The sequence below is a fragment of the Panthera pardus genome, unplaced genomic scaffold (genome assembly GCF_024362965.1).
Source record: "Panthera pardus isolate Hobbes unplaced genomic scaffold, ASM2436296v1 HiC_scaffold_15, whole genome shotgun sequence".
NCBI lineage: Eukaryota > Metazoa > Chordata > Mammalia > Carnivora > Felidae > Panthera > Panthera pardus.
Genome location: NW_026526710.1, coordinates 10,715,339 through 10,986,293, shown reverse-complemented (window position 1 = coordinate 10,986,293; position 270,955 = coordinate 10,715,339). Strand labels below are relative to the sequence as shown.

At 43.4% G+C, this 270,955-nt stretch overlaps 2 protein-coding genes and 1 long non-coding RNA gene across 18 annotated transcripts; 1 reads left to right on the top strand and 2 right to left on the bottom strand.

The window, feature by feature from the left end:
* The first annotated feature begins 74,909 nt into the window (after positions 1–74,909).
* Positions 74,910–246,743, top strand: CIT (citron rho-interacting serine/threonine kinase). Of its 16 annotated transcripts, none has more exons than XM_019467299.2 (49): positions 74,910–75,002; positions 75,924–76,173; positions 81,629–81,770; positions 88,921–89,096; positions 94,896–94,997; positions 105,147–105,289; positions 106,478–106,571; positions 112,682–112,885; positions 114,717–114,870; positions 136,760–136,943; positions 152,909–153,014; positions 153,925–154,068; positions 155,304–155,423; positions 160,028–160,198; positions 160,495–160,545; positions 161,066–161,119; positions 163,709–163,849; positions 165,647–165,772; positions 169,143–169,238; positions 174,145–174,261; positions 175,252–175,361; positions 176,369–176,543; positions 180,455–180,652; positions 189,059–189,112; positions 196,754–196,951; positions 197,827–198,047; positions 200,828–200,963; positions 205,369–205,473; positions 212,010–212,150; positions 212,583–212,690; positions 214,368–214,530; positions 214,808–214,972; positions 217,179–217,316; positions 217,868–218,048; positions 218,704–218,795; positions 219,330–219,434; positions 219,667–219,836; positions 220,562–220,606; positions 221,070–221,150; positions 221,281–221,416; positions 223,073–223,212; positions 224,612–224,704; positions 226,215–226,323; positions 226,421–226,549; positions 227,058–227,138; positions 228,840–228,918; positions 229,052–229,231; positions 234,403–234,703; positions 242,383–246,743. In XM_019467299.2, exons 2-49 carry the CDS (start codon positions 76,078–76,080, stop codon positions 242,401–242,403), a joined length of 6,276 nt encoding a protein of 2,091 aa, XP_019322844.2. In that variant the 5' UTR covers positions 74,910–75,002; positions 75,924–76,077; the 3' UTR covers positions 242,404–246,743. The 16 variants fall into 16 exon arrangements, with proteins under 16 accessions (XP_019322844.2, XP_019322845.2, XP_019322847.2 ...); XM_019467300.2 differs by lacking the exon at positions 242,383–246,743 and adding an exon at positions 235,687–238,094 and having other exon boundaries at positions 197,854–198,047; XM_019467302.2 differs by lacking the exon at positions 242,383–246,743 and adding an exon at positions 235,687–238,094 and having other exon boundaries at positions 214,413–214,530.
* LOC128777006 (uncharacterized) lies at positions 232,911–240,558 on the bottom strand. Its single transcript, XR_008422142.1, has 4 exons — positions 240,182–240,558; positions 237,811–237,982; positions 234,624–234,765; positions 232,911–234,272 (listed from the first exon to the last, which is right to left on the bottom strand). It is a non-coding gene; the product is annotated as an uncharacterized LOC128777006 (long non-coding RNA).
* On the bottom strand, positions 242,287–253,337 carry PRKAB1 (protein kinase AMP-activated non-catalytic subunit beta 1). The gene is made up of 7 exons (XM_019467308.2): positions 252,900–253,337; positions 249,938–250,101; positions 248,633–248,726; positions 248,234–248,348; positions 245,765–245,898; positions 244,487–244,555; positions 242,287–244,209 (listed from the first exon to the last, which is right to left on the bottom strand). The coding sequence occupies exons 1-7, from the start codon at positions 253,056–253,058 to the stop codon at positions 244,132–244,134; spliced, it is 813 nt and encodes a 270-aa protein (XP_019322853.1). The 5' UTR covers positions 253,059–253,337; the 3' UTR covers positions 242,287–244,131.
* Between the last annotated feature and the right edge of the window lie 17,618 nt (positions 253,338–270,955).

Below are 270,955 nucleotides of genomic sequence, written 5' to 3'. Positions count from 1 at the left end.
TCAGAGCTCATCAATATTCAGGTATATACATGACTTTCTAATCTCAGACTGAACCTCAGGTCTGGCTTTGTTTGCTTGTTGATTGAAAAGGAGGCAGACAACTGAGGGATTCCCACATTGATCTTAGAGCTAAATTTAGGAAGTTGATCATGGTACCAGTCCAGCAGCAGTGGACTCTTCTAATACATTTTTTTTAAGTTTATTTATTTATTTTGCGAGAAAGGCAGAGGGAGAATCCCAAGCAGTCTCCCCACTGCCAGTGCAGACCCGATGCATGTCATCGACCCCACCAACCATGACATCATGACTTGAACTGAAATCAAGAGTCGGATGCTCAGCCCACTGAGCCGCCCAGGCACCCCAGTTGTAACACTTTTTATTATGCCCTCTTGAGCAGAAATTGTGGGCCCCCTGGTGAGACCCAACTGCAACTCTTTTATCTTTTTTATTACAAAAGGACAAGTTTCTCCCTAATTTATTTATAGAGACACACATATCAAGAGCAAACAGGATTCCTAATCAAAAGGAGTTTCAGAGGGGGGAAAATCTTTTGAATGCTTTTAATGAAGCATACAACTTTAATATCTACATTGTTGATAATAGCATGTAGGCATATAGATGTACAAAAAAAGGGAGGTGAGGTCAACTCTTTATTTTTCCTTGATGCAGAGTTGGCAGCCTATCTTTCCTGAAAGGTCTCTGACTTGCCTTTCTTGAACTCAATGGCCCTACTCTATTAGACTTACCTGTTACTGTGAGGACAAATTATAACTAACTCTAGCTCCTGAAGATTCTCCTAAACAATGTTCTAAATGAACTAGAAGGTGATGATTTTTTATTGTAGTTTTGTCCTAAGCACTGTCTTTCAATAAACAGTCAAAGGAGACCAGCTCAAGTTTGGAGAACTATTTAGAATAGTGGTTCCTACAGTTTTTGGTCTCACGACCTCTTTACACTCTTAAAAATTATTGAAGATCTCAAAAAGCTTTATATAGGTTTTGATATATATTTACTTACATAGTAAAAATTAAAATGAGAAAATTTAAAAATATTAATTCATTAAAAAATACTTAGGTGTTTGGGTGGCTTAGTTGGTTGAGCATCCGACTCTTGATTTTGGCTCAGATCATGATCCTAGGTCTGTGGGATTGAGCCCTGTGTAGAGCTCTATGTGGAGCAGGAAGTCTGCTTAAGATTCTCTCTCTCTCCCTCTGCCCTTCTCTCCTGCTCATGTTCTCTCTCTCTCTCTAAAATAAAAGTTTTTCAAAAATTTAAAAATACGTAGAATAAATTTGTTACATGTTAATATAATGTATTTTATGAAAAATAGATATATATTCCCAAATTTAAAAAATGAGAAGAATGGCATTATTTCTCTTTTTTACTAATATCTTTAATGTTTGACTTAATAATAGAAAGCTGGACTTTTATGTCTGCTTCTCCTTTCAATGTAGTGACATTTTGTTTAGATTGAAATATGTGAAGAAAATCTGGTTCCACAAAGATATAGTTGGGAAAAGAAGGAATACTTTAATAGCTCTTATAGATCACTGGGATATTTTTCTTTAATATTACACCAAAACTCGACAAGTGATAGCTTATTTTTTTAATGTATGTCAATAATTATAATTTTCTTTTTCTTTATTTTTTAATGTTTATTATTTATTTTTGAAAAAGAGAGATAGAGCACAAGCCAGGGAGGGACAGAGAGAGAAGGAGACACAGAATCTGTCTGTCAGAACAGAGCTTGATGCTGGAGCTGTGAGATCATGACCTGAGCCGAAGTCAGAGGTTTAACTGACCAAGCCACCCAGGCGCCCCAACAAGTAATAGCTTCTTAAAGGTTAGTTGCAATGTGGAATCTAAAACCATATCAAGGAAATGCATTGATCTATCTTTCATTTTGAATGTATCTTATACCCATGTATGATTGATTCTATAATAGCATATATTGGTCATTTGGAAAATATTGGTTCACTGAGTTATACAGATCTTCCAAATATTGTAATATGTCATTATACTATATTTTAAAAATCACAGTCATTAATATAATCACTGATCTCATCAGAAAAGTCTTTAAGCATCAGCAAACTACCAAGCTCACAGAGGTGGATATGAGGTTTTCAAAATTCTAATTTCCACTTAAAAGTTCCAATCTCATCATTGCTAACAGTATTATCAATTATTTTCCTTAAAGTAACGGACTTGCTTCATGAATTTTTGAGAAAACATCTGCCAGATACGCACACCTGAATACCACAGTTTGTCAGTCATCCATTTAAGTGAAAAACGTGTTTCACGACAAATATGGCTAGTTCAGCTCATAACTCAACTGGTAGTACAAGTGCTTTATCTCAAGACAACCATTGTACTTAGGTATGCAGCAGAGTGCTTTATGGGTACTTCCCATTTCATGACATGGAATATTTTAAAAAATGTGTACGTGCTTACTTTGGTAGCACATATACTAAAAAGAGTTTATACTCAAGGGTCAGGATTTAATAAAAGTACTGCTTCATCAGGAACGTTCCTAAGTGAAACTAGGTGTGTGTTTTTTTGTTTGTTTGTGTTTTTGTTTTCCTGTGAGCACGTGGTAGTGAAGAATAACAGTAAACTTTTTTTTTTTAACTAGGCTTCATGCCCAATGTAGGGCTTGAACTCATGACCCTGAGATCAAGAGTCGCATGCTCTACCAACTGAGCCAGCCAGGCACCCTGATAACAGTAAACTTTGGTACCACTGTGTTGATTCATGCTAAGGTATCAATAGTGTTCCCCACCGATGCTTTTGCACCAGCAGAGCAAATGTCATAATGAGAAATAAAAATAGTTATTAGATAATTAGTATTATTAAGAAATTAGTTTTGCTATTATCAACAAAGTTAGACATACTATCATTGCAATTATTATGAAAACAGGAAATTTTGAAATCATAAAAATATGAAAATTTATTACACAGATTCCCTGAAAGGGTCTTTGGGACTTTCTGGAGTTAGTGAATCACACTCTGAGAGCTGTTGATTTAGAGCTATTCAAAATCCCTTAGGTCAGCCTTGACCTAGAAGAATGAACAAGCACCTGCCTACATGGAAATTAGTGCCAGGAATCAAAACTCCTCAAAGCAAAGTTATGAAAACCCTCAGGCTTCTAAGAAGCTTATTATTTAGTTTATTCTGCTTCATACTAGAATAGTATCCCAAATATATTTAGCATTACATTCCTTACATCCTTTATATGACATCTGATTTCATCCTCATACTAACTTCATAATGCTAGTATTTAACACCAATAAATACTACTACATGACACTGTGATGCTAGTGGTTTAGACCTGTCTGACCCTAAAGTGCTTCCCCTTAGTTACTATGCCTCACTTTACATTTTTATCATTTTTATATTCCCTTAAATATATTTGCATCAGCGTTGCTTTTGGTACCTCAATATTCTGGTTGAACTTGGGTACGACTCATCTTAACTTCCCATAAATGGATTTCTGCATAAGAGCCATTCCATGCAGGGCTCTTGCGCTGCCCTAAGGAAACTAAGGGCAAACCATGAAACTGTCTTTCTTTAGAGATCCTGATATTTACAAATATGCCAACACTCACCAAAATTCCCCCAAGTTGTTTATTTTTATTAACGTCTTGATCCAGCAAAAACTGGAAAGTGTAAAAGACAAAACATTTTCCAGAAAATTTGTTTTTGAAAAGTCAAGTGTTGAAGAAGCATGAAGAACTGGCAAAACATGTGATAAAGCAGTTCTGTGCTTGGTATTTTCATTCAGCAATTACAAGAGTGTGTGTGCTTTTTAAGTTGTATATTTTATTTATGAACTAGTCGTGGGAACATAAAAGTCTCAAAAATTCCTCAAATGTTACCCAAAAGCTTTTTATATTTTTTGGAGATGAATCGGTTCAACATTTTGCAAAATGTGGTGTGTACACCCCTAGTGATTCTCAACTTGATTTTTAAGGGTAAAACATTAACTTCAGTGGCTGGCGTTTACCAGTGTCGGCTTTGCCTGGTGTGGGAGTGTGCTTTCTCTGCTCCCCACTACGGTGCCTCAGCTTGCCCTGCTGGGACCCCTTCCAAGCCCCACCTAGACCCCAGCCATCCCTCCCATCTCTAGGTTCTCACCTTGACAGCCTCCTTACATCTTTCCTCTTACTCCTCCCAGGGTCCTCTCCTGGACCTGGATTCCCAGCCCACCCTTCCTTTCACCTTTTCTCCAGATTAACATTCTGCCTGAATTTCCACTTCCAGCCTCCCCATTTTCCCACCCTGCCAAACAGCTTGTTTCTCTCAGTGCCTGCTACTCTACTTATTTGAAGTCTCATCTTGCCCCTGCTCTGATGCCCTCTCCCCACAGCTTTTGCCCCTTCCCACCACCATTCCTGCCCACTTTTCCAGGTGCGAGTTCCCCTCTCCCAAGGGTTTGTCTAGCTCCTTGGGTCCCCTGCCTTTGTACCTCTCCCCATTATTTCCTGGCTACTGTTGTTTTCAGTCCCAAACCCATCTCTCCTTTCTCATCAGATGTTTCCAACTTTTCCTCTTACTGATTAAGAACATGGAATTCTGAGCTAGACTTCCTGGACTGGAATGCCACTTCTGCCACTTATAAGTTGGGTGATCTGGGACCTAGATCAGCATCCTCATTTATAAAATAAGGATAATCATACTTACCTAATAAGGTTGTTATTAAGACAAAAAGAAAGCACTTAAAATGGTGCCAGACACAGGGTAGGCACGATGTGGGTGCTTGATAAAGAAACAAATGTGTAAAATAACTGAGCACAGACCTTTCCCTCTGACACCGTGAACTTTCTTAACTTTAAGGTTTGGTTTTTTTCCCCTCACATGCCTATTTCCTTTTAAAATAAATGTGTTAAGTTAAAAAACAAGCCAACTCAAATTTAGGAAATTATAATATAGGTGGCAATGGGTATGGTGAAATTACAGTGGCATGCAAATGACTAAAGTTGGGGTATAGTGGAGGTATTGAAAGTGATAATCTGGAGGTCCTGGCTGAGATCTGCCATTAACCAGCTGTGTACATTTGAGCAAGGTGTTCAGTGTGCTTGGGCTCTGGTTCCCTCATCTATATGGTACGAAGTTGGGCTGGATGGTCATCTACTCATTCTCTAAACCAGGGGTTCTCAACTGGGGGTGATTTTGCCCCTTCTAGGGACATCAGACAATATCTAGAGATATTTATTTATTTTTTAAGTTTATTTTCTAAAATTTACATCCAAATTATTTAGCATATAGTGCAACAATGATTTCAGGAGTAGATTCCTTAGTGGCCCTTACCCATTTAGCCCATCTCCCCTCCCACACCCCCTCCAGTAACCTTCTGTTTGTTCCCCATATTTATGAGTCTCTTATGTTTTGTCCCCCTTTTGTTTCCCTTCCCTTATGTTCATCTGTTTTATCTCTTAAAGTCCTCCTATGGGTGAAGTCATATGATATTTGTCTTTCTCTGACTGACTAATTTCACTTAGCATAATACCCTTCAGTTCCATCCACGTAGTTGCAAATGGCAAGATTTCATTCTTTTTGATTGCCCAGTAATACTCCAGTGTGTGTGTGTGTGTGTGTGTGTGTGTGTGTACACCACATCTTCTTTATTCATCCATCGATGGACATTTGAACTCCTTCCATACTTTGGCTATTGTTGGTAGTGCTGCTATAAACATTGGGGTGCATGTGTCCCTTCTGACACATAAATAAATACTTGGATAAATACCTAGTAGTGCAATTGCTGGGTCGTAAGGTAGTTCTATTTTTAGTTTTTTGAGGAACCTCCATACTGTTTTCCAGAGTGGCTGCACCAGCTTGCATTCCCACCAACAATGCAAAAGAGATCCTCTTTCTCCGCATCCTCGCCAACATCTGTTGTTTCCTGAGTTGTTAATGTTAGCCATTCTGACAGGTGTAAGGTGGTAGCTCATTGTGGTTTTGATTTGTATTTCCCTGGTGATGAGTGATGTTGAGCATTTTTTTCACGTGTTGGTTGGCCATCTGGAGATCTTCTTTGGAGAAGTGTCTATTCATGTCTTTTGCCCATTTCTTCACTGGATTATTTGTTTTTTGGGTGTTGAGTTTGATAAGTTCTTTATAGATTTTGGATCTAGAGATATTTTTGGTTGTCACAGCTGGGAATGGGGGTTCCTACTGGCATCTAGTGGGTAGAGGCCAGATATGCCGCTAAACACTCTACAATGCATAGGGACAGCCCCACGGCAGGAGTTATCTGTCCCTAAATTGTCATAGTACTGAGGATGAGAAGCTGATCTCAAACAACAGGCTTCTAAATTTTACCACGTTATTGCCTGAAGAAGATGTAAATGGGCTATGCACAAGAGAGGCTATGATGTGAGCCCAAGGGTGTTTTGGGCTGCCTTTAGGAATTCCCACGGGGAAACCAGCCCATCATAGAGCCATACCAGTTAGACAAACAAATAAATAAACAACAACAACAACAACAACAACAACAGCAAAACCTCTACTGTTTGGGACTGCCTTGCTCCCTAGTCTCCCCTCCGTCTTTTAATAATGTCTTCATTTCCCAAACTCATCAGAAAATGATGCTCAGGGGTGCCTGGGTGGCTCAGTCGGTTGAGCATCCCCCTCTTGATTTCAGCTCACGATCTCACGGTTCGTGGGAGGCTTCACACTGACAGTGGGGAGACAGCTTGGGATTCTATCTCTCTCTCTCTCTCTCTCTCTCTCTCTCTTCCCCTCCCCTGCTTGCTCCCTCTCCCTCTCTCTTTCTCTATCTCTCTCTCTCTCTCTCAAAATAAATAAGCTTAAAAAAAAAGAAAATGATGTTCAAAAGTTGGCTATTTTTGGTTTGTCCAAAGCCCACACCTAGAAAGACGTGTGATTTAATTTCCTTGATGTTTACATTTTCCTGCTTCTTTTCAGTGATCTTAGCCCTAAACATACTGCTGATGTGTTTTGCTGCATATATATCATTCATCTGAAGTTATTTTTAGACATTTCTTACTTTTATTTCATTTCAAGAATTTGCCAAACATTTGTTATGTCTTGTTCTTTCTGCATCACATTCTGGTTTAATCTGTTGGCAGACAAGTTATTTATACCTATTGATACCGCTCATACTAACGTTGTTTCTTAAGTGAATTTCCCCCATTTTTCCCTTTATTTTTCTTGGTCTATTTAGAGGAAACTGACTGTAGAAATAGTATATCATCATTGTCAGGCCACCTGAAAACTTCTGCTGGTGGGTAGGTAAAATAACTTATTAATCTATTTTTCATGGTTTGTGTTATCATTGCTACCACTGTCCTTCTGCTTTTAGTAAAAAGCCTTCGTAGGCCTCATGGTATCTTCCTGTTACCAGAGAAATTGTCATTTTCTGAAGCGCCAAGATTTCATTGCATGTCCTACAGAATGTAGCTATTTTGTGTCTGGAGTATATGTGTAAGTGTGAAATATGTGAAATATGTGTTTTCAGAAGATACCTGGAATAATGCGTCAGCTAATATAATTTAATTGATAATTGACAGTGATTGGGAGAAATAAGTTTTTATTGGTGGTTAAATATTTTTTATGGGTGAATTAATTTTTTAATTCCCATATTATAAAAAAATTCAATGGATTGTATAGGTACCAAGGCAGTTGGCCAGAAAGCATTTACTGAATAACCATCAGGAGCTGCTATAGATTTGGTATTAAAATCTGAGACCTTTGGGATTTATGAAAACATGACCCCTATCCTCAAGGAGGATTTCATCACTGCTTATGTAAGTCAGTGTGGTCAGACTGAGCATTCGCCAATCTCACTGTGACTTGCCTATAGCTTACACCAGAGGAAATACACACACACACACACACACACACACACACGTATATAGTGGTTAAGAACATGATTTCTAGGGGAAGACCCAGTTTCAAGTTGAGGTTCCACCAGTTACTAGCTTAATAACCCTGGGCAAATTAGTTAACCTCTGTGACCACCAGGCATTGTGCAAGTAAATAATTTTGTTCACTAATGGGTTCTTAGCACACTGCCTAGCATATTGTAGGGACTTCATACATTTTTATAATGAGTGAATAATGCATATGAAGCACTAAGACATTGCATAGTACATAGTCAGTGCTCACTCAATAAAATGTTAAAAAAGAATCTTGGGGGCGCTGGGTGGCTCAGTCAGTTAAGCAACGGACTCTTGATCTCAGTTCAGGTCTTGATCTCAGGGTTGTGAGTTTAAGCCCTGCATTGGGCTCTGCGCTGGGCCTGGAGCCTACTTAAAAAAAAGAATCTTGATTTCAGGATGCCGGATTTGTTCCATATTGACGTAGTTTGTAGAGTTTGTATTAAGCTCTTCATTTATTCAGAACAGCTATTGTTCTGTGGTGTTTGGTTATTATAAAGGGGAAACAGAGGCATAATTGCTATGATACTTGTACTCAAAAAGTTTGCAATTTAATAAAGGATAGAAAACATGAGCAGAAATAACTATACTTATACAGTTGATGCGTCAACAACATGAGTTTGAGTTGCGTGGGCTCACTTATACGTGGATTTTTTTTGGATAAACACGGTAGAGTACTGTAAATGTATTTTCTCTTCCTTATGATTTTTTAAGTAACATTTTTCTTCTCTAGCTTACTTTATTATAATGATACAGTCTATTATACATATAACATATAAAAATGTGTTAATTGACTGTTTATATTATATATAAGGCTTCTGCTCAACAGTAGACAAATAGTAGTTAAGTTTTGGGGGAGTCAAAATCTATACACAGATTTTTGACTATGCTGGGGGATGGCACTTCCAACCCCTGTGTTGTTCAAGGGTCAACTGTAAGTAGTATTGAGTTATAGTAAATAGTATATGAAACACCTTAAAATTATGCTATATAGTTTTTGGAATTCAGAGAAGGGAGAGATTGCTAGATAACAGTGGCTTAAAATTAAAAGTCAGTTTGCGGCACCTGGGGGGCTCAGTCAGTAGAACATCTGACTCTTTTTTTTTTTAATTTTTTTTTTTCAACGTTTTTTATTCATTTTTGGGACAGAGAGAGACAGAGCATGAACGGGGGAGGGGCAGAGAGAGAGGGAGACACAGAATCGGAAACAGGCTCCAGGCTCCGAGCCATCAGCCCAGAGCCTGACGCGGGGCTCGAACTCACGGACCGCGAGATCGTGACCTGGCTGAAGTCGGACGCTTAACCGACTGCGCCACCCAGGCGCCCCAAGAACATCTGACTCTTGATCTCAGGGTTGTGAGTTCAAGCCCCACATAGGTTGTGGAGCCTACTTAAAAAAAAAAAAAAAAAAGCAAAACTGAAAAGTCAGTGTGCTTTTTATTATTATCACTATGACCTGGCAATTGTACAGTGTTAATAACAGCATTCTCTCACCTCCCCTTGGCATGCCACTGACAATATTTGACAAAACTGATCAAGGAGTAGTTTGTGAGATTGGCCCTTAAAGAACATAGAAGATTCCATGGGCGAATATGGAAGCCAAGGCAAACTAGAGGGAATAGCTTCTTCAAAGACCCAGAGGCCAGGAGAACAGCAAAATAGGGGAAGAATAAGTTGTGAAGATAAGGGTAGGTTGACATTGACTTGAGGAAGAAGGAAAGATGCCTTTATTGAGTGCCTACTATGGGTAGCCAAAGGATTGGCTTCCATTATCTTCCTTAAACCTTATAACAACCCTTAGGGATGGGTACTTTTACCCACATATTATAGATGAAGAAACTGAGGTTCTGAGAGTGTAAGGGTCTTACCCAAAATCTCGCAAGCAGTCAAGGGCAGAGTTAGGAGTTGCTTGTAAACTGGTGGTCTTTCCATCTGTCTAGCGTTGAACATTAAATCAAAGACAACAGGGAAACATTAGAGGTTTTATTTTATTGTATTTATTTTTATTTAGTTTTTTAAATGTTTATTTCTTTGTTTTTGAGAGAGAGCAAGAGAGAGAGAGCACAGGCACACAAGCAGGGGAGGGTAAGAGAGAGGGAGACACCAAATCTAAAGCAGGGTCCAGGCTCTGAGGTGTCAGTGCAGAGCCTCACATGGGGCTCGAACTCTGAACCACGAGATCATGACCCAAGCTGGAGTTTGACGCTGAACCGACTGAGCCACCTAGGTGCCCCTAATTTATTTATTAGAAAAATGTTTATTTATTTTTGAGAGAGAGAGAGAGCACACGCGCGCACGCGCACGCACACACACACGCGCGCGCGCGCGCGTGGGGGGAGGGGCAGAGAGAAAGGGAAACACAGAATTGGAAGCAGGCTTCAGGCTCTGAGCTGTCAGCACAGAGCCCAACACAGGACTGGAACTCACAACTGTGAGATCATGATCTGAGCCATGAGTTGGACGCTTAACCGACTGAGCCACCCAGGTGCTCCAACAATTAGAGATTTTAAAACTGGAAAGTGATCCGAATAAAGCTGTACTTCAGGAGGATTAATGTGGCCCTGGTGTTAAGGATGAACTCAAGGTGGGGTTGGGAATCAGGAACTCCAGCTACTGCTGGAAGAGTTTCGGTGGAAGGTACAGTGGAATGAAAAAAGATGTCAGAGAGGTTGTAAAAAAAAGAATTGCTAGGATTTAGAGACTGATTGGATATTCAGGTATGGAGCGAGGAAGAAGGAGGATGCAGAGATGCCCTAACCTGGGCAACAGAACGATGGTGCTATTGCCAGGAACAGAAAACTAGAAAAAGAGAGCTAATCACAGAATTAGGTCCTTTAATTTGGCTATGGCCAAGGACATCTGGCCTAAGACAAGTATGTAATCAGTATAAATATAGCAATTATAAGAGTGAGTGGTTGATGAGATATTGGGTTGGGAATTGTATCAATGGGCTTGAAAAGGAAGAGTTTTTTCATCTGGAAGAAAGCTTCTTATAGGAAGTTACGCTGGGTAGGGAAGAGAAGGACTAGAATACTTGACAGGAGGAGAAAAGTTGTTCTCTGTGTTTGGAAAAGCAATGGTGGAGACCTGGTGGTAGGAAATGGCTCCTTGCCTTGGAAATGCAAATTCCTTTCCTTAACCGGGCCTGTGTGACTGTGGGCAGAGTGACCACTTTCCCCATCTTTCCAGAGTCCCATCTATAGCAGAGCATGTTGGACATCTCTTCCTGACAGCCCGCTCCACCCACCCATCCCCAGTCTAATAAAGGAAAGGATTAGGAAGAGAAGCAAGCCTTCCTCATGGGCTTAGAAAATAATTGCAGAGAAGAAACCTATATGCATGTTTTATTATGCATTTGCATTAAAAAAAAATCAAGAGTCTGCAAAGGCTTATAGTCAGAAGACATACAAAATTACCCAATTAAAAGGAGAGAAGATGGCAAGGACTCGAAAACTGGTTACAGATTTTAATTTACTTGAAGAAAAACCAAGCAATACGTCAAAGGTATAAATCTGCATTTCCCTGGGGTCTCAACTGAGTGATTCAGCTTTTTTTAGTAAGTGGGTCAGGAAACTGCTAATCCTATAATGATTTTGTTCAACAGCACTCAGCTGGTAGATGATTCCTTGCAGATCTAAAACAAAACAAAACAAAACAAAACCCAGGTATGGTTAAGATGTTGACCCACAATCGAATTGCTTTGTTTATCAACCACGAATTATGTTTTCATTTTCTTGATTGAAAGTCTGTTCTTTTACTTGGCACGTAGGGACAATATGGTATGTGGTTTTACTTAAATGCTCTGTGCCACATTGCACAACTGATACAGTGTTGCCATAGAATAAGAAGTCTTAAACAGAATGAAATTCAACAGGAGAAGCCATTGCCCTACATGAGGATAAACATGGGAGTTGATATATTGGTTTTGTGGAAACAGATCTCAGGTTTAAAAATACAAGCCATGAATCAGCCTGGAAGAGGTTTTTGTTTGGTTGTTTTGTTTTAGTTTTTGTTTTTTGCTTTTTTTTTCAGTTTTGGTAAAATATGCATAATGTAAATTTACTATTTTAACCATTTTTAAGGTGTACAGTTCAGTGGCATTAAGTGCATTCATATTGTTAGGCAACCATCACCACCATCCAACTGTAGAACTCTTTTTGTCTTGCAGAACTAAAACTCTACACATTAAACACTAACTCCCTCTTCCCTTCTCTCCCCTGCCCCTGACCACCACCATTGTACTTTCTGTCTGTGCAAATTTGACTACCCTAGGTACCTCATATAGGTGGAATCACACAGTATTTTGTGACTGGATTCTTTCACTTAGCATAATGTCCACAAGGCTCATTCATGTTGTCACATCTATTGGAATTTCCTTCCCTTTTAAGACTGAATAAGATTCCATTGTGTGTTTAGACCACATTTTGTTTTTCCATTTATCAGTTGATGAACATTTGGGTTGCTTCCACCTTTTGGCTATTGTGAATAACAAAGCTATGAGCATGAGTGTACAAATATCTTTTTGAGTCCTTTCAAATTGCTTTCAATTCTTTTGAGTGTATACCAAGAAGAGGAATTGCCAGATCATATGGTAATTCTATTTTTAATGTTTTGAGGAAGTACCATACTGTTTTCCATAGCGATGAGAGAGCTATTTTTAGGTCATCTGACATTAAGGTGCATTTATTCTTTCATTCCTTCACTCTCTTTCAACAAACATTACTGAGGACTTGCTTTGTATAATGACTGTGCCAGGCTCTGGGAAGTCTACAAACGTGACTTGTTTGTGGTACAACAGAGATAGTGTCTCAGAATAGAGAGCTACATTCACTTCTAAGTCAGAGCAAGGCTTGAATTCAGGGGTTCAACACAATTTTTAAAAATGATGTTTATCAACGGTGCCTGGGTGGCTCAGTTGGTTGAGTGCCTGACTCTTGATTTTGGCTCAGGTCATAGTCCCAGGGTTGTGGGATCGAGCCCCGAGTCGGGGTCTGTGCTGAGCATGGAGCCTGCTTAAAATTCATTCTCTCTCTCTCTCTCTCTTTCTCTCTCTCTCTCTCTCTCTCTCTCTGTCCTTCTCCCCCCTCACTCACTCTCTCTCTCTCTCTCTCGAAAAAATGTCTATCAGAAGAGAAGTTTGTCTATTTGAAAGCAAAGAAAAAGGAGCATCACAGGGGTAAATATCAGGAGTCCTTTTAAAATATGGCTCAGCAATGGACTTCTAGTATTACAGAGTCATTAGTGAGGCTATCCCAGGAAGGGCAGAGTGTGTCTAAAAAACTAAGCTGAGGGACACTTTTTTAGCTCATTTATCTAATTCTCTTTGTTCTAATGGTATGTTCCTTAAGCTGTGTTATTTGTTTTATTTTAAAAAAATGTTTTTAATGTTTATTTATTTATTTTGACAGAGAGAGAGTGCAAGCCAGAGAGGGGCAGAGAGAGAGAGATTGAGGGAGAGCGAGACAATCCCAAGTAGGCTCTGCGCCCCTAGCACAGAGGCTGACACGGGGCTTGAACCCACAAACGGCGAGATCATGACCTGAGCCGAAATCAAGAGTTGAACACTTAACCAAATTAAGTCAGGCACCCTTTTTTTAAAGTAATCTGTATGCCCAGCATGGGGCTCGAACTCATAACCCCAAGATCAAGTCACGTGTTCTACCGACTGAGCCAGCCAGGTGCCCCCTTAAGCTATGTTCTGATTATAATTTGGCTTCTCTGACTAAAAAAGGGGAAATGCTTTAGTCATGCCAATCTCAGCATTGTGGTCTTTGAGAGTTTAAATTTCTCATCATTAATTAATATTTTAGCATATGTGTCTTTAACATTGGACTTAGTAAACTCTACTTAATGTGAGTCCAATTGAAAAATATAGACCTACTCTTTACTACTGGCAAAATCAAGCCTTTAAGATTTCTAATCTTTCAGATCACAGACCAGGGCCAAGCCACGGATATCTCTGAGCCTCAGTTTCCTTCTCTGAAAGTTGAGACTAAAATAGTGTCTACTTTATGAAGTTGTTGTAATGATTAAAATAAGTAACTTCATAGTGTTCAGAACAGTGTCTTGTACATAATAAATACTATGTAAGGGTTGATCTTGTTATTAATGGAAAATTCTCCAAGATATCCTTACCTTATAAAAGTCTGACCTTGCAGAGAACACATTTTTCTGTTGGAATCTGCATAATTCTTATTCTCAAAGTGCAAGCAAAGTTGTGAATGATTTATCTTGGTTGCCTATTTTTAAAAATAACTATTATGTTTATTTGTTTATTTTGAGAGAGAGAGAGAGAGAGAGAGAGAGAGAGAGAGAGAACACAGGCAGGTGTGGGCAGAGAGAAGGAGAGACAGAATCCCAAGCAAGCTCTGCACTGATGGTGAACTCATGAACTGCGAGATCATGACCTGAACTGAGAGCAAGAGTCAGATGCCCATCCAACTGAGACACTCAGGTGCCCCTCTTGGTTGCCTGTTCTTAACCTCTTTTTCTGGTGCCCATCCCTCTGCTTCCAAGCACCTCACACCTACAGGATTTTCTGTTACAGCAAGACAAAGCCAGCACCCCCACAGGCAGTAATCCAAGCACTGGCCTTCACATAACCCACTTTGCAAGTTCTTAGGACCTGGCAGGGTTACTGTGGCCAATATGAGAAATTTATTGATGCCAGTGAAGTCATGACTGATAATGATTATACCTGTGTATGTTATATATATGTAACACACACAGATATATATATATATATATATATATATATATATATATATATATATATATCTGGGAAGGTTAAAACATATATATATATATATATATATATATATATATATATATAGAATAACTACCAGAAATGTAGTGCCAACATCCTACATAACACTCTTAAATTGTAGAATTTAATTGACTGAGATTGGCCTATAGGGAAGAAAAAAAAAACCTTTTGGGTCATATGAGGCCTATTTGATGCCACCTCTCAGGTCTACTGTCTTCTCCATTGTCCTTTTATTTTTATTTATTTTTTAAATGTTTATTTATTTTTGAGAGAGAGAGAGAGACAAAGACAGAGACAGAGACAGAGTGTGAGCAGGGGAGGGGCAGAGAAAGAGAGGGGGACACAGAATCTGAAGCAGGCTCTAGGCTCCGAGCTGTCAGCACAGGGCTCGAACTCACGAACCGCAAGATCATGACCTGAGCTGAAGTCGGATGCCTTAACTGACTGAGCCACCCAGGTGCCTCTTCTCCATTGTCCTTTTAAAGAATTCTGTGCCATTACAGAAAGAGAACTTCTGCTCTTGTGTGAATTCAAGGGGTTTTAAGAGATTTGAGGGACTTTGGGTGAGACTAGGGAAATTCTTGGGCTAAACCAGGAGTTTCAGGTGAAGGCGAGCTGCTCAACAGTAAGTATGAGGTAGTTTGGGGCCAGAGGGAGAAGAGTAATATGAACTGGAGCTGATCTGAGCCTACGACAGACACAGGCTGTTTCTTCTGGAGCAAACCACGCTTGGTCCAGGGGACCCAAAGCAAGAAGAAAGACTAGCCACTAGCCACTTTGCTACTTTTTAATTATGAGTCCATATACAAAGCCCAAACTAGCAGATGGTTCAGAGAATCACAAGGTACAGTTAAACAACTGGTAAACAGAACTTACGAGAAAATGTGAGTCGATAGAATTATTCAACCTGAGATAAGTGATACCATACCCTGTGGTTATTTTACTAAAAGTGGTTGTATTAGGGTTCTATTAGGGTTGTATTAGAGAAACAGAACCAGTAAGATACATATAGAACAGGATGTTTATTGTAGGAATTGGCATGTGATCATGGAGGCAGAGAAGTCCCGTGATCTGCTATCTGCAAGCTGGGAACCAGGAAAGCTGCTGTAATTCAGTCCAATTCCAAAGGCCTGAGAATTGGGAGCTGCTGGTATAAGTCTCGTGACAAGTTCAAAGGCCTGAGGAGAGGAGAAGACGGATGTTCCAGCTCAAGCAAAAAAAAAGCAAATACACTTCTCCTCTGCTTTTCATTCTGTTCAGGCCCTCAACAAACTACGTGGTGCCCACCAGCATTGGTGAGGGCAATCTTCTTTATCAGTCTACAGATTCAAATGTTAATCGCTTTCAGAAACACCCTCCCAGACACACCCAGAAATAACATTTCACCAGCTCTCTGAGCATTCCTTAACCTAATCAAGTTGACATATAAAATTAACCTTCACAAGGGTGCCTGGGTGGCTCAGTCTGTTAAGCGTCCAACTTCGGCTCAGGTCATAATCTCACAGTTTGTGAGTTTAAGTCCCACAAGGGGCTCTGTGCTGATAGCTCAGAGCCTGGAGCCTGTTTCAGATTCTGTGTATCCCTTCCCTACTCATGCTCTGTTTCTCTCTCTCTCTCTCAAAAATAAATCAAATAAACATTAAAATTAACCTTCACAGTAAGGTTCAATTACTCTCTGATTGCACTGAGGATTTTAATTCAAATCAAAGAAAACTTTCTGAAAATGCAAGTTTTTGCCCTTAATTTAACACTTTAGTTAATATGATAACTGGGTTTCTTTGAGATGTCAAAAAAACAAATCAATGTGGTTTGTCTCAGTTATGGGAAGTTTCAAAAGTAAAAAACGAAGGATACAATTTTATATCAAAGATAGTTACAACTTCCAGGATAAAAAAATTAATTTTCTTTTCATACAAATGGAATTTTACCTTATTTTTTTAAGTTTATTTATTTATTTTGAGAGAGAGAGACAGAGCATGAGTGGGGGAGAGGCACAGAGAGAGAGAGAGAGAGAGAGAGAGAGAGAGAGAATCCCAAGCAGGCTCCATGCTGTCAGCGTGGAGCCCTACACAAGGCTCAATTCCATGAACCATGAGATCATGACCTGAGCTGAAATCAAGAGTTGGATGCTTAACTGAATGAGCCATGTAGGCACCCGTAGAATTCGACTTTAAAGCTAAGATTAAGTCTCTAGGACTTCAATTGGGTTGTGAAAGCTCAGTAGATTCTTGTGTAATAGGTATTCCAAATTAGATATGACCACAAACTGTTACTCTAAGAAATTAGGCCCAGACCATTTCCTAGGGCTGGGGAAGCCTTTCTAGTTGAAGCCACCTGGAGAAGAGTGAAAGTTCATTGTTCACAAAAGTTCATATCAGTAACCTCACTTATCTTCCATTAACTTTTCCCTTGAAATTTTGAGTGAGTGGAACCTTCTTCTGGGTGGGTGCAAATATAGGAGCCAGAGGAGAAAGAACAGAGAAATTAAAGAGGAAATTGTTTGAGCAGGATGTCAGATCAGAACCAGCTGTCTCAGTCAGCTAGCAAGCTTTTATAGAATCAGAAACTTGGAAACCTATATTTTCCAACTTGGCTTTTTTCTTTTCTTGTTTTTGGTACTTCCTGTGTTTACTAGTGAAGCTTCTTTTGAAAATTATAGATGATCTTGTCTTTGCCAAAGGGAACAAAGGAAAGGAAGTTTTACATTTGTCCCTGTTTTGACCAATTAAAGGGAGAACTATGGAGAAAGTCAGAGGTGCCCTGGGTTTTTGTTTGTTTTGTATTGTTTCCTGATGTGGGAAGCAAAGGTAAAAGAAAAAATTAAATTTCTTTGCTACTTGTAGCCCATTGATAAGTCCTTGACTTGTAGTGAACTTCCTGTAGGAACTCAGCTGCCTCGATGGCAAAGGCAATCTTAGCTTAACATTATCCCAATGTCCAGGATCCTGTAAGTCTACTCTAACATAAAGAAATTCTTTTAGAGACTTCTTTTATCTCTACCTCCTGAGATACATGTTAGCAATCATCCTCCAAGCATATGGCCCACTGATGTACCTCTGAAGGGTCTCATTCATGAATAAGATTTTATTAGACAGTAATAAATAATCCTTTCCTAATAATAGCTAGCCTCCTCAAGGTCCTAGAAACCTTGTTTCCAAAATTCCTTAGAGACTTATGCTATCCCAACCCCTCTCCCAACTTGAAAGTATATAATCAGTCACATGTCACAACCCTAGTGCAGCTCTTTCTGCCCACGGGTCCTGTCCCTGTGCTTTAATAAACAAAAAACAAACAACAACAACAAAAAAAAAACCCCCACCTTTTTGCATTAAAGATGTCTCAAGAATTATTTCTTGACTGTTTGCTTTGAACCCCAACATTTTCACATCATTTTCTGCCAATTTGTTTTCAATGAAACGAACATCAGGGACATCATTTAAGATAGAGAATCATTGGCACCAAACTGAAAACATATACAGTATCACTTAAAACTGCTCTCATAGGGCACCTGGGTGGCTCAGTCAGTTGAGCGCCAACTTTGGCTCAGGTCATGATCTTGCGGTTCATGAGTTCCAGCCCCACGTCAGGTTCTGTGCTAAAAGCCCAGAGCCTGGAGCCTGCTTTAGATTCTGTGTCTCCCTCTCTCTCTGCCCCTCTCTCGTTCGTGCTCTGTCTCTCAAAAATGAATAAACACTGGAAAAAAATTTTTAATTGCTCTCATAAAAATGAGTGTTTCAGGGGTGCCTGGATGGCTCAGTAGGTTGAGCAACTGACTTCGGCTCAGGTCATGATCTCGCAGTCAGTGGGTTCGGGCCCCACGTCGGGCTCTGTGCTGATGGCTCGGAGCCTGGAGCCTGCTTCGGATTCTATGTCTTCCTCTCTCTCTGACCCTGCCCCACTCACGCTCTGTCTCTGTCTCTCTCTCTCTTTCTCTCAAAAATAAATAAACATAAAAAAATTAAAAAAAAAAAAAGAGTGTTCCAAGGGGTAAAGTTACCAACTTCAGTTATTCTACAGCTTCCTAAACATTGAACATGATCTTTAGGGTTGATTGATATTTTCAGAACATACTCTTGGGAGTGTCTAGCAAAGTTTATCTAATGTTATTTCAAATGAACATTAAAAATGCGTGGTCTATGGTAGAAAGTTCTTTCTGTTATTTATTTTTGAAGGCTGCTTCCCGATCACTGTGGTACAGTTCTGCTTATTTTTAGGAAGCACGCTTATGATTCCACTATTAATATATTCAGTATCAATTATCCACTTGCACACAGTTCTGTGTGGGTGAGTTTTAGAGCTGAGAATTTCCTTAAGAAAATGAATTCTGAATTTTAAGTTTACTTTTATCACTTTCCTGTTTCATCTGGCTACCTGGGATGAAGAAAAGCTCAAAAGACATCTGCTGCCGCTTTTAACTTTTGGTTTGAGTCATGCAGATTGGATTTAACTTTAATAGAAACAGAAGAAATAAACCCTGAAGTGTATGTGTTCTTCCAAATTTATAGGTTCTAGACCAGAAGCCTGAGTTGCTTTTAAAAATTCATGAGGAATGCACTTTTTCATTCTTGTTGTTTGACATCTCAAGAACAGGTTTCCCCTGCTCTCTGAACGTTTGCTTTATGCCACTTCACTTTTATGAAAGACTGAACGTTAGTACTTATTTTTTATTTAAAAATTGTTTTAATTTATTTTTTAGAGAGAACACACATGTGTGCATGAGTGGAGGAGGGGCGGAGGGAGAGAGAGAGAGAGAGAATCCCAAGCAGGCTTCTTGCTCAGTGCAGAGCCTGATGCAGTGTTTGAGCCCATGACCCCTGGGATCACGACCTGAGCTGAAATCAAGAGTTGGATGCTCAACCGAGCCACCCAGGCGCCCCCATTAGTACCTATTTAAAATGTTTTTAATGTTTATTCACTTTTGAGAGAGAGAGAGAGAGAGAGAGAGAGAGACAGAGTGCAAGTCGGGGAGGGGCAGAGAGAGGGAGACACAGAATCTGAAGCAGGCTCCAGGCTCTGAGCCGTCAGCACAGAGCCCGACGTGGGGATCGAACCCATAAATTGCGAGATCATGACCTGAGCTGAAGCTGGACGCTTAACTGTCAGAGCCACCCACATGCCCCAGTACCTATTTTAATCAAAATAAAATCTAAAGAGGATTTTTGCTTTTATGAAACGGTCATCACTTCTTTGCTTTACACCAATTTGGCTCCACTTTTGGATGGCAGAGGAAACCAGTATTGTGTTAGCCTACTACAATTAAGCCCCACAAAATGATGTACCATTACATTCTTAGCAAAATTGTTTCCTAACTCCACCTAACCTCCCCTCCTTGTGTCTACCTCTCCCATGTCAGCCCCCGGCTTTCCCCTTATCATCACAAAATTACTCTATCGGCTTCAGCACAGTAATGAGCTGGCCCCCTGAGTGCCTGAATTTCTTTCATCATAGAAACTATTTCTCAAAGTCCTGTTTGTGATTAACTAACCTTGGCAGTTGGGGTAACAAAAGGTGAAGCAGTTCAAGCAGTGTGTGGGAAATTTCCTTAACAGATGGTTTCTTTCCCTTTGGTAGAAAAAGCAGAAACTGTTGCATGGCATATACTGGCTCATAATTAATCATGAGCCAGGTTTGATATCCATCAACTTGATCCTACCAGAGTGTTCTGATTTATAAGATTTGTCTCCCTGAGAAGACAGTAGGTAGTTCCTTCTCGCCTCTTTCTGGGCCTAGAAGGAATGAAGCTAACGAGAAAAAAAACCTGTCTTAGACAGAAACATCTTAGATCTGGCTTTGTATCCAAAAGAATTGAAAGCAGAGTCTTAAAGAGATATTCATATGTTCATGCTCAGAGAAGCAGGATTCACAATGGCCAAAGGCCAAGCAACCCAAGTATCTATTGATGGATGAATGAATAAACAAAATGTGGGCTAGTCACACAATGGAGTATTATTCAGCCTTACAAAGGAAGGGAGGGGCACCTGGGTGGCTCAATCTGTTAAAGGCCCTACTCTTGGTCTCGGCTCAGGTCATGATCTCACGATTTGTGGGTTCAAGCCCCATGTCAGGCTCTGTGCTGATGGTGTGGAGTCTGCTTGGGATTCTCTCTCTCTCCCTCTCTCTCTGCACCTCCCCTACTCACTGTCTCTCTCAAAATAAATAAATAAATATTTTTTTTTTTTAAAAAGGGATTTTGACATATTCTACAGATGGATGAAACTTGACGACATTATGCTAAGTTGAAATAAGCCAGTCTCAAAAAGACAACTACTGTTAAGAGTCCACTTACATGAGGTACCTACAGTGGTCAAACTCTTAGAGACGAAAAGTCAAATGGTGATTGCCAGGATCTGGGGAGAGTGTAAAAGGGGGAGTCATTTAATGACTGGCTGTAGAGTTTGTCTTGCAAGATGAAATGTTTTGGAGATCTGATGCACAACATTGTGAATATGCCCACGTATTAACTGTACACTTAAAAATGGTTAAGATGGGGGGCACCTGGGTGGTTCAGTTGGTTAAGCATCCGACTTTGGCTCAGGTCATTATCTCGTGGTTCGTGGGTTCAAGTGCTGCGTCGGGCTCTGTGCTGACAGCTCAGAGCCTGGAGCCTGCTTCGGATTCTGTGTCTCCCTCGCTCTCTGTCCCTCCCCTAATAACACTCTGTCTCTCTCTCTCTCTGTCTGTCTCTCTCTGTCAAAAATAAAAATAAACATTAAGAAAATTTTTTTAATGGTTAAGGTGGTAAGTTTTATATTACATGTACTTTACTGTGATGAAAAGAAAAATGCTGGGAAAAGGAGTCAGTGAGAAATAGCTCGGATAGCAAGTTTGAGACTGTGACAGGGAGAGACAAGCATTGGGTACTGGACACAGACATGGCTATCGTGGTTGGCACCACCCCATCCCCCCTTCAGGACTGGGGGACACCTGCCCCAGCTGCTGGAATGCTGCTGGTTGGCACATCCCAGTTACTAGCCCTCAGCTATCAGCCCTTTGTGGGAATTTCCCTCTGCTGAAGAAAGCCATGCGACTCAGCATCACACCCACTACCCCAGTGCAGCCAGCATCCAATGAGCCATCCATGCATGGGTGAAAAAGTCCTGGTCTTCTCGCCACAGTTGGGGACAGCTCTGAAGGTTGGCTCAACCTCCCTATGGGATCAGCTGAAATCTCATTGTGTGACTGTACCACAATGTCTCCTTCTGTCTAATCTTGCTTCCTTCACTCCCCTCTCCACCGCCCCCTCGCTGGGTGTTCATACAGAGAGCTTTCTCTAACAAACATCCTGCGTGCTAAGCTCTAGTGATGAGAGTCTGAATCATATCACATGCTAAGACATCAAAGCCACCAGAGGTGGTAGCTGAGGCTGAGGTGAACCCTGAAGAGGTGATGGAGAAGGAGGAGGAGGAGGAGGAGGAGGAGTATTAGTTGCATCCTTGAGATCAACTGCACTGGTGGGGGCTGTGGCTCATCCAGCTAATCCCCGCCTCTGAGTTCTCCCTTAGGAGGAGAGGCCCACTGGAGCCATGGAGGAGCTGGTTCCTGAGAGCACATGGAGATGGGGGTCCAAGCAGAGCAAGAGGTGGACTCTGGTAGGCACAGAAATGTGCCATGACGACCCCTCCTCAAAGAAGGGCTTGCTGCCCGATTGTGAGGAGTGTGGTCAGCAGACGGCTTCCAGCTGTCAACTCCTTCAGAGTTGGCCTCACCTAAGATCCTGCTTTTTCCAGAGCAGCCTGTATCTGGGCTAAAGAAATGAGGGCATATAAAAGGATGGCTATTTTGTCCTAAGAGCCTCCTGCCAGGTTGACACAATGTTTGCATCCCTGCAAAATTCATATGTTGAAACTTAATCCACAATGTGATAAGTGTTTGGAGGTAGAACCTTCGGGATGTGATTAGTGCCCTTACAGAAGAGATCCCAGAGAACTCCCTTCTCCCTTCTGCTATGTGGGGTTACAGCAAGAAAATAGCTGTCTATGAACCAGGGCTCTCACCAGACATGGGATCTGCCAACACCTTGATCTTGCACTTCCCAGCCTCCAGAATTGTGAGGGATACATTTCTTTCATTTATAAGCCACGAAGTCTATATAATATGTTATAGCAGACCAGATGGACTAAAACATAGGTTGACCAAGGCACTGTTAGGCTGTATTGCAAACTCACTTCTGCCTTTTCACAGCTTTAAATATCTTCCCTACTCCATGCCCCCCACCCGGCCCTGCCCAAAACTCCTCTCAGTGTTTGTTTCCAGATATTTTTAGCTGATATTAACTATCTCACTTTCTTTTTTTTATTAATTTTTGTTCATTTTACTTACTTTGGAGAGAGAGAGAGAGAGAGAGAGGGAAAGTGCAAGTGGGGGAGAGGGGAAGAGGGGGAGAGAGAGAGAGAGAGAGAGAGAGAGAGAGAGAGAGAGAATATCTTAAGCAGGCTCCATGCTTAGTGTGGAGCCTGACACAGGGCTCAAAACCATGACCCTGGAATAACAACCTGAGCCGAAACCAAGAGTCCGATGCTCAACCAACCGAGCCACTCCAGCGCCCCTCTCTCATTTTCTACCAAACTGTAGGTCCTCATTAAATGTTTGTTGAATAGGGGCGCCTGGGTGGCTCAGTCAGTTAAGCGTCTGACTTTGGCTCAGGTCATGATCTCGTGGTTCATGGGTTCGGGCCCCGCGTCGGGCTCTGTGCTGATGGCTCAGAGCCTAGAACCTGCTTCGGATTCTGTGTCTCCTTCTCTCTCTGCTCCTCTCCCACCTGTGCTTTCTCTCTCTATATATAAATAAATAAATATTTTTAAAAATGTTTGTTGAATAAGTCAAATTTAATAATATTTAATAACTACCATGTAAAAGACATCATTATGCTGGTTATACAGACAAAAAAACAAAAAAGAAAGAAAGAAATTCTGTCTTCATTGGGACTAATTGTCCAATGCCCTCAGAGCCTGTACAATGGCTCATATACAAGGTGACCATGGCAGCAGGGATGGAGATCATGTACGGGCCCAATAACACCATGGAACCCCCAAGGATCTCTAGCAATGCCATTGCCAAATATCCAATGGCTACCAGTAGAGATCAATATGGCATCAATCTTCATGGGAAATCAGCCATAGCCACAAGCTGACAGGTCCAAGATATCAATCTGATCCCTCCACTTTGGACAAGTTAGAAATTCATCCTTTTAAGCTATTATGTGCTTCAGATATGAGTTTGCCTCTCTTTCCAAGTGCCTCTGCTAGTATCACCATCTGGTGGCCTGCAGATGGAAGGTAATGGCAATAATATCCTATGCAACCTTGGGTATCAAGGGACCCATTTTACAGCAAAGGAAGTATGATAATGGGCATGTGACCATGGGCTTTACTGCCCTTACCAAGTGCCCTATCACCCATCAATGGCTGGTCTGATAGAATGATGGAATGACCTACTGTATTAACTATGTGTTTCTGATGTTTTGACATCTGGGGCCTTGTTTACCCTGGAAAGACTGCCCTTCCTAGGGCTAGCCAATTCTTGAAGACAGTATATGACTTTCTTGTGAGCAGGCCGTTCATAAACCAACCAATCCAGAGCCCATGTGCCTCTCTTTTGGGCTCTCATACTCTGGGCCACTATTTACCTGCCCTATTTCAGGGCTAGGTAATGTATACCTAGAGACAGCCCCTACACCCCAGAGCCTATTGAAATTATTCAAATTAACCAACCCTAAACCTACTTACCCTGCCTCACATGTTCCTTCTTGTGGAAACCACAATGAAGGCTCTTGTCCACATTCCCGCCAACCGCTGCCCCAGCTCTCCGTGTCTCCTGACCGACCTATTGTTCCCTGTGTGGCTCTGCTTGGCATGGAGCGTCCCCTCCTCTAGGGCACTGTGAGTAACAAACTCTATTTTCAATGGCAATCATCTCCTGATCTCTTGGCCTCCCTATACCTGAATAATAATAAAGTCTACATTTTAAAACACCTGTTGAAGGCCCAGTTACTATACCTCAAAGGACTGGGTGCTATCTTGAAAGGTGTGGTTTACACTTTGAACCAATAAGCAATATATCAGGGTGAGCTACTATGTCTGTGTAGCTACTATATGAGGGCTGGGGATCAAGGAGCAGCCTTTCTCACAATTACATCCAATTCTTGCAGATTCTGTGCTTCTCATTCCCTATGAACTTGTGCTCTGTAGGGTAAGAGTTTCTAATTTCATTTTTTTGTAAATTTGTAAATGTTTATTTATTTTTGAGAGAGACACACACACACACAGAGTGTGAATGGGGGAAAGGCAGAGAGAGAGGGAGACACAGAATCTGAAGCAGACTCCAGGCTGAGGTGTCAGCACAGAGCCTGATACAGGGCTCAAACCCACGAACCATGAGATCATGACCTGAGCAGAAGTTGGTCACTCAACCAACTGAGCCACCCAAGCGCCCCAAGAGTTTCTAATTTCTTGAGGAGCACTTAGGCCAGGGGACACAGTATGGATTCCATTGAATTGCCCATTGTGACTCTACATAGTCATTTTGGGTTCTTCATGTCATTGAACCAATAGGCCGAGAAGGGAGTTGCCCCATTGCCTAGGTTAATCAGTTCTGATTGCCATGGGGAATCAGGGTTGCTGCTGCTTAATGGGTGCAGGATAGAGCCTGTCTGGAACCAAGAGGATTCACTAGTACATCATTTGATACTTCCATGCTTGGGATGACAGTTCACGGACAGTTACAGTAATAGCAACCTGTCAAAGGCACCTAAGCATTCACACCTCTTGGGGTTGAATGGGCAACCCACCAGGCAAGTCACTTAGGCCAACCAAAATACTAGCTGAAGATGAACATAATCTTGATGGGTAGTGAAGGAGGGAGATGATAAATGAAGGATGGCCTTAGGACGAACTACAGCAGTGGAGACTGTGTATTAGTTTCTTATTGCTGCTGACAAATCATCACCAACTTTGTGGCTTGGAACAACACAAATTAATTTTCTTACGGTTCTTTGAGTCAGAAGTCCAACATGGATGGGTCTCACTGTGTGAAAATCAAGGTGTCATCTTTGGAAAACACAATTTGCCTTATGTGTATTCTCTCATTTGGGCAAACCATGGGCGCTCCTCTTATCCATTAGTTTCATCTCTCTCTCGTACCAAGTTCTCCTGAGAATAAGAAAAATGCTACTGGCTGAAACTGGGTCCCTCTTTCCTGGGAACCTCCCCTCTTACACAAGACATTGCATGACTCTGCTTCAGTGGCCATCGCTAGAGGTCACATGACCCACACTGGGCTCTCTCCCAGGAATCTGGATTTGGAAATAGAAAGGAATTTATTCAGAAGAGACCTGGAATAAAGTGATGTTAATGTCAGTGTTCTGGAAAGAAAAGGTCATGAGCTGCTACTAAATTCACAAAACTCACCCTGGTTTCTTCCTTTTCTAAATTTTAGTTATTTCTGTTTTCCTTTCATGCCACAAAATACCTCCAGCATCCCTTCGTTAACTTCCTCCTCTGCCTCTCCTTTTCTTTTTGTTTGGTTTCTGCTAGCCATAGGACATTTCTATTACTCGGGATCAAAATTTACAAACAAAACATTGCATACAGCCAAATTTCACCTTGAAAAAGGTATAAAAAACAACTACTCTTTGGGGAATATTTGTCATTTCTGCCGAGGCATCTATAAAAGCCATCACTTTTGTCAGCAACAGGATTGAATGTGCCACCATGGTTTATATTTTATTGCTGTTGTTGTTTTCTAAAGAAACTACCCAGGCTTGTGTTATAAATAAATAAGAGAGGTATAGATTTATGGCAATGGCTATCACTCCAACATTAGATAAAATTTGAACACATTTCCACTATTGGACTGGCCAAGAAAAATCAGCAGGTGGAAATTTTATTTACTCTCCTCTCTATTCTAATGAAAGAGGAAAATAAAAAAGACAATGGGCAGCAAGAAATACAAGAGAGAAAGAGAGAGAGAGAGAGGTCCAGGTAGTCTACAAACTGAGTAATTATATTGGCATAGAGAAGCATCAAAAGTGAGAAAATGCTGAAGAGGTATTTCCAGGTCAAGTGTCCTGATATTCAGGGGACAGTTATCATGGAGTGATATCAGACTTAGCTCAGAGGTTTGGAAGATAAACTAATAAGAGAGGTTTTGATAAGGAAGACTTAGAAAAACACTTCTTGATACCCGAGAGGTACATTTCAGTGCAATGAGCAAACAAGAGTAGTTGTGGATCTTTATCTCTGGAGAGTTGAAAGAAACCAGCAAGTTGCATTCATCTGGGATGGAGTAGGTGAGCTCATCAGATCCTTCTGAGCCCTATGAATTATCCTTGGGGTTTCTTTTTTTAAAATGTTTATTTATTTTTGAGAGAAAGAACAAGCAGGGAAGGGGCAAAGAGAGAGGGAGACAGAGGATCCGAAGTGGGTTCTGTGTTGACAGCAGAGAACCTGATGCAGGGCTCAAACTCATAAAAGGTGAGATCATGACCTGAGCTGAGGTCAGACACTTAACTGACTGAGCCACCCAGGTGCCCCTTATATCCTTGGGGTTTCTTTCTTTTTTTATTTTAATGTTTATTTATTTTTGAGAGAGAGGGAGAGAGAGAGAATGAGTAGGGGAGGGGCAGAGAGAGAGGGAGACACAGAATCCAAAGCAGGCTCCAGGCTCCGAGCTAATAGCACGCCTGATGCGGGGCTCGAACCCACGAACTGTGAGGTCATGACCTGAGCTGAAGTCGGACGCTCAACCAACTGAGCCACCCAGGCGCCCCATACACCTAATCATTTAAACTATTCTTTTAGTATGTGTTTCCACCAGCACATGCCTGCTCTGTGAAAGCTCATTCCTCGCCTGTGCCTCTCCAACTCCCTGGAGGAGAGGTTTGCTGGGAATCATTGTAAGTCAGTTCTTGAAGCACAGACCGCAAACTTCTGGATGCCTCACGCCCTTCAGAATAACTATGAAAGAATCACGACATGCTCAGAAGTGTGGCGAACCTAACAATCTGTCACCCAAAACGTGCTAATCATGTGAAACAGTAGCAATCAGATTCATGGCTACCTCTTGTGAAATAGAAACGTGACACTTCAGCGGCTGCCAGGTGGTGCTTAAATAAACTGGGACACTTCACCTTGAAAGCTTTGTGTGAGTGCTGGGAAGCCAGGTCCTGTAAAAACAGAAATAAATGTTTGAAAAAGCCACAGCCTCTGCACAGGAATAAGTAGTCTGGTCCTGTGTTGTACAATGTCATAGTCTGGTGCTGTTGAGCACTTAGATTTGAGGCTGGGGTGATGGAGAACTCAAGTTGTAATTTTACTTGAATTTTTAATCATGGCGAAATTCACATAGCATAAAATTAACCATTTTATTTATTTATTTATTTATTTATTTATTTATTTATTTATTTATTTAAGATTGTGTGTGTGTGTGTGTGTGTGTGTGTGTGTGTATCTTTTATTTGAGACAGAGAGAGAGAGAGTGAATGTGAGTGGGGATGGGGCAGGGAGAGAGAGAGAGAATCCTAAGCAGGCTGGGAGCCTGACACAGGGCTCGATCCCACAATCCTGCGATCGTGACCTGAGCTGAAATCAAGAGCCGGACACTCATCCAACTGAGCTTTGTTCCATCCCTATGGAATTACCTATTCTGGACATTTCACATAAATAGAATCATACATTATGTGACCTTATGTGTCGGGCTTCTTTTACTTAGCGTAATGTAATTAATTCCCATTTTAAATTTAAAGACTGATACTCAGTTCATTTATTGCAAAATTTTAAAGTATGTTTGGAATTGCTTGGGTACATGAATCTACTTTTTCCACTGTAAATTTTTGAAATTTAAATGCAGGGCAATTATTTCCAATTCAGATTTATCATCCCAATCGAGATGTGCCGTAAGTGTAAAATTATACGTACACCAGATTTCAAAGACTTGGTATAAGAAAAAATGTAAAATATTTCTTTTAAATATATTGATTGCATGTTGAAACAATATTTTGGATATATTGGGCTTAATGAAATGTATTACTAAAATTGATTTCAACTGTTTTCGTTTTCCTTTTTACATTGTAGCTACTAGACATTTTTAAGTTATGCATGTGGCTCACATTATAATTCTATTGGATGGTGCTGGTCTGATCAAAGATCTAACTCAAGCTAGACACTAATTCAAAACAATTATTTTGAGCACCTGCTATGAACTCATGTAGTTTTTTGCTGCCATGTGAAAAAGACTGGTTAGGAATAATTTGCTTGCCAATTTTGCTGACCTTTCCTTTGACTCTAGCCTGGGCCATAAATCGTTTATGAATTAAGTTGCAGGAGTTTGATGAAGCTTTCCCCCTTTTTTGCTAGCTACTGATGCTCAAAGAGAGACAGAATTAGTAGGAAAGGTCTTATAAGACAACCATTAAAGTGTTTTCAATAAGGGAAAATAAGGGATATCAACTGGCTTCCCTGCTTTTTAACCCATACTTTAATGATATACTATTGGTTTTGGATAAATCAAAAATATATGCCTTTCAGCTCTTGAGAACAGAATGATAAGGACTTTCTCACACACATTCATTCACCAACAGTATATTGGCTGGATATTGTCTGCTATGCACTATGGTAGATACTGGGAATTTCAGTGTAAAGAAAAATGCCCTCATGGAACTTATATTCCAGGAAATGGAAATAGAAAACAAATGAATGAGATAATCATAGATTCTGATAAGTTCTGTGAAAAAAAATATTGATTTGATAAAAAGTAATTGTATCAAATGATGGGAAGTTGAGGGGGAGTCCTCTATTTTACCTAAGGGAGCTGGGCAATCTCTCTGAGAAGATGACAGTTGAGGAAGAAGGTGTTAGCCATACAGAAGAGCCATGGGAAGAACACTTCAGGCAGAAGGTACAACAGAGGAAAAGACTTTGAGATGGGGAGAAGTTTGATGCATTTGAGGAACAAGAAAGGAAAGCCTGGATGAGATGAGCAGAAGGGAAAGGGAGAATAGAAGGGGTTGGCAAACAGGGGCCAGTAGGCCATATTAAGAAATCTAAATTTTATTTTAAGGGTAATGGGGAGCCATTGATGGTTTTAGAGCACAAGAGTAACTAGATGCATTTTTCATACAGATGATCCAGTAGTAGATTCAGTGAATAGCTCTGTTCTTTAATGCCAGAGCAAACCTAAGAACAGATGATTTTGGTAGATGTCCTCTAATATTCAACAGTATTTTAGTTAATAATCTCATACACCAAGAAACCTTGTACATTTTACACGGATCCTGTTTGCACAAGGGACCTAGGGACCTCCTAGGAGATAACTCATCAAAAAGAAAGAAAAATTCAGTCAGACAAGTTTGACTCAAAACATGGTTTAAAAATTTTTAAAAGTAGGGGTGGGGGCGGGGTGCTGGCTTAGTCGGTAGAGCATATGTCTCTTGAGCTCAGGGTCATGAGTTTGAGCCCCACGTTGGGCGTGGAGCCTACTTAAAATATAAATAAATAAATAAAAACAAAAAACCCCCAAGGTTTATATTTGGTTGGAGTCTGGATTGGAGCTCGGTGCCCCTGGGAGCCCTAGGAAACTGTGGAGAACATGCCTCATGTGATCTCAGTGTAGGGAGAAAAAGCTGGAATATCCATCTACCAGCTCCTCTCCACCACTGCATGGGACTGTTTCTAGGAACACGAACTCTCTGTGATCTCTGGGCTATCCCAGAAGCCAGAGCAAAGCCCTTATTCAGAGAGCCACAGGTGTAGGTAGCAATGAGCATGCTTTGATGTGTAGAGATGAGTGTTGAGGGGCTCTGGGTGGGGCCCCCACAGCATCGACTATACTAGTGGCTGTGAGCATAGACGAATTTATCACGTTGATCTTTGTGTTACTCTCATTTCTGGCCCCATTCCTCTCTCCTCTTATCATTATGCGATCTGGCTATGTTTTATGCATCCTCGTAAGCTGCCTTAAATCTTTTCCTGAACACAGCAGAATTTATTTATTATACATACATACATACATACATACATGCATACATACTACGGAGGTCTAACATTTTCTCCTTTATTTATTGACCCTTTGCCCCCTTCTTTGAACTTCTTGGAACAGAGCCTTCTTCACTTGTGCTCAGCATTGAAAGCATTTGATTATTGTTCTGTAGAATGGCACACAGGACAAAGATACACAGACTGTTTATAAACCAGCTCTGTGACCAGATGCAGATACAGAGGCATAGGACTCTATGGCCCCTTCTTTCTTGAATCCAGTGATTAGAACAGTGCCTGCCACACAGTAGGTGCCCACTAAACATTTGTGAAATGAGCAAATGAGATTTATAGGACCTGTATACAGTGAAGCTTCCTAAGCACCACCAGTTAGAGATCTACCAACATACTGGGATTGTGTGTTTCATAAGGTCAAGGTTGCCCTTGAAATTACAACCATGTGGATGCACTTATTTTCATGAGCACAAGCTTGAAAGTAGGGGCTAAAGATAGATCTAGAGATGGTGTTTTAAAATGTATACCCAGCAGGTTATGTGCATCTAAAAACACCCAATGGTAATTCAAACACACCCTGTTTATAAACCTAATCTTTGCTTGTAGGTGTCCTGGCAAGCTGTTCTCAGTAACACCCCTATTGAGAAAAGAATTGCCAGCAGTATTGGAAACTGGGCTCCCCAGGAATCTTAGATGCTAGAAATTGAGTGACTGCTTTACATCCCATGAATCAGAAAGAAATTGTTTTAAGTGGTGGGCCACAGGCCTGTGGGTATCTGGAGTTTTGTGCTGTAATATTTTTCCTTTAAGAGGCAAGCACAGTAGTTTTGTTTAATAAAACACTAAGTAGAAACTAAAAAGTCTAGCCTTTGAAAGAGAAATTCTTGCCGTTCAATTACCCATAAGTAGGTTATTCTAAGAAGCTTCCTTTTCACGTAGATCTTAGCAAAGGAGGAGGGAGAGATGGTTTGGCACTTCTGTTATTTATGGGTTTTTTAATTAAGACATAATTTACATAATACAAGATTCATCCCTTGAAAGTGAATAATCCATGGTTTTTAGTATAATCACTAGGTTATGTAACCATCACCACTGTCCAATTCCAGAATAGTTCCATCTTTCCAAAAAGAAATCCTGTACCCATTAGCACTCACTTCCTATCCTTCCCTCTTCCCGGCCTCAAAGCATTTGCCTATTCTGGGTATTTCATATAAATGGAGCCATACCTTATGTGACCTTTCATGTCTGGCTTCTTTCACTTCCTATGATGATTTTAAGGTTCATCCATGTTGTAACATGTATCAGTACTTCCTTTTTTTAAGGCTGGCAAATATTCCATTGGAAAATGGATATACCACATTAAGTCACCCACTCATCCCTCAATATCGCTTCTCAGCCTTTTGACTAAGGTCAAGTGTAGCATCCCTCAACAGACGCTTGGGTTGTTTCCACTTTTCGGCTATTACGAGTAATGTTGCAATGAACATTGGCATACAAGTGTCTGTTCAATCCCTGCTTTCAATTCCTCTGGGTATATACCTAGGAGTGGGATTGCTGGTCATGTGGTAACTTTATGTCTAACTCTTTGAGGAACTGTCTGTTTTCCAAAGTGGCTATACCACGTTACATTCCCACCAGGGGTTGGGTTTCTCCATATCCTTGCTAACATTCGTTATTGTGTGTGCTTGCTTATTAATTTTTTATGTTTATTTATTCATTTTGAGAGAAGGTGAGTGGGGGAGGAGGAGAGAGAGAGGGAGACAGAATCTCAAGCAGGCTCCGTGCTGTCAACACAGAGCCTAATGCAGGGCTCAAAGCCACAAACCGTGAGATCATGACCTGAGCTGAAATCAAGAGGCAGATGCTTAATCGACTGAGCCACCCAGGTGCCCTGTGTGTGCCTGTTTAAATTATAGCCCTTCTAATGGGTGTGAAGTGGTGTCTTATGGGTTACTTCTGTTACTTTTTGGAAAAAGCTTTAATTTTCCTGTCTTGCCTGAACCCAAGTACCCCTGTTCTGGAGCATTCCATGGACTGTTCTGTTTTCCATCTTCCCTCTTTCACATACTTTTAAATTTTGTTTTGGTTTGTCTTTGGCACAGTTTTACATTTATAGCACATTGAGCTGATAACACAGAGTTAGCATATATACTCCTCTCCGCTCAGTTTGCCCTCTTAGAAAGGTCATACGTTAGTGTGACATATTTGATACGATATTGATACATTATTAACTGAATCCCTTGTTTGCATCAGAGTTCATTCCTGGTGCCATGTGATTGTATGGGTTTTGACAAATATGTAATGTCCTATTTCCACCATTATAGAACCAGACACAATAGTTTTGTTGTCCTAAAGGTTGTCCATGCTTAGGGAGACAAACCATAAGAGACTCTTAAATATAGAGAACAAACTGAGGGTTGCTGGAGGGGTGTTGAGTGGGGGCAGATGGGCTAAATGGGTGATGGGCATTAAGGAGGACACTTGTTGGGATGAGCGCTGGGTGTTATATGTAAGTGATGAATCACTAAATTCTATTCCTGAAATCATTATTACACTATAACTTGGATTAAAAAAAAAAAAAGACTGTCTATGCTTCACTTATTTTTCTTTTCCTTCTATCCCCAAACCACTGGCAACCTCTGTTCTCTTACTATCTCTTTTAACTGTAATACCTTTCACTTATTTTTATAGTGTTGTCTTTTCCAGAGTGTCATGGACTTAGTTTCACCCTGTGTTGAGCCCTTTTCAGATTGGCTTCTTTTGCTCGTTTGTTCACCTTTTGAAGGACAACTTGGTTGCTTTCAGCTTTTGGCAATTGTGAACAAAGGTGCTAGACGTTCAGTGATTGAGTGACGACACGGAGAGGCCAATGCCTTTGAAAGATTTTTTTTATTATTTACATTCCCAAAAGAAAGGAGCATGCTATACCACGCAGAGCCACAGAAGAAGCATCAGGTTTGGGTCAGAAGGCAGAAGAGGGAAGGAGGAGAAAGCCTGAGCCAGAGCCGTTACTGGTTCTACAGGAAAGGTGAGGCAGGATAAACAGGATTGGCTAGTTGGAATAATAATTCCAGCAGGCTCTGGGGCATAGGAGGTGTCCCCAGTTGTCTGGTGCCTGGTTCTGGGTTGATTCGGGGAAGGGGACATATCAGCTGGGTGCGCGAAAGTTAGATAAGCAAGCGGTCATGGCCCTGAATCCTGTAGTCTGCATGTGATTGGGCATGCTCCAGGCAAGCTGTCCACCAGTCCTAGGGATTAGCTAGCCCTGGTAGTGGCCATCTCTCCCCAAGTCCCCCGAAATGTGAAAACATCGTAAGATACAGAAAAAGAGAAAAATCTGATCAAAACACTGAGTTTCCCTAAAGGATGGTTTAAGGATAGCTTCTCTGCAAGTGGACGCTTACGAGGAGGGTACAGGCTGCTCTGGGAAGGGCATAACCTTGAGCCAGGCAGCCCTCAGCCCCTGAGGCAGACCCTGAAGGAGATGACGGCCGGGGCCATCTGCTGACTACCCTCCCTGCAGCTGGACAGCAAGTCCTTCCTTGAAGGGGGACATGGGTGGCACGTCTCTGTGAAGACCACGGGAAGAGTGTTCCGGTAGCCACAGCAGTATCTGGCTTGACAACACGCTCTTATTGGCTGCATTTCTTCTCTTGTTTCACTTCCCCACTCTCCTATATGGATACTTCCTTCAACCTCCCAAATAAACTACATACTTGCACCTAAGTCCTTGTCTCTGTGTCTGCTTCCGGGGGAATGACACCAAGACATATCCAACTCTTCTTTAGAGGGATGATCCTAGCTAGGGGCAGGTCTGACGGTTTCCGGTTATATAAGTTTACTTTTCTTGAGTTACATGTATTTAAGGGGATCAGATTCTGGTTTGCTCAGCACAGTTCCTGTTTCATCTGCTGCCCTGATGTTCCATTCTATTGATGCCCTTTTCCTCTTAAAAGTACTTGGCTGGGATGACATATTTGATGATCATCCTACCACAGTTCGAAAGCGGGTGATCCTCAATAGGAAACATGGATGGGGAAAGCGGTTCGCTTAGATCTTGAACGCCATCAATTCATTGCTTATTTAGGGTGAATCATCAAATTTTATTGCTGGAAGCAACTTCCGGTCTGGATAATCCATTGACTCTTAACGTTTTTTCTATTACGATGCACACGGTCGGGCATTCACGTGCCTGACATCCCCATGGGAATTCCCAATATGCCAGCTGTAACTATGCTCCTTTTGATCGCGCTCGGGAGAGCATATTGAACGCTGGCGAGAATTAGGTTGTTATAGAGATAATGTATTATTTAAAAAAAGATGAATCATTCTCAAGCTTCGGTACTTTAACCATTAGCATCAAATCACTCATGACACATTTCATGACTGATTGAATTTGAGAACTGCTGATCTCGTTCCAAATCCCTGCATTACATAAAAGAGTCATTTAGCCACATGGTGTCCCCATTTTCTCACCTGGAAACAGGGATGGTAGAGTCTCCTTCTCTGTCTGGTTGAATTATGGTGGAAGGTGAATGAGGTAATGAATGTGAGAGCATAAAACCTTTGAACAAATGGGAGTCATCGTGGAGGCTATCTATATATGGAAAAAGGGAGGCGTACGGACTGCGAATTTTTAAGAGCCGTGACAAGATTTACAAAATAGGTCTATAGGTGAGTCTGTACCCCTTCACTCACACACACACCACAGTTTGCACAGAGATTCTTTCCACAGGACATTTCCAAGTCAGTGTTTTTGTCCGTGCTCCCAGTGATTATGTGACTTCTCTTTACATCTTTGCTAGCGTGTGTTAGTCAAAACCTAGTGGTTGCAGGAGACAAAAATCCAACATGAATTCGCTTAAGTAAATTAGTTTACATAACAGAACTATGGGAACATCCTGGTTGGAGGTGGCTACAGGGATGGCCAGAACTTGAGACTTGACTAGCACAAGGATTCTCCATGCCTCTCACCCATGCTGCTCTCCGTATATGGGCTTCATTTTCTCGCAGTGGCTTCTTTACCAGGTGAGAGCGGTACATGGTTACTGGATGCTGGGCTCTCATCTTCACAGCCTTGTGACCGGAGAGGTAAGACACCCTCTTCTCCCACCATGCTCCCTGGAAGAACCCTAGGGAAGTATTCTGATTGGCTCACCCTTGGACCGACCACTGCAGTCCAAGGAATAATGTGTAGACTAAGTCAGTTAAGCCAGACACCCACACCCCAGATCAATTATCCAGGGGGCTTCAGGGATTGTGGGGGAGCTGGCAGCCACTGGATCTGTGTCTATCACCCAGGGAAAATAAAGTCTTATACATTGTCAAATGTTTATTCCTCATGAATCTATTACATTTTCAGGGCTATAAATAGTAAATCCTTTCCTTCCAAATGCAAATATTTTGAATATTTTAATGATTGCTTTCCAAAGCCTACTTCCAAAATCGCTCCTCAAAGGGTTTGTGCTAACGTACCCTGCTAACTGTAAACTGTCATTGATCTATACTGGTGGTTCTCGATCAAGGGTGATTTTGCCCTCCCGGGGGATAATGGCAATATCTGGGGACATTATTCTTGATTGTCCAACTGGGGCGATGCTACTGGCCTGGCTTCTAGTGGGTAGGAGGACAGGATGCTCCTAGGCATTCTGTGATGCACAGACAGCAGCAGCTCCCCATAACAAAACAGTTGTCTTGCCCAAATCTCAATGGTGTCGAGGTTGAGAATCCCTGATCGCTAGAAACAGATATGGTCTTTATTTTCGGATATAAAGTAGTCTCAATAAGAAGACTGCCTCGGCAAAAAAACTTCGGCAGCACACTCTGTGTCTGGTCTTGGTGTATATGGAGATACACTTGAGGTCCTATTTTCCAGTTTGGGAGGAGGGCGCTGACACGGCAGGTAAAAGTTTTCAAGGTGCCCAGCTAAACTGCTTAGAAAACCCAATCTTCCAGGCTCTGCTGGACTCTTTGCTTTAAGGGTGGTGTTTAAAGCATTTTAGTAAAAGAGGGATAGTGCAGATTACAACTGGATGTAAGAATTACTAATGTATATTTCTATTCTGCCCCTTGGAAAATGATAGTCATATACTATCATTATGGGAATTTAATGAATGACAAAATAGAATGTAACAAAATTCCACTAACAGGTCTGGTTTTAGCAAATTACACAACAGAAAATAATGTCACTTTCAGCTTCCTTGTTTTGCATCTTTCTCCACATTTCTCACTGCCTCACTCCACCCATCAACCCCAACTAATCTTACCAACTGCTTCTTATTTCTAGAAGTAATATAATGAGACAATAAAGGGCAGAATCAGCTTGTTTTGATTCAAATCCTGACTCTACTAATTTCCATTGCTGTGATTTTGGGCAAATGACTTAATTAACTTTAATTTTCTCATCTGTAAAATGGACATGATGATAATACCTCCTCGTCAAGTTGCTGTGAGGGTTAAATAGCTAACATACATAAAGAATTTAGGGGTGTCTGGGTGGCTCAGTCGGTTGGCCATCCGATTCTTGACTTTGGCTCAGGTCATAATCTCACGGTTTGTGGGATCGAGTCCTGCATCAGGCTCTGTGCTGGCAGCGTGGAGCCTGCTTGGGATTCTGTCTCCTCTCTCGGCCCCTCCCTGGCTTGCTGTTTGTATCTTTCTCAAAAAAAAAAAAAAACTAAAAAAAGTTATTTATTTTAAAATGAAATGTAATGACACATAACGTTGTGTTAATTTTAGGTATACAACATAATGGTTTGCTGTATTTATATACTGCAAAATGATTACCATACATTTAGTTAACATCTTCACATAATTGCAATTTTTTTCTTGTGATAAGAACTTTTAAGATCTATTTTCTTAGCAATGTTCAAATATACACTAGATATTGTTAGCCATAGTCACCATGCTGTATATTACATCCCCAGTACTTATTATCTTAGTTGATTCTTATTTGTTTCTCACTGATCTGAAATATTAGCCTTTGGGGATATTAATTGAAACCAACAAATTTAGAGCTGGAAAAAAATTAGAGATGCCATTTATTCCTCCTGTCTACTTGTGGTCTGTTTTCCTTTTCTTTGTCACTTTTCAGACAAAACTTTTTCTCCTTCACTGCTGGAGAACTTAGTAATTTTTAAAAAATTTCTTTAATGTTTATTTATTTTTGAGAGAGAGAGAGAGACAGAACATGAGCAGAGGAGAAGCAGAGAGAGAGGGAGACACAGAATCCAAAGCAGGTTCCAGGCTCTGAGCTGTCAGCACAGAACCCCATGCGGGACTCGAACTCACAAACCGCCAGATCATAACCTGAGCCGAAGCTGGACGCTCAACCGACTGAGCCACCCAGGCGCCCCAATTTTTTTTTGTTTTCTACCCTGGGTAAAACCAAAGAAGTAATACCTGTTTTGTTGTAGTCAGTGAGCTGGCAGTCAGAGAACCTGAGTTCTAGCCTCATCTAAGCCCTGCTTTTGACCAGCTGCACTGCCCTATGCAAGCTGGGTCTCAATTTACTCATCTGCAAAATGGGAATAATTTTACCTACTCAAGGCTATGAAGGTGTTGAAATATTGTATGTGAACATGCTTCATCATTGATAAAGGAACATAACAACATAAGGAATTATTTCTAGATTGCCTGGCACAGAGCCTTCAACACCGTAACTACCCACATAACTGTTGGGTAGATTTTTTTTTTTCCTGTGGGAACTGCTCCAATAATAGCCACCAGATGGCAGCAAAGAGCAAGCTTCCCCTCAGATGCTCCCTCTGGTCAGCCCATGAGGGCTTCACAAGGGGAATAAAGTAACTGATGGTTCTCCCTGAACTCCGGCAAGCTGATTCCCCTTCACTCATTATCCCCTCCCAACTCTTCCTTTCTCCAAACCCACCCATATGTCCTACCATTAGAATGCTATGAAAGCAAGCAAGCAAGCAAACAAGCGAGCATTGAGGGACAAACTGGAAGTGACAGCAATCTTTGTGTTCAGAGCCTGGAGTTAAATATGACTTGGTAATGGGGATTCAATGTAGGGGATTTATGAGATAAATTTCAGGCAAAATGGGTGAAAATTGACGAGGCAAAGGAAGTATTTAAGCAGATTACTTGCTCTCTAAGTTCCTATCCCAGGTGGGCCATCCATCAACCCATCATCCATTCAACAAACATTTACTCCTGGCTTGGGAATACGGATGTGGTCCCAATCTTCATGGAGAAAGGAGAGACAAATATTGGACAAGTAATTAATTACACGTGTGATATGACCCACCTAGAAAAACATGGGGATGTGTCAGGGTGATTTAATTTGGGGAGAGGTTGGGATGGGCCTCCCTTGGGAAAGCGATGCTTAAGCTGAGACCCAGGGATGAGTAAGAGTTGACTAGGCAAAGGAATGGGGGAGAGGAGGGAGTGCGTAAGGGCCCTCCACGCTGAGGCAACAGTGTACTGATGGCCCAGAGACCGTATAATTTTAGAGCACTCCATTTGAGAAAATGTGCAGTGACCAAAGGCTACCAGGATTCAAGGACACTTAATAGATTTCTTCAATTTTATTTATTTTGGTTATGATGACATCATCTATACATAACCATGTGTACTCAGGAGGCACATTTATTCAGTCTTTAGCTGGTGACAGTCTGCATTGATTTCACAGAGCCGTCATGATGATTCCATGACCCTCTATCCCTGGATCACACAGGACAGAGTCCCTGTCCTCAAAGGGCTGATAGTTTAGTTGGAACAATGGTTGCCTCCCCCCTCACATTCCTTGTCTTAACACTTCCAGGGTCATATGTATGAAACATTTCCACATTTTGGTCATGACTTTCTTGCTTCTGTTTCTATTCCTCTGATCTCTCCCTGTCACCTCTTCCCCCATACTCACTAGACTGGGAGGCCCTAACCAGAATCCATAGACACTCAAGTGGACTGGGGATAGCATTCAGGCATCCATGAACTTGAATGGGGGAAGAAATCACTTCTTTTATTTTCACTAAGTTCTCACTGACATCAGCACATTTCCTTCCATTACGAACATAAGCAAAATGCCCCAGGTGTGTTAGTGGTGCCTCTGACTTTGTCACCAGCAGAAGTCACATGGATCTTGTTATGTAGGGCATTAACGAAGACACACATGCATGTTATTATGTCCCCAAACTAGCTTTTCAAAGTATTTTGATAAGTGTGTTTCAATATAACTGATTTCTTTGTAACCCTGTGTGCTTTATTTTAGGCATTTGTAAACATTCTGAGAACGGTCACTCACCCTCCCAGGACAACCAAAGTGATGCCAGGCACAAGAAAGGCAAGAAACCTCTGCAAAACCTAAGAGCTCCTTGGGCTTGGCCTCAGCTCTCCTCTCTCTGAATGGACTTGGGGCCACATTAGGACTTTTGTGAGCCTGAGGCAATTTTACCTCTATGGGCCCCTCCTCCATAAAGATACTAAAAATTATATTCTATGATTGCAGGGGTATAAAAATGAATATGACCCAGGATGAATTTGTTATTATAGAATTTATTTTTCTTCAGCTTAAAAGCAATTAAAATATTTTTGTGGTCCCCTAGGCACTGGGCATGCTATGCCTGATGGAGGAGTTGGCCCTGAGTGAATTCATTCATTTCCATTTCTTCAATTATTACCCATGTCCCAATGGCACCCAATGCGGGGGGGGGGGGGGTTCCAGTCCCACCATCTTTCTTGATGACTCGACCATCTAGTCTCTCACTGGACATCTACACTGCTGTTCCAGAGGCATCTCCAGTGTGTCGGAACCGAACACATTTCTCTTCTCTCCAAGTTTGGTTTTGCTCCTACATCCTGCACCACCATCCAGTCAGTCATGAATGGAGAAACTGTGGGGTTGTCAGTGACTCGTTCTTCTCCTTCCTTCATTCTCCAGTCAATCCCCAAATCCTGCTACCACTGCCTCCCGCATTTGTCCCACGTCCAGCCTCCATCCTCTGTCCCCTGTTTCAGGCCAGAACCATTTGCTTGGGGCTCCCTGATGAGTATTCCTGGCTTTCTCCTCTCCAGAGTTATCTCACTGGAATCCCAATATGATCAGATCCCATCACTGCTCAATCTTTGGACCATTCCCTACTGTCTAAATTAACAGCGAGTCTCGAATGTTTATTTTTGAGAGAGAGAGAGACAGAGAGAGAGAGAGAGACAGACAGACAGACAGACAGAGCATGAGCAGGGGAGGGGCAGAGAGAGGGGGAGACACAGAATCCGAAGCAGGCTCCAGGCTCTGAGCTGTCAGCACAGAGCCCAACATGGGGCTCAAACCCACGAACTGTAAGATCATGACCTGAGCCAATGTCGTATGCTTAACTGACTGAGCCACCCGGGCGCCTCTCTTTCAACCCTCTTCAAACCTTCTTCTTGTCCCATACCCTTCCTCTTGTCAGCTACCCCCTTCTCCTCACTACAGTGCACACCTCTGTACATTTGCTCACTGTCTAAAATACTTTCTTATCCCCACCTGCTGAGAACCTTCTCATCTTTTGGGGTCTAATTCAAAAGCTATTTATTTTTCAAGTCCTTCCTTGACTCCTCCAGGTAGAAGTTAATCATTCCCTTCTCTTTGCCTCCATACCCCTCGGTAGAAACTTCCAGTAGCATGTTTCTATTGTAGAGAGGGGTGGGTGGGATGTTTAATATATTCAACAGCAGTAGGGCACGTTGACCAGGTCAATCAGAACTCAGAAGATTGAGATGCTCTTGTGTCGGGTGTGTGGGGAGAATCACTGCAAGAAGGACTGGGTAGTAGGGTTACTGGATGCCGAAGACTGGGTTCTTGAATCTCAATGTCATAGAAAGGAACACTGAACTCAAGAGAAAGAAAGCAGGCAGAATTTATTATTAGAGATAGCTCGTATATAAGGGAGCTGACAAGAGAAAAGAAGTTGCTCCCCAAAGGGTAGCCTGCATAGCCTATAAAGGCACTTTTGCAAAGGGTGGGGGTCTGGGAGTGGATAAGCATCCATTGGTCCCATGGTCATTATATTGTGGTCGTTACTTTTTGGTGGACACAAGACAGCCACAGGATGCCTTTTTCCAAGGTGGACATTCTTTCAGGGCTCAGGGAAATACTTGTGCAAGTAGGCTTTGAATTGTGACTTCTAATTTTGCCCAGACAACCACTACTCCCCAATGGCTGTTTTCTCTTATTTGTCCTCTCTCCCAGAAGGAGGTACTTGTCTCTAAGTGTACCTTTTAATGCTTGCCTTAAATCACTGGCTTCGCAGGAGTCAAATCCCTCTTGCTTTCCCTATTCTGCCTCAAGAGTAGCATGGGGGTGGAGGGCAGGAGGAACACCTTGAAGGGGGCAGCTATTTACTAACTGGGATGGAAGTGTTTCAACATTTTAACAATCAGTGTGGACATATTGGCTTCATGGCAGGAAACATGTGTACGTGTGCACGAGTGTGTGCCCTGCCAGGTTAAAGTGCATTTGACTGCTTATCCCAAACCTTTGTACAGTCCATACCTTCACCCAGGTCCCTCAATGCGTTTTGGAGAATCTACAAAACTAATGGGTTCAAATATCAACTGCTTTCCTTTTCTCTTTCTCTTTCTATTGCAAATATGACTGGGATGGTTAAAAAAAAAAAAAAAAGACCTTAAAAATAACAGTGGAAGACAGCATCAGAATACCTGCAGATTCCAGGGTCCCTACTCTAAGCCTGCCCAATTATAATCTCTGGGCAGGGACCGAGGTCCTGAATGCTTAATAAGCTTTCCCCAAGTGACTCTGCTGCATGTTAAAGTTTAGGAACTACTGGTTTAAGTCAGTGGCTTTCAGATCTGGTTGCACATTAGAATTACCTGGATAGGTTAAAAAAAAAAAAAGAGAGAGAGAGAGAGAGAGATTCCCAGGGGTGCCTGGGTGGCTCAGTTGGTTAAAGCGTCCGGCTCAGGTCATGATCTCACCGTTTGAGGGTTCAAGCCCTGAATCAGACTCTGCACTGACAGTGTGGAGACTGCTTGGGATTCTGTCTCTCCCTCTCTCTCTGCCCCTCCCCCTTCCAAAATAAATAAACATTAAAAAAAAAAATTCCCAGACCCCACCCTAGACCACTTGAGCCCAAATCCCTGTAGGTGGGACCCTGTATTTTTTAAATCACCCTCTAGGTGATTCTGGTTTGCAGGCAGGATTGAGAACTACTGGTTTAGGAAATTCTTAAACTGGTTAAACAATCCCTGAACGATGGAATTGAATGTTTTCTGCAGGTAGGAGGTGATTTTCTCTCTGGAACCTGATCTTATATGTTGCTTTTTTTATGTTGGGAAGGAGGAAAACTCATTCTTATTTTGACTGCTGTCAGTGGGAAACTGCTTAGCAAGCCAAGTGATGCAATTCTGTTCTGTGCTGGGTGCAATGATTATTAAAGTCTCGAAATCGTCTTGAGTGTAGGCAGAGCTGGAGTCAGCTGACTTGTCATTCTGGGGCTTTGTGTGAATTGGTGGGGCGAATGACCTTTCTGCAGTACCTGGTCCCATGGACTGCTCTGCACAGCTCCCTGGTGAAAAAATATACCTCTTTTCCTCCCCAGTTCATGGGGGGGGGGCGGGAATAAGGCACAGAAATGTAAGGGAGCTGGGCTGCTCAAGGCTGGATATCTTGCAGGTGTCAAAGTCAAGGCTAGAGTCTCTGAAGTCAGGTTATACTACGCTAAGTGGTGGGCTGATACTATTCTAGGACACTGGGCATTCAGAATAAGCACTTCGGAGGACAGAGGCCCTCACCTTTACTTGCCATCCTTGTTCTCTTTCAAAATGTTTGTTATACCATCTGAACTCATGGGCCAAATTCATCACTTAATTGTCTGTTGTCTACTTTGCTAACATAGACTCAATCTAATGGGAATACATTAAGTTCTCACTATCAGATGCAGGACCTGGACCTGAATTCTACAATTATTTCAAACATTTGTACGAGGCCATAGTGGGCTGGAGCCAGACCCCACCAGCCACCAAGAGCCAGCTGTATACATCTCTTCCCACCTCCCTGTTCATTGACATCACACTGATAACTTGAAGTTGTCCACAATGGGCCTATTTACACCACAGAAATTGGCAAACACAGCAAGTCAATTATTTGTTTCTTGTTTTATTTTTTATTTAAAAACTTTTTTCTTTATGTTTATTTATTTTTGAGAGAGGAGACAGTATGAGCGGGGGAGGGGCAGAGAGAGAAGGAGACACAGAATCCCAAGCAGGCTCCAGGCTCTGAGCAGTCAGCACGGAGCCTGATGCAAGGGTTTGAAACTATGGACCGTGAGATTGTGACCTGAGCTGAAGTCCGACACTTAACCGACCGAGCCACCCAGGTGTCCCATTTTGTTTCTTGTTTTAAATTCACAGAGAGCAACAGGTCATGATCTCATGATTGTGAGATTGAGCCCTGTGTCAGACTCTGTGCTGTCTGCGCAGAGCCTGCTTGGCATTTTCTCCTTTCCTGTCTCTCTCTGCCCTTCCCATGGCATGCACGCACTCTCTCTCTCACTCTCTCTCAAAAAGTAAAGCATTAAAAAAAATCAACAAGCTCTTTATTAAAAACCAAAAATTTTACTCATTTCTCTTTCTAAGTTATATTTCTATTCTACTTTCCCTGAAGAGTTTTATTCCAATGTAAACAGTTTTGTGCTTAAAAGTCTACTATTGATTACCTAATAGGCTACCCTGCAAAAAAAATTATATACATTTAAGTATTAAATGGCTTTCTTACCATAAAAATTATTCTGGGGGTGCCTGGGTGGCTCAGTCAGTTAAGTGTCATCAGATCAGGTCATGATCCCACTGTTCGTGACTTGAGCCCTGCATCAGGTTCTCTGGTCTCAGCACAGAGCTCGCTTTGGATCCTTGGTTTGCCTCTCTCTCTGCACCTTCCCCACTCTCACTCTCTCTCAAATAAATAAAAACATTAAAAATAAACAAACAAATAAATAAAATTATTACATTGAACTCTCAGCTAAATTCAATTTTGTCCTCCATCAATTTTATTGAAAACAAAGAATTAGGGGCGCCTGGGTGGCTCAGTCAGTTAAGTGTCTGATTCTTGATTTTGGCTCAGGTCATGATCTTGTGGCTGTGATATTGAGCCCTGAGACAGACTCCATGCTGTGTGGGAAGCCTGCTTGGGATTCTCTCTCTCTCCTTCTCTCTCTCTGCCCCTCCCCCGCTTGTGCTCTCTCCCTCTCTCTCAAAATAAATAAATAAAATTGAAAAAATTTTAAAAAAGAAAAATAGAACTACCATATGATTCAACTAATGGGTATTTATATGAAGAAAATGAAAACACTAACTCAAGAAGATATACATATCCCTATGTTCATTACAGTATTATTTACAAAAGCCAAGATATGGAAACAACCTAGATGTCTATCAACAAATGAATGGATAAAGAAAATGTGGTGTGTGTGTGTGTGTGTGTGTGTGTGTGTGTGAATGTGTGTGTGCACATGTGTATCATGTGGAATATTACTCAGCCATTAAAAAGGAAACCTTGCCATTTGCTACAATATGGATGGATCTTGAGGACATTGTGCTAAGTGAAATAAGTCAGACAGAGAAAGACAAATACCACGTGATCTCACTTATATGTGAAATCTAGAACTAAAACTAAAAAACAAGCTCATAGACACAGAGAACAGATTGCTGGCTGCCAGAGGCAAGGGGTGGAGTGGGCAAAACTGGTGAAGGGGGCGAGAAGGTACAAACCTCCAGTTATAAAATAAATAATGGGAATGTGATGTACAGCATGGAGACTGTAATTAATAATACTGTATTGCAGATTTATTTTATTTTTTTTTAAGTTTATTTATCTTGAGAGAGAGAGAGAGCACATGTGAGCAAGGGAGAGGCAGAGAGAGAGAGAGAGAGAGAGCGAGAGAGAGAGAGAATCCCAAGCAGGTTCATCGCTGTCAGCGTAGAGCCTGATGGGGGCTCAATCCCATGAACTGTGAAAACAGGACCTGAGCCAAGATCAAGAGTCAGACGCTTAAACGACTGGGCCACCCAGGTACCACTGTATTGAGTATTTTAAAGTTGCTAAGAGGGTAGATCTTAAAAGTTCTCATCACAAGAAAAAATTCTGTAACTATATACAGTGACAGATATTAACCAGATATATTAGGTGATCATTTCGTAATGTATATACAAATATCTAATCATTATCTCGTACCCCTGAAGCTGATATAATGTTGTATGTCAATTATACCTTTTAAAAGTTTAAAAACTAAAATAAAAACAAACAAAAAGCACCAAAACATTTATTGTAGCATTATTTACATCAGTGATTTTCAACTTTGCTTGCATATCAGATTCACTTGGGGAGTTAAAAACAGGATCTCGGTGGTTCTCCACAAGGGATGGGGGTTGGGAAGGTAAGGGAGCATTTTGTACCCAGGGGACATTTGACAATGTCTGGACACACTTTTTGGTTGCAATAACTAGGAAGGACGATGTAGTGGCATCTCATGGGTAGAGGCCAGGGATGATGGTAAACATTCTACAAAGTACAGAAAATCTCCCTGCAACAAAATGTTACCTGGTGCAACATGTCAGTATTGGTGAGATTAAGAAACTACACTGCACCACACATTACATGTGGGCACTGTTGGAAGCAATTTACAAGAGATATAGATAGATATCTTGCATGCATGTCTATCAACCTGTGAAAGACACACAGAGCAATAGAGAAGGAGAATATATCATCACTGTGTATAATATCAAAGAAGTAAGAATTACAAAAGTATCAGAGTGGAGACTAGTTAAAAAAATCATTGCCTATTGGGGCACCTGGTTGGCTCAAATGGCTGAGCATCCGACTCTTGGTTTCAGCTCAGGTCATGATCTCATGGTTCGTGGGACTGAGCCCCCTGCTGTAAGCACATAGCCTGGCTGGAATTCTCTTTCTCCCTCCCTCTCTCTCTCTCTCTGCACTTCCCCTGCTCTCTCTCTCTCTTCGTCTCTCTCAAAATAACTAAAAATAAAACATTATTTATTTAAATAAAATAAAAATATTTTTATTAAAACATTTAAATATTTTAAATAAATAAATAAATATTGCGTATTTATGTAACAGTTCACCATGCAGCCATAGAAATATATATAAAATATATTGTTACATTAAATAATAACTTGTTGAACAACAATACAGTGATTTTATTTGTGTGTATATAGAAACAATATTCTGGAAGGATACAGAAGAAACCCTCTGCAGCAGGAGTAGCATGAAGGTTTGTTGTTGTTGTTGTTGTTGTTGTTGTTGTTTTTTGCCTTTTCTACTCTTCTCTAAAATTGAATTTTTTTCCCATGGGCATATATTTTTATATAACTTAAAATTATTTCAGTAGATCATAATATATAAACTTTTTTTGTGAAAGAAAAGTAAATAATAACATCCATGATATACATCTAAGGGAAAATTTTGACTCCAAGACAGTTTAGTACAGATTTTAAAACATTCATAGAAAACATTCTATGTTTTTAAAACATCCATAGAGGGGCGCCTGGGTGGCGCAGTCGGTTAAGCGTCCGACTTCAGCCAGGTCACGATCTCGCGGTCCGTGAGTTCGAGCCCCGCGTCAGGCTCTGGGCTGATGGCTCGGAGCCTGGAGCCTGTTTCCGATTCTGTGTCTCCCTCTCTCTCTGCCCCTCCCCCGTTCATGCTCTGTCTCTCTCTGTCCCAAAAATAAAAAAAAAAAAAAATAAATAAAACATCCATAGAAAAAAATTGGAAAGTACATACATAAAAATATTCCACTGTTTGGAAGATCGGTGTTTTCTTTGTGCTTTTCTCTATCCTCCAAATTTTTTACAACGAGCTTGCAATTCTTCTGAAATTAGAATATTAACAAACAACCTACAAGAAATGTTATTTTTCTCTACACAAATCTATACACAATTGTTAGGACATCGTGTATGGCTCTCGTATAGTAATGTGCAAAAATAATTTGACTGTGAGTACGATATTTTGCTGGGCATCTGTAGCGAGGCTGTGATGTGGATCAGCTGGAAGGGTGACCCTGCAAGCCCTTTATTAAAAATGGCACTTCCTCAACACATGGCTCCAAGATGCACTTCATTTTTGGATCCATCCAGTTAACGTGAAAAATGTTTCTGCTGCAGAAATTCACTGTCACCTCAAGTTTATAGAGGAGATATTTTCACAGAGCCGAGTGCCAATATCTCAAAAGGGAAGCAGAGCCCTGAATCCTTCATTCGACATACATTTATAGGGTGCTGTCTTGTGCTTTGGGCATTGTTTAGGAATTTTTAGATCCAGGGGTAAAGGAAACATTCAAGGTGCTTGTTCTTAAGAAAATGGTATTATATAAATGATGAGAAAGATAAACTGGTAAACAGATGAACAAGATGGTTATAGAGAGGAAAAATGCCAGGATGATGGGAAAGAACACTAAATAACTAGTATGGCTAATTTCGGATTGTGTGCTCCCCCCCACCCCGCCCCATAGGAGGACACATTTTTTAATTGACACATAATTGACATAGAACGTTGTATTAGCTTCAGGTGTGCAACATGATGATTTGATCTTTGAGTAAGGAGGGCATATTTGGACCAATAGTGAACTACAAGTTGGAGCTAGCCATCCGCAGAGAGGGAAGGGCAGGTATGAAAGCCCTGAGACAGGAACCTAGCTTGTTATATTTAAGAAAAAGAAGGTCAGGGGTGCCTGGGTGGCTCAGTCGGTTGAGTGTCTGACTCTTGGTTTTTGGCTCAGGTCATGATCTCACGGTTCGTGAGTTCAAGCCCTGCATCAGGCTGTGCTCTGATGGTGCAGAGCTTGCTTAGAATCCTCTCTCTCTCCCTTTCTCTGCCCTCTCCAGCTCACGCTATCTCTGTCTCTCTCAAAAATAAGTAAATAATCTTAAAAAAAAAAAGTCAGAGAAGGTCAGTGTAGTTTTCGAGTGGTAAGTTAGTAGTAAGGAGTAGTGAAGACAAGGTGAAAAAGGTGGGAAATGTTCTAGCAGGTTCTGTAGGTTATTGGTAGACAGGTTGGATTTTATTCTAAGTTTAAAACTAACATAATATAATAGATTACATTTATTGTATACTTACTATGTACATATACTTTTCTAAGCATTTAACAAGTTTTATTGCATTTAATCATTAAAACAAACTTGTGAAGCAAGTAGTATTATTATCCTCATTTTTCAGATAAAACAGAGAGAGAGAGAGAAGTTTAAATAGCTTGTTTCTGGTTACCCAGTTAATAAGTGGGAGCTGGGATTTAAGCTCTGGTTGGACTTCCACTTCTATATACTGTCCAAGGAGCCAGTCAGATGAACCCTACATCTAATTGATCAGCAGCAAGAATCTTGTTCCAAACAATCCAATCTTTGCAACTGTGAGACCAATAATTTGTATCAATAGTTGGGGGAAAAAAATCACAAAATGTGCCTAACAAAACGTATCAAATACCTTCTGTGTGCCAAGTACTCTGTGGATCATGATTTTTACAGATTTCTATCATTTTTTTTCTTCTCAAAGCCAGCTTCTTTTAAGAGAAATATCTGGTAAATTCTGAACTTATCTTACGGGTTGTGACTTCCTGCCCTATCTATCCATCTATCTATTTAGTGACTTCCTACTTTAGAATTCAACATTATATTTCCACATTCTGAGCCATTCCTTAACAAAGTGACAATGAGCAAAACAGCCAGAGAACCCTTTTATACCAAGAGTAGAAATAACAGAAATAATCCCTTAAATTGTGATAGCTTTTAACAGTTCTCAGAAGGCTTCTCTATTTGATATTTAACTTGATTCTTTCAACAGTCCTACAGAATAGATGTGGTGCTCTTCCCCTCTCTCTTGGAGTTGAATGTGCCCTTGTGACTTGCTTTGGATGGTGAATTGTGAGCAGAAATGACATCACGCACACCTGGGTGGAGCTTTAATGAACTAGTCCATGATTCACCATCTTTTTCCCTTGGTCTTGGAAACCATCAGCTTTCAAGATGGCAGCCTGAAACCCTGAATAAGTATGATGACTAACTTGCCAACAGGAGATGGTATGAACAAGAGATAAGCTTTGTTATATTAAGCCACTGAGATTTTGAGTTGGTTACCTTGTTATAACCTAGCCCACTGGTTCTCAATGAAAAATGCTGGACCTTTACTCTAGAGTTTCTGATTCAGCAGATCTAGGGTGGGGTCCAATAATTTGCATTTCTAACAGGTTCCTGGACGCTGTTGCTGGTGGTATGGGGACCACATCTTGGGCATAACTGCGTAGCCTATCCTTAACTAATCAAATATTACTCCAAGGAAACCGATACTCAGGCACACCTTGTTCCTTCCTTCATATACTCAGGGAATATTTACTAAAAACCTGCTACATGCTGGGCATGATCCTGGGTGCTGCATAATCAATGACAAATAAAAAAGACATGGTCCTTGCCCTCAAGTCTTAGGGGCTAGTGATTTTCCCAAGGTTACACAGCTAGTGGTGGAGCTAGCACTTAGACTCTGTCTTCGTCCTCAAAATCCAGCACTCACTTCATTATACAATAAGCAGCGTTAACAAACGCCTTGGTTGCCATTTATTACTCCCTTCAATGTCTTCTAAGAAGGTAGCATCAGTGTTAATATAACCAAACTCAAGGGGTTCGCCACTTGGGGTGCATCATGTTGAACACAACCGAAGGAAGTGTTGTAAACAAAGACTTTTTTATGACTTGTTACAAGTAAGGTGACAACAAGATAGCTCGCAAAGCACCGTCTCCCCATGGGGTTAGTACATGAAGCTTTCATTCATTGTATTGGGGGGTGCGGGGAAGGGAGATTGCATAGGCATTTTTGGTACAATTGGGCATTCCTAGCGTGTCAACATGCTAGCCCATATTTCATACGTTCAAAAAATGATGGAAAACTCCTAGTATTATAGTCGTAATCTATAGAAATCTTAGTATTATAATTAGCTAAAGGTAACTTCCGGATAACTCAGGGAGGCTTCTGCATTGGTTCTCAGCTCCACTCCCGCTCAAACTGGCTCAGGTAAGGGACTATCAAGCGAGACACCCCTAGCAAAAGGCCATCAGGTAAAACACTTAGTGGTTGTTTCCTTGGCTGGAGCTGCTGGTTTTGCAAAACAAAACACATTCCTTCCATCCTCCCTTCTGCAGATAGCTTTCAGTCCTCTTACTGGATTCCCTTTGCATCCTAGCTAACGGTGACTAGACAACCTTCTTATTGGAGCAACTTCCCTTTGCATTCTAGCTAACAGTAATTCAGTTTCTTTGTGGGTGGGTTTGGAAGAAGAAGCTTCAGTGGGGGTGAGGAATGTGAGGGGCCCTCAGCACTATTAGGAGACAGGAGAAAAAAGGAGACTTGACTGATAGCAGCCACGGGAAGAGAAGAATAACAATGGAGGTTTGGTAGACACTGTGATGTCTCCTCCAGGGGCTGGGACTACTGCTGGCTGGTGGCCCTAAGCTGCCAGACCCTCATGGGGGTTGCCTTTCCTGTAGAGAGCTGCTTCACCGTAGGTCACGCCCCCTTCCTGGGAATCCAATAATCAGTGGGAGACATAAGGGCACTGAAGGGCTATCCCAGCTCCAGAATTCTTCAGGGGGTCAATGTGTAACTACTAAATGTGAGTTCGCTCCTTGTGATGGAAACGACACCAAGGAAAGTTGTCACACAAGGAAACTTTATTTGCAGCAAATAAGGAGATCGCAGTGGGACACCTGAGTGGCTCAGTTGGGTAAGCATCTGACTCTTGATTTCAGCTCAGGTCATGATCTGATGCTCTGTGAATTTGAGCCCCATGTCAGTCTCCGTGCTGCTTGGGATTCTCTCTCTCGCTCTCTGCCCCTTCCCCACTTGCTCTCTCTCTATTTCTCTCTCTCTAAAAGTAAATAAAAACTTTTAAAAAAAGGAGTTCACGGGGAATATTTTCCAAAGCCATGATCCCTGAGCAAGAGTGAATGGGTTCTTTTTATTTAGGGTTAGGATGAGTATTTAGAAAGGGGAAGGAGCCTTGTCATCATATGTAGAGGTGGGCATAAGGTTGTGCAAAGATCCATGTCTACCTAGAACCTCAGAATGTGACCTTATCTGGAAATAGGGATTTTGCAGATCTAACTGGTTAAGGATTTCAAGAGGAAATTATCCCGGATTTAGGCAGGTCCTAATCCAATGACTGGGGTCTATAAGATGAGGAGAGGACACAGAGAAGTCATGCACATGGAGAAGGCCACCTCAAGACAGAGGCAGACACTGGAGTGATGCGGCCACAAACCAAGGAACACCATGGCCACCAGAAGCTGGGAGAGGCCAAGAGAGATTTTTTTCCCTAGAGCCTTTGGGAGGAGCATGGATCTGTAGGTACCTCTACTTGGGACTATTAGCCCCCCAAAACTGTAAAAGAATAAATTCTATTGTTCACACTGCTCCGTCTACGGTACTTTGTTATGGCAACCTTAGGAAACTCATAGGGTATTCTACTTGGAAGAACTTAATGAGAACATTGAGGTAAGAGCTGACCATCATACAAATGGAAGCAAAATGCCCAGTACTATGCATGTAGCAGACAATAAATGCTTATTGAACTAAATGGAACCCAATGCTAGGAAAGGAGAAAGCAAAATTTATTGAAAGGTATCTTAGAATAGCTTCTTGATTTATTTTCTTTAGACCCTGAGCATGTGAGCACCTGCTAGTTTGCATACTTATGATATTTGATTCTACCCGTGAAATTGTGGAAGGGTCAGTATTCATTTTTGGACAATTCTAATAACTCTTTAAAAGTCAGTCACTAATGAGGTCCCTGCACTGTGTCACTATAATGCATGTCCTGATCATTTAAATTAGATTTATAATTTTAAGATGTCCCTGGCCTTTTTTTTTTTCTTCTCCTTTTTGGCCTGCCCCTTCTGGCCCCTCAGGAGCCTCCAGCTCTATTTTTAGGTGTCTTGGCAGGTAGAAAATATATGATTTACAAAGGTGATTTAATAGCTCAGTGCAGCATCAAATGTGAGTGTCCTTGCTAGTGTTTTTCACTCCATAGCTGAGTCTGTCACCACCATATGCCTCAATTTGCCTTATCCATAAAATGGAGCACACACTTCCTTTTCATCAATTAGCAGCAGAAAGAGATTAAAGTGAATTATCTAATCAGTTCCCACAAGCTCAGCCACGATTCTGATTATAGTTGGAGGTCCCAAATCGTTTCTGAATCCTTCCTGTGGGGCAACATTGTGCAAGGAGAGTTATGTTTATCAATGGCCAGAGATGCAAAATAAATGAGTTTCTGAGCTTTTGGTGGGTTGCAAGAGTCCAGAATGAGCCCTAAGATACATACTCTGTTTGTTTTCGCCTACTTCTTCAAACCTAAAGACCCAAACCATAGGAATGATTTTCTTTTTTTTTTTTTAATGTTTATTTACTCATTTTGAGAGAGAGAGAACAAGTGGAGAAGGGGCAGAGAGGAGAGACAGAATCCTAAGCATGCTCCGCACCATCAGAGCAGAGCCCGGTATAGGGCTCGAACTCACAAGCCGTGAGATCATGACCTGAGCCAAAATCAAGAGTCGGATGCTTAACTGACTGAGCCACCCAGGTGCCCCAGGAATGATTTTCAAAGACTAGATCAGAATGAAAATTTCCAATCAATCAGCACATTTACTGAGTTCTTGCATATGTAGGGCAATCTAATAGGGTCCATTGGAGACTCACACACGTGGTTTCTGTAACTGAAGGGCTCACCCAGGATCTGTGAATACCCCTTATAGGGCAAAGAGAGCCTACAAGTCTTGCTTTGGGAGTTAGGTCCTCTTCAATGGCACATGGCTTGAATTTTCTCCCATCTGTTACTCCCTAAAAAAGTAATAGGTTATAAGAGATAGTTGTCAATGAGGATGCTTTTGGCTTCAGCCTAACTCCAGATGGCTTGAACAATACAGGGGAATTTGTTAGCTATTTGCTCACATAACTGAAAGTCTATATGCAGACATCCCTCCAGGTAAGGCTTGATTCAATGGCTCACAAACTGTCTCCAAGCACATGCTTTCTTTCGACCTCTTCATTCTAACTTCTGTAGTGTTGGCATCTTCTTCAGAGTTTACTGAGTGGTCCTAGGACTGTTCCAGATTCTGCTATTTTTAGCACATTTCACATCTTCATGCCACACCATCAGGGGGAAGAAAGAATATATCTTCTGATATCTCTTATGTGAGTTCAGGAATTCATTCTCTCTTATTGACCTGAATTCAGCCTTTGCTGATTCCTGAACCAATCCCTATGGCCGAGACAAGAACCAGGGACCAGAAAGTTCTCAGAAGTCAAACATCTCTCAGGTTCCTTTTCAGATGCTACATGGTCTCTCAAGTCTCTCCTCTCAGCACCTTCTTTCTTTCTGCACATCAGCTTACTCTCTCTCTTTTTCTGCATTGAGTAGAAGGTAACCATCTTTAGTCCTTGAGTTTACAAGGCCTCATTAATGGGTTAGTAGAGCTTGATGGACTTTTGTGTCCTGATTTCAAGTGCTGGGAGAAGTAATCTGATTGGGCTCGGTAGGGTCAGTTTCTCCTTCTCGTCCCAAAAACTATGGTCAAGGAGTTGGGATCACGTTGTATAGACATAGACAAAGGGGACCACCACTGGACTCGGGAATGGGGACAAAATAATTCTCCAGAACTTAGTGTCTACCTCCTACAATTTACAGAAAAGTGAGTGTATGTACTTATATGGCAATATCTGGGAAGGGTCTTCAACTCAATAGACCCAATATACTATAATTAGAATTCTTTGGTTGCAAGTGACAGAAATCAATGCTGGCCAACCCAAGCCAAATACCCCCTTCCCCTCCCCCCCCCCACCACACACACATACACACATCTGAAGAGACTTAAGAAATCCCTTAGAGAGTGAATACTCTCTAAAGTGTCAAGAGAGCCTGAAGAACTTGCTCTGGAGTCTTAGGAGAGAGTATCTAATTGGAATGGGCTGGGTCACTTGCTGTGTTAGATCACTGTAAGAATAGCCCTCAATTAATCACATTTTCTTCTGGTCACCCCTCTTTGTAATGTGATGTTGCTGGAGTGGAGTCTATTTTTCCACCCCCTTGAATTGGAGTTGGCCTTATGACTTGCCTTGACCAACAGAAGATGGCAGACATGATGGGTGAGCTCCAGGTTAGGTCTTAAGAACCCTTGCAACCTCTGCCCTTACACTCCCCAAACCTTAAAATTACCATGCTGTAGGAGTAGCCTACTGAAGAGCGAGAGGCTACATTCAAGAGAACTGGGGTTCTCCAGATGATATAGTCAGCACCCACTGTCAAGTATTGAATGAGACCATTCTTGGATCATCTAGCTCAGCCCAGCCCAGCCAACTGGAGGCAACCATGTGGATGAGCCCAGGCGAGACCAGAAGGTCTATCAGATGGCTAATCCACAGAATCATAAGAAATTATAGATCATTGTTGTTTTAAGCTTCTAAGTTTGGGATTGTTGGTTGCACAGCAATAGATAACTGAAAGATGTGTCCACCCTATGGAGCTGGAGAGGAGGAATCTGTCAGCAGGGGCTGCAGAACCCCTTTGGGCTGGATTTTCTGCTCCACCAACCAGCTGCCCACAGTCAGGGAGAAGTTCCTCAAAATGCAAGCAGAGTGCTGTTTGTTAAGAGAGAAGTATATACCTGGCAGTATAACAAACCACACACACACACACAAAACCAACAAATATCCACTTTATTTTGTATCGTGCTTCTTGTAAGCAGAGCTGTGTAAACACTCTGGGTACCTATTACATGTTGTCTTAAACTCATACTTTTGGAATAAATTCCACCAGGATAGACTCATCTGAATTAAATAGACAGAGACTACAGGCTGTGCCATCTGCAACCCTCCACTTCTTCTCTTGGCCCAGTTTGAGAACAAACACATACACACCAAACCACAAGGGAACTACTGATTTAGAACAAATTAAATAAAGTAACATGTAGGATGTCAATGCTGAGCATTCCAAGACAGGACCCACACACCTACTCTGAGTGTGGAAGCCAGAACTGGCCATGTGCTCAGCCAGTGAGCAGAAGTGGGATTGGAATATCTTCCATTTATTAAGTGAAGTCTAATACAGTGATTTTTGTCCCGGGGCGATTTTGCTCCCCAGGGACCCCTTGGCGATGTCTGGAGGCATTTCTGGTTATCACAACTGGAGCAGGAGGAGGGAATCTGGAATCTAGCAGATAGTGGTCAGGGGTGCTGTTCAACATCCCACACCCTCCTCTCCCCACCCCAAACAACAAAGCAATTATCTGGCCTGAAATATCAATAGCGCTGAGGTCAAAGGAACCCTGATCTAACGGGACTAGTACTGGCAGATAGAACAGGAGTCATAACGACATCCCTGCGCCTTAGAATAGTCATGAATAACAACAAAGCCCTGTTATTTAACATAGTGATACGTCTTCACATTTTACCATGTGCTGAAACCTCGCTCCTCATCAGCAATCCTTCTCCACGGTATTTACCCGAGAGAAATGAAAACATACCACCACTCACAGAAGCACACGTGAATGTTCAGCGGCAACAGCATTCGTGATAGCCACCACATGGAAGCAACTCAAAATCTATCAACTGGTGAACAGATAAACAAAATGTGTTCTATCCACACTACTTAGCGATGAAAAGGAATTGAGGAATGACACATGCTACAATGTGGATGAACCCCCGAAACATTATGCTCGCGGAAAGAAGCCAAACAGAAAACACACACACACACACACACACACACACACACACACACCGTATGATTCCCTTTATACGAAATGCCCAGAGAAAGCAAATTATAGAGACAGCAAGTAGGTTAGTGGTTGTTTGTGGAGCTGGGAGTGGGAGTGGGGGTTAATTGTAAATGGGTAGGGGAAGGGGTAAAAACTGTTCCCAGACTGGGTTATGGTGATGGTCGTGCATCTCAATAAACTCACCAGAAAGTACTTCGAATGGGTGAATTTTAATGATCTGTGAATCATACCGCAATAAAACTTTGCTGTTCAAAGGTCCAGGGCCTGGACCTTATCTTTCCTACTTGAGCTGTAATAGGAAACCATATTTACATCCTGTTGGAGGAACATGCCAGACACCCAAATGCCTTCCGTCCCAAGCTTTCTAGTCTACAGGATCAGCACTATCTCAGGAACGTGAGCCACAGGGCAAGTTTGTGCTGATGTCTTTACACAGCTGGTTTTGAGGAGGTCTTATCAGTATGTTTGAGGTTTCTGAACACATGCAAAAAGGTTCTGTCAAAAGTTTGTAATCAAAGCACAATGGTAGGGGCACATGGGTGGCTCAGTCAGTTAAGCATCTGGCTCTTGATTTCGGCTCAGGTCACGATTTTGTGTTTGTGAGACTGAGCCCCGCTTGGGATTCTGTCTCTCCCTCTCTCTCTGCCCCTCCCCTGCTCTCTCTCTCTTTCTCTCTCTCAAAATAAATAAATAAACTTAAAAAAAAATTTAAACCCACAATAGTAGGAGACAAGCAGTTTTAGGGAGCTTGTCTTCTGTAACAGAACACTCCTTTTTAAAAAATGTTTATTTATTTATTTTGCAAGAGAGAGAGTGCAGACAGGGGAGGGGCAGAGAGAGAGGGAGAGAGAAAATCCCAGGCAGGTTCCGTGATGTCAGTGCAGGACCCGATGCAGGGCTCCAACTCACCAACCGTGAGATCATGACCTGAGTCCAATCAAGAGTCGGATGCTTAACTGGCTGAGTCACCCAGGTGCTCCCAGAACACTCTTCTAAACAGACCCAACTGGTTTATAACCAATTGCAGGACTCAATTCCCCGCCATAAGCACAAGGATCTCTATGCCATGTTCTACTGAGTAAGGTAAGAAAATAACTCTCGCGGCACCTGGGTGGTTGAGGTGGTTAAGGGTCTGACTTCAGCTCAGGTCATGATCTCACGGTTTGTGAGTTCGAGCCCCATATCGGGCTGTCTGCTGTCAGCGCAGAGCCCACTTCACATCCTCTATCCCCCTCTTTCTCTGACCGTCCCTTGCTCTCTCTCTCAAAAATAAATAAACATAAAAAGAAAATAACTCTCAACTCCATGTTCTTAGGTGCAGGTAACTTAAAAAAAGTATTTTTTTTGCTGATAACTTAAATAATGCATGCTCATTACTTAAAAATAAAAAAAAAATAAAAAGACTGAAATATGTGTGGCCCAGATGTAGCAAGGCCCCCAAGATGGCCACAGCTCCTACCTTGCAGCCTCCCTGGGGCCACATTCAGCACATAAGTGCAATCCTAGCAAACCAGGTCCAGTTGGTGACACACTACTAAGTGATACAGCTTGACTGGAGATTTTTTTGAGAAGGTGGGGGAAAGAAGTGTTACCTTGCATACCACATGGCAAAACCTCACTGTAATTCCCTTTAAATGTCTTCGTTCCGCTAAAATTTCCTCTCTCTTAACATTTTTTTTTTTTTATTATTTATTTTCGAGAGAGAAAGGTAGTGTGAATGGGGGAGGGCAGATGGAGAGAGGGACAGAGGACCTGCAGCGGGCTCTGTGCTGATAGCAGACAGTCTGATGCAGGGCTCGAACTCACAAACTGTTTGATCGTGACCTGAAATGAAGTTGGATGCTTAACCAACTGAGCCACCCAGATGCCCCCTCCCCCCTCCTCTTTTTTTAAGTTTTTATTTTATTTTATTTTATTTTATTTTATTTTATTTCATTTCATTTTATTTTAAGAGAGAGTGTGTGCATGCACAGGAAGAGCAGAGAGGGAGAGAAAGAGAGAGAGAGGAAGAGAGAGAGAAAATCCCAAGTACGTTCCTTGACATGGGGCTCAGACTCACAAACTGAGATCATGACCTGAGCCTAAACCAAGAATCTGACGCTTAACCAACTGAGCCACCCAAGTGCCCCTAAAATTTCCTCTCTAAATGTCAGCCTCCTCTCCTCCCTCCCCTTCCTCCTTCCCTGTCTCTGTCTTTATTCCCTCTCCTAACCTAAATCCTCTCTGGATTTTTAGGACAACTTCTTTCTGGCTCTCAACTTGTCTATCCTACTCAAAAGGACAAAAGCTCAGTAGATGGCTCATCTTACTCTGATCCTTTTTTGAAGGAAGCAGTTCAATATCCATCAACTATTTGTCAAGAAAGGCTGGGAATGGCGGCTGGAGAGGGAGGCTTGGGAGACCCGATTGATGGTGTGTTTATCTTCTCAGTCCTGCATTCAGCGAAATCATGTTGGTAGCTTGAAATGGGCTACGGTTCGAGTATTTACATCACAGAAATTGGCAAACACTATAAATCAGGGTCCCCACCTCCAAAGAGCTAGATTTAAACATTTACCAGCACACCACTGGATCCATCCTGCAACAGGCATATAAGAGTTTCACCAAATAGAAACAGGTTTTCTTCTGCAGAAGGCAGTGACCGGGGCTGCGGTGGGGGTGGAAGATAATTTCTGAGGCCAAGAAAATAAGAGCTTTTCTCCATACTGTTACATATATAATGTATATAGAAAGTATAACTCTCATTTCTTTACCACTTTACAACATGAATTATCCCCTAGATAACTATTGTTTAGTTGTGTATATATTTCCCTCATTTTCCCCAAGTATATGTTAACAGATATTCATGTTATTTGTATGGGATTAAACCACATATTTTGTTTATATCTTACTCTTTTTTTTTTAATCTAAGGAGGAATCTTGGATATTTTCCTTTGTGCACATGAAGTCATTGTTAAAAATGGATACATAGTATTTAATTGTGTGGCTCTGCCATAATTAATTTAACCCAGTCCTGATGAATGCAGATTTGTCTTTTTCAGTTATTACTATTATTTTCTGTTAGGTAAAGGTGTTCCCCCTCTCCCCCCCCCCCCCCGGTAAATTCCCGGAGCAAGAATTGCAGGGACAAAAGGTCAAAAACATTTTCTACTTTTATAGGTATTGCCAAAATTGCCCTCCGAAAAGGTTTCTGCTGATTAAGGTTTCCACTACAGTGTATGATAGGATTGTTTTAAAAAATGACTTTTCAGATAAAATTTAATGCTTTGATTGTTGTTGGCAGCCACAGCTGGGCCTTAGCAGTGATGATTTGATTGATTTCCTCATGAGCCTTCTGTTCCCTCTTCCTGGCTCCTATACTCATCTCATTGTGCCCACTGGAAATGTCTTTCCCACATAAGTACATCCCACCCATTCTTCCAGATTTATTACAAATCCACTCCCTAGCTTAGTGGCTCTCAACTGGGGACATTTGGCAATATCTAAAGACATTTCTGTTTGTCACAACTGGAGGTGGAGGGTGCTGCTGGCTTCTGGTGGGTAGAGGCCAGAGATATTGCTTAGCATCCTGCAATGCACGGGAAGCCCTTCATATTAAAGAATGATCCAGCCCCAAATGTCAAAAGTGCTAAGACTGAGAAGCCCTACTATTGCTCGATTGATTTCTCCCTTCTCTGAACACTTTATGCTTCCTGTTCTTTCTTCAGTTTGGGCACATACTGGATGGTTTTACTTTATCGATTACCCTCTGTATTAGTCCTTTTGTTTGGAAGTGACAGAACTTTTGATTTGAATTAATTTAAATAGTAAAGGGAACTTATTGGCTTACATAACTGAAATGTTCTGAGGTTATGCTAATTTCAAGTGATGCTTAATTCGGTGACTCAAATGATGTCACCAAGAACCCAGTTTACTTCCAGTGTTTTTCCTTAGACGTGGTCAGTTTCATCCTAAGCTTCCTCTCCCTCACGGACTTGTAGCATCAACATTAGTACATATCTAATTTCCCATCTTCGTGTTCTGCTGTCCAGGGTGGACAGGCAGTACAGTAGCCAATAGCCACATGTGGCTGTTGAGAAATGTGGCTAGTCCAAACTGAGGTGTGCTATAAGTATAAAATGTAAAACACATTTAAAACATTAAAAAAAATTATTATTTATTTTTAGGGGGGAGGGGCAGAGACAAAGGGGGACAGGGGATCTGAAGCAGGCTCTGTGCTGAACCCACCAACCATGAGATCATGACTTGAGCCGAAGTTGGATGCTCAACCAACTGAGCCACCCAGGTGCCCCCCACATTTTATTTTATTTTATTTTTTTTATTTTCACTTATTTTTGAGACAGATAGAGACAGAGCATGAGCAGGGGAGGGGCAGAGAGAGAGGGAGACACAGAATCCGAAGCAGGCTCCAGGCTCTGAGCTGTCAGCACAGGGCCTGACACGGGGCTGGAACTCACGGACCGTGAGATCGTGACCTGAGCTGAAGTCGGACACTCAACCGACTGAGCCACCCAGGCGCCCCTACACATTTTAGATTTTAAAAACCTTAGTATGAAAGAAACCATAAATATCTATTAATAATTTTATACTAGTTACATATTGAAATGATAATGTTTTAGGTATATTGGGTCAAATAGAATAACATAGTATTAACATATTATTTATTTATTAACACAAATTAACATATTATAATTTATTAACATAAATTAGTTTCACTTGTTTCTTTTCGCTTTCTAAAATGTAGCTACTAGGAAACTGACACTTGCGTATGAAGCTCACATTATATTTCTACTGGATAGCATTGGTGCAGGGGAAGAGCCTCTTCTGGAGACTTCCTCAAGAGTCAAGGTATTTTCTTTTCCAGAGGCCCCAGTAAACTTCTTACTTTTCATTGCCTTCGGTCGGGCTGCTGCATCAATTGTGAACCAATCACTGTAGGGGAAAGGTATGGGGTAAGCTGATTGGCTGATGCTAGGCATAGGTCAGTCTCTGGAGGCGGGATTAATCCCACCGGAAGCTTCTGGTTGAGAAGATGTAGGAAGGACGGGCCTCCCAAACAACGGACATTTGGGATTCTGTTTCCAGAAGGTAGGATAAGAAATGTCTACCCTCTGGGCGCCGGGCTGGCTCAGTCGGTTAAGCGTCTGTCTTTGGCTCAGGTCATGATCTCACGGTTTGTGAGTTCGAGCCCCACATCTGGCTGTGTTCCGACAGCTCAGAGCCTGGAGCCGCTTGGGATTCTGTGTCTCCCTCTCTCCCTCTGCCCCTCCCCTGCTTGTGCTCTGTCTCTGTGTTTCTTTCAAGAATAAGTAAAAAATAAAAACACCAGAAATGTCTACTCTCATCTCCTGTGTGCTCATTATTTAAAAATTCAAACACGGTGGACAAAAGTTGTCCACGATATCCTTTGGGCTTATGGTCTTTTTGTCCTCTCTTAGTTAAGGCTGTAGAGCAGTTTCCATCTGGGTTATAAACATCTTGAGATCATGCCTCATTATTCTTTGCTTCACCAATTTATGGCTAACACTGTTCTTTGCCCAGAAGAGGCACTAGCAACTGAGCTGGTGATAGTGGTGATGGTAGAGACCTCTCTGAACACATACAGAGAGGTGTGTGTCGACTGGGGGGGGGGGGGGTGGGGGGAGAAGGGGTATCCAAGCCTACAGGGGACGTGCGCCCTGTAGAGTAGCAGTGTGGATTCTCAGTATTCGGAGGGGAGGTAACTACGAAAGGGAGGAAGAAGGAGCAGATAAGAAGATAAGAGAATCTTCCAAGATGGCCTTCAATTGTGTGGTAAATGCTATTCTTGAATTAAAGGATTCACAGCAGAGGACAATCCACCTGTCAATCATGGGGATGGAGTCATCTTCATTTAAACCAAGTCAGGACCATTTATACTAAGGTGCCGTCAGCAGTCAGTTTAGACAACTCAGAAGACAGACTCTAAGGTGACTCCCATGATCCTCGCCTCCTGATGTTCAAGTCCTAGTGTGATCCCTGCCCCTTCAGTGTGTGTGGCACCTGTGACTTGCTTCTAACCAAGACAATACGGCAAAAGTGATGGGCTGTCATGTCGGTGGTTCAGCTACCTGTGATCGCAAGGTCCGTCTTGCTGGAAGACTCACCCTTTCTAGCCTTGAGGAAGCAAGCTGCCATCTTGTGAGCTTCTCTGTGGATGGGGCCACAAGGCAAGAAACTGAGGGCAACCTCCACAGTAAACCAGCAAGAAACTACAGCTATAGCTTTCAAGGAAATGAATGCTGCTGGCAGCCGCATGAGCTTAAAAGCAGATTCTTCCCGGGTGCCTGGGTGGCTCAGTCAGTTAAGCATCCGACTTGGGCTCAGGTCATGATCTCATGGCTCATGAGTTTGAGCTCTGCATCAGGCTCCACGCTGACAGCTCAGAGCTTGGAGCCTGCTTCAGGTTCTGTGTCTCCGTCTCTCTCTGCCCCTCCCCTGCTTGCACTCTCTCTCTCTCAAAAATAAATAAACATTAAAGAAAAAAAAGCAGATTCTTCCCCAGTCAAATCCTGATATGGGACCGCTACCCTGGCCAAAACCTTGGCTACATCTTGGCAGAGGATTTGGCTCAGCTGTGCCTGGACTCAGAGGAACTGTGAGGTAATAAATGTGTGTTAGTTTATGCTGCTAAGTTGGTGGCGATATTTCCACGCAGCATTAGATAATGAATACAGACAGGCCTGAGTGATGTACTCCTTTTAATTTGCAGCACCTTACAGGGTTGTTCTCATTTTATAGAGTAGCAGTGAATGGAAAGACATTCTAGTGGTTCAGAAAACAAAAGACTATCTCCATAAGTTACCATGGTGTGATAGGGCCCAATTTCTGTCATTGGTTGGCTGCCATGAGTATTTCCAATAAATTTCAAATCTTAACGATTCCTTGTACCTTGAAGAATCGTAGCGATGCAGAGTGAAAAACTGGTAGAGAATCTCAGATGCAATGCCTTTGTGTTAGTGCTGAAACAGTTTTTAGCTTGGCAAAGGAAAGCGATCTGGGAGTTATGCTCCTGAAGTCACAAAGCCTTTATTTTCAAAGTCTGCTCCTTTAGACCCCACTAATGGCAAACAGAGAAAACCAGCTCAGAAGAGTGATCATCTTCAAACCACATCACCTCTTAACGAGAAATTTCAATTCTAAAAATATACCACCAAGCACACCGATTGAAAGAGAAATGTTTTAATGGTTGTGGAAAATCTTTATGCCCAGAAAAATTGGTCACATTAAGGCACTGCCTTGCTTTTGTCAGCAGTGAACACGAAGTATGTTGATGCATCAATCCATTGTTCTTCCTTTTCAAGGATTTCACGCTAAATAACAGCAAACCGTGGGAGTTTACCAAATCAATTTATCCTATTCTCTTTCCTGCTCAGTGTGCACTAGAATCTACTATCTAATGTTTGCACATTTCCACTTTTAAATCCCTAGAATTTATTGTGATTTACAGGTGGACCTTCTTTTTATGCCCTGAAACAATATATTCTTGGAGGTCTCTATGATGTAAGGAGCATCCTAAAAGAGTTTGAACCTCGTGCTTGCCTTTGTAATAGAATGACTCTGGAGGAGGCAGCTGGGACTCAAAGCTGTGGACAAAAAAAAAAAAAAAAAAAAAAAAAAAAAAAAGTTTCATGGACCCCATACTTAAAAGAGAGAAAGAAAGGGGCGCCTGGGTGGCTCAGGTCATGATCTCACGGTTTGTGGGTTTGAGCCCCGCATCAGGCTCAGGTCAAAGGCGCCTGTCTTTGGCTCAGGTCATGATCTCACGGTTTGTGGGTTTGAGCCCCGCATCAGGCTCTTTGCTGACAGCTCAGAACCTGGAGCCTGATTCAGATTCTGTGTCTCCCTCTCTCTCTGCCCCTCCCCTGTTCATGCTCTGTCTCTCTTTCAAAAATAAATAAACATTAAAAAAAAGAGAGAGGGAGAAGAAAAAATTGGGGTATCTTCTCTCCTCTAAGAAGGTAGCAAATTTCTTTGTTATCTGCAGCCACACTCAGACTTCCACTCCAGGCTGTGTGGGGGGTAGAGACAGGGGAAGGGCTGACACTGTTCCCTCCCCCTCACCGCCCCTACCCCGTGGGGAACTTTTCTTAGAGATGAAGGGATGAAGGGTACTTGCCAGAAGGGAGGCCCCGGATGCATCTCATTTCCAGGGTGGTCATCTATTTGGGCTGTGAACTTAATGCGCTCTCTGAGCGTATGCTTTTTTCTTGGCTGATCTCTTGCATTTCTCCTTGCCAGAGAATTTTATTTTAGTTTCTTAAGTCTCTGCCACACCTCTCCCCCAAACCCTAAAGTTGGGGTGTTTTTGAATTGCATTTCCATAGCAGTTGCATTCCTTTCAACTGTATTGAGGTATAGTTTACATACAATAAACACACCATTTTAGAGATACATTTAGATGAGTTGTGACAAATGTATACACTATGTAACCACCTGTGCAATCAAGATATAGAATGTTCTCATCAGCCTCTGAAAGGTCCCTCATGTCCTTTTGTATGTAATTAATCTTCTTCTCCACCCCCAACCCCAGCTGCTTTCATTTTTTCCCCTTTCTAGGATGTTATATAAATGCAACTATACAGTGTGTACTCTTTTGTGTCTAACTTTTTCCCCTCAGTGTAACGATCTTGAGATTTCTCCATGTTGTTGCCTCTATCAAAAATATATTCCTTCTCACTGCGGAGTAGAATTCCATTGTGTAGGTAGACCATTATTTATTTATCCTGCTCTTCATTTTTATGTTAATTTGGGAAGAAAAAGAATTCTTACCAGGCTGATGCTTCCTATTTAGGAATAAGCCAAGCCTCTTCATTTTCTTACTCAAGTCTTTTGTTTGTGTCTGTAGTCAAGTTTTATAGTCTTTATGTGGCCTCTGGTCTTTTCCTGTTGAGTTTATTTCTAGGAACTTGATATTTTGCTATTACTGGAATAGAATCTTTTCTCCATCACATTAGCTCAATGGCTGCTGCTGGTATAATGGAAAGCAATTGATTTTTCTTTGCGTTCATCTTATTTTGGACTATCTTTTATACCTCTTGTTGGTCTTAATACTTTCTTTGAGTCTTCTGGATTTTTTAAGCTTACAGTCCTACCTAATGATAACACTATCTTCTTTTCTAAGAGTGATACTTACTTCCTTTTCTTGTTCTTGTGACTTCTGAAGAAAGGGAAAAAAATGGGAAAGAAATGGCTGGGGTGTACAGGCAGAGAGGCAGAAAGGGGGCAGAACGAAGTAGCCTCAGCTCTCGCTGTTGGCTGGGGCATGAATGGATTAAGTGGACACCTTGGAACTTAGCTAATGGTATGAGCCGAGGGAGGGTAGTTGGAAAAGTCCAAGTAGGAGTCCATTTCCAATGTCAGAAAATTGGGTAGGAGAAATTTCTAGTCACAGCTCCAAACATCAGAGAAGTTGTTTTGTTTTGTTCCATTTTGTTTTGTTTTTTAATTAAATTTTTTTTCTAGTATTTGGCGGCACCTGGGTGGCTCCGTCGGTTAAACTTCCAACTTCAGCTCAGGTCATAATCTCGCAGTTCGTGGGTTTGAGCCCTGCATCTGGCTCTGTGCTGACAGCTCGGAGCCTGGAGCCTGCTTCAGATTCCGTGTCTCCCTCTCTCTCTGCTCCTCTTCCGCTCACGCTCTGTCTCTCCCTCAAAAATAAATAAACATTAAAAAAGTTTTTTTCTAGCATTTAAAGTAAAACTTAAGAATAGTTGATGGGGAAGAATAGTTGAATGTTGGGGTGCCTAGGTAGCTCAGTTGGTTGAGCATCCAACTTCGGCTCAGGTCATGATCTCACAATTTGTGGGTTCAAGCCTTGTGTCGGGCTCCGTGCTGACAGCTCAGAGCCTGGAACCTGCTTCGGATTCTGTGTCTCCCTCTCTCTCTTTTCTCCTCCTCCGCTCACACTCTGTCTCTCAAAAATAAATAAAAATGTTAAAAACAAAAAGAATAGTTGACATGCAACATTAAGTTAGTTCTAGGTATACTGTATAGTGATTGAACAATTATATACATTACTAAATGCCCACCATGACAAGTGTATCACAATATTATTGATTATATTCTCCATGCTGTACTTTTCATTTCCATGGCTCATTTGTAACTGGAAGTTGGTGTCTCTAATCTGCTTCATTCATTTTGTCCATTCAGAGGAGTTTTAAAGGAAGAAGGGAGAGTGGAAAGAGCATAAAAGAGAAGACCACCCCCACAGACCACCCTCCTTACTCTGACCTGTTCTGGGGAGGGGGCAGGTAAAATATTAGATGACACTACAAGGAACTGAGGAAACTTGAAGAAACCTGAAAACTAGGGTTTGCTAGGTATGACTTTGAAGGGTGTAAAAGGGAGGTTTGACAGAGAATGATTGAAGGAAGAAACTGGAAGAAAATTAAATTGCTTCTTTTTTGGAACACTCATTCAACAAACCAGTTGCATTTAAAATGTCAGCTGCATTTCTATTATTCCTATTTTAGGAAGGGGTGCAATTAAGAGGACCCAGGAGAAGGAATTGTCATTTGGGGTGAAAGCCCGTCTATTTGATCTTTTTAAAAGCATCCCTTTCTGAATGGGAGTTGGATTTCGCCTTTCATGGTGCTATCACATGGGCATCACCAGGAAAATAAAATATAATCAAGGATTCTGTATTCGGACCGGCATGGGTACCAAAGGGGGCTGAATCCTGCAGTTACCCTATTGGGCCACTAGATAGCGCCTCTGCTTCGGTGAGGCAAATGCAAAACAAGCCGCGGGGCTTTCAGTACTTTAAACGTAAAGAAGTCACTGACTGAAGTAATTTTGAAGGCAGGAGCCTAAAGCCTACTGGAAGTGAAGTATAGGGGTTTATTAGACAGTGCGGAATGAGTGCGATCTGGAGGAATGCCTGAATTTCATATAAAAGATTCTTTTACTAAGCGAGGAAAATAAAAATAAATAGGCACAATGAGATGCCCACTTGATACCCCTAGGATGGCTAATATAAAAAGACCAGCACAGAAAATAACATGCACTGGTGAAGATATGGAGAAACTGGAGCCCTGATGCCTTGCTAGTGGGAATGTAAAAGGGCGTAGCTGCTGTGGAAAAGCTCGGAAGCTTTGGTAGTTCTTCCAAAAGTTGAATGTAGCATACCCTATGATCCAGCAACTCAACTCCTAAGCAGATACGCCCAAAGATTTGAAAGCAGAGACTCAAACAGATGCTTGGATGCTAATGTTCACAGCAGCACTATTCCATGATAGCCCAAAGGTGGAAACCACCCAAGGGTCCATCAATAGATGAATAGATAAACAAAATATATATGCAATGGAATATTAGTCATAAAAAGGAGTGGAATTCTGATACATTCTACAATATGGATGAGCCTTGGCAACATGATGCTACATGAAATAAACCAGACGCACACACACAAATATTGTATGGCTCCACTAGCTTGGGATACATAAAATAGGAAAATTCATGGAGACAGAAATGATAGAGGTTACCAGGGGATTGGAAGAGTGGAGAACGGGGAATGAGTATTTAATGGGTGCAGAGTTTCAGTTTTGCAAGATGAAAAGAGTTCTAGAGATGGATGGTGGTGTGGTTGCCCAACAATATGGATGTACTTAGTGCCACTGAACTGTATGCTTACAAATGGTCAAGATGGTAAGTTTTATGTTATGTGTATTAATTACAATTAAATAATAAATAAAAAAAAAAAAGAAAAGCTATGCAAGACTGGCCAGTGTCTTCCCCAATATACACAAGCCCCCAAATAGAGATCTTGGGCTCTTCTGCAACGTGATGTGAATGAACAACAGAATACACTTTTTTTGTACCCACTTCATGCTTTGTGTTTCCTTTCTTCACAAAGTTGTCTCAGCTAGGTTTGCTTTTTGGGAATGGACGGCTTCTCTCAACATCCACATATACAAAGCTGAAATAGAATTCATACTATCATCTCTCCAAGTGTTTTAACTTTATGAGACATTGAGAAAGAAAGAGAACATTACAAAGGCAGTCTGATGGTGGAAGGAGCTAGAAAAGTACAACTTAATGTAATTTACTGTGGAAAGGGCTGACCCAGTTGGTTAAAAAAATTTTTTTTTTAATTTTAGAGAGAGAGAGAATCTTTTTTGATTTTTAAAAAATGTTTATTTATTTTTGAGAGAGAGAGAGAGAGAGAGAGAGAGAGAATCCGAAGCAGGCTCCAGGCTCTGAGCTGTCAGCACAGAGACCGACACGGGGCTCAAACTCACGAATTGTGAGATCATGACCTGAGCGGAAGTCAGACACTTAACCGACTGAGCCACCCAGGCACCCCAGAGAGAGAGAGAGAGACAGAGAGAGAGAGAGAGACAGAGAGAGAGAGAGAGAATCTTAAGCAGATTTCACTCTTGGAGTGGAGCCTGACATAGGACTCAATCCCACAACCTTGGGATCATGACATGAGTCGAAATCAAGAGTCGAGTGCCCAACCAACTGAGCCACCCAGGCACCACCCACCACCCCCAGTTAGTTTTAAAGAATGAAATCACAAAGACCATTCTTTTTAATGAGTATGCTTTTAGTTACTAAAAAGGAACATCTTTGACCTTATCTCCCACTATCCTTGCCTGCATCAACTCTTCTTCAACCTTGCTGGTTGTGGTAGGACCAACAGTGGACCCCCCAAAGATGTCCACATTCTAAGCCCCCCCCCCCACCACTATCAACATTCCCCACGAGAGCAGCACATGCGTTACAGCTGATGAGCCTGCATGGACACATCATCAGCACCCAAAGTTCACAGCTTACTGTTTATTCTTGGAGTTGTACATTCTATGGGTTTGGACAAATGCATAATGACATGTGTCCCTCATTATGATATGAAACAGAACGCCTGTGCTCCTGTAAACATCCTCTGTGCTCCACCCACCTATTCATCCCCCCCTCCCGATGCCTGGCAACCACTGATTTCTTTTTTTACTGTCTCTATAGTTTTTCCAGAATGTCATATAGTTGGAATCATACAGTGTGTAGCCTTTTCACATTGGCTTCTTTCACTTAGCGATATGCATTTAAGTTTCCTCCATGTCTTTTCATGGCTTGATAGCTTATTTCTTTCCAGCACTGAATAATAGTCCATTGTCTGGAATGTTTCACAATTTATTTATCCTCTCACTTACTGAAGGACATCTTGGTTGCTTCTAGGTTTTGTGAATTATTAATGAAGCTGCTTTAAACATCCATATTTGTGTGTGTGTGTGTGTGTGTGTGTGTGTGTGTGTGTGTGTGTGCGTGTATGCAGTTTTCAACTCCTTTGGGTAAATACCAAGCAGTGTAATTGACGGATCGTATGGTAGGGGTGTTCAGTTTTGTAAGCGACTGCCAAACCATCTCCCATTTGCATTTTCACCAGGAATAAAGAAAAGTTGCTGTTGTCCACATCCTCACCAGCATTTGGTGTTGTCTGTGATCTGAATGTTGGTCATTCTAACAGGTGTGCAGTGATAGCTTCTGTTGTTTTAATTTGCACTTCCCTGGTGACATAGGATGTGGAGCATCTTTTCATTTCCTTTTTTGCCATCTGTGCATCTTTTTTAAATGTTTTATTTATTTGAGAGAGAGAGAGAGAGAGAGAGAGAGAGTGACCAGGGGACAGGCGGAGAGAGAGACACACAGAATCCAAAGCAGACTCCAGGCTCCGAGCTGTCAGCACAGAGCCTGATGCAGGGCTTGAACCCACGAACTGCGAGATCATGACCTGAGCCGAAGTCTCTGATGCTTCACCAGCTGAGCCACCCAGGCATCCCGACATTTGTATATATCTTTTTTAGTGGGGTGTCCTTTAAGGTCTTTGGCCCATTTTTACATTGGTTTGTTCTCTTATTGTTGTGTTTTAAGTGGAGTTTTTTTTTGTATATTTTGGATCTTTGTCAGATGTGTCTTTTGCAAATATCTCCCCGGTCTGTGGCTTTTCTTTCCATTCTCTTGAATTCCAGAGGACTTTGGTGACATTTTATTTCCTAGTTGTTCTTAGGGAATAGTTGTGAGTCAGGTGCCTGAATTTCTTACAGTATAAATGGACTGGAAATTATAAGACACTCCTGAAATCAGTGTGCTAAGGGATTAGAGGTATGTTTAACAGTTTATAACATTTTTGAAGAAACACAATTAACTGTCATGCCCAAGCGTCATAGAGAAATTGTCTAGAATCAAATGGCAGGAAGTCTAATTGCCATTTAATTGAACTTTGAAAATTTACCTTTCCTTGTTAGAAGATTTGTCTTAGGTCAGAGAAGGAAAATATAGATGGAAAATCATCCATGGGCACCTGACTGGCTCAGTCAGTAGAGTATGTGGCTCTTAATCTCAAGGTTGTGAGTTCAAGCCCCATGTTGGGCATGGAGCCTAGTTTGTGTTAAAGAAAAAATCATTCAGGGGTGCCAGGGTGGCCTGGTTAAGCGTCCACCTTCAGCTCAGGTCATGATCTCATGGTTCATGAGTTCTGGCCCACGTTGGGCTCTGTGCTGACAGCTCAGAGCCTGAGAGCCTGCTTTGGATTCTGTGTCTCCCTCTCTCTCTGCCCCTCCCCACCTCACGCTCTGTCTCACTCTCTCTCATAAGTAAACATTAAAAAAATCATTCAAGTTCAGAGAAAACATTTGGAAAGTAATGGTGTCAGAATGAAATTTCTAACAATTGGTTAACATTTTCATAATATTTAAAATCTAGAAAACATTTTGATGTGTGAGTTCTGTTGGTTTAAATAAAGTGCAGTATATTTATTCATTGGAGAATTTCACATTATCTGGTTATAACAGGTGGTTCTCAATCCAGGGCAATCACTCCCCCCACCAGGGGACCTTATCAAGGTCTGGAGATGTTTTTGGTTGTCACCCCTGAGAGTGCATGCTAGTGAGTGGGGCATCTAGTGGGTGGAGGCCAAGAGTCTGCTAAACATCCTGCACTACCTGGTTTGATGAACTGGTTGTAATTGTTCCTAATCTAGTAAAGTGTATAATTTAAAAAATAAGTGACATTTGTATGTGAGTTGAAACTGTCCCTCATACCAGTGGTGGGGACACATCTCTGGGAAACAGGTAATACCTTGGCTGTGGCTTGCTGTTAGAAAGCACTCTGTTAATGGTAGTTATTTTCATGATTTAGAAGTTACCTGCAGCTAAAATAGCTTGAGGAACTCTTCCTTGCCAAAAGGACCAGAATAGTTTTATCTCTTTATATCTGAAATGGGGTTAGTTCCTCAGATACTTTTTCTGTTCTTTGGGGGATGGTTATGTATAATTCTTAAGGTTCCGCTAAAGTCTGGTTTAAGTCTTGCAGTCTTTCCTTTAAGGTGCCTTGGAGTTTCTGTGCTTGTGTTATATCTCCCAGTTGGATTCTCTGAGGGCGATCACATTTCTTCGATTTTCAAGTGTTGGATATTTGCTGTCACAATACCACCTACCCTCCCCCGTCTGGGTTGCCACAGTGCTCTATAGTTTCCACTGCTGTAGGAACTTATCCTGAGTGTTTCACAATTGTTTGCTCACAGCCCCATTTCCCCACTCTGCTCAGCCTTTGAAAATCAGACAAGAAGGATGTCTTTTTCATGGCGGTACCCTCAGTGCTTGGCAACATGAATATTTTTCAGATAAATGAATGATGGAATGTCATAAGGTCCTTCACTGTGACTCAGTTGTGATTATGTTCTTCCAAAATCCTCATCACAATAGTCGTGTTGGATTCATATTCAGCAACGGAATGGTCATTGTTTCATTTTGTGCAAGAACAAACGTATGGTCCCAGGTCTCTGTCTAGTTTTAATGACAGTTCTATTTGGCGATGTCTTATCCTTTTTTTAAAAATTAAAAAAGAGTTTATTTTGAAGGAGAGAGAAAGAGAGAAAGTGGGGGAGAGGCAGAGAGAGAGAGAGAGAGAGAGAGAGAGAGAGAATTCAAAGCAAAGCAGGCTCCATGCTGTCAGAGCAGAGCCTGACAGGGGGCTTGATCCCACGAACTGTGAGTCCATGACCTGAGTTGACCTCATGAGTCGGATGCCCAACCGATGAGCCACCCAGGTGCCCCTTATCCTTTTAGTACATGCACATCCACTCTCGGTCCCTTCTTATTCGTTATACTCCCCATGCACTTTCTGTGCAGCTACTACTCTTGAAAGAAAATTGATGAAGCTAATGTGTTTTTTTTGCTGTATGTTTCTGTATTCATTTTATTTGTTGTTTATTTCCTGTCTTGTTTCACAAAGGGTTTGCAAAGGCCAGTAATTGTTCTAACAGGAAATTAGGATATCTAGGCAGGATTCAGGGCAGTGCACAACAGCGCTGCTAACACTGCATTGTAATTTAGGATGAACAAGTCCCAAGATTCTGGTAAAGGCTTCTATTTCTGATACCAGGAAACTAACAGGTTTGGCTGGACTAGAAAAATCAGAAGCATTGACTAGATCCACATTCAGACCTTTCTGTGATTCTTTTTATCAAGTCAACAGCTGCTTACAACCCATTTTGCACCCCCCCCCCCTTGCCATCCCCAATGTGTCATTAGAAACATTTCTTATTTTTGTTTTCCATTTTTCTATACTGGGTCAGCCCTTGCAACATGACAAAAGCGGAGGCTAGGAGAATTTTTAATGTCTTCTGACAAGCAGGTTTTGTGCCGACGAAAGTATTTGGGGTCAGATAGTCCAGGAGTTCCAAATCCTGCTCCACCATCTAAAGTTGAATGACCCAAGATTAGCTAATGCATTTCTTTCAGTTTCAGTTTTTCCATCTGTAAAATGTGGATTATAGTTCCTTCCTCTTAGGGTTGTGGTAAGGATCAAATGAGATAAAGTGCTTAGTAAGGGAGGGGGCTTGATAAATATCATTATCGTCCTAGGGAGGAAGAACAAGTTATAGGTGGGGGAAAAAAAGTGTATTAAGGAAGCCTATAGCTTTGGTTTTGTACTGATGGACACACACATATGCATGTGAAAAGACATCTTCAGTTCTATCTAGTGTAGGAATTGGAAGAGTACAGCAAAGACCGTCTCCTCCTTTATATACATAAAAAGAACATGCGTACATGTACATGCACACCCAATTTAATAATTATAAAGCAAACATCCACATTATTACCATCCAGGTTAAGAAATAGATCATAGCACCCTGACACCTTGAATAGCCTCCATTTTCACCCCAGGGGGCCACTATCCTGGCTTTTGCTTTCTTATGGTTTTACCACCTGTGCGCACATCTCTCCCTTGCAGTTTTGGAAACAGTCTGCTTTTGAAATTTGTATTAATGAAATCATCCTTTGTTCTGTTGTCATTTCCTTCATTCAGCATCATGTCAAAACTCATGTCATTGTGTTTAGCTGTATTTATTCCTTTTCATTATAGTATGAAAACACTCCAGTATACTTTGTATTGCTAATGGGACATTTGCATTGCTTCTAGTTTTTATTTTTGTTTTTGGCATTATGGGATACAATATTATTTGTCCATTCTTGGGCATATGAGCCGTAGGATATGCTTGTCTTCAACAGCAAATAGAACCAAACTTTTTCAAAGACACTGTACTAATTCATAGTCAGCTATGTATAAATGACTGAAGCTCCACATCTTTGAAAAACACTGCGAGAACTTCCTCCCCTTCTTGGGGGGAGGAGTGCGTGTTATTATATCTCACTGTTTCATGATTATGTATGAGATTGAGCACCTTTTTATACGTTTGTTGGCCATATGGATTTCCTCTTTAGTGAAGTGCCTGTTGAAATCTCCTGCGTTTAAGTGATTTTAAAATGTCCTTTCTGACAATTTCAATGTGTTTACCTATTTGTTGCCGGACAATCAGCCCAAAGTGGCAGGAACCGAGGCACGTTGAAGTTCAAGCTGCCTTAGCTGTAGCACAGAACAAATTGATTTCCCCAAATAGCAAACACTTCTTACTTCAGCCAATTTTTAAAAAATGTTTATTTTTTGAGAGACAGAGAGAACAAGCGAGGGAAGAGCAGAAAGAGAGGGAGGCACAGAATCCGAAGCAGGCTCCAGGCTCCAAGCTGTCAGCCCAGAGCCCAAGGCGGGGCTCGAACTCAGGAGCCGTGAGATCACCACCTGAGCCGAAGTCCGAGGCTTAGCCGACTGAGGCACCCAGGTGCCCCCTACTTTGGCCAGATTTAAGGAACAAGAAAATCAGGGCGGCCTGGCTGTCTTCCTCCTCGCAAGGAGACAGAAGACAGCGCCCTGGCGACCTCCTCAGGGATCCTAGACACAAACAATTCCATAAATGCAGCACCCTGCTTAACCGTCAATTTCAAACTTCCAGGACCTGCCCGGCCGCGTTTGCCCTTGCCCGTTTTCCATTGGTCACGAGTCAAAGGAAGTAACAATCTGATTGGTTCTCCCTTCCACTTCCTCTATCCCTTTTAGGACATAGGCGGAACTTTGTTGACACGCAGCTGTTCCTCCTAGAAGCGGGCACTCTGATTGGCCCGGACACGGCTGAACCCCGCCCACGCTGTTCGGGGTTCAAATGCAGAGGCGGGAGACCTCGGGCGGAGCAGAACGCGCACTGGCTGGGTCGGCGGAGCGTGAGTGTGAACCCCGCACGCCCATATCTCCCCCACCCCACTCTGCAAACCCGGGGATAGGCCGCCTCCACCCACACCAGTCCCGGCTTTCCCCCCCCGCTGCGGGGAGGGCGGTGTTGCCGCCTCCAAGGCTGCCGGGGGCCTGAGGGTCTTCCCAGGCTGGAGGTGCGCGGGTCCCCCTCCGAGGGAGCTGAAAGGTCTGCAGGTGGTGCCGTGGGGCGGGAGGAGTTGTGAGATCCTTCTTAAACAGGGTGGGGTCCCGTGTGTGATCCGCCCTGCCTCATTTACCTGTCCGCATTAACTGCATTATTCCGGCTAGTGGAGCGCGGCAGCTCCCTATTATCCGTGTGATCTTGACAATTTTGTGCCTTCACTTTTGGTACCATCCGTCACCTCCTACTTCCAGTGCCTTTCCCTCTGCTCCAGCCACTCCAGTCACTCGCGTCTCCCTGCTATTGTTAGCGAAGGCCAGGTTCTGCCTCAGAGCCTTAGTTCTGGCTGTTCCCTTTGCCCGGCACACTTTTCTTCCCTCTCCCGCCCATCAGCAAGACTTACTACTTACCCACTTCAGGTTTTGCTTCAAATGTTAGTTACCTTCTCAGTGAAGTCTACTCTGACTACACTGTTAAAAATTGCTCACACACACCAATTGCCCTTACCTTGCTCTCTCCCTCTCCTTTTTTAACCCCTGTAGCACGTATTACTTTCCAACATACTATGTCATTTACTTAAGTCATTGATTCTGTAAGTATTTATTAGAACTTGCTATGTGTCCTGGCTCTGTGTAAGCCCTTGTGGAGCTCCACAAGGGCTTACACTATAGGTGGAGTAGATAATAAATTTATTTATAAGTAAGAGACTATGTCAGATAAGTGTATTACCTCCTGTTATAGTGAATAAAAATCTGCTCTTTAATGTCAGATTTGCCAGACTGAACTTCCTAAGACCTGTGTGGTGACTGTTTTTACCTCCCTGTGCCCAACATCTTGAAGAAGATCAGGATTTTTCAGGCTCTTCCTCCTCAAATTGGTAGCACACACTTGCTCTGCTCCTGTATCTCTTCACCTTTGGAGAGATGTTGAAGTTCAAATATGGAGCAAGGAATCTGCTGGACGCTGGTGCTGCTGAACCCATTGCCAGCCGGGCCTCCAGGTTGAATCATTTCTTCCAGGTAACAGGCTGCCAACTCTTTCACCTGCGTGTGTTCCCTTGGCCCCTCCTTGTTGCTCTTATCCTTATAGGACTGAGGCTAATCTTCTAGGAGAAATCTCATTGGATGTTTTATATTGCTGATAGTTTTGGAAAAAGGAGCCATTGTACGGACAGAGGAGTAGATAGCTGAACTTGTCCTTGAAAGGAGATCTCTCTTTTTTAAAAAAAAATCATTTCTCACACTTTACACATCTATACTGTTGTCCTTTTATTAAAGAAAGAAAAACAGGGGCGCCTGGGTGGCTCAGTTGGTTGAGTGTCCGACTTCAGCTCAGGTCATGATCTCACAGTCCATGAGTTCAAGCCCCGCGTCAGGCTCTGTGCTGACAGCTCAGAGCCTGGAGCCTGCTTCAGATTCTATGTCTCCCTCTCTCTCTGACCCTCCCCTGCTCATGCTCTGTCTCTCTCTGTCTCAAAAATAAATAAAAACATTTAAAAAAAAAAAAGAAAGAAAGACAAAATTTATCGAGAAAATATTTGACCATAATTGCTATAGGTGTAATCCTATTTTCATTCAAGAGATGTTTATTTAAAACAAACAAAACAAAGCTTGATAAATACCCACACCTGTGAAAACCATAGTCCACTCAAGATATAGAGCATTTCTGGGTTGCATGGGTGGCTCAGTCGGTTGGGCATCTGACTCTTGATCTCAGGGTCCTGACTTCAAGCCCCATGTTGGGCTCTGTGCTGGGTATGAAGCCTACTTAAAAAAAAAAAAAAAAGAAAGAAAGAAAGAAAGAAAGAAAGAAAGAAAGAAAGAAAGATAGAAAACATTTCTATCACCCCAGAAGTATTAAAGCTTACTATCAGGAAATAATTTCCAAGTAGATTTCTAATTCTTTTGTTTTTGATGTAGACGAAACATTGTTCGTGTAGAAATCCTTGTTTGACTTATATATTCACAAGTCAGGGGGACAATATGGATAGTAGTGAAGATTTAGGTTTGAATCCTGGCCCCACACTAGTTAGCTGTGTCACCTTGAGTGACTCATTTGCCTTCTCTGAACCCATTTGCCACTCTTTTTTTTTTTTTTTAAGTTTTATTTTATTTATTTTGAGAGAGAGAGTGCATGAATGGGTGACAGGCAAAAAGAAAGAGAGAGTCCCAAGCAGGCTCTGCACTGTCAGTGTGGAGCCAGATGTGGGGGCTCAAACTCACAAACCATGAGATCGTGACCTGAGCTGAAAACCAAGAGTCAGACATTCAACCAACTGAATTACTAAGGTGCCTGCATTTGCCACTCTTGAAAATAGAGGTTAGAGCACCAAATTCAGAGGGTTGTCATGAGGATTAAATGAGATAATTTACGTAAAGCAGTTAGCTCTTGATAAGCCAATAATTATAAATGGTAACTATTATTAATGTTAAGTGTAGAAATGATATTAGTTATGGTAATGATGAATTTAAAAAATATTTTTAATGTTTTTATTTAATTTTGAAAGAGAGAGCACGAGCAGGGGAGGGGCAGTGAGAGAGGGAGACACAGAACCCAAAGCAGGCTTCAGGTTCCAAGCTATCAGCACAAAGCTCGATGTGAGGCTCGAACTCATGAACCTTGAGATCATGACCTGAGCTGAAGTTGGACACTTAACCGACTGAGCCACCCAGGCGCCCTAGTAATGATACATTTTTAAAAAAAGACTTTAAATAATCTTTACACCCCATGTGGGACTTGAACTCACAACTCTGACATCAGGAGTTGCATGCTCTACTGACTGAGCCAGCCAGGTGCCCCAGTAATGTTTACTTAACAGTAACTCTATTTTTAAGTTTTATTTTAATTTACATTTATTTAAATTATATTTTAAATTTTATGTTTACTTAACAGTAATTATATTTAGGAGGGTATTTATGCATGGATGCCTGTATGATGATAAATACTAATACTTTTTTGATGACATTTCCCCCCCAAAATACTGGTATTGGGGAATGTTCAAACAGATCAGTGGAGACAGACTGAAGGCTTAGGTTGTTCTATGCCATCTTCCCTGTTGCCATTTTAAGCCGTGAGATATTTTTCACAAATGAATAGTCTGCCTCTGACCCTAGCTGACTGGAGTACTGCCACATTTTAGCCCCTCTACATTTTACTCCAAAACTTTTCCAACTTCTTACAAAATTTACTAAGGGCTTATAGTGTGCTCATTATGTAACAAGTGTGGCTTCCAGAGAGCTGGGTACAGGGCCAGCGTGCTCCTGATTATCTCGCATCAGAACAGATGTAAGGACTGTTTTGACTTACATTTTAAATAGGAGGAGACAGGGCGCCTGGGTGGTGCAGTCGGTTAAGCGTCCGACTTCAGCCAGGTCCTGATCTCGCGGTCTGTGAGTTCGAGCCCCGCGTCAGGCTCTGGGCTGATGGCTCAGAGCCTGGAGCCTGTTTCCGATTCTGTGTCTCCCTCTCTCTCTGCCCCTCCCCCGTTCATGCTCTGTCTCTCTCTGTCCCAAAAATAAATAAAAAACGTTGAAAAAAAGATTTTTAAATAGGAGGAGACAGGCAGCAAGAGAGGCAAGGACTTGTCCAGGATCATGCAGCTTGTAAATGGCAGCGCCAAGCTCCAGAGATCAGACATGTAACCACTGGCGACATTGCCAGTGTGTGTCAGAGTTTATTAAATGTATATTATATTTAAGTGTCATTATAGAAGCAAGGATTGTGCTTCTCCCCAGTTCATCTTTTTTTAATGTTGAGTTCCTTCCTGCCCCCACAACTGCTAGTGTTTGCAACTGTAGCATACACATGACAATTGTCTAAACAGGCACTGGATACTGTCCTTTCCGGTACAGGGCTATTTTACCAAGGTTTAGATAGAGCAGTGATTTTGTTTTCCATCCAGGTAAGTACTCTAGATTGGGTCTTAGCTTCTACTAACATTCTGCTTAACTTTCCAACGACTTCTCTGTTGGCGGGCAGCAGATTTTTAGGTTTTTGAGCCAGCAAAATTTCACAAATTTGCTGGGCTAATCTAGGTTTGCCAGCTTTTTATTTTGCCAAGTAAAGGATGTACAGAGAAAGGCCTATTATCTCCAGTCCTTTCACTTCAAAAATAAGGGACTTTTTTTTTTTTTTAATAAATAAGGGACATTTTAAGAAACACCAACAGGGGTGACTGGGTGGCTCAGGTCATGAACTTCCAGTTCATGAGTTCAAGCTTCACATCGGGCTCTGTGCTGACAGCTCAGATCCTGGAGCCTAGTTAGGATTCTGTGCCTCCCTCTCTCTCTGCCCCTACCCCACTCATGCTCTGTCTCTCTCCCTCTCAAAAATAAACATTAAGGGGCGCTTGGGTGGCTCAGTCGGTTAAGCGGCCAACTTCGGCTCAGGTCATGATCTCGCGGTCCATGAGTTCTAGCCCCGCGTCGGGCTCTGTGCTGACAGCTCGGAGCCTGTGTCCCCCTCTCTCTCTGCCCCTCCCCTGCTTGTTCTTAGTCTCTCCCTCTCTCAAAAATAAGTAAACATAAAAAAACAAAAAAACAGATTCTAAGCCACAACCTAGAAAATTCTCACTCAGTAGGTCGGGGATAGCACCAGAGAATTTTTTTGTTGTTTTTTGGCTAAGTTCTTCGGGTGATTCAATGTAACCAGTCTGTTTCTATTATCCAGTGCTGTGTAAGAAACCACTCACAAAGTTTAAAGCAGCAATGATTTATTTTTCTTCTGATTCTGTGGGTTATTTGGATTCAACTAGGCAGTTCTGTTCTACCCTGTGATGTCAGCTGGGGTCACTCAAGGGGCCATATTATGTTGGGACCTTGGCTGGGACTGGAACATCTGGGTGCTGACTGCTGGCTGGGGCATCTGACTTTTCCTCTAGCTGACTTCTCTATGAAGTCCTTCATTATTAAGTAATCTAACCCAGGGCTGGTAACTTTCTTCTGTAAATAATAAATATTTTAGGCTTTGGGAGTAGCTCCAACTATTCAACTCTGCCACTGTAGCACAAAAGCAGCCACGGTATGTAAATGAATGGGTGTGGCTGTGTTCCAATAAATCTTTATTTATAAAAACAGGCAGTGGGCCAGATTGGCCTATGGGCCATAGTTTGCTGACCCCCGTCTGGTCTAAGCTTTTTTACATGGCGACTGGCTTCCCCAAAGAGAAAAGCAGATGGTGCTAGGCTCCTTTAGAACTCTGCCCAGAACTGGCACAGTGTCACTTGTGTCACCTTCTGTTGCTTAAAGCAAGTCACAGAGAAAGTACAGATTCAAGGGGAGGAGAAATAGACTCTGGCTCTTGATGGGAGTGGCAGCAGCACCTACAGAGTTAGAGGGCCTGTTGGTGGCCATCTTGGCAGAGAGACCCCACACAATCCATAGCCTGGCCCATGGAAATCTTTGCTCTAGACCAGGGGTTGCAAACTCATGTCCCTAGGGGCCAGGAAGTGAGTATAAGTGAGTCACATGGGCCAGATGGAAGACTGGCAGTGAGGTCTGCAGTGAACTGCTCAACACATTCACTACAGAGGGGCAGCATCACTCAACCACAGCTCAGCATCACCAGACGGGAATGTGGGACAATATTGCCCAACCCTCCAGTATTTTAGGAGAACCCTCAAATCCCACCCTTTCTTTTGAATGGAATTTCCTGATTTTTCAATATTGGCAGAAAATTCGAATTTAAGTGCTGCAGGCCTGGGGTGCCTGGGTGGCTCAGTTGGTTAAGCGTCTGATCATGACTGTTGGCTCAGGTCATGATCTTGCGGTTCGTGAGTTCGAGCTCTGAGTCTGACTCTGTGCTGACTCCAGGTCAGAGCCTGGAGCCTGCTTTGGATTCTGTGTCTCCCTCTCTCTCTGCCCCTCCCCTGCTCACACTCTGTCTCTCTCAAAAATGAAATAAACTTAAAAAAAAATAAAAATAAATAAATGCCGCAGGCCAAACAAAACATGTCTGTGGGCTAGATACAGTCTGCCAGTTTGGAACTGTTGGTCTAGGTCATGAATAAATTCAGCTTCAGTGTGGGCACTTCGTTCACACTACTTTAGATTGTTCAAGTAAATTAAAGAAACTGCAGTTATATTAGCAAACCTCTGGGCGCACTTGAAAGATGTAGCAATCATTGTGTCCTATTGTAGAGACATGGAAACACGTCAGAACCAGCAGGGTCCGGAGTAAATGTTCCCGTGAGCCTCAGACTGTTAAGAAGGAGGGGCCTTTTCTTATCAATGGCACGCTCGTGAAGGTTTTCTTCCCAGGCACCGGTGAAAGAAGCCCACAATAATGGAATTGTACAAGTGATAACTTAATGACTCTCCATTGATGTCGCTTTAAAGAATGAAGCCACAGAATTGTGCTGTTAGCGTGTGTCGTGAGCAGTTAGAGTTGGTAGCTTGTAATTTACTCTGTGTGGATGTTATTGATCAAAGCTTTTCATTATTGACAGTGTCTCCATCTGCTGTTTGCTGTTTTTAGGGGAAACCACCCTTTCTGACTCAACAGCAGATGTCTCCTCTTTCCCGAGAAGGGATATTAGATGCCCTCTTCGTTCTCTTTGAAGAATGCAGTCAGCCTGCTCTGATGAAGATTAAGCACGTGAGCAACTTTGTCCGCAAATGTAAGTTTGGAGAGGTTTTTCTGGAAAAGTGTTCTGGGAGAGAAAACTGCAAAAATGCCCCAGGCAGAATGAGTTAGTGGTTGGTGGTAGTGAGTAGGAACTCTGCTCTGAGGAAGGCAGACTCAGTTTTAAGGTCAGTTTCCACCTGTTGCATTTGGGAGAACAGATAAGTCAGGTCTCCTGGTTGCAAGTGACAGAAACTCAACTCAAACTAGCTTAGGCCAAATAAGTGAATTTATGGCTCATGAAACTGAGCTCATGAATCCCATCCAGGGATGGGTCAAACTTTAGGCATGGCTGGATCCAGATATGTGAGTTAGTCCTCTGGCTCCATCCTTTTTTTTTTTTTTTTTTTTTTTTTTTTTTAATGTTTGTTTATTTTTGAGACAGAGACAGAGCATGGATGGGGGAGGGTCAGAGAGAGGGAGACACAGAATCCGAAGCAGGCTCCAGGCTCCGAGCTGTCAGCACAGAGCCCGACGTGGGGCTCGAACTCACGAACCGCGAGATCGTGACCCGAGCTGAAGTTGGACGCTTAACCGACGGAGCCACCCAGGCGCCCCACTGGCTCCATCCTTATACCCACTCAGGGCCGATAATCCTGCAGGCATAGCAGGCACAGTATTTAATTTTAATAAATTGCACTTATTTTCATTAATTTAATTTAAATTTAGTTTGAAACAAGAAAACTATGAACAAAATAATTATAGTGATTTTGGGTTATATTTATCCTTTTGTCAGTGGTATCATAAAATATAATTTTTGACTTTTTTTAATGTTTATTTTTGAGAGAGAGAGAGATAGTAAGTGAGCGTGAGCAGGGGAGGGGCAGAGAGAGAGAGGGAGACACAGAATCCGAAGCAGGCTCCAGGCTCCAAGCTGTCAGCACAGAGCCTGATGCGGGGCTCGAACCCACAGTGAGATCATGACCTGAGCCGAAGTTGGAGGCTTAACCAACTGAGCCACTCAGGCGCCCCCTGATTTTTTTTTTTTTTTTAATGGAGGAAGAGGCTGATGAAAGCAGATGTACCTAGGCCCTATGAAAGTCATAAATCGGCCTTGGCCACACCCTGTTCGTGTCTTACTCAATGTGGGGGAGTGGGCTGCTGGTGTCCCAGTTTTGTATTTTATTACTTTACATCAGTGTTTTTTGGCCAGTGGTGGTTTTGCACCTCCCTACCCCCCCACCCTGGACACTTGGCAATGTTTGGGAGACATTTTCAGTTGTCACAACTTGCAGGGAAGGGTGCTCCTGGCATCTAGTGGGTGAAGCCAGAGATAATGCTGACCTTCCTGCAATGACAGAATAGCATAGAATTATCTGGCCCAAAATTTCAGTAGTGCCGAGTTTGAGAAACCCTCCCTTATGCGACTTTGCTGTGTAACCATGCACCTTGAACTATAGTGGTCTGAAACTATAATCGTTGTATTACGCCTCATGAATCTGTGGGTTGAGGATGTTTCCACTCCATGTGACTTGGGCTAAGATTGCAGGCACCCAGGACTCTCCTCGTCTAGAAAGTCCAAGATGGCCTGCACAGTGTCTGGTATGTTGCCTAGAAGGCTGGACTCGGCTGGGACTCTGGGATGACGGGGCCTTTCCCTGTCTCTGTGAAGTCTCCAGGCCTCTTGCTCTCCAAGTGGCTTCCCTGTGTGGTCTCTCCATCAAGGGTTAGCCAACTACAGCCTGGGATCCCTGTTTTGTAAAGCAAGTTTTACTGGAAGGTGTTGGCCAGGTCCATTTGTTCGCATACTGCCTGTGGCTGCTGTCCCACTACAAGGCCTTTGAGTAGTGGTGACTGAGACCATATGGCTTACAGAGCCTTGAATATTTATTCTCTGGCCCTTAAAGAAAAGCTTTCTGACCTCTGATCTACATGGTCTCTCTAGTAGAGATGTTGACTTCTTACATGGTAGCTCAGGGCTTTCAAAAGCACCAAGGTGGAAACTGCTGGGAATTCTCAGGGCTTATGTGTGGAAGGGACGTAAGATCTCTTTGGCTGCATTGTCTTGTTTGAAGTGAGTCGTGGGGCTGCCCAGATTCCATGTGCCAGGGAGTCTAGACATAAGGGCGTGAGTTCCAGGAGGTGTGTGTATGATTCGTTGGCACCATCTTTGGAGATGGCTACCACACCTTATGCAATATTTATTTTCCACTCTCTATATTAATAGGATCCCCAGGAAAGATTTTAACTGGTTCTGTTCTGGGTCATCTGTCTACCCCGTGACCAGGGGCCAGGCCAGGATGTCAGGTGTTATGGGCCTCCTCTGGGTGCCTAGGGGTTCAGGCACTGCAGTTACCAGGGTCTCATGGAATGGGGGATGTGGAAGTGCCCAAAGGAGCTGAGAGTTTTCAGTAGATAAAATTAGTGTATGTCCACTTGTCTTTTCTGTTTCCTTATCTGCAAAATGGGGAAAATGCATATCCAATAAGGCTGTGTGGGGCTTGAATGAGTTAGTGCACAGATTAGGCTTACGTTGCCTGGCACACAGGAGATAATAAATGTTAACCAGTAATGGTAGCCACCAGCCTCCAAGTATATTTAATATATTGTAGGTCTTTAACTTTGAAATGTACTTGGGTACTATTCATTATTCCATATTTTTTTTGAATAAACTCCCACCTTATTTTCTTGAATATTTAAATCCTCAAATAGGGAGTGGGAGGGGAAGGGAAATTATGAGACAGACTAATTTATCAAGCCATCTACCGGCTCCTTCATTAATCTTGAGTCTGCCCTCTGGTTACTTTAAAGTAGTGGATCTTCTAGACTCATTCAGTAATCAGGGCGCTTAGACTTAGCGAAATGTAGATTTTTCTAATAGAATTCTCTTGCAAGGAACTGTTTCATATTTTTGAAGAGGCTTCCTGGAGAGTACGGCTGAGAGGCTGTGATTGGAAAAGGGTGATTACGTTAGTATGTCTGTGGTTCCCCCGCCACCCCCCCCCCCCAACCTCTTTTTAAGTTTCTGTTTTGGAATCTAAGTGTTCTTACATGGGTAGAAGGGCCCAAAAGTTGCTACTGCATAAGAGACCGTTGCTACTCCATGCTACTGCATGGAGACCGTTGGAGGAAATGAGACAGTGGGTATGGTCCTGAAGTGGTATCCCTAGCTGGAGCCAAAGTAGGACAGGGAACCCACATCTGGGAACCCAGGGAAGAGATTTTTGTTTCTTAATTACTGTTCTATTCCCAGTGCCTAAAACAGTGTCTGGCACATGATAGATGTTCAGTAAATATTGGTCGAATGATTATGTTGCTGAGTGAACAAAGTTAAGGGGCAAAATTGTAAGTATTGTATTGTAGAATTTGTGTAAAAAATAAACTGATATTAAAACATGAATGGGGGTTCCTGGGTGGCTCGGTTGGGCGTCTCACTTTGGCTCAGGTCATGATCTCACGGTTCGTGGGCTTGAGTCCTGTGTCAGGCTCTGCCCTGGCAGTGTGGAGCCTGCTTGGGATTCTCTCTCTCTCTCTCTCTCTCTCTCTCTCTCTCTCTCACTCTCTCTCTCTCTCTCTCTTTCTCTCTGCCCCTCCTCACTTGTGTGTGCGTGCGTGCGTGCATGCGTGTGTGTGTGTGTATAAACTTAAAAAAATAAAACATGAATAACAAAGTGTTGATAATTGTTGACATTGGACTATTCTTGGTGGTTTGACGGTAGCTTTAATCCTATACTCTTTCAGCTACATTTACTGTAGGCAAAAGCTTCTGTATGTTAACAACTGTAGTATGTATGGGCGAGTTATAACTATAAGAAATTTTTTTTCCAATTCTAAACATAATACAAAGTTAAATATATAAAAGGTCCAAATGATAAAAAAAATTAAATAAACATGGGGTGCTTCAATGGCTCAGCCAGTTAGAGCATCAGTCTCTTGATTTTGGCGCAGGTCACCATCCAGGGTCGTGGGATCGAGCCCTACATTGGGCTGAGCTTGGAACCTGCTTGGGATTCTCTCTCTCTCTCTCTCTCTCTCTCTCTCTCTCTCTCTCCCTCTCTCCCTCTCTCCCCACCTCTGCCCCTCTCCCCTACTCTTGCACTCTCTTCCTTTTTATCTGTCTAATAAATTAAAAATAAAAATAAATAAAAGGTCAAAATGAGAGAATATCCCTCAAAATCTTATCTAAGATAACTGCTGTTAACAGTTTGGTGCATAGTGTTGCAATTTTTTTTGTCCTTATAAAATATTTATTATGGACATTTTGAAGTGGGTCTTAAGGTAAAGAGAATAATGTAATGAGCTCATGCGTACCAGTCAACAAGCAGTTATCAACCCTTGGCGTGTATGTTCTAACATTACTTTTGTTTAATTTTACACAAAGTGGATCATATGTATGTAATATTTTGCTACTAGCTTTGCTCACTTAGCATTGTATTTACTCAACAAATATTTACGGAGCATTTGCTGTGTGCCAGGTTCCGTTTTAGGTACTGTGTTCACAGTAGTGATCAGCACTGACAAAAATTCCTGCCCTTAAAGAATATGTAATATATTCTAGTGGAGACTGAGCTACCTCATGTGCCTAATATGGTTTTATGTGGGTGGGACTTTTAGGTCGATTCCACTTCCCTGCTGATGGACCTTTAGGTCATTTCTGATTATTTTTCTGTTACAAGCAGTGCTCATGATGAATATCTTCCTGTCTATTTCGAGCACATCTGCTAACGTTTCTGTGAAGGACAAATTCCTAGAAATTGAAATGTTGAATGACTGAGTTGCAGAAAAGGAAGCGATACACTGTGCTGTATTGGCTTTTGCCCCTGGGTCCAAATGTTTATCTGACAAGGTCACGCTTTGACTGCCTTTTCATTACCATGCTTTGGGTCTTCATTTCCACCTCAATATTCGGTACTTAAATGCTGTAACTAACAGTGTGCAGGGCTGAAGTGTGATGTGGTTTTGGAATCACAGAAGCTGCTGGCATGGAGGGAAATTGTGAATCGTCTTTTTTTTTTTTTTTTTTTAATAGTCATAGACTTGAGTTTAGTATCTCAATCATTCACCTTAATAATTCAAAGCCTTTGGAAAAAGACCTAAAATTTGGTAAGGTTTCTCAGAATTCTGAGTATCCTTGTGGTTCTGTCTATAGCGGTTTATTTACTTGTGTGACTGAAATGCCTGGTGGTTACAGCGATGGATCCAGAGTTGAGTTGGACAAATGCAGTAAGCAACTTAGGGACCCAAGGCCTAACAGAGAATTGGGAGAGGCTGGCTTCATGCGCAAGCAGTAATAAAATCAGGTTCAACCCAGGAAGTTGCAAGCCAGCATATTTGGGGAATTATAATTCAAAACTCAAATACTTGATCTGAAAGAAACTTGGAAAAATGGCAGGGAAGAGAGACAGGGCTTGGCACAGGGATGGCAGGGCAGAAGGAAGATATTGTGCAGCGTTCAGTCTTGCTTCTGCATGAATTCTCCACAAAGGTGCTCCAGATTTATTTTTTGCAATGGTTATGATGAATTTATTCGGATGTGCCGACCACGCTTGCCTGATTCCTCCAGGGACCAAAGGGAAATGCTTTCAGGATGACTGGCTGAAGAGACAGGTGGGAAGGCACTCAGTGCAGTGGAGTTCATCATGTGTACCTTTGATCCAAGTGAATGCGACTCCACCCACACAACAAAGAAAGGAGGTGGATACCAATTAACATTGTATTGGCTAATTTATCAATATTCTGCTCAATGACTATAGGTAATGAAATGACTTTTCCCCTTGTTGGATTAACTTCCTCCTATTGTGTGAATAACTTGCTGAGCGTAGCTCTAGAATGTAGCTCCCGAGTTTATTTGGTGCCCAACCATGGAAAGGGCAACCTGCCCTAATGCCTGGAGGACTTTAGTGTCTGTCTGGGATATCAAGAGTCTCTTGGTCTCATCATGGCACCTTTCTGAGGGATTCTCCAGAATAATTTTGATTCCGTGTTCCTCTTGTCTTCCTTTGGAGCATAACCCCTATATTTGATGCAGCTTCTCTGTAATGTGCAGGATTGAATTTTTTAGTCAGCTACAGCTGTTCCACTTCCCTCTTTCAGATCCTTAGAGAGTCATTGCATATCCAGTGATGTCCCAGCTTACTGTTCTTAGAGTGTCAGTAAATATACTGTAGATTCCAAATCTGCCATCCATTTAATCCATACTTCATACATTCAGGATCTCCACCTGTTATGGACTGAATGTTTGTGTCCCCCTGCAAATTCATATGATGATGAAGTCATGAAGGTGGGGCCTCTGTGATGGAATTGTTGTCCTTAGAAGAAGAAAAAGAGAGACGAGGGTTCTGTCTCTCTCCATCTTGTGAGGATGTAGTGAGAAGATGGCTGTCTGTAAGCCAGGAAGTGGGTTCCCACTAGGAACTCGGTCTGCCAGCACTTTGATCTTGGACTTCCCAGCCTCCAGAACCGTAAGAGATAAATGCCTGTTGTTTAAGCCACCTCATCTATGGTATTTTGTTACGGCAGCCTGAGCAGACTAAGATACTGACTGAGAGATTGCACTTGCAAAAGGAGTACGACCGTAGGCAAAGAAACAGATAGTTGCAAACCCTTCCAGGTGTGTGACCTGTCAGTGCTGCAGAGCAAATGTCAGGGCTCCATTTTCTTTTTCTTTTTGGTAGCACTGCTCCATATTAAGGGAAAGGAGGTATTACTGACAATCCGAAAGAGATGGGTTTGTGGGATAACACTGTGCAGTAGCACTAGAATGGGATAAGCGGGAGGTCAGCTCTAAAGTCGACTGAGTTGGGAATCGTGTTGCTTACGTCACATTATGAACCAGTCTGAATGCTGATAAGCGCGTTTGACCAAACGCTGCCCTGTGGCCTTCAGAGAGGAAGAAGAAAAGCCTGATTTGTGTTCTCCTCCTATTTTCTGAGTCTACAGGATTCAAATCGTAGCTACCATGGAAACTGCTTTGGAATTTCTGGAGCCCTTAATTTTAAACTTAACATATAAAAACACTTTTGTGCTGATTTTATAATTATTCGTGACGGATGGGAAAGTGACTAAAATGTCTTTTGACAGCGAGGGAACACATAGGAACACTTTTTTCCTTTCTTTCTTTTTTTTTTTTTTTTTGTGCTTTCATAAAGATGCGTGTATTGGAAAGTGCTTCACTCACCTGGGAGTAACTCTTACATCTCTTGCAGATTCCGACACCATCGCTGAGTTACAGGAGCTCCAGCCTTCAGCAAAAGACTTTGAATTCCGAAGTCTCGTGGGCTGTGGCCACTTTGCTGAAGTGCAGGTGGTAAGAGAGCGAGCAACTGGCGACGTCTATGCCATGAAGGTCATGAAGAAGACGGCCTTGTTGGCCCAAGAGCAGGTAGGAGCATTTTCACGCCACACCCTTTCCCCTTTCTGTACCAGGATGTTCACTGCAGGGGCAATCATCTGCTGAATTGACATCTGGGATTGAGCAAGTTTTCCTCGGCGACTCTTTGGTTAATTACAGTTGCAGAAAGAGCTCTCCTGTTCTCAGCTTTTCTTGAACTGATACTGACTCATTTTGAGGGCTCACAAGCTTCCCGCGATGGCTTTATTGTGTTTCTATAGTTGTATTTTATTCAGAATCAACGTGGCCTTTTAACTAATGAATTTAAGATGACCCTTTATGACCGTCAGCTGGAAGTTTTGACATGTGCATATTGTGGGGTTAGGCAGCATATGGTTGTGTGCACATTTTCTATACTTGTGTTGTGGGCATATGTGTTTGATTTTAAAACAGGCCTTTGAAGAAATTAAATAAAATCGTCCTGTGGCGAGAGTGTTGCTTGTTTGAGAGCAGGTAAGAACTTCTTTTTTATGGTCATGGTGTTTTTCTTTCTTTTAAACAAGGCTGCTGCTCCAGACATATCGATTCATTTGCCGAGTTTCTAGAGAGACTGCCATCAGCCTTGGCGTTCAGAGCAATTTATTAGTTACAGACGTCCGAGCACACATCATGTGTCTGATAATGTACCCAGCTCCGTGGGAAGCCCGTGAAAGGAATTGAAGCTCCATGGCCGTTAGTTGCAGGGTTTTAAAAACAACTTTGGAAAGTGGAGAAAAAATGCAAATGTATAAAGCAGGCGCTTAGCAGCTAAACATCACAGAAGGGAGAGCAGTTAGCAAATTCACCAGCTGGGGAGTGAGGAGAGATGTGAGTGAGCCAGGGACGGTTAGGGGAGGTTCACACTGCTGAAAGCGAATGCAGGTTCTGGGCGGAGAGACGTGACAGGAGTGTGGCAGGTGGAAGTGTATGTGTGACGTTCTGGAGGTTTGAGTACTAGAACGCTGTACAGATGTGTGTGTGTGTGTGTGTGTTTCCTTAGTGGTTTAGAACAGATGGGACTAGGAAATGGGGAGAAATGAGACATTTGGGTGGGGAGAGGGTAATTGGTGGGAAATCTGATGAACCTTTTTTTATTGTGGCAAAATATACATAACATAAAATTTACTGTTTAAAATTTTTTTTTAAATTTTTTTTTTTATTTTTGAGAGAGAGAGAGAGACAGAGCGCAAGTGGGGGAAGGGCAGGGAGAGAGGGAGACACAGAATCTGAAGCCGGCTCCAGGCTCTGAGCTGTCAGCACAGAGCCCGATGCGGGGATCAAACTCCTGAGTCATGAGATCATGAGCGGAACCAAAGTTGGACACTTAACTGACTGAGCCACCCAGGTGCCCCTAAAATTAGGGTTGTAATTATTTAATTAGGGTTTTAACTGTTTTAATCCTTCTTAGGGTACAATTCACTGGCCTTAAGTGCATTTACCAATGTTGTGCAACCATAGCCACTATTTCTAGAATTTTCTCATCCTCCCAAACAGAAACTCTGTACCTATTAAATGTTAACTCCTCATTCCCCCAAGAACTGTTTGGAATGGCAGCTCACTTTGTGAGGCAGCTGGGGATCATTTACACTTTTGGAAGGAGGAGGTTGGGATCAGAGTCTGAGGACTCAGTGGCTTTGCGTGGCCTCCAGTCAAAGAAGCAGCGGAGGGCAGGAAGCTGCTTGTCAGAGTCCGAGAATGATGTAGCCTGTGTTTAGCAGTGAAATGTGAGCTACTTCACAGGAAGGAGAAATGACAGGACGTTGCCGATCATTTGGAAGGGAGGAATGGGAGGTGTTCACTTAACCTCCCAGTATCTGAGCAGCCACCTATCCTCGGTACAAACTTACTGAGCACCTGTTGTGTGTGGTGTGCTTCTGGGTCCTTGAGGGGAGGCATGAAGTGTAGCCCTGACCTTGCACGCTTCTGTTTTAGGTGGGAAGTAGTGCATGTAAAAAGAAAACAATCTAATATACTGCACTGCAGGCAAGCGACAGAGATGTGCAGATAGGGTGCCTTCCTTCCGGTGAATGACTCACGATGACCCTGTGTGAGGTGTGGGCTGGGGGATTTTAAAAATAATACACATCCAGGAACTAATAAAAGCTACCCAACCATTCCTTAAGAGGGTGAATAAAAGAAGAGTCTTTAATTGAGCCATGGCAAGCCTTCATAATTTAAGGGCATGAGAAGCGAAAAACCAGCACAGGGTGTGAATGAAAGGAAATGCCAGAGAAGGAGGTAGAGAGAGGCGACATCCTGTAAGCAAGACCTATCACCTAGGAGAGGCCAGCACAGCACACCTGTTCAGGGCTCTGTGAGAACCAGAAGAGTCCTCAGAGACCATTTATTTTATTTAAAAAAAATAAAAATAATTTTTTAATGTTTATTTTTTAGAGAGACAGAGTGCAAGTGGGGGAGGGGCAGAGAGAAGGAGATACACAATCTGAAGCAAGCTCTGGGCTGTCACCACAGAGTCTGATGGGGGGCTCGAACTCACGAACCGTGAGATCATCACCTGAGCCAAAGTCAGATGCTTAACTGAGCCACCCAGGCACCTGAGACTTTATTTTAATGGAGGCTTCAGGGGTCAGATGAGGAGCCAATGGTGAGCAAATGAAGATGTAGCCTTCTCAGTTCAGCCACCCTTCACTGAACACCTTTTATGTGCCAGGAAAGAAGGACCACAGATCAGGTGCAGGAGATTACAGAAGTTGGGTTGTTTCTGGAATGTGTTCGATATAGCACTGGTGGTATGCAAGATGATTTTAGGTAGTACATGGACAAAACTATTTTGAGGTGTTTAGTAGTCTAATATTAACTAGCGTGTTAAAACCTGGGAGTTTTATAGATGTTAAAATAAATGGAAGAAGGCATATTTAAAGTTAAATTATTACTACTTTTTTGAAGTTTTATTTATTTTGAGAGAGCAAGAGCGGGAGAGGGGCAGAGAGCGAGGGAGAGAGAGAATCAAACAGGCTGCATTCTGTCAGCACAGAGCCCGATGTAGGGCTTGATCTCACGAACTATGAGACCGTGACTTGTGCCAAAACCAAGAGTCGGACGCTTAACTGAGCTACCCAGGTGCCCCTAAAGTTAAATAATTTTTATTTTGAAATAGTCACAGATTTATAGAAAAGTTGCAAGCACAGTGTATCAGCCAGGATTCTATAATATATAAAAATATGCACATTAAATATATATACATATACACATTGAATATCCATACATACATGTGTATGGATGACTTACCCAATTGTAACGACTGTAAAGTCTGAAATCTGTAGGGGAGGCCAATAAGCTGGAAACTCTTGCACTAGAACTGATAATGCAAACTTGAGGCAGAATTTCTTCTTTATCAGGGAAGCCTCACTTTTGTTCTTTCATATGATTGGCTGAGACCCACCCAGGAAGGATCATCTCCTTTACTAAAATCAACTGTTTGTAGATGTTGACTTGTTAACCATATCTACAAAATATCTTCACAGCAATGCTTGAGATTAGCTGGGTGCTATAGCCTAGCTAAGTTGACATGTAAAACTATCACAAACTATGAACAACTTTTTTCTTCCTGAGCCATTTGAAAACATGTTGCCAGTGGTGCCCTGTTACCTCCAAATACTTCAGTGTGCATTTCCTACAAGAAGGACGCTCTCCTGTGAACCACAATACAGCCATCACTATTGGAAAAGACACAATGCTGCATTACTGCCATCTAATCCTAAGACCCCGTTCATGGTCCACCAACTGTTTCATGGTCTTTTAGAGCAAAAGGGTCAAGCTCAGGATCACACATAACATTTAGTTGTCCTGTCTTTTTAGTCTTTTTCAGTCTGGACCAGCTTCTCAGTTTTCCCTGGACTCTCATGACCTTGGCCATTCTGAAGATTACAGGCCAGTTATTTTGTAAACATACAGATATGTTTAATGTTGCTCAGGTTCATTCAGGTTATAGATCTTTGGCAAGAATATCACAGACAAGATGTTCTATTCTTCTCATTGAGTCCCACCGGGTGACCCCATTTCAGTTTGTCACATTCATGTCGATGTTCACTTAGGTATCGGCCGTGCTTCTCCACTGTAGGGCCACCCCTTTCTTCTTCGTCATTACATGAGTATTCTGTGGGGAGGTGCTTTCAGACTGTGGAAATACCCGATCCTCATAAAACTTTCAGGTTCTTAATTTATAGCTGTATGGACTTGCATGTTCCTGTTTAAGTCAATGAATTAGAAGCCATTCCTGTCATTACGTATTTTTATACTCAAATCATCCTCTAAGCTGGGCCATGAGAATCTCTTCAGGTTGATTTCTGTGTCTTTTGACGCATCCCCATCTTTGAGTTACTGTCTTTCTAGTGCAAGATGTTAAAGCTCTTGTACTTTTACCTTGCCTGCCCCACCCTTGCAATCAGACCTTTCTCAAAGGGTGCCTGTTTCTTTTAGTGTAAAATGGTATTTAGAAACCAAGATCCGGGTACTAGGTGTCCTTATTGCTGTTGGAGTGTCACTGCTTCCAGATCCCTTTCAGTGAGCAGAGCTAGAGAATAGAAATTCAGGTTTTTAATATAGCTACTTGCGTGCGCGTGCACACACGCACACACACACACACACACACACACACACACACACACACACATTTATTTCTCTATTTCTCCATCTCTGTATATTGAAAAACCATGTGTTCATACCAGTACGTCCGGGTTCAGTCCAACTTCCCTGAGTGTATTCTAGTGTTCACCCTTTCTGTGTTTGTAGCTCCCTTCTCTGATATCACCCATAATATCTTAGCTTATTTTATGCATCTCTGTGTATCCAGTCTACTGTCTTTGCTGCCACTCTTCTCATTGGTAGGCTTAGATGCCCTGTTCCAGGCTATCGCTGCATGTGGATGGCTTCCTCACCCTATTTGGGCCCTTGATACCTGATATTGGACTGCCTCCCTCTGCCCCCCTCCCCCCCCCCCCCGCCCCCACACATAGTTGCCGCCCTCCTCACCCTGCTTGGGCTTGGCACCCTGTTCTGGGCCACTGTGTCCCACTCTCCCTACTACCTGTTATGGTTGCTTACCTTGTTCTGTTCCACCTAATGGATTTAGGACTGAATTATTCAGGGAGAGAAGGTGAAGAAGAAAAAGAGGGAGATATTTAGATTCAAAAGAAGTGAGTTGCTTTAAGGACAAAAGTAAATAATTGGACAGATAATACACAGATCTGGCAAAAATCATGAGCAAAGTAGACGAATGAATGAAATTTGTGGAGTGCTGGGCTAAGGGATGGTTTTTCTTTTCTTAAACTAGAGACATCAGTTTAGGCTTAAAGAGAGAGGTTGGCACAATGGAATACTACGTGGCAATGAGAAAAAATGAAATATGGCCTTTTGTAGCAACGTGGATGGAACTGGAGAGTGTGATGCTAAGTGAAATAAGCCATACAGAGAAAGACAGATACCATATGGTTTCACTCTTATGTGGATCCTGAGAAACGTAACAGAAACCCATGGGGGAGGGGAAGGGAAAAAAAAAAAAGAGGTTAGAGTGGGAGAGAGCCAAAGCATAAGAGACTGTTAAGAACTGAGAACAAACTGAGGGTTGATGGGGGGTGGGAGGGAGGGGAGGGTGGGTGATGGGTATTGAGGAGGGCACCTTTTGGGATGAGCACTGGGTGTTGTATGGAAACCAATTTGACAGTAAATTTCATATATTAAAAAATAAAAAATAAATAAAAAAAAAAAAAAAGAGAGGTTGGGACATTCACCCCTCCCCTAACACTTTGTTCTTTATATTATAATTGTCTAAAGGGTTTCTTTTCCCCCTAGGTTTCATTTTTTGAGGAAGAACGGAACATATTATCTCAGAGCACAAGCCCTTGGATTCCCCAGTTACAGTACGCCTTTCAGGACAAAAATAACCTTTATCTGGTGAGTCTTTTCATCCATCTCTCTGGAATTAGTCCAGTGCTGATACTCAGATATCATAGACATAGAATTGGTGTTTCTTGTCCATATGCTCTGTTGAGTTGCTGTCCTGACTTTAAGGTGTCTCCCTGTTCTCCTTGTCCTAAAGATGAAGGGCTATCCCATTTAGAAACAGCCCCATTTATTGTTGAGTATTGTAGCTGTGGCTTAAAGGGCAATAATGAGAAATCATTTATTTGGAAATAGTCTGATACTACCTTTAATAGACTCTTGCTTTAATTTTTTTTTTTTTTGAGACATAATTGACATACAACATTACATTAGCTTCATGTGTACAGTGTAATGATTCAGTATTTGTATATACTGTGAAATGATCAACCACTAAGTCTAGTGAACATCATTTAAATTTTTTAATTTTTAAAAATTGAGATAATGCACAGTTACTTTAAGAAGATGCAAACATTGCAGAACCGTATGAAATAGGGAAAGTTCTCTACCTTTCTTTCTAATCCCTTTCCCTAGGGGAACCTATTATTGGTTATGTATGTTCTTCCTGACCCTCGTGGAAAAAATATTTCCATGTCTATATTTATAACACATGTATATAGTTTGTTTTATGAAACTTGTATATTACTTTCTACTCTTCAGCTTGCTTTTTGCCTTTCAGCAATTTACCCTGGACATTTTTCCATGTCAGTACATACAGATCTGCCTTGTTCTTTTGAACAATGCCATAGTATTTCTGATGTATGTGTAGCATAACTTTCACAATACTAAAATTAATTCTGGAGCCTTGTTTAGGTTCTTGGGGGCTTAGATTCCTAAAGTAAAAAAATTTATCCCAGAAACAATTTTTGTTCCTGATTAAGCCCTTAAAACAAGACTATCATACTATTACCTTGAATGGAGAGAAACTCTTATAGAGGCTCATGTAAGAGGAAAGGGTAAGAAAGGGTTGGATTCCAATTTATCTCAAACTTCCACTGGATAGTTTTGGGGGACTTTATTGCCTTTATTTGTGACCTGTAATAAGCACTTTATTTGGTTTCCTATTAGTTGAGAACCTATTGCTGGTAGAGAAGTACCCGCCACAGCCTTCTGAGCCCCAGCCCCACCTAGCCTTCTGAGCAAGAATGTTTACATACAAATGCATTAGGAGATTGGCCTTGCACTAACCACATGGTAGAGGTGATGACAAATTCTAAGTGTTCTATGTAACAGTGATGACAACTGGTGGTTGACATTGCTTGTATTCGGGTGGCCAATGAGGATGACCAGAGGGGCCCTGGGAGTGATACCAGCTCGTAGTTTCCTTTGTGTTGACTAGTAGTTTTGTTTCTATTTTTGTTTTCATGGCTCAACACTTTTCAAAGTGCATCTTCAAGAGGGTAATACCTGGTCATTTCAAAAATTTTAACCTCTTTGGTGCCACCATTTTTATCCCTACCAATTGACTTTGTCCTAGTGGTAGACCTTCCCTTTTTCTTTTTAATCGTGTAATTAACTGCTGTGGACTTCCGCTTGGGCACAGCCTAACTGGAATGCCTTATGGTCTGGGAATATCAGCCTCTCCTCTGCTAAGAGACCTCCCAGTGGCAGGGGGCTTCCTTTTTTGGGCCTTTTGTTCGTGGGGCTTCCATCTGGATGTTGCCCCTGGCATTGGCATTCCTAGCTTAATGACCATCTTTCCAGGTTTTCTAGCCGCCATCTTACAAGAGGGGAATGATCTCAAAACAGCTGTCTCCTGGAGTTCTAGTTGCCTCAGCACATTGATACCTGGCTGCAATGACATTTTTACACCCTTCTTTCATAGCTCAGTTGGGTATTGCTGATGGGATCTTGTAATTATTTCCCTGTCTGCATTCTCTTCTCAAGTATGTTGGTAATTTGGAGTAAAATGCTTGCTAAGGGTACAGTTTTCTTATAAATATCCAAACTCAGCATTGGAACTAAGATATGATTACAGATCCCCCATTCTTTATCTGCAGTTCTCAAATGCCCAGAGCTCTGAATAACCTCAAGTTCCTTAGTTACTTATTTGGCAGCAAAACCTGACCTGAATCTCTTCTTCATTCCCTTTAGTATGACTATTTGTAATTTTGCCAAAAAATTGTGATTTTGATTGCATTTGATTACAGGGTGATATCTCAAGCCATACCCTAGGGTGTTAGATAACATAAAGTAAATGCACCATTTTACTTTTCTAAAATCTGAACATTTCTGCATCTGGAAATACATTCTGCCACAAGATAAGGGGACCATAGATCTATATTGGTATCGTGAAGTACCAAAATTCCATTGTATCTATTGACCACTTATAGATCACCAAACCTTTGAAGTTTGGGGAAACATAAATTATCCTAAGCTCCCTGGCAGTTGAACGTTCACTTGTAATGCAAATGCAGTTTAATTGAAGATACATTTAGAAATCAGTGAATAAAACAAGTAGGAATCGGTGACCTATATATTTCTCAAAGCTGTCTCTTCTCTCCATTCTTGCTTCGACTGGGTGAGTTCCTGCTGCCATCTTTTTTTGCCTGCATTACTGCAGTAACCTCCTAAGTGTTCTCCCTGCCATCTGTCTTGCCCTTCCCCCAGGTCTTCTACACACTGCAGCCAAATCATCCCACTGTTAAAACCCTTTAAGACTCCCTGCTGCCCTCTGGATAAAGTCCAGACTCTTCCATGTGGTTTCCAAGGCCTTTTTCATATATACCTCTAGGCTTGTTGCTTACCATTTCTTTGTTTTTACTTTACATTCATCCTGACCTTCCTTTGGTTCTTTGATCTGGCCTCTGACCTTTCTCCACGCTGTTCCCTCTTTCCCTGTTTCCCAGGCTAACTCCTGTTTCTCCTTCTGGACTTGGGCCAGGTATCACTTCTTCCAGAAACTCATCCTGGCCTCTCTTCTTCCGGGAGGGTTGCCCTTCTGGCTGCATACTCATAACACCCTGTGTGTCCTCTTCATGAGTGGGTGTTGGGCTACCCTACCAGGCTACACCTCCCTCCACTAATGGAGGGATTCTGTTTCCCTTGCTTCCTGTGGTGCTTCCCCAAGTAAATGCTTAAGATGCGTTTATTCAACGAATGTCTGATTAATTTCATAGCAATTGATTTACATACAGATTTACTTACTGTGTTATGGAAATCACACATGAGTAGTATGAGTTTTATTCTCTAAAGTATGTAATTCAAGTTAGATCCAGTGGGATTTTCAAAATTTGGAGTGCAGTGCAGGGAAATTGAACTTGGATCCTTTTGAAATTTGATGGTTAAAAATTTATTTGTCGTTACATACCAATGAATGTGGCTTGCCATTTTCTGGCGTATAGAAAATTTCAATGAAGTCCATTGTATTAATGTCTGGTTCTATATAACAAGGCTAGTTCTGTGTTCTGGCAGGCAGCCCATGGAAACAGCGCTTTGTTGGTCTGGTTCATGATGAAATCTGTTCAATTCTGTATAACAGATGCCTTCACCAGTGTCCTTCCAGGAAGGAGCTGGTCTTTACAAAGAAGCCATTGTTTTGCAACTCACCACTTGTAGTATTGTTGCATCTAAGCCCTTTGTGGGATTCTTAAAGCTTGCTGGCTTTGTATTGATGTTTTTCATGCCATGTGTCTTCAGGCTGCCCTTGCTCTGAGTCACAACCGGTCCATGAATCTTTTTTCCTTACAGTGGCCTCACATTGACTTCCCTCTGTTCATTCCAATTTTTTCTCCCCCAGTTGCACATAGGATGTATTAGTTAAGGTATAGACTAAGCTACTGTAACAAAAAGATACCAAAATACAGTCTGAACTGACAGAGCAGCTCTGTTGTATGTGATAATCCAGGGACCCAGGTTCCTTCCATCTTGTGGCTCCTCATCCCTTAGGATATTTTCCTCTTTGATGTGGTTGAAGTCGGGTATTTCATATTCTCATTTCACCTGGCTGGTAGGAGAAAGGAGTAGAGGACAGAACAAGCAAATTCCTTTTACTTAGAAAGATATGGAAGTGGGGCACATCATTTCCTTTCCTATTTTATTGACTAGAACTTGATCATATGACCTTACATCTATACCATCTAGTGGCATGGCCATCCTCCAGCTTCAGGAAGAATGGATTTGGGGGACCAGTTGTAGTCTGCCACAGAGGTTAAAACACCTACTTTTGTAGGCAATAAGAGATCTGGGTTTTGAAGCCGAGCCCCTTAGATCCACCTCCCATACTTTTACCCATTATGTTACACTGTCACATCCCAAAGCACTTCTGTTCCGTCCCCGGTTCTGAAGTCCTGCTTGGGATTAGTTCTTTATATTGTCTCGCTTTGCACCGAAGCAATTGCACAGGTGGTATTTCCTTCCTTTGTAGGGACAGTTTGGAGGTTGGCTGTTTTTAGACAGTGACCCCTGTGGCCTGTGGGTGCTGGGCTCTAGCCTCTGCTGACACTGGGAGTCTGGAGAGAGTTAACAAATACAACTTCATTGTTTATTTTCGTAAAATGTGGCAGCTTATGATAGTTTTGACAGTGAGACATGTGCTGTTTTGATCTCTCAGAAAAGATTATCCAGTTTTCAGGCATGTCTCAAAACTCACCAGCATGTTCTCATGTTGCTGTTTCAGAAGCCTGGGTTTGGAAGCTGGCTGCCCGTCGGAAGGAAGCTGTTACTTAGAATATAGGTTCTTGTTTTATTACTCTTCCTTGGTTGGTCTCTCTGGAGTCATTGGCCTTTTCGGCTTCAATGTTCTCATTGGTGAAATGAGATATTAATACCTCTTATTGACCCCAATTCAGTTGCTGAGTATATTATTGCCTTGGAGGGGTTCTTTGTGCCTTCAAAATAGTTGTTTTATGTCCTGGTCTTTCGAGGCATATTTCAACTGAATGCATTTAAAGTCTTAGTCGTCACAATTTTGTTCCATTGTCCCAGTTTGTCTTGTCCCATGGTCCCAGTTTCTGGCTTAGTAGATCGAAGATGGGGCCCAAGAATTTGCAACCAGGTCCCAGGTGATGCTGCTGCTAGTCTGGGGGCCCCACTTGGAGAACCATGGTCCTACGGCTATAGTTACAGTTAATTTCTGGCTACTTCTTCCTCCTTTTGCTCCTTCAACAATGGTGAAGTTTCTCAGATCCTGTCCCTTGCTCTTTGCTCTTTCAGGTTGACAAGTGGTACCTACTCCCCAGCTCTTAACTAGCCCCAGGGTTCTTCACCAGGGCAGGGTGCTTCATTAATTCATGTCCTCAGTTACCTAGTTTGAGTGTGCAGTCTGTTTCTTGCCAAGACGCTGGATGATTCAGTGCTCAATGAGGATTTTTCTGAATAGATGGATGAATCAGGCTGGGATTCCTATTTTCTGGAAAAAAAAAAAAAAAAAAAAGGGTCTTCTCTCTTTTTCTCTTGGTGACCTTGCCTTTCATGAAGAATAATTTAGAGTCCCTGCCAGGGACCACTCTGCTTTGAGAAGCCCTTCCTTCCTCCCAGATGCCAAAGATCAGGGACAGTCCACAGGGCAGATAACGATACCAACACCATTGTTACATTTCCGTGGCACTTTCAGGCAGGCTGATTGTAGTGCAAGCATTTCAAGGGCACGTTGCTGAAAGGGTGGCCAGCACAGCATGCTTCTAATGACACCCTGTGCAAATTGGAATAGGGTACAAGGACTATTAAATACTCACCCCTTCCCCACATATGGATATGAGCGCATGCAGGTGTGCATGTATGTGCATTCATGTGCACGTGCGCATACACACACACACTCACACACTCACACACTCTTGTCCTTTGTTTCAAATGCCACACAACTGATGGGCATTGCTATCCCTTGCTATCCCTGTGCTTGGGGTGTAGCTGCAAACACCAACAGAGAGGCCTCTACTCCTTCCAAACCGAACACATGTAAGATTTGCCCTTTAATTAGTATCTGCAGCTGCTGCCATTAGAAGGGTTTGTCTCTGTTGGCCTGAATGTCTTTGCTTTAAAAGAGCAAGTCTGTGATAGCTCCAAGCCAGGCTTGTTTGTCAGCTGCTGTGCTTTCTCTGCCATCTGCAGGGCTGCCGCATTGTTTAGGGCTGTTTCCCTATAGGGCCCTTTTCCTCCTCCCGTCGCCCAGCCTTTGATTACCATGCCTTGGTGAGTGCCATTTGGGTGACCTGCAGCTGGTCGTTGCGGGCAGGCACATGTCTCATCCATCCGTGGAGGATTGTTGCCTCTGTGCTGACGGACTGGTTACCTTCCGGCTCTTTGTTGCTGGTGATCTCGTCGTGATGGTCAGAAAGGCTGTAGGTAGTCATTGAAAAACACGTCAAGCAGCAGGAGTGTTGGCTGTATCAAGGGCACCTCTTGCTGTAGAAACTTTTCACCCGCTTGAAGCAGGGAGCCACGTTGTCTCCACAACTTCCTCAGCAGCGGGTCTCAGTACAGTGCTGGGCTGGCTGCGTCAGAATCACCCCGGTGGCTCCTTAAAAATGCAGGTGTCTGGACCTCACCCACGGTCACTGGGATTTTTAACAAGCTCCCTGAATAACCGGTTGGGGTGAGAATGAAACCTACTTTACCCTTTCATACTGCTTAATGTTCGCTATTTTTCATTCCTCTAGAATTCCAGCTCCATGAAGGCAAAGGACTTTTGTCTGTTTTACTCTCTGCTGTTTTCCTTATATCTAGAATAGTGCCTGACACACAGCAGGCACTCAAAAAAAAAAATTTTTTTTTGATGAATGTGTTTTTTTCTGTTTTTCAAAAGCACCTCCCTGGGTGATTCTGATGGACAGGCAGGTTTGACAAGCCACATTTTGGGGGTATCAGTGCCTCACCAGGCATCTCTGAGTAGTCAGAGTCCTGGACGGAGTCACACTTTTGGACAAAAGCAGGTGCTGTGAATGGGTTGTCTGGGACAGCCTGGGTGGTGACTTTGGCCTTTAATGGTTTATCGTGTTCTTCTGACCCTGGTGTTTAGTTCATAGCAAGCCATCCGGTAAGGAGATTTAAAGGCTCTTCATTTGTGACTTTGTTTTAAAAATTTTTTTTATGTTTATTTTTTGACAGAGCGCGAGCAAGCTGGGGAGGGGCAGAGAGAGAGGGAGAGAGAATCCCAGGCAGGCTCCACACCATCAGCATAGAGCCTGACATGGGACTTGATCTCACAAACTATGAGATAGTGACCTGAGCCGGAATCAGGAGTCAGATGTTTAACCAACTGAGCCACCCAGGTGCCCCTTAATTTTTGACTTTTGATGATGCTTTTGGAGCCTCTTGCTTTGGTACCATTTTTAAAAGTCCAGAGGTGTTTTCTGAAAGTGCCCAAGTCCTGTTCTATATGTCTAAGCTTAACAGCAAGATGATTGGTTAAGCTTGAGTTGACCACACACAAGCCCTGTTCCCCATTTTGGCAGAATGAGCGACTGTACCCCAGCAGGATAGCTTTGGGATGGGGATAACAGATTTACTCAGTAAATGTCCAAATTGTGTTCTCTAACGGTGGGCACTTGAATTTTTAGGGTGGTAATGTGGGATCGTGTTGGTGGCTCAAGCCTGATTAGTTCTTTGATAAGGACCCAGTCTATTTAGGGGTTTGTTATTTCGTGTCTATTTTGTCCCATGTTGTGGAACATGCTGCCTCGCAGCTGTTGTAATTTTTGTCACTTGTCTTCCCAATCAACCCTGGTTTAGAAGAAATGAAAAGTTGTTTGACTCAGAAAAGACTGATCTTAGTTTTGGTGGGGATTTTCAGCTCAGGAAATTGGATCTTCTGAATAAGCACACAGAATACATATCTTTTTGCCTTTTAAGAGATGGTTCTTATTTTCTGAACTATTTTACTGGTCATTACAAAATAGAGTCTCTAGGAATAGTTGCGAAGTTGTGAAGTATTACAGAGCGGTCAGTTTGTGAGCTCCTAAAAGTTGCCAGTGGGTGCTATATGTTTGACTTTGTCATCCTTAAACTTACAGCCATTCTCTTTTTAACATCTTTTTTTTTTTATAAAAAGTTTTTAAAAATGTTTATTTTTGAGAGAGAGAGAGAGAGCATGAGTAGGGGAGGGGCAAAGAGAGGGAGACGCAGAATCCAAAGCAGGCTCCAGGCTCTGAGCTGTCAGCACAGAGCCTGACACGGGGCTCGAACTCACAAACTGCAAGATCATGACCTGAGCCGAAGTTGGACACTCAACCGATTGAGCCACCGAGGCGCCCCTATTTTTCACATCTTTAATAGAGCCAGGTTGGAAAGTTTTTAACTGCGATGTATCGTCATAAATATGCATTGTTCCTATTTTAAGATGTTTCCGTTCTAAAAGCATGAGTACTTCTGTTGTTACTGGTGATTTTTTTGGGGAGGGGAGAGGGCATTTAAGACCTTTTTAATGGCAATATATGTTTAAAACAGATATAAAAATTAACATTCACCGACATAACTAGGGCCTGTGGAGAACCAGGTTGGGATGAGTGGGCGAGCTTTAGGCAACCAGGTGGCTCCTGTGGGTTCTTCTAGGACTGGGACTGGTAGCTTTCAATCTGCTGTGAACTTTGGGGCAATAAAGGCTGCATTTTAGCCGCCACTCCTTCTACACTTCACCCTTCTTGTTAGTTCATAAATCATTTTTTCCCCAATAATTACAGTGCAAATGGAACCTTACTCTTCAAATTGTCCAGTATCTGGTTGACTCTCTGCTCCATGCAAGATGCCACGTGAGTGGGGGAGACTCCCAGGTGACCCAGAGCCCTTGGGGAGGACATGCAGGTCACTGGCTCCTCCAGGGGTCTCTGGGGTAGGGTTGACTCGGTGCTGGGCAGAATCTTTACTGGACCAGCCTGGGGCCTCTGCGGAATGTACAGATGCTCCATGTCTCACTCGACTAGAGCTTTCTTCTAATTCTGCACCAAAAGCAAACAGGAGTTTGGAGGAGGAGGGAGAGAATTCACATCCCAAAATTGGCTTCTGGAATGCAGTAGCTGGAGAGATTTAGTATTTTTTTTTTTTTTTTTTAAGATGTTTATTTGGATCTTGCCTCTTTCCAGATAGGATTTGAGACAACTTAAAACAAAAGACATTTATAGTGTGGCTCACAAAATGGGAAATCAGAGCAAAGGACGAGAGAGAGCTGAGTAAGAGTGGTCGAAATGTGTCCCGGCTTCTCCCAGCCAGGAAAGGATTATGCAGTGAAGGTCGGGAAAGGAAGACTCCTGACTGGCAGTTGAAGACCTTGTTGGTGCCAGGCAGGGTGTTGCGAGGGAATTAGTCTTATCCTCATTTTACAGTGGATGAAACTGAAAGGCTGAGAGCTTAAGTCACCAGGCTGCAGTTTGTAGCCACCCAGGCAAACCGGCCTCAAACATAATATAATGTATATGTTAACAAATGTAATAATTTTTTTATCAGAAAAAAGAGGTTGTACTTTATCCTGTATGTCACTTTATATTATCATGGGCAGCTTTCCACGGCAGTATGAATAAAGGGAGTCTGTTCATTTTTCATATCTACATCTTCTCCCATGGTTTAGATATGTCATATTTCAGGAATTTCTTAATGATGGATATTTGGGTGATTTCCAGGCTTTTTCTCTCTCCTGTGTCGCAAGCAATGCTGCAGTGAATCTGTGTGTCTTATTGATCTACAAACTACTATAAGTTCCTGTGAGATAAGTGGTCAGAAGTGGAATTATTACGTCAAAGAGTATATATTTCACATTTAAATTTGTAACAGATGTGGTCAGATGACTGTTGCAGGAAAAGGTTGTATCACATTTGGTGCACCCTTCCTGTGTTCTGCTGGGTGCCGAGAGAAATACAGAAGGGATGCCAGAGGGTTTGTTGCCCTCCAGCAATTTCCATCTACACTGTGTACCGAATCCTAGGGAATGTCTGGGGTGTCAACTTGGGTGGGTGGGTAGGTGAGTGGGTGGATTTAATTCAGCTTTTCAAGCTTACCTTGCAAACACTGTGCGTGGTGTCTGGGACTAGTCTTTCATTATAGTGATTCTCTTGGGTATTGGATGTAATTTCCTTAGGGCAGGGATCTCATCCTACGTGACTTACAATACGTCTCTCACATCTTGGTTGCTTTGTGGAGATGTTGTAATTATAACACGTCAGGCAGCATTTGAGGCTCTAATTGAGACATTCCCTTCTGGGGTGTATGAAGAATTAATAACTTTGGTATTCTATACAGGTCATGGAATATCAGCCTGGAGGGGACTTGCTGTCACTTTTGAACAGATACGAGGACCAATTAGATGAAAATACGATTCAGTTTTACCTAGCCGAATTGATTTTGGCTGTTCACAGCATTCATCAGATGGGATATGTGCATCGGTAAGTGAGACTCAGGTAGTATACTGAGAATTTATCTGTATCACCTAACAAGTCCCACAGTAGAATGAATGAATGGATGAATGATTTCAGCATCAAAATAATGCTCCCTCCAAATTTTAACCAGTCTTTTTTTTTTTTTTAAGTTTATTTATTTATTTATTTATTTACTTATTCATTCATTCTGGGGTAGAGAGTGAGAGAGAGAGTGTGTAGGAAGGGGCAGAAAGAGAGGGAGAGAGAGAGAGAATCCCAAGCAGGCTGCGCACTGTCAGTGTGGAGCCCGATGCGGGGCTTGAACTCGTGAACCCATGAGATCATGACCTGAGCCGAAACTGAGAGCCAGACGCTCGACCGACTGAGCCACCCAGACACCCCCAAATTTTAACCAGTCCTAACTGTAAATGGCTGAAAGTATATTTTCCAAAATGGCAGACCTTTCAGCTTACTCATTCAGCAGTGAAATAGATCTATAATTATAACGTTCTCAAGTTTGCTAATAAGATCTGTTAATGTAGCTGATAAGACTGAGAACTCTTGCATGGGTTCTTCAGGTTACATGGTAGAAGAACTGAATTTGATTTGCAGAAGGAACTGGCATACCATGTAGGGGCAGAATCCCATGGAGTTGTACTTCTGACCTTATAGAATTAGTTAGTAATTCACACAGGTGTTCCACCCTCTGTTGAAAAATGTTTTTTTACATCCTTGCTCATGTGACGTTTTATGTACCTCCGAGAACGTTGTGGGAATGGAACCACAGTTAGGCCAGGAGTCATGAGACCTCGAATAGAATCTCAGGTTTTTCCATTGACTTTGCTACATGACCTTAGGCAAATCCCCTTGTTGCTTTCATAATGTAAAATGTGTGTCTCTAGGAGAAATAATCCATCTAATAACTTAGATTTGTTCCTTTCTCCTCCCTTCCTCTCTCCCTCCTGCTCTTTTCTATTTCCATCTACTTCCCTTTCTCCTCCTCTTCCTTCTCATCCTCCTCCTTTTCTTTCTTCTTCTTTTTCTTAAATTTGTTTTGCAGAATGTTTTGCTTATTATTTATATCTATCAATCAGGAGGTATGTATAGCAGAACATAGACCTTGAGATTCTTGGCTGAATTGATATCCTAGGTTTACAGTTGCTTGCTGATTGGCGTGGAGAAAACAATACTAATTTGTGGCCCTGATTTTCTTAGAGACGTCAAGCCTGAGAACATACTCATTGACCGAATAGGACACATCAAGCTTGTGGATTTTGGATCAGCGGCTAAAATGAGCTCGAATAAGATGGTAACAAAATGGAGCAAGATAGCTTAATAGAGATTATGCTACAAAGTGTTCTGTGGTCCTTGTAAATTTGGAAAATATGGGAAAACTTTGAGCAACATTTTGGAATCTTCATCTGCCAGTATATGGCAGGATTTCTCCATGGGTGGGGATAGGGGGATAGGAGCTGTTTCCCAGACTTACTTGATCTTGACACCCTTTTATGTATAACATCTGTTAATACCCTACAAAACATTTTTAGGAACATCCTTAATAGTTTGGTTAAAAAGGGAAAATGCTTATTTTGTTTTTCTTTTCATTTTCCTTATTATAGATTGCCTTCTATCATCTTCTTTATCTCAAATTTCTATTTCCTATGCAGCAAAATTGAAATAAATCACTGGCACATTTAAACAAATATCCTTAAGCATTAAGAACCTACTGCTGAAAATGTATTTCCATGTCCTGGATCTTTGGTAAAAATTACGCTGTATTCCACCTGCTAAAAAGGGAAGGCAAGAGGGTATCTGCTGAGACCAAGAGCAAGAATACTTTAGAAAAAGATGACAAAGCAAAAAAATATATATAAATTAAAAAAAATCTAATAAAGTTGGTATATACTAAAGTGTGAATTTTCATGGCAACTATGCAAAAAAATGGTAGGTCTATGAGAAAATCAACTTAGACTTAAAGACTTATTTTGCAAAGGAGTCATTTGGTGACCTGGACAAAATTCTTAGGAACTTTGCATTTGATTCTTTCTCAGTAAAATACTGATTCTAGTTAAAATGCACAAATTCAGAGGTTAGGGAGGTTATTCTTTAACATGCCCCCTTTCCCTCCAGCCTCTAAGAGTTAAGTCCTTATGAAGGGAAATATGTAAAATTGCCTTTTTTGCTCAAGTTCCTTGGAAGAAAGATGAATATTGTTAGGTTGATATTAGGAAAAGGCTTGGGGTTATGTTAACTCTTTGCACTCCAGGGGCTGGCCACCCTGTTCTGCAGACCTGAGGCCTACTTGAGATAATTTGCTTGGTGTTCAGATCCTTGGAGAAACAGTCTCCCTATGTGCTGGTTCCCCTCCTCCCAAATTATGTTCTTGTAATTGATTCTACTTGATCATTACAATGAGAATTAGGTTATAGGATCAAAGCATTTTATGTTTTAAAAATTATGTGCAATTCAGAAACAGGTATGAAAACTTAAGTTTTGAATTTACTGGAATAAAGCAGAGGAAAAAAGTAATGCAAAGTTTTATCATCTAGGATTGAAAAACTTGTACATTGCATGAGTGACTGTAATGAACTCATGCATCTAGAAATAAACTGACACATAGGTACATAGTCTAATAATTGAAGCATAGGTACATGGTCAACACCACTGACATTTTGCTCTGGGTAATTCTTTGTTGCAGGGGGCTCTCCTGTGTATTCTAGGATATTTAGCTACATATCTACTAGATGCTGATAACACCCTCCCCTCCAGTTGTGAAAACCAGAAATCTCTCCAGACATTGCTCAGTGTTTCTTGGGGACAAAATCACCCCTGGTTGAGAACGATTGCAAGCCAGTTGAGAAACATCAGAAAGCTTATTAATGAGAGCCAGCACTACGTGCTTGCAATAAGAAAATCTACTTGGAAAACTAGATTGTGGTCCAAAGTCAATACTTGGTAAATAAATGGGAATAAAGTAAGGCCTGATCTGTGCATCTGGAATCACTTTCTTCAGAGCCCTTGATGGAGAGACTGGACTTTACTTCATTTCAGATTTCTGTTTTTTAGGGCTTCAGACTACCCTTTTCAGTTCTTCTAATTGGAACAACCTTCACTTCCGGGGAGCCCTCCAGGGTCACTCAGGTTTATTTGCAGCTCAGTGCTCAATCCCTGATTAGTCTGGTGAAGGAAAGACGGCACTCAGTCCAACACGTGAGAACAGTCATCTCCTCTTCTCTTGGAGGAAGAGTCTCCTCTCCAGAACTTTGTACTTTTAGGGCCAGAATGTGACAAGCACGTAGGAGGGAATTTTTAGCATTGTTTTCAGTGCAAAGGCCATTTAATTATGGAAGACCAATAATCTACAATCTAGGTGAAGTCGAGTATGGATATCGAATTATACTTTTTAAAAAATATATGTTGTATTTTTGGTGGGTTAAGCACATGTTTCCTTTAAGTAGAATGTTTCCTAGGTGAAAAGGGGGTTCAGAATATTTTTTGTACTCAAAATATACCATATATAATCTACATTTACTGAAATTTATATATGTTACTCACCCAAAATCAATTAATCCTTTCCCTACTGCTCACAAATATTATCTATGAATTTTAGGTATTTGTGACTCTTAGATCTATAGGGTTTTCCATCTTCCATTGTCGTTATTCCAAGCCGCTTAGTCAGAATGTTGCTTTGGAGTATTCTCCTTACTAACACGGGGCCATACTGCCTAGAGGTTTGGCTGTTGAACTGAGATATGCCTTTGACCTGCGGTGTGACTTTGGTCACCCACCTTACCTTATTAGAATCTCAAAGAGTGACAAATAGTGAAGCTTCCAACCTGTCTCTTTCAGCTCTCACACAAACATTTGTAAGGAGATTGTAAACAAAGAGCAGTATAGCATGTTAAGTGTTAATCAGCCTCATTTAGTGGTTGGAAACTCATAGGAGATAGACTTTTTTGAGATTTATGTAGGAGTGAAAAGCTTTTATTCCTTTTCCCCAAGAGGAACAACATAGTGAGATACGCCCCCCATCCCCCCTCCTTTCTGCCCTGGGCAGCTACATGGGGAAAGTTAGGTTGAAATAGTTTTTAAAAAAAAAAAACATTTTTTTTAATGTTTATTTATTCTTTGAGAGAGAACATGAGCAGGGGAGGGGCAGAGGGAGACAGAATCCGGAGCAGGCTCCAGGCTCTGAGCTGTCAGCACAGAGCCTGACACAGGACTTGAACTCACGAACTGTGAGATCATGACCTGAGCCGAAGTCAGATGCTTAACCTACTGAGCCACCCAGGCGCCCTGAAGTAGTTTTATGTTTAATAAGCATTTTAGGGGAAGGGGATTGGGAGGAGGCAGATGGTGGTTTTCTTACTTCTCATCTGCTTTCTGCTTGTAAAGGAATCTAAGTTAATCTACCCCCTTTTTTTTCTTGCCTTAACCTCTCTATTTCCTAAAATACAACTCAGTTTTCTGTCTCCTAGTCATTTTCTTATTGTCTCCTGCTGAATTGGTGTATTTTCTTCCTTATCAATACAGTGAAAATTAACTAGTTAATTATCAGATGGTGTACTGTCAGGCAGGCTGGCCCACAATACATGGCTCCACTTTTAATATCTCACCCAGATTAGCTGGCTGTGAATTCCCACCAGAAGAGAGTGAAACCATCTTGCAAAATCCTTGTCAGGATGGTGGTATTACGTGTTAAATGGGTTTAATGTGCTTGGAGGTCGGTAGCTAATGGAAATTTAACAGTCATTAAATTGTCATTAAAAGCCTTTGTTAATTACTATTAAGTACTTAATATACTTTATGTCAGAGATGTCCGTAAGGGAAGCTAGGGATATTTTCCTTAAAATTTTGAAAATTATAAAGTGATTAGACATAAATGTGTATAATCACATATCTGTTAGAGGGCAGTAGTTAGGGAGTTACCTGACGCTCTTGGATAAGTCTAATCTTGAGTTTGAAAATGAGGCATTGGTGACTTACGCCCTTTGCTGGGTCATGCTGATAACGTGACCCAGTCCAGTTCCTTTCGACTCTTTGGTTGTGAACAAGTGACCAATCCCCGTGTGCTGCAAACAAGGAGAACTGAATATTTCCAAACAATCTAGTGTGATAATAAAATAAAACCCAGCAAGTGCAAGCAGTGCATATTTGAGGATTGCATATTAATGGTTCTGCAAGGTAATTAGGCATAAAGGGTAAGCGTTTAATCAGTGATGACATTGCAGTTTTTCTCCTCTTGTTTTCGTATTTAAAAAATACTTTTATTTCTCATTGTCAGTATTGAGGGTTTTTATTAAAACCCTGTAGTTTAATCTGAATCCTGTGCTGAGCTCATTAACATTTACATACACATTAAAAGATAGATAGAAGTCTTCACCTGTTGGGATGAGCACTGGGTGTTGTATGGAAACCAATTTGACAATAAATTTCATATCAAAAAAAAATAGAAGTCTTAGCTCAGGCTCCCCAGCATCGAGGCTTCCTCTTGACTTAAGCTACTTTCAATTCCTCAAGGGTAAGGTACCCTGTCTTAGACCGGATGTGGTATCCTTTCTGCCCACTTTTGTCTATCAACAATGGCCTTTGGTTTTCTTGGGCGGTATGACTGTCTAGCTTTCCCAGTGGGTACTTGCAGTGGAGATTCTTTTTTTTTTTTTTTTTTTAAAGATTTTATTTTTTTTTAATGTGATCTCTACACCCAGTGTGGGGCTCGATCTCACAACTCCGAGGTCAAGATTTGCATGTTCCGCTGACTGGGCCAGCCAGGCGTCCTCCCAGTGGAAATGCCGTTGCCCAAAGCAACAGATGACTGGTGTAAAGAATAACAGCATCACACTGCTGTCTGGATTTAGGGTTTGGAAAACCTATGGTGGGCTTGAGAAAAGGGGTGAAAAGAGAAGGAGTAGGGAGAGTGGGTCTGTTTCCTATAATCGTGGGTCTTTGGGGCAGAGGAATGGACAAGATTAAAGTTATGAGCTGGAAGAGCTTGGGTGTCTGTCCCTAGAGAAGGGGACTAAGTTTCTGGTCAAAACAAAGCAAAGCAAATTGCCTTTCTTAATATAAAGCCCAGCCTTAAAGAGGTGTGGCCATACCTACAAAATATCTAAAGTCACTCAGGGGCACTCGACATCCTTTAATAGGGAGAAAGTTCGTTTCTGCCCATGTAACTGCTGATGTGAGAGAAACCTCTTTAAATTTTTTTTTTTTTAACATTTATTTATTTTTCAGACAGAGAGAGACACAGCATGAATGGGGGAGGGGCAGAGAGAGAGGGAAACACAGAATCGGAAGCAGGCTCCAGGCTCCGAGCCATCAGCCCAGAGCCCGACGCGGGGCTCGAACCCGCAGACCACGAGATCATGACCTGAGCCGAAGTCGGACGCTCAACCGACTGAGCCACCCAGGTGCCCCGAGAGAAACCTCTTTAAAGGCAGGGCTATTGGACGGCTGTAGGATTATTGGTCAACACAGTATATGACTAACATCAGGCCCTTTCTGTGTTGATAGGGAAGAAGTCAGAGAGGTGATCCTTAGCCTTCAAATTTCATGGCTCAGTAAGACTTCAAAATAATTTTGAAGGCTGAAAACGTTGCTGACTTCCTCTGTTGTCTAGGAAGGGAAGGGGGTAGGGGGCAGAAAGTCTTTTATCAGGCCTCATTTCAAGAAACAAAGGACATGTAAACACTAAAACAGTCGGAAGGACAAGTTCTCAGAAGAAAGGACAGTTCTTTAAATGGGATATATTTAGCTTTAGAAAAAGACCTACTACATTGTCCTAACCTTTGCGAGGGTTGGGTGCTTGAGTGCCACTGGATTGGAGGGCTGTGGATTTCTGAACAGTGGGGAGGCAACCACAGGAACAGGAGTTTGGGGTGAGGGAAATGAACTCATTAACATTGGTCTCTGGTGGAAGATACTTATCATGTCTTGCCCTGTGGGTGGCTTGAAGTAGGAATGTTGATTCCAAATATTTAAACTTGAGATACAATGCGTTTGCAATATCGTGTTGCCCCAGCTAGCTGCCAGGTTTTAATAATGGGTAGATAGATCTTATAGATTCGTCTTTAGGATTTATTATCATTTTGCTGTTTTCATAAGTAAGAGAAATACTGTGTAACATGTGTCAGGAAAGACACCTTCCGTTCTTTCCCCAATTCTCATTTGTGTAACCAAAGGGCGTATATTATCAACAACTCTTGCCCTTTTGCCTTTGGATTATATTATGTACTTTTTTTTTTTTTAATTAGTAAATCGTTTGCATTTCCTGACAGCGTGCCACTTGACAGAAGGTTTAAGTGCCTGGGAGAATAGTAATCAGTGGCAAATCAGCCTGTGTCTGAAACGTGGCTGTCGGCAATCTATTCGAGAATAATTGAAAGTTTTGCTGTGTTCATTTTGCTTATGGGTTTCCAGGTGAACGCAAAACTCCCGATTGGGACCCCAGATTACATGGCCCCTGAAGTGTTGACTGTGATGAATGGGGACGGAAAAGGCGTCTATAGTCTGGATTGTGACTGGTGGTCAGTGGGAGTTATTGCTTATGAGATGGTTTATGGAAGATCCCCATTCACTGAGGGAACGTCAGCCAGAACCTTCAATAACATCATGAATTTCCAGGTAAAGAGCCATTAGTAGATTTTGAAGTAATATTGAGAGCTGTCATTTAAAAATGTACAAGTGAACCTTTGTAATGTAAATCAGTAGTGCTGGATAATAACAACAGCAAATACTTATAAAGCACTTTGTGCCAAAAGCTGTCCTAAGCGCTTTAGTGATTGTGTTTTATTGACTCTCAGCTGCCAGTCATTGTGAGCCTATGCCATTATTTTAGGGAACGTTAAAAAAGAGAAACTGTTGCCAATTAATCTATGATATTTCGTTGGTTATAAAATGCATTTTTATTTCAGTGCTGTTAAGGGAATAACTGAGTCCTAGACTTGATGAAATATGGTTCATTAACTCGGCTAATCCTCAAACAATGGAAGAGGTAGACATTACTCCCATTTTACAGATGAGGAAACCAAAGCACACAATGGTTAAGCAAGACCATCTTGCCTAGAATAACACAGTCAGTCTGGCTTGGAAGTCCATGCTCTTGATGTTATGCTATGCTGTTTCTCGGTATGACTGGCTATCGAATATGGCAGTAAAATTGAAATGGGGGCAGGAATTAGAAATACAGGAATGTATATGAAGTAGAATTAAAACTATTTTCTAATAAGTGTATATTCTAATAGATTAAGCCCATTTCTCTTAAAATTTTTTTTATTTATTTTTGAGAGAGAGAGAGAGAGAGAGAGACAGAGTGTGAGTGGGGGAGGGGTAGAGGAGAGAAAGAGATACAGAATCCGAAGCGGGCTCTAGGCTCTGAGCTGTCAGCACAGAGCCCGACGCGGGTCTCAGACCCACGAACTGTGAGATTGTGACCTGAGCCGAAGTCGGACGCTTAACCGACTGAGCCACCCAGGTGCCCCCCCATTTCTCTTTTTTTTAATGTTTATTTAATATTTTGAGAGAGAGAGAATCCTAAGGAGGTTCTACACTGTCAGCACAAAGCCTGACATATGGCTCAATCTCATGACGGTGAGATCATGACCTGAGCCGAAATCAGGAGTCGGACACCCAGCCGACTGAGTCACCCAGGTGCCCCTATTAAGCTCATTTCTTTAGGATATGATAGATATGTATGTTTTAGTTTCAACTGAAAGGAAGAAGAGAAATTTCAGTTTTTTTTCTAACTCACCCAACTTCATCTTTCTGGAATGCTTAATGTGTATTTTCATATTTTATATGCTTAATACATATATATATATTACTTGTTATGCTTGAGTCTCCTCTTGAGTTCAAGTTTTCCCTTAGATGATTCTTGGGGCCAATTTATTTCCTTCATTTCAGTTCATTCGTTCAGTAATGAGAGAATGGCACCAGGCACGGTTAGGTACCAGGTTTACAGTGTTGAGCGAGCAGAAGGCTCTCTCTGCCTTCTTTCCCTGTTATCACACGGAAATCACAGTGCACTGTGTTTGTGTAGAAGTAGATTACGGGGCGGGGGGGGTGGGTGGTGGAGCTGGGCAGTGATCTGGTGGAAGAGGGGTGCGGGCTGGGGAGGGCGTTCTAGGCAGAGAGAACAGCATGATTTGTTCAGGAAGCTTTAAATAGCTCATCATTGTTGGACAGCAAAGAGTGAGATGGGGAGTGTAGCTACATGAGACAAGAGAGAGGACCGAGGTCAAATCATGAAGGATATTGAACTCTTGCAAAGGAACTAGGCCTATTGATGTGAACAAGCCATTTATTTTGGGAACATGCCTTTGGTCCAAAGTTAAGAGGGCACAAAACTTCCTCCTTTTAACACAAAGAAACTTGCATATATGAGAAATACTTTTTGGGGGGGACATGAGAAACTGAATTTGCTAAGGAAATAATAATTATTATTTTTTTGGAATAGCGGTTTTTGAAGTTTCCAGATGATCCAAAAGTTAGCAGCGAATTACTTGATCTGATTCAGAGTTTGTTGTGTGGCCAGAGAGAGAGACTGAAGTTTGAAGGCCTTTGCTGCCACCCTTTCTTCTCCAAAATCGACTGGAATAACATTCGTAACTGTGAGTAGGGCTGCGGTCCTTCCTTTCTGGTGTTCGGATTAAGTGTAAACACTTAAGAATGTTCTGAAATTATTCTGGCCTGCAGAAGGTGGTATAAATTATATAAATAAGGGCCTCAATTATCTCCAGGGATAGAAAGGGCTAATGATGTAGCTGTCTGTAAGTGGTAATTCTTCTTTAAAATTGTTTGCACAGAATGGGGTCATTTATCAAACTCTGTGCTTAAGTGGCCTTCACATCATCTCTCAGTAAGTTAGAAGAACAGACTGATGGAGTTCAAGGGTTGCCGGTTGGTTTGACAGAGTTTCTTCTAAGAGGAAAAGTGGACGTATGTATTTCCTTCACAGATTGGGAAAAAAGACTCAAAAATGAGGCAAAGTGCCAGGTTGCTCTGCAAATGGCCAAGCCTGCACGAAACCCATAAATGCCTCCCTGTGTTCATGTTTTCCCCGGAAACATTTTGTCTTTGCTTGCAAGCCTGTAAAATCTGTAACATAGACACACACAGCAGATTCATTCATACATACATCGCTTTGGAATCAATTAGTGCAAATGAAATTCATTAAAAACAGAGATTTGATTTATTATTGACAAAACCAAAATGCTTGGGCTTTTACAAATTGGTGATTTTGGGGGACACACGGGTGGCTCAGCCGATCGAGCATCCAACTTCAGCTCAGGTCATGATCTCACAGTTGGTGAGTTTGGGCCCTGCATCAGCCTCTCTGCTGTCAGCACAGAGCCTTCTCTGGATCCTCTGTCCAGCCCCCCCGACCCCTCCCCCCCCCCCCCACACACACACAACCGCGTCCCTCTCCCACTTGTGCACGCACTCTCTCTCTCTCAAAAATAAATAAACTTAAAAAAAAAAACAAATTGATTTTTTTAAAACATTTTTTATTTTTGGATATGTTGACTGAATGTGCCAATGATTAGCATAGATTAGGGCCAGGAGGAAAGCAGTGGGTCTGAGTGGGTTGTTTTTGTTTTTTTTAATTTTTAAAAAATATTTATTTATTTTTGAGAGAGAAAGCATGAGCAGGAGAGGGGCAGAGAGAGATGGAGACACAATCCAAAGCAGGTTCTGGGCTCTGAGCTGCAGCACAGAGCCCGATGCGGGGCTCAAACCCATGGACCGTGAGATCATGACTTGAGCCAAAGTCAGACGCTCATCCCACTGAGCCACCCAGGTGACCCTGTTTGAGTGTTTTATCTTTGGTGATGAGGGGAGGTGGGGAGTGGAATCCATTTCTAGGTGTCAAAACCAGACTTCTAGTTCAAGCCATGTTGTAATCCTAATATATGATGAGTGTTTTCCACTGTTTCCCAGTGTTTTCCAGTTGAAAGCCATTTTGATGGTTTCTCTAACCTGCCCAAATATTTAAGTAGGCTACATTTTTATAAATCTGCCTTAGCAAATTTGTTTTTCTTCTGGGAGCCACATTGGTTAATTTTTCTAATCTTCAGGCATCAATCCCCAAATCTTACAAGGTTCAGGGCTTTTAATCAATAGTATATTTTCAGGGCTATTTTCTTTTTTGCTTTTAGAAAGATTTGATATAGTTTTCTTTAGATGCTGTTCAAATAGTCTTTTCTTGCCTTGCCTTTTTATCTCTGTAATCTTTTTTTTTTTTTTTAATGGTTATCCATTTAGTTTTGAGAGAGAGAGAGAGAGAGACAGAGAGAGAATATCCCAAGCAGGTTCCGTGCTGTAGCGCAGACCCTGATGTGGGGCTCAATCTCACGAACCGTGAAATCATAACCTGAGCAGAAATCAAGAGTCAGATGCTGAACAGACTGAGTCACCCAGGCACCCCGTCCTTCCTTTCCTTTCCTTTCCTTTCCTTTCCTTTCCTTTCCTTTCCTTTCCTTTCCTTTCCTTTCCTTTCCTTTCCTTTCCTTTCTTCCTTCAAGACTGAGTGATATTGTCTCGTGTGTGTGTTTACATACTACAAATTCTTTATTCATTCATCCGTTGATAGACACTTAGATTGTTTCCATATCTTGTCTATTGTGAATAATGCTGCCATGAACGGGAGAGCACAGATCTTTCTTCGAGGTACTGATTGCATTTTCTTTGGGTGTTCGACGAGAAGAGGGATTGCTGGATCATATGGTAGTTCTATTTTTAGTTTTTGAGCAACCTCTGTACTGTTGTCCTTAGTGGCTGTAACAATTAACCTTCTTACCAACAGTGTGTAAGAATTCCCTTTTCTCCACATCCTCACCAACTCTTGTTATCTTGGCTTTTTGATCACAGTCATCTTAATAGGTGTGAAGCAGTATCTCATTGTGGTTTTGATTTGCATTTCCCTGACGATTAGTGATGTTGAGCACCTTTTCATATACATATTGGCCATCTATATGTCTTCTTTTTCTTTTTTTCAAATTTTATTTAAATTTTAGTTAGTTGATGTATAGTATAATACTAGATTCAGGAGTAGAATTCAGTGACTCATCACTTACAACCCAGTGCTTATTGTTACAAGTGCCCTCCTTTGTACCCACCACCCATCTAACCCATCCCCCACCTACCTCCCTCCATCAACCCTGTGTTCTCCATTGTTAAGAGTCTCTTGTGGTTTGTTTCCCTTTCTTCTCTTCTCACCCCCTTTCCATATGTTCATCTGTTTTGTTTCTTAAATTCCGCAGATGAGTGAAATCATATGGTATTTGTCTTTTCTCTGACTGACTTTTTCGCTTAGCATAATACACTCTAGCTCCATCCACGTTGTTGCAAATGGCAAGATTTCATTCTTTTTGATGGCTGAGTAATATTCCTGTGTGTGTGTGTGTGTGTGTGTGTGTGTGTGTGTGTATCTACCACTTTTTTTTAAATTTTTTTTCAATATATGAACTTTATTGTCAAATTGGTTTCCATACAACACCCAGTGCTCATCCCAAAAGGTGCCCTCCTCAATACCCATCACCCACCCTCCCCTCCCTCCCACCCCCCATCAACCCTCAGTTTGTTCTCAGTTTTTAACAGTCTCCTATGCTTTGGCTCTCTCCCACTCTAACCTCTTTTTTTTTTTTTTCCTTCCCCTCCCCCATGGGTTTCTGTTAAGTTTCTCAGGATCCACATAAGAGTGAAACCATATGATATCTGTCTTTCTCTGTATGGCTTATTTCACTTAGCATCACACTCTCCAGTTCCATCCACGTTGCTACAAAAGGCCATATTTCATTCTTTCTCATTGCCACGTAGTATTCCATTGTGTATATAAACCACAATTTCTTTATCCATGCATCAGTTGATGGACATTTAGGCTCTTTCCATAATTTGGCTATTGTTGAGAGTGCTGCTATAAACATTGGGGTACAGGTGCCCCTATGCATCAGCACTCCTGTATCCCTTGGGTAAATTCCTAGCAGTGCTATTGGTGGGTCATAGGGTAGGTCTATTTTTAATTTTCTGAGGAACCTCCACACTGCTTTCCAGAGCGGCTGCACCAATTTGCATTCCCACCAACAGTGCAAGAGGGTTCCCGTTTCTCCACATCCTCTCCAGCATCTATAGTCTCCTGATTTGTTCATTTTGGCCACTCTGACTGGCATGAGGTGATATCTGAGTGTGGTTTTGATTTGTATTTTCCTGATAAGGAGCGACGTTGAACATCTTTTCATGTGCCTGTTGGCCATCCGGATGTCTTCTTTAGAGAAGTGTCTATTCATGTTTTCTGCCTATTTCTTCACTGGGTTATTTGTTTTCGGGTGTGGAGTTTGGTGAGCTCTTTATAGATTTTGGATACTAGCCCTTTGTCCGATATGTCATTTGCAAATATCTTTTCCCATTCCGTTGGTTGCCTTTTAGTTTTGTTGGTTGTTTCCTTTGCTGTGCAGAAGCTTTTTATCTTCATAAGGTCCCAGTAATTCATTTTTGCTTTTAATTCCCTTGCCTTTGGGGATGTGTCGAGTAAGAGATTGCTACGGCTGAGGTCAGAGAGGTCTTTTCCTGCTTTCTCCTCTAGGGTTTGGATGGTTTCCTGTCTCACATTCAGGTCCTTTATCCATTTTGAGTTTATTTTTGTGAATGGTGTGAGAAAGTGGTCTAGTTTCAACCTTCTGCATGTTGCTGCCCAGTTCTCCCAGCACCATTTGTTAAAGAGACTGTCTTTTTTCCATTGGATGTTCTTTCCTGCTTTGTCAAAGATGAGTTGGCCATACGTTTGTGGGTCTAGTTCTGGGATTTCTATTCTATTCCATTGGTCTATGTGTCTGTTTTTGTGCCAATACCATGCTGTCTTGATGATGACAGCTTTGTAGTAGAGGCTAAAGTCTGGGATTGTGATGCCTCCTGCTTTGGTCTTCTTCTTCAAAATTACGTTGGCTATTCGGGGCCTTTTGTGGTTCCATATAAATTTTAGGATGGCTTGTTCTAGTTTCGAGAAGAATGCTGGTGCAATTTTGATTGGGATTGCATTGAATGTGTAGATAGCTTTGGGTAGTATTGACATTTTGACAATATTTATTCTTCCAATCCATGAGCAGGGAATGTCTTTCCATTTCTTTATATCTTCTTCAATTACCTTCTTTATCCATTTATCAGTCGATAGACATTTGGGCTCTTTCCATAATTTGGCTATTGTTGATAATGCTACTATAAACATTGGAGTACATGTACCCCTTTGAATCAGTATTTTTGTATCCTTTGGGTAAATGCCTAGTAGTGCAATTGCTAGATCGTAGGGTAGTTCTATTTTTAACTTTGAGGAACCTCCATACTGTTTTCCAGAATGGCTGCACCAGTTTGCATTTCCATCAACAGTGTAAGGGGGTTTCCCTTTCTCCACATCCTTGCCAACATCTGTTATTTACTGTGTTGTTAATTTTAGCCATTCTGACAGGTGTGAGGTGGTATCTCATTGTGGTTTTGATTTGTATTTCCCTGATGTGTTTGTCTTCTTTAGAAAAATGTCTTTTCACGTCCTTTGCCCTGAATCTTGATTCTTCAAAATCCTGATGGCTTTTATGGGCTTCTGACTCCCAGTACAGTGGCTCTGGAGTGTCATGAAATATGTTTGCTTTAAAAAAATGTCTTTTAATTTTAATTAACCTTATTTTGGAATAATAATAGGTTCATAGAAAACTTGCAAAGATAGTACAGAGTTCCCACATACCCTTCTCCTAGCGTCTCCTAATGTTATAACATCTTATATAACGGTGCCACATTTGTCAAAACTAAGATTAATATTTGCACATTACTATTAATCAAACTTCAAACTTTATTCTGATTTCACTGGTTTCTCCACTCATGTCTCTGTTCCAGGAGTCAGTCCAGGGTGCCATATTGCAGGCACCTGCAGTAGGCACATACTTAGTGTAGCTCAGCCAATGAGGGGCATCTTCATGTCCCCCGAGGATTGGTAGTGCGTTTTCCTGGAGGTTCTGTCTTATCCCTGACAATGCAGAGAGACACGGTATTCACTGAGCTTCTCCTACGAGATTTCCCTGTTAGGGAAGTTCACTGAGTTTCCCTTTCAGAATTTTTTTAAACCAACCTCTGATCCCTGCATATTTGCAATCAACTTGGGGTTGTGTGATTGAAAACACTGCTGGGCTCCATGATCTTTGGGCTACTTTCCAACTAGGTAACTCTAACAGAAATTATGCCTTTGTCCAGTCCCGGTTTTTCCACAAATGCATGTTGAGTGACTTTCATTAAGCAAAACCCTTGAAGCCGAGTTTATGGTTGCTGTTTCAATGCCTTGTGGTTCCAGGGTATTAAATATCTGTACTTTTCACACACAAGATTGTCCCTTGATGAAAGTAACATTAGCCTTTCTGCTGCCTCACCCCTAATTCTTCTTTTTCTTGTCGTAACCAATGAAAGGAAGTACTGCTTAACACAGCAGGTAATAATCTTCTAAAACTCATCATCTCAAGAGGTGGTCCTGGCAGGATATATGAATGTAGTTTAAGAAGGGTCTGGACAAATTTATGAATGACAGAATCAGGAGTGGCTGCTGAGGGGAACTAGGACATGCCTCGGCTTTCACACTGAAGTCAGACGGAACATCTGCGTCCCCCTGGGTCCAGCCTCTTAGGGTTGCTCTGGGCAACAGTACACGAACCAGGAACCTGACCCAGTTCAGGAACGTATTCTCTCAGCAAGTCAAAAGCTTTGTGATGAGTTACTGCCCTGTGAAGGTCCCCAGGTGCCCATTACCCTGATGTTTCATTCCCACCTTTGTGCGATCAGATGTCAGCTTGTGTTTTCAGCTGCTTATTATTATCATCATTATTTCAAGGTGGCTTTCCAAGTTCCAGTAGGAGACTTCTTAAGTATACTGGCTGCCCTGGACTTTGCACTTCCAGTGATGTTTCCAGTATTGGGCAAGAGTCTGGTGGTACCCAGCCTGATATTTTCTGAGCTTCTGGAATGCTGAGGTCAGAGGGCCTCTTTCATTCATGCCTTCGGGGTTACGCCTCCATTTCCTGGCATCATACACTTGCTCCTGTTAGTGGGGAAGTTTTGCTGCCTGGTGTGCTTTTCTAGTCACATCTGGACATAGTGATGTTATTGGAACCGGCATGCTTGTCCCTTTCGTCCAACACCGTTATGTCCTGACAGTGGGGAATGCGAAATGCGAACATGGATTGTGGAAATATCCTGGAACGTCTGTGGCTAATGCTCAGACGTTGTCTGTTACTTACGACACAGTCTTCTTTTAAATTATGTTCTTTTCACTATTCTCAGAAAGACCTAGCTCTTGCAGAATGATTGTGAGTTTTCAGGTCCTTACCATTTGTTAGCAGAGGGTACATTTCACTTCCACTGGTAGTGAGTGACTCGGTGGTGTTCCCATGCTGTGTAGGTCTCTTTTTTGTCATTGATGATCATTGTGCACTACCAGGCCCTGAATGGCCATCATAAAACCACAAATGCACAGTCCTGTGGTTGTTCAATAAACCTGGGGCATGATGGCCTTTGGTTTAAAGGAAAGGGATCTTGTGGCTTTGTGTCATCAGGTGAAATCTTTACATACTGTTCTATGCAGAAATAAGCACCATATAACTCACTGGGCATTTTACTCCCGTCCTTAATATGGTAGGAAGTATTGGTTAAGTAGCCAACTAGCTGTTTAAATACATGACACTGTACGACTTTGAAACAGTTCTGTCAGAGGTAAGGATTTTTATGCCCACATTACAGATGTGGACACTATGTTAACTTGTCTCAGGTCACATAGTGAGAGGATCGGGATTTGGATCGAGGTCTGCGTGACTCTAGAGCCCGTGCTCTTTCTACAGAACCAGGCATGCCTTGGCGTAGATCATTGTTGTTAGTAATAGTGTTTGTGGTGATGACAAATAATAAACCATGTCACACTAGGAGTGGTTTAGTCTCTGCATCTATTTAGCACATCTGGAATTCTTGAATCTACAGGATTCGTCATGATGTCGAGTGTCTGCCTTCTTCCTCATTGTGCTAAGCGTAGCTCTGTTGACGGACAAATTTGGATATGGTCCTGCCTTCAGGGAACTTATAGTCTAAGCTTCAGGTCTGCTTACATCTGTTCCTGTTAAATTGCTGTAGCTCGAAATCATAGAAAGATTAATGCTTAGTGGGTCACTCATTGGCTTACCGAACCACATGTGCCTGATTTTGAACAAAATATGGACTATGAGCTGGTGACCCCTTCCCTACATATGGCATCCTGTTCTTCCTGTTAATCTGTTAACCTCTCCAAGCTTCACGTCTGGCCTGGGAAAGGATAGTATTGGATTTAAGACCCACTTCCAAAATTGGGGTTTATAGTCTTGGGATGAATTGACACGACCCAACTCATATTTCCTGGTTATTAGAACAGGGTTTCTCCAGGAACCCTCTTGCACTGTTGGTAGGAATGCAAACTCGTGCAGCCGCTCTGGAAAGCAGTGTGGAGGTTCCTCAAAAAATTAAAAATAGACCTACCCTATGACCCAGCAATAGCACGGCTAGGAATTTACCCAAGGGATACAGGAGTGCTGATGCATAGGGGCACTTGTACCCCAATGTTTATAGCAGCACTTTCAACAATAGCCAAATTATGGAAAGAGCCTAAATGTCCATCAACTGGCAAATGGACAACGAAGATGTGGTTTATGTATACAATGGAATACTACTTGGCAATGAGAAAGAATGAAATCTGGCCATTTGTAGCAATGTGGATAGAACTGGAGAGTGTGATGCTAAGTGAAATAAGTCAGGCAGAGAAAGACAGATACCATATGTTTTCACTCATATGTGGATTCTGAGAAACTCAACAGAAGACCAGGGGGGAGGGGAAGAGGGGAAAAAAAAGTTACAGAGAGGGAAGGAGGCAAACCATAAGAGACTCTTAAATACTGAGAACAAACTGAGGGTTGATGGGGGGTGGGGAAAGTGGGTGATGGGCATTGAGGAGGGCACCTGTTGGGATGAGCACCGGGTGTTGTATGGAAACCAATTTGACAATAAATTTCATTAAAAAAAACCCAAAAACCAAAACCCAGGGTTTCTCAACCTTGGCACTGGTGACACATGGGACCAGATAATTGTGATGGGGCTGTTGTGTGAGTGCAGGATATTCAGCAGCACCCCCTGGCCTTTACTCCCATACATGCCAGAAGCACCCTCCCCCGTGCAGTTTGTGATAACCAAATAGGTCTCCAGACATTGCCCAGTGTCCACTGGGGGCCACAGCTGCCCCTGATTGAGAACCACTGATATGGAAGGATCGGCCAGGTTTTTACCAGGAGAGAAAATATTGCAGTAATCAGAATCACTCATGACTGCCATTGCTAACAAGCAGTGGAACCGTAGTCCAGACTGTGGTTCACTTGTTGTTGTGTGGAGTGTGGTCTGTGGACGAGCAGCATTGGCATCACCTGGGAGCTTGTTAGAGATGCAGAGACTCAGGCCCCTCTAGATCTGCTGAATCAGAGGCTGCACTTTAATAAGATCCCAGAAATAAGATTCCTGTGCATATTAGCATTTGCAAAGCCTTGCAAGAGGAGAAAATTCATTCTGTCAGCCTTAGGGTTTCTCGTTCATCTTTGTGGGGTCTTTCATTTTGTCCTCTGGGCCTGGGAGAAGGGAAGACTGCTTTTTGGCTGAGGACTTCCATGGGTGGATGGAACTGCTTAGAAATGCTGGGTTTTAGGCTCTGCTTTTGAGGGATTTAAAGCTTTTTTCTCAGATGGACTTTACAACCTTCGTATCTTTCAAGATGGTGGCTTGACTTAATCTCCACCTGCTGATAGCAAATAGGTGGTTGTAAAAAGGCATTTTTGTGCCTTCTACTCCACATCCTCCACCCAGCTTACTATTGTTCCTTTTTTATTAAAAAAATTTTTTTTAATGTTTATTTTTGAGAGAGAAAGAGAGAGCACAAACAGGGAAGGGGCAGAGAGAGAGAGGGAGACACAGAATCCAAAGCAGGTTCCAGGCTCTGAGCTGTCAGCATAGAACCAAACGCAGGGCTCGAACTCAAGAACTGCGAGATCATGACCTGAGCTGAAGTCAGATGCTTCACTGACTGAGCCACCCAGGTGCCCCCCATATTTACTTTTAACTAAAGATGGACTAAGTTTTCTTCATTAACTTTTTAGATGTGTATTATATTGCCATGCTGTTTATTAAGCACCTAGTATGTGCCAGGGGCTCTGCAAAGCACATTCTGCAAATTATTGTCCCATTTACTTGCTACAGCTCTATGAGATGGGTGGTATGATTAGTCCCACCGTTCAGATGAGGACCTTGAGGCCTGAGGAGATGAAGCCACTTGGCAAAGGTCACAGAGCGAGTAGTTGGCAGAAGTCAAATTCGGGTCTCGCAGACTCCCAAGTTCTCTTTGCTTGTATTTATTTGAAAAAGTTGTATAGTTTGTGGTAAAAAAAAAAAAAAAAAATTCAAGTGACACAGAAGGTTAAACAGTGAAAATTGTCTCCTTCTCACCCTGTGCCCATTGCGTCTCCCTAAAGTGAACCACAATTGTCAGCTTCTTATGTAACTTCCCAGAATATTCTGTACTCACGTAAACACCAGTGTGGCCTATACCCTTAACAACATCGCTATACTGTCTCCCAAGAAATCAGGAGTTTTTATTGTCAGGTGATTTTCCTGCATCATTGATGCAAATGAAGAGATCTTCATAAAACCCCTATTTATCCTTTGAATTGGCCGCTCTGGCATTGATTTATGATGAACAGTGTTCTTTTCTTCACAAATGAAAGCCCCTTATGGTTTTAACATGAATATTTCATTTATTTATTTTAGTGTTCTGCTTTTAGAACAGCATTATCTCAATGGCTTGTGGTGTGTGTGTGTGTGTGTGTTGGTTTGTTTTGGGTCTTTTTCAGGTCTGCTTGTTTTGGGTTCCTACCATTCGAGCAGGTTTCTGTCCATGCTTTGTTTTCAGAGCTAGTTCGAGGAGGTTGGTAGATGTGCTCCTATATTCACCTTGGTTGCCCCTCAAGTGTATCTCCCTGTTGGACAGCCGCCCAGTCGCTTCAGGGGCAGGAGGAAGTGAGGAAGGGGAGCTGGACTGTTTAGGGGATCAGCCTGCGAGAGAGGAGGGTAGAAAGAGGGAGGATGCTATAGTAGTGATGGCAGGAACTCAACTCACTAGACCAGGAGCATGTGGGCACCTGCTTCTCCAACATAAACAAGGAATAATGAAGACGTGTAGTCAGTAGCTGTTACAGGCTTATGGGCTATACAGGCAAATATTTATGTCTCTCTTGGGGATTGTTCTGTTTTTAGAAAGCAAGTTATTGATAGGAGAAAATAGGCTAAGAAGAGCTAACTGCTTATAAATTAGGATTATGGGATTTCCCTGCTCTAGTCTGAATTTAGAAGCTACATCCAGAAATGTTAAAAATATGCAGTATTTCACTTTATTCCAAGATAAGTTGAGATGGCTTATTTTAGAGATAATTGCAATATCAAAAGGATAAAAATAAATAAATGTAGGAATCTGGCTGAAGGAAATAGCACAGTAAAGAAATCAAGTCAGAAGTAAAGGTAAAAACAAACAAGTTCTGGTCAAGTTGCTGGACAAGGACAGATTTGGGACTCTTAGCCTCCTAGTGGCCAGAACAAAAAGGAAAATGGGAACAGTTACAGTTGACCCTTGGGCAGCATGGGGGTTAGGGGTGCTGACCCCTACATAGTCAAAAAGCTGCATATAACTTAAGACTCCCCCAAAACTTCTTTTGTTTAATGTTTATTTATTTTTGAGAGAGAGAGAGCGAGAGCGTGAGCAGGGGAGGGTGGAGAGAGAGGGAGACACAGAATCTGAAGCAGGCTCCAGGCTCTGAGCTGCCAGCACAGAGCCTGTCGCCTGGCTTGAACCCACAAACCGTGAGATCGTGACCTGAGCCAAAGTCCAACGCTTAACTGACTGAGCCACCCAGGTGCCCCTCCCCCAAAACTTCTAATAGCCTACTGTCGGCGAGATGCCTTACTGATGATGTAAATAGTTGAATAACACATATTTTGTAATGTGTATTACATACTATATTCTTACTATATTCTTAAAGTAAGCTGGGGAAAAGAACATGTTATTAAGAAATCATAAGAGAAAATACATTTACAGTACTGTGCTTTATTTATTGAAAAAAATTTGTGTATAAGTAGACCTCTGCAGTTCAAACCTGTGTTGCTCAAGGGTCAACTGTATGAGAGTCTCAGTCCCATGAGAGAAAAATCCAAAATGGTTTGCTCAGAAGAGACTTGATTTTCTGGATACTGAGCCCTGAGGAATTTCATCATTGGCTTCCTCATAAGTGAGACTTCCTTGTGACATGGTAGACCTCACCCCTCCCATACGTGCTCTGGGGATTTCTCTATGACTGCTGCTGCTTCTTTTTTTATTTATGTTTATTTATTTTTGAGAGAGAGAGGGAGAGGCAGAGAAAGAGGGAGACAGAGGATCCCAAGCAGGCTCTGCACTGATGGCTCCCCTCTGCGACACGGGGCTTGAACCCATAAACTGTGAGATCATGACTTGAGCCGAAATCAAGAGTTGGACGCTCAGCTGTCTGAGCCACCCAGGTGTTCCCCTATGACTGCTTCTTATAGTGTCTCTTAGTGCAATCCAACAGTGCAATGCTAAATTTCAGTTCAGTAAAATCACTTCCAAATGAGGTAAATTAATGCCTTTCCTGGGAGAGGCGAGGAATAGGTTTTTTTGGAAAGCCCATAAATTGGAGTCTTCAATCCTTAAATTCTCACCCAAAAACCTTCTACAACCAATCAAACATGGAAATCATTTGGCCAAAGATTCAAAAATGATATTAAACATCTGGGACTATATTCAGCAGCCAATTTTTGAGTCAATTCTGTGACGCGTGGCGATTGCATTTACGCTTATTTTCTGAGTGTGAAGTTTGGATAGAACTAAAGAGGGTGGTTGGCAGGAGTCAAAAGAGGTTACAACCAAAGGACAAAGAGTAGGAGGTCCAGGTGGTCCACAACCAAGGGTTTGGAAACGATTTTCAGTGTCTCACCTCATAGAAAATAAATGTGGCCAACCCTGTTACTCCCTGGTGGTGGAAAGAAAAGGATTATATTCATCTCACAGCACTGGCAGTTTGGGGTCTAAGACCCACCCTTCCTGTTCTTCAGACTCTGGCTAACAAAGGACACACACAAGGAACCGATAGCCAGCTAGGGATGGAAATATCCACGTTAGTCTTGGCAAGGCAAGTGCTTGATAACCTTTGATGCAGGGCTGCAGGAAATTTACCCACCCTCCCAGAGAAGAGTGGCAATTTTTTTAAATTGAAAAAAATACACACACATATACATGTGTATACATGCCATTGACTTGATGAAGAAGTTAGGTCATTGTCTTACCTATTTGTCTCTGATTCCTCAGTAAGGGATGATGGTGATACTTATTCTTTCAGCCCTTATAAACTGTAAGGTAGCTCTAAAAGCTAAAAATAGATTCAGATTTGACTTTTCTGGCAAGAATATCCAGTAGAGGGGCTTCTCCTGGCCTAAGATGGGACAATATGAGCACCAAAAAGACTGCAGTGGCTTGAAACGCATCAAATATGTAACAGTTTATGAGTTCATAATGATAACTTGAAATCTCACTGGTCACTTCTAGCACTTGTTGCTAAGGGCCCCCAAGTCATTACTTTGGATGTTGCTAAATATAGAAAGAACCAAGCATTTGTTCTGCCTTCCTATTTGAACTATATTTCAGGGTAATCAAATCGTTGATGTGCTAATAAATGCAGAAGGAATGATGAAATTAGAAAACCACCATTCTGCAGCCCTTAATGAAATAATGGCTGTAGGCAATGCTCATCAATGGTTGCTGAAACCTTTAAGTGAAAGATTGGGGGGGAGGACCTTTATGGTGGAGGGATCAGGCTGATGTCATCAGAACCCATGGATCATTCTGAACATCAGAAGGCGGGAGACAAGCGGACATTGTATGCCCTCTAATGTCATGCATTAAGTAGACAGTACATCCAGAATACCAGGAGGTATTCCTGCCAAAAGAATTGAATATGAACATACAGAAGGCCCTAAGTTGAACTTCCAGTTTATAGGAAACCTCATGAGAGACAGAGAAACATGTTAAATGATGTCTCAAGTTTACACTGAAACCAAGTTCAGAATGTGGGAAATTCTACAGAGACACGTGATCCAGTTTCTTAGACCAATAAATGGCATTAAAAAAAATTCAGTGCTATAGATTAAGAGACATACCAACCAAATCAGTTTGTGAACCTTGGTTGGATCTTGATTCAAGTGAAAAACCAACTGTAAAGAGACATTTTTGGGATAACTGGAGAAATTGAACACAAACGTGTTGTTAGATAATGTTACGGAGGTATCGTGGTTTTGTTGGGTGTGATGAAGGTATTGTAACAGTATTTTGGACGTCCTTATCTGTTAGAGCAGTGGTTCTCAACTGGGGGTGATTTTGCCCCCCACGGGACATTTGGCAATGGCTGGAGACATTTTTGGTTGTCATGACTTGAGGTGCTGTTGGCATCTGGTGGGAAGAGGTCAGGGATAATTGCTAAATGCCCTCCAATACACGACAGCCCCCTACAACAAAGCATTGTTCACTCCCACATGTCACTAGTGCCCCAGTTGAGAAACCCCATGTTAGAGATATCTACTGCAGTAGTTATGGGTGACATGATACCCTGTCCGGGGTTTTCTTTTAATAATCAACAAACGTGCAAACAAGACAGGGATGGGGTGGAATGGAATGGGAGTTGCTCGTTGTTGAACTTGGGTGAGGGGCATGTGGGAGTGCATTGTACTACCTTACTACTTTTGTGCCTGTGAAGATTTTCATAGTATTTAAAAATAAATTTTAAAATATTGGAGAAAAGGATACTACAGCGGTCTTGAGGGCGGCAGAGAATGAGTGCTATCTGATGTGTTGTTGGGTATAGGTAATTCAAGGGGGAAGATGCTAGAAGGGAACATTGTTGGGCACTAGAGTGATCGGGTCCTAGGGAATGGAAGCCGAGGGATGAGCTCCTTCATTGTTTGTTTATGTTCTGGGAGTCTCTACCTGGGCCCCAGACTGGCTCTATCCAGACCCACGCTGGCAGGGAAACGCAGTCCTAACTAGTTGCGGTTTGAAAGGATTCTCTCTTTGGAGCATTTCTAGCCTGAGTAGGTATTTTGCAGGTTTGCTGAGTACCTAGACCCAGAGAGCAGGGGGCAAACAAGTTAAAGCTACAATGTTAGAAGTCTGGTTGAAGTGTGATGCAGAATTGAGAGAAGGCATCTCTCAAAGCATTCTCTCAAAGCAAATCCATTATTCAAAGTTCTTTACCAAAAACTTGATGTTAAGCAGCCTGGTAGGAACATGGCTTTTGAGAATAGTGAGATTCGGACAGAGCCCACAACTCCATCGAGACCTGGAATCTGCCACCAGAGAGGGAATCTGCTTAGCTGTTGGCAGCCAGACCCTAGCATCCTTGAGATTGAGCGATTGATGCTTGCTTGAATAATGCTAACTTCCTTATTCATCTCCTTTGAAGACACCATTGTAAAAACTGATCACCAGCCAAATCAGCATTACCTTAAAGTCTCTTTATGACTTTTAGGGAAGCAGAGACATGGGAGAAGTTTTTATTTACTTGAGTCTATTGGAAACTGGATCTAGTTTGTCTTCCTTTTGTATTTCTTCCACAACGTGTTGCTTGTAGGAGCTATACCTGACCACTTCCTACTCACTGGGGAGGAAATAGGGGACTTGCCCGAGGCTCTAGGGAATAGAGTCTGTTCTGATGGGGCTGAATTACTTACGTATATTTAGTAACTAGCTCTATTTGTCTATCCCCTAACTTGTTCTGTTGGCTCATTCCCATGACCTGATGATAATGGATATTGCTCTTCTTACCATTGGAACCTTTTTCTCCTGGAGTTGTTCACATCCTAAGAGTTGGTCATTGATATTCCTAAAAGCTCTGCTCTTGTGTCAGTTGTCAGATTTTGCCACTTCTTTCTGTAGCCTGTCTGCTGTTAATCCACATCCTCTCTGTTTCTGTTATCACTTCCTTAGTATAGAATTTGTCATGTTGACTATTGTAGACTTGTCCTTAAGAGGTTTCTAGCATCGACCTCTTCCAACCATTGCTCCTGCAGCGATGGTATCGGTCTCTGGCACTATCACCCACCCAGTGCTCTAAAACTCTCTCTGATAATCCTTTCTGTCAATCTGATCCAGGGTTCCCCCGCTTCAAGGTCCAGCCAAGATTTCACTTTCACTTCGTTCCCAGCCTCATTACCCAGGTCTTTCTCTGGCTGGTGCTCTGTGGCTTTTCTTTTTTTTTTTTTTTTTTTTAAACGTTTTTTATTTATTTTTGGGACAGAGAGAGACAGAGCATGAACAGGGGAGGGGCAGAGAGAGAGGGAGACACAGAATCGGAAACAGGCTCCAGGCTCCGAGCCATCAGCCCAGAGCCTGACGCGGGGCTCGAACTCACAGACCGCGAGATCGTGACCTGGCTGAAGTCGGACGCTTAACCGACTGCGCCACCCAGGCGCCCCTCTGTGGCTTTTCTAAAGCGGTACTCTTCCCCACTCCAGCCTGCCAAGATCCCTTTTAACCAACTCTTGACATTCAATCACCTCCATGACACTTTCCCACAGGAACACACAAAATTCACTGTATCCCCTTCTGTAGAACTTGCCAGCGCTCCATTTATATATCTCTGCTTTTCATACCCACACCTTGACCTCTAAATGACATAAATAGCCTCCTCTTCACATACTTTGCAGTTCTCTGCCTTTGTACCATGGGTAAGTGTGATCGCATTGGTACTTCAGATTTTAAGGAATTGGAAGATGGCTAATTTTCTGGTCGTCTTCCTTTTAGTTTTGAACGTGGCATCTAATAAATGAATTACCTTTTTTTTTTTTTTTCTTAAGGTGTGGGACATCATGGTAGATAGAACAAAGTTGAAAATGTTTTTGATTTAATGTCGAATGCCCCCTGTGTTCCAGGCACAGTCCTGCTTCATTATATCATTACACAATATTTTTTTATGTGCCTTTGTCTTTTATGACACCACGTTGGCCATTATTCATCTTCTGCTTCTGCCACACACAATTCACCAGTGTGTGTAACTCACAGTGATGATTAAAAGTCATAGGAGTTTCATGAGCTATATCTAGTTCAGATTTTTGTTGTCGTACTTGTTTTTTAACGTGCCAATTCTTCATGACTAAATCGGGTACTCTAGGTTTCCTAAAGCGGCACTTGCATGAAATAGCCCATTAGGCTTAAGAAATTACCACACATCTAGGGTTCTTGTTAATCATTCATTCCTTTAACCGAACAGATATTGAACATTGAATAAGGACAGCCAGGTGTTGGGTGTGTAATCGTGAGCACGACATTGTCTTCCCCCTCATGGAGCTCGTGTTCCAGTGGGGAAAGCAGGCACTAAACACTATACCAAAATTAGATAATCCCTTATATTTGTAATATTGTTGCTTGCATGGTATCCTGGAAAATTAAAGGTGGGAATGGGGTAAATGGAGCTCGGTGGACTATGTTAGAAATAAGTAGGTCTAACAGGACAAATACATTTGGTTCTCTTTTCCTTGTTATTTGCCTTTTGTTTTGTTTTGTTTTTAATTTGAAGGCATTTCAATTTTTTTCCCCCAAAAGCTTCTAATGAATGTCAGGATTAAAGAAAAGAGAGAGAATTTATAGGAGAGAGATTAACTAAAGCTCCTAAAATAGCTCTTTGTTTCTGAAAACCTTGTTCTGCCATCTATCTTATAATTGGGGGTGGGGGTGGGGGAACACTCCAGAACTTGCTTGCATAGCCCTTGCCACTACAGGGAAAGTGCCCTGATGAGACCTCATGCACAGGCTGATTTATTTTTTAAAATATATAGGAAAAGTTTTTTTTTTTCCTTAATGGCTTTTGCCAATGAACAGTTGATCTTAATATATGACTTCTGATTTGTCATTATTGAATGTGGTGGGTATGGGGGGGTGAGATGATGATTTCATAATACAGTATCAGAAAATATTACTATAGGCACTCATTAACATATTTTTCAGACAGAAAAGTCTCCACTTTTAAAGCCTCTTCATTTAACTCAAATATCAAATAACTTCTTTGTAGCCTGTATTATGCTAGGTGCTCTCTTTCCAAGATTCATTTTCTAGTTATTTAATTATATACCTGTTCAGCACCTACTGTGTGCCTGGCACTATACTATGTTCTCAGATGTAATATGTACCTCCATCAACATAGACTCAAATCCAGTGACCTATTAATACCTTTTTTAAAGAAAAAAAATTACATTTTATGGAAATCAAAAAAGGAACATTTCCAGGGGTGCCTGGGTGGCTCAGTCGGTTAAGCATCTGACTTCGGGTCAGGTCATGATCTCACAGCTCATGGGTTCGAGCTTCATGTCGGGCTCTGTGCTGACAGCTTGGAGCCTAGAGCCTGCTTCGGATTCTGTGTCTCCCTCTCTGCCCCTTCCCTACTCATGCTCTATCTCTCTCTCTCTCTCTCTTTGAAAAATAAATAAACATTAAAAAAAATTTTTTTTAAAAAGGGAACATTTCCTATAAGGTACATGAAAGGAGGATTAGACCCCCACGACAGATGTGGTCACATACTTTGTCGTCTTTAGATTTGACCAAGTTTTACATAATCCTTTCAAAATGTGGCATCCAGACTTTGAGCTACTTTACTCTTTCTGGTGCACCTGTTAAGACATGCATTGAACCTTCTCATTCTTTGTCTCTTGATCTCTCGAGTCTTGTCTCTTTGTTGGCACTTCTCCACTTGCAGATCTTGTTATTACGCAGGTTCTGCCTCAGTGGATGTGGGGGCAGAACCAGAGAATCTGTAGTTCTAACCAAGTCCCAGGTGATGCTGATGTTGCCAGTCTGCAGATCAGACTTTGAAAAGCGTGGGTCTATGTGATTTCTTCAGGTCTCTTAGGCTGTGTCTAATCGTCTATTTAATGCATTCAGTGAGTTTTAACTTTGAATTCAATAACTTTTCATTTTTTAAGTTTCTATTTGGTTCCTTTTAATGTATGTGGTCCTTTTTTGAGAGTATCCTATTCTTTTATTGGAGTTTCTACTCATCTACCTTGGTAATAAATTTATTTTATGGCCCATTTCAGATTGTGTTTTATCTGCAGTTTTTGGAAGGCTGATTTTCTCATTTCTTATATGTGAGGATGCTCTTTTGTGGTGGTTTGTGTGGTTTCTTTTTCCTCAATATACGTAGTTGTTGGTTTTTACTTTTTTATCGTAAACTCATTTCTAGCAGGGACTGTGTGTGTGTGTGTGTGTGTGTGTGTGTGTGTGTGTGCGCGCGCGCGCGCGCCCTGGATTGTGAGTGTCCCCACAAGTTGTTCTCCTGTTGTGTCTACCATTGCCCTCAGGGCTCAGTGATCCTGGGCCAGTATTGGTGTTAATCTCTTGTTTTGTAGTTCCCAAACTATACAGGATACTATAAATACAGACATCCTACCTGGGATTACAGTTTTAATAGCCAGTTTATTTCTTTCCCCCTAAAGGATCTTGGTCAAGGGGAAACATCCTTGTCACTTTCTGGTGGATAGATAATTTCCAATTTGCTCATTTCTTTTTGGCTTGAGGCTCTGGCTCTTTTCTTGCCTAAGTGTGGCCCTTATAAGCCCTCCTTTTCAGACTTTCCTGTTGTACTCAACTGACTACCTGTCTAGAGCTTTATATCCCTAGCTTTTAATCTGTCTTGTGACTGTCTCACCTGTTACCATCTGGTATATTTCATGTTGACTTCTCCTTCCTTTTATTGAAGATTGTCCCTTTTTCTAATCTCGACCATATGGGCTAGCTTTGAGCATGATGGAGTTTTTAAGAGAAATCTTATTTTATGGTACAGAATTTCTAAATCATAATTATTTCACAGAGGGTGGCTCCTACCCCTATATTAATCATACTCCTCACTCAGAAATGGAATTCTATTTTAGTCTCCCAAAGATAAATTAGTATATCGTGGAAAGGGAATTAAACTTCTGTTAGGAATGAAATGATATGATAAACACAAACATCCACATGAGTGTGTGTGTCATTTGCCCAGGGAAGAAGAATTTGCAACACAGATTGTGCTGTATCTCGCTAGCCTTCAATAACCGCAGGATCTGTCATGAACGTGTATCTCGTGTGTGCAATAACGACAATAGCAGGTGATCTTTACGGAGTGTTTACTGAATGCAAAGAAATACACCAAACACTTTATACAGAGTTTTTTCATTTAAACCTCCCAACAGCCCTTTGAGCAAGTTGTCTCTATGTTGAAAATGAGGCTCAGAGAGGTTAAGTGACTTTCCCAAAGTCACAGAGCCGACAAGTGGTGGAGCTGAGATTTGAGCCCACTCAGATTAAAAAAAAATTTTTTTTAACATTTATTTTTGAGAGAGTGAGACAGAGCACGAGTGGGAAAGGGGCAGAGAGAGAGGGGGGACACAGAATCTGAAGCAGGCTCCAGGCTCTGAGCCGTCAGCACAGAGCCTGACGTGGGGTTCGAACTCATGGACCGCAAGATCATGACCTGAGCTGAAGTTGGCTGCCCAACCAACCGAGCCACCCCGGCGGAACCCACTCAGATTTTAAAGTAAGGTTCCATTAATGACAATGCTTCCATATTCGTATCATCTGCGAATCTCCATATATTTCCTCAGTCTTTATCTGAAGTTTTTTGGCATGGAAAACTTCTCTTTCTCCTTATGAAATGTAATTTCCATTCTTTTTCTTTTTGCTTAAAAAAATATGAGGTAATTGAAATCAGGTTGGATTTGAGGCTATATTGTTGGAAGTACACATGGGATGTGGGCTGAAGCATTCAGTGTAATTTTTCTTTCCATCAGCTAATTTTTAAAGTATTAAGCAAGTAGATTCTGATGCTAACAGGGAAGATTTAAATTCTCTTGAGAGCTTGGAGGTGGTAAATAATTTTCTGGTAGTGCCTTCTATGTTTTCAGTCTCCAGCCTCATCTCGGGTGTACCTGAAGCTCAGCGAATGCCCCTGGGCACTTTCCAGGAGCAGCCAGACCTCCTGGTGGAGGCTTCCTTTCCTGACCCCCGCCCCCCAAGCCCTCACCACTCCCATCTGCTCCCCGGCATTGCTTCCGATATTGTTGTCATTGGGGTACTTTGGAAACAGATTCTCTTGGGTCTGTAAGCTGAAAACAAGACTGCTGCTCCTGTCTGGTGCACAGCTTAGTTCAGAAAACGAGGGGTTAAAAAGGAAGCCTGGACTGTGACAACTGTCCTAGGGGGCGCTGTAGCAAGCTCCGGCAGTGACTCATGCGGCTCTGTCACTTGGATCAGCATTGGCCCCTGCCACGCAGGCGGCCAGGTGGGGTTACAGCCAGAGCACGCACAGAGTGGGGAGCATGAAGCCTGCACTGCGGGGGCTGTGATGCCCGGTTTGCCAACTCAACCGGCCGGTTCGCCACTGACGCCTCAGCCTGCAGCCATGGTAACGCTTCTGGCCCGCTCCACCCCCCGGAGCCCACCACAATGGGCAGCTTCCTGGTGACTGATGGGCGAGTGTCCCCCGTCCCTGACCGAGAGAGCTTAGTAGGTCTGCAGGAAGTGGAGAAGATGTAAGATGCCCCTAGCTGGGAGTCATGCCTTAACGAGGTAGGACGCCGATGCCCATCGGTGCATTTACACCATCAGCGCGCAGGGGTGCTGTAAATCATCGGGAAGAACTTTATTTGGCTGGTGTTTCATTATGCTGATTAAACTGCGGTGGATTCGGGCAGCATGATTGAGGTGGGGAGGAGGGATAATGAACTAAAAAAAAAAAAAGTGGTTGATAAGAGCTCCGAGCATACTCCTCTGGATATGAATGAGCTAGACTGCAGTGCTTCCCTAACATGAGTTACACACCTGCCAGATCCCCTCCCCTGCTCCTTCCTCTCATCCCGGTTAGCCCACGAAATGTATACATGCCATCTTATTTCAGTGGGTAACACTAAATATTAATGACTTAGAGCTGTCCAGGAGAGCAAACAAATAGGTGTAGGTCAGCTGGCATGCTGGCACCCGCCAGCCTGACGCTCTGTCGAAGCGTTCTGGAAATCTCACGAACGAGCCGCTTGCTCACATGAGTTCCCCAAGTGCTTTTGTTCCAGCAAGTGACCTGTTTGAGTTTCTCCTTCAGTTTTACCCCGGCGGGGAAGGCAGCCTAACTGCCGGTTGGTGGCCATGTTGGCAGAGAAGGGGTTAATCTCTTGTTGCTGTAAGAGCCAAGGCTGGGTCTGCCTGTGTGAGCTAGATTGAAAGCAGGCGCTGCAGTGCCATCGGGAGCCGCTGAAGGAGTAAGACGATTTTCTCCGCAACAGTGTCGAATCCGTCTGAATTTTCCTCTCCCCCTCTTCTTGTTTTCCTTTAACCAGCTCCTCCCCCCTTCGTTCCCACCCTCAAGTCTGATGATGACACCTCCAATTTTGATGAACCAGAGAAGAATTCGTGGGTTTCATCCTCTCCGCGCCAGCTGAACCTCTCCGGTTTCTCGGGCGAAGAACTGCCGTTTGTGGGGTTTTCGTATAGCAAGGCACTGGGAATTCTTGGTAGATCTGAGTAAGTGAAAATTTGACTTTCTGAGGACCTGCACTGATGCAAAGGTGGTGGGGGGGAGGTGGCGGGGTGGGGGGAGTGCAGTGAAGGGAAGCTGTTAATCAGCCTGCGTTGGGGGAGCAGTTTACCTGTCTGGGCTTTGGTGGGGCAGAATGTTCATATTCTCATTTTGCTGTGTTTCAGGTCCCTCTTCCTCTCCCTAGCATCATAATTGTCAATTGGGTACTTTGGGTTAGTTTTTCAGTGTTTGGTCTTCTTTAGAGGAGAGGAAATAGTGGGGGATTACCTAGCAGTGCAAATGCTTGGTGGAAGGAGAAACGTGCAGGGTTCAAGTGAGCTGTCCGTCTATTTATCCTTCTGTTCATCCGTCTCCCTCTCAGGTGGGTGGGTGGAGGTTGCTATCTTGGCTGTATTGAGCGAGATCTCATAAGCTAAAGGTTTATGATGGCTTAGCTGAGCTGCAAGTGGCTGTACCCAAGCTCTAACAGATAGATGGTGCTCGGCTCCACTCGAAGTCTGCTGCAAGATCAGGGATCTGGCAGCTGAGCCTTTTTGAGCTGGCGGAGCGCTGGTTACCAGAGAGAGCCCCGTTACCGTGAGCCACCGGGAGGGAGTATGATGTCGCCGAGTCATTGATTCACAGAAATTGGGCTTCTTAGGGGAAAAAACCAAACAAACCAAGAGACTAGAAAATGGAAGTATAAACATCACTGTAAACCTCTTGACATGATAGGTCTCTTCTCCGTTCTTGAAAAAGCTCGTGAAAAATGCATTAATGCTGCACTCAGGACCGTAGGGTCCTGGCTCCCAGCCTCCTGGAATTTCTCTCAAATTCAGTAGCTTCTGTGGATGTCGGAGCTCAGTGTCTTGCCTCGTTCTGTGATCCGATGACATTCTGCGTTCAGAGGCACGAGTTCCTCGGGAAGGTTTTGGACTAGCTGTGCTATTCCCCCGATGCCCTGGCTTTCTCACTTGGAGGCTCTTGGGGTAATGTTAGGTAATTAGTTGCTGCCCACTTAGGAGACGAGCAGAATTTGATTTTCTCCTTGGCAGCATCCATTCCTGATTTGTTGTGCTTGTAGTTAAGATATCGATTTGAAAGCATGCGTTGGTTCTTGGATGGTGTCTCCCCATGGGTGCTATTTTGACACTAACGTTCCTCAAAAGATCTCAGACCATTGTGGAGAATTGGGCACTCGATATGAAATAGGGTTGTGGGTTGTGATTCATTTGGAGAGAGATTTTTATGTTGAAAGATGCCGCCATGGTCCTACTTTCCTCCTTCCCCGGGGGGCCGGCTAAATATTTGGGGTTAGATTTTGGTGGCGTTGGCCGTGCCTTTCCGACTAATTTGCTCTGCAGCCCCAAAACAATCTGGATGGTAGGAGGAGAGGCAGAGAGCTCACTAGCTGTTGAATGTGCCATCGGATGGATTTGAAATAGCCCAGCAGGGCATCTGAAGAGCAGGGCAGAGGTGGAGGCCTGATGGTAAAGAACGTGTGGCTGGGGGGCAGCTTAACGTCGACGCACGCGGCACGCTGAAGGTCACAGATCGGGCTGGAGGGAGATGTGGGGAGAGTTCTAGTTCTGGTTAGCAGTGGGCTGGCTGGCTCATGGTGAAAGCTTGCTTGGGGTACTAGTGATCTGAAAAATTGGGGAGGACTTGAGGGAATTCGATTTTGGGGGCAAAAGGGCAGAATGATGTGGGAGATCTTAGGCATTGCAATTAATCTGAAGCGGTGTGTGATTAATGGCATATGGTTCTGGAAGCCTGAATTTGCATCTGCTTCTCATGGAGAGCTCAGTTAAGGGAGCTCTCTGACAGGGACATCTCAGTCTCCAGGCCCAGGCACTCGATAAATATTTGTTGGTTTAATTTGCTCATGATTCTCCCCCCCCCCCCCGATCCCCCCACCCCCCCGATCACGTTTCTACTGCTCATTGTATTTGAAGATCGGCTATTTCACCTTTGATAGTTCACGGTACATCTCTAGAGCATAAGACGAGCTTCTGTTCATGCCCCAACAGAATGCTTAATAAGATTCTCCTAAAAAAGAAAAAAAGAAAAAAAAAAAGTGCCTGCACATGAATTCGTGTATGTCTCATCTGGAAGATGGGGTTGGAGTATTCCTGTCTTTGGGGAACTTTAATGTCTTTTCCATGGCAGTTTGGGGTTGGAATCAGAAAGATTTTCTTTCATCTCGTGTCTTTTAGTGTGATCTCGCTGTTGGATTGGGCTCTTCTTGCCGCGGGCAGCCCTATGGGTGAAACCCATAGCATCATTTTAGGAGTTCACTCCACCTGTTGGGTGTAGGTGACCCTGGACAGATCACATTATCATTATGTGGAAATTCCATAAAAGAGGCAGTGATGAAATTAATTAGAAGCTCCTGCAGTGCTGGGGACATATATACAAATACACTGAGAGGTGGGAGGAGGCATTTTCTGGGGGTCCCACCATTGCCACCAGGGACCTGCTATTTCTTCCCGAGTTCCTCCTTCTCCCCACCCCTGTTTTCAGCGTCACAGGTTTTTATTTACACACAGGGATTACCTGTGCCGCTACTCACTCTTCACACCACCGGGGAAATAGCAGATGCTGCTGTGTGGAGGCTGGGTAAATTGACCCCAGATCTGTTACTGGTGAATTGCATGAAATGTTCAGAGGAGGAGCTGAATGAATGAGGAGTTTTCATGGAGACTCTGGTGGTGAGAGTGGTTTTAATTGCTGTGATCGTTGGTCGCTTTTTAGGATCCTTTTCTGGGACCACAGACAGTTTTTAAGCCAGGCATTGAGTGCATCATTATTTTAGACTTAGCAAGAATCTTGATCTCAGCGTTCTGTGTCTGAGGGATCGTGGGCGTTCCTCGCAGCTTGAGTGGAGGGAGCAGGAGAGGTTCCACAGGATTAGTTTTGGTTGTCTCTGGGGTGGGATTCTGGCGAAACTGGTGCTGGAGAGTGAGGGAGTGTCTGTCCTCGTGCCTCTTTTTCTTTTTAACTGACGATAACCCAAGTCACATCCCCAAGCTCTGAATGCTTGGATGTTTCTCTGAGCCTCTGTTTGCTTGAATTTTACAATATGTTAAAGATATATGTTAAAGGTTTAAAAATAAAATGCATCCCAGTTCTCCCTCCCTCCCTTGTCAGCATGGGGTATATGTCTTTAGATCCCTTCTTCCTCCTAGATCTGAAATACTGCCTCATTTGCTGAAACAGTGCATGTCTTCAAACCTTCAGTATAAACTCTAGAAGGAAAAAGCCAGTTGGTTTTATATTTTGTGCTAGTTGTACACATGCTGGTTTGATGCTTTTGGAGAACTTTGAAATCTTAGAGGAGCAAAGAGATGTCAGGGAGGCTGAAATCTGTGGGATGCCAGTGCCTGAATAGGCTGTTTTTAGGAAGGGGCTCTCGCTTCCTTTTGGCTCTGGGCTCTTTACTTTCCTTCTGGGTGATCTGAAGTTTCATTTTGGTGCCAGCCATCTAAACGCTTAGAGGAACGAGAAATGGCTTCCCACCATTACCTTCCCAGATTTTCAGAGAACCAGGTTTTGGTGCCTCTTCCTTGCTCCATCGGGACCTTTTTGCATGTCTGTTTCCTCTACAGCAAAGGTGGAGTAATAATGTTCCCTTTGTCTTAGGGCTTTCGGGAGGATTATGTGAAACACAGAAGCACTTGATCTAGTATTTGGAACATGAAAAAGTCTCAGTAAACATTTACTATTATTTTTGTTATTACTAATTTGTTAGTCTGTAGATGCACAGTGTCCTATTTATACTGAGAGGATATGGAAGGAACTCAGCAATATTAAGTAGTCTGGTCATGCCAGAGCAGAAACCCAGCTTCCCAGGCCCTGGAAGTTTAATGCTAGAGAAGCTTAAACATCCTAACCAACCACAGGTTAATATGCATTTGCCAGATACCTGTAGGTAAGAGGTAGTCGTGGGGATGGAGTGGACTGGGGGACAGAATTAGGAGGCCCAGTCCCAGAACGGGTTCCTTTCTATCAAGTTGAACAAGTCAAGGCACATATGTGTGAAATAGTCCAGGGGACACAGAGCAAACACCTTTCCTGCAGAATATCATGGTACAGATGGGATACCTGACTGCTTTAGGAGTCAAGACAGGAGGGCAGCCTCCATTGTGGGAGACGCTTAATGGGTAATGCCAGTTCATAGTTCTTGCCAAATTACGGTAATGATCTTCATTGGAATGTCTGTCCGTTTCCCCAAGTTGACTGTGATCTCAAGAGCAGGACTGGGTCCGATTGATCCCAGTTCTCCTGGAGCACAGGACATGGTAGATCCTCAGTAAATGCCTGTGTTGGAAACTGAGCGTGTGAGCCCACTAATGGGATGTAAAATATCTGACTTTTTAAACCAGTGGATTTGGGTGAGGGGAGAGAAATGTAGAGAACATTTCAAGTGGGTCAAGTGGTAACAAAGCTTGTCCTTATAGGGCACCAACTCTGTTACAGGCTCTATTTTAAGCATTTTACACAGATTGACTCATTTAAACTGCACGATGGCCTACAAGGAAGGATCCGTCATCATTCCCATTTTACATGTAAGGAAACTGAGGCACGGAGAGATTAAGCAATTTACCCCAAGGTCAGGCAGCTCTGAGTTGCTCAGGTGGAAGTTGAACCCAGATAATGTGGCAGCTCCAGAGTCTCTTAGCCACTGTGCTGTGCTGCCAAGTATCAATGCTGCCCAAAGGAGAAATTAGGAGATTTGTGTGGGGTCCCCAGGTTTACGTGCTTGTTGGAAGTGGAGGCCCAGTGTGGGGAATGATATGGGCAATGGGGTTGGAGTCAGGGCAGAATGAGAGCTGGCAAGCAGACTAATTGCTGGATTTTGTTTTCAATCTCTGCAAATTTTTTGAGTAGGTAGACTACGTAGCTCTTGGATTTTTTTTTTTTTTTAATTTCTTCTTCCTCTCATTTCAAGACTCTTCCCTGGTGTGTGTGTGTGTGTGTGTGTGTCTGTGTGTGTGTGTGTGTGTGTGTGTACATAAATGCACGCAGATATACTCTCTCCCTGAAAGTTCTTCTTTGCTTGAGTGTAAGCAATTCACAGGGAATTGCATTGACCTTGCTCTCCACCATGTCTTCAGGCCGATCATATACAAGATGCTCAATAAGCATTTGGTGAATCGCTCCAAATCATTTTTGTGGCTGCAGCTTTCAATTTATTGGTGACTCTGTGATCCATGTCTATGCAAATCTATGTTTTGTACTTTCAGCCACCTTCTGTCATTTATCTTGGCGATGGCTTATTCCAGGGGAAGATGGCCTGAATGCTCCAAACAGTCCTACTTCCTTTTTACTGAAATACTTAGGATGGTGGGGAGTCTTCCCTTAAAAACTATCTTCCTTTCCACATCTGGCCCGGGGCTGTTTGTTATTGTGTGTGCTACCTCCAGATCCCTTGCAAAGAGCCTCGTCTGTGTTTTGATTAAAAAAAAAAAAAAATAGCGACAATAACAGAATGCGCTCTGGTACACAAAGGTGTGCATCCTCTGTGCTTCCCCAGTTTCAAAAACCGTAACTAGCTCCTGCCCGTGGTTCCTGCCCTCAAGTGCCCTGTGGTGTTTCTATTCCACTGTCATCCAGACCGGATACCTGATGTTCACCTCTGTTTGTTGAGTTGGGTTCTGTCCTCTCACTCACTCCATTTCTTCTTTCCTTTAGTCAAGCACATCTTGTTCTACTTGCCTTATTCTGTTCTCTATTTAGACTGTGCGTGCTTGCCTCGCGGGCCTGGCAGGACCATTCTGCCGCCTTCTTGTTTGTCTTAAAGATACCTTTAGGAAATGTAATCCAAACGAGCCTAGCCCAATCCTGAAGATTAGACTCCAAAAGATCTGTCAAGTGCGTTTTTTGCTGGCCTACACATGCTAATTTGCATGGTTGCCTCGGATCCCTTAAGAAGACAGTAATTGACTAAATGGTGCTGTGTGTTCCCAAGCTCTGCGCCAGTTTGGCACTTCTTCCGTCGCCTAAGTGAATTTCTCTCCGTTCTCTCTGTTTTCCTTGTCTTTTGTCTCCTGACCTCTGTCACCTTCCTTTCTCTGACCAGCTTCCTGGAAGAATAGCCTGCATTCTGTGCCTCTTTTCCAGTCTCTACAACCTTACGGAATTACTACCTGAGAAGCCATGGATTGCACTCAACCACCAAAGCCAGTGATCCCCACCGTGCCACACGATATCGTCAGTTACCGCACGTGTCTTGAAACTTTCTGCCGGCTTCACTTCTGCCTCGTGGAAACTCGGGTTTCCCTCCTACCTCTCTGACTGCCAATCTCACTGCTTCTTGGCTGTCATCGTCTGTTCCAGGTCCTTGAAATGTTGCACTGTCTCAAGTTCCATCCTCAGTTAACCTTTTTAGCCCGTTCTTGCTGATCTCATTCGGTTCCTTGACTTACACTCTTCTTTCCCCGTGGCCTTCCTCCCAGAATGTCCTGTGTTCATTATTGCCAGGACGTTCTACCAGTTTCTCAACATCCCTGTACTCTGTTCCCTCCCAACACAGACAGACTTGTGTGCTCACTCAGTAAGCCAGTAGGTGCCAGTTTTGGTTTTCTCATTTCATTTGAGAAACTACCACTTTTTCTAGCCTTGTAGACAAGAGATCTGTTCCATCTCCCCCACCAGCCCATCATTTGCCAAGTCCTCTAAGTTACACCTCTAGGATGATACTTGGATCTGTGCCCGTCTTTCTGTCCTTACCGTCACCCCTCATGGAATTTTGCTTGGACTATTGCAGTAGTCTCCTAACCGATTCCTCTGCCTCCAGTTTTCCCAGATCTGATCCATTCTTCACAGAGGATGGAATTCTTCCAAAGCACAAGTTGGATGATGTCATTCTCCTGCTCAGACCTTCAGTGGCATCACAGTGTGCACAGAATTAATGGCCACTCCAGAACTTGGTATTCAAGCCTGGTATGCCAAGACCCCCAGCCTTCCTTTTTCATTCGTACCTCCTTCTTGTCCCCTGTGCCTGGTCACATTGCTCAGTGCTCATTGAGGACAGGGACCATGTCTTCCACCTTTTGCCTGAAAAAGTGCCTTGCCCTTGGAAGGTCTTCAAAGAACATTTTTCAAATTGAATTACACTAAAGTAGCCAGGGATTATGCCAATTCCTTCTGCACAGTTTATACAAGTGCTAATGGATGCTGTCCTCTATGGAGCACTTCTTGTGTGCCCGGAGCTATGCTGAATGCATTTACATGCATTAGCTCACAAAGTCTTCACAGTCTTGCCATGACTCTGTGAGGTAGCAGGTGTGATCCCCATTTTACAGATGAGGACACTGAGGCTCAGCCGGGGTAAGGTCTTTTCCTGAGGTCTTGCAGGTAGTAACACATCTAAGACGTAGACCCATAGCTGGCTGCCTCCAGAACCACTGCGCTCTTCTGCCTCTAACTCTCATGATTTCCCTGGATTATGCGGGACCTGCAGGCTAGCCTAATAATAAAGGTGAGAAAGTGGATCTGACTGAAAATTCACTGCGCCACACACTATTCCAAGTGCTTGACAAACATTCTCGTTTAATCTCAGCCACCCAATCTTTTACAGATACAGATACTGCTCATGGAGCTTGGGTCACTTACTAAAGTTCACACCTTGCGTGTGGCAGAGAGTGGCCAACTTTTCCCACGTTTAACTTTAGAGTTGACATAAATATTCTTTATTTCGGGGGACAGACTGTGGTACACTCATTAGAAGTCCGGGCTTTGGAATCAGGTAGATGTGGGTTCTAGCCTCTGCCTCTCACCACCTGTGTGAATGAGGCCATTTAAATTCTCCCAGCATCAGTCCCCTTAGGTATATAAAGTGGGAGTTGTTACAGCGCCCACCTGCTAGGAACACACAAAGCATGTAGCGTTAGCACCTGGAGCGGAGCGAGTGTCCATTTTGTAGTCTTGTTATTTTGGGGATGAGGATGGGCCTAGGAATACTTTCAATTCTCCTTTCTTCCCTGCTTGAGTTTATAAAGACATCTTGCTGGTTTCTGCCCATTGAGAGAATCAGGCTCCACGTGGGGTGCCTGACAGATGTCCTAATATCTCCATCCAATTTTTTTTACTCTGAATGGAGTCCATGATGTGTTGGCTAAACCGGCTCCTTCCCTAAAACGTGCTCAAGGCTTCTGGTCGGATCCGGTTTCCAGTGGAGTCTGGAACTTGGTGCTGTGCCCAACCTGGGTGTCATGCACTCCCCGCCCCCTCCAGTGTTTGAGTGTCCCCTGGAGGGGACAGTGTGTGTGTCATCGTGACACTGCTATCCTAGAACCAGCGTGTCTGGGCATCTCCCGAGCGAGGGCCAGAAAGCTTTATTGTGCCAACGTTAATTCGGTGGACTTGTTTGGATTCCCTTGGCCACTGTAACCTTTAAACTGAGGCTGCCTGGTGCACAGGAATATTTGGCATACCCTTCATTCACGCATTGGTTCCCTCCACAAATATGTTCTAGGGCTTATGGCGTAACTGACAGACAAGGTCCTTGCTCTCAAGAAGCTAGCATTCTGTTGGGGGACACAGAGGATAAATAAGTTCATAAAAGATTTTCAGATGATGGTGAGGGCTGTGAAGAAATTAGAACCCGGGATAGGGGTTCTATGACCATGCTGGTGCCTGAGGCCGAGACTAGCCTGTGGGCATCCAGTGAGCACAGAGCCCAGTGGGGTAGTTGGAGCTTCGGGATGCATGGGGAGTGGGGTCAGAGTTGAGGCAAGACAGGTCTTCAGGTTTGGGTTTGGAGTAGGGACATGGTAGATGTGGTTCTCATTGACCGCTGTGTGGTGGATGGAAGGGCAACAAGAATTGGACTCGAGGAGGTTGGTTAGGTCACTGCAGCCATCCAGGGAGGAGGTGGAAGTCTGTCAGTGACGGTGACCCACAGAGCTAGCACTGGCTTAGAGGTGGAGACTGTATTGGAAATCACGAGTCTACACTTTCATTAATAATGTGATTTTTAATAAATGATTCTTTTTTTATGTTTTTTTTTTTTATTTTTTTGAGAGAGAGAGGGACAGAGTGCCAGTGGGGGAGGGGCAGAGAGAGAGGGAGACACAGAATCCGAAGCGGGTTCTGGGCTCTGAGCCGTCAGCACAAAGCCCGACGTGGGGCTCAAAGCCACAAACGTGAGATTGTGACCTGAGCTGAAGTTGGACGCTTAACCGACTGAGCCAACCAGGCGCCCCGTTAATGATTCTTGAGTTACCTATCAATCATTCCAAAGCAAATGCTCTAATCCAACTGGAGACCACTGCTCTGGTGTGTGTGTGTGTGTGTGTGTGTGTGTGTGTGTGTGTGTGTGTGTGTATGCATATGTGATGTGTGTGGGTTGGTGGGAGCGCCCCAAAGCCAGCTAGACTCTGAAACTTTAGTAGAACAATATTTTTAATATTTCCAAGTGTTCATGACGGACACTGCTTGTGTATTTTGAAATGGGCTTATAAAGTTAGTTCATAAATTTCAGAATGCTCAATCTTAAAAGCCAATATATTTTTGGAACAGAATGCTGATGAGTGTTTTATTTTTTGCACCATATTACATCTTGCAGTTGCATGTATTTTTAGTGCTGTTGGCCACAATTAAGGTAGGGCCCTCAGCTGAGCTAATTTTGAATCCCCTCGGTTTAGACTCAAGTATCCATTCTTGGTTATCTCAAGAATATCTGTGATTTGTGATCTATGCTCTCAGTGATCTGGTGGCATCTTCTATGGTCTTAGGATCCTATTCTTAAGCGAATAAATGGATGGCTTGATGCTTATGCATGACCTTAATTATTACAGCAGTGATGAGAGAGTACTCAATACATATACTTTCTTTAGGATGGAAGTACAGATTGTAGTTTCTTTTGATATGAAGCATTCTCTTGGTAGCGTATTAGGGCATTTTTTTTGAGTTCTGTGGATTATTATAGACATCGGGAAAACTTCTTTTTATCATTGGTACTTAAATGTTCAAGTTACATGGAAAGCAATTTTTAGGTCACATCTAACACATTTTAAGAAAATATTCTTTTTGCTGCAGCGGAAACGACCAAGCCCGACCTTCCCTCTGTGTGTCATACACCATTACCTCTGCTAATACTCTTTGTGCCTCTATAATTATAAAGCAGATGTGTATATCAGGACGAGATGTTGATTTCAGAGTAAATTTTTCTAGAAAATAGAAGCTGGAAAAAAGAGGAAAACCCAAACTTGGCTTCATGTTTGAAGAGACAGCACTGCTGTGTGTGGGTGGGTGGCTGCGTGCACCCGCTGCTCAGAAGTGCCTTTTCTCTCCATGGGTATAACTGGCTGTGTATCCGAGATGTGGCCAGGAGGAGTAGGCAAGCAATGTGTGGGCAGGCTGCATGTTCTTTTATTAGCATCCTCATTGTACTGCATCTCATCGAGCCCGGAGCATGAACCAGCCCGGGTCTCTAACGTCTGTACTGTCTCCTATGTAATTACCCCCCTGAGCTGCCAAACAAGGGAGGAAGAGTTGCTTTTGTGTGTGCGTTGAGCTGTTTTGGGGGGTGGCTGTGGTCTAACCTGAATGGATGTTCTTGGGCACCTGGACTGTCCTGGGCTCAGCCTTGGATTTGCCTTCCCAGGATTGCACACAGCCAGTCACGGATAGATGTTACCTTCCCTGAGTGATCCATTTCCCTTTCTTCTGTGAGCTCTCAGGGTCTATGCAGCTGTTTTCTCAGGTTGCTTTTCTTGGGTTTGTCCGGGGCTGTCCAGCCGAGTAGTAGCGGAGTTGGGATTTGAACCCATGGCTGTTGGGTTCCAGAGCCCAACTTTGAACCAAAACCCAGCTCTCCTGCACCACACCTGTGCCCACATCATCCTGATGGGCTAGGAGCACATAGAGACCATAGGGTCAGCTATTCCTTTGCCTCATTGCCATGGGATGACAATGCCCACCTCTTTGGATTGTTGAGTGAGTTCAGTGAGGTAATCTGTAAAGTATCTAGTGTCTGATGCATAGTTAAGTGCTCAATAAATGAGCACTATTAGTGATGACAAATAGTGACATTAATTCTCTCTCCTGCAGTGTTAGTTGTTTGAGGGCAGGACTTCTGACTTTCTTAACTAGGTGTCTACGTGAAAAATAAATAGAATACAAATATGTTGAGCCATACTTGTCTCTAGTATATTTCTTTTACAGAAGTAATTCATGGAAATGGTATATTGCAGTTGACTTATTAAAAATGGGGGTAGGAATAGTCTTAAATCAGTGTCTGAAATCTGTACATTGTTTTGAAATTGATAGCCCACCATGATTAACTTCAAAACTGTGTTCCCACTCAAAGAGTGACCAAAAGGCACCAATACGAAATGGCCTGGCCAAAAATGCCACCTGGAGCCAGTTGTTGGGGACAGTCATACTATGAGTCTTAAAAACCTAGACCCTAAATCACAGGTCCATTCTTATTAATTAGCATCATGATTCTCAATCCTCTCTGTACATTAGAATCACAGGAGAGCTTGACAAAAGTGCTGCCCAGGCCCTACTCCCAGTTAGTCTCTGGCTTAATTGGTCTGGTTGGGCCCTGGACATCAGGGGGTTTTTTTGTTTTTGTTTTTGTTTTTTAAAGACTATTTTTTTAAGAGCAAGTTTAGGTTCACAACAATGTTAACAAGAGGTACAGAGATTTCCCATTTACCCCCTGCCCCCAAATATGCACAGTGTCCCTCATCATCAACATCCCACACCAAGAGGGGTGCTCTTTTTACAGTTGATGAATCTACACTGACATGTCACCATCACCCAAAGTCCATGGTTTACCTTAGGGTTCACTCTTAGTGGTGTGCATTTTGTGGGCTTGGACAAATGTGTAACGACATGTATCCACCATTATAGTAGTATCACATGGAGTATTTCTACTACCCTACGTCGCTACTTTATTTTTTAAATTTTTTATTTATTTATGTTTATTTCAGGGAGAGAGACAGAATGTGAGCGGGGGAGGGGCAGAGAGAGAGGGAGGCACAGACTCAGAAGCAGGCTCCAGGCTCTGAGCTGTCAGCACATAGCCCGACAGGGGGCTCGAACTTGTGAACCGCGAGATCATGACCTGAGCCAAAGTCGGACGCTTAACTGACTGACCCACCCAGGCATCCCGACATCGGTACTTTATAAAAGCTTTCCACATGATTCTAATGTGCAGACTGGTTGAAGACCAGGGAAATTCCAGAAAGCTGTGTTGACCTTTCTGCCCTCCACCCCCAGCCTTGTCCTCCAATCACATTCCTGCTGTGGGATTATTGGTACAAGTTGGGTTCAGAATCAGCATTCTTACCATAGCTTTTTTTAGGTGTGATTTTTATTTATTCTTAAAAAAAAAAAAAAAAAAAAGATTTTCTTTAGCACTTTGCTTCTGAAGAGCTCTTAATTGCTGTACTTAGAACTTCTAAACAGTGAACATTTGTCAAGCATCAAAACAGCTATCAAAATAGAAGGAGGGAGTTGGGCCTCAGGGACAAGGAGGGCGTCTCGCTGTCTCCCGTGAGTGCAGGTGGGTGGGGGGCGCACGTCCCCTGGATTCTTGGCCCCATTAATGAGTGACCTAGAAACACTTTTTTTTGGAGCGGGGGGTGGTGAATAAGCAATCGGCTTTTGTCCCCACAGCAGCGCACTTTAAACATTGAACACAGCTGGATCCTGTCCTCCATGTGTCATCGAAGTTTTGGGGCCACTTCCCACCCCAAGATCCCGCACCCCCTGTCTTGGTTCTTCTAAAAGGGGCTGGTTCTGTGCTCAGGTGCAGATAGTTGTGACCTCATCTGTCATCCCTGCCCCAGGTCAGTGTGTAACTGAGTGACATGTGAGTACCTCCTGAATACTAAAGGACCAAGGACCCCGTCTATGTACCATCCCTCCCTCAGGTGGTTTGGGTCTTCTCTAGCCTACCCACCAGAGTGATGTCAGGAATAAAGGAAGTAGCAAAGACAACCCAAGGCCACACCAAGCAACCCATTTCATCTCAGATTGAAAAGAAAAACTCCGTGTGTGTGTGTGTGTGTGTGTGTGTGTGTGTGTGTGTGTGTGTGTTTTGGCTAGATTTTAGGTGGAAAATAGGCTAGTGAGAGCTGCAGAACTTGATTAAAATTTTTAGCCAAAAGTAATGTCTGAAAAAGGATTTATTTCTGGGGGTGCCTGGGTGGCTCCATTGGTTAAGTGTCCAACTCTTGGTTTCGGCTCAGGTCATGTTCAAGCCCCGTGTTGAGCACTGTGCTGACAGCATGGAGCCTACTTGGGATTCTCTCAATCTGTCTCTCCCCCTCCCCCTATTGCGCTCTCTCTCTCAAACTTAAAAAAAATAAAATAAAACAAAAAAAAGATTTATTTCTGGGGCACCTGGGTGGCTTAGTCAGTCAAGCGTCCAACTTTGGCCCGGGTCATGATCTTGCGGTTTGTGAGTTTGAGACCTGCCTCGGGCTCTGTGCTGACAGCCCAGAGCCTGGAGCCTGCTTTGGATTCTGTGTCTCCCTCTCTCTCTCCCCTCACCTTGCGCGTGCGCTTGCTTGCTCTCTCTCTCTCCCTCTCTCTCTCTCTCTCTCTCTCTCAACAATAAATAAACATTAAAACAAAAAGGAAGATTTATTTTGGGATTTCAATCCCTCTTGCCCATTTTTGTGAATAATCAATATTTGTTTTAATGTGAGTAATAGCACAGAGCACTTTCAGCCCCCTGAGTTTTACTATTTCAAGCAACTGTTTTAGACCTGCGAGGCATGTGCTATTTACACTATTGCATGGGTAGTGATGATAAAAATGGTAATGATAATAGTAATGGTTGACATTTACTGAACCCTTGTAATGTGCCAGACACTGTGCCATGAGATAAGCTCATTTAATCTCACACGAACTCTTTAAAGTAGGTTGAGAGTTATCCCCATTATACAGATGAGGAGACTGAGGCTCAGTGAGTGGCAGAGTCAGATTTTGAATAGAGCAGCATGACTCTGGGTGTCAATTCACTTTGCTGCCCTACAGTGCACATGTAGGGAGCTATCCCTGGGGTCCAGTGAGCCAGCGCCGTCATGTCAGCCCTTGCCACTGGGCCAGGGTGAAAGGTCTGAGTTGCCGCAGGAAATGGACGTGATATTGATCGGGAAGTAGTTTGGGCATCAGAAAGCAGAACTTTCACCTGCTGGTAAGAAGTGAATGCTCACTGACCCACCGCTCCTGCGGGTCTGTTACCAAAGCGACAAAGATGGGTGTGTGGGGCAGCGGTGGGCTCTGCGCACGTCTATCTGAGCACAAGAGCCTTTCTGTTCCCTGGGCCCTGCCCTTCACCGGTCCTGGTGTTCTTGTCCAGGGTGCCGACCACTGTGGGCAGCTGCCCTGGGTGATGGGTATCCTCTCCGCCCATGACTAACGGCTTCTAGGGATGTGGCAGTGTGTGTGAGGTACATGTCCACATGTGGGTGAGTGCCTCCTTTTTGTGGAGAGGGCCTCCTTCTACCCCTCTCTCGGGAGGTCATGCTGCCCTGCTTTGTGATCTCACCCTGGGAATTCTGTCGGATGCATCAGTCAACCTCCACACTCACTCCAGCTCTCTGTGAAGACCAACAGGAGCCATTTATTAATTGGCAGCCTCCCCATGTATAGAATGAGGATAATAAATCGTATCTGCCTCATAGAACTATAGAGAAGAAAGAGTCAAGACATATCTAGCGTTAGACCCAGAGCCATGTGGGTAGTCCGTGCTCAGGAAGTGTTCCGGTTTCCTGTTGCTGCTGTAAGAAGTCGCCACAAATAAGTGGCATAAAATAGCACAAATTTATCACCTTACACTTCTGGAGACCAGGAATCCAAGATGGGTTTTGCTGGGCTGAGATCAGGGTGCAGACAAGGCTATACTCTTCAGAGCCTCTCGGAGAGAATCTGTTTCCTTGCCTTTCCTGGCTTCTAGAGGCCGCCCAGATTCTTTGGCTCGAGGCCCCTTCCTCCACCTTCAAAGCTAGCAGTGTAGCATCTTCAATCTCTCTGACTGCGACCCTACTTCTGTTGTCACATCCCCTTCCTCCTCTGCTTTGGTTTTCAAAGGACCCTTGTGATAATGTTGCATCTGCCCAGTAAATCCAAGATAATCTCCTCCATCTCAGAATCCTTAACTTAATCGCATTGCAAAGTCCCTTTTTGCCACGTCTGGTAACAGATCCACAAGTTCCTGGGATCGGGACGTGGGCGTGGTGGGGGCGGGCCCACCGTAATATGCATTAGCTGCTTTTACAAAATGAAACAGAACCAAACTGGCTAGCTTGGGGATACAAGAGCCAGTAATATGATCAGCACAGTTACTAATGACGTTTGTTAGGCACATGCTGTGTTAGCTCACTCTTGCCTCAGGGCCTTTGCATCCGTTTTCCCCCTTCCTGGAGCTTGCTTCTTTCCAGAGAATTGGTGGCTGGCACCTCCTTACCCATCAGGCCCCAGCTCAGATGTCACCACTCAGAGAGGCCCTCCCTGGTCACCTTTGCTTAGACCAGGCCCGCTGACCCCATTTCCTCTCTCGTACCATATCACCCGTCTCCTTCTTTGACATCATCTGTAACCTTTGTGTGTGTGTGTCTGTCTGCCCTCTGTGAATGTCAGCTCCAGGAGGGCAGGGGCCTTGTGCATCTTGTTCACAGCTGTTCCAGGACCTGGAACAGTTTGTGGAACAGAGCAGGTGCAGAGTGCCTATCTGTTCATAGATGGCAACCAAGGCTCAGAGAGGCTGAATCATTGCCTCAGGTCAGCGGCGACTGAGTTTACACCCAGGTCTGTCTGCCTCCAGAGTTTTTGCTTCTGTCCAGCTCTGTGCCTCGTGGCCTTGATGTCATCAGAAGCTTCTCAAGCCAGCTCTGTTGACGGCCACAGAACTCCGGCAGGTCTGTCCTCTCTGCCGCAGTTTCTGAAAGCGGCTTTTTCAGAACCATCTGCTGGCCACCTTAACGCTGGTTTTCGTATCTAGGTCTGTTGTGTCAAGTCTGGACTCCCCTGCCAAGACTAGCTCCATGGAAAAGAAACTTCTCATCAAAAGCAAAGAGCTGCAAGACTCCCAGGACAAGTGCCACAAGGTATTTATTTCCGCAGCCGGCCTCCCTCCTTGCTCCAGGATCCTCCCGTCAATCTATGCCAAGGGATCCGCCCGGGGCCGCTGCTGGCGCTGAGCCACCTGATCCATACCCAGCGGGCGAGGCGCTCCCTCCCTCGCTGAAGTCTCGCCTCCAGCAGCTCAGAGGGAGATGAATTCAGGCCTTGACGTTGCCGTAAATCCTTTAAATCTTAACCAGAGGAGGCCCTGGATTTAAAACGGCCCGTTCCTCAGCATGACCCAGCCAGATGTCTGCTTCTTCCGGCAGGTGGCGTGGGTCCTCACCTGTGGCCGAGATGCATCCCATCCGCTTTGAGTGATGCGAAGTCTCTCTTCTTAGTCCTTTAAAACTCCTGCTTATGTAACTGCGGCCACTGTGTTGACTATGCTCAACGTCTCTTAACGCTCACTGTTCCTGCCTAGGGGCAGCTCTCTGGAAGCTCATAAAACCCACTGCTTGCCTGGGACTCCTAAGAGTGCAGACGAATACATATCTCCTTGCCCTGTCCTGGATTTGTCCTCTAGATCTTTGCAAGGAGATGGGGGGGATCAAGATGGATTTGGGATAAAATTAAAGTGACGTGTGCAGAAAGCCAAACTAAACCCAAAAAGCATACAGGTGAAAAATGATGATTGTGGCTTCCCTGCTCACTGGGCTAGAGAAGTGACCAAGTGTGAACCGAGTCTTGGATGAGAGGAGTGACTTAGCATTGGTGACTGTCCTTACGAAGAACTGTGCACTCCCGGGCGAAGAAGCGATGGTATCTCCTTCCCAACCTTTGGCGAATTAACGCCAGCCCAGACCACCAGGTGGTTTCGGCGGCTGCTTGAGATTTGATTGCTCCTGACGAACCTCCACGGGCCCTTTTAACCTGTCGATGTGTCTGTTTCAGATGGAGCAGGAAATGACCCGGTTACATCGGAGAGTGTCAGAGGTGGAGGCTGTGCTTAGTCAGAAGGAGGTGGAGCTGAAGGCCTCTGAGACTCAGAGATCCCTCCTGGAGCAGGACCTTGCTACCTACATCACAGAATGCAGTGTGAGCCTTCCCCAAAGTCCCCTTCCCTCGGAGGTGGCACTTCCTGTCGTGTGTGTCTCATCCTGTTTCATGACGGCTTCATGAGGCACATCACAGCCAATGGCAGACAGTAGAGAGAGAGGGAGTATTCAAAGGCAAGGTGTGTGATTGGCAGTGAGCCAGGCGGGAGGTCCCCGAACAGCGAGACTGGGCTCCAGGAGTCCAGGTAGGCTGCAGAGCCTGGATACTGTCATAGTTGTCACCGCAGTGAGCTACAGAGGGTCCTAACACCTCCCATCCCAACCTCTCTGGTCTATATCCTGTCCAACACGATCAGCCTCAGGAACCCAACTCTTAAATAAACAAATCCGCCCAAGATCAGTTTTCCATCGCCTAGAACCAGTGTAGCAACAAGAAGACTCAGCCTGTAAAAACCCAGACCCTCTGTCATTATTTACCATGTGACTTTTTTTTTTTTTCTCCTTTCCTTCACAAGAGTAGACTGTCTTCTCCATTGTCTCGTTAAATTTTTCATTCAGGTGTTTTTTTTAATGTGGCCAATTAAACAGTCTTAAGAAGTTGAATCCCACATTTTTCAAGTTTTTTTCACAAGGGAGAAGGAAATCTATAGAACGTGGCTGATTAAGAATAACTGCTATGTTTCCATTCCAGATTTGGCTGCCTTTCAGTGGTGGGTGAAGTTGTATTTCAGATATGTATTTCAGTGCCACTGAAGCATTGAGGGAACCTTATGGATGAAAGGTGTCCAGGAGACGTAAGCCAGGAGGTGGAAATAGACTTCTTGGAGTCTTAAATGACAACTAGGGAAGAAGGAAGTCATTGCTGCTTTGAAAGAGGGACCTATACCGGAGAGCCCTCTAATAAATGATATTCCAGAAAAGACTCTGTAGCTGTCCCCATGGTGGTTTAACAAAAGGCTAAGGGACCTCATTGGTTTTTAGTCCTGAACGTACAAGTAAGTATCTGGTAGGACAGGTAGATGGCGGTAGGAGGCAGGTTGTGATGAAGTTTCAGGCTGGACCCACGTGGTCACAAGGTTGAGATGATGATTCTTGAACCAAGGGGTTTTTACAGGATGAAAACCGGAGCCAGCAACCAACTGGAAGTTGTCAACTTTGCTCCGTCACCCGAAACCGTCTTGGTGTCCGCGAAGCAGCTTGCAGCTCCCTTAATGAATCTTTTCAAACAGAGCAGGCACCACAGGGCATCCCTATTAAAATTTTTGCTTTCCTTAGAGCTTAAAGCGAAGTTTGGAGCAAGCACGGATGGAGGTGTCCCAGGAGGATGACAAAGCGCTTCAGCTTCTCCATGACATCAGAGAGCAGAGCCGGAAGCTCCAGGAAATCAAAGAGCAGGTATGACCTGATGCTGGGGAGCATGGCTGCACCTCGGACCTCTGATTCCAAGAGCGGCGTGTTTGGGCGGGTGGCGGGTGGGGGGGAGGGTGGAGAGAGGGAAGCGGGGGTTGGGAGGAGGAGAGAGAGCTATGTAGGTCATTTGAAAACTAGATTCTCCATGGTTTATGTAAATGGTGGAGCGCGTGTTCTAGCTCCTTTTGAGGTCTGCACCCCATCCTGGCTACTCATTTCACTTAAAGGTGTAGGTTTAGAACAAAGGTGGCCAAACTGCGGCCTATGGGGCGAATCTGGCTCACCACCTGTTTTCCATGGCCACACGCTCAGATTGATTTTTGCATTTTTAACTGGTTAGGGGGGGAAAAAGAAAAGAAAAGAAGAATATTTCAAGACATGTGAAAATTATATGGAAAATTATGTGGGTGCTTGGTTCAGCATCCATAAACAAAGTTTTATTGGAACACAGCCGTGCCCATTCATTTATGTGGTGTCCATGGCTGCTTATCACACTACAATGGCAGGGGTGGGTAGTGGTGACAAAGACCATATGGCCTACAAAGCAGAGATGGCTGACTGTCTGGCTTTTTAGAGAAAAAGTTTGCCAATCTCTGCTTTAGACCACCAAAAAAATGAAATACTTTTACATAGCTTCTCAGATGCACTTTAAGTTTTTTGGGAAAAGACAGGATAAGTCGTAGCGTCTGTAAAGATATAGAAGAAGAGTCTGAGCAGCGAAAGCCGAGTCAGAATTAACGCGGGGAATCTGAGTGCAGAAAGCCATCCCCTGAGTGTTCAGAAAAGAGAATCAAGATGTTTAAAAAGCTTACTCTCCCTCTCTCTCTCTTTTCCTTTCTAAAAGGGTTTTCTTTTTAGATGGTTCATTTTTACTTCGCCTCATTGTTTCCTTTTTAGCATGGATTTTTCTGTCCTTTGAAGAAACTGTAAATAGAAACTTTAATGAAGAGATGGCACTGAGCAATTGGAGAGCTGAATTATCAGCTGCCAGGCAACTCTCATTCATTTCAGGAAACCTAATGGAAGCAGTGATGGCAATGAACATTTTCGTCTCTGGGTGGCACAAACTTGCTAATACAGGAGACTCCTGCAAATCATTCGATCCATTAACTCTTCTTTAAAGATGGAATGATTGTTTTGGGGACTTTGTTGGCATGATCTCTTTATCACCTTAATATTTTAAAGTGGTTAGTTAATATCCTCCTGCTTGATAAAGATGTTATAAATAACCTGCAAAGGAAATGTTGCAATCTGTTCTGAACACCAATACTAATCTTAGAGATTTTGAAGGTTACAGAGAGTTTGAAAAATCCGCTCTGACAGTTGACTCATTGCCCCTTTTATCAACACAGTTTTTCATCCTAAAAGTTTCAAGAGATAGGATTCTTTTTCTCCCATTAGTTCAATGTGTTTTGGAGATTTGCTTTTTGGTGACATCCTGGGGAAATGAAAGCTGCGTTTGGCCAGCAGAGGGAGCAGCTGGTGTCCGTGAATTCCATAGAAACTGAATTATCAGGACATTTTGAAAAGGTACATGCTGGTGGTTGAGTTCAAAGAACTGTCTTTGATGATTCATACCACAGTTGGCATACATGTGGAGGTTTAGATTTAATGATTGCTAAAAGTTCCGCGGGGCGGGGCGGGGGGGGGGGCACAGAAAACTTCTCAGTTTCGGATTTTATTTCTCATCGGAAGATGGATCTATTAAAGTGAGTTTTGGGAGACCGGGATGTCTGCAGTCCAGGAGCAAGCATTTCCTGCTCTTCAGCAGACCCATAGTAGTTGGTTTGCAGCATGTCCATTCCTCCCAGATTTGGCATTTATTCCCCACTGTTTCTCTCAAAAGCTAATTTCCATACAGCTATTTATTATTTTATTTTCTAAACATTTTGCTTCTGCTTAGCTACCCCCTGTAGAGTGTTTGCATTTGGTGTAAAATAAAAACACCTAAGAGCCTTACATGACAGTTGGATTCAGGCACCATTACTAGAGATGACTGATGCCCTTTGCCCTTCCTCAGGAAGGGAAGTGGAAGTCTGGGTCACACAGAGGCACTGGTGTTTTGGGATTTCTGACTGAATAGGACTATGTCTGATACTATCTTCCTATGATATCTGAGGCTCCATTCAGAAGACTTACTTTGTGTGGACCTCGAACGTTGTCCATGGTTCCCCATCTTGACCCCACTCAACGCTGGCCTACAATCCATCCCATGCTGAGATACAGCTGTTCTCTCTCCTTGGAAACAGATCTGATTCTTTTCTCTCAGACTTTTTCCTGAAGCAGGGATTTGGTTAGCTGTTGGATTTATAGGATTTCCTTGATATGGGTGGCATAATAACAGCAGCTCAACAGATGAGGTGGAATAAGCTGTGTACCCCAAGAGCTCAGAATGCTGATAGAGATGTTGTCTGATTCTTGCCTTCCTCCCCCTGGGTGCTGACAGCTCAGGAAAGAGAAACGTTGAGGGGACGGAACAACTCTCTGTCCTTGCTCTTGACAAAACACGAAAATTACATTCCCTTCTCATTGACAAGTTCCAGACAGAAAAAGGAGCTTGAGGATAAAAGATGCCCAAGATTTTCTCTCAGAACTTTGCTTCCACTACAGCTTGGTGTTTGTGCCTGTGAGCAGGGCCACAGTAGTTTTAGGGACCCATAAAATGTTTACCTTTTTTTTTTTTTTTTAATCAGAAGATAAGAGTTGAGCTTTTAGGTCAAAGGAACTTTTTCATAGATAATATTAATGTTTTTGTCTTTATATGAATGCTGTTGTAAAATACAGATTTTTTTTTTTAAAAAAAGGTTTATTTTTGAGAGAGTGGTGCACGTTGGAGGGGCAGGCAGAGGGGGACAGAGGATTTGAAGTGGGCTCCACACTGACAGACTGATAACAGCGAGCCAGATGTGGGGCTCGAATTCACGAACCGTGAGATCACGACCTGAGCCGAAGTCAGACGCTTAACCGACTGAGCCACCCAGATGCCTCTAAAATATAGTTTTTAATACATTTTTTTTTAATGGAGGAAGGGGTGCAGGAAGGCACGGTGCCCAGAACCTTTCAAAAGTCATAGCGCATTTCTGACCAAGGGGTCTAGAAAGTAACAGATGTAAATAAAGGATATATCATTTCACATAATTCGGTTCATGTTCCACTCTGTCAGTTCAGATAATTGTGAGCAGCTTATGAAGACCTTTGGTTATATAACCCGTGTCACCCACTTAGTATGCATCACCCAGAAAACCTGGTGCCCCGTGACTTCTGGGCTTGACCTTCAACAATAGTATGCTTATGGGTGGGAGGGAGTGAAATGAGACCATGCTCCACTCTGGACTCATTTTTTTTCCCTTTCCAGTTATACAGAGAGGTGTGCTTGCATGGAAACTATCCAATTTTCACAAGAATATCACCTTGGCTTTAATGTGCATCTGGGGGTATTGCTTGGTACAATGGGATGAAAGGTTTGCTTTCTACCCTGCTACTGAAAAAACCAATTATTGTTTTTACTGGTTAACATGTCCTTGTTCAAGTGATACCGCTTCAATTATTTCTTGGGAGAACAGATCTTAGAGACGTATATTGTGGGTATCAAGGATAGTCTTGATTCAATTCCTTGTTTTTTTCATTTTGTATCCCTACCCCTGCCTCAAGGCACCTTTGACTGGCTCCATTCTCATTCAAATCCTAATATGCATAAGCTTTGGTTTTGCTAACAGAATATTTTCATACTTCGCCCCAAAGTTTTCAAAACCACTGCCCATTTCTCCTGGTAAATCCAATTTTTGAAAAACCAATTCAAATGTTCTGTTTTGATTTTAGAAATTCATTTTGGAAAAGGTCAGGCTGTTTGGATCACTTTAGAGGTTTGCTCAAGGGAAAAAGATAATTCTTTCTCCGGAGTTGTCCTCACAAGTTATTTTGACCAGAGCCAGTGCTTTCTGACTCTTCCAGATTTCTGGGTGACTTGCATTTCAAGAGCAACGTTAAGTTCATCATTCAGTTTTGGGCCCAGAGAAATTAATGGTGAGAAACCGACATGATGAGTTTCACCTTCCAAGAGTCTTTCCACGGAGATTTCCAATTATCCCCTTGTGCAGCCTGAAAGGTTAATTTTAAAACTAGTACCATATCTAATTGTGTTAGGAGCACATGACTTCTAAAGGACAAATCTATATAAATGATTACCCTTGGAGGAAAGCTACATGTAAGCAGTTTATCCTGGTGGTTTAAAGAACATCCCTTTCAGCTCTCCTGTGTTGCAGATGCCTTAAGGTTCTGTGCTACTTGTGCAGTATTATTTGCTCAGGGGATCTTATTAGGTACAGCCACATGTGTTCCAAAGGGTGTTACTAATGATACATGATCTACGTTAAAATAGTTGAGGGATTTAATGTTCTTTGCTTCCTCCTCACCCTCCCCACACCTCTCCCTTCTGCCTGTCGCTGTCCACCTTTTCCCCAGGTCTCTTCTCTGCCAGTCAGCCTTCAATGTGCATCTTCCCTCCGTGGTCCGTGGTCTTCTGTCTTCACTGCCTGTCTTTTCTTTTAGGAGTTCTAAAGTTCGTCCTTCTTCCCTTGCCTGCTCTTTAGGAGTACCAGGCTCAAGTGGAAGAAATGAGGTTAATGATGAATCAGCTGGAAGAGGACCTCGTTTCAGCGAGGAGACGGAGTGATCTCTATGAATCGGAGTTGAGAGAGTCTCGGCTCGCTGCTGAAGAGTTCAAGCGGAAAGCCACAGAATGTCAGCATAAACTGATGAAGGTAGCCAGCCACCTGCCAGAAGGCTGTTTTGGGGGGTAGACTCCTGGATGGTCTTTGCAAGAATAAAGGGAATACTAGCTTAATCAGTGTACGTTTGGGGAATAATGGAATACTCTGCAAAGCTCCTGGTCCTTATTTATAGAAGATAACTTATTTATCATCATCATCATTATTTGGCCACAGAAAACGGCCAAATAATTTCTCTTTCTTGGTAGAAAGTACAGCAGGTGGTGTTGTCTTTATACGACTTTAAGGCTCTTGAGATTTCCCAATATGTTTTATCTCTTAAATTACAGGCTAAGGATCAAGGGAAGCCTGAAGTGGGAGAATATTCCAAACTAGAGAAGGTATTTTCCATTATTGGTGTTGCTATTTTTGGTAGATAATCTTTTAAATGCTATTCTCCATGGCCAGTCATTGGTTAAGAATGCTTTTGCAATGGACCGAGAACTCTCTTCTAGGTTTATTTTGATGGCCAATCTGTGGGCAAGCATGTTTAACTTAGGTATGGTTCCAGGAGGGGTACAAGACACCTCATTTTTTATCATGCCCGATCAGAGTAACATACAAACCGAGACTCTTAGGAAAACACACGTGAAAATTTCTATAGTCTTAAGGCACCGGCAACTTCAATTCTCTTGCCGTATGTATGTTGTTGGTTCTAGGGAGATTGTCAGCATGGAGGTTTGCATTGGGACATTCAAAGGCTTCTCTGATAGGCCACTGGTCTTCCTCTCCATTAGTAGGCACTGGAAAACAGAACAAAAAGACCCCAGAGAAACCTTCAGAAAATAGAACTGCGCTAAATGTAGCAAGACGTTAATGCCAATTTACCTTTTGCTTTATTTCCCGGGATTTTAATTATAGATCAATGCTGAGCAACAGCTCAAAATTCAGGAGCTCCAAGACAAGCTGGAAAAGGTAAGCCTGAGGTGATTTTTTGGGGGAACTTACCCCTCATTTCCAAATACTTTTCGTTGCCTTGTCCCGGAGCCTGAAAGATGAGAGAGACCGAATTAGTCAGCCAGCACCGAGGAAAATGAAGGGGGAGTGAGCTATTACCTGAAAATATCAGAGCTCTGAATATAGTTTTTTTTTCCTTTTGAGACATGTCAGCAGTGTTTATTTTTAAAAACCAAGCTGTGCGAGACACTCAAGTAAAAGTTCTAATTATACTACGACAGAACCCAAGAGGCCAAGAGGCCAGCTTCTTTCCCTTCAGGGGGCCAGGCTCCCCGTTCTGCACATTTGTAAGAGAGGCAGGTGTTGTTCGTGACCCAAACTGCTTTCGGTGAGAAACTGTGGGCAGCATTCCTGCCCACTGGAGGGCTGGGGGGAACTGGGGAGTCAGCTCGGGGTGGGGGAGGGGGTGCGTTTGGCTTACACCATCCTGTGCATTGGTGGCTAATGACCCTCCTCTCAGCCAAACACTGGAAATGCCAACGAAAAGACCGGAATGAATGTGATTCTGAGACATGCCTGTCGCATCAGGAATGCGAATGTGTTTCCTGGCCTGGTTTAATAGAGCCTCTTCTTACTTTTTTCTTTTAAGTTGTGGTTAAAAAGCACGTAACACTAAATTCACTGTCTCTGAAGTGCTGTCATTTTAAGTATAGAGTTTGGTAGTGTCGTGGATATTCACATTGTTGTGCAGTGAATCCCTAGAACTTTTTCCATCTTGCCAAACTGACTCTTTACCTGCTAATTCTCCTTCCTTCCTCTCCCTAGCCTTTGCTAAACCACCGTTCTCCCTCTGTTTCTGTGATGTGGACTACCTCAGATACTTCATATGAGTAGTATCATACAATATTTGTTCTTTTGTTAACTGGCTTATTTTGCTTAACGTGATGTCCTTGAGGTCCATCCACATTGTAGTGTGACAGGATTTCCTTTTTTTTTTTTTTTTTTTTTTTTTAATGTTTATTTATTCATTTTGAGAGAGAGAGTAGGGTACAGGCAGAGAGAGAGAGAGAGAGAGAGAGAGAATCTCAAGCAGGTTCCGCACTGCCAGCGCAGAGCCTGACATGGGGCTTGATCTCAGGAAGCGTGAGATCATGACCTGAGCCGAAATCAAGAGTGGGACGCTTCTCCGACTGAGCCACCCAGGTGCCCCAGGATTTCCTTCTTTTGAAAGGCTATGTGTGGTGCCTGGGTGGCTCAGCTGGTTGGACATCCGACTTCGGCTCTGGTCATGATCTCACGGTCAATGGGTTGGGCTCTGTGCCGACAGCTCGGAGCCTGGAGCCTGCTTCGGATTCTGTGTCTCCCTCTCTCTCTGCCCCTTACCAGCTTGCACTCTGTCTCTCTCTCAAAAATAAATAAATAAACTTAAAAATAAATAAAGACCGTGTGATATTCCACTGTGTGGATAGACCACATTTTCTTTATCCCTTAATCCGCCCCTTCTTACCTACCCTTGAGCTCAGTGATGAAAGCCTCTACCATCCTCTTTCAGCTAGAAGTTTGTATGAGGATTCATGTTTCTGTCTAGAACTGTGTTCTACACTGCAAGTGTGATGCCAACCACACATGTCAGCTCCTGGTGTAGTTTTAAATTTTCTAGTAGCCACATTAAAAAGGCAAAAAGAAACAGATGAAGTTATTTGATACAGTTTTTTAATCTGATATATCCAAAATATCATTGCTGCATGTGTCAATACTAACATATTTACACCGTTTCAGCTTTTAAATGAATTAAAACATAAGTAAAACTGAAGATCAATTTTCCAGTCACACCAACCACTTTGTAAGTGCTCAGGGGCCATGTCTAGCTAGTGACTCCCATATTGGATGGTGCTAGTGTTCAAGTTTTCTTTGCAGTTTTTGCTTTTTAGAAATCATATTTCAAAGCAGATAAGTGTGAGACTATTGGTTTCTTATGCTCAGATCTTTGCTCTGATGCTATAAGAGCTACAGTATAGTTAAGACCCAAATGAAAATTAACTTCCAAAGGTTTAGCTGTTTTTTTTTTTCAAGCACAGATTTATGAATTACCAGTGCATCTGTGGCTGTTGTATCCTTTGACAGGTATTTATTTGAAAAAAAAGTTTAAAGTATAGGTTTTATTTTGTTTTCTTATAAAAGTAGTAAAAAAAAAAATCCCTAATTAGCAAAGGAGATAATTAAGTAAGGTGAAAATTAATGCTGTGAGGCATTAACACCTGGGCAGATAAGTCCACTAGACCCTTTTTGTTTACATTTACTACGTTGCACTGAAGCTAAGGTACTAATGATCATCAGATACACCTTTATCTGCGCACCCCAAGAAGGAAAAATTGCTGTCCATTTTAACTGTAAGATGCATTCCAAATTCAGTGATGTTCAAAATATATATAAGTGCGCTTGGGCATAGACAAAAATACAGAATCAAGTGAATGTTTACAGGTTTTGAAAAGGGATATGATACATATATACTTCGTATTACCTGACTTTTCTTGTTGAGGAGATTGTCACCATCTTTTCGTGTGAGTAAATCTGGCCATCTGTCTCCTGTCCCTCCTCTCCGGGCAGGCTGTAAAAGCCAGCACAGAGGCCACTGAGCTGCTGCAGAATATCCGCCAGGCAAAGGAGCGAGCCGAGCGTGAGCTGGAGAAGCTGCAGAACCGTGAGGACTCCTCTGAAGGCATAAAAAAGAAGCTGGTGGAGGCCGAGGTGAGCAGGGGACCTCAGCCCGCGGTGGACTGAGCCTGGGTCCCGGTGTGGCCGCCTGTGAGCTGCTGACCAGCTTTGGGCCGTGTGGAGGGAAAGACACTGCAGAACCACCTCTCGCTTATGTCTGACCAAACCACTTTCCCTTCTGCAAATCCTTTGAAGCCTGAGAGGAGTGGCAATGTTTTCCCCAAAAGGGAAAAAGAGATGGGTCACAGCAGCTTCAGGTAGAAAGATGTTCTGCTAAAAGCTTTGCCTTTCTGTTTTCCTCGGACCTCACTATGCTGCGAGGATTTATGTTCAGTAGATGAAGTGTAATTCCATCCTGAGTTTTCTTCCCTCTGCACCCTTGTTTTTCCTTGCCTCTTCCCCATGGTGTTAATGACATTATTTTTCAAGGCTTCACCTGTTACCCATGTGTCGATGGCCCCCAGGCCTAGATTTTGGGCCTCTTCTCTCCCTCGAATTCTTTGTTGTTGTTGTTGTTGTTGTTGAAATCTTTGAAATAATTATACAGGGAACACATGAGTATCATCTTGTTGTAAAAAATTTGAACAGTAGTGAAGAATATAGAATAAAAAGTAACACTTGCCCTTCACTCCGCCTCCCCGCCGCCGCCGCCTCGGTGATGGTTCCACAGAACAGATCGGAGTTGATTTAACCATCCCCCCACCCTGTTGCTGGGCCCTCTGCTTTCCCTGCCTCGGTGCCGGCTGGTGCATCAACTCTAGAATGAACTCAGTATCTTCCCCCACGAGTGGGGCTCCCTTCTTAATCTCCTCATGCCAGCCAGGGCCACTGTCATTTATCTGGTCACCCCCTGGCTTGAAACTTTGACATCGTTGACTTCTCCTTGCTCCCCTGCCATTCAGTGAGCCACTCAGTCCTATAAATCCAGCCACGCTGTCTCCCCCTGCACCTCCCCTTCACCCCTGCTTGCCGTTTCTGTGGGCCTCCTCGTGGTCCAGGCCTTCTTTCCCTTAGATGAGCACACTAAGTAATTTCTTGGCCCTCCGCTCCCCATCTTCCCTTCCCCCCAGCTGGCTCATATGATATAAGGCTCATGGGCCTCAACACAAGGCTCATCAGCACCCCCTGCCCCATCCCAAAGCTTTTAGAGCTTCTCTATGCCCTGCTTGCACCCCTCAGCTTGGTACATGAGACTCTGAACCATTTGACTCACAAGTGCCCCCTTTCAGTTTTTCTGCTACTCTGTCCCCTAAAGCATCTTATGCTGAGCCATGGGAGGCTTCGCCTCGGCCTAAACTGGCTGCCTACCCCTCCGTATTTCTGCTAATGCATCTGCCTTCATCCGAAGGGCCTTCCACCCTCACCTCCCACCCTCCGCCCTCCAAAGCTCACATCTCTGTGACTTCTCCCTTCAGCTTTCGGTGAAAAGGCCTCTCTCCTGCCTGCAGCCTCCCACAGCACTCTGTACCTATTTTCTGTATGGCCCTTCCCCGTCTTAACCTATATTATGTTTCTTTGTGTTTGTCTTATCTTTTCCAAGGGCAGGAATTATGTCGGCTTCGCCTCCGTATTTTCCGTGATGCCTAGTGTGATACTTTGCAGATAGTAGGTGCTTGGTAAATATTTGAATGAATGAATGCACTCTTGTAACCCACACAACCGAGTACTTGGATTCTAGAAATCTTATTTTTTCTCACTGTTGCTTCGGATGCCCGAGACTTCTCTTCCTGCCTTGCGCGTATGCTTCTCGAGGCCGCTCTCCCTCGGTGCAGGCGCTATGCCCATAGCGGTTACTCCATTAAAACTCTCTGATTGATTCATGATCTACAGGAACGCCGCCATTCTCTGGAGAACAAGGTAAAGAGGCTAGAGACCATGGAGCGTAGAGAAAACAGACTGAAGGATGACATCCAGACAAAATCCCAACAGATCCAGCAGATGGCTGATAAAATTCTGGTGAGCAGGAACAAAAGCTGAAAAGTTAAAAGACCAACAGGTTAGAGGTTGCAGAGGGAAGGGGGTGAAAAGAAGAACGGCCTGCCGTCAACAGGGGAGGTATCTCCGAGTAGGCGAATGGAGAGAAGTGGTTTCAGTGTCTGCCACATTCCTAGGATAGCACGAATAACGAAATGTCGGACGTTTCAGCACCGGTAACAGATCCGTAATTATTACTTTTCTGCTCTGTTTGCTACTGCCTGACATTTTAAAAACACGAACGCGCATCCTCTGTCATTTCCGTTAAACGTTTTTACGGGAGCATTTACGTACCACCATCAGCAGAGTTTTGTATGGCTGTTAACTTTGCGAGGCCAACTTAAAAAAAAAAAAAACAAAAACAGCAGGGATTTAGACCTTTAAGACCAAAGCCCAGGTTTTTGCTTTTGGAGAAGAAAGAAATTAGTCACGCAGGGTTGTTTTTCTCAGAGTAGTATTTGTCATAGATCCGTGTTCACCCACTCACTCTCTCTGCCACATTCCGTTATTAGGATTGTTCCCCGCCCCCCTCCTTAATTTCCTTAGATGTAGCAGGTCTTTTTTTAGGTTTGTAAATCATCATGATTCTGTTTTCGGCTCTGGTGACCAGATTAACTTCATCAAGGAAGCCTGGCTCTGGGAGTACTTGCAGATGTGTTGCAGTTTTGTCCCAGGCAGGTGAACTTTTTGAAAGGACTGTCCTTGGATCTCAGTCCCCAAGCCAGGAATGTGTGCCCCGTTTGGGAGTCTTAGTGATGACATGGAGTCTGTTCATGGTCCCTTCCCCCTGCCCCTAGGGGACCCTCTGGGGTGGGTGACTGTTCCTTTCTGCCATAAGGAGGCGAGGCGGTGAGCAGGGCCCTGCACCTCTCTCTGTCATCTCTGCATCACTTCTGGGAATTGAGTCACCTGCAGCCAAATGAACTCAAGAATGGCCAACTTACAGGCCTGCCCTTAATACCAAAACTACCCCCAAGCCCTTCAAAACTTTGCCTGTCTATGTTTGCATATATGCACGAAGATACGGATGCTCTTGAGCAAACAGGTGAAAGAGAGATTGGTTAAATTGTTTTGCCTTGACACACAGTCTTCGTATATACGTCTGCACACAGAGGCAAATGTGACCGTTAGTCTGCCCTTTCTGTTCTCTTGTTCCCTCATCAGAGTTTCTCTTGGCGATTGTCAAGTGTGTGAATTTTATCGTGAGTAAAATTAGATCCCACCAAGATCCCACCACTCTATCCCTTGCTTGGTGCAAACAAAGTGGTTAAGTCTCTTGTGGTTGCAAAGTGTTTCTCTGTTTAATGGCGATGTGTTCATTCATTCATTCAACAAATATTTAATGAGCTTCTACTATGTGCCAAGCACTGTTCTAGGAGCTGGAAATGTAGCAGCGAACAACAGTGTTTGCATAGCAGGACCGAAGAGTCTGATCTTATACATATAAGCAAAGTTAACATTTTAAAAAAATGACAACAACAACAAAAAATGCCAAACCACCAAGAAATCAGATTTAGGATATCTACTTTTCCAAAGATTCACTTGCAATTAAAATGTAGGAGCATAGACTTCTCTGGACTTTTGGATTCTGTGTTGTAAACTGCCATTCATACATAGATCAGAAACTGGGTGTTAAAAGTTCTCAGGTTCAGGTATCTGAGCATTTGACCTATTTTTAGATTCTGCTTTCCGTTCCTGTGCTGTCTTAGGAGGACTGAAACTAAGAAAAGATGATTATCAAGTGATTCCTAACATAAAGAAAGAGCAAAACAGATTTCTTTGTTCAAGGGTATCTTGCCACCTGCCCAAGCACCTTTGTGGTTGTGCCTTCATTTATCGGAAAGTGCCTGTTGCTCAAGAACCATGTGCTGACAGGCTGTGAAATATCCAGGACACGGGCAAAGGAGGTCCTTAATACTGTTATATAATGATGGTGCTTGGAAACAGATCCCCAAATGTCAATTGCTTTAAAATATTTGCTATTCTGATAAGACTTTTCACAACAGGTAATTGGGGTTCTCATGACAGCAAAATCTTTTGCTTAAATGGAAGAAGTCATTGCAGGAGATCCTTTAGTGCACATAAAGCCCTTAAAGTATGTTTTTATTAATTAAAATCCTGTTTACATTCAACTTTTCAAGATCACATCTGTTGCATTGCAATAGATCTTGTGCACCTGCTCTTAAAATTGAACACTTTACTGGCCCCCGAAGCAAAGTCAGTGCTGTAGACTTTAGAATTTCAAAAGCTTAATCAGTAACATTTTATGTGCATGTGAATCTGAAAGTATTTTTTCCCCATTTTATGGGCACATCCTGTATAATTTCCTCATTCTTCAGAATGCTCATAATTACTTCCACTTCAAGGAAAAATTTCAAAACAATGTGAAGAGATGAAAACTTGGAGTGATAACTTTTGATATTAGTAATTAACTAATGGGTCCAGATTCACAAGAATTAATGTAGATGCAGATATCTGCAGTTTACAGAGTGTTTCAGTGGATTGAATGCCACCTTTTGTAAGAATCAGTTTATGATACATTAGCAAATGAATTGGTATAATTTCCAAATGAATTACAATTTTGTTTAAAAGCAGAAATCTTAGAATGAAGGGAACATTGAATCCAAACTATTTATATTCCTCCAAATTCTCTTCCCATCTTTAATATATACGCATACATATTTACGTCATTATTATCAGTGTATTTTATGTTCTACTGTTTCCATTAGCTCTGTATCCTATAAACGTGATATGATGTGAATGTCCCCAGACAGTCACATTCTCCACACGCCAGTTAAAAAAAAGAAAAAAAAATCATTCCAACTTCCAAGTGTTTGAACTGTAACATTAGTTTTCTTCACAGCTAGGGCTCTTGAGCAGTCATGTTGATAATCAGGAAAATATAAAATATTTTTTATCATAAAAATGCAATTTGGAAGTTAAAAGAAATTAAAGATACTTTTCTCATTTAAGGGACAGTGAAAATGGCCTGAGGCTCAAGACAGTGGTCAGGGGCTTTGTGCTGCACTAAACTCTCAAATGTTGCCTTGTGACTGTCATTTCTCTGTGCACAGGTGAAGAGCTGCCTTTGTTTGTCTGACCTGTCACACTGACAGAGTTCTGATCCCAGCCCACCAGCTATGTGTGTATGTGTGTGATTACTTGGACCTGGAAAACCCAGGGCCAAGGATGGGTGGTGGTTTCCTTCCCAAGAGCCTTAGGGCTAGTAACGAAGGAACACGTGCCTGTTGCTTGTGGTACCGGTGCCAGAGTCATGTTTCCTGTGAATGTCTACACACATGAGCTATGTCTTCCCCTTTGCACACCTGACCGCCTGTTCTTTTGTGTCCAGGAGCTGGAGGAGAAGCACCGCGAGGCCCAGGTCTCAGCCCAGCACCTAGAGGTGCACCTGAAACAGAAAGAACAGCACTACGAAGAAAAAATTAAAGTAAAGACACTTTCTGATCTCCCCCAGCATTCTTCCTATGGCACGACATAGCTTCCTGGGCACTTTGGGTCACTTCTTGCTAGACTAGAGGACTGTTTGGGGTGAATGCTGTCCTCAGGCCATGTGGGTGGTTTCGGGGTGTTACCCATGTGGGGGTCTTGATATGCAATGTTCAAAAACAATTTTTTAAAAAAATTTGTTATTAGTCTCAGTTCTGTCTTTAACATATTTTCACCCCACTGTCATTTGGTCCATGGTAATTTAGATTTAGCCACAGACTCACCATTCTTTGCTTTTAATTTCCTTCCGGCATCTCAGACCTGATCCTTTTCCTTTTGTTTAAAGCATATCCCAGATGACTTTCTTGAGTGAAGACCTGCTGGTGACAAGTTCTCTGTTCTGTGTGTCTGAAAGAATCTTTGTATCATCCTCATTCTTGAAAGGTGTTTTGACTGGGGACAGAATTCTGCGTTGGCAGTGATTTCTTAGAACATCCTTTGAAAATAACATCCCATCGACTTTTGGCTTCTATTATTGCTAATGAGAAGTCAGCTGTCAGTCTAACTGTTGCTTACTTTGAAAGTGTTGATCTTTTTTCTTTGGCTGGTTTTAAAATTTTGCTCTGTCTTTTGTTTTCTAAAGTTTTTGGTGTGATGCATCTAAATGCAGATTTATTATTTATCTTGCTTGAGATAAACAGGACTTTTAAATATATTGGTATCTTTTAAATTTAACAAAATTTTTTTAATGTTTAGTTTTGAGAGAGAGACAGAGGCAGAGTGCAAGTGGCGGAGGGACAGAAAGAGACAGGGAGACACAGAATCTGAAGCAGGCTCCAGGCGTTGAGCTGTCAGCACAGAGCCGGACCCAGGGCTTGAACACATGAACCGTGAGATCATGACCCGAGCCGGAGTTGGATGCTTAACTGACTGAGCCACCCAGGTGCCCCTATCTTTTATCAATTCTGGAAAATCACTGGTCACTATATCTCCCATATTGTCTCTTCTCCTTCCTTCTTCCTTTTTGAGAATTTGAGTAGGCATCGCCTCTAACTTTTTTCATATTTTTCCATTTCTTTCTCTTTTGGTGCACATTGTGGGTAAGTTCTGGCTGATTTTCTAGTTTACTAATTCTTACCTGTCAAATCTGCTGTTAAACCTACCAGTGAGTTTTACATTTCAGTTACTGTATTTTTGGTTTCTAAACCTTTTATTTGGCTCTTTTGCAAGTTTACTAGATTATTTAAGACAATAATTTTCTATTCCCTACATTCATTTTAAAGCTTGTCTTCTGTTTCTTTAAACACATTAGCATAGTTTTTTATGTTCTTTATCTGATAATTCCAATATCTGTTCTGTCTGAAGGTCTGTTTCTGCTCCACTGTTTTTCTTCGTTGTTTCTCATGGTGCCTGTCTTCTTGTGTGCTTGGTCAGCTGCTCATTTTCCTTTGAAAATTATTAATGAGAATTCTTTGAGACTTTGAACGCAGATGTGTGCCCCCTTTGGGAGTGGTTCTGGGCTCAGATTTCTCTATCTTCTTACTCTTTGAAGCTATTAAAAATGAAGCTCGAGTTTATTTGGTTCAGCAAATGCCTCAAGTTAAAAACAGCTTGTGTCCTTCTTAACTCTCCAGGTTTCTGCTTTCACTTAGGATTTTAGTATCTAGTTTCTTACTCTCTTGCCAACTTTTGGGAAAATGTTTTCTGTATTTTATCTAGTATTTTAAATCATTTTCCATAGAAGAGCTGTTAAATTCAGTTATTATTTCAATTGTTGAAATTATTATTTCAATTCAATTATTATTAATTCACTGATCAGAAAAAACGCGAGCTTATCTGTTTCCTTTTAAAAGCACATCACATTTTCATTATGTTTTTGGACAAAGTCTTTAACTCAGTTTTTGTGTTCCTGAGAATCAGACCTTGGTCATTACATCTCAAATATTGCCTCTTCTGCTTCCAAATCAGACAATTAAAGGAGGCTTTTAATTTTTTGATGATCCTGTTATTGATTCGGTTGGTCTTTTCTGTTCCTTTTTTGGAGAACCAAACACGTACATGCCCACGCAGTATCAGCATCGTCACCACCCTGGTCATCCCCCTGTCCCCCCCTTTTTTTTGTTTTTGTTTTTGTTTTTGTTTTTGTTTTTGTTTTTACCCCTGGTGTTACTTTTGGTTATTTTTAATTAAAAAAAAAAAATACAGAGGGGTGCCTGGGTAGCTTAGTCGGTTAAGCATCCGACTTCGGCTCAGGTCATGAACTCGTGGTCTGTGAGTTTGAGCCTTGCGTCAGGCTCTGTGCTGACAGTCGGAGCTTGGAGCCTGCTTCGGATTCTGTGTCTCCCCCTCTATCTGCCCCTCCTCTGCTCATGCTCTGTCTCTCTCCCTCTCGAAAATAAACAAACATTAAAAAAAATTTTTTTTAATACAGAAAATTAACCCAGAAGTGACCTCAATGTGTTGTAGTATGACCCCCTACTCAGTGTATTTTAAACTTTATATACCAGTCCTTTTGGTTTGCGTTCTTACAGGCTTCCCAACTTTTACCTTTGGAATAAACCAACTTCCAGAAAATTGTGAGAATGCAGTCCACTAGCACCTGTGCACGATGAAAATAACCATTCTTAAAATTCATTCTGGGGCCGCCTGGGTGGCTCAGTCGGTTAAGTGTCTGACTCCTGATATTGGCTCAGGTCATGATCTCACGGTTTGTGGGTTCGAGCCCCACATCGGGCTCTGTGCTAAATGTGGAGTCTGCTTGAGATTCTCTCTCTCTCTCTTTCTCTCAACTCTCTCTGTCCCACCCCTGCCTGCACATGCACACGTTCTCTCCCTCTCAAATAAATACATGTAAAAAAAATTAATTCTGTAATTTGGGTGAGTATATTGACCTTCCTGTCCAAAAGCCATGTTCTGTCTTAAATTGCTATAAATGTCTACAGTGGTTCTCCTATTTCAAGTTCCTTGCTTCCCCCCCCACCCCCCCGTGCATCTTTCCTCTTGTTCCTTCTGCCAGTTTAACCCTATCAGAGCCGAGGTGCGTGAGTTCTTGATCGAGGCCTGTTCCTCTATACCTCTCATTGGTATCCATCACGGTGCAGAGCTGAGGTTTTATTCTGAGCAGAGTCATCCTGCAAATGTGCTTCGTTGCTTTAGCACCTGATAAGCAGGAGCATACCTGGTCCAGATACTGTGTGGTCTCCACAGCCTTCTAGATGGGAAGAACTTTGCTTGATGGATCCTGGGGAATGTTATGGAAAGACTTGTTTTCTTCTGTCTTCCCTACTGGGAATCTTTATGAAACCATTTCTTTTTAGCCTGCTCTGCTTTGTGCTTCCTGTTTCCAGCCTCTCTAAGGCCATTTTAGTCATAATTCTGATCATACCCTAGATTCTGTCCTTTTCTTGTTCGTAATTTTAGAATCACACCCCGCCATCCTAGAGAACGGGCCACTTATCCTGTTGAGCTGCTCCCCTCCTCCCTTGACCTGTCCTCCACCTTTTGTTCTTCTCCACAAACTCTCATTCTATTTTTTTCATCAGTCGGTTCTAGTTTAAAGCCCTCTTTGAAATCTGTTCTTTCCTTTCTGTATCATGCGAACCCCCTCCCTGCTGACTGGCTCTTTTTAGGGATGACATCCCATGAGCTACGAAGGTCCCTTCACAATAGACATTGTGGGAAAGGCCGATTTCAATCCCCTCTGTGACCCCAATTCTTTCAGCTTCTTCCCAATATCAGAAGCAGTTGGTGTCATTCAGAAAAGGCAGAGTGGATTCTCTGTGTTGAGAAATACAGGGCAGTGGTCAAAGGCTCGGGCAAGTTATGTGACGTCGTCTTCCTTTTTCTCCTTTCTTTCTCACTCGTTGTTTTGGCAACTGGTCGGGCTGTGTGTGCCTCGCGGAACATTAGATCAAGCTGGTAGATGGTGACACCATTACTGTTTTATTTTTTCCTCTTGGGAACAGTAGGTGCTTGCAGTGGCGTTCTCGGCCCTGAGAACACATGATTTCTCTTCCCCTGAGAAAAGGTTTCTCTTTCCAGTGCCTTCCCCCCCACCAACTCCCAGCTGGATCAGAGGAAAGAACAGAGGAAAGAGGCTTTTTTTTTTCCTCTCTCTCTTTTATGTTGTCTTTTCAAACTATTGACTCTCCACCTACTTTATCGGTGGGCAGAATCCTCCTGTCTGCGTCTCTTTCTGAACATCAGCCTTGGTCACATGGACGCCCTCGGCTTTCAGCTTTGTGTCCTTCCGTACACAGCCTTGGAGATATCTAGATTAAATCTGCACAGATTAAGAGCAGGCAGTGTTCTGAAAACTGGTGCATTGACTACGATAGAGTTGTCCTGAGGTAATATCTGCAGATTGTAAACTCTGGGGAGAGAGCTTTTTTTCTCTCATTTTGGAGTCTCCTTCCACTGAGGATATACCTCTTTTGAGTCTTTTTGGCTGCTGATTTTATTTATTTTTTTTGTAATGTTTACTTATTTTTGAGAGAGAGACAGAGCACAAGCAGGGGAGGGGCAGAGAGAGAGGGAGGCACAGAATCCAAAGCAGGTTCCAGGCTCTGAGCTGTCAGCACAGAGTCCCATGCGGGGCTCGAACCCACGAAGTGCGAGATCATGGCCTGAGCCAAAGTCGGGCTGTCAACTGACTGAGCCACCCAGGCACCCCTGGCTGCTGATTTTAAAATAAGTTCTTAGCTCAAGTCTGCTATTACTTGCCATTTGATGGTCATATCTGACTTCTTACCCTCGTCCCAGCTCATAAGCAAACTCCTAGTCTCCCTCTTTGCCCCAGAACTTTCTTGGCCTCTTCATTCCTCCTCTTTCTTTTCCCGAGTGCCCCTGGTTAGTCTACCCTGTTCAACTTTGCTACTCAGGACACTGATTTCTTTTGTTTCTCATAGGTGTTGGACAACCAGATAAAGAAAGACCTGGCCGATAAAGAGACTCTGGAGAATCTGATGCAGAGACACGAAGAGGAGGCCCACGAGAAGGGCAAAATTCTCAGTGAGCAGAAGGCGGTAGGTATAAGGAATCACAAAGCCAGTTTTCAAAGGAGGGTTTTTGAAACATGCCTGGAATCACACACACGCAAGGGGAGTCCGTTCCAGCTGATGAATTATTCTTCCTGCTTAATCCTGTGGAGTTCCTTGCCCACAGAAGGTTCTCTGCAGCTCCTTCCTCTCCTAAAAGCAGTAGGGGTGGTGGCTCAGGGTGGCCAATTTTGCCTTTCATACTCTTCTTGAAGGACTCACACTGGTCTATGATTAGCGTTGTCCTTCACAAGGCCACCTGACAAACCGCCCAGTGGCCCTAGGTCATCCTTAAGTGCCTCCTTCCTACGCGCATTCGCTGCTTTCCTTCCTAACCCGTGTAGGCGTGGGTTTTAGAAACCTTCCACTCCTCAGGTTCACCTGTGGTGCTTGTTAATCCACCTGCGACCTCAGACCCCACAGGGACTTGTCACATCAGAGTCTCTAAGGGAGGGTCCTGGGAAGTTGTATTTTTAACCAGCACCTTCCCCTCCTCCTCCCTGATTCTTATGATTTATTAAGTTGGCAAAGCTTTGATGTAGAGTATCTAGGCAACGGTGGCCGGGTATGGAGGGATCGCTTAGAAAACGACAGCCCCATGGGCGATGAGAAACATGAGTTTGCAGGTTCAAGTTAGAGGCTCTGGCAGGCCCAGGGCCCATGCAGATGACACAGGGTTTAATGAGGCCTGCTTCTTCACAGAATGACGGGTTCCTAAGTTGGTCCTTCTATGTGGTTTTAATGCAGGCGGCTTGGGTAGTGTGGGGATGTGTCATCTCTGTTGGAGAAAACTGAGTGCCATTGTCTGGGCAGTAAGACCTGTGACCCTCAGGGTACAGTCCAGTCACCTCCCTTGTTACCTCTGGTCAGATCGCCTACATTTCAGAGGAGCCTTTTACCCGGCCCCACGGCCTGAGTTAATCTCATTCTGGTAGAACTGTCTGTGTGTGAGGTTTCAAAGGCCGCCCTGTGTTTCAGATGATCAATGCTATGGATTCCAAGATCAGATCCCTGGAACAGAGGATTGTGGAACTCTCAGAAGCCAATAAACTTGCAGCAAACAGCAGTCTTTTTACCCAGAGGAACATGTAAGTATTCACATTCTACCTGCGTGCATGATGACACATTGGTCTTCTCTCCTGGGGCATAAACTTCATTCTTCTGTCTGATGAAGCCAGAGCAGATTTAATTACTTCTGTAGTTTGTCCCAGACCTGGTTATACTTGTGTAACTTTGCCTTCTTTTACATGTCATTCTGCCATGCCCTTTCTTTGGAGCTGGGTTTTCTTAAATACTTCAAATTGCCAACAGATTTCAGAGTGCTTTGCTCTCTCTAATGAGGGCTATTAATAGGTGGCTTTTGGAAAGCTGTGGTCCTTGTTCCCCAGACTTGCCTCCCATGATTAGCCTGGTTGGGCCATCCGTCCCGCTGGTAAGTCAGGCCCGGGGGCATGAGGTTTGTAAGGATTCCCCGTGTTCTAGGAGAACTTTGATTTTAATCTTCTCCCCCAAAGAATTAGCATCTCCGGGACTTTGTTCCCCCCTTAGATACGTCTCTTGAGAGATCTAAAACATTCCCATTTTCACCTAAACCGGCTTAGTAGGCCGCTTTTGGGTCTTTAAGTCATTCTAGGTTCTGATACTTGTGAGCAGTCTGGTGGGGAGGTGAGCAAGGCCTGTGGACAAGCGGAAGGAGTACCTTCCTTCTCCTCATCGCTCTTTCTTCCCCAGGGCCTGCCTTCATGAGTTTTGGGGCAGTCTTGTACTCTAAAGTGGCCCCTTTCTGCTCCTAGACAGACTCAAAAAAAAAAAGTCTACCATAGGAGGGAAATGTTAGTGTCCCTTGCATCCCCTGGGACCTTCCTGTAGCCAATAGATGAGGGCCTCTGAACAGTGAGGACCGAATGAGCCCCAGCCCCCCAAACTGGGATCATGCACACGAGGCTGAGTCCAGACCAAGCTAACCTGGCAATGACCATCCATGCCCACTTACAGAGACGTGCTGCTCTCTGTTTCTGTGTGCCCCTTCTGAGCGAACGTGCTCACCTCTAACAAGACTGTGATTTTGCTTGGCTCCTCCCACCACCCCCACCAGGAAGGCCCAGGAAGAGATGATTTCAGAACTCAGGCAGCAGAAGTTCTACCTGGAGACACAGGCAGGGAAACTGGAGGCCCAGAACCGAAAGCTGGAGGAGCAGCTGGAGAAAATCAGCCACCAAGACCACAGCGACAAGAACCGGCTGCTGGAGCTGGAGACGAGGCTGAGGGAGGTGAGAGCGAGGGGCCCTCCCCCAGGAGGATTCGCTGGGGGGTGGGGCTCCAAACCCAGCCAGGTGTCAAGCGTCTGTCAGTCAGTATACATACGAGAGGTGTCATGCGTCCCCGATCTGGGTTAGAGTCCCACTTGCACTTGTGAGTTTTGTAACCTTGGGTAGCCTGGTTCTCTCTGCGCTTCAGGTCTCTCATCTGTCAGATGGCCATGATAATGGATCTTCCCGCTAGGGTCACATGAGGATGATGTAAACGGGTGTGTTTTTCAAACTGGAGCCGGGAGGGTAGAGTGATTCCTCCCTTATCCTGATTTAGCAAGGGTCACGAGGGTCATGTATTTGACTGAGTCCATGCTTGGGAGTTTAGCACTCGGGTACGTAGGGTGGCTTCATGACAGTGGAGCGGTCTCCTAGTGACAGCGGAAGATGAAAAGACAAATCTAAATCTTAGGTTTGATGGAAGGTGGTTCACTTCAGAGATATAAGGAAGCTGGGAAACATAGCCAAGTTTTGGGGAGGAAAATACAACACATTTGGTTGTAGACACATTGAGGGTGATTGAGGCTGTGAAGTTACATGTGGAACAGTACTCACTGTGTATTTGTTAAATGCCTTGCTATGTGCCAGCAGTGGTGATAAGACAGACCCCATCTCTGGTCTTGGGGGCTGTCGGCTCGCAGGCAGGGTTGGCTGGTTGGACAGAGGAGTGCAGGAGAGGGGTCGTCGGGAGTAGGACATCCCAGCTGGGAGAGGAGACACAGTTCCCGGAGCCTCGTAGGTCTTGGGTAGTTGTGATGGAATTCTTCAAGGAGCAGATGGTCTCTCTCAAGGAAAAGGCTGTTAAGCAGACAGAGGTCTGAGGACTAACCTTGGGGAATACTCATGGGTTTTTTTTGTACTGCAGCGTGAAAATGAGGCCAGTCCCCCAAAGGACAGGAAAAAAAAATGCATTGTCTCGTGTTTTTCAAGGGTGGTCCAGGTGTACATGGGTCCTTTAGGATCATCTGGTGTGTCTTTTGAAATGCAGATTCCTGGGTCTCTTAGCTTTTTTTGAATGAAATAGGATGTGGGGGGACAGGGGGAGCTGGGATTTGCATTTTTAGCAGTCTCCAGGTGATTCTGACACTTCCAGAATGGTGGTTCTGGGTTGTCCGGAAGCCTTGGATGGTGGTTTAAGTTTTATTATCCAGGCTATATTTTTACTGTTCAGTAAGTTTAACAACATTTCCCTGTGGTGTCAGCCTTAAGAGTGTGAGTGTAAATAACTCCGATTTCTTTGAGCGTGGGAACACTGGCTGTCTTGCCTTCCCTTTCCACAAATGTCTCTCTTACTGCGGCACCTGTCCTGCCTCTGTCGCTCATCTGGACAATTAAAATGCCCCAGGAAAAACGAGTTGCTTTTTTCTTTTCCCTTGAATCTGTTTTTTTTTTTTTTTTTTCCTTTTGAATCGATCCAGCTAGCTCCCCCAAGGAAGGTGGGGTAACCTAGAACGTTTATAGGAGGCTCAGTGCTGTCACACTCCCTGGGAGTTCTGGAGCTTAGCTTTAAACAGAACAAGGCTGGTCCACCTTCTCTGCTGCCTGCTGCTACTGAGTTTGGGGGCAGAGGCCTCTCCACCTTAGAGGGCCCTGGGCCTCCCCGACCCTGTGTGTGCAGTGTGAGGTCTTCCCTAGCGAAGTGTGTGGAGTGGTAAAGGTGCAGGGCCCGGGGGGGGGGGGGGGGGCTCCTCCTGTCTTTGCATGGCGTCCTGCTCACCCACCTCCACATGACTCGCTGTCACCTGCCTCCCTTGGTTCTGCCAAGTGGTCTCGGGGGAGTGTTTCAGCCCGCCGGTGGAGTCACTGCCTGCTCTGACTGCTGGCATATTAATAAGACAAACAGCAAGTAGCAGACTCTTGAGGCAGACTTCTGGGTTCGAAGCCAGCCCCGCCATTGCTGAGCTATGTGACATTTGCTCAGCCACTTAGTGTGTCAGCGCCACAGCGTGCTCGTGTGTCAAATGGAGGTGATAGTAAGCAGTGCCTCCCTCTCTGGGTTGTCACGGGATGAGATGAGCTAAAGGAGTGCCTGGCACCTTGCGGGTGAGCCCCGAGTTCACTGCCATCAGGTCGCCGCCATCTTCACAAGCGGGAGAGCGCAGCCTTGGCTTCAGCTGCCGCTGACTGACTGGCTAAGGGCTCCCAGATCTAGATCGCCAGCCCACACCTTTCTCGTGAGTCTCTGACCCACTGTCCCAGTAGAGGTTAGTTAGACACCTCCACCTGGATGTCTCCCTCGCTGCCCAAGTTCATCACATCAACACCGAATTTCTTACCTTTCTCCTCAGACTGGCTCTTCTCATGTTCCCTGGTGTTCTCTGGCGTAACAGTGGTCTCACTGCGCAGAGCACCTGCCCAGAAGCTCAGGTGTCACTGTCAACTCCCCTCTGTCCTGTGTCTCTTGCCCCACCTCAAATGCAGCACAAAATCTTGTTGGCTCTGTAGGCTTAATCTTTTATAAGCCTTCTCTTCATCCTTAAGGGACTTGGGTGTCACCTTTTCCAGGGACCCTTCTCTGGATAGAACATCTCCTTTGCGTCCCCCTGGCCTTCTTTGTCTAGATCGTCACGTTGTGTACCTCTTGGAAGAACCAGTTAGACAGTGAACTTTCTGAGGGCAGCAGACACCTCTTATTTGCTTGACGTCCCCAAAGTCTGACACAGGGTCTGGTCCCTAGGACAACCTTGTCAGTGTTTGTTAGGTCAGTAGATTAGGCCATGGTCTCCCACATCTTTATGCCTTTGGATGTCTTGGTTCCTCTGCTTGGAATTTTCTTTCCTGTTTGCTCATTTGGCTCCTGTAAATTCTTCAATAAGTACACTCAGAGTTACCTTCTTTATTCTCCACTGTGTGCCCACGACATCCCTACATATTCTGACCGTTACACTTGACCACATATATGGTAATGGTTGGTTTTCATTTCTCCTCCAACTCAGAGGCAGAAACTGTCTTTCCTCTTCATATTCCTTTTTATGTGGAAGTTGCTGAGTAAACTCTTCTTGAATGAATGAAACATTGACTAGATAGAAGGATAGATGGGCAGATGGAGGAAAGAATGATTAGCTCACAATGTGACCTAATGTGGGTTACCTAATGCGAACAAATCAGAGCAGGAATTCATTGAACTGAACAGAATCAATTCAATTGAGTTGAACAGAATTCAATTCTGGTTGTTTCATTTTTATCCCAATTGTAAAGGTGTCCTTGTTACCAATATGGTGTTATTTATAGCCATTTACTTTTAAATGCTTTTTTTGTATTATTTTTTTTAAATTTTAGAGCATGAGTGGGGAAGAGAGGCGGGGGGGGGGGCAGGGAGAGAGAGAATGAGAGAGAGAGAGAGAGAGAGATTGGAAGGGAGGGAGAATCGCAAGCAGGCTCCATGCTCAGTGTGGAGCCCGACGCAGGGCTCGATCCCACAACCCTGGGATCATGACCTGAGTCAAAATTAGAAGTTGGGCGCTCAACTGACTGAGCCACCCAAGCACCCCTTAAATGCTTTTCTAATTAGAGTATTTGTCATACTTTTCATTTGAGACTCTTGCTGTGTGCTTTTTCTTCTGAAGCCTCCCCAAGCCTGTGAATATTTGGAAGTAAGGGATGCTTCGTATAGACATTCTCTTACACGTTCTTACTTCTGGTCATTTTTGAGACTCCTGAAGTCAGGTCCATTTTACGGCATTTCCTCCCTCTCAGTTGAGTGCTGAGAATTTGAATCCATGACCACATCAATCAACCAAGGTGTAGGTTGAACGGCCAGTTGCGTCTCAGCTAGTTAGGGTCAGTCAGTTAGCTTGACTAGTCGGTTGCATTCTCTGTAGTTAGGGTCAACTGACCGTGAGTGTGTGTGTCTCTCTCTCCGCCCCTCTCAGGTCAGTCTAGAGCACGAGGAGCAGAAACTGGAGCTGAAGCGTCAGCTCACAGAGCTGCAACTCTCCCTGCAAGAGCGCGAGTCCCAGCTGACGGCCCTGCAGGCGGCCCGGGCGGCCCTGGAGAGCCAGCTTCGCCAGGCCAAGACCGAGCTGGAGGAGACGACGGCGGAGGCGGAAGAAGAGATCCAGGCGCTCACGGTAGGCCTGGGGACGGGCACCTTCAGGCTCCTCCAGGCCTCAGCCAGCACGAGCATGGTGCTGAGGAGACCTGCTCCCGCATAGAAATCCCAAGAGAGAAAAAGCAATCCCTTAGAGATATGTAATGAGCAGAAAGCGGGCTTACATAAGCTCCTCCCTCATGAGAATTGGTATACTGCATCAATTGGTTAACATCTGACCTTTTCTTAGTATCTTGAGAAGTTCCTCTTCTATTTATACGTCTTCCCTCTTTTTAAAATAATCATCATTGTATTTAAAATTTTAGTTTGAGCCGAAGTCCATTTTCCTGGATCTTCTACTTAGGTTTCAATAATCGTTAAAAAAAAAAAAAAAAAAAAAAAAAAAAAATCTTCTACCTTATCGTAGTCTTTCTACCACATTTCTATTTTTGTATTGGTTAGCCTCATTTGTGTTACTTTTTTTTTTTTTTTTTAAAGCTGTACATTCTGCTTCAAGTCTTATGTACGCATCTCGTATGTTCTGGATGGAAAAGATTCTTCTGAATGAGAGTCTTTCTCTAAGAGGGACCTGGCCTCTCTGCTCATTGTGAGACACTAGTTTATTCAACTGAAGAGTGTGTTTAGGAAGTAGAACTTGAGGAGAAGGGAGGGTGACGCTGGATTTAGACCTTAGTTCTTTCTGGAAGTCTAAAAATAGGACGTTTTGGGTCAATTTCCCACAGTTGATCCTTCTCATGGGGGCTGACCCAGGCTGGTAAAACTGACAAGAATCTTACATATAAAAGGCCAGCGTATCAACTTCCAGTGGAAAAAAGAACCACCGAGCTGCCTGGGATACTCCGGGTGGCTAATCTTCACATTTTTCCCCCCTTTCAGAGAAGTCTTCTCAAAAACCTCATTTCTCCTGGAAGGGCCGCTTGGTGGACCTGGACTCGGCACAGAAAGCCGAAGGCGTTTAATGGCTAGTATCAGCCAAGCAAGTACATCGGTGGTAGTAACATAGTGTACTTGCCAAGTGCACAGACACAGTCATGCCTGCTGGTCAGGGTACCCTCTTCCGTGGGCAGGGCACAATGCAGCTGATTGGGTTTTAGTGTTTTCTAAAATAAGGTAGCTCGGTGGGTACCTTATTCACTCTGATTCATCTTGGATGCCGTCCCCATTTCCATCAGCGAACATCTCAGCATCTCTTAGAGTGGGGTTACTTCTACAGATGGCCATGCACATTTGTTGCTTATGATTTACCCTGTTTGAAAGTAATGTGTGTACTTCTTTTTCTTTTTAAAAACCGATCTCATCCTTAGAAGTTACCTTCTGTTGTTGGCTTTGGGGACCCCGTTATCTGAACCAAATTGGGAGCGTGATCTGACAGTGCCAGGCTCCTTATAGACCCGTCTAGGGCAAGGGGGTTTCCGGGATCCTGGGGATACGGATTAACTCCTGCATAGGAAGTACGTGTGCGTCCCAGATTTTCCAGGACTTTCACCAAGTTCAGATATTGATTGCAACCTTAATTTCTATTGTCCCCGTGAGAACACTCATTATGTGATATGCCATGTGTCCTCAGTACTTGGTTTGGCGAACAAAACAGTCACGATATCTTTTTATTTATACTCTGCCTTGTTTCAAAATGGATTCAGAGCAGTTTGGGAAGATATAAAACAGTATAACAAGATAAAATAAGAAAGAAAAGGCATAGAGAAAATAAGTCTATATAAGAAAAATATGGAGGTAGGAATGAAATGAATATAAAAGACTGTGTGCCAAGAAGACTTATGTGCTTTCTGGAACTGGGTAGATGAGGAGGGAGACAGCCAGATAGCATTTCTTAGCTGCTAAAGGAGGCACCTAAAATCTTACCACGGTTATATTGAATGCATTGTATATTAATATTGTCCCCCCTGTATGAACCACCCACGCTCTGAAAGATAGAGGAGACACCAGTAATCTAATCCATGCTTAATGAATCCTCACCATGTGCCTAGTGCTGTGTCTTTAGCCTTTTCTCCCCAGGGGATTGGCCTGTAATTCCTCAAATCCTTTTACTTTGGAGCGGAGGAGAAGGACACATTTATCTCACTGCTCTGTTGGGATTGGGAGGGAGGGTGGTGGCATCTTATCCTGCCCATTCAGAAGGAGGAGGGTATAAAATAGAGCATGTGTCACTGCTGTTTATCTGTGGGGAAATTAGTCTTTAAATCCTGCCTTGCTGCTGGTTGGAATGTGCTGTGTCTAATGGCTGCTGGAAGCCTTCACAGCAGCAAGTCACGACTTAATTTAGTCAGATGAGATCACTGCCTCCGAGCATCTTATGAAAAAAATAAAGAAACAAACCTCCCTAAGTCTAGAAACTAGGGCTCTACCACCCTTGCAGATGAAGATGCCTTGGAAAACAGGGCTTTTTTTCAAAGTGATGGCAGGGAAAAATACCTTACAGCTGTTTGTAGCCTATTGTGCAGGAATCCAAACCCCATATCAACTTGCCTCAGTCCAGTTTTGAGGCCATGGGTCTTCCCCCTGCCCCTCTCTTCGATTATGTCCCATGGACGTGGTGATGGACCCCATGCAGCTGTTGCCTGAATGGCTTTGTTGAATTTGTTCTGAAGAATGTATTTTCCGAAAGAAAGAGAAAATGGCCATAGATGCAGTACCCTGACTCGGTCTCATTGTTCAGGCCCAAGTTCGGGCCCCCCACATAAGCATCAGTCAAATTAAATCAGCTGGACCTAAAATGGTCTAGGAGATTTGCGAACTTCATAGCAGGCTGTTTTACCAATAAAAGAGAATAGTCAAATGGGCTATTGTTGCTTAATTTTAAGAGGCAGCCATCTCCTGGCCAGGGTAGGGAGCAGTTACTCTGGCTTCTGCCCCTGGAGCAGATTAGATGCAACCCAGTACCGTTGACTCCCTCCACTGCAGAAGTGCTTTGGGGCCCACTGGGAAGCGACTGTCGGTCTCCTTCGTGTTTTCTTGCTACCCACTCCAACTTTAGCCATCCTGTCAATTGAGTTTGCTTGGAGATTCACTGGCCATCAAAAGTGGAGAATGAATCAAGGTGGAGGCCAACAGGAGAGTCATATTTAAACAAAAAGCCATGCTTTTAAGGTGCTTCAATGCTTCTTGGTGGAAGAGAGAATTTTCCACCTCGACTTGATATTTAAGACCCCATCCCTTCATCTGAGGAAGAGAATTTGATATTCCTTGACATGTTTCTTGCACACTTTAGAGCAGACAGATGTGTGATGTGATGTGCCATTCCGAATGTGGATGCAGGGAAAGGCGTGGTGTAGGCACCGTGTACATCAGCATTGACTCCACGACGCATGCCTCGTGTCCCTGTCCTCACGTTCTTTTACTGATTTGGTTAAATGACTAATGCTGCATAATCAAGAGTCCAAAGCTAGAGGCACTAATGAAAGGAGTGATCCAGCATAGCGTGATCATGGGATCCCAATGTCATCCTCTTTGGTTTGTTAAAATCATGAGTCTGCATACTCTCATTTCTTTTACATAAATATCAATCCTTGTATTTAATTAAGCAAGCCACTGGCATGATAAGCAAGATACAGAATTGGGGGCATGTGTGGAAGCCTGAGTGTTCTAGAATCCTGACCATGGGCCCCAAAAGATGGTCAGACATCTAAACACTAGTTTCCTTTCTCCAGTTCTGCATGGAATTTTTCTCTCATCAAGACTGCATTAAATTCTTTTTTTCTTCCTCTTGTAACTTTTTTTAAATCAGTGAAGACCTAAGTACTCCTAAAAAAGAGTGCCTCTCTAGTCTTTAGGCTGTAGCCTGTGCATTCTTCCTAATTGCCCCCCAACCCTTAGGTCAGCAGTTCTCAAAGTGGGGTCAGAGGATCCCTTGGGGTTCCCCAAATTCATATTATTTTCTTTTTTTTTTTAATTTTTTTTTTAACGTTTATTTATTTTTGAGACAGAGAGAGACAGAGCATGAACAGGGAAGGAGCAGAGAGAGAGGGAGACACAGAATCTGAAACAGGCTCCAGGCTCTGAGCTGTCAGCACAGAGCCCGACAGGGGGCTCGAACTCACGGACCGTGAGATCATGACCTAAGCCGAAGTCGGACGCTTAACCGACCAAGCCACCCAGGCGCCCCTATTTTCATAATAATACTAAGATGTCATTTGGCATTTTTCAGTGTGTTAACATTTGCATTGGTGGTGCAAAAGCAATGCTATTTTAAAAGAAAGAATAAATGTTTGAAAAAAAATCTCCATTTTAATTTCTTAAGTGATAAATATAGATAAATATAACCCACATAAACAAAAGCTCTTCAGGGTCCTTTGAAGAGTGTAAATATTTATTCCCCGTAGCACCTGATATCCAATTAACACTCAAATATTTCATTAAGAGAATCTAAAGACTGTCTTACATATTTTCTTATCTTTATATACAGTATTGTGTGAACTTTTGTTGTGTGCTTGCTTTACAACTTATTTCAAAGAAACATAAAACATGTTTCTTGACATTTTCTTGCTCAGATCAGTTCAATAATTGTTAAATGCTTATAGAATCTCCAGCAGTCATAATAGGATCAGTTCTACATTTTGTGTTTATATTTCACAGTCAATGATAAATCAAGTCATAATGATCCTCAAAGAGGATTGCCATTTGATATGTCAGAATGATCCAGAGGCCTCATAATGGTAGATTTTAATGGAAATGAAACAGTATTAGTGATTGAAATATCAGACTACATTGGGGGAAGTTAAACACGTTTTTAAAGGAGTAGTGTTATTTGGAAAATCTATTAATAAAAAAGTTGAATAGGGCCTCTCTTCCTAAGTCAAGGCCAGTGAGTTTTTTCATGGTCACTGCTTAGGCTTTGAAGAAGTTCATTTTGAAGGAGTTCACTCTACTGTCAGCTTCCCGTTTCTGTCTTTGAGAGATTTCACACCAAATAGTCATTTAAATCAGGGGTTGGCAGGCAACAGCCAATGGGCCAAATTCAGTATGCTCCCTCTTTTATGTAAATAAAGTTTTATTGGAATACCCACTTGTTTTCACATTGTGTATGGCTGTTTTTCTGCTATGAGATCAGAGTTGAGTAGTTGTGAGAGAGACCGAATGGCTCTCAAAGCCAAAAATATTTACTGCCTGGTCCTTGAAAGAAAAAAATTTGCTCATTCATGCTCTTAGGTTTGTTAACGTAGGGCCTTATTCTTCCTTGGGAGAATCCATGCCTTTTGTCCTTGATGATTAGGAAGTGTACTCGAGGGAGTTGGATGGTCTTTGGGGGCCAGGCTGCTGCTTACAGCAGATGAGATTTCAGTGGTAGAACCATGTTCCCATTTTGGATAAATGGTATTCATGCCCCATTAAATCAGTAAATCTCTTGTATGATTGTTGGGCCTGAAGCAGATTGATTTTTGGGAAAAAAGATAGTCTGATAAGTTTTCCATAAAAACGTGGGCTAATTATGTGGAGAGTCGATTCTTTTTTTTTTTTTTTTTTTTAAACGTTTATTCATTTTTGAGAGACACAGAGCATGAGTGGAGGAGGGGCAGAGAGAGAGGGAGACACAGAATCCGAAGCAGGCTCCAGGTTCTGAGCTGTCAGCACAGAGCCCAATGTGGGGCTTGAGCCCATGAACCATGAGATCATGACCTGAGCTCAAGTCTGATACTTAACCAACTGAGCCACCCAGGCACCCCTGGAGAGTTGATTCCAAATGATAACTTTTTATTTATGAATCTGTGAGTCTGTACAGCCTAAAAACAAAACATTTTCCAAGTGCTCTTTAATCTTTTGTGTAGATTTATATTTCTGGTTTTCATTTTCCTTTTGACTGAAGGACTTTCTTTACCATTTCTTACAGTGAAGGTGGCAAATTCCTTCAGCTTTTCTATATCTGAAGAAGTCTTTAATTTCACCTTCATTTTTGAAGGGTATTTTTGCTGGGTATATAATTTAGATTGACAAATTTTAAGAGTTTTTTTGTTTGTTTGTTTTTCCTTTCAGTGCTTTAAAGATGTTTTACTGACTTCTAACTTGCTTTAGCCCCCTTTCCCTCCCCGTTTTTTAACCCACTTTTTGGTGAGAAATCTGACTTCCATTTCTCTGTATGTAACTTGTGTTTTTCTCTGACTGGCTTTAAGCTTTTTCTCTTTATTACTAATTTTACTCAGTTTGATAGTGAGGTGATGTAGCTTAATTTTCTTCATGTTTCTTGTGCTTGGGGTTCTTTGAACTTTTTGCATCTGTGGGTTTATGGTTTATCTGCTGTTATAAATTTATAATATTAATTTATGGCAAGTAGACATACTAGAGAATACATCAAAGCTCTAAAAGAGAGAGAGAGAGAGAGAGTGCAAGCTGGGGAGGGGCAGAGAGAGAGGGAGACACAGAATCCGAAGCAGGCTCCAAGCTCTGAGCTGTCAGCACAGAGCCTGACGAGGCAAACCCATGAACACGAGATCATGACCTGAGCCAAAGTCCGACGCTTAACTGACTGAGCCACTCAGGTGCCCCACACCTCTAAAATTTTTGACTTAGTTCTTTTATAGACCTTCTGGTGGAGACTAATTTTTTTTATGAGAAAGGCCACTTTTGCCTTTGTCCCAAATTAGATTCTTCTTTGAGGTTTCATAGCTAAGCAAATGATACCCTGTCTCTCAAGTCAAAGATCTCTCAGGGCATCTTTGACCCTTCCTTTTCCAATGTCTGCAGCAAGTCTTATTTCCTGTGCTTCCAAAAGAGAACTCACTTCCATCCACTTCTCTGTGCCTTGGCCGCCATCCTACTCCAGACCACCATCATCTCCTTCTTGAATGACAGCAACAGCCTCCTCTGGTTTCCGTGCTGCTTTCTATTTCTATTTCCGTGCTGTTTCCTATTTCTATCTGTTCTTCCTACAGCATCCACAAAGTGACAAGCAGATCATTTCCCTGTACTTTTTAAAATCTCCATTGGCTTCTGATTAATGGTATTTTGAATGAAACCCAGACTCCTTTCTGGGCCTTCAAGTGACTTGGTCCCTGCCTGCCTCTCTACCATAATCTTGGGCCACATTTTCCTTCTCTTGCTGTGCTTTAGCCAAAAATTGTTTGACCACTACCCACCGAGAATACATTTACCCTACAGTCTAATACAAGGGAGCATATATATATTCTTTCATTGATTCCAAAGTATGTAAAATCAGGATCCATCTTAGTCATAGCTGATATATGACTCTCTAGTCACATGGACATAAACATGTCATAGCTTATTCAACAACACCTTTTTTTTTTCTTAATGGTACATAAAATTGCCATGTCTTACAGTTGATAGCATCTTAAATGTAATGAATTATGGTATTGGAAACAGAAGTTTTCTGTGACAGTGCTTCACTATCCAAGGGCACATCCCAGTGTTGTCTATTCTTTTTTATTCCATTTCATTGGATAAACCAAAACAGAAAAGCAACACACTTGTCATACTCGCTATTGGGTCGCAGCTTGAAGTTTGAAAAAGCCATTCAGGCCTTTTTTTGTTCATCGAATGTCCCAAACATTTTCTCACTTCAAGATTTGTGCCCTCTTCCTTTTCCTGTCCTTTGCCTGGCTGGCTCCCCATTATCCTACAGGTGTCAGTTTAAGTGGCACCTCTTCAGAGAAGCCCTCCTTGACTACCCCACCTAAGTAAGTTCCTTTCTATCCCCCTTATTCTTTTTTCCTGCACCCTGTTTCTTTCAGAGCCTTTGTCACTGTTTGTAATCATGCACTCGTTAACTTTCCATCCTCCCCCACTGAAGGAAGGTAACTCCACATATACTATGTCGTGCCACAGTGGATGGAATAGCATGTACGCTCACCAAGTCCTTGAAGGTCAACTGAACAAATGCTGCTGTTTGAGAGCAGCTCTGCCTTGGAGAAAGCCTTTCTATTTACCTCAAGGTCAATGTGGGATTTCTGAATCTCAGCAGCTTTTGATTAACAAGAAGAAAAATCCCTAGCTTGTCCTGGCTGGTGTGTGTGTGTGTGTGTGTGTGTGTGTGTGTTTGCATGCATGTGTGTGTCTCTCAGGGAGTAGCCTAGCGAGGGGTCAGCTGGAAGGAAGAGGGAAAGGTTAAGAATGGGGAGTAAACAAAGGAAAGAGAGTAAAAACTTTATCCTTTCATTTTTTTTTCCTTTTCTTCCAAAGTCCCCAGGCATTCATATAAACATTAAGTGTATGTATACAGGGTGTGCCTGTGTGGTCTAAATAGTCGTTGTTACTAACCCAGCATCATATATTCCTGTAACTTTAACTTCTCATGTTTGACATGACTTGATTAATTAGTTCTTTGAAAACCAGATGTTTGGGCAGCTGCAACAATATTCTTGGCTTTCTCGGTAAATTGCTCTTTTCTTCATTTGGCCCATAGCATGTAGAATTGTACCCTCTGCTGTGAAAAATTTATAATCGACTTCTTACCTTTTAGGCACATAGAGATGAAATCCAGCGCAAATTTGACGCCCTTCGTAACAGCTGTACTGTGAGTATTAAAACTAAAGATGATTAAAATAACACGAGACTAAAACGGGCAAGGGAGGGGGGTTATCTCTTACAATATCCCTGACTGATTTTTGTTACAAACTTTCATCTTGAAGCAGTTAATGTGGTCAAACTGATTGGGAGTTTCTGAGCACCAGATAACTCCAGTTTCTTGGGTTCCTGCCAGTTTTTAAAATTCAAAACCGTTCTTCATGTTTGGGGAAGGATAGTTGGAGTGGTGGAAATAATTCTCACTGCAGAACCACTAATCGGTTTCAGTCGCTGCATTGTAAGTCCTAGGGAGGCTCCCCCTCCACCCCAATGTAGAAGTTTCCGAAGCTGGTCCCAGCCAGACCCTGTCCAGACGCTGGAGGCAGGTAGCATCTGCAACGGCTCCTCCAGCCTGCTGCAGCTATGGAGAGGGAAGACCAGCACGTGCTGTGGACCTAGAAATTTTAAGTTCCCAATGGGCAAAATAAAAATCTAGGGCTTTTGGGGAGATATCATGTATATGGAGAGAAGTAAATTCTGCGAGCAGGTAAGTATCATGCTTAGATTATGTGATGGGGTAGGGTCAGCAGAAGCTAGGTCTGTTTTTGATTATACAAAAAGACTGAAATAAGCCCCTTTCAGAAGATAAGATGTTTTCCTTATTCAAGGTTCCACTTCCTTTATTTGGTACGGTCATCACTTTATTACCTTCTTAGTTCTCAGTCAACTTGTCTCCATTTGTAGTATTCACATCTGTGAATGTCTGGAAACCAACCCCACCCCACCCCACACATACATATTTTCTTTCTTTCTTTTTCTTTCTTTCTTTCTTTCTTTCTTTCTTTCTTTCTTTCTTTCTTTCTTTCTTTTCATATTTTATTGCCTTGTAATGGAACTTTTTCTTTCCTCTTTATCTACTATAAATAGGATGCTAAGTCTGGTCAGTGTATGGTTTCCCCCTTCATTTAGTTACAAAATACACACTGTAAGGACACCTGGGTAGCTTGGTCAGTTGAGCATCTGACTTTGGCTTAGGTCACGACCTCATGGTTTGTGAGTTCGAGCCCCCACATTGAGCTCACTGCTGTCAGCCTGTCAGCACAGAGCCCGATTTGGATCCTCTGTCCTCTGTCCCCCTCTTTCTGCCCCTCCCCTGCTGTACTCTCCCAAACATAAATATATATATATTTATGTAAAAATATATATATATAAATATATACACACACATATCTTTTAATATGTTTAAAAAATAAAAGATATACTGTAAAGTGCATGAAGTACGCTAATCTTACAGTGCAGTTCAATGAAATTTTTACACATATGGACAACATGTAACCACAACGTGCATCAAGATCCAGAACATTTTCAACCCCCAGAAGGCTCCCTCATGCCCTCTTCTTATCATCATCCTTTGCCCCAAAGGGTGACCTCGGTTCTGTCCTCTGATACCAGAGATCACTTTGGCCAGTTCTTAAACTTCAGACAAAGGGAATCACAGAGGATGTGTTCTTTTGGGTTTAGTTTTTTTGTCTCAAGTTATCTGTGGGGTTCATCCCTGTCGTTGCATCCATCAGGAGTTTGTTCTCTTTCATTAGTATGGTGTGGTGTTGCCAGTGGATGCGTAGAACTGAAGTTTGTCTATCCATTCTCCTGCTGATGGTCGTTTGGGTTACTGCCGTTAGGAACACAGTTGTGTAGAAGCACTGTTATGTAAGTCCCTTGGAGGCTGTCGGCACCTGTTTCTGATGAGCATATACCCAAGAGCAGAGCAGCTAGTGGGTCATGAGATGCGCCTCTGATTGACTCTAGCAGGTACCCGGCAGATAGATTTTTGGTCTGTGGCTCCCGATGCCGATGGCTGCATCAGGGGTGGGCCTGCCTGAAAAGCATCCCCGACTTCCTCCATTCTGCCTCCCTTCCTTGAGGAGCGGATGCATTCTGTTCCTGTACTCTCGTGCCGCCACTTTTTTTAAGTCTCTTACCGTCTCAGTTTCTTATTTTATGCAAGGGTTATTTGCTTTTATTACATACATGCTCGTAAATGATCACTGAATAAAACATAGATCATTTTATGACCGTGATTTTTTTTATATTACTATTTTTTCCTAAAATAAGCTTGGATAGGTTTTAAATGTGTACATCGTTAATCCTTCATCTGGAGTTTTCTCTTTTTTTAGTCTTTTGGCATAACAGTTTTTTTTTTAATTGAAGTATAGTTGACACACAATATTACATTAGTTTTTGCTCTATAGCATAGTGATTCAACAACTCTATATATTATGCTCAGCTCACCACAAGTATAGTTACCATCTGTCACCGTACAACACTATTATAATACCAACTATATTCCCTATGCTGTACTTTTCATCCCCATGACTTATTCATTCCATAACTGGAAGTCTGTATCTCCCACTCTCCTTCACCAATTTTACCCGTCCCTCCACCACCCTCCCTTCTGGCAACCATCAGTTCTCTGTACTTACGGGTCTGCTTCTGCTTTTTGTTTGTTTGTCTTGTTTTTTAGATTCCTCATGTAAGTGAAATCATGTGGTACGTGTCTATCTCTGTCTGACTTATTTCACTTAACATGATCCCCTCTAGCTCCATCTGTGTTGTCACAAAATAGCATAATCTCATTCTTTATACATGGCTGAGTGATATTCCAGTGTGTATGTGTGTGTGTGTGTGTGTGTGTGTGTGCGCGCGCACGCACACATGCACACATGCACATGGATGCCACATCTTCACAAAGCTTTTTTTAAAAACATCTTTATAGCTTTATTGAGGTATCATAGGAGCACAGTAACCTCAAGAGTTTTGAGATGTGTACACAACTGTGAAACCAGCGAAACAATCAAATTAATGAGCGTATCCATTACCCTCCAATGTTTCCATGTGCCCTTTGGTAAGCCTCCCTCCCCTAGATTTTTGAGTTAGAGGTTTGTTTTTTACTAGAATATGCCAATATGTAGAATGAATTTGGCTACTTTCTTTTTTTTTTAATGTTTATCTATCTTGAGAGAGAGAGAGAGCGAGCGCACATGAGCAGGGGAAGGGCAGAGAGAGAGGAAGACAGAGGATCCAAAGTAGGCTCTGTGCTGACAGCAGAGAACCCTATCTGGGGCTCAAACCTATGAACTGTGAGATCATGAGCTGAGTGAGATCATGACCTGAACCGAAGCTGGAGGCTCAACCGACTGAGCCACTCAGGCACCCTGAATTTTGTTACTTTCTCAACTTACGTAGCTTTTATATTGTCTTACTCACGTTTGCTTTTTTCTGGAGCAGTGACTTCTAATCCTTGATTTACTTAGTTCCGTCATTCTGTGGAGGAACCTTTGGGTTCTCTCCCAGTGCGAGGGGGAACCCAAAAGAGTGACCCCCCACCCACACTTAGGCTAGAGAAGCTGGGTTGTTTAGTGATCCAAACCATGCGGTCTGGTGGCAGGCAGACTGGGTTCATATTCTAAATTGGCCTCTTTGTAACCTATATGATGTTAAACTCCCAGGCCTCCATGTCTTTACCTGTGAGATGGTGCTGACATTGTGTATTCTCCATTCCAATATACTGTCAGTGATAAGATGCACAAGTCATTTAATAACTGCTCTTTGGGTGCTTGGCAAGGACAGAGACAGCTGCTTAGTTCCAACATATGTTCACATTTCAGAAACAGTAGAACTTAGGAAACACTAAGTCACCGAATCAGAAATTTGGTGCTAATGCCTACCTCACGGGGGTCCTGCAAGAATTAGATGATGCATCCCGGTGCTAACACAGGTCCTGGTCCATAGAAAATGCTAAACAGTATTGGTTACTATTATTATTTTATTATATTGTATTTACGATACCATCTTTTGCTTAGGCAACGGTGTGCCCCTATAAAAAGTTTGAAAACCACCGTTTTAGGACAATATTTGGTAGCAATAGATCTCTGTTCTACTTTTTCAGGTTCAACAGCTGCTTTAAAGACACTTCTGAAGGGCATGATAGATGTTCTTTTCTTACTGGCACTGTCTCAGGTTGCCTCTGTGAGGAAATGGTATCTTTGTTACTGAATGGGAACTCCTATAATAACTGAACTGATAGGAGCTCCCAGTTAGCATCTTTTAAAAAGCTCATGAACAGTAAGATTTTCCAGCTCAGACCATTTCTATATTTTGAAGAGATTTTTAAAAAGGATTTGATCCAATCTGGCACCTAAAACCCTACCTAAGTCTGTTTTGGAGGGGAGTTGGTGGGCAAACATATGACACAGTTTTAATTATGAATCAATCTGTCAGCTATAAGATTAAAAATAAATAATATGCAAATAGCTGCCTTCAAGAAAGAACCAGACATTCCAGGAGGGCTTTAGCCCTGTGTCTGTTTAGACTGATGCTCACTATCTGACTGGTTTCTTCACCCCTGACACGCTGTTGAACATTAATGGTCTCCCTGCTGGTCTTTGCATTAGGTGTGAGAAGTAAACAGTTCTTGTTCAGAACTGTGAGATTTGCTTGAAAAGCAACAGATAACCCCATGTAGAGATATCTCTCTCCCACTCTCTGTCTTCTTTTTTGGACACTGAGAGTAGATCATTTTTTATACCCTTGGTTTCTCTTAGAACTGTACTGTGATCTCTTATTTGCAAAAAAAGGCATGTAAGAAAGCCCTGCTGGCTCCTGTGTGAGGAAGCTGTCTCCCTCATCTTACTGCTAAGGTGGAGTCAACCCTTCAGTTTCTCTTTTTCATCCTGTATCCATGGGGTTGGAAGGTTAACAGACTCATACTATAGTAAACAGATGATGTTGCCCTTGGTGTGGAGAGAATACACCCGTGGACACATAGTAGACCTAAGAATTCTCATTGCGCATTACCTGGTTCAGAATCATAGATTGCCTATTAGAATACTTTTTAATTGTTTTTTTAAGTTTATTTATTTTGAGAGAGAGAAAGAGAGTGCATCAGTGGGAGAGAGAGAGAGAGGGGGAGAGAGAGCATCCCAAGCAGGCTCTGCACTGTCCGTGCAGAGCCCAACACGGGGCTCGAACCCATGAACCTCAAGATCGTGACCTGAGCCTAAGTCGGATGCTTAACCGACTGAGCCACCAAGGCACCCCTAATACTATCACTTAATGCCACAATTCCAGGAACTCAAAATAGAGTCTCAAGCTAAACATGTGACTTAGGCGGAAAGAATATATAAAAAGTCTGAGTGAGCTAAAATGAGTGTTTGGGTGCTTCACACAAACACATAACACTCCATAACATTAAAAGCTTGACGAACAGGCAAAATAGAGACAGTAAAATATAGAACCAACAATCACAAACTGGAAGTAGAAATCGGAGATGTGAGGCCCCTTGAAAACTGGATGACAATAGGGAAATAGAAGAGTGCCTCTTAGTCCAATGGGCAGTCTCCACTGAAGTGAGAGTAATAATCTTGGCCCTTGATTGAGCTTTTCAAAGATTTCTTCTTTAGCACTTTGTAACCTATTTTGAAAGAAGAGGTAGCAGAAACGGGCTAATAATAAATTGCAGTTTTTCCCATAAATCAGAGAAAGGGAGTGGGACCCAAAGGCTTAGGTATGTTCTCAAGTGGCAAGTTAAGTTATTTGGGCAACGTATATATTCTTGTGTCGACAGATTTTCTGGGGTCTCTATGCTCTGCAAGAGGCACCGCTATAATCATTAAAATGAGCACTATCTTGGTCATTACTTTTTATCCCTTGAATTTTGTAGGCCACAGTAAAGTAGAATAGTATGCCAGAAATTCAGAACATTGGGGGTGCTTGTGTGGCTCAGTAGGTTAAGCGCCCGACTTTGGCTCAGGTCGTGATCTCGCAGTTTATGAGTTCCCGCATCGGGCTCCGTGCTGCCAGCTCGGAGCCTGGAGCCTGCTTCGGATTCTCTGTCTCCCTCTCCCTCTGCCCCTCCCCCATTCATGCTCTGTCTCTCTCTGTCTCAAAAATAAACATTAAAAAAAATAGAAACAGGGGAGGTAGTAAATACGGTATTGACCTCTGTGTCATGGATGGAGACACCAACACCCCCGGAAAGTTCAAAATGGCTGTGTTTGTGGTTCCAGGCTCCATTTGATAGTATAGTTCCAGGTCGGCTTACCTCCGTTTTTTGGGGAGAGGAGGGAAATAAGAAGGCAGCACAGTAGTTAAATGGAGATATTTGCAGTCTAGGATGAAAACTGTCTTAAGAAATGGGTTTTACTACATGTAAGACGGAGGCCAGTGGAACTAGTGGGCATTGTTTATTCATTGTTTCTGGTTTTAGGAGATTTAACCATGTCACCAAAAGGGTGATCCAGGGATCCTTTTGAGGCATGACTGCCTACTAGGGATGACAAACTTGTAGAGTTTTCCTATTTTCTTCCCCCGGTAAAGAAGGATCTGTAGCTAAGGATCCAACCAGGTAACCTTTATTACCCGTCTTGTAGCTGACAGCGCACCTCAAACCAGTACAGTAGGAATTAACAGGGCTTTTGACATTAAAATACAAATTACTAGACCACTTACTACATTAAAAGCTTATCAGCTCAGTTAACAAAATGAAAAGCTCTGTTTTCTGAGCCGCATCGAACAAATGTGCTTAATTGATGTTCTTTAATTCTATGTGCCTGGGAAGATTTTTTTAAATTGATAATCAAAGGGGGTTAAAATAGGGAATTAGTCATGGAAACAGTGGCAACATTTCATAAACTAAGTCTACTCTAGGTTTGAAAATTGGAAGCAATTAATAAACCGTAGGCTTCAAGGCACTTCCTTTTAATTTACTTCTTTTTGTTACGTAAAATTTAATTTACTGCCTCTGTGCCTCATTCCAACCATTATTAGAGAATTGCCCTTAAACTTTGAAAGTATTGGATATAAAAGCTCTGCAAGTGCTGATACTGAACCTCAGCAAAGAGAATAGGAAACGCCGAATGCACTGACATCGAAGTCATTCTGCCATCGAGCGGGGAAATAACTTAGCAAAGCCAGATTACATCTCTCAATAAAATGACAATTTCATATACATGCCTTCCCATTTTCTGATAGCTAACTGTATAACAAAAACCATTCAAGTGATGCCACAGTACACTATTTTCAGGATTATTCTGAGCTTCCCTTAAATTTCTTTTCTTTTGTTGCATGAAATTAAATTTATTGCCGAGATATTAAAATAACTCTTGGTGTCCTCCGGGGTCAGTCCTCCTTGATAAGAACTTATTTTGCTTTCTCAGACTATCTCCGGTTCCAGTGTCCTGTGGATGGTGCCGGGGCCATTGTAGTTTAATTAGCTGACTGTGATACCAGTCTGTTAGATGCCTTTCCTCGGCTCACATGTTCCACATCGTATTATTGTCCGGGAACCTGATCTCATTTAAAGTTTAGCCCCTTCCATATGGCAGTCACTCTTGCTTGATTTACTTTAGCCATATCTTCCAGATGGATCCTGAGTTAGAAAGAATCAGAGACTTTTCGTTTTCCCCCACGGCACGTGTGTGTCAGTGCTAAGTGGGTGGGCGTGGCCTTGGCTGCCGGGGCTGGAGAAGCAAACAGGAGTGGCCCGTGGACCGCCAGTGTCACGTAGGCTCTAAAGTCATTGGCTCTAGAAGCAGCTTCTCATTTTAAATCCACTTGCTTGATGCAGAACTGGATTCCTCTCCTCTTTTAGGTAATCACAGACCTGGAGGAGCAGCTAAACCAGCTGACCGAGGACAACGCTGAGCTCAACAACCAAAATTTCTACTTGTCCAAACAACTCGACGAGGCTTCTGGTGCCAACGATGAGATAGTACAGCTACGAAGCGAAGTGGACCATCTCCGCCGCGAGATTACGGAGAGAGAGATGCAGCTCACCAGCCAGAAGCAAGTGAGGACAGTAAATAGTGTCAGAGATCCCTGACACCCTTTGATCCCTTTACATTTTTTTTTTTTTTAACTTTTATTCAGTTTTGAGAGACAGAGAGCGAGCAGGGGAGGGGCAGAGAGAGGGAGACACAGAATCCAAAGCAGGCTCCGGGCTCTGAGCTGTCAGCACAGAGCACAACGTGGGGCTCGAACTCACGAGCCGTGAGATCATGACCTGAGCTGACGTCGGCCGATTAACCGACTGAGCCACCCAGGCACCCCGATCCCTTTAGAATTTAGAGCAGGCACCTGGTACACCTCTCCTAAGGGATCTAAGACTGAGCCTTGTCCATTAGGTGGGGGCTCTTTTTCATAGTCATGTCTACGTTTTGAGGGCTTGGGGGGTTTGGAAATGTGGCTTTTAAAAGTGGGTCGTTCTTCTTAATTTTGATTTAAAAAAAGTAAAAGCAAAATAAAATGTTTTGGGACACCAGTGTGAGCCACATGACTTTTATTTTTTAAAGATTTTTTAGAGGGGGGGGAGGGGGGCGGAGATACAGGGAGAGAGAGAGAGAGAGAAAGAGAAAGAGAATCTTAAGTAGGCTCCATGCTCAGTGCAGAGCCCGACATGGGACTCGATTCCCACGACCCCACTGGGATCGTGACCTGAAGCCTCCCAGGTGCCCTGGACCACTTGGAAGTGTGGTCTCTTCCCTCTGGCTTGCTTTGGGTTCTGCCGTTAACATGGTGGCAGAAATGGCCCTTTATCCATTCTTGTCCCCTTGGTTTGTAGAAGAAAAAGATAAACTGTATTTTCAGACTATAGTTAGAAACTTGTGCTTTTTCTGACACTGATCCAACAAAAGTAACATCCAGGAAATCCTCATTTGATACAAGGCACAACTGAGTGGTACTGATTTGCAGACGATGGAGGCTCTGAAGACCACTTGCACGATGCTGGAAGAACAGGTCATGGACCTGGAGGCCCTAAACGACGAACTGCTGGAAAAAGAGCGTCAGTGGGAGGCGTGGAGGAGTGTCCTTGGTGACGAGAAGTCCCAGTTTGAGTGTCGGGTTCGAGAGTTACAGAGGATGCTGGACACCGAGAAGCAGAGCAGGTGGGACTTCCTGTTTGTAGAAAGCCAGTGACCGGCAGCTTCACCAGGACCACCTGAGCGTTGCGAACAGGGTGCCCACCGGTCCCAGCTTGCTCAGGACCGAGTGAAGTTTCTAGGATACAAGACTTTCCGTGTTAAAGCTGGGAGACCCTTGGACAACCCAGGGTGGGTGGGTCATCCTAGTGGTAAGTGTGGTCAGTGTCACTTGGATTCTGGGGTAGTAACTAGTAGCTGGTGTCCTTTTGCTCTGTGTAGAGGCCTACAAGTCAGAGCAGGGCAAATATCTCAGTCCTCTCTTTGCAGAAACTTCTTCCTCAGGTTTGTTATCATTGTGACCGCATGGCAAGACTATGACCATTTTAATCCTGCTCACGTGTAAAGCTAGTCACCCATCTATACTAGGGTTACTCAGTCTTGGCACCATTGACCGTTTGGCCCAGATAATCTTTTGTTGTGGGGGCCGTCCTGCATGTTGTCAAACGGGAGCCTCATCCCTGGTTTTACCCACCACGTGCCAGTAGCAACCCTTCCTCAAATTGTGACACCTAAAACGTCTCCAGACATTGTCCAGTGTCTCCCGAGGGGCAAAATCACCCTTGGCTGAGAACAGCTTCTCTACAAGAATAGTTAAAAAAACCTTTTTTTTTTTTTAATATTTACTTATTTTTGAGAAAGAGAGAGACTAAATGTGAGCAGGGGAGGGGCAGAGAGAGAGGGAGACACAGAATCCGAAGCAGGCTCCAGGCTCCGAGCTGTCAGCACAGAGCCCAGCACGGGGCTCCAACCTACAGACCACAAGATCATGATCTGAGCCGAAGTCGGATGCCCCACAGACTGAGCCACCCAGGTGCCCCTACAAGAATAATTTTTTTGTTTCTTGGTAGGAAATATAATAATAAATAATAATAATAATAATAAGTTCAAACAGTATCTTTTCTCTGCCACTTTCGCTTCCATAGTCCCCTGGCATAGAATCCCCTTTCCGCTGGGGCTGTGATCCTGCAGGTCATATACTTCCTAGCCCTAGGGGGTGCCATCCACACTGAAGACATCGTAGATGTGAAGATTGCTTATGACAGTGTTACAGCTCTTGGCAGGAAAGTGTTTTGGTCTAACAAAATGGGCATATTATGACAGTTTACCAACAGATAGAAATAAATGGTCTTGAGGAATAGGTCCCATTTTCCAGCGTGCACAGAGGCACAGTGTGCTGGCTGGAGTTAGCCCCATGATGTCATGTCTGCACAAGGGAATTGTGTCCATCCTTCATAACCTCACTAGTGTCACCTTCCTCTGAAACTGACTTTCCTGGGACCCTCTGAACTCCTTAAGCAAGATACAGTAGGCATGGAAATGTCACTCGTTTAGCTGGACTCCATCAGACTCATTTGGGTATTTTCCCACATTTACTGGGACGTACTAGATTCAACCAAATGTGTCGGATGTTTAATCTACGCCAAGTCAGTCAAACTAGAAAAGATTAGAGGCAAAAGATGAGACCCTTAAGTTTCAAGAGGCACTGGTAGAAATACTAAGGTTTTTCGACATCCTTCCTCTCAGGGTATTTGCTGCTGTGAGGGGCTGCTGGTTTAAGACCTCCTATTCTTGTTTACCCTGAGTCCTCATGGTACATTCTGGTTGCTTTCACGCAGACACCCCCCCCCTCCCCTGCCCCCGCTCTTACCTTCAAGTGAAGCTCTTATCGGAGCTGTTTCTAGAGTCCCTCAGAGATAATTTTGAGGGTCGGGAGCTGGCTTCAGCATCAGGAAACACACAACTACTCATGGAAGGTATAATTACAGGCTGTGCTCAGGAAGACATTTCATGTATACTTTCGGGGGCACTTGTGAAAGATCTTGGCTTTTCCTTCCCCCCCCTTGCCCATTTTGATGTTACATGGGATACAGAGATGAGTGAAGAGAATTCTTAATTCTTGTCCTCAAGAGGCAAGTTTCGCAGAGAAGATGAATTATGCATTCAGATATTTACCACCTCAAAATAGAGAGCAGGGCGTTCCAGGAGAGCAGTATGCTTATGCTCTGGAATACGGAGCAAGGAGAACTTCCTTGCAACAGGAGTAATTGAGCAAGGTTTTATGGAGGACATGGCCTTTTGAGTTTAATCCTTGAAGGCTGAGTAAGATTTGGGTTTGCAGGGGAGGGGAGGAGAGTGCTGGCCAGTGGAGGAGACTGTAGAAGCCCAGATATGGAAGTAGCAAAGCACAAGACCTAAAATAGGGAAAGGCAGCAATTTTTCTAGTTTTCTTCTAGTTTTTCTATTCTCTAACCTTATTTACAGATATATTAATCATATTTGAGTTTCCCTAATAAGCACCCAAAACAATTAATTTACTGCATATGCTTAAAGGAGAGGAAATGTTTGCTCCATTGGGTCTCCCGTGGTCCTCTGCACCCTGGTCCTTCGGTGGGACCTCATTTCCTTTCCAGTCCCATGGGAGGCTGTGCCAGTCTTGCTATCCTATCAGTCCAGTTGCTTTTGGAAAAATTTCCGCTTCAACCTCCAAGTGAGTACTAACAGGAACTTTACCTGTTAAGAGTATTTTTACCCAAGACCTAAAATGGGTCAAATCTTCGCTCTGTAAGCAGTGACAAAGCAAGACAGAATTTGGAACTTGGAATCGGGATTGGGCATCTATCCAGCCTGCAGCCTGTTCGGTTGCTTATTGGAATTAGAGATGGGCCCCCTTCCTTTTTCTAGATGGTGATGGTGGAGCTTGGTGATGGTGGGGCTTCTGAAACAGGCCTGTGCTTTTCCGGCAGGGCGAGGGCCGATCAGCGGATCACTGAGTCCCGCCAGGTGGTGGAGCTGGCGGTGAAGGAGCACAAGGCTGAGATTCTCGCTCTGCAGCAGGCCCTCAAAGAGCAGAAGCTAAAAGCCGAGAGCCTCTCTGACAAGGTCAGTGCCCATCCCTTTCCTTTTAGGAGAACGATTTCATCTCCATCTTTTAGAAGGTGTGCTCGACACAAATTCAGGTGCAGTCCGTGGTCCACATATTTCACAAACATAAATTCACTCAGTCCTGTAAAGCCTTGGGATTATGGTCCACCATTGGACATCCTTGGTTGGCGATAGCTTGGGAGGTGTGGCGAGGACTGGGGTGTCACAGTCAGCCAGTGACTTCTTTCACATCTGCCTGTCTGGGCCCCCTGAGGTCCAGATTTTGATCTGGGCACACAGCTCTTGTTTTCTGGCAACTGGTTTCTGGATTTAAGTTGTGGATTGATTGCTGGATTTAATGTCAAGCATCGGAAAGTGCTCAGTGACAAGAACGAATGCTCCTTCCATTGTTGCAGTAACAGGCAGCCGGGCCTTTCTGTGCTCCGAGTCCAGGAACACGATAGGCTCTGACGGCCACACTGGCACACAGTATTTCACACTGGAAATACACATGTCCTGTCCATTTAGCACGCCATATTAATGTTCACAGAGCAAGGTACCAGTGTTCTGGAGACTTATCTAAGTCTTGAAACAGATTTTGAATAGATGCCCCAATGTTACAGATAACAAAATGACGATCAAAGAGATTTCATGTATATACTACCAGGCTCTCACATGTGCTCTTTCTCTCTCTCTCTCTCTCTCTCTCTCTCTCTCTCTCTCTCTCTCTCTCTCTCTGTCACACACACACACTCAAAGCAGTAATCTAAAATTTGTATTCTGTATAACTCTTTGTTATTTTGTGATTGTAAAAATAACCATTTGAGGTCATTGTGGCAGATCTAGAAACCATAGAAAAGTAAAGGAGAAAATGACTGGCAATAGAACCACTGTTCTATTGGTGAATTTATTTGTGGCTTTTCCTTTGCATAATATGTTTATGCATACATATGTTTTTACAAATTTAGATTCTTACTATGTAAGCAGCTTTGCATATTTTTTTTAAAAAAAAAACAAACCTATAACTAGGGGCTTTTCCTGAGTTACTGAATGTTTTTTGAACATTTAGTTCTAAAAAACCCCGAAACAACAACACAGAGGTACCTTTTTTTTTTTTTAATTTATTTTTTCACTTACATCCAAGTTAGCATATAGTAAAAAATGATTTCAGGAGTAGAGTCCTTAGTGACCCTTACCCATTTGCCCATCCTCCCCCACCCCCCCCCACGATCCCTCCAACAACCCTCTGTTCTCCATATTTAAGAGTCTCTTATAGGGGCGCCTGGGTGGCTCAGTCGGTTAGGCGGCCGACTTCAGCTCAGGTCACGATCTCGCGGTCCGTGAGTTCGAGCCCCGCGTCGGGCTCTGGGCTGATGGCTCAGAGCCTGGAGCCTGCTTCCAATTCTGTGTCTCCCTCTCTCTCTGCCCCTCCCCCGTTCATGCTCTGTCTCTCTCTGTCTCAAAAATAAATAAAAACGTTAAAAAAAAAAAAAAAAAAAGAGTCTCTTATGTTTTGTCCCCCTCCCTGTTTTTATATTGTTTTTGCTTCCCTTCCCTTTTATTCATCTGTTTTGTATCTTAAAATCCTCATATGAGTGAGGATGTCTTTCTCTGACTGATTTTGCTTAGCATAATACCCTCTAGTTCCACCCACATAGTTGCAAATGGAAAGATTTCATTCTTTTTTATTGTCGAGTAATACTCCATTGTGTGTGTGTGTCTGTGTGTGTGTATGTGTATATATATATACCACATCTTCTTTATCCATTCATCCATCGATGGACATTTGGGGTCTTTGCATACTTTGGCTATTGTTGATAGTGCTGCTATAAACAGGGGGTGCATGTGCCCCTTTGAAACAGCACACCTGTATCCTGTGGATAAATACCTAGTAGTGCAATTGCTGGGATGTAAGGTAGTTCTATTTTTAATTTTTGAGGAACCTCCATACTGTTTTCCAGAGTGGCTGCACCAGCTTGCATTCCCACCAACAATGCAAAAGAGATCCTCTTTCTCCGCATCCTCGTCAACATCTGTCATTGCCTGAGTTGTTAATGTTAGCCACTCTGACAGGTGTGAGGTGCTATCTCATTGTTGTTTTGATTTGTATTTCCCTGATGATGAGTGATGGGCATTTTTTCATGTGTCAGTTGGCCATCTGGATGTCTTTGGAGAAGTGTCTATTAATGGTCTTTTGCCCATTTCTTCACTGGACTATTTGTTTTTTGGGTGTGGAGTTTGATAAGTTCTTTATAGATTTTGGATACTAACCCTTTATCTGAAATATCGTTTGCAAATATCTTCTCCCATTCTGTCAGTCGCCTTTTAGTTTTGCTGATTGTTTCCTTCACTGTGCAGAAGTTTTTTATTTTGATGAGGTACGAAGAGTTCATTTTTGCTTTTGTTTCCCTTACCTCTGGAGACGTGTTGAGTAAGAAGTTGCTGCGGCCAAGGTCAAAGAGGTTTTGCCTGCTTTCTCCTCTAGGATTTTGATGTCTTCAAAAGGATGTCTTATGTTTAGCTCTTTCATCCATTTTGAGTTTATTTTTGTGTATGGTGTAAGAAAGTGGTCCAGGTTCATTCTTCTGCATGTCGCTGTCCAGTTTTCCCAGCACCACCTGCTGAAGAGACTGCCTTTATTCCATTGGATATTCTTTCCTGCTTTGTCAAAGAGTAGTTGGCCATATGTTTGTGGGTCCATTTCTGGGTTCTCTATTCTGTTCCATTGATCTGAGTGTCTGTTCTTGTGCCAGTACCATACTGTCTTGATGATTACAACTTTGTAGTATAGCTTGAAGTCTGGGATTGTGATGCCTCCTGCTTTGGTTTTCTTCAAGATTGCTCTGGTTATTCGGGGTCTTTTCTGGTTCCACACAGGTTTTAGGATTGTTTGTTCTAGCTCTGTGAAGAATGCTGGTGTTATTTTAATAGCGGTTGCATTGAATATGTAGATTGCTTTGGGTAGTATCAACATTTTAACAATATTTGTTCTTCCTGTCCAGGAGCATGGAATCTTTTTTCATTTTTTTATGTCTTCTTCAATTTCTTTCATAAGCTTTCTATAGTTTTCAGTGTATAGATTTTTCGACAAAAATACCTTTTTAAATCATTCCACTTGTGTGGGAACTTTGAGCTTCTTTCAGCTTTTTGCCATTATACATAACACTATCATGAACATAAACTTTGTGGATATCCATGATTTTTTCTTATAGAAATAAAATTTCATAGAAATAAAATGATTGGATTCAAGGCTAGAGCTTGCCCCTCAGGAACACTCTGGAGTTCCTCGATACTGGCTTACTTTTTTTTTTTAACCCGTGAGGAAACAAAATGTAGTATTTAGCGGTAAATGAACCTTTTTGTGTTTAACTTGAATATTTTTTTCTACTTAACTGTTCCTAGAGGACTCTGTAGCAAAGTTTGCCCATCCTTTATGACCCTAGACATTGATATGATCTTTTATTATTAAAAAAAATTTTTTTTAATGTTATTTATTTTTGAGAGAGAGAGAGAGACAGAGACTGTGAGTGCGGGAGGGGCAGAGAGAGAGAGAGGGAGACACAGAATCCGAAGCAGGCTCAAGGCTCCGAGCTGTCAGCACAGAGCCCGATGCGGGGCTCGAACTCATGAACCGTGAGATCGTGACCTGAGCTGAAGTTGTATGCCTAACCGACTGAGCCACCCAGATGCCCCAATACAATCTTTTCTTTTTTTTTTTTTTAATTTTTTTAATGTTTATTCATTTTTGAGACACAGAGAGAGACAGAGCATGAGCAGGGAAGGGGCAGAGAGAGAGGGAGACACAGAATCTGAAGCAGGCTCCAGGCTCTCAGCTGTCAGCACAGAGCCTGACGCAGGGCTTGAATTCATGAACTGCGAGATCATGACCTGAGCCAAAGTCGGATGCTCAACCGACTGAGCCACCCAGGCGCCCCAATACAATCTTTTCTTGATGACTGTAATTCAGGAAGAATAATTCTTCTCCATACCTCTCTTACCGAAAATATCATGTGACAAAGCAGTCATTGTGTATAGGTCTATTTATGGTCAGTCTCCCACTTTGTGACTGTTTGTAAGATTCTTGAGAGACTTTGTCCATTCTTTCATCACAAGAGCCCAATATAATGCTGTGCAATAGTAAGTATTCAGCATTTGATAGTTTAATTAAATTCAGCCAAGGTGATCATCCTTGTCCTCGAACTTGTCATAGTTACTTATGCATCCCTTAGCAATAATCCCATCCCCGTACAAGGCTTATCTGCAACATGGACCTTTGTGATACTATACTTTTAGAAAACAACATTTATATTCTGATCTTCAGAACTTGATTCTTTACATGTGAAGCTTTATGGAAATTTTCAAAAGTCATTCGCATCTAGCATTTCTAAATATGATCTCATGGCCAATTTTTCCAAATGCCCAGCTCAATGATCTGGAGAAGAAACATGCCATGCTTGAAATGAACGCCCGAAGTTTACAGCAGAAACTGGAGACTGAACGGGAGCTCAAACAGAGGCTTCTGGAAGAGGTGAGTGTGAAACACCTGGGAAATGGAGCCAGGTGGACTTTTGAAGATGAAAATTTGTTGTGTTTAGATGGTCAGATCCATATTAGATGTTCAATCTTTGAAGTTGGAATTTTCAAGGAGAAGTAAGGTGGTCACTTAATACCTTTTTGAAGGTATTTAACAGGCTCAAAGAATGTGTCACAAAGGCTAGACGGCCTTTGTCACTTGTGTCCTCTCACATAGTGCTTAATAGAACATAGAGCACAGAAGAGTATGTGCCCCATGGAAGCTTATTAAATATACAGGTGACTGAATATTGAGTTAAATTGTTCTTTTAGAGTTAATATCTAAAGTATATTAAGTTTTCAGGCTGGTAGAACATCCATGCAAATTAGCTTCATGCACAGGGCAGAGACTTGACCAGATTGTGTTGAGTACCAAATTTCATGAAGACTTTTGAACATTCATTTAACTCCATTAAAAAAAAAAATTTATGTCCTGCCTTTGAGACATAGAATGAAAAGCTCAAATTGATCTTCTGAACCCATCCCTTACATTATTTCCTGGACCTTTTAACAGAATTCTGAAAATGTCTATTTAAGTTGCTGACGATGTCCTGATCCCAACCAAAGCCCTATATGTTGGATCACCGACGACTCTGTTTTGTTCACTAGAATTGACCAACCAGGACATACATGCTTTGTAAAGATATTTAATGAGAAATGAGATTCCAAGATGGTTTTGTTTAACCCATAGTGAGCCAGATAGTTCAGTTAACCAGATTACCTGTTCTCATTAGTTGAGGTTTTATTATGATATGTGCTGATAGAAATAATATTGCTAAACTATCAACTTGGGAAAATGTGGTGAAAATTTTGCAGGTGAGAATAAAATACCTTACAGAATGATACTTTAAAAAACATGGGTGGGCGTTTGGGAGAGGTCTGGAGGTGGATGCTGGCAAGGGTTGCGTAACCACGTGAATGTCCTTAGTGCCACTGAACTGTGCACTTACAAATGGTTAAAACGGTAAATTTTATGCGTATTGTACCGCAATAAAGGTTTTTAAAATAAAATTAGGTATATCTCAATATATCCTGAGTGGAAGGCTCACCAAAGGCAGCATTAAGAACACTATAATACAAATTTAAAAATCTACCTGGTGGTCAAGTAGAGAATGATGGTCTTTTATCTGGAATGAATAGGCAATGTCCCTGCTTTAGGCACATGTTGGAAACAGAACGGAAATAATCAATGATCTCGCCCGTCCTATTTTCCTTCCGAGGAAGGAGAGCTGGCTCTGACAGCTCAATACTTTGGTCCAGGGTTACATGGTGAGTCAGTGACAAGGCTTGGAATAGCATGCTGGGATCCTGATTCAGTCCCCTCTTTCTCACTTGTAAACGACATGAGAACATTTCCAGCTTCCCAGTCTGTACTTCACAGATAGATTGCTGAGCACAGACATCTGGCTGACACTGAGTTTGAGGCAGATTTTACTGACACTTGAAACCATTATGAAACAAAGAATGATACTTATTGTCCAGAATGTGGCTAGGATCCCTGGTCGTGGTGTGCACTTTGTAAGCATGTGACCAAGGGCTTAACCTAAGTTTGCTCTATATGTATATACATACATATAATTATATATATAATTGTTTTAATGTAAATGCCTGGTTAATCCTCACTGCAACGAAAATATAAAACATTTTCATCATCTAAAAAAGTTCCTCATCCCCCTTCTAGTCCATACCTTCCGGGTCTGGCCCCAGGTACCCGCTGACTTGCTTTTTGTCACTATAGATAGTTTTTTTGTTTTTGTTTTGTTTTTGTTTTTTTCCTAGAATCTCATAGAAGTGGAGTTATACTCTGTACACTCTTGTATCTGGATTCTTTAGTTTAGTTGAACATGCTTATGTGATTTATTGATGTTGATGAATGTATTAGCCGTTCATTGCTTTTTATTGCTAAGCAGTAATTCATTGTATGGGTATACCATCATTTATCCATTCACCTGTTAATGAATCTTTGAATGGTTGTCATTTTTTTAGTTATTATACATAAATCTATGAAAAATGGTGTCCAAGTCTTCGTGTGGCAGTTCTGACCCCATAACAGTATTGTTTTGCCTTTCTAGTGCATATATTACAGTATCACATTGTGGTTTTAACTTACGTTTCTTTAATGAGTGATGATAAACATCTTTCCACATATTTGTCATTCATATATCTTCTTTTGGGAAGTGTAAATTCAAATCTTTTGGGTAGTTACTTCCAAGTAAAGTTGTTTTTTGTTTTTTTTAATGGGAGAGAGAGTGAACACATATGCCTGCAGGGGAGAAGGGCAGAGAGAGAGAGAGACAGACAGAATCTTAAGCAGGCTCCACATTTAGTGCAGAGCCTAGCACTGGGCTCTATCCCATGCCGCTGGATCACAACCTGAGCTGAAATCAAGAGTCAGAAGCTCTGGGTCAACGAACTAAGCTGCCCAGATACCCCCCCACCCCCCGAGGAAAATTTTTAAAGAATTCTTGATAATAATCCTTTGCCACATGTATGGATGGTGAATCTTTCACCCACTCTATAGCTTGCCTTGTCTTTTCAAACAGTATCTTTCAAAGAGCAAATGCTCTTAATTTTGGGGAAGTTAAATTTATCAGTTTTTAAAATGGATTATGTTTTCTGTGTCCTATTTAAGAAAACTATGCTTCTGCTAGGAATTTACCCAAGGGATACAGGAGTGCTGATGCATAGGGGCACATGTACCCCCAATGTTTATAGCAGCACTTTAAACAATAGCCAAATTATGGAAAGAGCCTAAATGTCCATCAACTGATGAATGGATAAAGGAGATGTGGTTTATATATACAATGGAATACTACTTGGCAAAGAGAAAGAATGAAATCTGGCCATTTGCAGCAACGTGGATGGAACTAGAGGGTATTGTGCTAAGTGAAATAAGTCAGTCAGAGAAAGATACCATATGTTTTCACTCATATGTGGATCTTGAGAAACTTAACAGAAGACCATGGGGGAGGGGAAGGGGAAAAGAAAAAGTTACAGAGAGGGAGAGGGGCGAACCATAAGAGGCTCTTGGATACTGAGAACAAACTGAAGGTTGATGGGGGGTGGGGGGGATGGGAAAGTGGGTGATGGGCATTGAGGAGGGCACCTGTTGGGATGAGCACTGGGTGTTGTATGGAAACCACTTTGACAATAAATTATATCTATAAAAAAAGAAAATTATGCTTATCCTAAAGTCAAAGATATTATTTTCTCTGTTTTCTCCTAGAAGTTTTCTAGTTTTAGCTTTTATTTGTAGGTCTAGGATGTCTTTCGAGTTAATTTTTACGTATGGCAGGAGAGCAGAGGTTCACTTTTTTCCATAGAGCTATTCTGTTACTCCAGTACCATCTGTTGAGAAGACTCTCTTTTCCTCACTACATTTTCTTGACACCTTTGTCAAAAAGCTATCTATGTGTCTAGATGTCATGTCTTGATTTCAAGATATGTTAAAACATGTCTTTTTTTAAATGTTTATTTGACGTTTTTATTTATTTTTGAGACAGAGACAAAGCATGAGCAGGGGAGGGGCAGAGAGAGAGGGAGACAGAATCTGAAGCAGGCTCCAGGCTCTGAGCTGTCAGCACAGAGCCCAACGTGGGGCTTGAACTCATGAGCTGTGAGATCATGACCTGAGCTGAAGTTGTACGCTCAACCGACTGAGCCACCCAGGCGCTCCTAGCGTGTCTTTTTTTAAATTGTGATATGTGTACTCTTTAATCCCCATCCCCTATTTCTCCCATCCCCTCACTTACCTCCCCTCTAGTTCCCATCAGTTTGTCTTCCATACTTAAATAGTCTGTTTCATGGTTTGTCTCTCTCTTTTTTGTCTTTGCTTGTTTGTCGTCTTCTTAAGTTAACCATATCCTCTTCATTAGGTATAGAGACTTGTAAGTGGGGCCAGAATCACAGTCTCAGGGTTGGAAAGAAGGTGTTTTTTGTTTTTGTTTTTGTTTTTTTTATGTCACAGAACCCAAATTTCCAGCCCTTGTTCCATTGTTCCCTTCATCCCTGGCCCTGGCAGACTTTGCTAATGGATCTTTCTCCCAGATTTCCTCCTGGACCCAAAATGGCTTCAGAAACTTTTTTTGACATGACATTCAATAGCTACTATCAGGCTGTCAGAGGTAATGCCAGAGGTGAAAGTCCATTTGCTAATCCTGGTCAAATTAACCTCCTGTCCAAGGCAGAGAATCCCTTCCCCAACATTCCTCACTGGTGGGCCTGGTTGAACCTCTGCCTGAGTACATGTGCCTTTGGATATCCTGACCCATTTTTTCAACAACTTTAATTCTTAGAAAGTTCTGTCTTATTTTGAACTAAAGCCTATAACTTCCAACCACTGGTTCTGTTTCATTGAAACATTTGAGTCTGGTATTACCACCTAAAATAGAGTAATACCAAATAATAATCAAATTACTTGATTAATAAAAAAATAATGTTTAAATGTTTACATATTTTTGAGGGAGAGAGAGAGAGAGTACAAACAGAGGAGGGGCAGAGAGAGAGGGAGAGAATCCCAAGCTGACTCTGTGCTGTCTGCCCAGAGCCCAACACAGGGCTTGAACTCCTGAACTGTGAGATCATGACCTGAGCTGAAATCAAGAGTTGGACACTTAACTGACTGAGCCACCCAGATGCCTCCAAAAAACTAATGTTTAAGTAGCAATTGCTATATGCCAAGTGCCCTTTTCATGCTTTGGCTCATAAAGTCCTTGCGATAGTTCTAGGAGAGAGCTACGTTTATTATCTCTGTGACAGTCAGTTAGATATCTGAGTAGCTCCCCCACGCCAGACCACCTTCTCTTACCTAATTGAAACATTTCAAGTCCCTCCAAGTTTGAGATGTTCTTTTCTGGTAGATTTATCTTTCCAAAGAGAGTTTCTAAAAGTCCACAGGGTATGAGCAACATGGGGTCCAGTGGGATATTTCCAGCTCCATTCTGGGCTCTGTAAGCCTCTGCCAGTTACCCTGGGCTCTTTGGATAGCTCTATCACACCACCGACACCCACTGACCTGTGACATCGCCACCAACCCTTCTGTAAGCTTGCGTTTTTTGAGTAAACATCTTTATATTCTGGCATTTATCAGTCAGTGTTTTCAAAGAATACTGTCCTTTTGAACTTTTTCTTGTTGGTTTTGATCCATCCTTTCAACCACCGCGGTTGTTTGGTGCTCTGGTTCTGTGATCCAGCTCCCTCATGCACCCTCCCGGTCTCCTGTCACCTCGTGGAATTGTTGGACAGGTCCAACGCCCTGCATTCAGTCCAGCACTGACCCATGAATAGCCCCCATTTCCCTCTCTCTGGGAAGCAAGTAAATGGCTTTGAAAAACATTCCACTGAGCAACCTGTCACTCTTGTTTTTTATTATAGTAAATAAGCAGTCTGTTTCTTGGAAAGCTCACGGACAGTTGATGTGTTTATTCTAGAGAAATATTTTGGGCCTGGCTGTCACCAAACCAATTTTTGTCCCCAGCTCCTGTTTCTCTGCTTCCTGTGTAGTAATTAATGTTGTCCTAAAATAGTGGGAAGAAACTAAAGAGGGTAATTTGTGGAAATCACTTGCACTGTAAGGGACTCATAGTTCCCTTTAAGAGGTAATCTTAGCTGTCCCCCTGCGTCCCCTCCCCCCTGCATTTTAGGGGTTCTGGTTTGATTCATAAATTCTAAGTTGGCACACAGGCCAGGTGATCTCTGGCTGCTGACGGTATCTCTTGCTTTATGAAGGACTGATGGGGGAGGCTGGTGGAGGAGGCTGGCACGGGGAAGGCAGATGGGGAAGTGAGAGGGAAGCCCAAATTGGATGGAGGGAAGGAAAGAGGACAAAGGAGGGAGAGAGATTACGAGAATTCCTTGAACATCTGGGGTACGCCGGGCATGGTGGCACTGAGTATGTCACCCAGGGGGCACCTGGGTGACTCGGTTGGTGGAGCACCCAACTTTGGCTCAGGTCATGATCTTGCGACTCATGAGTTTGAGCCCCGCGTGTGGCTTGCTGCTGTCAGCACAGAGCCCACTTTGGATCTTCTGTCCCCCTCTCTCTCTGCCCCTTCCTCACTTGCGTTCTCTCTCTCAAAAATAAACAGATCTTTAAAAAAAAAAACAACAACCCAAAAACCCCAAGGACAAATTGGAGCTTAGCTGTCATGGCAGTAATTCACAGCATCTCAGAGGGCACCTCAGATGGGCCATATCGTACGTACCCAAATGTCCTTAATTGTAACTCTGGGAAGGCAGACCACCAGCCTGGATTTCTTGTTACGGTGGGGATCCCGTGACTTGCTGGCCATCAGAGATTTCTGGGCAGATTCTTCTTATTGGTGCCATGCACCAATTTGGAACAGAAGACCATCGGTAATTCTGGAAAGAGATGATTTCAAAAGCCAAATTTGGTGCCATGCCTGCAATTAGTTTGGCAACAAGCTAACAGTGGGGGACCAAGCTGTATTCTCCGTGGTACCGAGACTCTGTCTTGGCCTTCCTCCCCACTAGCAAGCCAAATTACAGCAGCAGATGGATCTGCAGAAGAATCACATCTTCCGTCTGACTCAAGGGCTGCAGGAAGCCCTAGACCGGGCTGATCTGCTGAAGACGGAAAGGAGCGATCTGGAGTACCAGCTGGAAAACATTCAGGTGAGAACCAGCGGAGGGAATTGGCTTAAAGATTGCCTGCGGAGGCAAAGCGTGATGGCCAAAAGCCATCTGGGGAAACGGTCGCTATCTTTATATTGTATGTTATTGTGTGTTTCCCCCAATATTTCATTGGGAAACTTTCCAAACATTCAGAGATGTTGGAAAATTTCTATCATGATCATGCCCGAGATTCTAATATTAACCCCTGGCTCGTTTTACTTTTTCACCTACCTGTCCATGTATCATTCCTTTTGTTTGTTTGTTTTGGGCTGTAAGAATAGGACTGAGTAAATATTGGTGCAGTGTGGTTTGTGTTGAATGTTCATTTGCTACTATCCTAATGACTTTATTTTTTATTTGTTTAAAGTACCAAATTTGCAAGTATACTTCTTTCTAGGGCCAAGCTTATTTTTTTGTTTTTATGAATTTTAGGTTCTCTATTCTCATGAAAAAGTGAAAATGGAAGGTACTATTTCTCAACAAACCAAACTCATTGATTTTCTGCAAGCCAAAATGGACCAGCCCGCTAAAAAGAAAAAGGTGGGTCCGAGTGTTAGAAAAGTCGGGAGGTTTTCTCAGTCCTTATGATTCATGAAATACCGTTGTGAGAGATAATTACAGAAACATCCATGAAAACAAAATGCACATTTTTCTAGTTTTATGTTGGGTTGAAAATAGGTTTTGAGATCGTCAGAATAGTCCTTAAGGAAGGCATGTCATTATCAAGTCTGTAACAAACTACTTTGTGTTCATAGCCTTTAAAATTATAGTGCCTGTCTCTGTTAAGGGAGTGATTTTTTTTTCTTTCTCCCTCTCTCTTTTTTTTTTTTTTTTTTTTAATAAGCAGCTGGATTGGGGGGTGGGTGGTAATAGCAGAGAGAAAGGTTTCCAGAGAGGTCATTGTACAAGACTCCAGAGGGATTAGCAGGTCACAGGTACAGGGCTATAGAGAGATAGGTCATGTGTGTGGGATTCAGGAGAAAGAGAGAGTGGTTCTCAGTTCTGTAGTAGGATTCTCAGAGCACATATACGGAACTCCAGAAGAGACTGGAAATCATCTAGCCCAGTCCTTTTGACTGGCAGAGTCCTAGCAGGAGACTGGGACCCAGGGAGGTGAGGTGACACCACTCCACTCCAAGGGTGCTGCGCCATCCCTTTAGAAGGATAATAGACAAACAAATGAAAAACTTTGACCAAAAAGAAAAGGAAAGGGGAAAAAACCCACCCAGCTATGGACAGGGTTATACACAGATGCACCTATGCAGATTTTGGATCCACCCAAGACCTGCTTCCCTAAACCACCAGAGCCCTCTTAGGAGGTTTGGCCGGGTGTTCTTAGTCTGAACAGGTCTCTGAGGACCCTGCCTTTTCCTTCCCAAAGCATTCCCACCCTGGGGGAGCAGTGGCAGCCCCCAGTGACCTGGAACACCCGAGAAGGGGCTGGAGCGGGCAGTTGGCGCCCGTGTCCCCAGCGCTCTCTTTATGGTGAGGGACGAGAACAGCCTCCTCCAGTGGTGGCTGCCGGGGAGGGACATTCTTGCATACCGCGTGACTGTCTGTGCTTGTTATGCTTCTGATATTTAATCTTTTGTATTTTAGCAGCGGATTGTTTTCTGATTGTGTCATGTGATGTAGTCAGGGTGTTTCCATTTATTTTTGGTGGTTAATTTTTTTTTTTCAGCCACATGATTCCCTGTGTTTTCCTTTTTCCATGTCCAGTACACGTTTTCATTTTTTCATTTGCTTTTTTTTTTTTTGAGTAAGCCCCTTGTTTTGACATTATTTTAGGATTCAAGTTTTTTGTCTCCTTTTTAAAAAATGCTCATCTCTGTGTCTCGTAACTAAGCATCATGAGACAAATTCAAGGCAAGAGTGATTTCCGAACCATCCGTCCTGACTCCATCCTCCACTTCCATTTTTTGAGGGTAAAGACTCAGGAAATGGCTCTCCTCCTTGGGAATGCCGAAGGAAGGGGTGGTGGCCGTGCAAGCATCTTGAGCCCTCTTGTTGAAAATTTCCAAAACCCTATTTTTTTCCAGCCGGCTGGAACGGGCTGTGGTTCAGTCTCCCCTTTCCCCCTTCACATGCCATTTTTACTAAATCCGCTTACAGTGAGTATGCTCCTGGCTTTCATGGTCTGCTCCTCTTGAGTCAGAGTTCCTTCAGCTAAAGTGCCAGTTTCCAGGAGTTAGGAGATATCTCTGTTTCCATTGCTAGGGTTTATTTAGTCGACGGAAAGAGGACCCTGCTTTGCCCACACAGGTTCCTCTGCAGTACAATGAGCTGAAGGTGGCTCTGGAGAAGGAGAAAGCTCGCTGTGCAGAGCTAGAGGAAGCCCTTCAGAAGACCCGCATCGAGCTCCGGTCTGCCCGGGAGGAAGGTAGGGGCACTCTCTACGCCAAGTCTCTGGAAAAGGCAGAGGACCCACCTCAAGCAGATGGGTTGTACTAGTTCAGCATCTGTGGTTCTGGCCCATACGCTCTCAGTCCAGATGTCCCAAGTGTGAAAACTTCACAGCATCCTTGGTATTGCCCATTTGGCACGATGCGTGTCCTTTTGGTCTCGGGGGCTTGAAAGACAGCCCAGGGGCAGTCCGCTTGGTTTGGGCTTCTTGGTGACCCAGCTAACCAGAAGGCATCGGACTGGTCTCTTTCCAGCTGCCCACCGGAAGGCCACAGACCACCCGCACCCATCTACGCCAGCCACCGCGAGGCAGCAGATCGCCATGTCCGCCATCGTGCGGTCGCCCGAGCACCAGCCCAGTGCCATGAGCCTGCTCGCCCCGCCCTCCAGCCGCAGAAAGGAGTCATCGACTCCAGAGGGTACGTTCCCAAGGGGCCCTTGGAGTTTGGTTGAAAGTGTTTTTAATCCACTAAGAAAATGCATACATACGGTAAAAGTGACAAGTAATAATACTAAGGGATAAAGAGTAAGAAGTGAGTCCCCTGTCCCCGATGTCAGTTCCCTTATCCGGGGACCACCACTGTATTCTTCCAGCAATAGTTCATGCATGTGAAAGCATATCATATTATTCATGTATCTTATATAATTATACTTAAAGAGTATGAGGAAATAGGCATATTTTCCTTAGCCCTTTTTTCTATTAAAATATCATAGCACACTAAGCTATACACTGCAAAACACCTTTCTTCTTTTACTTAAAATGTTATCTTAGAGTGTATATTAATAATACATATGGCTAGCGGTGCCTGGGTGGCTCAGTCGGGTAAGCGTCTGACTTCAGCTCAGGTCATGACCTCACGGTTTGTGGGTTTGAGCCCTGTGTCGGGCTCTGTGCTGACAGCTCGGAGCCTGAAGTCTGCTTCAGGTTCTGTGTCTCCCTTTCTCTCTGACCTTCCCCGCTCACACTCTGCATCTCTCTCCCAAAAATAAATAAACATTAAAAAAAAAAAAATACCCAACTCCTAATAACCGGATAATGGAGATTTTAAGTTGATTCATAGAACTTGAGATGCATCTGTGAGTGTTAAAATAGTTTCACACTCTGTAACCTGCTGTAATGGTTCTTTAACAGCTTTATGGAGATAAAGTCACATGCCATACAATCCACTCATTTGAAGTGTATGATTGGATGTTTTTTTATTAAGTGCATTAAGGGTGTACAACCATCACTTTCTAATTTGGGGACATTTTTTGGCCTTAACCTTTCCCTCCCCACAAAACTCTGCACCCGTTAGCAGTCACTCCTCATTCTCCCCTCTGCCAGACCTCTGGCAGCACTAAGCTGAAGAGATTTGCTGCTCTGGACATTTCATATAAATGAAATCATACCATATTTTTTGTGTCTGGCTTGTCTCACTGAGCATAATGCTTTGGAGACTCACCCGTCTTGTAGCATTAATTAGTACTTCACCTTGTTCTGGTTGAGTAATATTCTGTTGTATGGATAGCAGATCTTGTTGATTAATCCATTGATAATCGTTTGGGTTGTTTCCATCTTTAGGCTATCCTAAATAACGTTGCTGTGAACATTGTATGTTGTGGCTCCATATGTTTTCGGCTTTCTTGGGCATATACCTAGGAATGGCATTGCTGGGTCACACCATTGCTGGGCAATCCTAATTTTAACTTTTCAAGGATCTGCCAAAACTGTCTTCCAGAGCGGCTGCACCACCTGACATTCCCACCAGCAGTGTATGAGGATTTGGATTTCTCCACACCCTCACCTTGTTTTCCATGTGTCTGATTCTAGACCTCCTAGTGGGGTGTGAAGTGGCATCTCCTTGTGCTTTTGATTTGTGTTTTTCTTTCTTTAAAAAAAAATTTTTTTAATGTTTATTTCTGAGACAGAGACAGAGCATGAGTGGGGGAGGGGCAGAGAGAGAGGGAGACACAGAATCTGAAGCAGGCTCCAGGCTCCCAGCTGTCAGCACAGAGCCCGACGCGTGGCTTGAACTCACAAACCGTGAGATCATGACCTGAACTGAAGTCGGTCGCTCAACCGACTGAGCCACCCAGGTGCCCCTCTTTCTTTTTCTTTTTTTTTTTTTTTTTAAGTTTATTTATTTTGAGAGAGACAGAGACAGCACAAGCGGGGGTAGTGGAGGGGGCGAGGGAAGGCAGAGAGAGAGAGAGAGAGAGAGAGAGAGAGAGACAGAGACACAGAATCCCAAGCAGGCTCCAGGCTCTGAGCTGTCAGCACAGAGGCTGACATGGGGCTCGAACTCATGCACTGTGAGATCATGACCTGATCCAAAGTCAGATGCTCAACTGACTGAACCACCCGGGCACCCCTGATTTGTGTTTTTCTAATGACCAATCATGTTGACCATCTTTTCATGTGCTTATTGATCATTTACTTATCTTCTAGTCAGATCCTTTGCCCATTTTAAAATTGGGTTGTCTTGTTTATTATTGAGTTGTAAGAGCTTTTTATATATTCTAGCTACAAGCCCCTTGTCAGAGAGATGATTTCTAAATATCCTTTCCCATTCTGTGGGTTGTCTTTTTACTTTCTTGACGGTATCATTTGCAGCACCTAATGAATTTTTAAACATTTTCCTTCAGAATTCAGTCGGCGTCTTAAGGAGCGCATGCACCACAATATTCCTCACCGATTTAACGTAGGATTGAACATGCGAGCCACAAAGTGCGCTGTGTGTCTGGATACTGTGCACTTTGGGCGCCAGGCATCCAAATGTCTTGGTAAGAGAAGCAGTGGTGCGTTTGCCGTGGGCACCTGCATGTCTCCCCCTAAACAAATCTATCTGATGGGTGTGGGTTTTTTCCTTTAAAAATGTTTTACCATATAGCGCATTCATTTTGAAGCTTTTCATTCCAGTGGGAGGACGCTACTTTTCCCGTTGAAGGAGAGAGCTTATACATGTTTCCAGCTCACGTGTCCACCCCCCGTGTGCAAAATGCCTTGCGCTTTGCTGATTTCCAGCCCTCCCGTTTTGCCAGGCTGCCCTTTCCCCACCTTTAGGCTGGGTGCTGGCTCCAGCTGAACCTTGCCGGTGGGTCCTCTACACGCCTGTTTGTGGCGGCCTGGGGAGAAGCCAGGACAACTGGGTGGAGAGCACTTGGCTCTCATGTTTCCTCTCTCTGTAGGGAGGACCTGGCTCCTGCGAAAGCTTAGGGATTTACCTGGGTGATGGGGCTCGACCGATGGACCCTGGCTGGGGCTTGGCTGGCAGAGGGAGGAATGGTCCAGGGTTCGACAAGGTGTTTTCAGGTTGTTCACTGCTTTTCCCCAGAATGTCAGGTGATGTGTCATCCCAAGTGCTCTACGTGCTTGCCAGCCACCTGTGGCCTGCCAGCCGAGTATGCCACGCACTTCACCGAGGCCTTCTGCCGTGACAAAATGAACTCCCCGGGTCTCCAGACCAAGGAGCCCAGCAGCGGCCTGCACCTGGAAGGGTGGATGAAAGTGCCCAGGTATTGTGACAGGGTGGCTTGGGCTGGGGCACGTGCCGGCAAAGATGCCACCCCAAAATATGCCACTTTGGAACCAGGATTATTTTGAGCCAAAGGCACTTGAGAAACAGCAGGTCTAAGAAGGCCCCTCTGACCTCCCCTTTCTCTTCCTGAAAGCAGGAGATAAATCTCCCGTGTAAGAGCACCCCTCCCTTTTCCAGGAGGAAAGAAATATTCTCACCAGAAGCAGGGAGGCAAGGCTTGTAGACAAAACTCTGCAGATAAGCCTTGTTAAAGTAACACCTTATCTTCCTTTAGCCTCCCCATACATTTTAGTTGCTTTTTCATAACCACTACTCTTTGTTCAAGCTAGCATACAAACACTAGGCCTATCTACTTTTTGGGTCTTTATTTTCTTATGGAGATTCCCAGGTACACACACATAAAATAAAAACCATATGCTTATCTCTTGTTCGTCTGTCTGATACCAGTGGAATGCCTAGGCCAGCCACAGAACCCACAAGGGGAGAAGGAAGCTCTGCCTCCCCTGATACATGGACGGCACAGGGCACTTCCATTCCTGAGGTTTCCTAGGGAAGCGTCGTGGCTAGGATTCCCCCTCCCTCCTTCCCTCCTGAGTCTAAACCTTTGTTCTTATCCATCCCTATACCCCCAGGAATAACAAACGAGGACAGCAAGGCTGGGACAGGAAGTACATTGTCCTGGAGGGATCTAAAGTCCTCATTTATGACAGCGAAGCCAGAGAAGGTAAATTAAGAATTCAGGGGGAATTTCATTGCACGTGGTTGACCCAGGTCTCTCAGTCTTGGCGTGAAGGCTTTGTTTTTCCAACTGCGTTGCAAGCCTTCTACGATTTTCCATTTTTGAAAATTAAAAACCAAATGACTTCGCTAAAGGTTATTGGTACGATACTCACGTCTATAGGTCTCCCCTCTGAGGAACCTGCAGGGTGCTGCCCTGAAGATCCTACCTGCTAATACACCTTCAGAGAACTTCTGCCTCAGTCAACTAGCCCATAAATCCGCATCGTCAGCAGAAATTTGACTGTGCTACTCATCTGACACACTTTATTTTGTTTTTATCTTCCCTCTCCGCCTTCTCTGCACACCTTTTTCCCTCCTCCTTTGTTCTCGTGCGCCTCTCTTTCCACGCATACTCTGTCTCTCTTGCCTTGTCTCTCTCTTTCTCTCTCTCTGTCTCTGTTTCTTTCTTCCTCTCTTCTCCCCTCGTTCTTGTTCCTGTTCTTTTGGTTTTCTCTCTGCCCTTCCTCTTTGCACCAAGCTGGACAGAGGCCGGTGGAAGAATTTGAGCTGTGCCTTCCCGACGGGGATGTATCTATTCATGGCGCCGTTGGTGCTTCTGAGCTTGCAAATACAGCCAAAGCAGGTGAGCGGAAGCCGGAGAACCCACGGCAGGGGGTGGGGTGGGGAGGTGAGAGTGGGGGCGGGCACTGGGCTGGATGAATCAGCAGGGGGAGGAGGGGGCGCCCTCCTTGGCTCCCCCTTTATAGTGGGGTCTAGGACTTGCATGCCTGGGCGATGTCTGACACCTCAGGGCCATCCCTCCCAAGAGTGAGAGGAATCCACAGCGGACCCCTGCTCTCTGTCCCATCCCCTAGATGTCCCCTACATACTGAAGATGGAGTCTCACCCACACACCACCTGCTGGCCCGGGAGAACGCTCTACTTGCTGGCTCCCAGCTTCCCCGACAAACAGCGCTGGGTCACCGCCTTAGAGTCTGTGGTCGCAGGTGGGAGAGTTTCTAGGGAAAAAGCAGAAGCTGATGCTGTGAGTATGGAGGCAGGAGCTGGAGTCTGTCTTTGTAAAGTGGGCTGACTTGGGAACTGACCTGAGTGGTGGGGCCCCTCTTGCCGCCTCTCCAGGGGAGTGATGGCCGAGACTGTCATGACTGGGACTCTTGTGTCACTGAGATACAGGCTGTACGCGGTCTGTCTGGTGTCACACACCCTCCCCCTGCGGCCCTTTAGAATGAGGCAGTCAGTGCCGTTAGCCAGCTCTTGGGGCAGCGATTGATCTTGGTCACGGCAGCAAATGTACTCATATGGAAATCCTCTTTCTCGTTTACTCTGATGAGTTTATTTGCAAGCGCTTGGCTGTGGAGCAGCACAAAAGTCTGCCGACAGCCATGCCAACTTCGGGAAGGCTTTTCATAACCTTCTCGTACCTTCCACACGAACTGCTCTTCTGTAGGCAGGTTTGGAATCCTACTTACCCTTAAGATGTTGGAACTGTAGGTGTGCCTTGATTGGCATCACTCCTCCTGGAAACTTCCAAGATATAAACAGGGCTCCTTGCTCATTGGTGTTTTCTCCACCAAAGACCAAACACTGGGCTCCTAGTAAGCACCTTCACGGTTCACAACGGTGAACTTCTTAACCATGAGCCTCCTGATCGGAGCTTTGCTCACTGGGTGGACCAGTGTTTTGATGACTTATTTTGTGGTTACCTGTGTGAGCCTGTTATTGAAATCCATGTTAATATGTGTACAATAGGGCCGTGACTGTATTTCCTACGAGCTTCTGCCTGCGTGGGTTCAGGTAAAGAGATTCAGAAGCTTGCTTCTTTGGTGCTGACACTGTGCTTTGTACTTTTGCTGCAGCCTGGAGGGGCAGGAGCCTTCCATGTGGCTTATTAACCCTTTGCAGGTGGAATCTCTTTAGCCTCAGCTTATTTCCTACCACAGAAAATGTCTCTACAGCTATTTTATTTCTGCATCAAGCTGAGGCATTACTTTGATGCTAATTAACAACCACCCCAGAGATAAGCAGTAACATTCGTGTTTTGCCTTCTGAGCTCAGATCAAAATACGGGGCAAGCCAAGACCAAATGTGTGTTTCTGGCATTTTCAGGCGTAACCTTCCTTCCTGGCACCAAACTTCTCTCTGTTCTTGCTTTCATCTCTCTGGATGGTTTGGTCATGAACAGTTCCATCTTACCATGTCCTTGTTTTTTTCTTTTCCTTTCTTTCCTTCTTTTTTACATTTGTTCCAATACGAAAAGAAATTGCTTGGAAACTCCCTGCTGAAACTGGAAGGTGATGACCGTCTAGACATGAACTGCACACTGCCCTTCAGCGACCAGGTAGCACTGTTCTCTGGACACTGGCAGTAGCCGCCCCCTGCAGTCAAGAAAGAAAGGGCTCTTCCTTGATGGGGTTGTCCCCGGGATGTGATCATGCTTACGTTGTGCTTGTGACCTTCTCTCCTTGCAGGTGGTGTTGGTAGGCACTGAGGAAGGGCTCTACGCTCTGAATGTCTTGAAAAACTCCCTCACCCATGTCCCAGGAATCGGAGCAGTCTTCCAAATTTATATCATCAAGGACCTGGAGAAGCTACTCATGATAGCAGGTGGTAGGCCAAGGACATGGCGCTTTCTCTTCACTGTCGAGGGAAACTATCTGAAAGCCAGTGTCACGCTTGCGAAACACAAAGGCAGGCCCTCCTGCAGGCAGGTGGGAGCAGAAGCGGCTCTTTCCTCTGTGTCCCTGCTGGTGCCCAAGCTGATGGCGCTCTCTGCCCAGATTTATTCCCATGGTGGCCAGTGCAGTACAGTCTGACACCCCCAAAGAACACTTCACCATTAAGCCAGGGGACGAGTAGGAGCCTCAGAGTCCTGGTAACATCAGACCCTTTGATGCCGGCGTCGTGGCGAGGTCAATGCCACCTTGAGCCATGGCCTTCTGAGAGCCTGCCTGTTAGCATGTTGCCTCTTATTTCTGTGTGACCCTCAGAAACCCTTCATCTGTTCACTGGTTAACATTTTGCCATATTTTCTCTCTCTTCCTATACAAATGTACATGCGTGCACGCACACACACTAACTTTTGAGCCGTCTGAGAGTCCCTTGCAGCTGTGACCCCAAATTCTTCACCGTATCACCTACGAACATGGGCATTGTCTCACATAACCATGGCAAAAAATTTTTTCTCTCTTTATTGGCAGTACTATTTTTTTTTTTTTTAATGGAAAACAGTAATTTGCTGGCTCAATGTTCAAAAACATCCACAGTCAGGTCTTGTTTTAGGCGTGGCTGAAATAATATAGTCAGGAACTGGCTCTCAACACTTACTCTCTTTGCCTCTTTTGTTTTTCTGCTTGCTTGCCTTCCTTCCTTTCCTTCTTTCCTTCCCTCCCTCCCTCCCTCCCTTCCTTTCTCTCCATCCCTACCTTCCTCCCTTCCTACTTGACTTTATTCTTTAGAAGCGTTTTAGGTTCACAGTGAAATTGAGCTTAAAGGACAGAAAGTTCCAGTATCCCTCCACCCCCACTATCAGCATCCCCGACTGGAGTGGGACATTGGACATAACTAATGAACTTGCAGTGACACATCATCAGCCAGGGTCCAGAGTGTCCGTGAGGGTTCACTCTTGGTGGGTTTGGACAAACGTGTAGTGGCATGGGTCTACTGTCATAGTATCACACAGAATCGTTTAACGTGGCACCGTTTTTGGATTCAGGATATTTATCCCTCGTTGGAATGCAGTTGTCTGACACACTGCTCATAGTTAGAATTTACCTGCGGCTCCAATAACGTCCTTTCTGGTATTTTCCCCCTTGGTTTGTGATCCAGTCCCAGATTGTGCACTACATTTAGTAGTGTCCCATTAGTCTCCTTTAATCTGGAATGCATCCTTGGCCTTCCTTTGGTCCTCCATGACACTGACCTATCAGAACGGTCCAAGCCTGTCATTTCATAAAACGTCCCCTCTGTTCCTAACCCGTCCTCATCTTCACTTTGATGGGGATCATGTTTGAAAGTACAGTTCACATTCTGATTTTATGTCGGCAGAATTTTTTTTTTCATCCCAGAATCTTGACCAAGAGGCCAGATGTTTTCATTTTAGATCTGAAACTTGGACCTAAGCTGTGTACACAGGAGTGTCTGGAAAACTCTGTTGACCTGCATGGCCCCGCGTGGATGTTTGTGAAGAGAAGTAGAACTGCCATCCCACACCTTTGCTTCCCTGCCTCACACTGACCGTGAAGCTCTTCCTTTTCCCTTCAGGAGAAGAGCGAGCTCTGTGCCTTGTTGACGTGAAGAAAGTGAAGCAGTCCCTGGCGCAGGCTCACCTTCCCGCCCAGCCCGACATCTCACCCAACGTTTTTGAAGCCGTGAAGGGCTGTCACTTGTTTGCTGCTGGCAAGGTAGGCTCTCCTCAGGGCCTCAGCTGGCAGAATGTTCTTGAAATCGGCTCTTCCCTGCTTTTGAGGCAGCTTACCAATTTGACCTTGAAAATTGTATGTCTTCTAACTGGGCTAAATTTCTGTTGCTTCCTTTAGACACATGAAGGAATTTGTGTAGCCATGAAATTTGCACAGGCTTTGAATCTAAAGGAAATGTCAGAGAGAAAAATGAGAATTTAACAAAATTGAAAGGAAGATCCATGCTTAGAATGTGTACGTGTGTGTATATCTGTGTCAGTGTGTGTAGGACAGGGTCTCTTTTTTTTTTTTTTAATCTGACATGGATCCCCACTCCTGGACTGGATGAAAAATGTTTTATTACTAGAAATTAGCAAATTCTGATTTATGACATTTATAGAACATAAAGTCAGTTCACGATAACTCAGGTTAATTGTTTGGTAGCTAACAGCATATTGATTTTGGTGCATAAATACATTTATTTTCTTCCCTGCTTCTTTAGGGAAACTTTTTTTATTGAAAAAATTAAGAGTATTTGTGGGTGCCTACACATGAACATGTCTAACTTTAATGAAATCTGAATCAAGCATTTGCAGGCTGCCTGAGGCCACTGGAGTCATCCTGTTGACAACCACTGACTTTCCCTTCTCAGAAAATGGCTCAATGGGAATCTGTTGTTTAGCCACTGAGTCAGAATTTACCCAACACATCCTGTGTCCCTGACTGAGCCTTCAGAGAGTTCTGTGCTGAGGAACGGAGGACCAGTGGGGGAGGGCTATGGTTGACTCTAGGAACCTTCTGAAGGGGCCTTGACCTTAGTCACTATTCTTGAGGACTTTTGGTCTCTGGAATTCTTTTCTTAGTCACTTATATGATGGTTGTGATTAATTGTGGCAATAAAACAAGGGGGGGGGGCAGAATATAAAGTAGGAGAATGGCTGGCCTAGAAAGGTGTTGATTTGAAAAGGTTTCTTAGAGGAATCTTAAGGGGCTGATAAACGACATTGCTAGATGGGCCCAGGATTTTCAGACAGGGACTGAGCAAGGTAAAACACCGTGTGCTCTGTCAGTTTTATCAATTCTTTTCTTTTTATTTAAAAAAAGTTTTTTAGGGGTGTCTCAGTAGGTTCACTCAGTCAAGCGTCCAACTTCGGCTCAGGTCATGATCTCCTGGTTCGGGAGTTCGAGCCCCATATCGGGTTTTGTGCTGACAGCTCAGAGCCTGGAGCCTGCTTCAGATTCTGTCTCCCTCTGTCTTTGCCCCTCCCCTGCTCACACTCTCTTTCTCTCTCAAAAAATGAATAAACATTAAAAAAAAATTGATGTTATATTCCTAGTTTTGCTCTGGAGCCAGTGTACACACGACTGACACTCTTTTTCTGTTTCCCTGATTGCTTTTCAGATTGAGAACGGGCTCTGCATCTGTGCAGCCATGCCCAGCAAAGTCATCATTCTCCGCTACAATGAAAACCTCAGCAAGTACTGCATTCGGAAAGTAAGTCCTGGGCCTCACCTGTCCTGCTGTCCCCACCAATTGATGTGGAAAGCGTGCCGTCTCAGGGAACAGTGTGTGCCAGGTCCCTTCAGCCTTGGTGATCTCTAGGTAGGGGGAGAGGGAGAAAGAGACAGACACACCTGGAGGAAGCTTCAGAGCCTTGAGTGGCTGCCCTTTTCCCTCTCATTTTCCTTCTGTTTGTGAACGGCCTCTCTAGCCTGCCCAGTGAATTCAGCCCTTTGTTACGGGAGAAAGGAAGCTGGCTGATGGAAGAGACACTTCGTTTCAATTAGCATAAAAAAGGAAGGACATCTCTCTGAGAAGCTAGCAGTCTCTGGTGGCACTTATCAGAATTTATGTCAGATCCTAGAAGTTTCTTTGTTTAACCTTTGGAGAAGCCAGTGCTAGCTGTGTTCTGATGTGTAATTAGGGAGCTGATTGTCCTTGGAGCAGAGTGGTGGTGATGGTGACTGCCGTGTGGACAAGGTGCACATTGGATCATTTGCCTCACTTCCTGAGACTGGCCGTTGTCCCTAGGCTAGGAAAGCGCCACCTGTAGTAAGCCTGCTTTATTTCAGGTGTCTTCACGATTAGTCTCAGAAGTGAAATGACTGATGGGTGAACATACATAGAGGTCATTCTGTGTTAGGGAAATAGTTTCATCCTGGGTGGGCTGTTCGTCCACCATCCAGAAACTGAGCTGGTTATTATATACTTTCCACAACAGTTCTGAAATGCAGGGGTGGTAATCCTCAATCTTCAGGTTAGACAATTGAGGCTGGCTTGAGATCTTGTTACAAAGTTGAGACCAAAACTGAAGTTTGATTTTTCCCTGCCATTTCACTGTGTCATGCTGCCTAAAAGTTTCCTCATACTTAGCAGGTGATCAGAAATATTCAGTGATGATAGTGTGGATTGTGAGCTTGAACTGTTAGCTTTAGGAGATTTCTCAGAAATCATTGCTTCCCTGTAATTCTTGGCTACCGTTTTGAAAAAGCATGCCTAGGTTTTTTTTACTATTAGGACTGGCCTGAAAACAAGTGGAAGTAATTAGAAAGCCCATCACTAATGGAGATGACAACAATGATGATGAGAATAATCATATAGGTGATACAGGTTCACGTTAGAAACTTAGCTTACCAAAAGAAGGAAGCTTAAAACCACTCCCTCTAACCCTGTTTTCTCCAGTTCTTTTCCTCAGATAAGAATTTGTATTTTTAAAGATCTGTTTTTGCAACCTTTTCATTGAAATGGTGTTTCTGACTCTTTGGCTGCCATTTGACCTTATTTTCTTGGTCTGGGGTTGCAGAGAACTCAGAGGTAGCAAAGGGATTATCAGCCCTCGTGGGGGACATGAAAGGATGGAGTATGCTTTGTGTGGCTGAGAACGTGAATAAGTCCAGAGGTGACCGTCTCCAAGGCGTGGTTAGTTGAGGCGGAAATGGAATAGCAGTGGAAATGGGGCTGCCCTGTGTTAACTCACATCATTTTCTTCTACCCTCTGTCTCAGGAGATAGAGACCTCAGAGCCCTGCAGCTGCATCCACTTCACCAATTACAGTATCCTTATTGGAACCAATAAATTCTACGAAATTGACATGAAGCAGTACACGCTTGAGGGTAGGGCCCAAGTCCTCCCCCCAGCCCGCACTCTGCTCCAGCCTTGCCACCAACACTAGCTCATTCCTGAAGCCCCGCTTCTCGCCTGACTTTACAGAATTCCTGGATAAGAATGACCATTCCTTGGCGCCTGCTGTGTTTGCCTCCTCTTCCAACAGTTTCCCTGTCTCAATCGTGCAGGTGAACGGCGCAGGGCAGCGGGAGGAGTACCTGCTCTGCTTCCACGGTGAGTCAGGGCTTCCCGCCCGCCACTGGTCTGATGGCTCGCAGACGCCAGGAGCCCCAGACCCTACCAGCACCCTTGCCTGGTCCAGCTCTCTCATATTCTCTCCTGAGAGCAGCCACTTCTTTCCTTCTCTGCCCCTTCTTTCTCTCCCTTTCCTTTCTCTTTTTTCCCTTCCTTCTTTCTTGCATTTTCTTGTGATGTTTCTCTTCATTCTTTTTCATTTCCCCCCTTCTTCCTATCTCTGGGTCTTTCTGTCTGTTCCTCCTTGTGTCTGGGTCTCTCTTTCTCCTTTTCCTCCTCCTTTTGCCTCTTAATTTTCTGTCTCTTCCACTTTCCTTTAACACATCTCTGAGAGATGTGACTCAGCAAAGGTCTTCAGGTTTTAATGATCCAGTTAAATCTGGCTGGTGGTCCCCTGGGTTCAATCCCTTATTCTTCTATCAAAGTATGTGTCGTTGATACTGATGCCTCTGGCTGTGCTGATGCCCCGGGCTCCAACTCCTTGCAGAATTTGGGGTGTTCGTGGATTCTTATGGAAGACGTAGCCGCACAGATGATCTCAAGTGGAGTCGCTTACCTTTGGCCTTTGGTAAGTGATGCAAGGTATGGAGGGTTCTGTTCTGCCAGCAGCTGGTGTCCTAGGAAAAAATTGCAGGTGGACTCCTTTTTGGGTTAAGCACTATGCTTATGGATTACATTAGACACCAAGCACCACAGGTGAGAGTCACCTGAAGAAATGTTCAGGGCAAAGATTCTGATGAAGAACCGCGTAAGCCAAGGCCACTGGCCTTGTGAAATATCTGTTAGGCTCTCATGACAGAAAGGAGAGCATTGCCTGTGAATTTAAATCATTTCAAAGGCTGCAGAGTATCCCATGGCATAGCTGAACACCTGTCAGTTTAATCAGTTCTGATTAGGCAGAGCAGGTAGATCATGCTCATTCTTTCTGTAAGCATAAACATTGCTATGATGAACATCTTACACTGATCTTTGCACACTTGTCAAATAGTACCTGCTGCTCATAAGCCCTCAAAGTGGAGCTGCTGGGTCAAAGCATAAGCACACACCTACGTGCAAATATGTACATACATGTCTGTGTGAATGTTCTGAAATGCCGTTATGGTTGAAATACCTGTCGAGGCTATTTGGTTTATCTATTGCTGCATAACAAGTTCCAAAACTTGTTACGGACAAGACAACAACAACTTGTCATTGCCTAAGATGCTGAGGCTGGACTGGATAGTTCTGCTTCATGTGGTTCCAGTGGGGGCACTGGGATAAGTAGGAAGTCCAAAATGGCCTCACAAAATGGCAGGCAATTGGTATAATTGTTGGGAACTCAGCTTGGGCTGGTGGCTGGAGGTCTCAGTTCCTCTCCACGTGGGCTTCTTCCAAGAGTGCAGAAGTGCAAGCTGGCAGGCCTTCTTGCTACCACCACATCCTACTGGTTAAAGCAGCCACAGGGTCAGCCTAGATTCAAGGGAAGGAGGCTCTATCCACCAGGGCCTGAGTACCAGGAGGCATGACTAACAGTCTAATACCAAAGTCCTAGTTTACTGAAAGGAATTGTAGTGATAATCTCCTTTACTTTTAAGACAGAAAAAGATCTCATCATATCCTAGAGTTTCAGTGACACTATGATATAGATATATAGTATTAAGGCCAGAAATATTTAATTATCTATGAACCCAATCTTTAATGTTTTTTGAAAACATATACAATGAAACACTTTAAAAAGGTATACAATGAAAAGCCTCACCCAAATAACCTGTCTCCCTAATTCTCCATTCCCTCTCCCCCAAAGGGGGAAAAAATACTTCTTTGCGTTTCTTATCCTTCCAGTGCTTTGTGCAAATACAGACGCATAAGAAAATATATTCTTATCTACCCCCCAACACACTTTAAAAATGCTTTTTGTTTAAATCAGTATGGTGACACACTTTACACATTCTGAATCTTGCTTTTCACACTAAGTAAAATTGTACACTTCAGGTTTTTTTTATGTATCAGTACATAGCTTCCTGCAGGTTTTACAACTATGCAGAATTCCATAGATGTACCATAATTTAACTGACCCCCTATAATGTCCCCTTGAGTTGGTTCCCATCGTCTGCTCTGAAAACATGGCAATGAGTATACTTGAACATGCCTCATTATGTTGGCACATGGATGTATGTGTAGGATAAATCCCTTTACGTGGGACTGCTAGGTCCAAGGTGGCCTTGCAGCCTGGTTTTGAGTTTCTCTTTTAACCCTTCCTTGCCCATGCTCTTCTGTGGTGGCCATGCAGCCTACAGAGAACCCTATCTGTTTGTGACCCACTTCAACTCACTAGAAGTAATTGAGATCCAGGCACGCTCTTCTCTGGGGTAAGCATTGCCCTTTCAGACTTTGAAAACCTCGGCGGTTGGGGTTAGGGCTTGGGGCCAAGTGTGTGTTTCTTTCCATTCCATCTAGCAACGGAGATAACCTAAATGTAAACTCTTATCTGGAACTCCACAGGACCCCTGCCCGAGCGTATTTGGAAATCCCGAACCCACGCTACTTGGGCCCTGCAATTTCCTCAGGAGCGATTTACCTGGCGTCCTCATACCAGGATAAATTAAGGGTTATTTGCTGCAAAGGAAACCTTGTGAAGGAGTCCGGCACTGACCACCACCGGGGCCCCTCCACCTCCCGCAGGTACAACACTTCTCCATTACAGGAGGCAGAGTGTTTTTCTGTAAGATAGCAGGAAATTTTGCTAAACTGGTCAAAGGTTTCCCAGTCTTCAAGCTCAAGCCACTCATTTCTTTGGGATCTATAGCACTAAAGTGCCCTTTACAAGCATCAGAATTTTTAAATGCCCCCTTGGAAAAAGGTGGAAGGAAATGTCTGGTCTTTCTCTGTTGAGTTTTTTAGTGGCACTAGAATCGATCATGAATTGTGCATTCACTGCTTAGCAGATACTCTGCCATGCTACTTGGGCTTGCTGCAGGAGGTATGGTGCTGAAGAACCAGATGCAGTCCCTCCCCGATAGAGCCCAGTGGGAGAGAGGCCATGATGAGCAATCAGGCAATTATAGCCTAGCTTAGAAGGATGGGCCTCTGACTGGGGTAGTTTAACGCACCACGGGAGCCCAGAACAGGGTTCCTAGCTTGGACTTGGGGGCCAGGGAAGATTTCCCAGAAGAAATAACACCATCCGTATGGGCCATGCTTTCCTCTTTCTTTGCATGTCTTCTAATTTTTTGTTGGGAGGCTGAACATTTCAAATGCTATAATGTGGCAACTCTGGAAATCAGTTCCCCAACTCTCCCCCGTTTTGGTTGTTGCTGTTTTTGGTGTTATTTTTTTAATGTTTATTTATTTATTTTGAGGCGGGCAGGCAAAAAGAGGGAGAGAGAATCCCAAGCAGGCTCTGCACAGACAGTGCAAAGCCTAATGCCGGACTTGAATTCATGAACCAAGAATTCATGACCTGAGACAAAATCAGGAGTTGGCTGCTCATCCGACTGAGCCACCCAAGGGCCCCTGTTGTTGCTGTTTATTGAGTGACTCTCCTGGACTAAATCTGTAAAGTCTGTATTCTTTGTTATGTGGGGCTGGCCATTCAAGTTTCTGCTTGGTTAGGTTATCAGCTAATGACAGGGCAGAGATTTTGTTCAATGCATTGAATCAGTAAGTCTCTCACCTTTTGCTTAGGGTTTGTGTGTGTGTGTGTGTGTGTGTGTGTACACGTGTGTGTTGGGCACACCTTCAATGCTCAAAGTCAGCCAAAATTGAGAACTGAAGCCTTCTCAGGTTTTTCCTGTGTGCGTGGCCTTCTAAATCCCTATGAATATAAGGGACCATTTCAAAATGCCTTGCAGACATCTTATTCCCAGATTTCCTTTTGAGTGTTTTGGCCAGCCTCTTCCCCAACTGGTAGCACTCCCTCAGGTATTTGGCAGATTAAACACTTGCTGTTGATTGTTCTTGATAAACATCTGGGAATAGGGCTTTTCTCATGAGCAAGCCCTGACTTGGGTCAAGGAAAAAGCCCCGAGAATGGTCTTTTCTGGGGAGTAGCCATGCAGGTCAGACTGTTTTCTGGGGATGGGGCTTTTTGGGGAGTTTCGATCCTGATCTCTCTCCAGAGGCTACTCTTACAGGGCTCTTAGTTTCAAAACTGTAGCTCTGGGGAGAAAGGGGGGAGAACTAGGTCACATTAACATGTCACAAAACTTGTTCTTACTGGGATTATCAGTTATTTTTCTTGCATAAATGCCCTTGCTGTTAGAGTTCTTACAAGTCTGGTTAATTTCCAGAGTTCTGAAAAGTTGATTTTGACGGCTGTTGCCAGTGTTCTTGTTGCTTTTATGGAGGAACGGGTGTTCGGCGATCCTTGCTGTACCATTCTGGAAGTGCTTTTCCTCTTTTTGATACAGGTGGTAGCGCAGCACACATTCTTGTACCTGATGTTCCTTGGAGACTGCTCCACGTTGGCATCAGAAGTATTCTTCATTGTTGTTTTTATGCCTACATAGCATTCCTTCATGTGACCTTGATTTATTTAACTGCTTTTTTATCAATGGATTTTAGGGTTATTTACAGACTGTTGCTACAGTAAATTAAATGATTTTGTGCTTCTGTCATTTTGCATGCTTAGGAATCTATCTGTAGGATAAATTCCTAGAACCAAAATTGACGGGTGACATCAGACATCCGTTTGTAATTTTGATAGATCTTGCTGAAAATTCCTCCCTGAAGGCCAGATCCATCTGCAATCCCATCAGCAGTGCATGGAAGCGGGACTGACCTGGTCTTGACACAGAGGGCTGTGAGCCAGATCCAGGTCGATGTGGAGCTTTGATGTATATAACTTTAAGATCTTGGTCTGCAAATAAATTCTGAGATTATTTAACCCAAGGGGAATATTTAACTGACCTGGGATTTAAATTTTTCTGGAATGGTATGTCTACTCTGTAAAGAATTACATGGATCCCCTACCATGTGCTAGACACAATGTCTGGAGCTGGGGATCCACAGATGAAGACATGTTTTTATTCTCAAGGGACTTAGTTCCTCCACCACATTGTAATTATCTCTAATATTAAAAAATGCTTAGATCTTGAAACAAATCATAAATTTAATATTCTGAGACTATGTCCTAATGAATAGTTTTTCTTCTATTGAAATATAAGAGTTAGTCTGAATTTTTGGTCAGTGTGGTTTTAGTCCCAGGCACTTGCTAGAAAATCAGAAGTGCCAAATAACCAGCGGTTCCTAACTCTTTTGGCTTGACCCTGCCTCAGAAGGAACTGTTCAAAGGGCTACAGTTCTGTCCTGAAACGTCCAGATTTTCTTTAAGTAGTTTCCAAGTCATGCCAAGAACAAATCAAAGTACCATAGATTTTTTTTTTTTTTCTCCACTGCCTCACTAATTAGATGGCAGGCACCTTCCTTCTGAGACTATATGGTGTCTCTGTAAGAAGTTGCTTATTCCTGTGGTTGGAAATGGTTCCGGTTCCTTTGAACAAGAGGCAGAAATAATGCTGTTGCTTTCCTGTTGTTGCCAGGCACGTGTGGAAAATCAACAGTTAGTCTTTGGTTGTCTCTTGGCTTATAAAATGATCTTTTTATGCAGACTGCTTTGGCAGGTCAGAATGTAGAAGCCCAGCTTGGCTGAATATGATTCACTGCAGGCCTCATTGCCCTGGTCTGTTTAGCAAAGCAAGAAATGAAACTCTTTGCACATAAAATTGGCATGGTAGATCATTGGTCATTAATGGATACAGAGATAGAAGATTGCCCACTTGGCCTAGAATGATGGGTATTTTCTTTCATTCCATTAATCTGACATCCCAAATGGCCTTCCTTGAGCCATCCTTCTTCCCCAGGGCATTGAGTGTCTTCTCACTTGCTTTATGATGGGCCCCTGTGGACACATTTTATAATTTCATCTCCATTACAAATAGGCTTAATGTAATTCTCCTAGTTGGAATTTATTTTTTTTGTCTTCCATATCTTAAAGCCACACGACTAGAGATGAATATAAACCTTCATTTCAAGATGCTGAAATCTGAGTTATCTCAGATTTTTCTGCTGTACCCACCTAGCACAGGAGGGTTCTGGCTTTCTGGGCATGTTATCTGGAATCTTGACAGAATTGCACAGAGAAGCCAGACAATGACTTGAAAAACTTCACAATGAACTGATCACTTATCTAATTATCTCTACTTACCTCTCTGTTTCACTGTAGAGCAGGAATCAGCAAACTTCTGTTAAGGTCCAGATAGTAAATATTTTTGGCATTGTGGGCTATATGGTTGTCTCAACCATTCAGCTGTTGTTGTAGTATGAAAGCCGCACAACCAGTGCAAAACCAGATGGGCATGGCTGTGTTCCAATAAAACTTTATTTATAAAACCAGTGCATCTGTCCATATTTGGCCTTCAAGCTTGCTCTAGAGTCTCTCCTCCCCCAGTAGGTGTCTTTGCTTCTCATTTGTTTTCAATTATGAGCACTGACAAAGAGATTCTGGTAGTTGGACCAATAATTGAAGAAAAAATCAACTAACTTGGCCCCTTCCAAAGAGAAGGATTTAAATATCAAGGATTAAGATGGGCCTCTGGGAAAACCAGTGACTCTCTCAAACATTTCTGAAGAAATGACTGATTTTACTGCAAAAGTCCAACATTGATGGAAAGTATGTCATCGAGCATATTAGCATACAATTTCGCTGCAAAAATTAGAGCAAGATAAATCAGTATGTGATTCATACTTGGCTCATTCTTAGAATCAGCCTGTAATTCCAATTGTAATTTAGATTTTAAAAATAACGAGGATAAATTTACTTGCCCGATTTCTACTTTTATTTTCTGAGATAAAGTTCCAATCAATCAAAATATGTTCTCCAAGTAATATTCTCCATAAAATGTGCCCATGTTAAGTCGGTTCCCTTTTCCTGGCTCTAATTATACTGAGATGAGGAGGACTGAGTACTTTTTCTGCTCGTTGGGGTGGGAAGGAATTAACTCTCAGTTCTGTTTCTGGATCTCCCTTCTTCAGAGAGGTGGTTAGGGCCGTACCTGCTGAAATCTTCATTCGAAATATCCAGGCCGGGCTCGGGGGAGGGTTGGATTGGCCATACAAAAAGGCCCCAGTGTTTTCTATTGTTTGGTTATTAACTGTCAATCTTCAGGGCCAGGGCTGTGTTTTGAGCAACTGTACTGTTTTTGTCTGTCCTGCTCAGTTTTCTAATTCTGTCAGGCCTGATCCCTCTCACGTCAGTATTGGGTGCCACAAAGATGCTTGGAAAGCCACCTGGAAGGAGAGGTGACCAAACACCAGGCCGACGAGTGAGACAGAATTGGCAGATGAGTACAGGCTTTCTCAAAATTGCTCCCTTGCATCAAGGGCCTTTGAGCAGCCTCCTCCCCTAAATGAAGACTTCCTTCTGTGCCTTATAGACTCTGCAAAATACTTAGGTCAGTAGGATACTGGGTGGGGATTAGGATGTCAAACTGACCTGTGTCGGAATCCCAGTTCTGCATCTCCCTAGCTTAGGCCAGGCACTCAGCCTCCCTGTCTCCACATCGCCTCTGCTGTGAGGGTCATGCCTGCTCTTAGCTTGTGGAGCTGTCATGACGATGTAATGAGTCGAGGCACATAAAGAGCTTAGCACAGGGTCTGGCAGTAAAAACCTGCACTGAGACCAGGAAGCTTGATTTTCTTTTGTTGTCCTCTTTCTCTTCCTGTCCTATCAAAAGAAAACAAAAAGCCTGAAGAACTCCTGGTGGGATTGGGACCTGGGGGTTGCTCAGAGGAAGAAAATGCCCCTTTGAGGTTGTGACTTCTCATTTCGCACCTCCCTTTCCTGTTGCCCGCAGCCCCAACAAGCGAGGCCCGCCAACATACAACGAGCACATCACCAAGCGTGTGGCCTCTAGCCCGGCGCCACCGGAAGGCCCCAGCCACCCACGAGAGCCAAGCACACCCCACCGCTACCGAGAGGGGCGGACAGAGCTGCGCAGGGACAAGTCTCCTGGCCGCCCCCTGGAGCGAGAGAAGTCCCCAGGCCGGATGCTCAGCACGCGGAGGGAACGCTCACCTGGGAGGCTGTTTGAAGACAGCAGCCGGGGCCGGCTGCCTGCGGGAGCCGTGAGGACCCCACTGTCCCAGGTCAACAAGGTGAGGCACCATCCGGAGAGGCCAGAGGAGTGACTTGAGGAGCTGAGGGCCCTTTGGGGCCACTGTTGTAAAAAGGAGACTCTGTTATTATTCAGATTTTTTAGGACATGGTAACAAGTTTAGGAAGAAAATGTATTTAAGAAGAGGCCTTTCTAAGCAAATGGATAATGCATACATGTGTACCTCAAAATGGAATAGCTACCCTAAGGTATATCATTCGCTTCCCCAGAGGCAACCAGTGTTCGCAGTTTCTAGAGATACTCTATGCACATAAGCAAATATCTATGTGTATCCTCCCTTCTTAAACACAAATGATAGCCTACTATACAAAACGCTTATGTCTTATTTTTTTCAGGCACATCTACAAATACGTACCTCAAGAATTTTTTGGAAGGCTACACAGAAACTGGTTAACAGTGGTTGCCCTCTAGAACTTTGAGCTTTTTGAAATCTTTAAATCATACACGTTATTATCTGTGTAATTTTAGGTTAGCAATTGAGATGGAGGGATGTGTTGAAGGAAAGGGGGCCCCGACGAGCAGGGCGAGGCCCAAGTACTTGATGCCTCCTCGGTAGGCTTGGTTCCAGGGACCCCTCTGGACAGCACAGCCACCTTTCTGTCCTTGGGAGCTGGTTTTCTAGATCACATTCTCCCAAGGCCACCTGCAGTTGGCTCTTGGGACCCCTGCTGATAAAGAGAGGAGGAAAGGCCAGTGTTTTTTCTTCTCCCCTCTGATTTACCGATAAAATGGGGGCTTGTGTGTGTGTGTGTAACAGAGATCCATCCACAGCTTTGGAGAATTTTCTGTGAATGTCATTCCCTGATGAACCCCGAGCTCAGAGCTGGAGCCGTACTGTGGAGCACTCCCTATTAACAGCTGCAGGGAGGCCGGGTGGTGCACACTTCCTCCTGGGATCAGGCAGGGGGAGCACAGGCATTTCTGGCCCCCTCAGCTAAAACCCCCTCCTTATTTTGCTCCTAGGTCTGGGACCAGTCTTCAGTATAAATCTCAGCCAGAAAAACCAACTCCTCATCTTAATCTGCAGGAAAACCCCAAACACTCTAAGGAACTTTGCTGAAGGGGACCCCAGCCCCCATCTGCTCAGCCACCCCACGGCACAGCTGGGTCCAGACCCACCTCAGTGTGGACGCCCTGCAGCCAGGTGGTGCCGGGCTGAGGCTCTCGGGAGCCATCAGCACCTTCCTGCAGTCACCCTCTGTGCACTTTCTCTTTCAGAGCATTCACAAACTTTTATACCTGGCTCTAGCCTGTACCAGTTCATCAAAGGAAACCAACCTGCGCTAACTACAACGTGGTTAGAATCCTATTTAATAGCTACTTTAAGATCCTAGGGTTGGTTGGTTTTCTTTTTTTTTTTTTTTTTTAAAGACAACAGAATTCTTAATAGATTTGAATAGCAATGTATTTCCTGTCGTAGTCATTTTTAGCTAGATCACACCATCAGGTCTTTGCTACGGAAACGTATTGTAGAAGAGTCCCCGCCAGTTGGCTAACCTCCTGCGCTCATGTAGGTTCATTCTTGTTCCAGTCCATCCTCACAGATGGCCCTGTTTTACCCAGGGTGACATCTTAGCCAAATGTTTACTGTTCTCATTGCCTTTTATGGCCTTGACGACTTCCCCTCCCACCAGCTGAGAATGTACGGAGGTCATCAGGCCTCAGCTCGGAGGCAGTGACTTGGGGCCAAGGAACCTCGAGGAGCTCTCCCTCCCCGCCCCTCAGCGTCATCTCCCCAGCCTGCTGTCCCTGCTTTCCATGTAGCTTTGGCCAGGAAAGCATGCAATAGACTTGCTCGGAGCCCAGCGTTGATGAGTCTCTGGGCCCGGGAGAGGACCGGGGGGCCATCCACCTCCTGTCCGCGACAGCGCGTCGTTCCCCACCCTGGGATGGGAAGAGACCCGTCCGGGAGTTCTGCATGGCGGTTTCACTGCATGTGCTGCCCCCTGACCTGGCTGCCCCCGTGGGTTGCTCTGCCAATGTACTAGTACCATACCATCGCTCCCGCTGAATCGAGACCCTCTGACCACTTGCCAATTCACTGGCCACAAAAAGCTGCAGTCTGTAGCACTGAACAAACAAAAAACCAAACGCTCAAGCCTTACGACCAGAGAAGGATTTCAGCAAACCACCACCTCACACCTTCACGCTTCCCTGCTGCCTCCCTCGTGGATGACTCCGTGTTCACACAAAATCCAGCACAGTTCTACCCCACGAAACTGTGACTTCCCAAGTGAGCCTTTCCCTAGGGCTAGACTAAGACCAGGAAGTTGGAGAGCCGCGGCCCCTCTTCCACCTCTGCTGGGGTCAGGAGGTCCTCCTTAGGTGCAGTGCTGCTCACATGGTTTCTCTCTGCCCGCTACCAGAATGCGAAATTCCTGGCAACTGGTAAAGAACCAACCTAGAGGCTTTGCAGTTGGCAAGCTAACAGCGGCCTTACTTCTGCCTTTAATCTCCCACAAGGCATCTCTTGCTTCTGATTCTCCATGACTCTTAGGCATGCCTCGAACAACCAAGGCACATCCTAGGTAGGCTGAAAGGTAGACCTGTTTCCACCACTGCAGGGGAACACGACCACGTTTCAACCCACGTCAGATCACTTTCCAGATTGCAACCTGGCCCAAATCCCAGCTCCTTCCTGCTCGTCTCTTAACCTAAGTGCTTTCTTGTTCGAAACGCCTATGTCCCTCCCTCCACGTTACTGCACCCTTGGCAGGTGTCATGCTGTTGTGTTTTATGTGTCGCTTGGAGTCTCTGGGGTCACACTGCATCCCCTCCCTCCCCCAGGGCAGATCAGACTGAATGTTTGCTGAAGTTTTTGTCTCTTGGTCCACAAGTATTTGGAAAGGTCACTGAAAACTGGTCTTTCAGTCTTGGCATTTCATTTAGGATCTCCATGAGAAATGGGGCTTCTTGAGCCCTGAAAGTGTATATTGTGTGTCTCATTTGTGAAAAATGCTTCCTGCTATAGAACTAGCTCAAAAGACTGTACATATTTACAAGAAACTTTATATTCGTAAAAAAAAAAAAGGAAATTGAATTGGTTTCTACTTTTTTATTGTAAAAGGTGCATTTTTCAACACTTACTTTTGGTTTCAACGGTGGTAGTTGTGGACAGCCACCTTCACTGGAGGGTGGGGAGCTCCGTGGGACCACCAAGATGCCAGCAGGAAATACCGTACCACGAAATTGCAGTCAAAAGCTTATTAGCATACGTAAGATTCTAGGTCTCCAAAAGTACAGGCTTTTTCTTCATTACCTTTTTTATTCAGGATGAGGAAAAGAACACAAGGAACAATTCAAGATCCACCTTGAGAGGAATGAACTTTGTTGTTAAACAATAGTGAAATAAAGCAATGATCTAAAATGTTTGCTTTTGTGCAACGACCTCTTCTTTTCTTGAGAGACCATAAAAGTCCTCAGTATTGCCAGTGTCAGCATGGGCTTGTTACCGTGGCGTGGGACCTTGCCTCCCTCTCAGGAGGCTTTTTTCTGGGGTCGGGGGAGCAACACAGAGGCCGGAGCACATTGCTCTCCTGGAGTCAAGAGCCCGGTAGCAGTCTTTCCCAAGAGCAAGACCTTGTTGGAAGTTTGGTCACTATTTCCAGTGAACCATAAACTGGCTGTTAGGTCACTTTATAGGACTGCAGAACAGGAAAGGTCCTTATGCAAACAGGCCATTTTGAAAGGATTACTTGAGGATGGATTACCTAATTTTCCCATAATGCAGCTAAGCAGGAAAACAGGTCACTTTAAAACTTCTCTCCATTATAAGGTCGTGGGGGAGTTTTTAAAAATATTTTTGAGAGAGAAAGAATGAGAACAAGCGGGGTAGGGGCAGAGAGAGGGAGACACAGAATCCGAAGCAGGCTCTGAGCTGTCAGCACAGAGCCCGATGCAGGGCTCGAACCCACAAACAGTGAGATCGTGACCTGAGCCAAAGTTGGACGTTCAACCGACTGAGCCACCCAGGCGCCCCGGTCGTGGGGAATTTAATGATGTAGATTTATTTCCTTGGGGGGAGGAGTTTGGATGAAGGTAATTTAAAATGTAAATACTTCTATTTTTAACTGGATGGATTTTTACAGTCTGTGAGGTAAATTTATCCCATGATTGTTAGTATAAACTCTGCTTGATCCAAACATCAGTTTTGGCAAATGGTGAATTTTTTCATGGTTCCTGTTGCTTTCTACTCTTCGATTTTTATTTTCCAATGAAGGTATCTGACCACAGTCACAATCGGACTGGGAGGGCTGTATCTGACATGCTTCTTACAGGGACTGTACCTGCAAATCTGTTTTCTACTTTACTGTTGGAGATAAAAATCTGCCAAAGGTCATAACTATAAGAATGAAAATGACTCAGAAGATGAATAAAATGTCAGAACCTTTCTTTCTTTAGAATACTGGGGAAAGTCCATTAAACACCAACCATTTCAATTAATGTCCCGAGGATTCTTGGCAGCCAAGGAATACTTTCTAAGTAAATACGGTTTGGTTCCAAAAGGAATGTGCCAGAAAGGTTCTTTGGACCCTAAGGAATGACTTCAAAGAACTGACAAATCACTCAGCCACACCATAAAATGAGGCCCAACCTTCCACAGGGCCACCACTCCTGTTTCTTAAGCACAAAATCAGACATCACGTTTTCTGTGCTTAATTTTCATGAGACTAAAGACACTGATTGTACAGCAAATTTCATAACCATGAAACTAGGTTTTGGAGACTTAGGCCAAAAAGAGATAATTTGCTTAATGGGACTGAAATTCGTCTTCAGAAAACTTGGGCCTCTTGAATCAGATTTGCTTTAGAAGACATCCATGCAGATTTAAGTCTAAAGCATTAAGGCTACGCCTAGGAGCAGCTAAGCTTCCACTCGCAATACAACAGCTAAACAGGCCTGTCCCAGTGGTTCTAAACCACTGAACTTTGCTCCCCTCCCCTAAGAACATCTGACAAAAGTCTGGAGACCTTTTTGATGGTCATGACTGGCATCTAGTGGGTAGAGGCTAGGGATGCTGCTGAATGTCCTACAACAGGGCAACCCCTACCCCCGAAAAGAATTATATCAGGTCCAAGTGTCAATAGTGCCAAGGTTGAGAAACCTTGGCCTGTTCTAGTCAGATTTCTCTCTGGGCAGTTTAAATATTTCTTATGATGTCTACACCATGGAGACTGGGGCTCCAGGCACACAATGTTTGTATGAGAAAAATGTTTCATCACTTGCCTAATCAAATATTGGCTTTATTTTCCAAAGCTGGGGAGGGTTGGGCTAGTGGAAATATAGTACAGTGTTGATCACTTGGCTTTCCTTTGAGTCTATCAATGATTAATGGAACTAAAGGGCTTGTTGGAGGTAGAAGAAAGAACTTTGAAAATGACTTCACTACTGTAAGCAACTCAGGTGGTATTTCCAAGAACCACAAAAAGGAAAGCTAAAGGTGACCTAGGGTACTCACAATTTTCCAGATGAGATGGGTGAATTCACACCAAGGTGGTAGAAAAGGCAGCAGTGAGGGCCGACATCATCATCCAGGCAAAGGCCCTTTAGTGGTGCTGAGGACGAAAAAGATGAGGACTGGGAGCTGACCCAGAGACAGGGTGGGCCCCACAGATTGGACTCTGGCTGCTCCAGCTTTTGGGATCCTCTCCAAGGGTCTGACAACAGTGATGGCTCTCAGGAAGGCCCTACAGATGTTACTACAACAGCTGGGATGACTTAGGTTTCAGAAGAAATGCGTGTGTGTTCCTAACTTCCTTATTTTCTCCTGAAGACAATTAGCATTGGTCTTCCAGGTCAGAAGGCTCTGGCTTGTTCCTCCACTAATTTGCTGATCGAGAGAGGTGCTAAGGGGGGGATTTCTCAGAAGCTGGATAAAGATTTGAGTGGTCCATAGACTTGGATCCTTATCAATTCATTCAAACTGTTTGTAAACACTGGTGGAGAATCGGGTATTGGGAGAACTGAACACGTTTGGAAATGAAACTATTCATCTAAAAATAATGGGAGGTGAACCAAATGGCATTTTATTCTTCCCTAAAGTGGCTGTCTCTGACCTCAGCCATGGATGAGATTACTGACGTTCTGGGTTTTTAATCCTGGTCTTTGGAGTTTGGAAATTACCTAATTAAGCGAGTTGAGGGGGCTGGCATTTTTGCTTTTCCAGCCTCTTAACTTCCTGTTTGTGGCCACATCCCATCCATGTCGTAAAGGCTTTGTGGCTCCCAGTGTGGAAAGAGCCCCAGGATCATCTAGTGCTAGTCCAATCCCTCTCATTTTTCAGGAGAGGAAGTCAAGCTAAGAGAGGCCATGTGATCTGCCCAAGGTCATACAGCTAGTCAGCAACTGAACTGGATCAACATCCCTAATCTCATTAGGGAGGGGACAGTGGGAGAATGGCCAACTTTAATGTGAAGTCAGGGTTTGACCTGGTTTCGGAGTGCTACTGACTTCCCTTACATTATTTACACCCATAAGCAAAGCTGAAGGAAAGGGCTTTGCCTGGGTCCTTTAATCTCTGGTTTCTGTATTTTGACATACAATTCTAATGACCCATACCATTTTACATGTTAGTAATTTAAAGGCCTTACCTTTGGCTCTATAAATTTCACTTGTACATAGATTTCCGGGAGGAAAAATACATCTTCATTCAAAAGCAATTTGGGTTAAGCTTTAACCATGTAACCAGTCCTTACCCGTAATGGGAATGCTAATAAAGCATTGCCTGCCTGGGTCATAGGACACTTCACTTCCACATTTGGCTTTGCCTCTGTCATCTGGGGTCTCCTCTGACCCTGTGATTTCACATCCATGAAATAACTTCCCTTACCTCTAGCTTCTTGGGTATTGAGGATTTCACTTGGCTCTGTGAGCAGTCTCTCGAACCATAGGAGACTTCCTTTGTGTTGCCTTTTAAAGAAAATGGAAGTCTTTTAGATACACAAACTGCTGTAGAGAATGCGGATACCTTGGTCCCATGGAGTGGCTATGCCTGCATCCTTCCACCACAGTGGTGGTCTCTCTTGGGGGTCTCCTGTGGCCTCTGGGCTGCAGAGAGCTCTCACAGGGTTTACTGGTTCCCAATTAGTTTTTACAGTGGATTTTTAAGTTCTTACTGTTTCCCCCTGCGGTCTGGGGTTGATGGCTTCCTCTGAGCTCTGACTCTGACTCAGGCTAGCAGCCAGATTCTCTAATCCCTCTCACAGAAAGGGCAGTGCCCTCCTGGGCCAACTCATGCAGGGTCCCCACCAGCACCCTCCCTCAGTCTCCACCAGGGCATAGGGCCTGTGCTCACAGCTCACCAAGTTTCTTTTCTGGTGCTTGAATACATCACTTTTATACTTTTGAGCTTAGGTAAATTTTTTCCATTGTATTTTAAAAATACTTTATCCAGTTTTGGAAAAAGGATTTTTGCATGTTTCCACAGTCTACTTAAAATCCCTATAGTCCCCAAAATCTAGGGTTCCCACATCACTTGGATTTTCAGGGTGAGACAGCCAGTTACCCAGGTAGGAGTACTTTCTAGGCCACTCTCCACCTCAAGTAAACCAAATGACCTAGAAGTTCCCTTTTCTCATACATTTATTTAAATACTTCCTGGCACTTGGGAAGGAAAGGCTTATTACAATGTCATCTGTAATCTTCCATCTTGTTTGGCAGAGCAAACAGAGCTCCTTTTAGCCGATGAGAACGCTGATTCCAGAATGTCCTGGCGTCTTCCAAGGGTGTCCAGATCCCAGGCTCCTGTGGTGGTGCTCACTGATAAGCAAGAGGTGGCAAGACCTTTGACCTGGAGATGCCATCAACCTGCCCAAACTGGGAACCTTCACTGTTGCCTCTCCTCAGTCTCCCCTCAAAACTGAGTGGCTCAAAGGAACTCAGTTTTACAGGCTTCTTAACAGCCTTCCAAATTCTGCGTGCAAAACCCGTAGGTCAAGGGAATGGTCCTCAGTCCTGGGGGCAGCCAGAGCCGCCCTGTCACTCACCCCAGAGTACCACGAGGATCGTACCATTTTCAATGAGCACAAGACGTGACAAAGATTGAAAAGCACCTCACCGAGTAAACCTCGGATGCGTTCCAGTCTTTTCTCCAAATGACTGAGTAAAATCAAAGCTTCCTCCAAGCATGTGTCCCATTATCTTTACAAAGCTTTATTGAAACCTGTACGTCAAGGTGACAATAATTCAGTGTTTGGAAAGCAGTAACAACAAAAAAGGGTATCCCAGACTCAGGTTTACCAAATAAATACTGGCAACCAGGGAGCTTGTTCCTCCGTCTCCCAGCAAGAACACAGGGCAGAACCATGGCTTCTGCTGACTTGAGGACAGGAACCTGCACTAATGGGCACGTCTGCAGCATCTCCCCGGAAACCACGCCGAGTGTGAAGAGGTTTGCTTTGGTCCAAAGAATGTCTTCTCGACATGAATTTAGAAGGCTGCTGTCAAGTTCTAAGTTCCTCCCAGAATAAACGACAGCAACTGCTACAGCCTTCGTTGCTAAGTAAAGACAGAGGTCCTGAGCAAGTTGGCATAGGGTAGGGTGCTCCTCCCAAGTTTTCATGGTAATACTGTCCCCTCATTGCGATTAGAGTAAAAAGCTGGACAACCTTCCAGCTAACAGTGGTCAGTCCATAGGATCATCCAGCTTAATGGAGAAATCCGGCAGCAGTTTTCAAAGTCTGTTCTAAGAACAGATTATTGCTGAATACAGTTCGCATGATCTATATTCTAGTTGGGGTGATTTAAAAATTGCCCTAAGGCCAGAGACTCAGCCACCTCTGGTTTAAAACAAAAATACTTAGTGCACAAAAGCAGAAGAAACAATTGTACAACTTCATCTGGAAATCAGACAGGTTCTAATTTCTACAGAAATTATATCTCCCTGGAGCAGAGAACAGGAGACCATCTATTGCTTTGATTTCGGAGGACAGGTACCTGCCGTTGCCTCCACAGCCAGGCCTCAACAGGGACAAACTGATGGTCTTAAAAATGCACATATGATTAGAAATTTTGCGTGGCCTCAGACCCTGCTTCTTAGATTTTCCCAGCAGAGTGGCTAGCGTTCATTTCTGGCTGAAGAAGAATCTCCACGACCAGTTCAGAACTGCACCTGTCCTCATGCACTGCGGTGTGGGGGCAGCAGACCCTCTGCTTTCCCTCACTGTCCTCGGCCTCGGTGAGCCCCAAGGCTCACAGCCGCAGGGTGCCAAGAGGACTGTTCTAGATCGAGGTGCTTTGGGAGCTGCCGTGCCTGGAACAAACCTTCAAGCAGGACTACGGTGGGGATGAAATGTCTTATAGAGTGTGAAATGAGAAATTTACAGTCCGTTCCCTCTAGTGGAAAGCATGCACGCGTGGAGCCTGGTGGTGCACACTGTTCCCTGGAGCCCACCGCTGGCTCCCAGCTCTTCATATGGGCTTGTATAGCAAGGTGGTGACATACTTTTTCTTGTACCGGTGGGTCGCGCTGAGCACCATCACTCCATCCTGAGGAAGAGGGTGGAAATGATCAAAGGTGGTACCAAGTCAAGAGCTCAAACTTTAGTGTGTGTGTGTGTGTGTGTGTGTGTGTGTGTGTGTGTGTGAATCATCAAGAGGGCTTAATAAAAACACTCTTGTTCTGCCTTCAGAACCCGAGCCTGTGGATCTGCACCAGGTCCCAGGAGCTGCCCTTTAGATAAGTACTCCAAGTAATTCTGCTGCTAGGGGGCCTCACAGCACACTTTGAGAAACACAGCTCTACCAGCAACAGAAGTGTCATTACCTTGATAGAGAGTGCATAAAGGTGGTTCAACATGACGTGGTTGGGCTCGGGGAGCAAAGCTGGATCACACTGTTGGAGAAACAAAAGCAGACATGAGCGTTTAGGATTTGGAAATCAAGAAGATTCTCCCTTTATTTCACAGCACCAGGTATCAATGGAAAGGAGGCAGGCTCTCATGCCCCTTTCTGCTTAAGTTGGGTAGTGAAAGACTGATCTGACAGGTGAGGTGAGGGGGTCGTGCCTTATGGTCTAACTAAGGGGAGCTCCCTGCATGCCTGTTGGATGCACTGGTGTGTGTCTCCAGTCAGGCTTTACCTTGGCCTCTAAAGTGTGGGCCACGGCTATCTTCTTATCGAAAGAGAAGAAGAGAGAGCCGTCCAATGAATACACTTTCAGAGAAGGCGGGAAGATAAATCTATACTAAACATTCCTGAGCAGTGGGCTGCAAGCTCATGTCTGTAGGATTCAGAAAGCATGAAGAATGAAATGGATAACTGTGGGGGGACGGAGGGGAGGCCACCCGGTGCCTGGGAAACCATGTCCCCAGGGCAAACCACGACCGCTGCGGGAGACGCCTGCACACGGATGCTTTTGGCTCTGGATCGTAGCACACATGTACCCGCTTGTATGTGGAGTCCACGAGCAGCATGGCTGCTTTATCACCTCATAAACATGGGACTTTCAGGGGGTGGCTTGGACAAAGCACAAGAACATTCAGATTCCCAAGAATTAGGGCTGTGCTGCGCATGTTTAGTGAAACGGAATGGAAAATTAACAAGGTAATAATGGGGTGCTCTTCGGGATCCTGGAGGACACATACTTCTTTTTACGAATAATATCAATTTCCCAGAGAAAATGTGTGTCAGCCAGATCCCCCAAGTTTTAATCCGAGAGCACTGACATTTCTGAAAACAATTTGGTGATTAAGAGTAGATACTGAAGTCTGGGGGCCAGAGGAGGAGATCCACTAAGTAGCTTACCGACAAGGAATGGTTATAGATTTCTCGTCATGTTTCACAAGGAATGGGGCTTAGGTTGAGGCAAGAGTGAAGCACTAGGAAAACAAGTTCAGAAAGGCTTTGTGCAACGGGAGAGCAGCACCCACACTCTGGACCATCTCGCCGGTAGCCCATTCCCACATCAGAGGGGGACCCTGGCAGTTAATACCAACGGGCAACACTGAAACCTTTTTCCCAACCGCTTCCGAGAGGCAGTTGGAAAGGGGAGCAGCACAACAGGACGGTGGAGGATGGTCTGGCCAGACGCCTGTGTACTCACAGAAATCCCCGTGTCCTTGTTCAGGATGACCTGGAGCAGATGTGGAGGGAGAATGGGTGGTGCCTTAAACCGTTCTTCTGGTTTTGAGACATAGGGTTCCTGATGGTAGGGTCCTGGTGGGGAGCTGGACAGCTCTGTCGGGAGACGGTGACAGGACATTTACTTTGAAAATTATGAGGTCTAGGAGCAGTCTCACTGAATTTATGGCACCGTTCAGTTTTCCTCGTCCCCTCAACACAGATTTCTATTCCCTTGAAGAATATATATAGGCCCCAAAGGTGAAGAGTAGAGGCAATGAGAAAACTCTTCTGGAATTTGGGTGACTGGCATAAAATTCAGCATGAACTCAGATGCCCTGGCAGCAGATAGCGGTGGTGGCAAAGCTGGTGATTCTGGGTCAGACTAACAAGGAAGCTGCTCTCAGTAACCTAACCTGACATGCCCTGCAGAACAATGCTGCTCGCCTTGGGCCGGGCTGGCAAATACTGCAAAGACGCTCAGGGCTTCAAGCGAGGCTTAAGCAGCTAAGCCCAAGGTCTGAGCACCACCAGCCAGAATAAAATGGAAGATGTAGCAGCCTGTTTATAGACACAGTGGTGAAAACAAGTTATATGAGGCATTGGCACATTTCAAAACTAAAACCAAAAATAAAAAATTGATAAATCTAATCTCTACAGGCTCTTTGACTCCACCACTCTCAGGTTCCTTTCAAACCCTTGCTTGTCTTGATTATACAGATATTAAGAAGCTTCTGGAGGGGCGCCTGGATGGCTCAGTCGGTTAAGCGTCCGACTTCGGTTCAGGTCATGATCTCACGGTCCGTGAGTTCGAGCCCCGCATCGGGCTCTGTGCTGACAGCTCAGAGCCTGGAGCCTGCTTCAGATTCTGTGTCTCCCTCTCTCTCTCTGACCCTCCCCCATTCATGCTGTCTCAAAAATAAATAAACATTAAAAAAAAAAAAATTTATTTTATTTTTTTTTTTTAAAGAAGCTTCTGGAAGTGCAGCATTTCATAAGGTCAGAGGTAGCTCACTTAGTGATGTGTGACCAGCTAGAAAGGACTGAGCTGTTGTCAAAGGACATGTAGGATGGATCCTGGCCGACCAATCCTTGGGCGGAAGATTAAACCTGATGTGCCCCCACTCTGCCAATTCCCTCAACGTCACTTTCTAGGGTACAGGCTCACTTCGTATGCCCCAACCATATGACAACAGGAAATGGAGAAAAACAAGCGTAGAAAACTGAGCCAATAGGAGTAAATACATATTTTAAGAAAATGAGTATCTAAATATGAGGTCTATGGAGAGCCTGATGTTGGTTTACCAACAGTTAGGGGCCAGTTATCTTTCCCCAGGTGGTCTATGCTGCAGAAACTTGACTAAAAGCTTTGGTATGTGGCCTAAAGTTACATTTATCAGTAAGTGGGGGATACTTGAGCATTTTCTCCATCCTCCTATTCCCACCTATCTGACAAAGAAATAAATGGCTTCTCTAAAAGATTTGTTAGCTATCCAGAGAGAAGAACACTATTTTGGGATTTCCAACTCCTGCTCAACAAGCTGGCTTTTCAGCCACAGCAAGCCCGCCATGGTCAATTTACCACTGTGGTTTCTGAGCTGATAAGAGTAAGAGATCATGGGGGCAGAAGCTCCAGGCCCAGCCAGCTGACAATGAAGAATCATCCTGCAAACTGCACTGAACCCGTCTTCTTAGACTGTCAGGTCCCATCCTGGACAATCTTTTCACTGCCTCCCACAGGGGTCCAAGGAATTGTTTACACTCCTGCAAAAGGGGCAGTGGAGTTGGCACTGATGCCTTAGATTACAAAACATCACTGCCCCTGAATTGTATGTATTACGTTTCTTCCTGTGGGTTTGGATGAAAAGCAATTAATTGAAAGCTTGAGGCCTGGCTGACTCTTGCAAAGTTCTCTAAGGATGATACGAGCAGGTTGTGCAGCTAGCCGGTTTCCTGTGGTTAGCCTCTTTCTCCCCACAAAGGGATTCTGGCAAGGTGCTAATATGCCATATAAGTGACGGCCCGGATCACTGAAGTGTCCATTTATCACCTGTCAGGCTGAGACTCTCCTGACAGGGTCGTCAGTAGGCAGGGAGCTGGCAGGCTCCCCCCGAGCTGGCTCATCACTGACCCAGTGCAACTTCCCAGGGCCTCTTGGCCCTGCCCCTGGCACGAGATCAAGCTCTGGTTCTGCTTCCACCATCTGCTCTCTGTGGCTAAGCAGGCCTACTGAATACTGGAGATGACCAAAAAAATGCCTTACAGCTCCCTGGGGGCTAGATTTCAACAACCTGACCTGACAGCGTTAGGAATCACTTTTGTGGCTCTTTAGGGAGCTACAAACATCCACATGACAGGGCAGCTCAAGAGTGAGAGGCAAGAGAAACAGGACTATTTCTAGACTGCACAGCCCCACCTGCACACACGTGGTATAAAGTAACTGTGTTCATACCAGACACATCGGAGCACTTTTGGGAATCCACCATTAAAGCATCAAATACTTCAAAGTCAGTTTTCTTCACTTGAATGATGTTGTTAACTGTGCCAAGCTGGCTGGTTACTATTGGCTGGGAAGAGACAGACAGGCAGAAATCATAACGTGGAAGGTCTCTGGAGTTATTCTTTAGAGGATTTAGAATTCCTGGCTGGAAGGTCTCATCTCCTGGCTGGCCAACCTGCTCATCTCCATCAAGTTTGCCCATAAGTCTGACAATTAACACTGCCATCTAGCTAAGCCACACACAGCGACTTTTACCAGCAGGACAAGGAGACCTGGCAACAATTGGTAGAGGAAAGTGAGCTGTTAGGATTGTAAAGGCAGTCAGAGGACCAAGGGCAGGAGGAAGAGTACCTCAGAAGGGTCATGTGTCCACTGACCATCCACAAAGAACTTGTACTGATGCTCTCCTTCAGGCAGGTCCAGGATGGCTACAAAGTTATTGTGGCTGCAACGAAAAAGGAAGCAGAGGATTTCAGCTGGGTGAGCTGCCCACTTAAGCTTACTTACAAAACTGGCCATGGGACGAAACCAAACCTTTATGTGAAGAGTTTAGCTGCAAAAGAATAAACATTTTTAACCACTGTAGGCAATTCAGCATAATGACCTCAATCTAGAAAAGCCGTAAGAAAGCAGCATTGCAAGGTTTCCTTAAGGACTCACTTTGGTCAAATGCCAGGAATCCACATTCCTACCATCAAAAGGTCAACAAACAGCCACTCGTCCTTTTCAACTTGCCCGCAAAATACCACTTGGCATCTGGGAGGCCAAAGAGGACAGCAACTCAAGATAAACTGCACGCTGCCGAGTTTTACCGTCAGTCTGCCTTGGGCAGGAGACGGGATCAGTTTCACAAGAACCACAAACAGGTCTCTAAAGAAGCTTGCTTAACGTCTAAAACAAGGTTCCAGGAAAGCTTTTTGCTTGAAATGACTCTAACCGTGCTGAGTGTCCCCCTCCTATACCCACATTACCAGTGGAAAAGCAGGCGGCCTGTGACCATGATCAGGCCACACCCAGCAGGGCACAATTTCTCCTTTTGTTTCACCAAGAGTACTCACTAGTGAAGATGGTTTTTCACTGACTATTTGAGACAGAAGTCCGTGCTAGGATTCCTGATCAAGGGTTTTACCATGGTCTTGCCTTGATGCCTAATGATGCCTAAGTAACAGGTACCTTCCAAACAAAGGCAATACAAAGAGTGTCAAAGTTTAGAAGGAACTTCAGAGATTTTCTGTCTAATGTTCCCTTCTTATAGTCAGGAACACTGAGGCTCAGGTGTTACCAACAGGTTAGCTTAGTCAACATGGACCCAAATCCTGGGCTTGAAGATTCCCAGCCCAGTGCTCTTTCTCCACTGCACTAGAAATAGATTTCTCATTCTGAGGAAGAAGTCTTGCCTAAGCAAACCTATCTGAAGTCGAACCTATGTCTGTGAGATACTCATAACTGAGAAGTGTTTTCTCCTAAGTGTGCTCTAAACCTAGAGTCTAACTGGGTATGAGATTTGAACCTTGTGAATCATTAAGCAAGTTTATTTTCCATTCAGCATCCATTTTATAAAAACATCCTTTTCTATTCCTCTGCAGAAACCAGTTAGAAACCAGAGTATCTATCCCTGGATTAAGACAAATATGTGAATATTGCCCAGGCAATTACCTTCTTGTGAGGGGAAGTTTACTCCAGTTGTTGAAGGACCCGGATAAGTAAACTTCCTTTCCGCCTCCCGTCCATCGAAATACTGTTGGCCGAGCCTGGGCAGGGGCTTTATCATTCACTTCCAGATCATGCTGCCAAGCCAGGAATTCTTCCTTCTCTGGAGCCTAGAAAGGGAACAGTTTACTCAGGGACAGGAAGCCATCAGTGGGCTCCCTGCAACACACAGTTACCCTATCTAGTCTTCTAAAAAAGAGGCAGTGATGACTACTTAGGTTCATTTTCAAACTCATTAACTAACAGCTCTGCCTTGGTTTCCCCACTGCAAGGTGAAAATAACAAAAACAACTATTTAAGGTTGTTGTGAAAGACTGAGACAGTCCGTGTAAAATGCTCTGCATTAATGTCTGACATGTACTTAATAATTATAAGCTGTTAATATTGTTTTTAAAGAGATCTACATCAAAATTTTAGAAGAAACTATAGAACTCACTTGGAAGCGGGTACAATGAATTCAAGACTAGCTTGACAAATGTCATTTTCTTCCCTGAATTAACAAGATTCGAAGTAGGTGAAAATTTATTAGAGACAATTCCAGAGCTGTCAACTTGAAGCTCACGAATCCAGATTCTAAGGGAAAAAATATTCACAAAGTGCTATCCAGGCACCGGGGAGAAAAAGGTAAGACAAAGACTGACCCTCCTTATGGCAAACAGTAACTTCTAGCACGGGAAGTAATGTATAACTGAGGTATTCCAAAATAAGGGAGAAATAAACACAGCCAACTCTGGTTGAAATATATGTGGTTTTAGATCCTTTTACACATTTCCTAGTCAGAAGCCAAAGACAGTAAAAGAGCAGGAGTTCCAGGCTGGGAGAGACCTTTAAAGGTGTCATTGAGCAGGGGCACCTGGGTGGCTCAGTTGGTTGGGCGTCCAACTTTGGCTCAGGCTCTACGATCTCATGGTTTGTGGGTGCAAGCCCTGTGTTGGGCTCTGTGCTGACAGCTCGGAGCCTGTTTAGGATTCTCGCTCTCTCCTCTCTCAGTCCCTCCTCGACTTGCGCTTTCTCTCAAAATAAATAATTAAAAAAAAAAAAAAAAAAGCGCCGTAATTTCTTTAAAAAAAAAAAAAAGGTGCCATTGTGCAAGTTTCTAATATCTTCATTTCGAATACTGACTGGAGCTTATCTTAAATGAGCCTGCATTCTTTAAGATTTAACAAGATCTAAAGATTAAAGAATAGCAGACTGGAAAATCACTTGCCAATGAGGAAGTGATAACCACGGCCAAAATGGTGAACTAGGGCATTCGATTCAGTGTCTCTGCTACATCATCTCAGTAACGTCTCAGGAAATGATAATGGACACTATTTAAAATCATTCTCCACAGATCCTCTGTATTCTAAATATTTCTTATAGGAGCTTTGCAGCAGCAGCAGAACAACAAGTTACTCCTTGAAGAAAGGAGTTTGGTTCTTGTGGTGTCTTAAACAGCCGTCCTTGGGCCGCGATGATTTCTGGGAGAAGGGATGTCAAGTCTTTGGAGAACCAGGATTTCAAAGTTCACTTTGCACACAGCTCCTTGGGAATGCACAATTTCAGAAAGCAAGTGCAAATCACAGGACTTAACGCCCAGGAAGAGCAGGCTCTTTCGAGTTGGGACTCAAAGTCAAGATCCAAGTGAGGATTTAAAATAATGTGATCACCTAGCCCAACATCTGAGAAAAAAATATGAGTAAAGGTGGAATGAGTCGCCAGGCAACTAGCCCAAACTGGATACTAACAGAGAGCATGCTGGGCCTGGGGAGACCCCATTTTTCCTAAGCCTGCTCTGTTGCCCTGTCCTTAAGGGATCCGTTCTTCCTTTTTCAGGCTATACCACATACTTTTCAGCTGCCAGAACCACTAAGTGTCCTTGGACTGGGCCCTGCAGCTGGAAACACCACACCCCATCAGGCGGTTTGCAGGAATACGGCTGAACCAGGAATCAAAGCTCATCTTTAAAGTTTTGATGAATGAAAGCAGACTACATTTAGGATGTCCAAATGTGGTCTGCAAAAATGTCTGCTTTGGGGCGCCTGGGTGGCTCAGTCAGTTGAGCGTCCGACTTCGGCTCAGGTCATGATCTCACGGTTCGTGGGTTTGAGCCCCACATCGGGCTCTGTGCTGACAGCTCAAAGCCTGGAGCCTGCTTCAGATTCTGTCTCCCTCTCTCTGCTACTCCCCCACTCACGCTCTCTCTCAAAAATAAACATTAAAAAATGTTTTTAAAAATGTCTGCTTTGGTCTGTTTAAAACATCATGTCATATTTTTACACGACAGGAGAGAGAAGGTTGAGTAGCAGCTGGCTGCCCCCTTTTCAGACTGACACTTCACTCACCTACTGACCTCCAGAAGTCCAATTCCTTTTCTGAGTCTGCTCTAAAGAAGCTGGGGGAACCACAAGTTCAGGGAGAACTAAACGCCTCTGGCAACTGCAGTCAGCTGGGTAACTCTGTTTTCAGCTTGCACGTGTGCTCTGGGTTCTCTCCAAAATCGACAATAAACTGCAAAACCAGCTCCGACAAAAAGGGCCCGTCTCCGTAAAGGTGAGGAAAGATCTCTCAAGGCTGTGAAACTAATTATACCTAAGGGGAAAGCAGCGACCGGGGCTCACCTGCTGCTAGCTCAACGATCTTAATTAATTAAGAATTTGAAACGCTGTCCCAGAGCTGCTTTCTCCTTAATGATGTTAAACGAAGTTAGTTCCTCCTCCCTCGGGGTGACTTTCTCTTCGGTAATTAGACACAGGTTCCTGGACTGCGAAGACGGCTCTTACAGGGCCATCTGGCTTTTAAGTGAATAGAATTAAGTATCTCCTCCCACCCGCTTACGAAGTTTCTGGGAGGATGTGGCGGGGAATCTAATAGGGGGTTCCTCCCCTCAACATTAATCAAGGGGAGCCGGATTCCCCCACCCCCTCACCTTGATTTCCTCGGAGTGGAAGAGGTCGGCGTCCTCGGGGCTGTCCATCAGGATCTTGGGCCTGTCCCCGTCCTTGGCGCCCCCGGAGCTGTCCCTCCGCGGCGTCTTGTGGCCGCCCTGCCGCTCCAGCGCGGCCCGCTCGCTGCTCGTGTTGCCCATGGCGGGGGTCTGCGGGGACACCGGGAAGCCGGACGGGGCCTCACTCCAGGGAAGGGGCAGGAGACTCCCGCAACTAACGGGTCACAACGACCCTGGGGAAACAGTCGGAGCCCCGAGTACCACACCGCTCGGGAGAGGGCTCCGGGCCGGTAACCGGTTTGAGGCGTGCGGGACGGACTGGCCGTTTCACAAGCCCGCGTTACTCAAGAAGCCCGAAAATAAGCTCGACACTTTCCCAACAACTCCCCCACCTCCTGGCAACTTCCGCTTCCGGCGCGTCTAAGAGTCGGTCGCGATAGGGGGTGGGGGCGGGAGCAGCGGGCGAAGCGCCTTAGGCTAACTTGACCTCACTTCCGCTTCCGGTCTGGATCTGCGCGGCCGCCACACCCAAAGGAGGCTCCAGGGCCTCGGGGCGCGCAGTCGCAGTGAGCTGCTGCGGCCGGAGTCAGGACGAGACTGCGGAAGGCCGGCAGGGGGCGTGCCAGCGCGAGGGCGGTCTGGGTCGCTTTCCCTGCTCTGGAATGAGTGATACCATTAGCTATTTTAGATATCTTTACCCACTTCCAGTTGATCCTGCACTCGACAGCCAAAGGGATCATTTAAAGTGTTAATCTAATTAAGAGACTCATACTATTAAAGCCGGTTAATGCTCTAGCTCACACGCTTTTTGTGTGCCTTAGAAGCACTGCCTGAATAAAATGCAGATTCCGCGGTCCTATTCCCTGGAAATTATGATTCCGAAGTAGGCTCTGGAGTAGAGTCTGCATTTTAATATGAACTCCAGGTGATTTTGCTGCAAGTTGTCTTGCAGGTGTTTGAGAAAATGACAGACCATAAGATCTCAGGAAATTTCTCAAGACTAGTAGGTTTGGGCGTTATAAAATGCTAGTTACTAGTGTATTTTTTAAAAGATTGCACAGCCTTTTGATAGATAATTTTGTAAGACATTTTATAATCACTTTGGACACACCATTCTGCATAAAATTAATTAACTTATTAACGATTGTCACGTCGTGGCCAGTGCTTTAGCAAAAGTGTATGCACTTGTGGTCCTAAAATATTCTAATCTATCGGTCACTGTCATGGTTTTTTTTGGTGGTGGTGAGGTTTTTTTGTTTTTGTATTTTGTTTCGCATGTGATTATCTCAAAATGTTTTGCATTTGCTGGGCCAGGTCATGCATTTTGTCTACTGAACAAACATTTATTTGATACCTATAAAGTGCCAGGCATTGTGCTAAGTAAATAGTAGGCAGATGACTAACAAATAAATGGTCTCCTGGGAAATTCGATAGTATCCATCAAAATAAAAAATGTACCTTCATCTTAGTGCACAATTTTACTTCCAGGGAACTTCTGTAGAAATATACACATGCAAATTGTATGGAAGCATGTCCATCTGCCGCAGGGTCTCTAATGCCATATTACATTAATTCTAAGATGCACATGTTTTTTAAGGATGCACATTTTATTTCACATTTTAATCTCTGAAACTGGGTGCTCCTTACAATCAATGGAATGTTAGATTTGATGAAATAAGGAAATAAAAAACTGCAAAATTTGAAAAGGTGTGGCAATAGAATGACAAAATGAATTTTAAAAATTCATTTTATAGAATAATGAGCAACTTTAAAAAAGGAGGAAATATGGGGCGCCTGGGTGGCTCAGTCGGTTAAGCGTCCGACTTTGGCTCAGGTCATGATCTCACGGTCTGTGAGTTGGAGCCCCGCGTTGGGCTGTGTGCTGACAGCTCAGAGCCTGGAGCCTGCTTCACATTCTGTGTCTCCCTCTCTCTCTGCCCCTTCCCTGCTCATGCTCTGTCTCTCTCTGTCTCAAAAATAAATAAACATTAAAAAAAATTAAAAAAAAATAAAAATAAAAAAGGAGGAAATAGAATTCTGTGGGTAAATATGGAGAAGTGTCTATGACATTCCAAATCCCAAAGCAAGTGGCAGAACAATAGAGGTTAAGAGCATGAGCCCTGAAGTTAGCCTGGGTTTAAATTCTGGCTTTACCACTTTGTAACTGCCACCTTGGTTTCCTCTTTTGTGAAATAGGAAATTAAATAACACCGACCTTATAGGCTTGTTTTGTGAATTAATTGAGAACATGCACAGAAAGTGCTTAGCATAGCACCTGACTCAGTAAACATTCAACAAACATTAGCACTTTTATTGGCATCATTATTCTTGTGAATGGAAAGTTCTGGAAATATATACAACACAATGTTAATAGTGGTCCCACCTGGGGAGAGGAGTGGGTTTGGAAACAGGAGCAGATCGAAAGGGGACTTTCTCTTTTTCATTTATTGTTTGAAATTTTTCTCCTGTGAGGATGTACTACTTTTGTAATTTAAAAACAGATTTTATAAGACAAAAATAAGCCATGATTCCAGCTCCAAAGGAATCCACAGAGTAAAGGTGGAAACAGACTCCCGGAAAGGCAATAATTCGGGTAGGCAGAAGGGTTCTACTGGCCCGGAAGGGACTTAAGCCAGGCCAGAGGATAACCCAGAATGCATTCTTTGAGCTTTCTTGCTCACACTAGGCAGTGAGGAGGGCCATGGACTTGAGGACGGTGAGCTCATGAACACATAAGCTGTGGACCCTTTATCTGGCTATGCAGGTGCTGTTATGCATGAAGAAAGTTTCAAGACTGCTACTCTGGCTCAGATAAGATAACCCAGTGAAAGCATGGGTCCCAGATCTCCCAGGTCCCCATTTTCTTACCATGCAAACTCAGAAGAAAGGCCATGGGAGGCCATCTGCAAACCAGGAAGCGAGCTCTCACCAGAACTCGAATCCTGCCAGAACCTTGATCTTGGACTTTCCAGTTTCCAGAACTCTGGGAAAGTAAATTTCTGTTGTTTAAGCCATTCGTTCTGCGGCACTTTTTTCTTCTTTTTTTAATAGCAGCCTTATCTAAGACAGACTGCAGTGTGTGTGAGATAGAGTTGTAAGGTGGCCTACCTGGATTTCCACCAGACCTTCTGAAACTCACCTCACCGATGTAAATAACACAATGTTGGCAGATTTGTCTGTCTTTTCTTGGTAGATGACCCCATGTTCTCTCTCCACCGAGATACAACTGTCATTGTGACAGAGAGATAGTCATTGGCTCAGAAGTAAAATGAGCTCATTCCATGGTATTCGGTCCACAAGTATTTGTGTAGAGCCAATTTATGCCAGGCTTTGTTTTAGGTGCTGTGGATAAAGGAATAACAGGAAAGGGAGTGTCAATCCTTTTGCAAAGCTGAAGGGCCCTGTGTAGCAATAGATACATAATCGAATATGCAAACATACATAAGCTGGATAATTTCAGAGTGATTACTTCTATGTAGGAAACAAATGAAATTACGTGAGAGAGAGACTGGGTACTACTTTAGATAAGGTGGTCATGGAGGACCTCCCTGAGGACATCACAGTTGAGCTGAGACCTTACTGACAAGAAAGAGTCAGATGAGAAAATAGTTTGGGAGGAGTGTTTCAGGCAGAGGGACAATGCAAGTGCAAAGGCCCTGAGGTGGGTATGAGTTTTTCATGCTGCAGAAACATAGAGGTGATTTGGGAGTGTATTGGAAAGCAGGAGGAAAGGCTTGATCCTTTTGGGGCTTGGTAGTCACAGTGGAACTTTCTGGATTTTATTCAAAGTCAGTGGGAATTCATGGGAGGGTTTGGGTATGGGAGTAATGTTATCTTATTCACATAATGATTGATATACATTTTATAATATCATAGAATTTAGGGGTAGGGCTGAATTTTAGAAATCAACTGATTATAAAAATACAGAATTGTAAATTTCATAAGTGTAGACTTCCAGGGAAGAGACGTTAATTGGCAGACAGTCTCATTTTGTGACTTGTGATATATCTGGCAAAATTCTATTTCTTGACCTGGGTAGTGGTTATTAAAGCATTTGACTTATAATAATTCACTAAACCACACTTTTGTGTGGTTTCCTGTATCTTTGTTTTATTTTCAATAAAAAAAAATATTTTTAAAGAAATAGCTTCCCTTACAGAGTAAACTGAGACCTCAAGGTGAGAAGCGCCCAGCTCAAGGTATCACATCTGTTTTTTTTTTAAATGTTTATTCATTTTTTGAGAGAGAGAGAGAGACAGAGCATGAGTAGGGGAGAGGTAGAGAGAGAGGGAGGGGCAGAGAGAGAGAGAGACAGACAGACAGACAGACAGAATCTGAAACAGGCTCCAGTCTCTGAGCTGTCAGCACAGAGCCTGACACAGGGCTCAAACCCACAAATGGCGAGATCATGACCTGAGCTGAAGTCGGCCCCTTAACCCAGCCACCCAGTCACCCTGGTAACACATCTGTCTTAATAAAGTTCACTCCAAATCTACTCTCTATCAAGAAGCTTTGAAGGAATGGAGGAGAAAAGGATGTATATCTCTTCCCTTTCCCAAGAAGATGACTGACAAACTAAAGCAGTTTTCATGCATAGATTCAACTAAGGTGAAAAAAATAAAAAGAAATCTGTATTTGTCTCATTAAAACGTGAGCTCCTAGGGATCTGAGGATGAGTTTGATAAGCCCTCTAACATGCCTTGTTGATGACCCCTGTGTCCCATCTGCAATCTGCACGCATCCTTCTGTGTATGCCCAAAGTTTCCTACTGTAAGCACATGTGACTCTATCTGAGGGCCTTCTAGAGCATTCTTGGCATGCACATGGGGGAGACCAGAGGGGCCACACAGTGGATAGTTTGTGAGCGGTCCTCAGCAGTGACAGACAGTAGTTAGTGGATAGATATTGCAGCTCCTTGGCCAGTGGGTGGAACATTTCTAAGATATGTTCCCTACTGTGTCCACTACAGAGATCCCCAGTGGAAATGAACCAATTTATGCCCAACACAGTTAACTTGATCATAAAGGTACACTAAATTTGTTGGCTTCCTTCCTCTCTTTCCTTTGTCACTTCTTAGGATCATCTCCTAAGTAAACACTCAGAATCACCTTCCAAATAAATTACTTGCACAAAAATCCTGGTTGAACCTCTTGGGTTACAGCAGAGGAGGCAAAATGGCTTGCTGAATTATACAAGTTCGTGGCTGACAGGACACTGATATTTCAGTCTTCATGATCTGACATACCATGCGGGCTTAAAGAAAAAACAAAAACAGGATTGGAGAGCACCCGTCACAATAGCCAAAAGGTGAAAATAACGCAAATGTCCATCAAGGTACGAGTGGATAAACTGGAATATTCCACACAATGGAATATTACCCAGGCCTAAAAAGGAGAAGTACAATTGACCCTTGAACCACTGGGGTTAGGAGCCCCGCCCCCTACCCCTCCCAGGTGAAAATCCGGGTATAACTTTCGACCTACGTTTTTTTTTTTTTTTAATCCACCAATAGGCGGGCTGGGACTGGGGCGACGGGTTAGGTCGGGAAAGCCGGGTTGGCCAGGCCCCCCCTTCCCTCGCGCCCTGGTGGGCCTGCAGGCGCTGTGCAGCTGCCCCATCTACCTGGAGGTGCAGCACCAGTTGATGAACGTCCGGGAGCTGCGGCGACACGTGAGTGCTTGGCCTTGCGAGGCCGTGGGGTTGGGACCGTGTCTGGTGCAGCCCCTGACTTCCGCGCCAGGGGAAGGGGCCGCTGAGGGCGCAGGGCTGCCTCCGCAGGGCCATCCCTGCCCCCTGGGCTTCAGCCCAGCCTCCCGCCTGCTGGCTAGAAGGCTCCAGCCCTGGGGTCGTGGCCCGGAGCTGCTGAGGGCCTTGGTGGGCCTTCCTCGGGACTCAGAGGGCAGCAAGCGCAGCCTCTGTGAGAGTCGCTTTGGATTTGGTAGACGTAGACTAAGGGGTTGGGGTGGGGGTGGGGGGGGAAGGGAGGGGAGGCGGGGCGGTTGTCAATAAATGCCTTGAGGCTTTTGCTGTTAACAAGGCGGTCAGTTGTAGACACACTGTTAACAGTGGATGAACCTTGAAAACATTATGCTAAGTGGAAGACGTCAGCCACGAAAGGCCACATGTATGTAGGATTCCGTCATACGAAATATCCGTAATAGGTAAATCCATAAAAATGGAAAGCAGATTGGTGGTTGCCAGGGGCTGGGCTAAGAGGGAATGGGGAGTGTCTGCTTAATGGTTATTGGGTTTTCTTTTGGCGTGATGAAAATGTTTCAGGACTTAATATAGTTGGTGGTTACAGGACACTGTGACTGTACTAAATACCACCGAATTGTACACTTTAAAATGATTAATTATATATGTTATATGAATTTCACCTCGACTGAAAAAACAGGGCAAGTCCTAGGACAAAGGTGAGAGTTGTCTTGTTTATCCTTGGATGACCCTTCCAGTCCAGGCCTCCTGTGCAGCCCGTCGGAGCCTAACCAGTCTGTGACATCTGTTCTAGTTAACATTTAGAGGCCTTCAGCTTTCTAACCTCATTAGTTCATTTCTTTATCAATAATTGTGTGTGGCACAAACTATCTGCCAGGCCCTGTGGTAGATGCTGGGGATAGAGAATGGTGGGTAAAACCAGACCCAGGCTCTGTGCTAATGGGCTTGTGATCCTCTTAGAGAAGATGGACATTTATCATACAATCATTCAACAGTCATCTGTGACAAATGCTACGTAGGAGAAATGTGATCTATGAGGGGAATGTGAGCTAATCGGGGAAGGCTTCCTGGCAGAAGCGTCACGTTGAAATTTGAAGATTGTAGGTGTTACCAGTGAAAATTGTTTATCAAACTGCATTATGTGAGTGGCATTGTGCTTGATATATCAACTCATAATGCTCCCAAGAATCCTTTAAGGGACTATTATTATTATAATTTGTATTTTACAGAAGAAACTGAAGCCAAGAGGTGAAGTGACTTGCTCAAGGTCACACAGATAGGAAGTCATGGAACCAATATTCAAAGTCAGGCAACCATGTTGATGTAGAAATTTAGGCGTTATGGACAGATAACTGGGTACAGGGTGAGATCATTTGGGTGGGGCCGGTGGTTCAGGCCGATCAAGATTATAATATGAAGCCAGAATCTTTCAGTGAAGTAGATCAAACAAGGTGGGTTTTTTTTGTTTGTTTGTTTTTCTTTTTGTTTTGTTTTTGTTTTTTAGCATCTATTGACTTTTATAAATATGGGTCTGTGTTCGTTATTGTTGCAAAACTCATTAGCGGAAGTTGGAGGCTATGAATTGCTTGGTGTAAGATACTAAATTCAGAAGGTGGTATCACTTATTAAAATAGTTAAGTTTAAACAAATGACCATGATTATGGCAGGCAATACCTCCAGAACCCCCTAGGTGGCAATGAAGAACATTGAGAAATATTCCCATGGTCTTCCAAAAAGTTGAATGTCTATTTTTAAGTATGAACGAACATGGTAAAACCATCAAGTAATATAGGAGATACTGAATAAAATACAAAAGTTCCCCTCACACCTTCTACTAGAGCTCTATTTTCTTCTCCTCAAAACAACCTGTTGAGAGTTTCTAGTATGCTTTTGGGGGGCATATTTTGTTATAACTATATAACCTTTTCCAGAAGAAGTATTTGCTTATATCACATTCCTTTTAAAAAAAATTGACACAGTGGGGACTTTTTCCCCCTTAGTGTCTTTTTCCATGTCAGCACATACAGATCTCCCTCATTTTTTGATTTTTTTTTAACGTTTTTTATTTATTTTTGAGACAGAGAGAGACAGAGCATGAACGGGGGAGGGTCAGAGAGAGAGGGAGACACAGAATCTGAAACAGGCTGGGGCTCGAGCTCACGAACTGTGAGATCATGACCTGAGCCGAAGTCGGACGCCCAACCGACGGAGCCACCCAGGCGCCCCTCTCCCTCATTTTTTAAATGGCTGCAGAGTCTATAACAATAATAGTTAACATTTATAGAGTGCTTACTGTACACCTGGTACTGCCCTTGTTTGAATCCATTGAACCCTCACAAAGCCATAAGAGGTGCATTCTATCATTACCCCCACTTTACAGGTGAAAAAACTGAGGCACAGTGGATAAGTAATTTGCTCAACCTCACAGAGCTTGTAAGTGGTAGAGCCAGGATTTAGATGCAGGAAACTGGACTCTTACATCTTCACCCCTAGCTACCATACCAAACTAAGGTAGGATAGATGTATCATAATTGATATGTCAATCTTTCTCAATACTCTTAACAATTACTTATTTTTAAAAAATATACAATAATATGCAAATAAGTAAGTTAAATAAAGCAATAAAATATACAAAAATATACAATATGCTGCTATAAAACATACCCAGGATTTTGGACTTATTCATGTATGGTTAGGTCAACAGATCAGGAGATGATGGCCATTGAAAAGATAGTTTATGAGTCTCAGTTCCCAAGAGGAGGGGATATGCCACGCCAGTCAGGCTGGCCACAGGTAGAGAGGGTGAGGGGAGAGCATGTGCAAAAAGCCCTTCTTGTGGTTTCGTTGGGCCCTGGGCTATAGGGATGGTCCCTGGTTGTCTGGTACTGGGCCCTGGGGTGATTAGGACAGAGAGATTTTTGCCTGCTGGAGTGTAAAAGCCAGATGGAGAATGTGCTTCAGAGTATGGACTCTGGATTGGTTGCATTGCAGATTCCAGGCAAGTCATTTACTGCCAGTAGAAATCAGTTAATCTTGGGAGGTGCAGTCTCTTCCCAGTCACTGAGGGCCCAAGATGTCAAAACATCATAAAATATAGAAAATAAAGAACATGGGGTGCCTGACTGGCTCAGTAGGTAGAGCATGTGACTTGATCTTGGGGTTGTGAGTTTGAGCCCATGGTGGGTGTAGAGATTACTAAATAAATAAATAAATTAACCTAAAAAAAGAAAATGAAAAACATGATGAATACATATAAATAAAATAAAATTTACCATCTTAATCATTTAAAAAAATTTTTGTACTTCTCACTTTATTGGTTCTTTTGCTTCTTAAATTCCACATGTGAGTGAAATCATACAGTATTTGTCTTTCTTTGACATATTTCACTTAGAATTATAACTTATGTATACCATAACTTCTTTATTAATTCATCTATCAATGCACACTTGGGTTATTTCCATATCTTGGCTATTGTAAATAATTCTGCAATTAGCAGAGGAGTGCATATATCTTTTCAAATTACTGTTTCCACTTTCCGTGGGTAAATACCCAGTAGTGAAATTGCTGGATCATATGGTAATTATGTTTTTAACTTTTAATGTTTATTTATTTTTGAGAGAGAGAGAGAGAGAGAGAGAGAGCACAAGCGGGGAAGGGGCAGAGAGAGAGAGAGGGAGACACAGAATCCGAAGCAGGCTCCAGGCTCTGAGCCGTCAGCACAGAGCCCGATGCGGGGCCTGAACTCACAAACGGTGAGATCATGACCTGAGCCGAAGTTGGACACTTAACCGACTGAGTCACCCAGGCGCCCCTCTGTTTTTAACTTAAAAAAAAAAAAAAATTAATTAATTTTTAATTTACTTTCAAGTTAGTTAGCATATAGTGCAATAATGATTTCAGGAGTAGATTCCAGTGATTCATCCCCTTGTATAACACCCAGTGCTCATCCCAACAAGTGTCTTCCTCAATGCCCCTTGCCCATTTAGCCTATTCCCCCACCCACAACCCCTCCGGCAACCCTCAGTTTGTTCTCTGTATTTAAGAGTCTCTTATGTTTTGTCCCCCTCCTTGTTTTTATATTATTTGTGTTTTCCTTATTCCCCTCCCTGTTTTTATATTATTTTTGCCTCCCTTCCCTTATGTTCATCTGTTTTGTATCTTAAATTCCACATATGAGTGAAGTCATATGATTTTTGTCTTTCTCTAATTTCACTTAGCATAATACCCTCTGGTTCCATCCATGTTGTTGCAAATGGCAAGATTTCATTCTTTTTGATTGCTGAGTAATACTCCATTGTAGATATATACCACATCTTTATCCATTCATCCATCGATGGCCATTTGGGCTCTTTCCATACTTTGGCTATTGTCAGTAGAGCTGCTTATAAACATTGGGGTGCATGTGCCCCTTCGAGGCAGCACACCTGTATCCCGTGGATAAATGCCTATTAATGCAATTGCTGGGTCATAGGGTAGTTCTATTTTTAATTTTTTGAGGAACCTCCATACTGTTTTCCAGAGTGGCTGCACCAGTTTGCATTCCCACCAGCAGTGCAAAAGACATCGTCTTTCTTTGCATCCTCGCCAACATCTGTTGTTGCCTGAATTACTTTTAGCTGTTCTGACTGGTGCGAGGTGGTATCTCATTGTGGTTTTAATTTGTATTTGCCTGATGATGAGTGACGTTGAGCATCTTTTCATGTGTCTGTTAGCCATCTGGATGTCTTCTTTGGAGAAGTGTCTATTCATGTCTTTTGCCTATTTCTTCACTGGATTATTTGTTTTTTGAGTGTTGAGTTTGATAAGTTCTTTATAGATTTTGGATACTAGCCCTTTGCAAATATCTTTTTCCATTCTGTTGGTTGCCTTTTAGTTTTGCCGATTGTTACCTTCGCTGTGCAGAAGGTTTTTTATCTTGCTGAGATCCCAGTAATTCATTTTCACTTTTGTTTCCCTTGCCTCCAGAGACATGTTGAGTAAGAAGTTGCTGTGGCTGAGGTCAGAGAGGCTTTTACCTGCTTTCTCCTCTAGGATTTTGATGGCCTCCTGTCTTACATTTAGGTCTTTCATCCATTTTGAGTTGATTTTTGTGGATGGTGTCAGAACCATTTTAATCATTTTTAAGGGTACAGTTTGGTGGCATTAGTGCATTTACATTGTTGCAAAATTGTCACCACCATTTAATCTCCAGAGCTCTTTTCTCTTGCAAAACTGAAACTTTATACTTATTAAAACAATAACTTCCTACTCCCTCTTTCCCCCCAGCCCCTGGCAACTACTGTTCTATTTTCTGCCTCTGAATTTGACTACTTCCTATAAGCGAATCACATCATTTGTCCATTAGTGACTGGCTTATTTCACTTAGCATAGCGTCTTCATGGTGCATTCATGTCGTAAGTTGGCTCAGAATTTCCTTTTTGTTTAAGGCTGAATAGTATCTTATTATGCGTATACACCACATTTGTATGTTCATTCGCCATCGACTTGAGTTGCTTCCACATTGTGGCTCGTATGAATATTGCTGCCTATGAACATCAGAGTGCAAATATCTCTTTGAGTCCCCTTCCAGTTCTCTTTGGTATATACCCCCAAGTGGGATTGCTGAATCATATGGTAATTCTGTTTTTATTTTTCGGAGGAGCTGCCGTACTGTTTTCATTATGGCTGCACCAGTTTATATTTCCACCCGCAGTGTTCAAAGGTTCTAGTTACTCTGTATTCTCCTATATTTTCTTCAGAAGTTTTATCATTTCCGGTTTTATGTTTTTATTAAAAAATTTTTTTTTCATCTTTATTTTTGAGAGAGTGTGTGTGTGTGTGTGTGTGTGTGTGTGTATGTGTGTGTGTGTGATCAGGGGAGGAACAGAGAGAGAGGGAGACCCAGAATCTGAAGCAGGCTGAGCCGTCAGCACAGAGTCCAATGTGGGGCTTGAACCTACGAACTGAGAGATCATGACCTGAGCTGAAGTCAGACGCTTAACCAACTGAGCCACCCAGGTGCCCCTCAGGGTTTGTGTTTAGATCTATGACCTATTTTGAGTCAGTTTATATTACCATGTGAGGTATGGGTTGAGGTTCATTTTTTTGGCATGTGGAGGTCAGACTGTTCCGCCATCACATGTTGAAAACATTATTTTCTCCCCATTGAATTGCTTTTGCATTGTTTTTAAAGTTTATTTTTTTTTATTTTGGGAGGGGAGGGGCAAAGAGAGAGAGGGAGAGAGAGACAGAGAATCCCTGATGCAGGGCTTGAACTCACAAACTGTGGATCATGACTTGAGCCAAAATCAAGTTAGACGCTTAACTGACTGAGCCACCCAGGCACCCCAGCGTTTGCACTTTTGTCAAAAATCCATTGACCATACATGTTCCTTATTCCATTCATCTCCATGTCTGTCTTATCTCACCAATATCACACCTTCTTGATAACTGTAGCTTTATTGTAAGTCGTGAAATCAGGCAGTGTGAGTCCTACAACTTTGCTCTTTTTTTTCCAGATTGTTTCAGCTACTCTAGGTCTTTTGCTATGGCATCTAAATTTTAGACTCAGCTGATTGGTTTCTGCAAAAAGTCATGATGAGATTCTGGTGAAGATTATGGTCTTTTCTATTTATTCACACATTTTACATTTCCAGAACTTTTTGTTTTTTTCCCATAGGTACTGATTTCCATCTGGTTTTCCCTACCTTCATTCTAAAGGAAATTCCTTTAGCATTTCTTGTGGTTCATTTCTGCTGGAAACCAGCTCTCTAAGCTTTGTTTGGTTTGGCTGAAAATGTCTTTATTTCATTTTCTATTTAAAGGATATTTTCACTTGGAGGTTGAGAGTTGTTTATTTATTGTTATTATTTTTTAATATTTATTTATTTTGGGGAGAGAGAAAGAGAGCACGGGCATGGGAGGGGCAGAGAGAAAGAGAGTGTGATCAGGGGAGGAACAGAGAGAGAGGGAGACACAGAATCAGAAGCAGCTCCAGGATCTGAGCCCGATGCGGGGCTCGAACTCACAGACTGTGAGATCATGACCTGAGCTGAAGTCTGCGGCTCAACCGACAAGAGCCACCCAGGTGCCCCAACAGTTGTTTATTTTATACTTGTCATTCCAATGTATCCTGTATCCCGTTGTTTCTGATGAGAAGTCAATTATTTTCACTATTGTTTCTGTGTATGTAATCGATTCACCCCTCCCTCCCACCCCCCTGGTTTTTTATTTATTTTCTTTAACTTTGGTTTCCAGCAATTTGGTTTTCCTTGAATATTTCCAGTTAAGGGTTTTTTTTTTTTTTTTGAGCTTCTTTAACATGTGGGCTGATATTTTTAATAACATTTGGAAAATTTTACGTCCGTATTTTTTTTTTTTTTAATTTTAGAGAGTGAGAGAGCACAAGCTGGGGAGAGGGGAAGAGGGAGAAGGAGAGAGAATCTTAAGCAGGTTCCATGCTCAGTGCACAGCCTGACAACGGGGCTGGATCCACCACCCTGGGATCATGATTTGAGCCAAAATCAAGAGTTGGGTGCTCAGCTAACTGAGCCACACAGGTGTCCCAAGTCAGTATCTCTTTTTTTTTTTTAAATTTTTTTCAACTTTTTTTTATTTATTTTTGGGACAGAGAGAGACAGAGCATGAACGGGGAGGGTCAGAGAGAGAGGGAGACACAGAATCGGAAACAGGCTCCAGGCTCCGAGCCATCAGCCCAGAGCCTGACGCGGGGCTCGAACTCACGGACTGCGAGATCGTGACCTGGCTGAAGTCGGACGCTTAACCGACTGCGCCACCCAGGCGCCCCCAAGTCAGTATTTCTTTAAAAAATTTTTTTACCGCTCCATTGTCTCTTTCTCTCCTCCTCTTTTGGGAATCAAGTTACATTTATGGTAGGATGCTTGATATTCTTCTGTAAGTTGCTGAAACTTTATTTTTGCTGTGCTTCAGTTTGAATAATTTTTATTGACCCGTCCTCGAGTTCACTGATCTTTTCTTCTGTGTTGTCCAATATACTGTTAACATCATACACACATTTTGTTTCAGAATTTTCAAAATTTTCAAATTTTGTTTCAGAATTTGTAATTTTCTGATCTAGGATTTCTAGTTTTTCTTACTTTCCATATCTCTCCTGAAATTCTCCATCTCTTTACTCATTATATTAACCTTTTCTTCTAGATCCTTTCGCTTTTTTATTGCCTTTATTTTAATGCATTTGACTACTTATTTCAACATCTGCAGTATCTTTGGGTCTGTTTCTACTCACTGTTTCTTCTCTTGATGATAATGCTTTTCTGCTGCTTCACATGTTCAGTAATTTTTAAATTTCATGCCGCACATTGCGTATGATATATTGCAGAGAACTGGGGTTCTGTTACCTGCGTCAGAAAAGTATTGGGTTTTGATTTTGATTTATCTGACAGTGAAATTACTGACGGCTCTTCTTTATCCAATGGAGGCATGATTTTAGACTTCTTTTGGGTGGGTCTGTTTTGGTTTTGTGTGTTCCAGACTTCAGTCCTTTGATGTGATCTTTACCACTAATGTGTGACTCCTCTTGAGTTTCAACAAAAGACTGAGGGGTTCCCAGGGTTCTCTAATCTGGTGGAACTTTAACTCCAAACTGTGCCTCCCAGCACTAAGGATCTGCTGAAATCTCTTCTTAGTTCCTTAAGTTTTCCAGCTATTTTTTCCCCTTCTCTTTTCTTTTGCCCTTCCTTCCTTCCTTCCTTCCTTCCTTCCTTCCTTCCTTCCTTCCACACCCTCTATTCTCTTTCATTATTTATTCGTTCTTACCAAAAACCTTGTATATGCCAGGCACCGTGAAAGCAGGGGTGAAAAAGATGAACGGCGTTCCTGCTTTCATAGGGGCTGATAGTCTGCTGGGAAAGACAAACATTCAATGATAATTATATAGTTGATTAGTGTATCCAACTCCATTGTGATAGACCTTGAAGTAACGCCCTGGGGATTGTGTGATAGTGCAAATAAAAGACTGTAGGCTGCCTTGGAGGGGGTTAGGTCAGCCCTCTCCAAGAAGCCAGAGACTTGGAGGAAGAGGAAAAGAAAATCCAGAATCAGTGTTATGGGCAGAGCAAACAGCACATACAAAGGCCCCGAGGCAGGAATGATCTTGGCATGTTTGGAAAGTAGCAAGAAGGCCAGTGTGGGGCTGCAGCAGAGGGAGGGAGGGTAAGTGGTAGGAGATGAGATCTGAAAGGGAAAAAGGTCTGATCACGTAGGGTTACATGTTAAAAGTTTGAGTTTTAGTTGCGTTGGGAGGCCATTGGTTGTGTGGGTTGGGTTTCAGCAGAGGAATGATGTAGTTCTGTTTAACTCAGGTTTCGAGATCACCCCAGGCTGCTGTGAGTGCTGGACGGGGATCAGTGTGAAAACAGGGTGTGGTGGGAAAAAAAATTATAACCCCAAAATGTCCCTGGATTAATCTCTGGAACCTGTGAGTTTGTTAGGATACACAGCAAGGGGAATTAAGGATGCTAATCAGCTGCTTTTAAAATAAGATTAGCCTGGATTACTTGGGTCGGCCCAGTGTAATCACAAGGGTCCTTAAATGGAGAAGAGGAAGTCAGAGGAGTCACAACGGGAAAGATGCCATGTGAAGTAGAGTCCAGTGGCGATTGCTGACTTTGAAGGTGAAAGGAGGCCAGGAGCCGAGGAACGTGGGCATCATCTACAAGGTGGAGAAGGCAAGGAAATGGATTCTCCCTGGGAAGCTGCAGGAAGGAATACAACCCTCCTGGAATCTTGATTTTGGCTCAGTGAGACCTGTTTCAGACTTCTGACCTCCCAAATGGTAAGGCAATAAATGGGGGTTGTTTTCCAGTTACTAAGCTTGTAGTATTTGTTACAGGACCGATTAGCAACCAATACACCAGGGAGACCCATCGGAAGACTATTGTAATTGTTTAGATGAGCTTTGGTAGTGGCTCGAGAAATATTTATTCACCTTGCCCACTAGGTGTTGAGATCTGCGTTAGGCCCTGTGTTGTGCTGGTCCTCAAGCCCCTTGTTACCTCCACAGAGGCAGGATTTGGCCTTTCCTGGGCCCCTGTCAATATATTCACTCTGAAGTACAACCAGTCCTCGTGCGTGGGATTCCGTGTCACCCGGCAGGATCAACACCTCGTGGCAGTGCCAGGAGCAGACAGCTTCGGAAAATTAAATGGCAGGACACCTCACTGAGCCAGTGTCTGACGGTGAGCTGTGCACTCAGACTGGAAGAGGGTTGGAGGTTGTGACCATCACAGATTTGACCTGGCTGCTCACCTGAGGTTTGGAACCAGGAATGCAGGGGAGACGCAGGTGCCCGACCCACAAAAATGCACAAAGGCAACCCTGTACTTCTTTCTCCTGACACCCGATAAATAAATCTCTATTGGAAGAAATAATAAACAAACAAATCCGTATTGGAAAGGGAATTCCTTCTCTCTGGGACTTCTCCAGAAATGACGGGTGATGCTTGACTAGTCTTTAGGCCTCTTTCTTGCGTGCGTCAAAACTGGAATTCAAAGTATGTGGGTTCAGGGGCCTGTTTTTATAAGGTAACTCTCCAGGCTCAGATAGTCAACATCCACGAGTATTTTTTAAGGATTGGTAGTAAGCAATGAATGTGGATGCTGTCTTAGAATTTTTTTTTTTTTTTTTTTTTTTGTAGTCAGTGGCCCAAAACTGTCTCTTATATTTAGAAGCCTGGATCTAGGGTTACGTATCAAGATACATGCATAATGCTGTTTTGCTGAATGCAGCTGTCTTGGTGTAGGCCAGAGATAATTTGCTGATCCAGGAGCTGAGGCCAGCGATTTTATGTCTGCATCTGCTTCTGCCCATAACTTGTGGCCAAAGATAGGGCAACTTCAAGGGCTGTAGCCGTATCAGCCTTAGCAATGCACGGGGCAGTGGGACAGGGACATTTGCTCCCTGAGGCCTCCCCTCTTGGGTACAGCCAGCGGTCCCTCCTGCAAAGTGACAGCATAACACTGTTCATGCCTGTCTTAGCATCCTAATGTTTTCTTCTAATTATCGTATATTTGCCTGCTCCCCACTGTGAACCCTTCCAAGGGATCTCTTTTTATCATATTGGAATCTCCAAAGCCTCACCCATGGGTGAACAGGTGCTCTGTAAATAGCCATCGGACAAGGGAGTGGATGAGAGTGACAACAGAGTGGGGAAATTGTCTGAAAAGCTATTACATCACTTTGGCCTGTTTGTGGCAGGCATAGTAAGAGGCAGCATGCCTAATACAGACAGTGGTTGTTTTTTCTGCTTAGCCTCTGTCTCTCCTTCTTCTGGTAAAAGCACTTTGGTTTTCCTTTGGGAAACCATCCTTTTCCTCCACCCTCGACCCATAAAGTTTGGGTGGATCTGACTTCACCCTCAGTTACACTGGCTGAGCCGTGAGCCAGGTGCGGCCAATGAGGGTGCCATACACCCCTGGCCACGGATTCAATTTGTGTTGGGAGGGTGGCCACGCCTGTTCGTTAATGGCTGGTATCCAGACTGATGGACTGGCTCTGGTTCTGAATCAATTTTGCATTATTATTATTACTATTATTTTTAACGTTTATTTTTGAGACAGAGAGAGACAGAGCATGAACGGGGGAGGGTCAGAGAGAGAGAGGGAGACACAGAATCTGAAACAGGCTCCAGGCTCCGAGCTGTCAGCACAGAGCCCGATGCGGGGCTCGAACTCACGGACCGTGAGATCGTGACCTGAGCCGAAGTCGGACGCTTAACCGACCGAGCCACCCAGGTGCCCCTTGCATTATTTTGAATCGAATGTTTTCCCCCCTGTAGCTGTTAGGGGACAGACACACCATTTCTACAGGCATTGCTAAGCAGATAGGAGAATCCTGAAGCTGCTGACAGCCAGCATGCTGCTATGAAACCAAAATGAACTCAGGAAGTTGAAGCTGAGAGACCGGTAGAAGTTCTTAGTGCTGAGCACCAAGATCCAGCCATGCCTGAAGCTATTTCTGGAATTTGCAGTTAGTTAGAGGAACCAGTAACCTCTACTTTTTGCTCTAGCCAATTTTTTTTTTTTTTTTTTTTTTTTTTTTTTTTGGTCACTGTCTTGCCGAAAGTATACCCTGGCTGATGCACTTGGTCAATCCTTTTTCTAGCTGTTTTTTTTTTTTATATGTTTATTTATTTTTGAGAGAGACAGAGACAGAATGTGAGTGGGTTAGGGGCAGAGAGAAAGGGAGACACAGAAGCAGAAGCAGGCTCCAGGCTCTGGGCTGTCAGCACAGAGCCCGACGCGGGGCTCGAACTCACGAGCTGTGAGATCATGACCTGAGCCGAAGTTGGATGCTCAACCGAC

Coding starts and splice junctions, on each gene's coding strand:
- CIT (XM_019467296.2), top strand. CDS start 76,078: ATGTTGAAGTTCAAATATGGAGCAAGGAATCTGCTGGACGCTGGTGCT. Junction 218,049..218,703: donor GGGTGGATGAAAGTGCCCAG/GTATTGTGACAG, acceptor CTATACCCCCAG/GAATAACAAACGAGGACAGC. Junction 226,550..227,057: donor GTACCTGCTCTGCTTCCACG/GTGAGTCAGGGC, acceptor AACTCCTTGCAG/AATTTGGGGTGTTCGTGGAT.
- PRKAB1 (XM_019467308.2), bottom strand. CDS start 253,058: ATGGGCAACACGAGCAGCGAGCGGGCCGCGCTGGAGCGGCAGGGCGGC. Junction 248,727..249,937: donor AAACTTCCCCTCACAAGAAG/GTAATTGCCTGG, acceptor TTTTCGTTGCAG/CCACAATAACTTTGTAGCCA. Junction 244,210..244,486: donor TTTATGCACTCTCTATCAAG/GTAATGACACTT, acceptor CCTCTTCCTCAG/GATGGAGTGATGGTGCTCAG.